Source organism: Delphinapterus leucas, chromosome 15, assembly GCF_059928025.1.
Source record: "Delphinapterus leucas isolate spDelLeu-1000000601 "Yukka" chromosome 15, BTC_Dleu_Yukka2, whole genome shotgun sequence".
In the NCBI taxonomy this organism is placed as follows: domain Eukaryota; kingdom Metazoa; phylum Chordata; class Mammalia; order Artiodactyla; family Monodontidae; genus Delphinapterus; species Delphinapterus leucas.
The window spans coordinates 34,818,401-35,053,872 of record NC_143143.1 but is presented as its reverse complement, the minus strand read 5'-3'; the positions used below and the strand labels follow the sequence as shown (position 1 = coordinate 35,053,872).

General features: G+C 44.5%; 1 protein-coding gene across 5 annotated transcripts; it reads right to left on the bottom strand.

Moving 5' to 3' along the window:
- Positions 1 to 49,141: 49,141 nt before the first annotated feature.
- On the bottom strand, positions 49,142 to 231,074 carry ADCY9 (adenylate cyclase 9). 5 transcript variants are annotated; one of them, XM_022594743.3, is made up of 13 exons: positions 230,796 to 231,074; positions 229,074 to 229,316; positions 189,255 to 189,409; positions 182,948 to 184,683; positions 99,358 to 99,548; positions 85,796 to 85,900; positions 84,083 to 84,300; positions 79,202 to 79,304; positions 76,170 to 76,378; positions 72,859 to 73,018; positions 66,310 to 66,458; positions 61,674 to 61,715; positions 49,142 to 56,123 (listed from the first exon to the last, which is right to left on the bottom strand). In XM_022594743.3, exons 4-13 carry the CDS (start codon positions 184,638 to 184,640, stop codon positions 54,932 to 54,934), a joined length of 4,062 nt encoding a protein of 1,353 aa, XP_022450451.2. In that variant the 5' UTR covers positions 184,641 to 184,683; positions 189,255 to 189,409; positions 229,074 to 229,316; positions 230,796 to 231,074; the 3' UTR covers positions 49,142 to 54,931. The 5 variants fall into 5 exon arrangements, with proteins under 5 accessions (XP_022450451.2, XP_089752364.1, XP_030619486.2 ...); XM_089896238.1 differs by lacking the exons at positions 229,074 to 229,316; positions 230,796 to 231,074 and adding an exon at positions 192,169 to 195,582; XM_030763626.2 differs by lacking the exons at positions 229,074 to 229,316; positions 230,796 to 231,074 and having other exon boundaries at positions 189,255 to 191,052.
- Positions 231,075 to 235,472: the final 4,398 nt, after the last annotated feature.

Below are 235,472 nucleotides of genomic sequence, written 5' to 3'. Positions count from 1 at the left end.
GGGGAGAGGCAGGGCGGGGTTGGATTTGATGTGATTGGGATTTCCCAGGTGGGGGCTGAGGGATGAACTCAGAAAGAAAACAGAGACCCAGATTCACAGACCGAACTGGAGAGAGAGGACGTTGATGGGGGAGAATTGAGGAATGTGCAGCTCAGGCTCCTGCCTCGGACCCCAGTGGACATTCATGGTCAGTGGGCCCCAAACAGAGGCCACAACCTTGTCTCCACTCCAGCTCTGCCTCAGGTGCTCTGCTTCCTGGGAATGGCTCCCGACTCTCTTCTTGGGGACCTCAGGGTAACTTCCCACTGTCCCCTTTCCTGAACCTTTAATCTCCCCCCTACCCCCAAGGGCTTCTTTTTGTTTGTTTTGTTTTGTTTTTTAATTAATTAATTTATTTATTTATTTATTTTTGGCTGCGTTGGGTCTTTGTTGCTGCGCACATGCTTTCTCTAGTTGTGGCGAGTGGGGGCTACTCTTCCTTACAGTGCATGGGCTTCTCATTGCAGTGGCTTCTCTTGTTGCAGAGCACGGGCTCTAGGCACGTGGGCTTCAGTAGTTGTGGTAGTTGGGCTCAGTAGTTGTGGCACATGGGCTTAGTTGCACCGTGGCATGTGGGATCTTCCTGGACCAGGGATCAAACCTGTGTCCCCTGCATTGTCAGGCAGATTCTTAACCACTGCGCCACCAGTGAAGTCCCCACCCCCACCCCGGGGCTTCTTCTCCTCAATAAACGGTCAACCCTGATCCTGCCCCATCTCCTCCATTCCCAGTCAAGCTGCTTGACCCAGTTGTCTACACTGGCCCGACTCACTTCTCTTCTCCCAGGCACGATTTTTATTTTTATTCATGAAAAATTTCAAACCAGTTACAGAAAGTAATGTAGAGACACTTGTGTCTATATTGTTAAGGTAGACAACGTTAACATTTTGCCACATCAGCTTCAGATCTTTATTTTACTTATTTATTTAAGGAATCACATGTCAGAGACAGAGCTAAAGCCCCCATTTCCTGCCCCTCTCCCCCAAAGTCACCACTTTCCTTGGTGTATATGGTTACCATGTAAGATGTTTATTTTTACTAAGTCAAACCAAGTGGCATTGCCAATACTTGACTGTTTTTGATCCCCACCCCCCAACAAATTAATATGGTTGACCTAAATATGACATGTGCATACAAGTTTTTCATCCTGCCAAATTGAAACTGTATTCATTAAACAATAACTCACTATTCCCTGCTCTTCCCAGCCCCTGGCAACCACTGTTCTACTCCAAGCTTCATCTGTGTTGTAGCGCATGTCAGAAATTCTTTCCTTTTTAAGGCTGAATAATAATCCATTGTATTTATATGCTGCAGTTTGTTTATCCCTTCATCCATTGATGGATGTCTAAGTTGCTTCCACCTTTTGGCTATTGTGAATAATGCTGAGTGTACAAATGTCTCAAGACCCTGCTCTGTCTTACTCCTTACTCTGTTCAGGCTGCTAAAACAAAATACCATAGACTGGATGATTTATAAACAACAGAAATTTCTTTCTTACAGTTCTGCAGGCTGGAAGTCCAAGATCAAGGTGCCAGCAGATTTGGTGTCTGGTGAGTGCATGCTTCCTGATTCATAGACGGCTGTCTTCTCTCTGTGTCCACACGTAGTGGAAGGGATGAGGGAGCTCTCTGAGGTCTCTTTTACAGGGGGCACCCCTAACCTCCTGAGCTTTTTAAGGGTCAACTGAAAGGTTCCCACACTCTATTACAGTGTTTCAAATTTAGAGATATCTAGTAAGGAGAGTTCCACCACCCCCTCTTCCTTTTCAAAGCTGTCTTGACTATTCTTAGCCCTTTACTCTTCTAGATGAATTTTAAGGTAAGTTTTTCCAGGACCATAAAAAAAATTGGATTTTTTATTGAAACTGCACTGAATGTGTGGATTAATTTGAGGAGAATTGCCATTTAAAATATAGTGAGTCTTCCAGAGGAACATGTCATTCCAACACTATGGGATGTAATCTGCAAAATCCAAACTCTGGGAAGCTCTGCAGGAAATGCAACTTGGACTTCTTTAACAAATAAATTTCAAAGAAAAAAACATAAAGTAGATGAAGGGAGATCCTGAATATAAGGGGACTTAAGAAACATAAAAACCCTGATTCCAACAAGTTAAAATAATGAAACAACTGGAAATTGAAACACTGACTGGCATGAAATGATATTAAGAAATTAATGTTACATTTTTGTGTGTGATAATGATACCGTGATTATATATTTTTAAATAGTCCTTATATTTTAGAGGGATAGGCTGAAATATTTGTAGGTAGAATAATAGAATGCCTGGGAGGAGTAGATGGGAAAAGAGATGAAACAAGATTGGTCAGGAATTGATAGTTATGAAGGTTGAGTGATGGGCACTTGAGAATTCATTATATGATTCTGTATACTTTTGTGTGTTTTGAAATTTTCAGAATAAAAAGTTTCTCAAATATTGAAATATTGAGTCTTTCCATCCACAGACATGCTTCATTTATTTAAATTTTCTTCTGTCTTTTTTTTTTTTTTTTTTTGCGGTACGCGGGCCTCTCACTGTTGTAGCCTCTCCCGTTACGGAGCACAGGCTCCGGACGTGCGGGCTCAGCGGCCATGGTTCACGGGCCTAGCCGCTCTGCAGCATATGGGATCTTCCCGGACCGGGGCACGAACCCGCGTCCCCTGCATTGGCAGGCAGACTCTCAACCACTGTGCCACCAGGGAAGCCCTCTTCTGTCATTTAAAAAATATATTTATTTATTTATTTTTGGCTGTGTCGGGTCTTAGTTGCAGCATGCAGGATCTTTTGTTGACGAGCGCAGGCTCTTGTTGCAGCACGCAGGCTGCTCTCTAGTTGTGGCACATGGGCTCCAGAGCATGCAGGGTCAGTAGTTGCCCTGCACGGGCTGTCTAGTTGTGGCACGTGGGCTCAGTAGTTGCAGCGCATGGGCTTAGCTGCCCCACGGCATGTGGGATCTTAGTTCCCCGAGCAGGGATCAAACCCATGTCCCCTGCATTGGAAGGCAGATTCTTAACCACTGGACCACCAGGAAAGTCCTTAAATTTTCTTCTGTCTTGCAAAGTTTTATAACTTTTTCCATAAAGTCCTGCATATCTTTGGCTGATTCAACAAATTTGCCAATTACTTATTTACTAGTTCTAATCACACTAATAATTTTTCTCTAGCGTCTTTTGGATTTTCTATTTAGGCCATCAGATCACATGAAATGAAAACAATGAAATTTTGTTTCTCCTGTCCAATACTCATAACTTCCATTTATTTATCTTGTTATACACTGCCAGTTAGGTCTTTCAGAATAATGTTGAATTTAAACAGTGATAGATGCATCTATGTCTTGTTACCAACCTGAGTAAAAATAATGTTCTTGGTAGGTTTATTCATTCATTCCATAAGTACTCATTGACCAATTATTATGTGCCAGGCACTGTAGTTGGAATAAAACAGCAAACAAATCAAAGGTCCTTGCCCTCACAGACCTTACATTCTAGTAGGCAGAGAGAGAAGATGAATATAATTAATGATTAAATTCTACAGCATATGTTAGAAGGTGATAAACACTATGCAGAAAATTAATAAGATAGGTTAAGGATGATCCAGAGTGTCAATGTGGGACAGGTGCAATTTAAAATAAGGTGATGGGGCTTCCCTGGTGGCGCAGTGGTTGAGTCCGCCTGCCAGTGCAGGGGACACGGGTTCGTGCCCCCGGTCCGGGAAGATCCCACATGCCGTGGAGCGGCTGGGCCCGTGAGCCTGCATGTCTGGAGCCTGTGCTCCGCAATAGGAGAGACCACAACAGTGAGAGGCCCACGTGCCGCAAAAAAAAAAAAAAAAAAAAAAAGGAACTCATAAGCTGTGTAAAAAATGTTTATGGAAAAGAAAGGGGACCTAGTATCACCAAAATATCATTCTGGCCACTGGGCATAGAAGGGATGGGAGGGACAAGAGAAGAAGGAAGGCCAATTAGGAGACAATTGCTAACAACCCAGGCTAGAAACTATGGGAACAGTGGAAATGAAGATGGAGAAACATGGGCAGTTTTGAGAGAAGTTAAGGAGATAAATACCAAGGGATTTTGGAGATTAAGCATGGAAGTAGGGGGGATCAAGAATGGCTCCCAGATCTCTTATTTGGGAAAATGAGTGGATGGTGGATATATTCATTATGATCGGGGACACAAGAAAACTAGTTTTGAGAAGGGAAATAATGATGTCAGTTTAGGGCATAATAAGTTAAAGGATCCTTTGACATCAATAAAAGGACACATCCAGCAGGAAGCTGCATACATAGGAGATACTCTGGGCTGGATGTGCACATTCAGGAGTTATCAGCAAAGAGATGGCAACTGAATACAGAAGTGGATGAAATATCCCAGGAGGTGTGTAGAGCAGGAACAGGGGACCCAAGGTCAACGCATGGAAGTGTTCTAAGCATGTGGAGAATGAGCTTAATGGGGATAAAGTATTAGGAGAAACTAGTTTGGAAGTTACAGCTTTAGTCTTGGTGCTATGGTGGCTTAAGACTAAGGCAGAGAGAGTGAAGTAGAGACACTTGTATTGATTCCAGTGATATTTAGGTCTTCTATTCAGATATGCGCAAGGAGCTCCTATTGGATCAACCCTCCTGCAGATCACTACTGAAAATTCTGGACCAAACATTAAAAAAAGCACCTACTTAAAGGCTCTGGAAGGAAACCAAAAACAATACTGGAGGGGCATCAACCCTTGAAAGAATGGAACTGCATTAGATATTTCACATTTTTATGGTTTCTAGCCTGAGGGAAGGCTGCAGTAACCACCATTCCAGATGGTTAAAATTCCAATAGAAAACTCATAGCTCTATTGGTTTGAGGAACCAGGGGATGATTTGTGACAAGCACAGCTGCTGGAAAGGAGGGAGAGAAACCTTGGAAAGAACAGAAACAGAGATGAAGTGCTCCAAATTCTGTGTATAAACTGCCCAAATCTTTGGCTGACTCATAAATAATGCATGCATTGGCACCAAGCTAAGGCTAAAGGAACTGACCTGAGGTTTCAGCTGCTGCCCACTATGGGGAAGACAGAGTTTGCAAACAGGATCCAGCCAAGTTAAATGCTGGCTTAAAAAAAATCAACACTGTTCAGAGGAAGATAACAGGATTCAGAGTCTCTGTAATATATCATTCACAAACCAATCTTACTAGACATACAAAGACATAGGAAAATGTGGCCCACTCTCAAAAGAAAAGACAATCAATGGAGGCTGACCCCCAAATAAACAAGACATTAGAACTAGAAGATAAGGATGCCATAGCAATTATTATAACTTGTATTGGCCATACAGGGCTGCTGTAACAACATACCACAGACTGGATGGTTTTACTATTGAAATTTATTTTCTTACAATTCCAGAGGCTGGAAGTCCAAGATCAAGGTGCCAGTGGTGTTGGTTTCTCATGAAGCCTCTCTCTTTGGCTTGCAGATAGCCACTTTATCTTTGCTGTGTCCTCACAAGTCCTTTTCCCTGTTCATGCACATACCTGATGTCTCTTTCTTTTCTTGTAAGGACTCCAGTCCTATGGGATTAGGGCCTCATTTAACCTTAATTACCTCTTTAAAGGTCCTATCTCTAAACACAGTCAGAGTTGGGAGTTAGGGCTTTAACATATGAATTAGGGGGCAAAATTCAGTCCATAAAATAATTGTTCTCAAGGACAATATGTATATAAAGATATATAGATATAGATAGATACTTATAGTATATATAGATATATAAACACAGACATTTAGGATATAGGATATCTCAGGACAGACGACAGGTACAGAAACGAATAAAAAGAACCAAATGGAAATTCTAAATATAATTTAATTAAAAATTCATTGGATGGGCTTGAGAACAGATCAAACACTGTAGAAGAAAAGATCAGTAAACTAGAAGATGGGACAATAAAACTACCCAAACTGAAGCTTAGAGAGAGAAAAAAAAAAGCATGAAAAATAGCCTCAATGACTTGTGGGACAAGATCAAATGGTCTAACATGAGCAATTGGAGTCCTAGAAGGAAAGGAAAGAGAGGATGGACAGATAAAAATTTTTGAAGAAATGATGAATGGAACTTTCCCATATTTGGTGACATACTCATCGATTCAAGAAACTCGGAAAAACCCAAGCTGTATAAACACAAAGAAAACTACATCCAGGCATTTCAAACTGCTGAAAACCAAAGATAAAGAGACAGTCTTGAAAGCAGACAAAGAAAAGTGACACAATAGATACAGGGCAACAAGAATCTGGATGATACTGACTTCTCATCAGAAACAATGGAGGCCAGAGTGCAATGGAACAACACCTTTAAATTTTTAAGAGGAAAAAAAATATCAGTCAACTCCAATTCTGTACCCAGTGAAAATCTCCTTCAACATTTAAGGTGAAATAAAGACATTTTCAGATAAAACTAAGAGAATCTATTGCCAGGAAAACTTTTCTATAGAAATGCTAAAGGATTATCTTCAGACTAAAGAGAAACTATATCTCCTGGAAAATTGAATTTTCAGGTAGAAATGAATGACATTGAAAATGGTATATATATGGGCAAATATAAAAGAATATTTTTCCTCTTAATTCCATTAAAATACATATAAATGTTTGAAGCAAAATTTATAGGGTTGGCTTGATTGTAAAGTTTACAATGGGTGAAGATATAGCATATAAAAAAACTATGGCATAATGGATGGGGGAAGGGAGTAAATGGACCTGTTTCTACATTTTGGGAGCAGTAGCATAAGACTAGCTTTAAATAGATTGGGAAAAATTAAGGATGCACATTGCAATCCCTAGAGCAATTACTAAAGTAATATGGCACACAGATATTGCTAAAAATATTCAATTAATACCAAAAAGGCAGGAAAGGAGAAACACTGGAATAAAAATAGAAAGGGCAAACATAAATCAAATGGTAAAATGATAAACCTAAATATAACCATAGAAATAAGTACATTATATGTCAATGAACTGAACACTCCAATTAAAAGGCAAAAGTGGTCAGAGATTATCATACTAAGTGAAGTAAGTCAGACAGAGAAAGACAAATATCATATGATCTCACTCATATGTAGAATCTAAAAAATGATACAAATGAACTTATTTACAAAACAGAAACATACAGACGTAGAAAACAAACTTATGGTTATCAAATGGGAAAGGGGGGTGGGATAAATTAGGAGGTTGGGATTAACATATACACACTACTATATACAAAATAGATAATCAACAAGGACCTACTGTATAGCACAGGGAACTCTACTCAGTATTCTGTAATAACCTATATGAGACAAGAATCTGAAAAAGAATAGATATATGTATATGTATAACTAAATCACTTTGCTGCACATCTGAAACTAATACAACATTGTAAATCAAGTCTACTCCAATATAAAATAAAAATGAAAAAAAATTCTACAGTTTATAAATTTTAAAAAGAGGCAAAAGTGATCAGAATGGCTTTTTTAAAGAAGCAAAACCCAATTATATGCTGTCTGCAAAAGCTTGACTTTAAATAAAAAGACACAGGTTGAAATTAAGGGGATGGAAAAAGATATATTGTACAAGCAAAGGGACATAGGCTGCAGCAGCTACATTAATATCAAATAAAACTGACTTCAAGATACAAATATTACCAGAAAAAAAGAGGACACTTCATAATGATTAAAGGGTCAACTCATTGGGAAGGCATAAAAATCATAAATACGTGAACATCCACTTAAGACTTCCATTTGAAGATGGAAAACCAAACATGCGTTTAGCTCCACTCCCTCAAACACCCTACTAAAATACTAAAATATATATTGCATTATTAAAGAAAACCCCAGGGACTTCCCTGGTGGTCCAGTGGTGAAGAGTCCGCCTTACACTGCGGGGCATGGGGGTTCGATCCCTGGTCAGGGAACTAAGATTCCCACGTGCCACGGGGCAGCTGAGCCCGCACGCCACAACTACAGAGACCACACGCCCTGAAGCCTGCTCTCACCACAACTAGAGAGAGAAAACCTGCACACCACAAGTAGAGAGATGCCCGTGCGCCACAACAGAAAAAGATCCCGCATGCTGCAACTAAGACAGGATGCAGCCAAAAATAAATAAATAAATAAAAATAATAATAAAAAAGAAAACCCCATACCTACGAAAGGTATAATCATTTCCTACTCACCCATTACCTAGATTTAACATTTATTCACGTCATTCTATATTCGTTTCTCCCCCCACCACAAAGTATCTTAAAATAAATTTAGTTTTTTAAAATTTTAAGTGGTTGCATTTTACCCAATAAAGGAATTTGTAAAAAATTAAAAATGTATAAAGTCAATAAAATTTTTAGAAGAAAAATAGGAGAAAATGTTTGTGATCTTGGGTTAGTCAAAGAGTTCTTATATATGACAACAAAAGCACAATACATAAAAGAAAAAAATGATCAATTGGACCTCATTAAAATGCAAATCTTTTGTTCTTCAAAAGATACCATAAAGAAGACAGACAGGCAGATAATACACTGGGAGAAAATATATCCAAAATACATTTATGTTAAAGAACTTATATTCAAATTTAAAAAAATTAAAAATAAAATAAGATAAAAACAAAAGAAAAAAAGGAAAATAAAAAAGAACTTGTATCCAGAATATACAAAGAATTCTCACAACTAAATAAGAAGACAAACAGTACAATTAAAACTGGGAAAAAATTTAATTAAATATTTTACCAAAGAAAATATACAAATAACAAGTGAGTATATGAAAAAAATGCTCAAAACCATTAATCATTAGGGAAATGCAAATTAAAGCCACAATGAGATAAAACTTCATACCCACTACTGATGTCTATAGTAGAAAACAAACAAAAAACCCAAACAATAGCAAATGTTGGCAAGGATGTAGAGAAATAAGACTCATGCATTGCTGGTGTGAATATAAAGTGGTGCAGCCACCTTGGAAAAACAGTTTGGCAATTTCATATAAAATTAAACATATTCTTAGATGTGACACCAGAAGCACAAGCAACAAAAGAAAAAAAAAACAGGTAAATTGGACTTCATCAAAATGCAAAACTTTTATGTATAAATAACACTATCAACAGAGGAAAGGCAACCCGCAGATTAGGAGAAAATACGTGCAAATCATTTATCTGATAAGTGATTAATATCCAGAATATATAAAGAAATCCTGAAACTCAACAGCAACAAAACAGACAACCCAATTAAGATATAGGCAAAGGATTGGAAAAGACATTTCTCCAAAGAAAATATACAAATAGCCAATAAACACATGAAAAGATGCTCGCTAGCATTAGAAATTAGGGAAATGCAAATCAAAACCACAATAAGATACCACGTCACAACCCTTACGATTAAATATATATATATTTCACACAACAGTGTATATACACAGTCAAATAAACTAAAAAGTAAAATATGTTCTATCCTCCTACATTAACAAGCATACCTTCAGAACTACCTGGAAGGCCAGGTTCTGATATAAAATACTCAGGCTCTCTGGAGTTCTGCTCCAGAACGTGGAGGTGTGGGGATTTCTGGCCCCTGCTGACATCCCCTCACCCACTCTCTTTTTTCTTCCAGCTCCTGATTCATTCCACACCACGAGGGGCCTCATGTGCATGCACATGGGCACTCCAAGCTCCAACCCTGTCTCCCACAAAAGGGTGTTTTTCTGGGATACTCCATAGGCATAAAGTTGTGAACAATTTGTAGTGTGCTCTGTCCTCAGGACAGATCTAGAGAAGATGCCTGCATAGGTCCTGGAAATGGACTTTGAGCTATTTGGGCAAGGAATTCCAGGTTTACAGGTATGTACCTAGGTTACTATCAGGGCATGGGCTCTGAGTTGCCCAGTGTGACTTCAGAGTGCAAGGTGAAAGCCAATCAGAGTAAGAGTGGATACTGATGGGATCACAGCATCCCTTGATGGAGAGCAGGCCAGCCCCATAAAGACATTCCCATGACCAGCACCGTGTTGCCCATGTACAAAGTGGCACCACCGCTCTGAATGGTGACGATGAATTCAGACAGCTGATGCCCACTGAGCGCTTACTACGTGCCAAGACAGAGCCTAGTGCTTTCCACACCTTATCTGGTTTAATCCTCTCAACAGCCGTGGGAAGTAGATGCTATTCCCATTGTTCCCATTTTACAAACAGAGCGCCCAAAGCTTGGAAACTTATTCAGGGGCAGGCTCAGCTGACCCGAGGTCAGAGCATCTGGTCCCATTACTGCAGAGAGGCAGCTCCTCAGGGGTGTGAATCTGATCTTAGTTGCAGAGCTGGGAGTGATCAAACAAGTTCTATCACATACCATCCCCCACCCCCCCACCCCGCAATGCCCTCTGGCTCTTGGAAGACTCCACAAGCACCTCCTTCTGCTGGACGGAGGGAAGGAAAAGGAAGAGCCCAGCCCCACTCTGCTGAGCACCTGAGGTCCACTGGGTGGGTTGGCCTCTCCGGCCTTGAGCCAGTCCTGATCCAGACTGCGCTGCTGGGCAGCATCTGGATTTGTGCTTGTGTTTGAAGCTGGGTGTTTCCCTGCCCCAGTAGGGAAATCTTAGCTTGGGGCCAAGGCTGGGCCCATGGCTGGACTGAGACATTTTTGGAAACATAAGTTCAAGCTAATGGGTCTGGCCCCATCAGAAGCTAGTTGCAGAGTCCAAGAAACTTCTGGAAAAGTCCCCCTCGGCAGCATGGCACCAGAGGAAGAGCTCAGGCTCTGGAAAACTAGGTTCTAATCCCACGCCTGCCACTTCCTGTAGTGTGACACAGGGAAAGTTCATTAAAGATTCCCAATCTGGGAATGTAAGTTGGTACAGCCACTATGGAAAACAGTATGGAGGTTCCTCAGAAAACTAAAAATAGAATTACCATATGATCCAGCAATCCCTTCCTGAGCATATACCGGACAAAACTATAATTCAAAAAGATACATGCACCCCTATATTCGGAGCAGCTCTATTCACAATAGCCAAGACATGGAAACAACCTTAATGTCCATTGACAGATGAATGGATAAAGAAGATGTCGTACATATATACAATGGAATATTACTCAGCCATAAAACAGAACAAAATAATGCCAATTGCAGCAACATGGATACAACTAGAGATTATCATACTAAATGAAGTTAAGTCAGAAGAGAAAGACAAATACCATATGATATCACTTATATGTGGAATCTAAAATATGGCACAAATGAACCTATCTACAAAACAGAAACAGACTCACAGACACAGAGAACAGACTTGTGGTTGCCAAGGAGGAGGGGGGTGGGGAGAGGGAAGGATTGGGAGTTTGGGATTAGCAGATGTAAACTATTATATATAGGATGGATAAACAACAAGGTTCTACTATATAGCATAGGGAACTATATTCAAAATCCTGTGATTAAACCATAATGGAAAAGAATATTTTTTTTAAAAAATGTCTCTATGTATATAACTGATTCACTTTGCTGTACAGCAGAGATTGGCACAACACTGTAAATCAACTATACTTCAATTTTTAAAAAATTAAAAGAGAAAAAAAAGATTCCCAACCTGGGATGGGAGTGAACATGTCTACTATGGTGGTTTTAAAATACGTCTGCAGGGCTTCCCTTGTGCTGCAGTGGTCAAGAATTTGCATGCCAATGCAGGGGACACAGGTTCAGTGCCTGGTCTGGGAAGATCCCACATGCCGCGGAGCAACTAAGCCCGTGTGCCACAACTACTGAGCCTGCGCTCTTAGAGCCCATGCACCACAACTACTGAGCCTGCACTCTAGAGCCCGCGAGCCACAACTACTGAGCCTATGTGCCGCAACTACTGAGCCCATGTACTGAAGCCCATGTGCCTAGAGTCCATGCTCCATAACAAGAGAAGCCACTGCAATGAGAAGCCTGTGCACCACAACGAAGAGTAGCCTCCACTCTCTGCATCTAGAGAAAGCCTGCACACAGCAATGAAGACCCAATGCAGCCAAAAATAAATAAATTAATTTAAAAAATAATAATAAAATAAAATATGTCTGCAAATCCCTTGATATTCTTCCCTTCAAGAGGTGGACCCTAGTTCCCCTCCCCTTGAGTGTGGGCTGGACTTAGTGACTGGCTTCCAACTGATAAAATGAAGCAGAAGTACTGGTGCATGACCTCGGAGACCTGGTCTTAAAAGGCACCATGGCTTCCTGCCTGCTCCCTCTCTTGCCCTTGCCTCTCTCCCTCTAGTGGAAGCCAGCTGCCATGTCAGGAAGAGAGGCACACTGGTGAAGGACTCAGGTCTCTAGCCAACAGCCATATGAGGGCACCATCATGGAAAAGGACCCTCCTGCCCCAGTCCAGCCTTCAGATGGCAGCAACCCCGGACAACATCTTGACCACAACCTCATGAAAGACCCTGAGCCAGAACTACCTAGTGAAGCTGCTCCTGAATTTCTGACCCGTGGAAGTGGTGGCATAATCAATGTTTGGTGCTTTTAGCCAGTACACTGAGGGTATTTTGTTACACAGCAGGAGATTACAGATATATACACTCATGTCAAGTATTTGTCAGGATTCACTCGGATAACAGACACGAAATGCCAGATGCCTGAAGGATGCTGAGTCTCATTAGCTCCTTTCCACTCTGCGGTCTTGGCAGTCCCTTCCCTGTGGGGCTAAGGTTTGGACTGTGGGTTTTGCCCACTCAGGGGCCAGCCCTCCAGCAGGTTCCTGGCTTCTTTCCCTTACCCCCCCCCCCAGCAGACCTCCTGGCCATGCCCACCAGAGACACTCTCACCCTGGGGGAGGACTGCTCTCTCTTTTATACAGAGGATCAAACAAATTGGTTGGCACCCACTTCAATCCAAATCCTGCATCAATACTACCAGCCTCGCCCGCCAGGTTCACCTTCCGCACAATAGCACAAGTGGGATGCCCAAACTATAAATCAGTTCACACCACTTTTTGCTTTAAACCCTCCAGCAGCTTCCCTTTACCCTTAGAGTAAAAATCCCAACTTGTTACCATAGCTACAAGACTCCTGTGATAGGCCCCACCCCCACTGTATAATTGATTATTATGCTCCAGTTTCTCATATTCCAAATGCCATCCAAACGTGCCAAACCTCTGCACGTGGAACATTCTTCCACCAGACCTTCACAAGACTGCCCCCTCCCCATTAATTTGAGCTCCACTCAGTGTCACCTCCTTAGAGCCCCACCCCAGGCCATGTCCACCACATTATTTCATCCTTTTTATCACCAGCTAAAATGACCAGTTGCCTTGTTTATTGCCTGAAGCCCACCTACTGCTGGAGAGCAGAACTTTGCTCTGATTATTCTAGGGCCTGGACTGGTGCCCAGAACCCAAGAGACACTGGATGAAGGCTTGTGGGCCAAATGGCTTCTTGAACATCAATCAAATTCCCTTTTGAAAGCTTTGGAGGCATCTTTCTTCATGAGGAACCCTCTGGAAAATCCTTCCATAAAGGGAATGAATCACCTCCAGACTTTCGAACAGCGGGTCATACCTGCATCATAATCATCTTAATCCAGGAAGGCCCTTGTTAGGGATTTTGAAATGCCAGTGTTCTGAGAGGCAGTAAATCTTTTTCTGATTTGGTTCCAGGTAACGTACAGGGACTGGAACACCCTGATTTTTACCCCTTGGCTGGATTTTCATGTGGATCTGCCTGGCCAGCCGTCCTTTGCAAGGAGCAGAGGTCCAAAGACCATGTGGCTCTGTGATGCAAACCTTTTCTCCACCCCCCAGGAGGGCAGGGACCGAGTAAGGGGCCACCTGAAGAAGCCAGAATGTTCTGAGGTCCTGGAGGTTGGAAGAAGGGAGGGCACCCAGCATGGGGCTGAGAGGGGCGTGGCTCAGGGATAAGGACGGACTACAGGGCCACCCTCCAGCAGGTGAGATGGCCATGGCCTCCAGCAGAGGACTCTGCTTGTTCCTGCTTCCTTCCAGGACCTAGGGGAGCTGAGGGGCTCATGGAGGACCCTGATGCTAACTGGTCTCCTTGCTTCTCTTGGTGCCAACCACAAACAGTCGTCTTCTACAGATAAGATCGCATCATTCCTCTGCTTGAAGGAATCACTCCCCTTATTCTCAAGATGCAGACCCATCTATATGTTGAATCTCCACCTCCAGCCCCAGCCCCTGCTGCTGGCCGCAGTCACACTGTTCCCAACCCTGGCCATCTCTGTTTGCTGAGCCACAAGGCTGTTCCCGCCACATCATCTCCTGAGAGAGACCATGCAGCCCTCCTGCCCAGTCCAATCCCTACCCACTTCACCGTCTCCCACTCCTGTCCTGTGGGGGGGCACAGCACTGCCACGGCCTCAGCTCTTATGTGTGGGTTTGATTACTGCAGTCCCAGGGGGATGGGGATGCTGCCTGTCCTCCTCACCCCTGCACCTGGAAGGGAGTGGCCCTGGCACTTAGCAGACACTCAGACCACACTGAGTGAAAGAAAGAATAGGAAGCTCTAAGGGCCAGGCCAGCATTGTTGGAAATGCAGTGAAAATGACGGACGGGGCTGGAGAGCTGGGTGAAGAGCATTCAGACGAGTCTCGGGCTCTGTCTCCAGGGGGTGGATGTGTGTGGATGGAGCAGGGTGTGTCCAGGTGTGTCCCCCTGGCCTTCATCTGGGGAAGCCATATCCCCAGTCTCCCTTCACCCAGACAGCATGCGGGGTGGGCGTGGTGGGTGGGGAAGGACTCACTGGATCTGGAAGGAGAGAAGGGGGCCAGCGTGGTCTGGGGATCATGGCACTCTGATGTCCCCGGCTTTGCCCAGGGGAGGGGAAGAGCTGGGGAGAATGGAGAGGATGAAGCGGTCAGGAGGAAACGGTGTGACCCGACAGGTGCCCTGGGAAAGCGGCCAAATGCAGCTGCTTGGACTTGAGGTTTTCTGCCACTTTGTGTGGCTGAGCATGGGGCACCCTGTGTGTCCCCACTTCTGGGTATAGAGCCAGGGCGGGAGCAGCATCTTCAGCTAAGAGGCATGAAGTCACCGCTGCTGCAGGGGGAGGGCAGGACACTCGGGGTCAACCACACCGGTACCCAAGGGGGCAGGTGGGACCTGGGTAGGTAAGGCGTGGGCAGGACCAACCAGAAGGGGCCCAGCCGTGGCAGGGAGACAGGGTTCTGGAGACTCCCTCTGGACCAGGTATGCCCTTTATTGCCTGGATTTAGGGAAGTCCAGCGAGTGCCTGGGGAGGGGGTGGGGTGTCTGGGAGGCCATGGGAGCATTCAGATGTTAATGCCTGGTCCACCCCTGCCAGTTCGAGCCAGCTGAAGTCAGACCCCACCTCAGCAGGTCAGGCCCAGCCCTAAGTGGCCTCAGGTCTTCTCTGTGTCCAGCCACCCCAGCCTTCCATCAGTCCCTGGAAGACACTGTGCTCCCTGGGGCTCTGGTCCCCAGTCTCTGCTCTCTCTAGAACCTCCATGACTCCCAAAACTCCTCCTTATCCTTCTAAGATCAGCTCAGCCATCTCATCCTCAGGGGCCTTCCCTGGCCCTGAGGCCAGTCCAGGCCAGTCCCCACCAAACACTCATCCTTCCCAGGGCCTGACTTTGCTGACATGGCATCTCTGTTCCTAATTCCACAGGGATGAGAGTTTCCCACAGACTCAGTCCAGAGGCTCGGGATCAGAACTACTGTTGCTCACTTCTCTATCATCGACATCTCATGAAACATCCACTGAATAGATGAGCAAAGGAATGAGTGGGCCCAAGACGCCCACCCTCATGTGGATCTTATCACTCCCTTCTTGGCTATGAATTCAGGTAGTGGGTACCACTAGTGTGGTCAGGAAAACATGGCTTCTCTGAGGAGGTTGGGATCTTAGGGGTGCCCTCCCACTGTAGCAAAGAGAACCCACATGGTCTGGCTGCGAGGGACACAAGATCCTGCCTGAAAATACAAGAGGCAAAGTTGTGCCCCCAGGGGCCAGACCTTTGAAGTGGAGACTGAGCGCAGTGGAAGGTTGCCCAGGCTGTGCACTGCGGCGCTGATGGGACCTTTTCAGCACAGACATCTCCTCCTGTGGCTCACCTTTGAGCTCCTGTCTCGCAGCACATGGGAGAAATCCACGTCTTTGTAACACAGTTGGCATTGCCACGGACCAAACAGCTAGCTATTTGATTTTTCTCTCTATTCTCTTTGACTATTTTACCAGGATTTTTCCCCCTCTAGAAATACTTAATCTTTCCCAACTGGCTGGAAAGGTGGTCAAACAAACAAAAAGATTGATAAACAGGGATTTAATTAAAGGCATGGGCTACATTAAAAAGCAGTGACATTTCATCCTTTCCTTAGCGCCGCAGTAAGACTAGAGAGCTTCCCTTATTCAGCTCTTCAGTTGCCTAAACTGGGAAGGCTTGAGCTAGGTATTTCCCAGGATGTACCCCCATCCCCCACCCCCAGGAGCTGAACGCAAGTCTAGAGGGGGTGGAAGCACAGAGACTAGCATTCCCCCCCTGAATTGTCGCAAAGGGCGATCCTCACCTGCCACGAACAGCCTTGGGCAGAGCCAGCGGGTCCACGCGCTGCCAATCATCACACAGGAAATAAGCTTGCTGGCCGACCCCTGTGCACATGCCCGGGAGCAGCGCCAGAGCCCACAGAGCAGAGAGGGCTGGGAGGAAGCGGGCTCGCAGAACTAGGAAAACCTGTTCTGTGTGGGAGAGGCTGTGTAGCGGGGAACCCTGCGCAGAGGAGGAGGGGACTCCAGTGGAGGATTAAGGTGGTCTTTGCTCACCTGATCCCATAACTACAGCAGGGAGATGGGTAAAAGCACATGTAAATTGGGTGAGATGCACGCGTTTCACGGGGAAAGGCAGGGAGAGACTCTTAAGTGTTAAAGCACCACCTGTGAAAACTGCCCCTTAATGGGAAAGCTGAAAGGGAGAGCAAATTCTAACAAGGATGGAATTGAGCGTTTGCCAGTCTTGCCGACAACGATTCGGAAACGTCTTTATTTCTTTAGAACGAGCTCAGTGGGTTCCCCTCCGTCTGGGTGGATGAGGGTGTTGCAGGGAAACCGAAAGTAGAACCAGAAGGAGAAACAAAAGGCAGCATTGTTCTTGCAGTAGGTCACTTGTCATCAGGAAACACAAATCGGAGCCACAGTGAGACACACTTCACACCCGCTAGGGTGACCGTAATGAAAAACACAGGTAATAACAAATGCTGGTGTGGGTGTGGAGATATTGGAACCATCACACACTCCTGGTGGAATGTAAAATGCTGCAGCTGTCTTGGGAAACAGGTCATTCCTCAAAAGGTTAAAGATAGAGTCACCGGGCTTCCCCAGTGGCGCAGGGGTTGAGAGTCTGCCTGCCGATGCAGGGGACACGGTTTCGTGCCCCGGTCAGGGAAGATCCCACATGCCGCGGAGCGGGCTCGCTGAGCCTATGCTCTGCAATGGGAGAGGCCACAACAGTGAGGGGCCCACGTACTGCAAAAAAAAAAAAAAAAAAAAAAAAAGATAGAGTCACCATATGACCCAGCAATTCCACTCCTAGGTATAGTCCCAAGAAAATTAAAAACATTTGTCCACACGACAACGTGCAAGTAACTTTTCAAATACAAAATCCAGGGACTTCCCTGGTGGTCCAGTGGGTAAGACCCGCACTCCCAATGCAGGGGACCTGGGTTTGATCCCTGGTCGGGGAACTAGATCCTGCATATATGCTGCAACTAAGAAGTCTGCATGCCACAGCTAAGAAATCCGTATGCCGCAACAAAGATCCCACAAGCCTCAGCTAAGACCTGGCGCAGCCAAAAAAAAAAGTCATAAATGTGTTTATGTGAAACTTGTTTTTGAACATGATGCTCTTGAGAAAACTTTTTAAGAGAGGAAAATATGTTTACATGAAGAGAAAATGGTTTGCGTTGACAAAAGCCTAAGGAGGAAAAAAAAAATCTATGCTAAAGTCCTGGTTAATATAACCTCTAACCTCCCAGTAGAAATTTTAGCATAAAACCTAAGTTCAGTCTAATGCCACTGGGCACTGAACAATGGATTTCCTTGCATCCCTCTGGAGAGCACTAACTGGGTGTTTTGTAGGTCACAACATACAAACCAGGAGGAGACTCAAACTCATAGCTGGAGGAAGGAAGTATTGCTAGCAGAAGTCATTGATGAATCAGCTGAGAGTCAGCATTGGCTGAAAGAGAAAACTGAGGGATTTGGATAAGGTCATGTGTGCCTGCCTGATACCCCAACTTACTCCCCACTGACTTGCTCCCTGCTTAGGTGAAGGGGTGTGTGTGTGTGTGTGTGTGTGTGTGTGTGTGTGTGTGTGCACGCATGTGTGATTGGTAACTTCTCTCAGTACATACTGAGTCTGAGTTCCTATGATCAACCTTGAGTTAATACTCAGATAAAACAATCTAGAGTGAAGTATGAAGAGAAAAAAGAAAAGAGAATATAGTGGAAGAGCAAAGACGTCCCTTATATGGAAAGAATATCTAACATAAGTTTTATTGGGGTTTTAGGAAGAGAGGAGGAAGAATGAAGCAATATCTGGATAAAATAAGCTGATTATTTTCCAAAATTGATGGAACACATCAATCCGTAAATTCAAGGAGCCAAATAAATCTCAAGTAGGATAATTAAAAAGAAATCCATACCTAGTACAGAAACCCCCAAATGAAGAATTTTAAAAGTAGCCCAAGAAAAACAAAAGATGACTTTCAAAAGTGCAAGTTTTGCCGAGTTTTTAGCAGCAACAGGAGAAGCAGAAGTAGTAGAATTATACTCAGTGTGTTGGAAGTAAAATTAACAACACAATAACAGCAACCTGGGCAACACAGCTTCCTACCTGGTGAAAAAATATTTCAGTAAAGGGAATTCTAGGGTGTTTTTCAGGCAGAAGAAAAATTTGTCCTAGAGGGGAGGTTGGGGATAGAAGAAGGAATAAAATGTCAAATGTGAGATTAAGTCCAAATGAATATTAACTTTATAAGACAATGTCTTTTTTGGCTTATGACACAGAGAGAATGAAAATTCAAAACAATAAAATAATCTAGCTCAATAGAAAACAAACAACCCAATCAAAAAATGGGCAGAAGACCTAAATAGACATTTCTCCAAAGAAGACATACAGATTGCCAAGAGGCACATGAAAAGCTGCTCAGCATCACTAATTATTAGAGAAATGCAAATCAAAACTACAATGAGGTATCACCTCACACCAGTCAGAATGGCCAGCATCAAAAAGTCTACAAATAATAAATGCTGGAGAAGATGTGGAGAAAAGGGCACCCTCCTGCACTGTTGGTGGGAATATAAATTGGTGCAGCCACTATGGAGAACAGTATGGAGGTTCCTTAAAAAACTAAAACTAGAGTTACCATATGACCCAGCAATCCCTCTCCTTGGCATATATCTGGAAAAAATGAAAACCCTAAGTCAAAAAAGATACATGCACCCCAGTGTATCATAGCATAATGTCATTTGCAGCAACATAGATGGACCTGAAGATTATCATACTAAGTGAAGTAAGTCAGAGAAATACAAATATCGTACAATATCACTTATATGTGGAATTTAAAAAAAAAAGATACAAATGAACTTATTTACAAAACAGAAATAGACTCACAGACATAGAAAACAAACTTGTGGTTACCAAAGCGGAAAGGGTGGGGAGGGATAAATCAGGAGTTTGGGATTAACAGATGCACATTACTATATATAAAATAGACAAAAAATAAGGACCTATTTCATGGCACAGGGAATTAAATTCAATATCTTGCAATAACCTACAATGGAAAAGAATCTTAAAATACAGGGCTTCCCTGGTGGCGCAGTGGTTGAGAGTCCGCCTGCCGATGCAGGGGACGCGGGTTCGTGCCTCGGTCAGGGAAGATCCCACATGCCGCTGAGCGGCTGGGCCCGTGAGCCATGGCCGCTGAGCCTGCGCGTCCGGAGCCTGTGCCCCGCAACGGGAGAGGCCACAACAGTGAGAGGCCCGCGTACTGCAAAAAAAAAAAAAAAAAAAAAAGTTGCTTGTTTTGAAAAACTAAAAATAAAGCATCTAATATGGGAGAAGTGTAAATGTTCTAAATGCATTGATTTTTCTAGGAGAGAAGTAAAGGTAATAATTCCTATTGGGTGATAGTCAAGGCTGCATATTGTAATTTCTAAAATAATCACTAAAAAGAATGGTAAAAGCCTGAATAAATATCAAACCAACAGAGGAACAAAATGAAATTTTAAAAACTCAACTACACTTGGGACTTCCCTGGTGGTCCAGTGGCTAAGACTCCACACTCCCAATAACAAGGGCCCAGGTTCGATCCCTGGTCAGGGAACTAGATCCCATGTGCCACAAGTAACAGTTCGCATGTCTCAACTGAAGATTCTGCATGCAGCAATGAAGATCCTGCATGCTGCAACTAAGACCTGGCGTGGCCAAATAAATAAATAAATATATTTTTAAAATAAAAAAAATAAAAACTCAACTAAACTAAACCTAGGCAAAAAAGAGATAAGGGAACAAAGAACAGGTGAGATGAGCAGAAAGCCCATCAGTAAGACAGTAAAATCATTGCATTAAAGGTAAGAGGGTCAACTACTCCAGCTAAAAGACAAAGATTATCACACTGGATAGAAATAAAATCCTATATATGCTAAGTACAAGAGACACATCTAAAACAGAGGGATCAATAAAGATTGCAAAGAAATGATGAAAAAAATCATATACCACTGAAATACTATGAGGATGGCTGGTGTCACAATCCTAATATCAAACAAATATACTTTAAGGTAAAAGCATCACTAGAATTAAAGAGTGTCACTCTATAATAATAAAAGAGTATTCTAAATTTGTATGAACCTAATAACATGATATATAGAGTAAATGTAGACAGAATTATATGGAGAAACAGACAAGTCCATAGTCATAGTGAGATACTTTGACATACTTTTTTCAGTAATTAATGGAGTAAGCAGACAAGAAATCAGTAACACTATAGAAGATTTGAAACAACATAATTAACAAGCTTGACTTTATGGACATATGTACAGCAACTGAAGAATACATTATTTTCAAGAAGGTATAATCCACTTTAAAATTTGACTATAGGGGACCTCCCTGGTGGTCCAGTGGTTAAGACTTCACTTTCCAATGCAGGGGGTGTGGGTTTGATCCCTGGTCAGGGAGCTAAGATCCCACATGCCTCTGGGCCAAAAAACCAAAACATAAAATAGAAGCAATATTGTAACAAATTCAATAAGGACTTTAAAAATGGTCCACATCAAAAAATCTTAAAAAAAAAATTTGACTATATGCTGAGCTGAAATGCACATTCCAACAAATTTCAAAGGATTGAACTAAAACAGATAATGTTCTCTAATCACATTGCAAATAGCTTAAGAATCAGTAACAAAAATATAATTGGAAAATCCCTGTATCTTTGAAAACTACACTTTTGAGTAATATGCTTCCAAAATACGCTTTTAAATAATGCACGGTCTCTGGAGAAATAAAAATGGAAATTAGAAATTATCATTATTATTTTTTAACATCTTTATTGGAGTATAATTGCTTTACAATGTTTTGCTAGTTTCTGCTGTATAACAAAGCGAATTAGCTACATACATATATCCCCATATCCCCTCCCTCTTGCATCTCCCTCCCACCCTCCCTGCCCCACCCCTCTAGGTGGTCACACAGCACCCAGCTGATGTCCCCCTGCGATGCAGCTGCTTCCCACTAGCTATCTATTTTACATTTGGTACTGCATATATGTCAATGCTACTCTCTCACGTCGTCCCAGCTTACACTTTCCCCTCCCAGTGTCCTCAAGTCCATTCTTTACGTCGGCGTCTTTATTCCTGTCCAGCCCCTAGGCTAGTCAGAACCTTTTTTTTTTTTTCTTAAATTCCATATATATGTGTTAGCATACGGTATTTGTCTCTCTCTTTCTGACTTACTTCACTCTGTATGACAGACTCTAGGTCTATCCACCTCATTACAAATAGCTCAATTTCGTTTCTTTTTATGGCTGAGTAATATTCCATTGTATATATGTGCCACATCGTCTTTATCCATTCATCCGATGATGGACACTTAGGTTGTTTCCATCTCCTGGCTATTGTAAATAGAGCTGCAATGAACATTTTGGTACATGACTCTTTTTGAATTATGGTTTTCTCAGGGTATATGCCCAGTAGTGGGATTGCTGGGTCATATGGTAGTTCTATTTTTAGTTTTTTAAGGAACCTACATACTGTTCTCCATAGTGGCTGTATCAATTTACATTCCCACCAACAGTGCAAGAGGGCTCCCTTTTCTCCACACCCTCTCCAGCATTTATTGTTTGTAGATTTTTTGATGATGGCCATTCTGACTGGAGTGAGGGTGATACCTCATTGCAGTTTTGATTTGCATTTCTCTAATGATAAGTGATATTGAGCATCCTTTTATGAGTTTGTTGACAACATCTATATCTTCTTTGGAGAAATGTCTATTTAGGTCTTCTGCCCACTTTTGGATTGGGTTGTTTGTTTTTTGATATTGAGCTGCATGAACTGCTTGTATATTTTGGAGATTAATCCTTTGTCATTTGCTTTGTTTGCAAATATTTTCTCCCATTCTGAGGGTTGTCTTTTCATCTTGTTTATGGTTTCCTTTGCTGTGCAAAAGCTTTTAAGTTTCATTAGGTCCCATTTGATTAGTTTTGTTTTTATTTCCATTTCTCTAGGAGGTGGGTCAAAAAGGATGTTGCTGTTATTTATTTCAAAGAGTGTTCTGCCTATGTTTTCCTCTTAGAGTTTTATAGAGTCTGGCCTTACATTTAGTTCTTTAATCCATTTTGAGTTTATTTTTGCATATGGTGTTAGGGAGTGTTCTAATATAATTCTTCTACATGTAGCTGTCCAGTTTTCCCAGCACCACTTATTGAAGAGGCTATCTTTTCTCCATTGTATATCCTTGCCTCCTTTATCAAAGATAAGGTGACCATATGTGTGTGGGTTTATCTCTGGGTTTTCTATCTTGTTCATTGATCTATATTTCTGTTTTTGTGCCAGTACCATACTGTCTTGATTACTGTAGCTTTGTAGTATAGTCTGAAATCAGGGAGCCTGATTCCTCCAGCTCCGTTTTTCTTTCTCAAGATTGCTTTGGCTATTCAGGGTCTTTTTTTTTTTTTGTGGTACGCGGGCCTCTCACCGCTGCGGCCTCTCCCATTGCAGAGCACAGGCTCCAGACGCACAGGCCCAGTGGCCATGGCTCACGGGCCCAGTGGCTCCGCAGCATGTGGTATCCTCCCAGACCGGGGCACGAACCCATGTGCCCTGCATCGGCAGGCGGACTCCCAACCACTGCGCCACCAGGGAGGCCCTATTCAGGGTCTTTTGTGTTTCCAAACAAATTGTGAAATATTTTATTCTAGTTCTCTGAAAAATGCTATTGGTAATTTGATAAGGATTGCATTGAATCTGTAGATTGCTTTGGGTAGTAGAGTCATTTTCATAATGTTTATTTTTCAAATCCAAGATCATGGTATATCTCTCTATCTGTTTGTATCATCTTTAATTTCTTTCATCAGTGTCTTATAGTTTTCTGCATACAGGTCTTTTGTCTCCCTAGGTAGGTTTATTCCTAGGTATTTTATTCTTTTTGTTGCAATGGTAAATGGAGTGTTTCCTTAATTTCTCTTTCTGATTTTTCATCACTAGTGTATAGGAATTCAAGAGATTTCTGTGCATTAATTTTGTATTCTGCTACTTTACCAAATCATTGATTAGCTCTAGTAGTTTTCTGGTGGCATCTTTAGGATTTTCTATGCATAGTATCATGTCATCTGCAAACAGTGACAGATTTACTTCTTCTTTTCCAATTTGTATTCATTTTATTTCTTTTTCTTCTCTGATTGCCATGGCTAAAACTTCCAAAACTGTGTTGAATAATAGTGGTGAGAGGGGGCACCCTTGCCTTGTTCCTGATCTTAGAGGAAATTCTTTCAGTTTTTCACCATTGAGAATGATGTTGGCTGTGAGTTTGTCACATATAGCTTTTATTATGTTGAGGTAGATTCCCTCTCTGCCCACTTTCTGGAGAGTTTTTATCATAAATGGGTGTTGAATTTTGTCAAAAGCTTTTCTCTGCATCTATTGAGATGATCATATGCGTTTTAAAAAAAATAATTAATTAATTAATTTTATTTTATTTATTTTTTAACATCTTTATTGGAGTATAATTTTTTACAATGGTGTGTTAGTTTCTGCTTTATAAGAAAGTGAATCAGCTATACATATACGTTTATCCCCATATCTCTTCCCTCTTGCATCTCCCTCTCTCCCACCCTCCCTATCCCACCCCTCTAGGTGGTCACAAAGCACCGAGCTGATCTCCCTGTGCTATGCGGCTGCTTCCACTAGCTATCGGTTTTACATTTGGTGGTGTATATATGTCCATGCCACTCTCTCACTTTGTCCCAGCTTACCCTTCCCCCTCCCTGTGTCATCAAGTCCATTCTCTAGTAGGTCTGCGTCTTTATTTCCGTCCTTCCCCTAGGTTCTTCATGACCTTTTTTTTTTTTTTCAGATTGCATATATATGTGTTAGCATACGGTATTTGTTATCATACAGTATGTGTTAGTATATGGTATTTGTTTTTCTCTTTCTGACTTACTTCACTCTGTATGACAGACTCTAGGTCCATCTACCTCACTACAAATAACTCAATTTTGTTTCTTTTTATGGCTGAGTAATATTCCATTGAATATATGTGCCACATCTTCTTTATCCATTCATCTGTTGATGGATACTTAGGTTGCTTCCATGTCTTGACTATTGTAAATACAGCTGCAATGAACATTGTGGTACATGACTTTTTGAATTATAGTGTTCTTAGTGTATATGCCCAGTAGTGGGATTGCTGGGTCGTACGGTTGTTCTATTTTTAGTTTTTTAAGGAAGCTCCATACTGTGAGATGATCATATGGTTTTTATTCCTCAGTTTGTTAATATGGTGTATAACATTGATTGATTTGCGTACACTGAAGAATCATTGCATTCCTGGGATAAACCCAACTTGATCATGGTGTATGAACCTTTTAATGTGCTGTTGGATACTGTTTGCTAGTATTTTGTTGAGGATTTTTCATCTATGTTCATCAGTCATACTGGCCTGTAATTTCCTTCTTTTGTCTGGTTTTGGTATCAGGGTGATGGTGGTCTCATAGAATGAGTTTTGGAGTTTTCCTCCCTCTGCTATATTTTGGAAGAGTTTGAGAAGGATAGGTGTTAGCTCTTCTCTAAATGTTTGATAAAATTCACCTCTGAAGCCATCTGGCCCTGGGCTTATGTTTCTTGGAAGAATTTTAATCACAGTTTCAATTTCAGTGCTTGTGATTCATCTGTTTATATTTTCTGTTTCTTCCTGGTTCAGTCTCGGAAGGTTGTGCTTTTCTAAGAATTTGTCCATTTCTTCCAGTTTGTCCATTTTATTGGCATAGAGTTGCTTGTAGTAATCCCACATGATTCTTGTATTTCTGCAGGGCCAGTTGTTACTTCTCCTTTTTCGTTCCTAATTCTGTTGATTTGAGTCTTCTCCCTTTTTTTCTTGATGAGTCTGGCTAATGGTTTATCAATTTTGTTTATCTTCTCAAAGAACCAGCTTTTAGTTTCATTGACCTTTGCATTCATTTCCTTCATTTCTTTTTCATTTATTTCTGATCTGATCTTTATGATTTCTTTCCTTCTGCTAACTTCAGGGTTTTCTTGTTCTTCTTTCTCTAGTTGCTTTAGGTGTAAGGTTAGGTTTTTTATTTTTCTTGTTTCTTGAGGTAGGATTGTATTGCTATAAACTTCCCTCTTAGAACTGCTTTTGCTGCATCCCATAGGTTTTGTGTCATCGTGTTTTCATTGTGATTTGTTTCTAGGTAATTTTTGATTTCCTCTTTGATTTCTTCAGCAATCTCTTGGTTATTTAGTAGCGTATTGTTTAGCCTCAATGTGTTCTTATATTTTACAGTTTTTTCCCTGTAATTGATATCTAGTCTCATAGTGTTATTGTCAGAAAAGATACTTGATATGATTTCAGTTTTCTTAAATTTACCAAGACTTGATTTGTGACCCAAGAGATGATCTATCCTGGAGAATGTTCCATGAGCACTTGAGAAAAATGTGTATTCTGTTGTTTTTGGATGGAATGTCCTATAAATATCAATTAAGTCCATCTTGTTTAATGTGTCATTTAAAGGTTGTGTTTCCCTATTTATTTTCATTTTGGATGATCTGTCCATTGGTGACAGTGGGGTGTTAAAGTCCCCTACTATTATTGTGTTACTGTCAATTTCCCCTTTTATGGCTGTTAGCATTTGCCTTATGTATTGATGTGCTCCTATGTTGGGTGTATAAATATTTACAATTGTTATATTTTCTTCTTGGATTGATCCCTTGATCATTATATAGTTCCTTCCTTGTCTCTTGTAATAGTCTTTATTTTAAAGTCTATTTTGTCTGATATGAGAATGGCTACTCCAGCCTTCTTTTGATTTCCATTTGCATGGAATATCTTTTTCCATCCCTTCCCTTTCAGTCTGTATGTGTCCCTAGGTCTGAAGTGGCTCTCTTGTAGACAGCATATATACGGGTCTTGTTTTTGTATCCATTCAGCCAGTCTGTGTCTTTTGGTGGGAGCATTTAATCCATTTACATTTAAGGTAATTATTGATATGTATGTTCCTATTACCATTTTCTAAATTGTTTTGGGTTTGTTTCTTTTTGTAGGTCTTTTCCTTCTCTTGTGTTTCCTGCCTAGAGAAGTTCCTTTAGCATTTGTTGTAAAGCTGGTTTGGTGGTGCTGAATTCTCTTAACTTTTGTTTGTCTGTAAAGGTTTTAATTGTTCCATTGAATCTGAATGAGATCCTTGCTGGGTAGAGGAATCTTGGTTGTAGGTTTTTCCCTTTCATCACTTTAAATATGTCCTGCCACCCCCTTCTGGTTTGCAGAGTTCCTGCTGAAAGATCAGCTGTTAACCTTATGGGGATTCCCTTGTATGTTATTTGTTGCTTTTCCCTTGCTGCTTTTAATATTTTTTCTTTGTGTTTAATTTTTGATAGTTTGATTAATGTGTATCTTGGCATGTTTCTCCTTGGATTTATCCTGTATGGGACTCTCTGAGCTTCCTGGACTTGATTGACTATTTCTTTTCGCATGTTAGGGAAGTTTTCAATTATAATCTCTTCAAATATTTTCTCAGACCCTTTCTTTTTCTCTTCTTCTTCTGGGACCCCTATAATTCGAATGTTCGTGTGTTTAATGTTGTCCCAGAGGTCTCTGAGACTGTCCTCAATTCTTTTCATTCTTTTTCCTTTATTCTGCTCTGCGGTAGTTATTTCCACTATTTTATCTTCCAGGTCCCTTATCCGTTCTTCTGCTTCAGTTATTCTGCTATTGATTCCTTGTAGAGAATTTTTAATTTCATTTATTGTGTTGTTCATCATTGTTTGTTTGCTCTTTAATTCTTCCAGGTCCTTGTTAAGTGTTTCTTGTATTTTCTCCATTCTATTTCCAAGACTTTGGATCATCTTTACTATCATTACTCTGAATTCGTTTTCAGGTAGACTTCCTATTTCCTCTTCTGGTTGGAGCATTTAATCCATTTACATTTAAGGTAATTTTTTAAAAATTTATTTATTTTTCACTGTGTTGGGTCTTTGTTGCTGTGCACAGGCTTTCTCTAGTTGCAGCGATCAGGAGCTACTCTTCCTTGCAGCGCACAGGCTTCTCATTGCGGTGGCTTCTCTTGTTGCGGAGCACGGGCTCTAGGTGTACGGGCTTCAGTAGTTGTGGCACATGGGCTCAGGAGTTGTGGCTCATGGGCTCTAGAGCACAGGCTCAGTAGTTGTGGCACACAGCCTTAGTTGCTCAATGGCATGTGGGATCTTCCCGGATCAGGGCTCGAACCCGTGTCCCCTGCATTGGCAGGCGGATTCTTAACCACTGTGCCACCAGGGAAGTCCCTTAAGGTAATTATTGATATGTATGTTCCTATTACCATTTTCTAAATTGTTTTGGGTTTGTTTCTGTAGGTCTTTTCCTCTTCTGGTGGATTTTTACCTTGCTCCTTCATCTGCTGCATATTTCTCTGTCTTCTCATTTTGTTTAACTTACTGTGTTTGGGGTCTCCTTTTCACAGGATGCAGATTCATAGTTCCTGTTGTTTTTGGTGTCTGCCCCCAGTGGGTGAGGTTGGTTCAGTGGCTTGTGTAGGCTTACTGGTGGAGGGGACTGGTGCCTGTGTTCTGGTGGGTGGGGCTGGACCTTGTCTTTCTGGTGGGCAGGGCCACGTCCAGTGGTGTGTTTTGGGGTGTCTGTGAACTTAGTAAGATTTTAGGCAGCCTCTCTGCTAACGGGTGAGGTTGTGCTCCTGTCTTGCTAGTTGTTTGGCATGGGGCATCCAGCGCTGGAGTCTGCTGGCCGTTGGGTGGAGCTTGGTCTTAGCATTGAGACAGAGATCTCTGGGGGAGCTCTCACAGATTGATATTACATGGGGCCAGTAGGTCTCTGGCGGTCCAGTGTCCTGAACTCGCCTCTTCCACCTCAGAGGCTCAGGCCTGACACCAGGCCGGAGCACCAAGACCCTGTCAGCCACACGGATGGAAATACATTTGCTCTTGATTCTTGCATGTTCCTGGCCTGTAAACCTGCTAGTGTTGGAGGGTCTCCTGCAGATGCGGGGGTGGCTGTGGCTCACCGTGGGGATAAGGACACTGGCAGCAGAAGTTCTGGGAAGTACTCCTTGGCATGAGCCCTCCTGGAGTCTCTAGAAATTATTTTGAGCTAAATTATATATAATGAAAAAATGCAGTACAACAAAATTTGTGGATTAAAGATAAAGCAGTGCTTGGAGGGAAATTTATAGCCTTAACTGCATATTTTAGGGAAGAAAAATGGCTGAAGTATAATGAATTAAGCACTCATTTCAAGAGGTTAGAAAAAGAATGGCAAAATAAACTCAATAAAAGTAGATGAGAGGAAATAATTTAAAAGTATAAATAACTGTAAAAGAAAACATACAACAAAGAAGCGACAAAGCCAAAATTGAAAAAACCAACAAAATCGATAAACTCCCATTGAGAATGATTAAAAAGAAAAGAGAAGGGACACATAGCAAGTATAAGAAATGAAAAAGAGGCTTTGCTGAAAAAATAAGAGGATATTATGAACGACTCTGTGCCAAAGACTTGAAAATTTAGGTGAAATGGACAGATTCACAGAAAAATACAACCTAAATGACACAAGAAGAAATAGAAGATCTTAGTCTTATGATGATTAAAGGAATTAAATCTGTAATTTTTAAACATCTGATGATGAAAATTCAAGACCCAAATGTCTTCACTGGGGAATCCTACCAAACATTGAAGAAAGAAAATATGCTTACTTACGTACCTCTTCCAGAAAGAAGAAAAAGATTCAACAACTAATGTTGGGAGGCTTGTATACATTTTATACTAACAACCAACAAGAACAGTAGTCCTCCCTTATCTGCGGGGATCTGTTCCAAGTCCCCCAGTGGATGTTGAAACCATGGATAGTACCAAACCCAATATATATACTTTGATTTTCCTATTTATACACACCTATGATAAAGTTTGATTTAGAAATTAGGTACAGTAAGAGATTAACAACAATAACTAATAATAAAATAGAACAATTATAACAATATACTGTAATAAAAGTTATGTGAATGTGGTCTCTCTCAAAACATCTTATTTTACAAATTTAATGCCTCTTCCATCTTAACTAAGCACTTATCACGCACAATGGCTGTAACTTTTACAGTTTGAGGTACGACAGCAAAATAGCATGAATTTACTTTTCCTTGTTCACAATTTCATGGATAGAAGATTCATTCTTACCATAGATCTTACCAGCCTCAGCGTACAATTTTTTTCCTTATTTAGTCGAGAACTTTTGCCTTTTCCCTTAAAGGAAGCATTTTTTTGGCTTCTCTTCGGCATATCTGAATTGCCAGCACCACTCCTCTTATACTTTGTGTCCACTATTAAGTAAAATAAGGGTCACTTGAACACAAGTGCTGGGATACGGTGATAGTGGGTCTGATAACTGAGTTGCTACTAAGTGACTAGTGGGCAGGATCCACTGGACAAAGGGATGATTCATGTCCCAGGTGGTACAAAACAAGATATCATGGGATTTCATCACGCTGCTCAGAATGGCCTGCAATGTAAAACTTATTAATTTTTTATTTCTGGAATTTTCCACCTAATATTTTTGGACCATGGTTGACCATGGACAACTGAAACATTGGAAAGTGAAACTGCAGATATGGGCAGACTACTGTACCAGAAAGAGAAGATACAGGTCAATTTCACTCATGAGTATAGGTTCTAAAATCCTAAACAAAATAAAACAAAGCAAATCAAGCAATATATAGAATGATAATACACCATGATCAAATTGGATTTATCCTAGGAATGCATGTTGATTTAACATTAGGAAATCAATTAATAGAGTTCACCGTATTAATAGATTAAAAGAGGAAATGCATCATCTCAAGTTTGCAGGAAAAGTGATAAAACTTGACATTCATATACAATAAAAACTCATAGGAAAGAATGAAACTGCCTGAATCTGATGAAGGACATCAATTTAAAAACCTATCATACTTGGTAAATATCATACTTGGTAAAAAGTTGAAAGCTTTCTCCTTGAGATTGTGTATAAGAAAGCTCATGACCATCGTTTCTTTCTTCTTTCTTTTTTTTTAATGACCATCATTTCTTTTTTTTCTTTAATATTTATTTATTTACTTATTTAGCTACGGCAGGTCTTAGTTGCGGCATGCAGGATCTTTGCTGCCTGACCAGGGATCAAACCCGGGCCCCCTATATGGGGAGTGCAGAATCTCAGCCACTGGACCACCAGGGAAATCCCTATGACCATCATTTCTATTCAGATTTGCTGGAGGCTTTGGCCAGTGCAGCAGGCAAGAAAAAGAGATAAAAGTTATAATGGTTGGAAAGGGAAAGAAAAACAAAACCCAAGACAGTCATTATTCTCAGCTAAGGATTCTATATGAAGAAAATCCAAAAGACTCTACTGTAAATATTAGAATTAATAAAGGATTTTCGTAAGGTTACTGGATATAGAGTCAATGTACAAAAATGAAGAGTGTTTCAGTAGTAAACATAAAAATAAATTTAAAAGATACTGTCTACAATAGCGTAAAAATATCCATGCCTAAAAATAAAACTAAAAAAAAAGATATGCAAAGACTTCTAAATAGGGAGGGATAAATCAGGAGGTTGGGATTGACACATATACACTATTATATATAAAATAGGTAATCAACAAGGACCTACTGTACAGCACAGGGAAATATACTCAATACTTTGTAATAACCTATAAGGGAAAAGAATCTGAAAAAATATATATATATATAACTGAATCTTTGTGCTGTACACCTGAAATTAACACGATGTAAATCAACTATTTAAAAAAAGTCTATGCTGAAGTATATTTACTGAAATAAAATGTCCTTAGATGTGTGTTTTATACACAGTTAAAAAAAAAAAAAGCAGTATGAGTTGATACCAATAAATATTTGTCTTCCAAACTCCCAAAACCTAAAAAAAAGACCTCTAAATATAAAACTAAAAAAAAGAGTACTGCAAGAAATTTTAAAAGGTCTAAATAAATACATTTATGGATAAGAGGACTCAGTAATAAGTACATCAATTCTCAAACTGATCTGTAGATCCAGTGCAATCCTAATCAAAATCTCAAAGGTTTTTTAAAAATAGAACTTGACAAACCGATTCCAAAAAATGGAAACGATTCAAAAGTCTACCAACAGTAGAATGGATAAATAACCTGTGGTATATCCAAAGGATGGAATGAAAATGAATTAACAATGTACAAAACATGAATGACTCTCAGGAAGAAACCACACACACAGACACACACACTCACGCTCAGCCATAGGATTTAGGAATGCTTGTTTTGGTGGGAAATTATAGGTAAACACAAAGAAGAGATTAAACAAAAATTAGGATGGGAGCGGAGATTTGGGAAAGAAAGAGCATACAGTGTGTTCTGGAGTGCTGCCAGCATTCTGTTTCTTGACTTGGATAGTGGTTGTACAAGTATTTGCCTTATGATTAGCCATTGGGTAGTACATTTTTTTGTTTTGTGCACTTTTCTATGTGGGTGTCATTTTTCACAATTTTTTTTTTTTTTCAGTACGTGGGCCTCTCACTGTTGTGGTCTCTCCCGTTGCAGAGCACAGGCTCCGGACGCGCAGGCTCAGTGGCCATGGCTCACGGGCCCAGCCGCTCCACGGCATGTGGGATCTTCCCGGACCGGGGCACGAACCCGTGTCTCCTGCGTTGGCAGGCAGACTCTCAACCACTGCACCACCAGGGAAGCCCGGAAAGTAATCTTTTTAACAAATGGTGCTGGATCAACTGGATATCACTATGGAAAGAATGAACTTTACACAAAAATTAATTCAAAATTGATCATGAACCTAAACATAAAAGCCAAATCTATAAAACTTCTAGGAGAAAATCTGGGAGTTCCCTGGCAGTCCAGTGGTTAGAACTCAGTGTTTTCACTGCTGTGGCCCCAGGTTCACTCCCTGGTCAGGGAAATAAGATCCTGCAAGCTGCACAGCATGGCCAAGTTAATTAATTAATTAAAATAAAACTTCTAGGAGAAAATCTTCATACCCTTGGGGTTAACAAATATTTCTTAGGACACAAAAGCACTCAACATAAAAGAAAAAAAAAGATAAAATGGACTTAATCAAAATTTTAATTTTCTGCTCTTTAAAACATACCATTAAGAAAATTAAAATGATTAATTAACAAGATGGGGGAATCCTTTCACAATGTATATGTATATCAAACCACCATGATATATACTTTAAATATCTCAGAATTCTATATGTCAGTTATACCTCCATAAGGCTGAGGAAAAAAAGAAAATGAAAAGGCAAGACATAAACTGGGAGAAAATAATCCCAATACATATATCTGACAGAGGAATAGTATCTAGAATAAATAAAAACCCTTTACATTCCCAATAATAGAAGATAAACCATCCAATTAGAAAATGAGCAAAAGTTAATAGGTTCCACCACTTAGTCCTTACCAGCTGGGCTCCCTGCCTGGGGTCTTGGCTCTCCTCTCCTACTTATTACTGTAATTTCCTCCTGGCTGCCCTTCTTCTCATACCACTGAAATAGGAGGGAAGGGGGCAAGGCACAACCTTTAAATGAATGACATAGCCATTGAGCATATGACATAAACTGGTTAGAACCAAGTAGGTCCAAGATGGCCGAAGATTCAACTTCCAGTGGACCTTGAGCCTCATCATGTGCTCATTGTAATACATTAGCTAAACGATACATCACAGGTGCCATGACAGTTCTGAGGCTAACCATAAAAGGTCAAAAAGTGAGCACTGGCCCAATTCCTGGAAATCTCCGCCCTTTCCCCCCTGAAATACTTGGAATAACCCTCGCACTCATTACCCTATGAAATTACCCAGCCAATAAAAACTAACTACTCCATTTTTTGTTGTTTTTTTTTGTAGTACGCGGGCCTCTCACTGTTGTGGCCTCTCCCGTTGCAGAGCACAGGCTCCGGACGCGCAGGCTCAGTGGCCATGGCTCACGGGCCCAGCTGCTCCGCGGCATGTGGGATCTGCCGGACCAGGGCACGAACCAGTGTCCCCTGCATTGGCAGGCGGACTCTCAACCACTGTGCCACCAGGGAAGCCCACTACTCCATATTTTGAGGCCTCTCACCTTCTGAGATGGCCCACACTCTGTCTGTGGAGTGTGTTTCTCCCAAGGCCATTCTCGCCTTTTGGATGGACTGCATTTTGTCTATGGAATATGTATCTCTCTAAATAAATCCACATCTTACCTATCACTTTGCCTCTCACTGAATTCTTTCTGCGACGAGACATCAAGAACCTGAGCTTCATTAAGTCCTGAGACCAGGTATGTGATCTCAACGAAAAGACAGTGGGTTCAAGTCCCAGTCCGAGTTGTGCGGTTTCACTGCTTCTCTATGCCAAAGGACTCTCTTTCTTAAATTAATTAAATTTGTTTATTTTGAAAAAATTCAAACCTACAGAAAAGTTGTAAGTATATTACAATGAATCCCCCTATACTTACTTTCATCTATAGACTCTTTCCCTTTTTGCTGAAATTTCCAGTTACTCTTTCATTGAGATACAACCTACTCCTTTAAGATGTAGTGTGGGTTTCTCCTGGAATCTTAACAGTCCTTTTTTCTTTTTCCCAGAAAAAAAAAAAAAAAAAAAGAAAGAAAGAAAGAAAAAAGAAGAAGAAAAAAATAAGTTAATAGGTTCAGGTTTCTTTTGGAGTGATGAAAATGTTTTGGAATTAGCGCTAATGGTTGCAACAACACATTGAATACACTAAAAACCGCTGAAGGGTACACTTTAAAATGGTGAATTTTGTTATGTGAAGTATACCTTGATTTAAAAAAAAATACCCTAAAAATGGGCAAAGGGGCTTCCCTGGTGGCGCAGTGGTTAAGAATCCGCCTGCCAATGCAGGGGACATGGGTTCAAGCTCTGGTCCAGGAAGATCCCACATGCCGCGGAGCAACTAAGCCCGCGTGCCACAACTACTGAGCCTGTGCTCTTGAGCCCGTGAGCCACAACTACTGAAGCCCATGTGCCACAACTACTGAAGCCTGCGTGCCTAGAGCCTGTGCTCCGCAACAAGAGAAGCCACCGCAATGAGAAGCCCTCGCACCGCAACGAAGAGTAGCCTCCGCTCGCTGCAACTAGAGAAAGCCCGCGCACAGCAACGGAAGACCCAACGCAGACAATAAATAAAATAAATAAATAAATAAATAAAATTTTAAAAAAGAATAGCTCAACCCCTAGGGTTGCTTTAAAAAAAAAATGGGCAAAAGACTTGAACAGACACTTCACAAAAAAGGAAACAGGAATAGAGAATTTGCATATGAAAAGATGCTTAAGATCATTAGTAATTAGGGCTAGGAAAATGCAAATTAAAACTACAATGAGTACCTCTACACACCCACTAGAATGACCAAAAAATTTTTTAAATTACAGTACCAAGGGTTTATGAAGTTGTGGGGCAACTGAAACTCTCCAGCACCGCTGGTAGGAGTGTAAAGTGGTACAATCACAGTTCCTTATATAATATTATACGTACACCTACACATGATCTGCAATTCCACTACTAGGTATTTACCCAAGAGAAATGAACATATATTCCACAAAAAGATTTGTACACAAATGTTCATAGCAGCATTACTCATAATAGCTAAAAAGTGGAAACAGCCCAAATGTCCATCAACTGATGAATGGATAAACGTATTGTGATAGATCCACACAACAGAATTCTACTCAGAAATCAAAAAGAAAGAACAGCTGATACACAGAAATATGGTTGTATCTCAGAGACATTATGTTGAGCGAAAGAAAACGGTACACAGGGAATGATTCTAGTCATACAAAGCTCTCGAACAGGCATTAGAAATCCGATCCGTAGTTGACTGGAGCAGGGGTTGGGGTTGGGGAATTGACTATAAAAGAGAATGAGGGAGCTTTCTGGAGGAATGAAAACATCTTGATTGTGATGTTGGTTACGTGGATGTGTATACATTTGTCAAAACTCATTGGACTGTAAACTTTAAATCTATGCGTTTTAATACATATGTAAATTATACTTCAGGAAACTTGATTTTAAAAAATTAAAAAGAGCATGGAATGTGGAAACAAACGACCTGAGTTTGAGTCTTTTGTCCTGGCTCCACAGTTAAAGACCTTGGACAAGTTACACAGCCTTTCTAAGCCTCATCTGGAGAATGGGGATACACCTCAGATGAAGGAGAGGGAATGCTCCTTGTTGTATCCAGGTGTTGTGTGTTATTAAGAATGGCTCTGTGCTTACCACGTGCCAGGCCCTACGCTGAGCAGTTTGCACAAAAGGGCAACAGATTGGATGGGAAGAAATGTGCACACCGGGCTCCCGGGATCCATCCTTTCAATTCTGAATTCCGGAGGTGGGGCTGGGGTGGAGGTATATTTGTTTGCTTGGGCTGCCAAAACAATTCCCCCAGACTAGGTTCCTTAAACAATAGAAATCAATTTTCTTACAGTTCTGGAGCTTGGAAGTCCAAGATCAAGGTCCCCTTGGCTTTCTCACTCTGTCCTCACGTGGTCTTTCCTCTGTGACTCTGGCTCTCCTTATAAAGACCCCAGTCGGATTGGATTGGGGTCCACCCTAACGGCCCTCATTTTGAATTAACATCTCTTTTAAGACCCCATCTCTAAATGCAGTCGCATTCTGAGGTATTGGGGGCTAGGGCTTCAACATATGAATTTGGGCGGGACACAATACAGCACATAACAGGGAATGAATTCAGATTTGGCCCCTCTTGGATAGGGATGTCTAAGGACAGAGCCTCTACCCTTGACTAGTTGAGGGTCAGCTCAGAATAACTGGTAGAAAGATCAGATCAGTTCACCTGTTTTGACATTTTGTAGCTGCATAACCTGGGATGAAGCACTTAAAATCTCTAAACTTGACACAATGTCCCCTCACCTAAAGGGGAACATAGTCTTATCCCATAGGGCTGTTGAGAAGAGCATATGTACCTACATTATTATATCAAAGTGTAAGGCCGTGTTCTTAGTCGTACAATAGAATTACCCCAGCAAAAGTGGAAAATACTGATGCCCAGGCCCCCGCGCCCCCTGCCCCCCGCCCCCAGTTCAATTAGTCTGGGATGGAGCCCAGACACTTACCCTTTAAGAAGTTCTCCAGTGATTCAAATGACCCACCAAGGTTAAGGGGCTGCAGGAGCATCCCGACAAGTTTCCAAGGATGGACTAGGGGCTGGGGGTACTCTGTGTACTTGGACTCGGACTTTCAGAGCTGGAAGCCCCCCTGGATGTTCTCAGGACCACTCCCTCCTGCTTCTCTACAAGAAGAAACAGATGCTGGAGGACTGAGGCTGGACTAGGACCTTGTCCCACCCCTGCTCCCAGTCCAGCGCCTTTCTCGCCCTAGGCACTGCGCACCAGAAACCCCTGCAGGGCGCGGGTCAGAGGCAGCGCGAGTGCAGGGCTGGCTCTGAAATCCGGCTATTCCTCCTGCTTTACTTTATCCAGGGACCTGGGACTCAGGTGCTCAGGGTTGTGGATGGTGGGGCTGAGCCCCGCCAGGAGGGCCGGCTGCGGGCGCGGCCAACGCTAGGTGGAGCCCGAGGGCCGGATCGGCCCTGTTCCCTGAAGTCCTGGGGGCGCTGGGGATCCTGGGGGTCCCGCTGCGCTGCTGGTCAGCAGAGCTTCGCCCCTTGTGCTGCCCGGTTCCTCGCCTCTTTCGAAGCACTATCGGGAGAATTACGTGCAAGAACTTCTCAAGACCTAGCCCTTGCCCGACCCCTAGAGAAGATGGACTGCATGTTACCCTGCTTCCTCTTGCCTTCTCTCACTTGGGGGGGGCCTGTTTTTTTCTGGTGAGTTGCTCATCTCTGTTAGGAAATCTGGAAGATTCTTCAGCGTTTTGCTGCTCAACACGTGCCACAGAGGACTGTCGATTAGTAAGAAAATCACATTTTTAAAACACAGGAAACGTATCAGAACGAAGTCAAAGACTTTTCTCCACTCAAGTGTCGGGATAGCAGCATCACAATGAGGACCCTGAGACACTGTAAAATCCTGACTCAAAAAGGATTCACTTTTGTTCAGAGTTATTTTCATGTAGAGTGCTTTATGTGTTTTATAACAGTTTTAGAACCGGGGACCCATCACTGTGGTTGCTATTTAGAGTAGCCCCTCCCTAACGCGGAACATCCCAGAAAACCCAACAGCCAAACACATTTTGGAGTAAGGTGTCATCTTGAAGTTCTAAATACTTAAAATATTTCCTTTTGAGAAACTTGAGTTAGCTTTTGCAAAATGGTCTTTCTCATGTTACCAGTTATTTCTTTTTCTCCCTCCCCATTTTATATTAGGAATTTCTTCAACTAACACTTATTTGCCAGTCTCTGAGTCAGACCCTGGAAATACACAAACAAACAAACAATATAGTAGGAAACAGTCCCTACTCCTAGGAAACTCACCATCTAATGGGGAGGAGAAAAGGTATGTAAATAACACCAGCACCATGTGCTTGGGGATGTTATGGAAACGTGTGTTCAGGGGACACATAAAGGAGCAATTCATTAATTTTTAAACTTTGTATTATGAAAAATTTCAAACACAAACAAAAGTAGAAGGAATAGTATAATGAATCTTCTCTGCCTGTCACCCAGTTTACAAAATTATCAACATGTCACCAATCTTGTTTCATCTGTGCCTTGCCACCTTGCTGGTAATTTTTTTTTTTTTACAGTCTTATTGAGGTATGATTATATACCATAAAACTCACCCCCTCTAAATGTACAACTCAATGATTTTTAGCGAGTTAATAGTTGTGCAACCATCATCACAATCCAATTTTAGAACATTTCTACTATACCCCAAATGTCACTCGTGATTATTTGCAGTCAATCCTCATTGTCATCCCTAGCCCTCGGCAACCACTGATCTTCCTTCTAGCTCTGTTGACTTGCCTTTTCTGGACTTTTCATATTCATGGAAGTACTGTATATGTGGTCTTTTGTGTCTGGCTTCTTTCACTGAACATCATGTTTTCAAGGTTCATCCGTGTTGTAGTTGTGTCAGTGATTCATTCTTCTTTATGAATGAATAATATTCCATTGTTTGGATGGGCCACATTTTACTTACCCATTATTAATTGATGACACATTTGGGTTATTTCCATTTTTTGGCTTTTATGAATAATGCATCTATGAACAGTCACATTCAAGTAAATGTGTGGACAGATGTTTTCATGTCTCCTTGGTAAGTATCTAGAAGCAGAATTACTGGATATTATGGTATGTTTATGCTTAACATTTTTAAACTCTGCCAAATTTTTTTTTTTCCATAGTGGCTGTACCATTTTAAATTCCCATCAGTAACGTATAATGATTCCAGTTCTCCACATCCTTGCCAACATTTGTTATTTCTTCTTGATTATAGCCATCCTAGTGGGTGTGAAGTGGCACCTAATTGTAGGGGTTTTTTTTAAGTCTATTTTATTTTATTTATTTATTTTTGGCCGTGCCGCCTGGCTTGCATTTCTTGGTTCCCCAACCAGGGATTGAACTGGCGGTCTCTGCAGTGAAAGCACCTAACCACTGGACTGCCGGGGAATTCCCATCTAACTGTAATTTTAATTTACATTTCCCTAATGAATGATAATGTTGAGCACCTTTTCATGTGCTTATTGGCCATTTGCATATTTTTGTTGAAACGTCCATTCAAACCTTTTGTCCATTTTTAAAAATAAACTTTTAATTTTATTATAGCTTTAGAAAAGTTGTGATGAGAGTACAGACCGTCCACATCCTTCACACCCAGTTTCCTCTGTTACTAACATCTGACATGAGTGAGGTACATTTGTCACAATTAACTAAAGTTCACATTTTGTTCTGCTTTCCTTAGTTTTTACCTGAGGTCCCTTTTCTGTTCCAGGGTTCCATCCAGGACACCATTTAGTTGTCATGTCTCCTCAGGTTCCCCTTGGCTGTGACATTTTCTCAGGTTTTTTTTTTTTTAACCTTGACTTTTGATAACCTTAGCAGTTTTGAGGAGGACTGGTTGGGTATTTTGTAGAATGTCCCTAACTGGGATATTTCTGGTATTTTTCTCATGATTAGAATGGGGTTATGGGTTTTGAGTGGAATTCCTCAGAGGTAAAGGGCCTGTTTATTCTGCTCCGGGTGACTTAAACAGCAGAAGTTTATTCTCTCACAGTTCCTGAGGCTGGAAGTCTATGCTCAAGTTTTCAGCTGGGTTGGTTTCTTCTGAGGCCTCTCTCCTTGGTTTGTAGACTGCCACCTTCTCCCTGTGTCCTCACATGGTTGTCCTTGTGCCTATCTCTGTCCTAACCTTCTCCTCTTATAAGGACACCAGTCATATTGGTTGAGGGCCCATCCCAATGACCCCATGTAACCTTAATCATCTCCTTAAAGATCCTCTCTCCAAATATGTTCACATTATGAGGTACTTGGAGTTAGGACTTCAATATATGAATTTGGGCGGGGGAAACAGGTTAGCCCATAAGAGTGCCATTCTCATCATATTGAGGGTCCGTGCCATCAACAAGACTTATCACTGTTGACTTACCACCTTGATCACCTGGCCGAGGTATGTTGGTCAGGTTTCTCTGCTATACAGTTTTCCCTTTCTTCTCCTTTTCCATACTGTGCTCTTTGGAGCAAAATCACGATGTGCAGCCCACACTTAAGAAGTGGGGTTTATGTTTATGAACCTCTTAGAGGTAAATCTTCGTGACTTTGGTTTTGGCAATAGAATCTTAGACATGACACTAAAAGCATAGCAACAAAAGAAAAACTAGATCTATTGGACTTGATCAAAATGAAAAACTATATCAGTGGATATTATCAAGAAAGTGAAAGGACAACCTATAGAGAATGGGAGAAAATATTTGCAAATTGTATGTCTGATAAGGGTCTAGTATCCAGACTATATAAAGAACATAACAACAAAAAGACAGAACTCTAGCTTTTACAAATAAATGCTGAAACGAAGAACCTTGTGCACAAGGTATTTTGCATGTTTGAGCATATCTGCAGAATAAATTCTCAGAAGGGTGTGTGCTTTTCTAATTTTGACCGCTGTTGCCAAATTGCCATCCATTGAGGGTGTACCAGACAGATCCTCAGCAGAATTTATTTCCAAACATGCTCTGACATATGCTAACACTGAAAGAATGCCCAATGCAGTGTTATTCATCAAAGCTCCAAACTGGAAACAGCCCAGTGACCCTTAGCAAGAGGATGAAGAAATAAATCATGGTCTCCTCATACAATGGAATAATACAAAGCAGTGAAAAAGGACAAAGTTTTGCTACCCCAGAGGTGGAGGAATCTCACAGGCATGTCAGTGCCTGAAAGAAACCAGATGCAAAGCAGTGCTTCCTGTGGGATTCCAGTGAGATGAATCAGCCATGAAGTTGAAAGGGAGACGCAATCTACAATGGTAGAGATCAAAACAGGGGTTCGCCTTGGATGGTGGGGGCTTTGATGACACAGCACAAGATTGTCCACTGAGCTGCTCAAAATGTCCTCTACCTTGATCCGGGTGATAGGCAGGTAGGTATAGAAATACATAAAAACTCACCAAGTTATTTGTGCGTCACTGATGTTACATCTCAATAAAAAGAAAAAAAGGCTTTGTAAAAAATAAGCGCCAATGCTGACGTGCAAACAGCAGGGCCAGGGTAGCAGGGAGTGTCCTTGGAAAGAATGGTCGCGCAGCAGGCCCTGTGTCTCTTTGTTCCGTCTTGTCCGGCTGCCGGCTCCAGGTGTCAGGAGGGGAGGCTTGCTGCATCTCCGCCGTCCAGGCCACAGCCCCGCAGCTCAAGTGCAGGGGGGCTGCTGTCTTACCACCCTGAGCCACCTCCCCCTGCCCAGACCGGCCCTGCACCAGCTGTGGAGCAGCTGCCTGGTTATTTATAGCCTTGGGCTCCGCATGAAAGGAGCCTCTTTCAGTGGCTCCTTCCTCCTGACTTCAACTCTGCTCCTGAGTCGCTCTCACCCCACCCCCCACCCCAAGCTTTAATGTTTCTGGGACATTCCAGGTCCCACTGCTGGGCTACATGTCACTGTTGGGGGGGTTCTCCCCTGCAGAGCCGATTCCTGGGGCTCACCTCTCCTGACGTGGCCTCAACTCTCTGAAGGGCTTTTGGATGGGATGAGAGAGCTTATTTCTCACAGACTCAGGCCAGGCCCCAGGGTTTTGGGCCCTCAGCTGCCAGGCTGTCTCTGTGGGTGAAGGAACAGCCACTAGGAGGCTGAGGAGGGCTTTGTCCCTTCCCAGGAAGTGCGACGGTGGTCCTGGCTTTTCCCCTTCAGGGTCTCCTGGGCCTCTGGCTAAAGAGGTCGACAGCCCATCCACCGAGCTTCTCCTACGCCTGGTGTAGGCTTCCTGGCCCTGGGCCTCCTCTGCTGGCCGTGTCCGGCGGGAGCTCCAGGGTCCAGGAGAGCTCGTTAGGGGCTAAACCCTCACCTCTCATCCCACCCCTCTTCTGGTGGGGCCTGATGGCAGCGTCCTTCAGGAGCCTTGAGTCTTTTCTCCAAGCCCTGTTAGGCCCAAGTTAGTCTTGTTCCTCTTCTCGGAAAACTAGGATGCTCCTTCCCCTCCCCCCACGTTGGAAGGGTGGTGGTGCGGCACCTTGCCAGCTGCGGAGGGAACAACCAACCCCAGTGCCTTCCGTGGTTCAGCTTGCAACCGGAACGGGGAGGACCCCCCTGCCCCCAACAAGGTGTTAAACTCCAGCTCTCCTCTGTCACTAGCGGCAGGACACTTACTGCAGGAGATGGGTTCTGAAAACATGATCCAGAAATGCATTTTAAAAATCAAATCCACTTTAAAGGCAGTAAAAGCATTTGCCTGCCTTTTCTCTCGCTCGCTTTCTCCCTTTTTCTTTTCTTTTCTCCCCGCCCCCAACCTTCCCTCTCTCTTTCCTTCCTTTTCTTCTTCCTTCCATCTCTCTCTCTAATCTTCCTTCCTCCCCCCTCCCTTCCTTCCTTCATAAAGTGAAGGATTCCCCTCTAACGGGGCGGGGGGTGGGTGGGGAGAACAGGTCAGGGAGGCCAGATGCAAGTGGACGTCCTTGGGCTCAAGCTGAGTGATTGATGGCCCTAGGAGGTGGGATCGCTCAGTTATGTGGGCTGAGTGGCCAGACTAGCAGGGAAACAGTTTGTTCCAGAGCAGAGGAAGCTCCCTTTCTCCGCTGAGGGTTTTCGGTGGCCTGCATGCAGCTGACCCATCCGGATCCCCCTCAGGCTCAGCCTGTGCAGAGCGCGTGGGGGCCAAGGAGTTATTGGCGGAAACACAAGAGCAAAATTAGCTTTTGTCCTTTGAGTCTGTGGCTGCCTGCCAGCGTCTCCTTCCAATAAGAACACTCTCATTCTCATTCTGGAAGTTTTTGTCAGGTTTATTGCAAACGAAGGGGAAAGCAGACAGAAACAAAGTGACGTTTGCTGAGCTGGAAGGATTGTTTCTAAATCTCTTGTCCAGAGCACACCAATTGCCTTTCCCTGGCACTTGCCTTGGTGAGGGTTTGAACCCACGTCAGAGATGGCCTTGTTTTATGACCAGCCTTGGGTCCCCGTGCTTGTGCGTGTCTCTGCGTGCATGATGCGTGGGCATATGGCCGATAGATGGTGAGGACGGTGGTAAGCCACCACTGGAAACATATGCAGGACAGATGAGCACTAAATCCACAGGATAATGGAGAATTCTAATGAATTTCACTGGCATCAAATTTTTATGTTCCTGTAAACTTATGAAAGCCATGAAATTAAAATGACTACCTCACAACAGAGCAATTTAATTTAAAAAAAAAGAAAGCCCTACAAAAAAGCGAATTGATAAATCAAAACTCAAACGAATACCCTTCTAAAAATGGAGAATGATACCCTTCAATTTTAACATTTGCTCCCAGATCCCTTTGGCTATGAGAATTTGTTATATAAGGTACTTTCCTGTTTTCCAGAAGAACGTTTCCAGAAGAATGCAGCTTCGGTGTGTTGGCTGCGTCTCTCCAGGTGGTGATGGACAAGGAATGCCCGGTGTCTGACCACACAGGGAAGGTCTGAGGGGCCACCAGGTGACTATTTCAGTGTCAGGAGAGCCTCCTGGCTGGAAAGGTCCCTTCCAGGGCATGTAAAGGGATACTATTTAACGGGATGCTTTCTTATTTTCACACGAGCTTGATAACTGGAAAAAAAGAGGTGAGCAATGTTTCCTTCGTGGACAAGAACATTTAGCCATCAGGGCATTTGTTAATATGCACATTAAACACCTTTCTCCCTCCGCCTTCCCCGCCCCTGCACATCACTAGGTTGCTAAAAGGATAAGACTTTTCTCTCTCTAGATGGTTGGGCTGACTTTAAAAACAAAAAAAAAGGCAGGTCTCCTCCCAGGAGGAGTGCAGCTTCTCTGTGTATGGTGTTTGCTAATCAGCTTCACACACCTCTATACCCAACACCAGCTAAAAAAGTCAAGCTCAGCGTCAGGAATTACATACTTCACAGTTGGTGCAGGAAATCTGACCCAAACACGCAGGGAAAGAACATTCTATGATTCCTGGGCGCCTCAGCTTGTGGGCTCGTTTTCAGAATATTCTTACAACCCATGGAATTGGCCGTCATGCTTCTAAGTGAAAAGATTGGGAAACTGGGACAGTGAATAAACACTTACTTTGGATTTGTACTATTGATAAAAAAAAAAAAAAATCACTGGAAAAAATGAGCCCTTTTCTTCTATTTTGGCTCAAAACAGTCCAAAGAAAACAAGTTTTGGTTCACTCCTGTCCATGAGCTCAGCTCAGGGTTGAACAAACTCCAGTGAAATCACGGAGAAAGCTTGCCACTCCCCCCTCCATGTTTCTTAGCAGGGAAGCCTCTCCGGCCCTTTCAGCGTTGGGAGAGACCCTCAGGGAGGGGGGCTCCTTTGCCCTCTTTCTCTACTTGCCTGTCTGCACACATTCTGCTGGAGGAAAGGAGGTACTGAACCTTCTGATCCCAAGAGTACACTCGAGGTCCTGAACATTTGCAGCCGCTCTCTGTTCTGAACACTTCTTTTCAAGCTAAAGGGAGCTGACAGAGGCCCGGCGGGAGGCAGGCTGGGCGCAGGCTGCAGCACCTTCTTCCCGAAATGCCTGCATCTGGATTAAAATGCAACGACCAGCTTGCGACCCCTTGGGCTGCACGGTGAACCCACACACCATGAGCTCTGTGAGTGGCACTGCCTTAGAGAGGTCTCAGGAGTCTCGCAGATAAATTCAGTTTCTGGTTGATAATTTATAGTCAGCACATCTTCCACTTGAAATTGTGCCATGCCCAGACTAAACAAACAACAAGATTTGAGTTAATTATACTGTATTTTGAATTATTTCCCCAGCTTCTCTGGATCTGTAGCGTGACGTTTTCTCCGATACAGTAAAACATTTTAATGTACAACAGATTACAAGGTCTGTAGTGATGAATTAAAGATAATGGGCTTTTTATCTATATACAGATACAGCTTAATAGTTCACAGATACAATTCTTCCTGTTTTGGGTTGTTGACAGAACATAAGGAGTTTCTTACATATGTTTAAAATTTACAATTAGGCTCCTTCCCTTTATCTGAAAGAAAACGGAGTTCCCCCTCTCAGCAGTGCTTTCATCTTGTGGAAAAGAGGTGATGGGAAAGTGCAGATGAGAAGAAGGTTGGAGGGGAGGAAAGGAAGAACCACGAGCAGTTTCTAGAAAACATGACGATTAAAAAAGGAAACTATCCATGCTTCTGCAACGGAAAGCTGATTTACACTTTTCCGTGATTGCTTTCTGTATTCCATGACAAGCAAGGGGCCACATGTAAGAACGACCATTCTAGGATGGAGCATGCAACCACCCATGGCCAAAACGCTGCTGGAACAAACCATTGTTGCCCCTTCGTGGTGATGCAACACCGAAAACAAGGAAAACACGCTCTGGCGACCTGTCAGGACAAAGCTGTCAGGATGGGGCGATGCTGACCTGTTGCGTTACATCACAACTCGGGAGCCTCACAGAACTGGTTTTGGTATGAAGATAAGTGCATGGATCAAGACGGTGGACATTGATGTTAGTAACTGGATCATCTCAGGGATGGCTCCATCCTATAACGCTGTCTGTTACAAACCATGAAAACAACACAGGGTTTCCTAGAGGATGTTAAGTCTCTCGGTTTTTCACTGGTGCTCATTTGTGTGTTATTGGTTCTTCGGTTGGATGCGGTAGAGTGAAGAGGGTGTGCCCGTGGAGGCCCTGTCTGGCACACCCCGTCCAATGGCTTACGATGCAGCTGCAGTGGTGGCACACAAGGGGCCAGGCCCCTGCTGCGTTAGGTCACTGAACGCTGGAGACCCCACTTTGCCGACATCCACTTTTCTGGGTGTTCCCAGCTGGTCCTCTGCTCTGTCCCTGACCTCCCCCAAGTCCAAGGACCGCTTTAGAGACCCCAGGACCATTGGTGGGATTGGCAGGGGTCTCTGTTTGGCTTCCACGCTGGTCTGAGAGTCTGGCTCACTGCTGCCTGGGCCAGCCCAGGACTGGATGGATGAAGAGCCTCTTTGTGAGTCTGGATCAGGCCCAAAGTCCCAGCTTGCTGCTCTGGCAGCTTCTTGAGGCTAAACCCAGAAGGGACTTGCAGACGATCTTCTGAAGGGTAGTGGGTACCACAGGCTTGCCCAGGACTTGGTGGCAGTTTATGGTGAGGGTTTTGGAGTGTCTCAAGCTGGGCCAGTGCATGAGGCTGCCTTCCGCACTTCAGAGGGAAGAGAGGGAGGAAGGCCAGTCTCCTCTTGGCTGCCAGACTGTCTCGGGCACATGGGACGGTCACGCTGGCACTACAGAGCTCCTGCCAGAGGTCATCCATGGGGCTGTTGTTACGGGAACAGATGCGGGACGTCTTGTGTTTGAGTCGGTGACAGGAACCACCAGTCAGGAACACAGGCAAACTCTTTTGGAGTCCCGGTAACTACTGAATGGCTAGTTCACAAGAATATGCTAGGTTTTCCCTCAAAGCATGCAGGTCTGTTCCTATTGTAATTCTGCCAACAAAACAGACAGTGGCAGAAGGAGATGAGGAAATTTGGAAATGAGATGCTGAAGGGATTGAAACAGCCCATTGTATTGGCTACATAAGAAAAGTGAACTGAAGAATTTGGATCACTATCCATGTGATTCATGCAATAAATTCATTTTGTCTCATTTGAAATATTTTAGGCAAAAGGATGCTTTTATCCTAAATTATCTGGATAAGTGCTTCAAATCTCTTTTTTTTTCCCAAAAAGTTTTACCTTATCTTCTTAGATTTAGGTTTTAGTTGAATTAATTTCCTGAAAGTTCACATAAATCACATTCTTCAATATTAAAAAACCAACCAACCAACCAAATCCAAAAGCTCTCCAGGTACTACAGTAGATTAGGACCTTTAGAAGTCTCTGGAAGTCCTTGACTGAAATTTTTGGAAAGTACAACCTGTCATGCAATTAACAATAGAAATAGGATACCAAGGGCAACATTTAGCCACGTTCTTCTGTGCTAAGCTAACACTCTAGATGTATGTGATGCCATCAGAAGTCTTTACTCTTGAGGAAGAAGAGATATCACTCCAGCAAATTAGAATTACAAAAGAAAAGTTCCACCAACTCACCATGTTATAAGACTTGCTTCTAAACTATTGGCTTCCTTGCTCCTTTGTAGTCAACAAAGTCGTTTTTTTGCCCAAGGTCCCCAAATTGGCATAGAAATTGTGAATTGTTTTATGATATTTCAAGTTAAATGGCCAAAAAATATTTAGTTTTTTCTTTCCCCTCTAATACTTCCCTGAAATTCTGGAGATGTGCAGATATACAAGGGCATTTTAAAAACAACTTAACATTACACATAATAACAAATTTATTGTGTAATCAACAGTTGGGGAAAAAAACGGATCTTGTGTTCAAGGTACCTGATCTAGTTCTGTTACATTAGCAGGACGTACAGGACACCAACATAATCTGTGTTTTATACACATCTTTCCCAAGGCACCGATGTGTTGCAAACTTGGCCTCAATTCCCTGATGGTCTTGGTTAGCCGATGGACACAAGTCCATATAGATACTTGAATAATTTGAAAACTTTTCCATTCTAAGCAGACACTAGACAATACCTTAAACATTCCACACACAATTCAAGTATCCCGTCTTACAAAAAGAAGGGGAGAGGGAGAGAAGGGGAGATGGATTTACCTTGTCGGTCACTTGCTGACCTACTGTCTGATCTCACCATTTAAATGCACCATGTCTCACCCCACCACCTGGATTCTTTGTTCTTTTCTTGCAAAGGAAGGGGGGGCAAGCCATGAGATGGTCTGGACTGGCAGCGTGCTCTGTCTCTGGCTGTGCAGCTGGGAATCACTGGCAATGACTGGTTGAGGGGGTCAAGCTGCTCAGCTACGCTGAACCTGAACTTTCGAATCTGTTGGACAGGAAAAACCACCTCTGCCTTCGGTGAGGCATCATGAGGACAGAAGGGGTTCCAGGTGTCTTGAGTTCCTTGGCAGAAAACTATCATATAATGGGAGGCTGCCTTATGTGTAGAGGCACATTTGCATGTGTGAGAACTGAATTTCGCAGCTAAAGAGTTACTTTCTTTAAATCAATAAAGTGCCCGCTCACCGTGTTGCCATAGGTTTATCTGTACTCCTGAAGTTTGGGAGTGAGGTAACACAGCACTGAAACCTACTTGGGAGGTCAAAGGTGATGGTGGAATGCAGGTGGTGGCCGCAGGTAGAGACGAGGAGTGGCCGTCCATGAGACGGGGAGACCAGAGCTGGGGACCTCAGAGGGTGGGAACCTGGCAGGATTCGAGACGGATGCCTTGGGTGCGAGGCTGTCTATGCCATGGGACTCCAAGGGGAGCGTGTGAGGCCATGTCACTCCCATTCTGCTCCTTTCCCTGGAATCACATGGACAAGTCCAAACAATTCCCCCTTTCTGCTATCAATCCTCGCCCTGTCAACCTAGAGGGCAAGAATTTTGTTTGCTGAGAAGATCAAGAAGCCCAGAGGAGGGCTTCCCTGGTGGCGCAGTGGTTGAGAGTTCGCCTGCCGATGCAGGGGACACGAGTTTGTGCCCCAGTTCGGGAGGATCCCACATGCCGCAGAGCGGCTGGGCCCGTGAGCCATGGCCGCTGAGCCTGCGCGTCCGGAGCCTGTGCTCCGCAATGGGAGAGGCCACAACAGTGAGAGGCCCGCGTACAGCAAAAAAAAAAAAGCCCAGAGGAAGACAGAGAAAGAGCAGCTCTGAGAAGACTGCAGCCTGCTGGAGGTCACTTGGAAGGAGGTGGGGTCAGCAGAGGCTCTAGTCCTCCAACCTCTTGCAATTCTGGGAGGGGGGGGTTGGTAGCGTGGGGGGTGGTGGCGTGGGGGGGGCAGGGAGACCTTTCACTGGGGGTGTGGTTCCTGAAAGGCCACCACCAGCCCCGTCAGTCCAAGCCAGTGCCTTGTTCTGCTCAGCTCTGAGACCCTCGAGCTGGGACCCCAGTCGCCATCAGGATTGTTTTAAAAATAAAATATATGACCATGTGGAGTGGTCCCTCTCTCAGGGAGGGACCAACACAATATTGGTGCAGTTGTTTTCCCTGAATGGTCCTCATCTGTTGCTCTTTCTTGAAAGACTGAATATTCCATAAGACCATAACACAAAGATCATCTCTGATGGGGTACAGATGACACTAAGGTGCCACCATTTAAAAATGTCAGCAAGGAGAGGGATGTCTCAAAATTCCCTTCTGTTTCCTGGTGGGATTCCTAACAGGAGAGCCGTCGGGAAAAACAGTGACTAATCACAGGTGCTCCTCAAATATTCTCAAGTATCACAGCACTGTCACCACCTAAGTGAAAGGAGCTTTGGCACATAGTAGGGTACTCAGTAAAACACTGTCTGATCGTTATTTATCTGTTGGGAAAGAATCTGATGAACTTTGTCTTTATATTGAAAAGTTCTTTGAGTGCCTCTTCAGATGTACTTAGGTAACTCACACATTAAAGTCTAAAATATAATTGGATTGGAAATGCATATATAAACAAGCAGCATTAACCTGTTTAATCACGTTTCCAATAGAGAGTCCAGAAGTGCTTGGAAACCTCACCTGCAGATACTTATAATTAAAAATCACCATTCCTCCTGTTATTGTAGATCATGGGTATTGGATTTGGATCCAGGAACATGAAGTGGATTTTAAAATTTTTATTTATTTATTTTTTGCGGTACGTGGGGCTCTCACTGTTGTGGCCTCTCCCGTTGCGGAGCACAGGTTCCGGACGCGCAGGCTCAGCGGCCATGGCTCACGGGCCTAGCTGCTCCGCGGCATGTGGGATCTTCCCGGACAGGGGCACGAACCCGTGTCCCCTGTATCGGCAGGCGGACTCTCAACCACTGCGCCACCAGGGAAGCCCACGAAGTGGGTTTATTTTGATGTGCATTTTTTTTCTGGATGAAGGAGCCACAACTTTCATCAAATTATCAAAGGCTTTGCAAGCCCAAAAAAAGGTTAGGAATCGCTGCTGCTGATGACTGAGGTTTCAGGAGGCACTCAGATTGCTCAATACCTGATTGCGTAATTTCCTTCTCTTTCCAACTTTCAGGCCCAGAAGGGATGTGAGAATTCCCCACGCTTAAGTTATTCTGACATACAGTAACAACTCTTTGGAGTCGTGTTATTTAAAAACCAATTTTTACAAAGGAACAGTATAAAAATAGACACTTGGGAAGGTTTTGAGTTTACGCCTACATGGTGTGCAACTCTGTACTTTTTCTTAATCACTTCCTCTCACTTATCTCCTGCCCCAGTTAGCTTCCTCTCCCTGGTACTTGGGATCCATCCCAGGCAGCCACAACGACAGATTCCCACAGCAGAGAAATTAACCATGTGTGAAAGAGATTTTAGATAAAAGTAGATAACTCGTCTCCAGCCCCTGCAGAGGTCAATTGAATACCATGTGATCACCACACTAAATGACACCTTTGGACTACCTGGTGGGGCCCAAAGCCCCAGTTAAACAGAGACACTTATCAGGCATGATATTCCAAGAGCTCAGAGATCACTTCCCAAGAAACCAGAGAAAAGGCCAGCCCTCTATTTGGGTAAGGTCGATTCTTCATTACACTTATTTTAAAACTCTCCCTAAAATGAGAGTGAAAAGATTAAAAAGAAAAAAGAATAGATGAAAGAGAAGCCACAAATGATAAGTCCTGAGGTTTACTGCAAAAATTAGAGGCTGCCTTTGTAGACTGTTTGAGAAAACCCCCAAAGTCCCTGGGGTGTCCTTTCTACTAGAGAAACGCAACAAAGACAGCTATTCCCTTACCTCCGGAAGGTTCCTAGGAATGCCTGCAGCGCGGACTCAGAGGAAAGAGCACCCTCGTCAACAAGCAGTGTCCTCACAGGTACCAGGCTCCAGTGGAGGATCACCTAGAAGCTGGATCCCTCTGATCTGATGAGCAAGGCCTGGGGCCACATCTGCATCCCCTTTGCTGAGTCGACAAGAGGGTCCTGTGCTTTGAAGTTGCACATTAATACTGAACTCTCCAGGAAAAACCCTGGGGGAAGAGGCTCTAACCCCTAGCAGAGCCAGCATTTGGCTCCAGGTTTGGAGGTGCTGTGAGCCCCTATGACATGTAAAATGGCATGTGTGATTTTTGGCAAAGACGCTCTGTGACTTTAAACAGATTCCGAAATGGGTTTGTGACTTCCCCATGATACGGGCACCCCAGGACTCTGTAAGGAAGAGGCTATGCAGGCACATCTTTTCAGAAAACTTACTTCATCTTCTCAGTCAGTTGCTGAAGATACTGCGGGAAAAACTATTTAGAAGGTCTAAAAAAATCAGGATGTGGTCGCAAGCAAAATTTGTCCTGCAACCTGCTTCTGTTCCATGTAAAAATAAGTAATTCTCAACCAAAGTTCACTGTAGCAAATGTGTCCATTTAAAACACACACACACATACACACACAATAAGAGTTTTTAGTTGCCTTGTTTTCAAAGTCACGATGTAAAAGACCTGCAAAGCTTCCTATTTCAGCCACAAATGTCAGGGAAAAAGGAGCGCCCTAATCTCGGAAGTGGTAACGATCTTGTCGATGAGGAAATACCAGGCATCAAATATTGAGATTTTAGAGTATTTTAATGTCCATTTCTTCAGTGGGTGCATTTTGAAATTATTAGGATTAACAACTTAAAAAGGGTAGAGCAAAGGAAAGATGGAGAACGCAAACAATTGGTTTTCGCAGATTTAATTTTCAGATTCTAGGCATGACGTGATTTTTCGAAACAACCACCAAAAAGTGCTTACTTCGAAAGTCTAGAAATGCAAACGCGGACAGATCTTTGGAAACTACAAATCACTACAGTCCACATAATGGGGAAGCACGCGGCCCTTTGGCTCTCAATGTCAAGTGCAAATGTGCAGGGGTCTCCACAGCACAGTCAGGGTAACGGAGCCGTGAGCAGCCTCCAAGCTCTGTGAGGGTTTCATAATTGATGCTCTGCATTTGTTTGCATTGGATGCAATTATTTGTGTTTGTTTGTATATATTTATACATATATAATTTGATCTGACCTGAGGCCAAGAAGAACTAGCAATTGCAACTCAAAGCAACTATTTACACACATTCAATTCTGAAGTATTGCTTCCTGCCCTAAGTTCACAGGAGGTATTGCCGCTCTGAAGAACGCCTCCACCTAATCGGAAGCGCTTGAACCCGCTGCTCAGAAGCCCGTCTGTCTTCAGCCACCGTCTGCTCAATGCCCACCGAGTCAGAGGCCTGGCGCTGCGGGTGCAGGCACTCCGTGGTTCTGTGCTGAGGTATGCTTCCAAGCAGGGGCTGGGAAGGACCTGGGTCACTGGTGGCCCAAGGAGAACATCTGTACTGGCTGCTTAGGAAGGCTCGCTCGGGGTGTTTTTTTAAAGACAATTTAAACCGTCCACAAAGGCTTCTATTTGCACAATGCTGAACTGGACAGGTGGACGTCACCACTCTCTCCCTGCATCCGCAGCCTCTTGGCTTCCCAGGAATCGCAGGAGGGGAAGGGAAAAAAAAAAAAAGTTTGATAGGGAGGAAGCGTGAGCAGAGATGAACTCTGTGGAGCATGTTTTGAGTGGAACAGCAGAGACACGGGGAACAGCAGGAAGCACCCAGGCCCCTAGCCGCCGCCAAAGCTGCAGAGCCTGGAGCCAGATGGCGGAGGGCGAGGCCCACACTCAACACACGTCTTAATACTGATGGAAGGAACCCCTGACATGCCCACAAGCCTGACAGACAAGGAGAGCATCAGGTAGTGTTTTTCAGAAAAAAATAAAATCTCTGCAGGATTTTATAAGAATACATTCTTTAGAAGAGGTAATGTCACAGTCATCCTTTCTCCATTTCTCTAGCATTGGGAAGACCAACAATCTGACAGTAAAACCTGAAGGCAAATCTCCCTGGGCGTGGAGATCCTGGCTACAACCGTACTGCCGGGGTCCGTGCCATGCATGTCCCTGGGGAGCTGGGGGATCAGAATCAATACTTCATGATGCCGGGAAGGGCAGATTCTGTACGTATTTGTTGAGGAGTGATAACAGGACTTAATGCAGATGTGAAATCTACACAGAGATTTACCAGTGAAAAGAAAATACACAGGGCACATCGGAGAAGACCTTACACAGAGCAGGAGCCAGTCCTCAAATATCCCATGAGCTGCAGCCACCTTAAGAATGAGGTGTCATATGACTATGACAGGGCAACTCTGGCCTGAGTTCAATCCTACATAAACTTCAGACTCAGTGTGGCAAAACGTAATTACAAGCAGGGTTAGCAACAAAGGGCACAGAAGCAATTTCCTTGGGTTTTCTGTACTTCCCCGGTTCCATACCTCATTTCCATCCAGACAATTCTGTCCCTACTTACAGGGTAAGAGCTCCATTTAAATAGGGCTGGGATCCACTCACCAGGCTCAACCCCACCACAAATGGGTCCTGCACAGGCTGAGAACAGGAAAGGATGGAGAAGCTTTCTGAATGTGGAAGCCAAGCGCTGCCCGCGGCCCTGGTGCCCTGCCCAGAACTGCTTCACAGCGAGCCGGTTCTGATCCCACCCCTGTCGTGAGCAGACCCCCTGGGTGGGGGGCAGAAGCAGGGCTTTTGCTTTAAAAGTGGTGGCCGAGGGCTTCCCCGACCCAGAGTGTGCAGGCCGTGCCCAGTGGGGTCCTGCTCAGCCCCTGGCGGGGGAGGCGGCCCAGAGTAGCTGAAGCACTAACGGACACCTTCTCATCCTTCTGCTGTGCCCTCTGTGACCACACCCCGCCCCCTCAGCCTACTTCCCTTCCCCAGACAGAATGACCCGGCAACCCTCCCCAAGACACACACGTTTCCTGATAAATAAATAAATAAATAAATGCAACCCTTGGATGTTTATTTTGCGTTTCCTCTCAGTTGAGTCAGCTTCCAAGACAAGTCCCTCCTCCGCTCCAGCTGGAAGACCCCTTGGGGCGGGGGCAGAATGAAAAAGGGCTTTTAGATACCTGAGGCCTGGGTTCATGAGCTGTGAGGCCGGTAAGCATTTGGAATCTCGGCCTGCACGAGGAGGAAGCCCTAAAGCCGCTGGGTGTGGGGGGCGGTGGGTGCAGTCATAGCCCCTGAGGGCCCGGCTGGCTTGGAAGGCGCAGGTCAGGGGACACCGGTGTCCTGGCTGATGGCCCTCTACGGTCCTCAGCCTGCACCCCCCAGCATCCCCACCCAGTGAGTTACTGGCACTTGATCTCAGATTCATGAATGCAAGTGTGTGTGCGTCTATGTGTTTACATAGAAAGGTCAGGTCACTGGAAAAACACTAGTACGTATACAGAAAAAAACCTCAAAAACATTGTATTAGCAAAAAAAAAAAAGTGTCTCGTGAGAAAAAGCAATAAAAATAATATTTTAACCACAGCTTCTGTTTTAACGTCCACCACCACCCAGCGCCACACCCTGGCCGCACCTTCCCTGGACTCCAGGCCGTGCCAGCCCCTGAAGGCACTTGTTCTCCACACTGCCAAATGGTCACACCAAGGGGGAAGAGGAAAAAAATGGATGAAGATGAACCCTGAATAACTGTGATCCACACAGAAGTTAGGGCTGCAATGACCACAGGACACCACGTCCGGGGACGGGTACTGTGGAACCTGGACGGACAGAGCACCGCGGGCGGCGCTGGGCCGCATCACGCCCTCTTTGAGACGTTGAGCTTGGTGAGTTCATTGGCTTCCTCCACCCCTGCTTCTTCACAGTCGCTTTTCTCTATGGCTTTGCTGAACCTACACCTTTCTTCGGCTTTGATGGGCTCCTTCCAGGGTTTCTTAGAAGACGGGTGAGTGTCCCTGGCCTGTGTGTTGTTCTCGGAGCCCAGGGACACCTGGTCCGGGTTCTGTACGGAAGGCACCAGGTTGGTGATCTCGTCCGTGGGGGAGCGTCCGATGCTGCCGTCCACCTGGACTCGGATGTCGGGGGAGATGGAGAGCTGGTGCTGCGGCACCATCCCGTTGTCCGTGCACTTGGGGTACAGGTAGGTCTTCATCTGGCCTTTGCCCTTGACGTTCACCGTCCCTCTGTAGTCGAAGTCGTAGCCCATCTTGCTCAGGACGCGGTAGCTTTCCTCGCTGACCTGGATGCGGCACTCCACCCCCGTGGTGTCCATCCTGCTGGCGATGTTGACCGTGTCTCCCCAGATGTCGTACAGCAGCTTGGTGGTGCCAATGACGCCTGCCGTCAGGGGCCCATGGTTGAAGCCCACCCTGAGCTTGAAGTTGAACCAGAGCATGTTATTGTTGAAGTCGTCCACCACGCGCATCATCTCCTTGGCGAACTCAAACAGGATCTGCAGGTGCTCCTGCGGGTGGCTGCCGTCACAGCACTGTGTGGCGTTCAGCCCCGACGCGGCCATGTATGTGGCCCCGATGGTCTTGATCTTCTCGATGCTGCTGTAGTCCGGCTTGCTCAGGAGCTCGTCGAAGTCCCCGATCAGCTCGTTGAGGACCCGGTAGCACTCCTTGCCGCCCTCGTAGTTCTCCTCATAGAACTCGCTGAAGTTGACGATGCTGGCGAAGATGACTCCTCCGTTGTCGTGGTTCTTGGAGTAGGTCTGGGAGACCTTCAGCTGCTCGGCCACGTGGTAGGGGATGATGTTTCTCAGCAGCCAGTCGGCCTGGTCCCTCATGCTCTGGATCTTAGTGCGGTGCAGGTCCGCCTCCACGTCCCCGTGGTAGTGTAGGCGGTAGCTGACTTCGAATTCTCGATTCAGGAACCAGACCAACAAGAGCAGGAGGAAGAAGACAAGAATCACCTCCTGGCCGATCAGGCTGGCTGGGCTCCTGCTGTCGTGCGGCAGCGAGGCGTTGCACGGATTCCTCTCGGAGCTGGAGAGGAAAGAGAGGACAAAGGATGTGCCTTCTGAAATGCATCTTTAAGGGAAAGGTTACTGCCCAGTGCTTCCAGGTTCTGAACCAGCCCAGCTAACCAGCATCCTGCACAGAGTTTTGTGCAGCTCAAACCTTCAACCACCTGCAGCTGCAGAGTGACCTGTTTCTGTTTAGAAAGATGTGGCGTGATAAAGAGTCACTCTTGTAAGATTCCTGTAATGAGTGCTTTGTACTTGCTTTGTTTTTCAGAAGTCTTTAGCTCCTTGATTTTTAAAATCTTTTCTTTTTTCCCAACTTTTTATTTTGAAAAATCTCAACCTTACAAAAAGGTTAAGAGACTGGCAAAACAAACATTTGTATACCCTTCTCCTGGATGCAACAATTGCCAACATTGTGCTACTCTGCTGTTTCCCTCTGTCAACACAAACTGCACATGCGCACACACACTCCCACAGGCATACTTTGCTGAACAGTCTGAAAGTAAGCTGCAGACATCAGGCCACTTCAATCCTGAAGAGTTCAGTACGAATCTCCTAAGAAAAAGGACGTCTCCCTATGGAATCACACCACCACTGTCACACCCAAGAAATTTCACGTCCTCTGATACACTCTGATATAATTCCCCTGCCCCCTCCCTCCCACCCGCCCTGGGGTTAGTTCTGTTTTGCCAAAGTCATTTAAGATAACTTAACCATTTTTAAAAATAATATAAAATGTATACTTTTAAGAGTAACACACTGTAAGAAACTCAAACAGCATAAACAATGGAAAATAACTGTCTTTCCCATGAGGTAACCTTCCTGTTGCGCACTATTCTAACACACGGCTGTGCTGTAACAACCAGTCCCCTGCAGACGGCGATCAGCTGTGTCCATCTTTGACTACTAGGAACGAGGTTACAGTGGATATTCCCGAGTGTCTTTGTGCATATGAATGAGCCTGTCTGTGGGATAAACTCCTGGAAGTGGAACTGCTGAGTCATTTAAAATACACTTAGAATTCCGTTAGAAATTTCCAAACTGCCCTTCTAAGGGCTGAGCCCATTTCTATTCCCTCTGATGACCAAGTCTACTTGGTCTGTTCTACAGTTCCACGGTGCCGAAGGGCCACAGCTTGGGATCCCAGGACTGAAGATTAGCGTGGGCAGTCTCTTCTAAAGTTTATTCTTTAAATATAATTTTTTCACTTAAAAATACTACATACTCATCACATAAAATTTAGGGTGAAAGTAGAAAGAAAAAAGATTCACCCATCATCACACCATCCAGAGGCGATCACTGTTAATGTTTGTTGAATTTCCTTCTCATCTCTCTTTTATCTGTTTACAACGCTGTGATTGCTCTGCTCATGTAAACTGTACCCTGATGTACTCTAAAATGCACAGAGCAGGCCGCTAGATTTTACATAACAATGGTCTGGGTCACTTATATGAATATAATTATACATGGAACAGATGGACCCTGAGTTTAGAGAGTACCATGGCACAGAAAGCTCAATTCTACCATCAGAGTGTTTTTTAATGAATTTTAATGTTACCTGTACTTAGGCATATTAAAAATAATGAAACTGACCAATCGGGTCATAACGCCTTCCATGAAACACAGTCACAAAAGCCTGGCTTTGGAGTAACGATGCCTGGACTGTGACCGGGCTGGCCCCCCACAGAGCTCTGAGAGCCTTGGGCAGGTCACACCATCTTTCAGGTCTCAGTTTCCTCACGAGTAAACTGAAGATGGGCTGGAGTATTGCTAAGTCTCTACCGGCCTAAGGGTCTGTGCAGAAAGGGCCTGAGGCTATGTCTGTAGAACCAGCAGGGTGCCCTAGGCTGGCATTGGGGAGCTTGGATTTGGGGAGGGTTCCCACCAGTCCTTGATGAGAGGGGCTCACCGTGCCTGGACTGTTTGTACAAACAACATGGTTTCTGCACCTGCCCTCCTTCCGAAAATCTGGAATTTTGGTACATGCCAGGCAGAGGGTGCCTATGTGACCAGCCACCAAGAAAAACCCTGGAGTCTCTGATGGGCTTCCCAGGAGGGTGCTTCACACGTGCTGTCACAGCTCATCGCTGGAAGAATTAAGTGCATCTCATACAACTCCACTGGGAGAGGACTCTTGAACGCTGGCGCCTGGTTTCCTCTGGACTCTGTCTCATGCACTTTTGTTCTCTGCTGATTTTGCTCTGTGTCCTTTTGCTGTAATAAACCACAGCCACGGGTACAACCATGTGCTGAGTCTTGAGTCCTCCAAGTGAATGATCAGACCTGAGGGTGGTCTTGGGGACCCTGACAGAGGTTCTATGACTTAATGCCTAAGAACCAGGAACCCAAAACAGCCTCTATGGCAAGATGCACCACACTTCACTCATTTATTTTGCCAACTGTCATTTAAACAAATGGCAGTACTTACTATGAATCTAAAGTACTAAACAAAATAACTATTTTAGATACTAAAACAGATCTATGTCCAGCCCCTCAAGCCCTCTTGTTGGCTCAGAGTAGGGAGAGAATCTGGAGGGAGTGAGTCTTCTCTACATGAGCCCATTTCCTTGGCTTAGGAGTTGACCTTTCCTCCGGTTTCTCCAAAGTGGTAACACTGAGGAACAGCTTCTTTATTAGGAGACGTCACCAAGGCTTAAGGTCATCCTAGAACCAGGCATTGTAGAACCCGGTGGTAGAACTGGGTGGCGTGTCTCGGTTTCCTCAATTGTGCTGTAGCTAAAGCCGGCAGTGTGGCCTGAGCCTGGGATGGGCAAGGCCAGTGCCCTCTGGGTGGAGAAGAATACGAAACGTGGGCAGGTGTGACAGGGAAAGGGAAACAACTGCACTGCTTGCTTTTACCTTTGCTTAAAAGGAAGGGTCCTAATGCACAGGCTGACATGTTGTGCTCAAGGGGCTGCCTTGCAACAGAAGATCTGTAACCAGCGGGTGAGAGAATTATATTTCCACTCTACAACCTGTACTTCTTATCCTACTGCAGAAGGAACAAGGAAGGCAATGGTTCTACTCCTAAATTCAAATAGTAAAGGGCAGTCCCAAAAGGAGGAATTTTGTGACTAAATGCAAGAGATAACTTAATAGATGGACAAATGGAAGTCAGAGTAAAATACAGTATAGTTCATTATCACGGAAAAGCGGGATTACAAAATAGAGAAAAACAGAAAACAAAGACCACTCGTTCTAGCCAGCTCAACATGGGATGCATTAAAATTTTGGTATATTTCCATGCCATTTAAAATCTACGCCTAGGATGGGGACGGGATGCACTAAGAGGAGGCATAAGGGGGGCTTCTGGGTAATGTTCTATTTCTTGGTCTGGGTGGCAGTTAAACGGGTGTGTTCACTAGTGAAAATTCACTGAGCTGTCCTCATGATCTGGAGGCTTTTCTGTGTATGTGTTATATGTCAAAAGAAAGTTAACTTAAAAAAGGATATTAGGTGTTTTGCTACTAAATCTTATAATTGTCAATCATACACAGAAACATCTGTATTCTGTTTTTGTTCTATTGTCACTTTAATTCTCCTTCCCAACATCTAAATGTCCACAGGTATTTAATTTTTTAATTGTAGAAACAGAGAAAAAATCATCACTCATCATTAGATCGTAAGTATCACATATCTTACTTTTTTTATAATACAATGAAATACCTAGCTGTAGCTATAAGACCTATGTAATTTCACATAATAAATGAAAAATGAAAACCATAAATGCTTTCCACATTGCTGCATTTTAACAGTTGTAATATTTGGGTATATGTATCATAATTTAATTAATTTCTTTTTTACTGACAACTGAAGTTGCTGATGAACTTTCAATATTATCAATCAGATGTTCAATATTTTGGGGCATGCAGCCTTTACCAAATGCTGAATTAGTTCCTCAGCAGATAAGCAAAAACAGAATTATTAGTTTAAAGGTGATGGACATTTTTATGACTATGTTTTATAGATTGCCAAATTACTTTCCAAAACTACTGTACCATTCTGAAAAGTAATAAGGCATGGCAGAAAAAGCATGGCCTGGTAGTGAGGGAGGCCAGCGTCTGAACACTGCCAGTGTCCATAGGCAGGTTCCTTCTCTGAGCTTCAGCTTTCTTATCTGGAAAATGGGGACAAAGTTACCTAATATATCAGGTTACTGTGTAGATTAAACAAACCTATATTAAACACCATCAATTCATATATGTGCCACACCCTGGCCTCCACTGGGTATTCACATGGTAACATTTTGAAGGTATGATTTGAAGATCAGAAGGAATTCTGTAGTTATTTAATAGTGCAATGACTTGTGTAGTAGCCTATTTATCTTCTACTACATTTCCTCTTTTGTGATTTTTTTGGTCTTTTATCTACACAGGTCTTAATTAGCTCTTTACATAACAGTCTCACAAATATTTTTTTCAGTCTGCTTTTATCACCCCCTCGGTCAGTCTTATTTTTTTGTGCGTGTGGTTCTATTTATTATTTGTAAGATTGGAAAGTTATCTCTGTCTTAGAAGCTTGAGAACTGCTTAATTTTATTTTTTCTAGACGTTTATATAGTTTTATATAATTTAAAAAATTTTGACTCCAATTTATTTAGAATTAATTTTGATGTTTATAGTAAAGCAAGGGCCCAACATTTATTTGTTTCAAATTTCTAGTCGGTTATTTCAAAATATTTTAGGGAATAAATTTTCTTTGATTTGTGAGATCTCCTTTGTAACATTCTAATGTCTTATATAAAATTAAACCAAATCTAACACAGGAAACCCTTGCTTTTTGAAAGTTCGCTTTTCACCGCTTTGCTTTGATGAAAGACCTACATTAGTACCTGTTTTTGCTAATGAAAGAAATCTGAAGGGGATTTTTGCCTTTAAAAAAAAGGCAAAAAGCAAAACTAATGTTCAGCATTTGTTTCTCAGTGAGTGTTACAGAGGCAGCGCCATCCTGAGAGGCAGGAGTGGCCCCGCCAAGCTCCTTCCCTGGAACCACACTGAGCATCGCAGCATCAGCCACCACAGCTCTGAACTGTGTCTGTGAGCATCTGTGCTTTACCTCAACTTACTCTGTGCCTCCGTTAGCAAGCTGTGTCCTAACGAAACTGCTTCTTCACTTTTTGGCTTAGGAAAGTTTTCACAGGAACGCTCTACTTTCAGAGAGTGGGAGAAACCTGCCTATGTCTTTTTTTAAAAAAATTAATTAATTAGGCTGTGCGGAGTATTAGTTGCAGTAGTCGGGATCTTTGTTGCCATGTACAGGATCTTCAGCTGCGGGATCTGACCAGGGATTGAACCTGGGCCCCCTGCATTGGAAGCATGGAGTCTTAACCGCTGGACCACCAGGGAAGTCCCCTGCCTATGTCTTAACAATTATTCATTTTCCCAAAGATATTATAAGTATGAACTGATATTTTAACAAATAGATATCTTCCACTTACTCTTGTAAGAATGCATATGTTGTTTTTTTTAATTCAAGATACAACTGTTTTTCAGGAAACTTAGAAATAACCAGCAGTAATAATACAGTTACACCCATTTATTCAGATATAGACACAATGTTAAAAGCTTACCTGAAATTCTGTACTGCATCCAGGTGTGAAATTATTATGGAACTGAAATTAAAATGCAGAAAACTATTATTATAAAAAGCAAAGAGGGCATTATACAAAGCAATCTGAGAAGAGTTTAAATAAAAACAACTTTCCTATTTTTAAGGTGGAGATCAAGGTAGAAAGTTAAGGATAGTAAATTTCAATTATAATTTGATGCTGTGTGTTAATGAAGAATAACAAAATGGTAAAGACAACAATGTAAAAGCCTTTATATCAGCTGTGGAAAGTAGGCACAACCACTAAAAAGCGAAATCAAGGAAGAGTCTCTAAGGACTTCATTTTGCTGTTAAGGACTTATCTATGGTGTCGTGTCCTACAGGCTAGAAACTTCAGTCATGTTCAAACAGCAAAGTCTACTGACAAAGGATCAATTTCAAAAGGCCCCGCTGGAGGCGTTGGCAGATTACTTACTGGAGAAGCCAGACTTTGCTATTGGTGATGCCCAAAGCAATCAAACCCCAATTTTAAGGCATCAAAACCACACCTAACTAGAGACCTCTCTCTTGGTGCTTGGGAAGGTACCCAAGACACCCAGCCCCATTCTCTCCACATGCTGCACAGCTTCCTCTGGGGTCATGTTACCCAGCGTCCACTCAGGCCCACAAATCACCCAAACCTCTCCACCCGGGGCAAGTGCCCTGATGCTTCGTCCTTCAGGTCCCCCAGCCTTGCTCCCTGCAAAGGGGACGTTGCAGAGCACCTGTGAGCAGCTCTCCTGGGCAACAAAGGCCAGTGAGGGCTCAGAGTGGCTTTTTTTGATTACAGGAGGTATTAAATGACTTCACAGAAAAGGAAAGAAAAGCAAGAGCTACACACAAACTGTCCTCTTCTTACCCTGTCCAGACGTGACTGTGACACTGCTGTAACCCACGTGTCTGTGTCTCCCCAAAGCTGGAAGAGTCCCCCCCGCCAGCTTCACAGGAGTTGAGTTTATGTTTTGTCCTCCCCACATGTTCCCTACGCTGGGTTCGGCTCAGCAGTGACAGGGTGGACAGGCTGAAAAGATTCTGCGTGAATGCGGGTGTACTGGGTCCAGCAGAGATTCAACCGCCAGCCCTACCTCAAGACCTGCTATTTGATTTCTAGGTGAAAAGGCGATGGATGGGTTCCCTATCGCTACGGCTCTCTAGATCCAAGTGGAAAAGGCCTGCACCAGTGACTAAATGACACTGTGAATGGCTGATGGGGTATTTGTGTTGGATCTAAAAGGTTAAAAGTCAGATTGTTGAATTTCATGCTCTTGGGAAAGAGCTTTATAATGACCATAATTCCAAAAGGCCGCACCTTCAGAAAGGAAAAATGACACTTTGTTTTGCTTAAAGTAATTTAACTATTCATTAAAGTTTCCTTTCAAATGCTGAATGACATTTCTATTTCCTTTTTGATCTTAATTTGCAGAGAACTTGAATACCTTTCATGTGGTTATTATTTCATGAAGTAAACTGAGGAAGGACACTCACCCTGCCCATTACTGACCACTGCTTTGGTAATACCCAAAAGGCACTATGGTAATTTCATCTGATATTGAGACAACTTGGACCACTTTCTACTTCTGAGTTTACTAAAGCAATGGTTCTTGGCAACAGTAATACCATTCCTAGGGGGCATTTTGGAAACACTGGGGGCCCCTCTGATTGTTTGGGGAGCCAGGAATGTTAGATGCCCCGCAAAGCACAATAGAGAAATGTCCCATGTAACTTTGAAATATCCTGCTAACCTAAACCCACTGTAATTTTAAATAAATGATTCTTTAATATGTGCTAACATAAAACATAAGCAATTACACAAAAAGTCCAACATTTAGGAGAAGTCTGTTACAGAAACAGAAGTTTAATGGCTTTGAGACATTCCCCTGAAATTTCTGAATAAATTACTCACCGTGTGCACTCTGCTATCCAAGGTATCATCGTATTTCCAACTACATATTTAGTTGAAAAGGTTAAAAGCCACAAAACCAGTTGCAAATGTGCAACAGGTAATTTCAGACTCATTTTAACAGCTAAGAACCAAATGTGATTTAATTCGTAGAACACATGAAAGGTAGGGGTCTTACTGGATTTCATTAACAAAGGATGTTTTAAATATAGCACCTATCACTGCCATCCTCTATATTTTAATTTTTAAATTCTTTGTAGCACAGCAGTAAGAACACATCCTGCCCCCAGGGGTCTTCACAAAGCTCCTGTTTCTCTTCCCCACACCATCTGTGAGAGGGCTTTTTTTTTTTTTTTTTAAGATTTTGTTGTTGTTGTGAACCATTTTTAAAGCCTTTATTGAATTTGTTACAATACTGCTTCTGTTTTATGTTGGTTTTTTTGGCTGCGAGGCATGTGGGATATTAGCTCCCCGACCAGGGATCGAACCCACACCCGCTGCATTGGAAGGCGAAGTCTTTACCACTGGACCGCCAGGGAAGTCCCCGTGAGAGGGCTTTGAAGGCCATCTGAGTACCAGGGATGGAATCCACTCTTCAATATGTGGAAGGATTTCAAGATAAATGATAAATTTCCAGTGATTCGTCATTGCCCTAACGTTTCCTGTTACAACATGAAGAACTGTTATGACATGATATTTATGAATAAGGCCAGGTCACTCGCAAGACCATCATACTTCTTCATTTCCTCCACTTCAACAATCTGTAACCTGTCTCGGCACACTGGCCCTACTACACAAGGTTAGGACCAGCTTCCTCTTTTCATTTTTGTGTCACCTATACTTCTATTACTTCATTTTCTTGATAGTCTTGTACGAAACGGCTTCTGGTCCTACTTTCTTAAATTCAAACTTCTTCATCATAAGTACAGTCGACCCTCTGCGTCCACAGGTTGTGCATCTGCGGATTCAACCAACCTCAGACTGAAAATATTAGGGAAAAACAAAATCCCAGAAAGTTCAAAAAAAGCAAAACTTAAACTTGCCACATGCTGACAACTATTTACATAGCACTTACATTGTATTAGGTATTATAAGTAATCTTGAGATGATTTAAAGTATACAGGAGGGCATGAGTAGATTATATGAAAATATTCATATTATGCCATTTATAGAAGGAACTTGAGCATTCTTGAATTTTGGTATCCGAGGGGTGGTCTGGGAACCAATCCCCTGCAGATACCGAGGGACAACTGTGAGCTCAAGCGTGTGACTACTGCATGATGTCTGCTGGGGATGGTCACCCCAGGATGTCTGCAGGCAAATATTCAATACATATAATGTTATTAAAGTTATTTTCTTTTTCTTTCGTTTGTATATTACTCTTTGGGCATTTCATCAAGTTGTTGACTTTATGTGTGCTGAAAGCTATTTCATGTTGTGACAGGAAATGTCTGTTCGGGTGGAGTGCATTAGTCCTGACGAGAAAGTGCAAGTGACAGACACAACTCAACAGCAAAATCCAACAATCTGGTTAAAAAATGGACAGAGGATCTAAATAGACATTTTTCCAAAGTAGACAGAGATAGCCAATGGGTACATGAAAAGCTGCTCAACATCCCTAATCATCAGGGAAATGCAAACCAAAACCACAGTAAAACATCACCTCACACCCGTTAGAACAGGTAATATAAAAAAGACAAGAAATAGCAAGCGTTGTTGAAGATGTGAAGAGAAGCCTCGTGCACTATTGGTGGGAATGTAAATTGGTACAGCCACTATGGAAAACAGTATGTAGGCTCCCCCCAAATTAAAAACAGAACTATCATATGACCTAGCAGTTCCACTATTAGGAATATATCTGAAGGAAACAAAAACAGTAACTTGAAAAGACATCTGCACCCCCATGTTCATTACAGTACTATTTACAATAGTCAAGAGGGGAAGCAACCTAAGTGTCCATCAATGGATGAATGGATAAAGAAGATGTGGTATATATACAATGGAGTATTACTCAGCCATAAAAAAGAAGGAAAATCCTGCCATTTGTGACAACATAGACAGACCTTAAAAGCATTATGTTAAGTGAAATAAGTCAGACAGAGAAAGACAAATACCGTATGATCTCAGTTATATGTAGAATCTTAAGACAAACAAAAACCCCCATGAACTCATAGATACAGAGAACAGACTGGTGGTTGCCAGAGGCAGGGGTGGGAGGTGAGTGAAATGGGTGAAGGTGGTCAAAAGGTACAAATTTCCAGTTATAAAATAAATAAGTCCTGGGGAAGTAATGCACAGCATGGGGACCACAGTTAATGATACTGTACTGTATATTTGAAAGTTGCTGAGAAAGTAACATGTTTTGTTTTGTTTTTTGCCCATGCAGCATGGCTTGTGGGATCTTAGTTCCCTGACCAGGGATCGAACCCGCACCCTCGGCAGTGAAAGCTCAGAGTCCTAACCACTGGACCGGCAGGGAATTCCCCCAAGAGTAACTCTTAAAAGTTCTCATCACGAGAAAAAAATATTTGTGTGGTGATAAATGTTAACTAGACTTACTGTGGTAATTATTTCACAATATACACAAATATTAAATCATTACATAGTGCACCTGAAACTAATACGTTCTATGTCAATTATATTTCAATTAAAACAAAAAGAAAAAGTGAGAAGGAGAAGAAGAAAGGTGGTCCTTCTGTGGAGGGCACAGTGCACGTACCTGTCTGGGCAGAGGGAGACGTAGAGCAGCAGCAGGGGCCCGGCCCCGACGACTGTGGCCAAGGAGGACCTCATCCAGGAGCTGAGCTGGCAGAAGTTACAGTAGTGCACCACGGTGATCAGGACAGCCGAGCCCGTGAACACGGTAGACTGCAATGAGGGGCAGGCTCGGTGAGGACCCCAGGCCCCCTCCTTGCCACACGGACTCACCTGCCTTCCCTCCACCTGGGCATCCCAAGAGCAAACGACACGCTCACTTACCTGTCCTTCTGTTTAACAAAATATCTGGTGGTTTCAGGGACAGATCATAAATCATTAGATTAATTACCAGAGCTTTCGGTTACAAGTCTCACTGGCACTAAAATTCCTCTCCTGATGTGTGCAAATTGCACACGTCACATTGGAGGAGAGGAAAGGTAGACCGCCCTGGTTGAGAACTTCCACCGTGTAACCAGTTACCTCCCAAAGCCTGTCCTCCAGGCACCCTGCTGTGTGTCAGTGGAAATGTGATTTGGTTTTAAGTATCAAATGCAGCCAGTCCACCCAGTACTTCATGCTATACTCGCTGGCACCAAAAATATAATCTTCCACAGCAGGATGAATTCACTCTTTATGAGGTTTAACTTGGATGCTCCTTCCCTGATCAACAGCAGCTGATCCAGGTGCCAGTCAATTGTTTGTGCCAGTTCTGCAGACTAACATTATCTTTCTTTTTTTTAAACTTTTTAAAAAATATATAAAGTATAGTTGATGTATAATAGAATATTACCTTGTATCATCTGGAAACATGGGTCAGATGCTTCTTTGTAAAACGTGTAAGAAAATAACTGATTTGGGGGACTTCCCTGGTGGCGCAGTGGTTAAGAATCCGCCTGCCAATGCAGGGGACACGGGTTCGAGCCCTGGTCCAGGAAGATCCCACATGCTGCAGAGCAACAAAGCCCATGTGCCACAACTACTGAGCCTGCGCTCTACAGCCCGCAAGCCACAATACAGAGCACGTGTGCCACAACTACTGAAGCCTGAGTGCCTAGAGCCCATGCTCAACAAGAGAACAAGAGAAGCCACTGAGCAGAAACAAGAAGAACTACAATCCCGCAGCCTGTTGAACAAAAACCACATTCACAGAAAGACAGACAAAATGAAAAGGCAGAGGACTATGTACCAGAAGGAACAAGATAAAACCTCAGAAAAACAATTAAACGAAGTGGAGATAGGCAACCTTCCAGGAAAAAGAATTCAGAATAATGATAGTGAGGATGATCCAGGACCTCAGAAAAGGAATGGAGGCAAAGATCGAGAAGATGGAAGAAATGTTTAACAAAGACCTAGAAGAATTAAAGAACAAACAAACAGATGAACAATACAATAACTGAAATGAAAAAATACACTAGAAGGAATCAATAGCAGAATAACTGAGGCAGAAGAACGGATAAGTGACCTGGAACACAGAATGGCGGAATTCACTGCTGCGGAACAGAATAAAGAAAAAAGGATGAAAAGAAATGAAGACAGCCTAAGAGATCTCTGGGACAACATTAAACACACCAACATTCACATTATAGGGGTCCCAGAAGGAGAAGAGAGAGAGAAAGGACCCGAGAAAATATTTGAAGAGATTATAGTTGAAAACTTCCCTAACATGGGAAAGGAAATAGCCAACCAAGTCCAGGAAGCGCAGAATCCCAGGCAGGAAAAACTCAAGGAGAAACACACCGGGACACACAGTAAGCAAATTGACAAAAATTAAAGACAAAGAAAAATTATTAAAATCAACAAGGGAAAAATGACAAATAACATACAAGGGAACTCCATTAGGTTAACAGCTGATTTCTCAGCAGAAACTCTACAAGCCAGAAGGGAGTGGCATGATATACTTAAAGCGATGAAAGGGAAGAACCTACAACCAAGATTACTCTACCCAGCAAGGATCTCATTCAGATTCGCTGGAGAAATCAAAAGCTTTACAGACAAGCAAAAGCTAAGAGAATTCAGCACCACCAAACCAGCTCTACAACAAATGCTAAAGGAACTTCTCTAAAGGGGAAACACAAGAGAAGAAAAGGACCTACAAAAACAAACCCAAAACAATTAAGAAAATAGTAATAGGAACATACACATTGATAATTACCTTAAATGTGAATATGGATTAAATGTTCCAACCAAAAGACACAGGCTCACTGAATGGATACAAAAACAAGATGCATATATATGCTGTCTACTAGAGACCCACTTCAGACCTAGGGACACATGCAGACTGAAAGTAAGGGGATGGAAAAAGATATTCCATGCAAGTGGAAATCAAAAGAAAGCTGGAGTAGCAATACTCATATCAGATAAAATAGACTTTAAAATAAAGAATGTTACAAGAGACAAGGAAGGACACTACATAATGATCAAGGGATCAATCCAAGAAGAAGATATAACAATTGTAAATATTTATGCACCCAACAGAGGAGCACCTCAATACATAAGGCAAATGCTAACAGCTATAAAAGAGGAAATCAACAGTAACACAATAATAGTGGGGTACTTTAACACCTCACTTACACCAATGGACAGATCATCCAGACAGAAAATTCATAAGGAAACACAAGCTTTAAATGACACAATAGACCAGATAGATTAATTGATATTTATAGGACATTCCATCCAAAAACAGCAGATTACACTTTCTTCTCAAGTGCACACGGAACATTCTCCAGGATAGATCACATCTTGGGTCACAAATCAAACCTCGGTAAATTTAAGAAAATTGAAATCATATCAAGCATCTTTTCCAACTACAACACTATGAGATTAGAAATAAATTACAGGGAAAAAATGTAAAAAAACACAAACACATGGAGACTAAACAATATGTTACTAAATAACCAAGAGATTTCTGAAGAAATCAAAGAGGAAATCAAAAAGTACCTAGAGACAAATGACAACGAAAACACGATGATCCAAAACCTACGGAATGCAGCAAAAGCAGTTCTAAGAGGGAAGTTTATAGCAATACAGTCCTACCTCAAGAAAGAAGAAAAACCTCAAATAAACAATCTAACCTTACACCTAAAGGAACTACAGAAAGAAGAACAAACAAAACCCAAAGTTAGTAGAAGGAAAGAAATCATAAAGATCAGAGCAGAAATAAATGAAACAGAAACAAAGAAAACAGTAGCAAAGATCAATAAAACTAAAAGCTGATTCTTTGAGAAGATAAACAAAATTGATAAACCTTTAGCCAGACTCATCAGGAAAAAGAGGGAGAGGACTCAAATCAATAAAATTAGAAATGAAGAAGGAGAAGTTACAACAGACACTGCAGAAATACAAAGCATCATAAGAGACTACTACAAGTAACTCTATGCCAATAAAATGGACAACCTGGAAGAAATGGACAAATTCTTAGAAAGGTATAACCTTCCAAGACTGAACCAGGAAGAAACAGAAAATATGAACAGACCAATCACAAGTAACGAAATTGAAACTGCAATTAAAAATCTTCCAACAAACAAAAGTCCAGGACCAGATGCCTTCACAGGTGAATTCTATCAAACATTTAGAGAAGAGCTAGCACCCATCCTTCTCAAACTCTTCCAAAAATTGCAGAGGAAGGAACACTCCCAAACTCATTCTATGAGACCACCATCACCCGGATACCAAAACCAGACAAAGATACTACAATAAAAGAAAATCAGAGACCATTATCACTGATGAATATAGATTCAAAAATCCTTAACAAAATACTAGCAAACAGAATCCAACAATATATTAAAAGGATCATACACCATGATCAAATGGGATTTACCCCAGGAATACAAGGATTCTTCAATATACGCATATCAATCAATGTGATACACCATATTAACAAACTGAGGAAGAAAAACTATGTGGTCACCTCAACAGATGCAGAAAAAGCTTTTGACAAAATTCAACACCGATCATGATAAAAACTCTCCAGAAGGTGGGCACAGAGGGAACCTACCTCAACATAATAAAGGCCATATACGACAAACCCACAGCAAACATCATTCTCAATGGTGCAAAACTGAAAGCATTTCCTCTAAGAACAGGAACAAGGCAAGAGGGTCCACTCTCGCCACCATTATTCAACATAGTTTTGGAAATCCTAGCCTCGGCAATCAGAGAAGAAAAAGAAATAAAAGGAATACAAATTGGAAAAGAAGTAAAACTGTCACTGTTTGCAGATGACATACTATACATAGAGAATCCTAAAGATGCCACCAGAAAACTACTAGAGCTAATCAATGAATTTGGTAAAGTTGTAGGATACAAAATTAATGCACATAAATCTCTTGCATTCCTATACACTAACAACGAAAGATCAGAAAGAGAAATTAAGGAAACAATCCCATTCACCATTGCAACAAAAAGAATACGATACCTAGGAATAAACCTACCTAAGGAGGTGAAAGAGCTGTAGTCAGAAAACTATAAGACACTGATGAAAGAAGTCAAAGATGACACAAACGGAGAGATATACCATGTTCTTGGATTGGAAGAATCAATATTGTGAAAATGACTATACTACCCAAGGCAATCTACAGATTCAGCACAATCCCTATCAAATTACCAATGGCATTTTTTACAGAACTAGAACAAAGAAAATCTTAAAGTTTGTATGGAGACACAAAAGACCCCAAATAGCCAAAGCAATCTTGAGGGAAAAAACGGAGCTGGAGGAATCAGGCTTCCTGACTTCAGACTATACTACAAAGCTATGGTAATCAAGACAATATGGTACTGGCACAAAAACAGAAATATACAGATCAGTGGAACAGGATAGAAAGCCCAGAGATAAACCCACATACCTATGATCAACTAATCCATGACAAAGGCGGCAAGGATATACAATAGAGAAAACACAGTCTCTTCAATAAGTGGTGCTGGGAAAACTGGACAGCTACTTGTAAAAGAATGAAACTAGAACACTCCCTAACACCATAAACAAAAATAAACTCAAAATGGATTAAAGACCTAAATGTAAGGCCAGACACTATAAAACTCTTAGAGGAAAACATAGGAAGTACACTCTTTGACATAAATCACAGCAAGATCTTTTCTGACCCATCTCCTAGAGTAATGGAAATAAAAATAAACAAATGGGACCCAATGAAACTTAAAAGCTTTTGCATAGCAAAGGAAACTATAAACAAGACAAAAAGACAACCCTCAGAATGAAAGAAAATATTTGCAAACAATCAACGGAGAAAGGATTAATCTCCAAAATACATAAACAGCTCATGCAGCTCAATATTAAAAAAACAAACAACCCAATCAAAAAATGAAGACCTAATAGAAGACCTAAATAGACATTTCTCCAAATGAGACATACAGATGGCCAAGAGGCACATGAAAAGCTGCTCAACATCACTAATTATTAGAGAAATGCAAATCAAAACTACAATGAGGTATCACCTCACACCAGTTAGAATGGGCATCATCAAAAAATCTACAAACAACAAATGCTGGAGAGGGTGTGGATGGAGTAAAGGGAACTCTCTTGCACTGTTGGTGGGAATGCAAACTGATACAGCTACTATGGAGAACAGTATGGAGGTTCCTTAAAAAACTAAAAATAGTGACTAAACTAAAACCATATGACCCAGCAATCCCACTACTGGCCATACACCTAGAGAAAACCATAATTCAAAAAGACACATGCCCCCCAATATTCATTGCAGCACTATTTACCATAGCCAGGTCATGGAAGCAACCTAAATGCCCATTGACAGATGAATGGATAAAGAAGATGTGGTACTTATATACAATGGAATATTAGCCATAAAAAGGAACGAAACTGGGTCATTCGCGGAGATGTGGATGGACCTAGAGACTGTCATACAGAGTGAAGTAAGTCAGAAAGAGAAAAACAAATATCGCATATCAACGCATATATGTGGAATCTAGAAAAATGGTACAGATGAACCAGTTTGCACGGCATAAATAGAGGCAGAGATGTAGAGAACAAATGTATGGACACCAAGCGGGGAAAGCGGTGGTGGGGGTGGTGGTGGGATGAATTGGGAGATTGGGATTGACATGTATACACTAATATGTATAAAATAGATAACTAATAAGAACCTGCTGTATAAAAAAATGAAATTCGGAAAAAAAAAAAGAGAAGCCACCACATTGAGAAGCCCGCGCAGTGCAACGAAGAGTAGCCCCCGCTAGCCACAACTAGAGAAAGCCCGCGTGCAGCAACAAAGAACCAACACAGCCAAAATTAAATAAATAAAATAAATTTTAAAAATTAAAAAAAAAACGATTTGGGACTTGACGACACCAAGAGGGGTTGGAGAGGACACAGGTCCACCAGGGAATCTCCCCAGAGCAGCCCCTGGGCTGACCTCCCTGCCCGCTCCTCTGTCCCAGGCAAGTCTTTTAAAAAGACAAGTTCAAAGGACTAACAAAGAGTTTGCACCTCTTTAAGGGCCTATATTTAAATTGCTGTCCCAAGCCATCAGGCTTATATTTTTAAAAAGTGATCAGGGAGTCCAGAAAAGCACCGATACAAAATCACCAAGACTTTACTTACGTGTATGTTTGTCTCAAATTCGGAGGTGACATGTGAATAGACCGCGAGGGCGGGGAGGGACACCAGGATGGCCCCGATGAAATGGCGCGGGAGCCAGCCGGCTATCCACTCCAGCAGGCGCTTGGTACAAGCCATCACATCCTCCAGGAAGAACACCATCCTGGGAGCACGGGGAGAAAGGAGAAACGGGGTATCTGTGGGTGGGGGACCCAAAGCCAGGGCCACTCCCAACCCTGGCCTATGCTGTGGCTGCTGGTGTGGGTGGCGGGCAGAACCCCCGCCTCCTTTATTTTTGATCAATGGCAAGTAAACTGGACTCACTCAGCTCACCATACCGTATTTTAAGGTTACTTGCTGCATTCGGATAAGACGTGCTTGTAAAAGACAAGCATAGGCCTCTGTGAGTCTAAATGGAGCATGTAAGAACCAGGCAGGCAAATACTAACAGGTCCTGAAAAAGGTCACCTGTCACCTGTTACTGCCTGCTTCTAGGGAGGTCTCAAGTGGGTGGTTCAGGAGGTGTTCGGAATTTTGTGGGGCTTTTTTGGTGCCTCAATGGTTGCAGGTGCTACTGGCACCAACAGGCAGGAGCTGGGGATGGGTGATGTCCCGTGATGTACAGCGAGGCTCTGCCCTAAGCCCCACATGACTGCTACACACCCCCTGCTGACGATGACTTCAGCCTAGAGCCTAATTGCGTTTTGTTTACAAACAGAAAGTGGTTTCTGTATGGCAGTAACATACACTGAATTTTCCAGGAGTGCAGCTACTGGGTAAACCAAACAAGATTACCCGTAGTTTTATTTGGGACACCACCAAGAGTAGTCAGCATCTCAGAAACCACATCACAGGCTCCTGGGGCTCATACCACCAAACCCGCACACTCATAACAGTCCGCACTGGGAGCTGTCATATTATCAGTGCACAAGGGCAAACAGCTGACGACTTTGGCGTGGCTGCCCAGGTGGTGATGCCCTGGCATATTCGAGGTGAAGCGCTACACGTATATTATTTTAAATGGCTTTCTTGCCATTTCTCCTTCACATTGGAGTGATGGCATTTCATTGATTGCTTCTGAAATTGTGTGTATACGTGGGCTATACTTCAGGGTAGGGATGTGGCATCATAAAACGTTTTTCATGGAGAATGGGAAGCTGAGCGTGTGGGGCCGAGAACTGCTTCTCTGCAGGAAGAATCACTGGGTCAACAGCAGCGGGAGGTGGAGGAGAGGACACTGGGGGTCCGCCTGGGGAGGGAGACTCACGCACACAGTCCCCTCTAAAGACACCTCAGTGAGGGTGCAGGTGGGGCAGGCCCACTTTCCTTGCCTTCAAAGGTAAAAAGCCTGTCAAGGGCCTCTCGCATCCACCCAGGCGTCCACACCTTCAGTTACCAGTGTAGGTCCTTATTGACCTAGGGTCCCATATCCACCCTCAGTGGGGCCAGAGGAAATCCCCCAGGCCCCGCCCTCTCCTGGGCACCGACATCACACCAGAGGCTCGGGCAGGAGCAAAGTGGCCCCGCAGAGATGTGGATGCACCGGGCACAGCCAGGCCTGGCATCCTCATGGCCCACAGTCCTCTGCAGTCCTTAACCTGGCTTAGCCCAGATTTTTTCAAATTGGGTCCGAAGAACAGGGAACAATCATGTAAAGGGTTCTTTAGAAAAGGTATGGAGAAAACGCTTGCCTCAGAGGGATCAAGAGCCTTAACCAGTTGTGAGCCCCGCATCGGACAGAAACTCAGGGCAGGGAGGGGAGTGACTGGAAGTAGGTACTGGCTTTTCTTTGGGGTGACAGAAATGTTCTAAAATCATATGGTGGTGATGTTTGCACAACTCTGTAACTTTATTAAAAATCTGTGAATTGTACACTTATGAGTGAACTTATTGTTTGTGAGTTATATCACAATAAAGCTTGTTTTAAGAAGAAAAAAGACTAGGGGCCAGAGGATGCCTTGTTTTGGTCCCTTCGGGTGTCCCCAGGCCCAGGGCAGGCCCACAGAGGGCGCAGTTCATTTGGAAGTGGGTCCCAGGCAGCTTGTGGAGACATGGAGGGAGGCAGGCCCAGGGGAGGGCTGTGCTGGGGAGGAGTCACCTGCTGTGGGCAATGCAGCTCCACGCTGGTGGCGAATCTGGGGAGATGGTGAGGATGTGCCTTAGAGTTCCCTCCACTGGGAGGAGGGGGAGGGAAGGGAAGAGCCCCTGGCAGCCAGAGAAAGCCCTTGGCAAAGGGCTGAACGGGCCTCAGTGGGGAGTTGGGGGGGAAGGGGGAGTGTGGAAGGGAGGGGGCAGGTGTCCAGCTCATCCATTTCGAAGGGAGGGATCTTGCGTTTGGGAGTCTCAGGGCCAGACCCGAAGCTGTGGTTTCCTATCCTGGGATGTTGGGGAGGAGTAGAAACTCAAGGTCAGGGCCCTTTACCGCATTTCTCTCCGATCCCCAGTGTGGGGCTGTCCTGCTGAGAGGACAGGGCTGGAGGAAGGGGGTGGGCCTGGTGCAAGGACCCAGCGTGAGTGGAGGCCCTGTTTGTATCAGTAGAAACATTGTGAGCTTCCTGAGTGGGGTGGGGCCTGAAACTGGGCTAGTCCTGAGGGCCCAGCCTCCAGAGGGACTCTGCTGTCTCTTCGGACACTCTGCCCATTTTTAAATGGGTTGACTGTCTTTTTATTATTGAGCTAACATTCTAGATATTAGACCCTTGTCACAGATATGATTTGCAAATACTCTCTTCCATCCTGTAGGTTCTCTTTCACTTTGGGGTGAAAAGTGATGATGGTGTTCTTTGAAACATGAAAGTTTAAAATTTTGATGAAGTCCATCTTAACTATTTTCTTCTTTGGTTGCTTGTGCTTTTCATGTCGTATCTAAGAAAGCGTTGCCTGATCCGAGCTCATGAAGACTTGGGCCTGTGCTTTCCTCTACAGGTTTATGGTTTCACCCTTACATTCAGGAGAGGCACCTGCTGATGTGCTGGCAGCCCCTTACCAGCTGTACCCTGTACACCTACCTCTTTTCTTCCTCTGCCCTGCTTTCTTATTCCCTATCTTCCCACTTTCTCTCTTTAAGTATCTGATTTGGGAGATCAGCAGACTAGTTGGTGGCATTAGGGCTGCAGAGGACAGTGACCCACTGGTAAGGTGAGTGCCCACCTGTGCTGAGGGCCCGTGTTGGTGAGGGAGGAGCCAGTGAAGCAGGCTGGGGGAGGGAAGAAAAGAGGACCGTCCCCAAAATGGGTTATGGAGACAGCTGGCTGTTCCACCAGCAGAGGGAGCTAAAGGCTAACAGCTGGGCAGTGCTGCAGGTGGGCCTTTACCTGACGGAGACCACGAGGGACAGGACCTCCAGAAGCAGGGCTGCTCCGAAGACCACCAGGGCGGCCGGCGGGGGTGGCATGGAGGCGGCCCCATACTTCAGGAAGCAGGTAATGGAGAGAATCAGAAACACTGTTGTCGACAGAAACACATCCAGGAGGGAGCTGAAGGTGGCACTGGCAAAAGTCTTCACGGGGGAATTCTTTATAACCTGTTTGGGGGGGAGTGTGAACAGATGCTGCTGGATGTACCCTCCTGGAGAAGCATAATCCAGGCGGAAAAAACAGCAGATGCTTGCCGAGCACTTGCCTCCTGCGGACCAGGTACAGGGTGAGTAGTGCTTCAGGCAGGCCGTCTCCTACCCCACCTAACAGTGAAGAAACTGAGGCACAGAGAAGTGAAGAAACTTGTCCAAGGTCACACAGCAACTGATTACAAACCAATTAAGTTCTCACAGGCATGTGACGCCCTGAGCCTGAAAGGTGAGCTATCGACAGGCAAAGTCAGTGACTCTGCGTCTGTAGAGACACTAACAGGAAAGCCACATGCTAGAAGCTTCCACTGAACGCTGGGTCCCAGGCTCAGGGTGTGTGAAAGCTGGCTTCATACAGAAGTAGGAGGTCAATAGCAACAGTGACAGCAAGAGCCTGCTCTGGGCCTGGACGCTGTGCAGGGCTCGAGGGCAGGCATGAAACAACCCCCTTGGGGGCTCATGGCCTAATGGTGGGACAGACAGGAGTCTGAGATGGGTGGTGTCATCAGTGTATCAAAGCGACATGCACATCATGTCAGGAAATCATGGGAAGGAGGGAAAAAATGACGACAACGCCAAGGAGTCTGAGAGAGACTTGTTCCAGGCACCATGTGGACCCTTTGGGGGCACGACCTCAATCGATGCTCACACAGCCCTCAAGGAGGAAATGCTCCCAATCTCAGGGCACAGGCTGGGAGGCTGAGGTGAGGTGGCCACTAGAGGTCACACAGCCAAGGAGGAGCCCGGCCAGGGGCTGGGGCATCTTGATCATGTCACCTACTGTCCCTGTGCCTCCATTTCCTTAACTGGAAAGAGGGATAAAATGGGACCCTGCACCTTATGGGTGCTGGGGATGCTTAGATGGGAAATCACAAAGTGCGGCGGGGGCCTAATGTGGGGGCGGCTTGGAGCCTCCCACCGTTCCTGCATCGCTCCCATCCTCGCCAGCTGGCCCTGTGGTTCAGGGATAGCGTCCCACCTGCGCCCCAGGCCTCCGGGCTCATTTACTCCCGTTACCTACAACTCAGCCACGTGACCTTTATACAACACAGTCTGATAGTGCCAACTCCTGTTCTGGATCCTTCAATGGCTCCCCTGGCCTTTAGCATAACGTCCACAGTGTGGGAAGCTGTCATCGGGCCCCTGCCCACCTGCCACTTCCACCCCGTCTGCCAGACAGAAGCGCCCACAGCTCCCTGGATGCACCCAGGCTCTGTCTTATCTCCAAGGTTAGGTTTGCAGGTGCTGGCCCCTCTCTGGAACGTTCCTTAATTCAGTTAATTGCTAGTCCTCCCACTAACACGGGCTCCTTCTGGGCCCTCGACCTGGGGTCGGTGTGCTCTGCGGCCATTATGGGGCTCCTGGGTCTGGATTCTCATTTCTGCCGGGTTACTGCTTCCCTGTGAGTGTCTGTCGACGCTACACCCCAGCCCCAGGAGTAGGACCCGGCGGTGCAGACGCTCAGTGAGCATTTGGTGACCTGTGCCCTCTGCTGGGGAGGCTCTGTACTCAGCACCGGGAGTGGGTGGGAGCTCCTGGCCCTGAATCAGGCAGGTGCCCAATCCTAGCGATGGGATCTCGGCCACTCGGCCTTTCCTGGCCTCGGCTGTCTTTTGGTAAAATGGGGATAATCATAAGCTTCCTTGAAGGGTTGCTGTGAGGATTAAGGTTGCTGTTTTGCCTTAAAGGCACCAACCAACCAACTCCCAAGTCCACAAGAGGAGCCTCGCCTGGGGTATTAACGGTATTCACCACCCAGGAGGCTGACGAAACTCAACCCCACAGGCATGAACTGCCCTGTCTGGTTCACCAGGACTCTCGGGGTTGGTCAGGGCCTGGATGTAACAGACACTGAGAGATGATCTGCTGGATGAACGAATGGAGTCGAATGAGAAATCCTTCTGGCTCTGGGGTTGGGAGGGTATGCATTTTTGACCTTGGAACACTAAGCTGGGTTAGATTTGGGAAAAATGCAGAGAGCTGGCTTCTTGGAACTCAAACCAGGCTCTAGGTTCTCGTATTTATTCATCGTTTCCACCAAGCCCTACTGAGCACTTGTGGGTGTGGGGACTGGATGCCACGTAGAGTGGAGATGAGGGACAGGGTCCTGCCTCCCAGAGTGGAGAGTCCAGGAGGAGGCATATGATTCAACAGTCCCACAAGAAGAGATTACAAACTGGGATGCAGCTGCGGAGAAACAGTATAACAGAGGAAAAAATCCAGTCTGGGGCAAGGGAAAGTTTCTTAGAGGAAGTGATGTTTGGGCTGAGAGTTACAGGACAACAGCAGTTAAGGCAGGGGAGGGGCGGTAGAGGAGGGCTCAGCACCAAAGCAGGCGGGAGAGCCGAGCAAGGTGAAAGCCCTCTCAGCTCTTGTCCCATTTCAGTAGGAAGAAAGCCGACAGGGAACAGGGGGAGAAATCCTCCTTGAGAACAGAGAATAGGTGGGGCTGGAGCTCCCCCCTCACCCCTCTCACCCCGTACCAGGCCTCCAGGGGCTGGAGCACGGCCAAGGGCGCCTGGGGATGCACCAGCTGCAGAGCAGAGGGACTGGGAGATGACAAGCCTGGGTTGCTGTAGAGATATTTGGGATTTTCTCCCTTGTGAAGATAAATTCACATACAGGTGAAATTTAGGGCTTACAGACTGTGGGAAATCAATATGAGCCGTCAATTTCCTGTCACTCAGGAAAACAAAAATGGCCTCCAAAACACAAGACTAATCGTGAACTGTGCAGTGAAAACGACGCATGTCTTTGGTAAAATTATAAGAAGCCACGCACCTCTTCTTGATAGCTGGTCCTGTAGGCTTGTTCTAGCTCCTGATCCAGGAAGTTCAAGCTGAACTGATTAATGGGTGGCTTAAAAAAATAATCTTTCATCAGGCTAGAAGAGACAATAAATGCAATCAATCAACGTGCAGCACAATCGTTACATTTATTTTATCAGAAGATCACAGTTACCTACTGAAACGCCATTTGTGAAGCGTGTCACAAAAGCTGTACCTAAAAGTCACCATACAATAGACATTGCTCAACTGCCCCTTTTAGAACATGTCTCTGGAAAGTCCTTCACGCTTCTAGACATAATCCCATTTTAGGTTTCACCTCCACAAAAGAATGCCCATTCACCACTAACATAACACACATCATCAGAACCGTGCTTTTGAAAACATCTTCCTAACGTCCAGAATTAGAATAGAAGGAGGCAGCAGCTTTTTTGTTCTATAAAATGCTCCCTTCCAAAGGACCAGCAGATCCCTGTACTGAGCATACTTATGTTGATTTGGAGGCTTCCTTGCAAACATAATTCAGAACCGGCTGTCCTGTCACTCAGCGTACTGACAGTAATTACCACTGTCACTGCTAACAGGTTGTTATCACAAAATTGTGTTTATAGTTAGTGTAATTTTGGTGCTACTGTCACATATGCAGATTGCATGTGAAATGATAATGCTCAATGATTTTAATAGCAGAGAAATCAAGCCTGCTTTACGTGACTCTTTCATTCTTTTACGGACTGCTAGCAAACAGTCATATCCTTTTTATCCTGCAGAAAATTACTATAAATTTAAGGGAATGTTAGCATAATTTCAGAAGGCAAATGCAGCTGTGGGATGTCTCTCTCCCTCACATAATAACTACTAGAATTAAATCCGATGAAATCTGTAAAGAGCCTATCATGTGCCTGACACACAGTAGGGTTCACTGTAGCTCCTCCTTTCCCTGAAGCAGAGTGGGCTCTCTTTTTGTGCTAAGTGTGCAATACCTTACTGGGCTCTCAGACTTAGAAAAGAGAAAATTCTATCCCCTAATGTTGACCCCCTATCCTCCCCTCCACTTGGCAAGTATGGACAGAGGGAAAAACAACAAAGCAGCCATAAGAAGGAAATGTAATGGCTTCATTTTCGCAGTCAAGTGGCAGGATCCACACTATAAAATACACTGCTCATTTGAGATTAATATTGGGAGGTTCCACTTCTGGGAATGGAAATTAGCTCCTGTTAGATCAATTGTCTCTCAGATAACAACTATAAACCGTAAACAAAATATAAAAACAAATCCTGGAAGGCACTGGCAATTGACCAAAGCAGTAAGAAAATGGAGAACAGCCACACTTGGAACACGCTGAATTTCTTGTGGGTTTTTTTTTTTTCTTTTTTTGCCTAAAGAGAGTCATTAGTCAGCACCACGTGTAAGATGGCTAAAACTCAGAAAAACTACAGTTTTACTGACCTGGAAAACCAGAAAATAGAGTTTAGCATGCCCACCAATGGAAAATGAGGTTGGACATTCCAGAGAGAGAGGACCAGAGAAGGGGGAGCCCCAAGTTCTGCATATAGGCTCTGCTCGAATCTCTGGCTGACCCCTGAAATACACATGTGCATGGCAGACTACAAGCCTAATTAAGGCTGAAGGAATAGTGGCTGCCCACCTCAGGGGAGACAGAGTTTGGTGTTTGAGTTCAGATGAGTTAACTGTCTACTAAAACAAACTAAAAGTTGATATTCTTCAAAGGAATGTAACAGAATCCAGGTTTTCTAACCATTGTACATAATGTGCACAATGCAATCCAAAATTACTAGACAAACAAGGAAACAAGAAACCATGATCCATCCTCAACAAAAAAGCAATCAGTAGAGACCAACCTGAGATTACCAAGAGGTTGGAATTGGAGGTTGGGGTTTATAATGTATATGGATGTAATACATGTGAAAACTGTAACATAAGGAATGAGAAGAGAGTAATGTACCTATACAATTGTAAGATTTCTACATTTAAAGTGAAATGATACAGGGACTTCCCTGGTGGCACAGTGGTTAAGAAACTGCCTGCCAATTCAGGGGACACGGGCTTGAGCCCTGGTCTGGGAAGATCCCACATGCCACACAGCAACTAAGCCCCTGCACCACAACTACTGAGCCTGCACTCTAGAGCCCACGAGCCACAACTACTGAGCCCTTGCACCACAACTACTGAAGCCCACATGCCTAGAACCCATGCTCCGCAACAAGAGAAGCCACCTCAATGAGAAGCCCGCACACCACAATGAAGAGTAGCCCCCGCTTACCGCAACTAGAGAAAGCCTGCATACAGCAACGAAGACCCAACGCAGCCAAAAATAAACAAATACATAAATTTATAAAAAGAAAAAAAGTGAAATGATGCAATATTAACTATAAGAAGACTATAAAAATATAAGACTGCCTAGAGCAACCATTAAAAGAAAAATAATGCAAAGAGGTATGGCTAAAAAGCAAATAAATATATTATAATAAAAAAGGCAGATATTGTCAGAATGATTTAAGGAGCAAGACCCAAAAGAGATGTATTTCAAATATAAAGACCCAGGTTATAGTTTTTTTAAATGGAAAATGATGTAGCATGCAAACAGTAAGAATAAGAAGGCTAGAGTGACTATGTTAATATCTGATAAAGCAGTCTTCAAGACAGAGTATTACTGGGCACAAAGAGGGACACTTCAAAATGATAAAAGGATTATTTACCAGGAATATATAACACTCATAAATGTGTATGTACCTAAAAAAGAGTTTCAAAATACGTGAAACAAAAATTGTCAGGACTACAGAGAGACACAGACAATTCCACAACCACAGCTGGAGATTTTAACATCCATATCTCAATAAGTGATAGAACAAGAGACAAAAAAGTCAGTAAAGAGACAGATGATCTGAACATTACTGCCAACCACGTGGGCCTAATTGAGGTTTATGGATCACAACATCCTGAGAATGCAAAATATGCATTCTTTTCAAACGCACATGGTATGTTTACCAAAACAGACCACATGTGAGACCACAGAACAAGTTTCAATAAATGTAAAAGGAATGAAGTCACATAGTGTATGCCTTTGACTACAATGACATTAAATCAAACATTAATAACTAACATATGTAAATACCGTTTTTCACTAAAAGGAGCCAGGGCTTTTGGAGAAACGGCTGATTCCTGAGCTGGGGCAGGGAAGATATAAAATGAGCCTGTTGTACTGGAAAGTAAGAAATCACTCAAAACAAATGAAGGAGCCGTGTCGAAAGGACACAGGAGCCAGCCTGAAGGCGGGCTCCCAAAGGCCAGATTCGGGACAACTAGAGCATCAAACTCTAATTAGGACAGTGATAAATGATGTCCTGTTAAGTATAACAGGACTCCGTGAGGGTTTATATGGATTTATAAATCTATAGATGGATAGATTAAGTAATAAGTGGGGAGGAGCTCTTCTTTACTGCAGAATGCCAAGCCCCAAATGATAAATGCACAGTCAGCACTGAAGCAGGAGAACTGCCATTTTGACCAACACAGTAAAGACTGTTTCAAACAAGAACCATCAATGGAGATTAAGTCTAGGGAAGTGTGGTGAGGAATGGGATCTTTACATGACCTGAAAGCATCTTCCCACAGATGGCCGACTAGTCACAGGGAGAAAATAAGTACAGACTGGAGAAGTTGGCAACACTCGCCCAGCTGATCAACATCACTACCCCTGATGAAGGTCAAAGGGGGCACCACGGGCCTCTGGATCTGGTGCCTGAGAAGACACATCACCTCCATGGGATCTGGACACACAAGCAGCCTGGACAGAATCACGAGGAGATGTCACACAAATCCAACTTCAGGAATATTTTATAAAAGAGCCAGGCCTGCATGTTTCAAAAATGTCAATGTCATGGAAGATCAAGAATGGCTGAGGAACTGCCCCAGGTTTAAAGAATGAAGAGGCCTGACAACCGCATGGTGCAGCATGTGATTCTCTACCGTGCTATGAGGGACACGTGGGACCACACAACAAAACCAGAATAGGAACCGCAGACTGGGGAAAACACCTCATCAGTGTTAAATTTCCTGAATTAGGTAGCTATGATCATGTGCAAGAACACCCCTGTTTTCAGGAAATACAGTTTTAAGGGGTAGAAAGCACGATGTATCTAACTTACTGTCAAATGGTTAAGAAAAATAAATAAATAAATTTCACAGGGAGAGCGAGGAGAATAAAACAAGCAGAGTAAAATGTTAAAAGTTGGTAAATTGGGGCTTCCCTGGTGGCACAGTGGTTGAGAGTCCACCTGCCGATGCAGGGGACACAGGTTCATGCCCCGGTCCGGGAAGATCCCACATGCCGCGGAGCGGCTGGGCCCATGAGCCATGGCCACTGAACCTGCGCATCCGGAGCCTGTGCTCTGCAACGGGAGAGGCCACAACAGTGAGAGGCCCACGTACCGCAAAAAAAAAAAAAAAAGTTGGTAAACCGGGGGGCTCCCCTGGTGGCACAGTGGTTGAGAGTCCACCTGCTGATGCAGGGGACACAGGTTCGTGCCCCGGTCCGGGAGGATCTCACATGCCGCGGAGCGGCTGGGCCCGTGGGCTGTGGCCACCGGGCCTGCGCGTCCGGAGCCTGTGCTCCGCAACGGGAGAGGCCACAACAGTGAGAGGCCCGCGTACCACACACACTCAAAAAAAGTTGGTAAATCGGGCAAAGGGTGTAAAGGGAATCTTTTGTATTATTCATGCCACTTTTCTGTAAGTTTCAAATTATTTCAAAATACACTGACAATAGAAGGCAAATGCATGGGGGGTGAGGTGACTCAGAAAACGGGGAGCTTCTACCTGCAAATCTTCGCTTTAAGGCAGGTGGCTGCATCTTACCTGTCTTCCTTGATAACATCAACAAAATGGGCATCCGTTTTCTCCCGGATGTTCTTGAACCTCAGCGGAAGGAGGGCTGACTGGTCCAAGCTCACACCTGCCCACCTTCCCTTCTCTTGTAAGATCTCGCACAGGGATGTCTGACTGTTGGTGAGCTTCTCCTCCGGGGGAGGGCTTAGCAGTCCGTTTTGCGTTTTGGAACTGGGTCCTCCAGAAGCCTGTGTCAGGATAAGGGGGTGGGGGCAGACACAGAGGCTGAAGCGTGGGATGCAGCAGCACTATCCCCCATAACGCGGCCATACCGGAGCACCCTGGACTGCGTCCCGCACACCACAACCTGCACCTTTGGATCTCTGCTCTAACCTGAGCGCTCTGCCTTTCTGCCGGTCTGCTTTTCCCCATTCCCCCTGGCTCCTCCAAACACACCTCCAGGCGCCCAGGACAGTGGTGTCATGGGAAGAGTCAGTAAGGAGGTCAGGGGGAAGGCTGAGGCAGGAGTTAGGGAGGCTCGCAGAGTTTCCTGACCACAGAACCAGCATTCCAGGAGCCAGGAGGACTCGAAGGAAGTGCAGGGGCGGATCCAGGGAAAGGAAACCCAGAGCTGTAAGGGCTGCGGCTTAAGCAAGGGGGGTGACTGATTTGCATTTCTCTAATAATCAGTCACCCCAAGCAACCTAAATGTCCATTGACAGATGAATGGATAAAAAAGGTGTGGTACATATATACAATGGAATATTACTCAGCCATAAAAAGGAATGAAATTGGGTCATTTGTAGAGATGTAGATGGATCTAGAGTCTGTCATACAGAGTGAAGTAAGTCAGAAAGAGAAAAACAAATATCGTATACTAATACATATATGTGGAATCTAGAAAAATGGTACAGATGAACCTAGTTCCAGGGCAAAAATAGAGACACAGACATAGAGAACAGACATGTGGACACAGTGGGGGAAGGGGAGGGTGGGATGCTTTGGGTTTTTAGGATTGACATATACACACTACCATGTGTAAAACAGATAGCTAGTGGGAACCTCCTGTATAGCACAGGGAGCTCAGCTTGGTGCTCTGTGATGACCTAGATGGGTGGGATGGGGCAATGGGAGGCGGGCTCAAGAGGGAGGGGATATATGTATACATACAGTTGATTCACTTCATTCCCCAGCAGAAACTAACACAACATTGTAAAACAATTGTACTCCAATTAAAAAAAAGAAGGGGTGACTGGACACAGACGACGTGGAATGACCCAGCATCGTGCAGGTCCATGGGCCAACGACCCGAGGATGAGGATGACAGATTTGCGCCTCCCTGGAGAGTCGCCTGATTCAGAAGCTTGCTTGGAGGCTCCTGGGTCTGGTCTCCAGGCGAGACTTCTTTGCACTGCCCTTGCTGCTGGCTTAACCCAAGCCCTCCTCACGCCCCACCTTTCACCCTAAGGGTTCCCCTCTTCTCCTTCCACATCCACATCCCACCAGCCATTGAGTCCAGCTTCCAGCTCCGCAGGTCTCACTGCCCGTCAGGGTATCCCATGCAGGTCAGCATCCATCCTGCTATTTATCGGTCTGTTCAAAACCCAGAGGACTCGAAGGTATGCAATGGTGTCACCCAAGAGGAGTTGCCCTTGGAACTGAGAAGCTGATCAGACAGGATGTCCCCTCAGGTGGGTGCACCAGGAGAGGCACTGACAGGGACCACAGCCCAGAGCAGGTTACCTTGGTGCTCTTCTTGGGCTCCTCCTGACAGCCATTCTGGACTGCTCCGCCTTCAGCGCCAGCTTCCAATTTGGGAGCAAACATGATTCTGCACGATGGGCAGGTCTACGAGAAAAACACAGACCGTAGGAGCTCACTCAGGCAACATGACCTCACTACGTGATTCAAACAAGTCAGCTGTTGTTGCAATTTGCTGTCACACAACAAATGGCGCAACCAAATGGAAGGCACAACCAAATGGAAGGCTTACCGAACCACTCAGGATGAGTTAAAAATGAACTGGCTGGGGCTTCCCTGGTGGTGCAGTGATTAAGAATCCGCCTGCCAACGCAGAGGACACAGGTTCGAGCCCTGGTCCATGAAGATCCCACATGCCGTGGAGCAACTAAGCCCGTGCACCACAGCTACTGAGCCTGCGAGCCACAACTACTGAGCCCACATGCCACAACTACTGAAGCCCGCGTGCCTAGAGCCCATGCTCTGCCACAAAGAGAAGCCACGGCAATGAGAAGCCCGCGCACTGCAATGAAGAGTAGCACCCACTTGCCACACTTAGAGAAAGCCCGTGCACAGCAACAAAGACCCAATGCAGCCAAAAAAAAAAAAGAACTGGCAGCATGATAATGGAAAATAAACCACACAAAGACCTGTATGTGAACGTGCCCTAACAGCTTCTACTTTTTAGTATAAACAACTCAGATGTCCATCAGCTGATGAATGGATCGACAAAATGGGGTATATCTACAGAACGAAATATTACTCAGCTATCCAAAGGGATGAAGCACTGACAAACACGACAACGTGGATGAACCTTGAAAACTCATTCAGTGAAAGAAGCCAGACACAAAAGGCCACATATGGTGAGATTCCATCCGTATAAAATATCCACAAAAGGCAAATCCACAGCGACAGAAAGGAGATTAGTGGTTGCCAGTGGTGAGGGACACAAGGGAATGGGGAGTGACTCTAACCAGTGTGGGGTGATGAAAACGTTCTGACCGTGGTGATGGTTGTACAACCTTTCAAACATACTAAAAACCACCAAATTATACACTCTAAAAGGGTGGATTATATCTCAATAAAGCTGTTGTTAAACAAACTAGCCGCCAACCCACACTCAAACACTAAGCGAAGGTTCTCAAGCTCTCTGTGAAGGTGAGCTGTTCTCATACAGCAGGACAATCGGAGGGACGAGCTTACAGACCTAGCCCTTACAGACCTAGCCCTTCTTATTCATTTGCGGGAATTAGCTGACCTAGAAGAGACAAGGCAAGACTCAACACTGCCACATATAGCACAACACAGGGAATACAGACAGTCGTTTACAATAACTACAAATGGAGCATAACCTTTAAAAACTGTCCATCACTATATTGTACTTCTGTAACTTCTATAATATTGTACAGCAACTATACTTCAATAAAAAATTTTAAAAAGTACCACCAGGGATAGTAGAAAGGGCAAGGCTTTCATTTCTCACAAACCAGGGTTCAAATCCTCGATTACTTACTGGTTTGGAGACCCCTGTTCAAAGCCCTCACCTCGGTTCTCTCCTGTGTGAAATGAGAGTGAAAACACTTTTCTTGAAGACACATTGTAAGGATTTATGAATACGCAAGTAGAAAGCCTAGCATTGCTCCTGGCGCTCAGTGTATCCTTAATAAATGTACTCTTATTCTTAATATGATCTGGTAATCTAGGAACCAACCACCACTGAGATGGCAACTGACAGCATCCGGGGAAAAGACAGACTTATTAGGCTTCAAAAACAATTTCCTAGCGTAAGAATCGTTAAGCACTGGAATACACTATAGGAGGCTAGATATTATTTCAGAAATTTTAAATAATAAAATTTAAATAAAATAAATGTCACTTAGTGCCTTAGAGCAAGGATATAACCCAGATCACATCCTAAGTTAGATTTCAGGCCTGTACTGTATTCAATAAAAGAAATAAAGATTCTAAAGAGTTGTGTAATTTGGGAATCTGATGCAATGCACCCATTAAATTCGAATGCTCGTATTCATTCAAGAAGTGAAAATATACATGCCAAAAGAGCTGGCCAAATCAGGGAATATCATGTCCGAGCAAACAGCAGTACCTAGGTAAAATCTGCTTGTAGCTCAGAAAAAATTGGCATTATTAACAGGGGCAAGATGCTCTAATTATCAATGGCATACAGTAAAATTATTTTAAAGCACCTCTTGGTATTGACTGAGTTAAGCTTCAGAACATGTTGCCAATGGGGCCAATGATCTCAAATGGGAAAAAAAATCCACTACCACACGCATGAAGTGACCCCCACAGCCCCAGAAAAAAGTGTGTGTGTCCACGTGACAGGCCAGCAAGATTCCCAAGGTCTTCCCTAGCAGGTAGGGGTGTGTGTGTGTGTGTGTGTGTGTGTGTAAATGGCTTTGGTGGTGGTAGTGGTGGCAGGCTTGCTTCTCTAGGGGAACACAGCCTTTTCAGGGGCCAACTGATGGCCCAAGGGTAGGATGGATACAGCCTGGAGCGGCAGGGGTGTGTGGAGGGCTGAGACCCTCTGAGCCAAACCCTTAGGCTCCAGGGACTGTCTGTCACCAATCTCGTAAAGACACGATGGAATACTGAACAGATTCTCTGACCACTTTTCTTTTCTTTTCTTTTTCTTAAGTCTTTATTTATTTATTTAATTTTATTTTTGGCTGTGTTGGATCTTCATTGCTGCACACAAGCTTTCTCTAGTTGTGGTGAGCAGGGGCTTACTCTTCGTTGCGGTGTGCGGGCTTCTCATTGAGGTGGCTTCTCTTGTTGCGGAGCACAGGCTCTAGGTGCATGGGCTTCAGTAGTTGTGGCACGTGGGCTCAGCAGTTGTGGTTCACGGGCTCTAGAGCGCAGGCTCAGTAGCTGAAGTGCACGGCCTTAGTTGCTCCGCAGCGTGTGAGATCTTCCCGGACCAGGGCTCGAACCGGTGACCCCTGCATTGGCAGGTGGGTTCTTAACCACTGCGTCACCAAGGAAGCCCTCTCTGAGCACTTTTCAAACGTTAAGTCTAGAGAACAAGTGTAACACAGTGATTAAAGGCACTGGCTTTGAAATCAGACTGTCACGGACTGAATCCTGGTTCTACCACATAATAGTATGGGAATCTCTCTGAGCCTCAGTTTCCTCCTTTGTTAAATGGGATTGAATCATAAGGGCAGAATGAGGAGACACATGTAAAGCCAGTCAGAGGTATTTTAGATCAGCTCTAATCCCAAGGCACTGACCTCCTAGAATGCTGAACTGAGAAGGATGATGAGGCCACGTCCTAGCCCCGAGGGAGGGGACCCATGGGGGCTGGCGATGTCTGCCGTGGGTGAGGGCTTGCGTGTGTGAGCGTGCGTGCGTTGACCGCACTTGGCTCCACACACGCCTGCAGTGTTGGGGAGTGCTCAGTAAACACTGGTCCTTAACACTGAAACATCTGGTCCCTATTCTCTTGGGTTCTGAAGCCAGTGCATATGATCATTTAAAGTCCTTGATCACAGACTGGACAGCCACCGGGCGTCTGCTCTTGCCCAGCCCTGTGTTTTCAGGCATCTCTTGGCATCAGCTTGCTCCTAAGTATCTTTCTCTCCTCAAGTACACCTGATGCACTTGAAGAACAGGCCATCTGCTTCGTAGGAATTCCTCACGGTGTGCTGGCTTTGCATCTGGATGATGTTTCAAGCTTTTAGAGCCACAAATATGCAAAAGTGACTCTCAAACCTATTGGACACCAGAGAGCATACACCCACTGCAAAGGACTCCCTGGACAGGAGTCAAGGCCACCCCAGTCAGACACTGCATCCCCTCTCTGAAAGGTCTTGGCTGTGAAGGAAGGGGTGGGAGGGCCAGTGGGGACTGGGACTGCCCGTGGGGACCGGGCTGTCTCAGGGGGCCGGGGGCAAGGCTCTTCACAGATGAGCAGCTCAAGGCTACACCCTGTTGGCAAACAGAGGCTGCAGGGCCTGTACCCCATTCTAATGCATGTCCCACAGAGCTGCCCACAAAAGAACCTCAGGGAGCAAGGAGGTGTGTTGTCGGAGCCGGGATGCTCACAACTGTCTAGGAGACTGTGCTCAGGGAGCTCCGGGGCTCACCGGGGTCACATGTCAAGTGTAGAGCAGGATCCGTGAGTGGGACTCCTAATGGTCTGAATGGTGCTCACTCCGCACACTCACAGCAGCTTCATCCAGGGAGTGGGGACCCCGGGGGTTGGGGAGGATGCCAGCTGTGGACCCAGGCCCTCCTGTGGCAGGGTGGTTCCTGCAGCACAGGGACCCAGCAGCAGATCATTTCATTGTACTGTGAAGATGTGGCTCTTTGTCATTCTGTTTCTTCCTCAGCTACTTTCCTTTTCTGGGGGAAACTGTACTGATTCTAACTTAAAAACAAATGAAACAAAAATCTTAGAGAAATCTGTCTGCCCTGATGGAAACTTTCTCATATCTCGACATTCCCTCGATCTATAGGGGGAGCCTCTCGTGCTCCACGGGGGTCCCGCCAAGCAACGGTGGGACGGTGGGTGGGTTTGTCCACCCCCTCCCCCAGCAACTTTCCTTTAACTATTTTCCAGCTTCGTTTTAATCGGGTTAAAACGTCTCACATACTGGTTTTTGTCAAGCAGATACCTCTGTGAAATGTTTGCCAACCCATTAAAGGCCCGTCTCCCCCTCTGAGCAGCTGCTGTCATCTCAGACCCCAAGAAGCCCTTACCAGGAAGAGGGGTTTAGGTTCTGGGGGCTCTGGGAGACACGCCCAAACTGAGCAACTGACTTGTAGGGCAGCCCCTCTGCAGGCACAGTGGGTCAAAGCTACTGTTCTAATGATAGCGGCTGCCACGATGTGGAAACGCCTCAGTGCCCAGGACGTGCCAACGAACACTGTCAGGTCCTTATCCACGCCATGCCCACAGTCTCACGCACCTGATCTCCATTAATCCTCATATCGACGCTGCAAGGCAGAAGTGACTGTCAACAGCGGGGGTCAGCCTGTGGGGCTCCTGGCCCCTGACCACCATGCAACCTCTCTCTGGCCTCCTTTCCTGGCACAAAGAGGACCCAGGAATAATCCTGGCACTCTGATCTCCTCTGCCTTGTTCCCCTGAAGTGACCCAAGCAGTTATGGTCACCTTCTGGTTCCTTTAAGTGGCACCACTGGACACCGGCACCAAGGGGAGCTTCACCAAGACCAGCTAAGGTCTCCAGGACAGAGGACTCTCCGAGCCAAGGAGTGTGCTGGCTGTTGCCTGGGAAACCCGAGATCCCCTGGAGAACAGCCAGGAGCAAACTCTTCATCTTCCCAGATTACCCACGCTTGCTCCCATCTCAGATGTGGGCTCTGGAGGGAAGATTATAACGATTTCTCTAACACGCTTGGGTGCCTTTGCATTTGTTTTTAACACATTTCTACACATACACCCTACAACCTCTTCAGAATACATGACACTGAGCTATAAAATAGTTTTTTCTTCAAGGCTATTTCTCTTCACAAGATAAATCACTTCTAAGCCAACAGCTGTCCTTTTTTCATAACTGTCAAGGGAGGGAGCACGGAAACCTCTTTTCTGAGAAACGAGGAGGAAACAACATCAGAAAAGTCCTGCTTTGCCTGGTCTGCTGAACATAACTACTGAGCGAGCTGTCCTCAGACCAGGAGGAACATCCCTTGCTTCCCAAACTCGAAACCCAGGTTGAACATGGCAGACAGGAGCATGTAGCCAGAGCACATATAACCTACTGAGGCCCATTCTGAGTTCTAAGCTCTTTCCTGTATTACTTTGTTTAGTCCTCACAAGCACCCAGGAAACAGACATTGTGAGTAGCCCATTTTACAGAAGAGGGAACTGAGGCATAGAGTGAAGGGACTGGCCCAGAGTCACAGTTAGAGAATGGCAGGGGGACAACGCCCTTGACCCCAACCACACACGTGACATCTCTGCGTGAACAGGGACAGCCTGCTGTGTGGGGCAGAGGCCGCCCTGGCTGTGACCTGCCACGGGCAGGCCAGGCACCCACCCCAAGCTAGCGGATCGGCACAGGCATTCACACTCCCAAATAGATGATTTCTGCTAACAAAATCTTAGAGAAAAGTAGAAGCCGGATATTAGAGGAAAATAGAAACGGTAATTATTACAGAAAAAGAAAGGCATCCAGAAGTGATAAGAACAGAAAAGTGGACAGCCTGCGAATACTGGAGGCACAACAACAAACAAACAAAACACACACCTGTAAAAACCAGGCGCAAAATCTCTAAGCCACAGAGTGTAGAACCACTGAAACCTCAGATTCCTGAGCCCTAGGCGACCTAAGTGAGTTTAATAATCGAGGCTGATAAGGCAAGAAAAGTGTCACCGTGGTGTGGTAAAGTGCCATCAGAAAGTCAAAGGAAGAAGATATTTGGTATTTGGGGAAATTTATTTCATGTGCAGTACTTTACTACCTGATGATGCCAATTAAATGAGATGGACTAACCTTTCCATTTCAATTCACACGTAATATATAACAATAACAAGCATATTTATATTACATAAAATAATATAAACATAATATTGTATACATATGTATTAAAATGTTTTATTTTGAAACAAGTTTAGACTTAAACAGAGTGGGAAAGACAGTTCAGATAGTCCCCATACGTCCATCCCAGCTTCCCCTAACATTACTTAGCATCTTATATGAACCGTGGTCCAGTTACCAAAACTAAGAGATTAACACTGGCACGGTACTATTAACCACGCTGCAGATTTTACTCAGATGTCCTTTTCCTGTTCCAGGATCCCACGCACATTTAGTCTCCTCCAGTCTGGGACATTTTTGAAGTGTCCTGGTTAGGTATTTTGTAAAACGTCCTTGAATTTGGATTTGTCTAATGTTTTCTCACGAGTTGATTGAGGTTTAGGATTTGAGGGAAGAAACCCACAGAGGCGATATGCCCTTCTCTGCACGTAACACGGGGTGGAGGGTGGTACATGATACCGCTGGTTTTCTTAATTGTGATGCTAACCATCAGCATTTGGTGAAGGTGGGCTCTGCTAGGTTTTCCACTGTCAAGTTACTATTCTTCCCTTTATTTATTTTTTGGCTGTGCCGCATGGCTTGTGAGATCTCAGTTCCCCAACCAGGGATTGAACCCTGGGCCATGGCAGTATAAGCCCGGAATCCTAACCACCAGGGAACTTCCTAACTATTCTTCCCTTTAAAATGAATAAATATCTAAGGGGAGATGCTTGGAGGCTATGCAAATGTCCTGTTTCTCCTTAAACTTCTACCTGCTGATTTTAGAATTCAGTGATAGATCTTGCCTGTAGCACTTATTACTGTGATGCTCTAAAGGTGATTTTTCTTTCCCTCACTCCTTCTACAATCTATTAGCTGGAATTCTTCTATAAGGAAGAGTTGTCAATTTATATGTGATGTGCTTCCTCCTAATTGAAGGAAACACACACACCTCTCAAAATATAGACACAACTTGAAAAGTCCTTTTTAAAAAAAACTTACTTTACATCCACATTTCAGAGCCAGCCTTCAGACTACTATTTACTTATTTTTACTTATTTGTGTTGCAGCTTTATGGAGATACAATTCACGTACCATGCAACTCACTATCTAAAGTCTATAATTCAGGGCTTCCCTGGTGGTGCAGTGGTTGAGAGTCCACCTGCCGATGCAGAGGACACGGGTTCGTGCCCCGGTCCGGGAAGATCCCACGTGCCGCGGAGCGGCTGGGCCCGTGAGCCATGGCCGCTGAGCCTGCGCATCCGGAGCCTGTGCTCCGCAACGGGAGAGGCCACAGCAGTGAGAGGCGCGCGCACCGCAAAAAAAAAAAGTAAAAAATAAATAAATAAAGTCTACAATTCAATAGTTTTTAGTATAGTCACAGAATTGTGCAACCATCAACCATCATCACTATCAACTCAGACAACTATTTACAATAAATACTTAATATCTAAACTACACACGCACAGAGAGAGAGAGAGAGAGAAATCTATTACTTTTTCCATCTATAATAAAGTAAAAGGCCCCCTCACTTCCTCAAACTGAACTGACTAAGCCTATTCATAATGATTTTACATACAAATAACAAGGAGATAACAGAAGTGATCATTTTCTTAGAATCATTTAAAAAGCCATAGGGACTGTCACAGAAGCGTGTTCCTAGGGCAAGTGACCTCAAAGGGAAAGTATAACCCTTGTGAGACAGGACAGGCCCTCTCTGAATCCCCCCACGTGGGTGCATCCACTTTATCAGCCTCATTACCAATTGTAAACAGGGAGAAACACCCCCATGAGCACATGCCCTGGGTTCTGAATAAGGGTTTAAGGCAAACTCACGAAGACCAGCCAAGCAGGTGCATCCCAGGGAGGTCTTTCAGGGATGACATAAGATGCTCTCACAGCTCATGTGGCTCAATGATTAGGACGGATGTGATAAAACACCATCCACATCTTTGGTTTGCATTTCTTTGCTCTTTGCAAACACGTCAGCCTGGCTATTTTTATTGGCATGCACAGTCTCCCTCCATCCGTCACCCACAGGGTTCATGATAAACGAGCAGCAGACACCACAGCAGGGCTGGGGCCACACAAAACAGGTTGCACGTGTGCCGTGGCTACATCCCTTACAGCAACGATTAGCTGCAACAACTGAAGGACCCCCTTCAGCTCAGAGCAAACAGGGACCTTCCCGAGAGACTCAGTGACTCCTTGTGGGTGAACCAAACAGCGCCTCCACCTGCTCCTGTCCTCCCTGCTCCTTCTGCGGTCAGCATCCACCACTCGGTGCGGACTGAGTGAAAGTGCACTCCAGGGTCAGCTGAGCTTCTCCAACCCCAGCATTCGCGGCGTGACTTCAGTTAATCTTCAGGACAGCCCTGAGAAATTGCCATGTCCCTGTGGCTTACAGCCACGAGGTGGCCTGTTCGATCCCAAAGCCAAGGCTTTGAGATGGATCCTCAGCTTTAGGTTCCAGCCTTTCTGAGGCACCCAAGCCACCTTCCGTGACACTGACGTGGCAAGGCCTTGTCTCCTTCCCTGGCTCCCTTCTTGCCTCCTCACCCCAAACCCTCTGATACCTCTGCAGCTCAGCCCAGAGAGCTGAGTGCCACCGTTCTGGTGGGACTCCCCTCCCCCCAGTATGTGACGTCAGGTCCTTCCTGAGGAGCAGCTCTCACGACCAGCCACTCAAGAAGCCAAGGCTTAGGTGTGAAGGGTTCCCTCTGACGTATGACCTCAAGGCCAAAGCCCTTGACCTCTGCCATCACTACTGTTTCTTAGCAGGTCATCATAGTACTCAGACTATTTATGAAATATCAGGTGGCAATTGTCCAGCTGTGAACTGGGAGATAACTTACAGACACACAGGGTACGTGTGCCAGGAGCGGAAAACAAGTGCTTCATGGGCATCACCTTGGTTCTGCCCAGGCTTCCAGTTCAGCCCTCAGTCTAACTCTGCAGAGCTACGTGTCTCTGCATGTCATTACAAAACTAAAAACATAAGCCAAAAGAAAGTCGTAATTATCTACTACATGCCAGCCACCATGCTGGACCCTTCGGAAAAACTTAAGTTATGTAACAAACGGGCCCTGCATTGAAATAGATCAGAGAAAGGGGCGTAAGAAACATAAGCAAGTATTTCAGGTTGCATATGTTATAACCAAGTGGTATAGACTAACTGAATTAAGGCTTCAGAGATGGGGTGGCGGCATCACTAGCTAGAGGAGTCACAGGAAACTAAGAAAGCTGCACGGTGAGAGAAGAGGGGAGTTTATGGGGACAGGGAAGCAATCGCACTGCAGGCGAGAGCAACAGGACCAAGCCTCCGTGGATTCACTCGATGAGAATTTACAGAACACCTTTCCTCTAATTCCTTGGTTCTTTCAAGGAATTAAGGAAACCAATGCCCTCTAAAACCGAGTTCTCCTGCCGAGTTTACGATTAATCTCTCTGCCCCAAACTTTATTCCCTTTCTTGTCCCCTCTAACCTCAACTGTGTGCTAACTAAACACTCCTCAGCCAGAGTCAGGTGACTAAGATGGCTATCGTTAATAACATCGCTAACGCACTAAACTGCTGTTGCCGATATCACTGTTAAGGTACAAACTCAGGTTGTTTCTCCAGGGTAAGATGAGCAACAGACTCCCCCCATCCATGGACCACCTGGCCTGAAAATTGTAAACCAGAGACATCCTGACTCCCAAAACTACAATTAAGAAATGTCACAGAAATGTCATAACACGATGATTAACCCCAGCTTCACTGTTCTTCCCCCCTTTAACTCAAAGACCAAGCTGGAGTGGATCTGAGGCTTGTCTCCCACTCCTTTGCTTGGTGCCCTGCAAATAAACTCTGACTTTGCTGCAGACACCCACTGTCAGAGTAGGCTTTCTGCACTGTGGGCAAAAGAGCCCTTCTGCTTGGTTACAAAACTCCTTCCACTAGATAAGCACACCCCAAAAACGTACAGCTTGAAAGAAGAAATCTTTGGTCAAGAGGCCAGAGAATGCTGCATACCACTTCCCTCTCTGGAGACCTATCCATGCATGTTAGCATGCTAAAGGCTCTGAGAAGGCCTGCAGTAAAGAAACCGTTTCAGTGTTGTTTAACCCATATTGACTTGACCACAGACACTTTTTCCGTACTGGACACCCATTTCCATCCTGAGAAACTTCTGTTCAAGGGAACCTACTTGGGGAATCCTCCTTAGACCAGGACTCTTCCACTGGTCAGGGCTTCTGGCGCTGGGCATGGGAAGGAGGGAGATGTGGGGAGACAGAAATCCCCATGGGAGTCAACTCTTGTTGGCTGCAGCGGCAGCAGCAACAAAGGGAAAGAAGTCTGTTGACAGAAAGAGTCAACAGATCCTGGGAAAGGATGAGGAGGAACTCGTCTGTGATCCAGAGAATCAGAACAGCTCACTGTGGTGCAGACAACATGGAGCAACAAACCAGTGGCACACATGAGCCACCGACACGCTTGTGGGATAAATCTACTCAAAGAACCTGGAGCAAGAGACTGCAATTTCACTTTTGTATTGTTCAAAAACTCTTACTTGAGGGAAAGCCTTGTATGTCAGATTATAATCTATGTAATCTTTAAACGAGACCTCAGTTTTCTGCCTTTCAAGTCTAGGATGACGGTTCATAGCGATTCACTTGGTTCCCCGGTGCTTATGCCTCTCAGCCGCCTGCCCTGGCCCGACCTGCACCCAGGAACCAGGGCCCAGAGCAGGGCTGTGAGGATGGACCCCAAGTGGCAAAGCCTGGCATGGAGACTGGGCCTCCTATCTCCTCATGCTCCTTCCACTCCAACCGTGAATCCCAGGAACCCTATGCTTCAGGGGTGTCCCTCATCTCAGATGTCCTGTTATCCCCCAAACACCATCAAAACACCCCCAAAATTACACTTCATATCCACTCATCTTTCCCTCCTGGAAGGGGCAGAAAGATCCTTTTTTTTTTTTTTTTTCTCAAATTCCTTTTGGTAAACACAGTTAACTTCATAGATCACAAGATTATTTGGAAAATTTATACATGGCAATAGAGTATGCTAAATAGTTTGTTCTTTATTTGTGGTACGCGGGCCTCTCACTGTTGTGGCCTCTCCCGTTGCGGAGCACAGGCTCCGGACGTGCAGGCTCAGCGGCCATGGCTCACAGGACCAGCCGCTCTGCGGCATGTGGGATCTTCCCGGACCAGGGCACGAACCCGCGTCCCCTGCATCGGCAGGCGGACTCTCAACCACTGCGCCACCAGGGAAGCCCTGCTAAATAGTTTTTGCCCAACCAGATCAAAAACAAATAAATATATAAATAGGTTTATGACTAGAACAAGACATGTTCCATCGGGGGGAGAGAAAACCTTCTTAAGTCAATTTAGCGCAGAATGCCTGTCATTAACACTGCAGGTGTGTGATACAGTGAGGTCCTCAAGGGCACACACCCTCATGGATAGAAACACACACACACATCACCTAAAGTGGCAGACAAATGCAACAAAACATTTATTTTTGGCTTTGAGCCCTATTTCTCTACTTGACTACAGCTCGGTTGGAAGCCTGAGGAAACAATTTCTCCCCAAATAATAAGGCCGTATTTGGAAGCCATGTTTTTGTTCCCCTCCCCACCTAGCTCTTCCCGGCCCATGTTCAGTGGTAGCCTGTGAGCAGGGGGCCCCTCTTTCTGACTCCTGCAAGACAGCAGCCCAGGCAAAGAGTGCAGGCATTAAGGAAATTTCAGCTACATGCACTGTTATGCGTGTGCCAGAGAGCACGGGGAAGGACAGGATCAAATACCCTATCCTCAACAGGTGTGAGTTTACCCTTCCCCGCTAGGGGCCATTGGGTCATGTCTGGAGACCTTGGTTGTCACACTGGTAAGAGAGGGTGCTACTGGCATCTAGTGGGTGTAGGCCAGGGATGCTGCTCAACATCCCACCATGCACAGGATGTCCCCTCCACAAACAGTTCTCTGGCCCAACATGTTGATGGTGTTGAGGCTGAGAAACCCTGCACTAAGTGAACAATGCACACGATGAAAACGATACGTGTGTGTGCTGTCCACAAACTTGAACACAGGAACCGCACACAGTGCCTGGATGAGAGACACCATGAAGTCCAACACAGTGAAATAATCTGGACACTGCAGCCGAGTACCACATTATGATGCCTTCAGCTGAAGTACCAAGATCGCAAGCTTTCAACTCTGTTAATGATGTGGATAGGCAGGAATGTACTGGATTACAGCCATACCAATAGGCCATTGTCCTGACCAAACATCACTGTGTTATTTGAGAGCACAAAACAGTGAGGTGGAACTGTTTTAACCGTCTCTCTCTTTAAAAAAAAAAAAAAAAAAAAAGGAAATGGCAAATATTTAAACTGTAAAAATAAATAAGAGGTATCAGTGGGGGAACTAAATCAAATGTGAAATCTGAGGAACGATTCACATACCAGAGTGATTTCGCATGCCCAGGGTCCATAGTGTTAATTCCCCGGTAGTTTATTGGGACAGAAGTGCACCCAATATGCAGCCACCAGGAGATCTCTGTCCCAGTGATGAAATATTATAATGTTCTTGGCAAGCCTGCACTCTTCCAATGAGCTACAGCACAAGATCACCCACACCAACAAGATTTAAAATAATCATAAAACACTGAATTTCAAGAGATGTTTGAGTATTTGAGAAAGTGATCTCTGAACTAAGATACAAACTAGCCCTCCAAGCAAGGTGCTGGGAGAATCACCTTTACTCTTATCATTTATTGTTAGCTTTCAGAAATCCCAAAAGACATCATAGGTTGCAGAAAAAGAAAATAGTAACTCAAGTGAGAAGCAACTCTATGCAGTGTAGAAAGAAAATGGAGGTGCATATGTCAAAAAAGCAAAGATATTAAAAATGCAAAATGCTGCTAACTTTATACTAAATTTAAAAATCATAAAATCCAAATGGAAAGGCATTCCAAGTCGTCTGCCACGGACCCGAAGGCTGTTTATTATTTCACATGTTCTACTGCAGAATTAGTATCAAGTTTTAGAAGTAGGAAAAAAAAAAAAAAAACTAACCTTAAGGTTATCAAAGGTTTTGACAGTCTGCGCCAAGTCACTGACACTCCCTGGCGATGCTGTCCCCTGTCCCCTAGGGCCTGAGGACACCCGTGAGCCGTCAATGACCTCAAAGCCAGAAAGCAAGGCCTCTGAACAGCTGCAATGAGACTCCTTCGCTCTCTGACCCGCTATCAGGTATGTCTTCAAACCTATGGATAAAAATTACAGTCAGCACAGGTGGACACCAGCGTTGGTCGAAACGCAGCTCCGTCTTGCTCTCTACGCAGGACACGCTCCTAGAAAGTTGAGAGTAAAGTGAAAATGAGAATAGGTCATATTTTACTACTACTCCCATGACCTTTCCAGAGATGCGCAGCCTCAGGGAGAACGACTGCCACCAAAACACACCATGTATTCACGCTGTGTTTTCTCTGAATGGAGGCTGCACACTTCATCTTCTGGGGCTGAAACAAGGGTTTAAAAGTCCTTCCTTGGAAGGGTCACGTGGCCTCTTTCTGACAGCAGCAGAGCCCACTGAGTGCAGACCCTATACATTTCTTGGGTTTGTTCCTATCTGTAAATACCAGTCGCCGACATTCATAATGGTCAGTCTAGATGTGAGGGTGACTACAGACCATGTTACCTACGTCAGGGACTGGCAACCACCATGAAAAGGGAGACCAGAATGTGCACCAGCGGGGGAACTAAGCGCTCCCTCGATTCAGACTTAACAAGTATCTCTTTTCTGTTGGATCCAAACATTCACACGGCAGGAACATCATTTTTTTTTTTAATATTTATTTATTTGGTTGCACCAGGTCTTAGTTGTGGCCGGTGGGCTCCTTAGTTGCAGCTTGCCAGCTCCTTAGTTGCAGAACGTGGACTCCTTAGTTGCAGCTCCAGGGGTCCTTAGTTGCAGCTTGCCAGCTCCTTAGTTGTGGCACTTGAACTCTTAGTTGTGGCATGCATGTGGGATCTAGTTCCCTGACCAGGGATTGAACCCAGGCCCCCTGCACTGGGAGTGCGGAGTCTTATCCACTGCGCCACCAGGGAAGTCCCAGAACATCAGCTTTTTGTCAAGCTGCAGTCTATGTGAATTTTATTCTCTCACAAAATCCCCACTGTAAAAAAAAGTTGGTTAAATGGACTATTAACCTACAACTTTACAATCCCCATTAAAGGCTGAAGTAACAATATATGCTATAGTGTTAAGGAGCTGTAACAGGTGGGCTGGGCCCTGCTCCTGGTGTACAGGACTATCTGCTGGGAGGTGAGTAAGGAGCAGCTTTTCCGGACGGAACTCAAGGGCTTTCTGAAAAAGAGGCAAGCCTTATTTAAAGAAATCCATTGTTAGTCCTTACTGGAATTTAACCAGACTACGAATTTATGAAAGGGAGTGACAACGTGATTTATTCGATAAACATTTATTTTAGGCCTGGTGTATGCTGTACACAGAGAATAAAACCAGAACAAAGCAGGATTCCCATCTTAAGGAGTTTAAGCTTCAGCAGAAGGTGGTAGAGAAAAGCCATCATGGGACTTCCCTGGCAGTCCAGTGGTTAAGACTTCGCCTTCCAATGCAGGGGGTGCGGGTTCCATCCCTGGTCGGGGAGCTAAGATCCCACATGCCACGTGGCCGAAAAACCAAAACATAAAACAGAAGCAATATTGTAACACGCTGAATAAAGAATTTAAAAATGGCCCATGTCAAAAAAAATCTTAAAAAAATAAAACACTCTATACGCTATCTAAGAAAATAAAGTACATTTAAAAACAAAAAAGAGGGCTTCCCTGGTGGCGCAGTGGTTGATAGTCCGCCTGCCGATGCAGGGGACACGGGTTCGTGCCCCAGTCGGGCAAGATCCCACATGCCGTGGAGCGGCTGGGCCCGTGAGCCATGGCCGCTGAGTCTGCGTGTCCGGAGCCTGTGCTCCACAACGGGAGAGGCCACAACAGCGAGAGGCCCATGTACCGCAAAAAAAAAGAGGTGACATGTGACTACACTGCTGGATTCATACAGTTTCTCGCACTCAGTACATATTTAATAAATGCTCTAAAATTAATTAAGCACATAACCCTGGGACTACTTAATCAATAATCCTTAATCATTTTATAATTAAACCACCATTTCATCACTTTATCTTTCTTCCTCTCCCTCCCTCCTTATAAATTACTGTATAGCATATGTTTTTAGGTCAACAGTTCAGAGAATTTGGCAAGAGTTCCAGGACACCTAGAGACATCCAGGAGCATAGCCAAATCACAGGTGGGATCCAAAGACTAAGATAAATAATTTTAGATGCTAACTGACCCCAAAGGAGATTGTTAAATGCTCACTCTTAACTAAGGTCCTGAACTTCCATGTATTTTTTCCAACCAAAAATATACATCCCAAATGATATATAGGATCAATCACAGTTCTGACTAGCTACGTGTATATACTTGAAAGGGAAGCGTGAACTAGAATACAACAGAAGGGTAAAAGCAGCTTTGCGTGAATTTCTCAGACTCTGTTACAGAAAACACTGAACTGATTTTATCACTTCGCCTTGGGAGAGTCAGAAAACACAAGCTCTGTGGGCTGAGGAGAGAAAAGCCCTATTTCTGACCTGCCGTGGCATCTCATCCCTGGCTTCACCCAACCAGGGCATGAAGAGGCCTGGTCCCTGGAGCTGCTGTAACTAGTCCCTCTCGAACTCCCGGGTGTGGCAGGTAAGTCACCTGCAGCAGGTGGGAAGGGGGGCCCAGAGAGCACCCGCAGCTGCTGCAGGGGCTGCCTTGGGGAACAGACAAAGGAAGGGCATTTTTTGGATTGCAGGGGTGAGGAGCTGAGGCTGCAGGGGAAGGTTTTCCGTTGTGTCTGTAGCTGGCCCTGACCCCAGAACTGCATTCCCATGGGGAGGCCGGCAGCTCGGGGCTCCCCTGCCCGGGGCTCTGCACCCCTGGGCCCTGCTCCCAGTCAGCTCTCTCACACCCAGGAGGGGTCCTCAGTCAGGGAACCACTTATCCCCTCCCTGTATGGCTCCTCAGGCAAGAGCAGGTGAAGGAGGCCTTTCCTGGAGGCATGACAACTACAGCAGAGAAAGGGCTGAGCCTCCAGCCCCGCAGGGCCATGAATACATGATGATGATGCAGCCAGTCCTCCAAGCAGCAGTGCGCCCTCCACCTGGGCATGGAGCCAGCTCTGCAGCACAGGCTCTGATGCCTGCCTTGGGGTGGGCACCCCTGAGGTTTGTCGTTGCTGCTTTGAATTGTGACTACTGAGTTGCCACTCATTGCTCAAACATTTACTAAATGCCTCTGTTTACCATGCACTGTGAGGGTGCTGAGGGGACAAGCATGAACATGGCAGCCGTGACCCTCCCTGTACAGGGCGGCTCCTGCAGGGGGATCTCGGCAGCAGGTGGGTACGCCTACCTGGTCCAGGACCAGGAAGCACAGGAGGGTGTATCTCACAAAGACTCAGAGGTTTGGGAAGGCCTCCTGGGTGAAGTCCCCTCTAGGTTGAGGGCTACAAGATGAGGAGAGGCCAGCCCAGTGAAGGCCACCAGGACCAGGGGCTGGGACAGCATGGTCAGGCTGTGGGTGTCACCAGAATAGTCGATGAATCAGACTCCAGAAAGGGAGCCTTTAGCAGGGAGAGTGGAGGGATGGAGGTGAGTGTTGTGTGGCTGGAACAGAGAACATGTTTGGTGCAGCAGGGGGTGGGGAGGGGGCAGAGAGGAGCTGAAGTCCGTGCAGGGCACCAGGGAGGCCAGCTCCAGGAGCCCTCACTCTGGGGGCAACAGGGGTGAGGAGGAGTAACGAGCAGGCACCAGGCTGAGGAAAGGCCAGGGAGCCCTGGAAACTCCAGCCACAAGTGGGTGGTGAGGGAGTCAAGGGACAAGGGAGATGGGAAATAATGGTGAAACCTACTCCTTCTGAATTGCAGGGGCAACAGGCAAGGCTTCCACAGCAAGCACGAGTGTGACGGGTAAGGGCATGTGGCTTCCAGGGAGAAGCCCTGGGATTCAGGCTCTGTCCCTCCTAAACGTGTGATGCAGTAAGATACTTCATGGCTCCACCTCTCACTAAGAACAGGACTCACCCCACAGGGCTGACTCGAGGATTAAATGATTAACACACATGAGGCCTTCATGGCAGTACCTGGCGCACAGTAAAAACTCAGTAACGTTAGCTATTATTCTCAACGTGGGTGTTTGACCTGCTTATCGCTGGGAGTCTTTTTTATGCTCCTTCTATGTACAAAAACATTTGCAGGATTGTTAAATCAATAACTGCTCCACATTTGTTCCTAACTTGAATTTTTCTTTGGGTGGCTCCTAACAATCAACCTGTATTAGTAACACAGCAATGCGAGTGTTCCAAAGGACAAACGCACAGATGTGTCCCTGGCAAGCAAAAAATCGGTGAACAAATTAAGCAACTTTTTTTATGCTTCAATATGGAAAGTTAGATTTAAAGTGAAATGTTTTGCCAAAACTGGAGTGATATCAGTAATGATAAAGTCAGACCGGATATGAAAGGTCCCAGGGAACGTATCAGGGCCAGGTGACTGGCTGCAGTCAGGAGAGGTCATAAGACATAAGGATTTAATGAGTAACTACACACATGGACCTTGGGGTCCAAGTTCGTTAGAATGGCTCTTTTAGAGCAGAAAGTCAAAATAAGGCAGCTAGATTATTTATTTCATTAAGTATAGTGTAAACAGGAGAACAATTAATAAGGTTTCTTATATTCTTTCCTGGTAATTGACTTTAAACCTCACTGGCACGGATGCTTTTCATCGGCTTAATTTCACAGCAGGTGGAGAAGTGGGGAAGACGGTTCCCATAAGCTCCTGTCTCACGGAGGCGTTGTCTGCAGCTGTGTGTGCCCGGGAAGCTGACGTGGTTAACAGTCTTAACTATAGCATCAATTCTGAGGAGAAAAACTGAGCCTTGCACACAACTTGTGTTTAGTTTTCGTGAGCTGAGTGTAATTTGAGTGAGTGCCAAAGTCCATTTTGGAAAAGAAAGACTATTCTGGCCTTTTTATCACTGTCTTTTTCTGCAGAACTCTTGCTTTGGAGGGTGATACCCTCAATCCAAGAACCAAGGGCCTGAGTGTCAACCCAACAGAAAGAGAATAATCAGGAAGGAAAGAATGTCTGCAGGTGTGTTGGGAGTTAGCAGAGTGACATAGCAAATGCCTGGGAGCTTGCATCACTGATGATCTGAAACAATCAATATAAGGGAGGCAACCAGTTTGGGCCGGTTCACAAATCAAAGAGTCTAAAAACTTATTCACTTTGTAATGAATTTTTCCTTCTAATGATATCTGTAATGGCCGAGTAGCATGAGGATTATTTAAACTAAAATGTAGTCAGTCAATACGAAAAATAAAGATTAAAAGCGCTCAAGCTTAATCTACCAAATAACCAGGGCCTAAAAACTATAGATATGATATTTCATAATTATCTATTGCTTCTGCTTAGGAAGACCAAAAGTTCTGGTGGGGAAAAAAAAAAAAAGCAATTTCCACCTTGTTAACTCAAAACACTCTGGATGGGCCTAAGTCCTCTCTGCTCCTATGTGAAACAATCACACGGAGGTGATCCGTCCTGGTTGTCCCAACACGTGACAATAAATCACAAGTTCCAACAGCAAATGGCTGTGGGTGAAACTTAACCTTCTTCTTAAAAAGTGAAGTCCCAAACAGTAAAATACGAGACGGACTAACCCAAGCAGATGAAAGAAACAAAGGGTGGGCACCACACCTGAGTGGCTTGATCTTGACTACACCTTTAGCCTAACCAACCGATTCTTTCAAGAACATGCACATGAGCACGCCCCCCCCACAGCTGCTCCTGTGGCAGGCGTCCTCTGCACCAGCCTCCATCTCTCTGCAGGAACAGGTACATGTCACGGCCAAAGGTGAGTGGACTGGGCAGTCACCTCGTGACTACGTTCCCCTGAGCTGTCTTCTTCTGAACTTTCCTACTTGACATGGATAAGGGCTACCCTGCTCAATGCTCAGAACTAATGCTGGGAATGTCCAGTGTAACTGCGTTCAAAGACCCACTCCTCCCACTTCTAAAAAATTCCCAAATTAGGGTTTAATACCCAGGCCTTCAAAAACTACGAAACGAGTTCTTTGAAAGGTAGCACTTGGCTGTTTATGGAAACAGTCTGCCGGGTACTAACCAACTCATTTATTCATTGGCTCATTCACACATTCACTTACCCAGCAAATGAAACATTTATTGAGTACCTACTAAGGGTGAGGACCTGGGCTGAGTGTTGAAAGAAATGGATAGGAAAAAGGAATGCTCTGGTGTTAGCAACAGTGCGGATGAAAACCGTGACCCAAAATGGAAATACCAGTCACCTAATGATGACCCCATTTCAAAGGGCTGCTGTGAGGATTAAATGAGTTAATGCTTTTCCTTAGAGCATCTTCAGGAACACTCAGGAGTAACTCAGAGTAGACTGAGGAAGGGCATGAAGTAATGCTCATAAAGAATTACATGGGAGGATGGGAGGATGGGAGGCTGGCAGTGAGGGAGAGAACAATGAGTAAGTGATGACGCATCAACAAGAAGAGAGAATCATGTGAAGTCAAGTCTGTGTGCTGGCGGGATGTTCACAAGTGACAAAAGGCATTTTTACAGTGAGTTTTAGAAAACAAAAGGAAAGTGAAGGTCTATGATAACTATCTTGGAATACTGTATACAACAGAGTTGAAATAATCAGAAGAGACTATGAAACAAGACAGCTAGAAGGAAAGGTGCTGGGAATTGAGACGGACTAACAACTAATAAACTGTTATTCACCAAATGTTAACCCAGAGAGTGGTCATCAGACACAAGAGAGCACATCAGGTCACATCTGGAGCAATTACAGGAGGAGCCACAGACCGTATTCTTTTCCCTGGAGAACTGTGAAATAATAGTTAATTTTAAGATTTTAACTTAAGTTAAACTAACAGTTTAAAAATTAATAATTAGGGGGCTTCCCTGGTGGCGCAGTGGTTGAGAGTCTGCCTGCCGATGCAGGGGACATGGGTTCGTGCCCTGGTCTGGGAGGATCCCACATGCCGCGGAGCAGCTGGGCCCGTGAGCCATGGCCGCTGAGCCCGTGTGTCCGGAGCCTCTGCTCCACAGCGGGAGAGGCCACAACGGTGAGAGGCCCGTGTACCGCAAAACAAAAAAAAATTAATAATTAGGGACTTCCCTGGTGGCGTAGTGGTTAAGAATCCACGTGCCAATGCAGGGGACACGGGTTTGAGCCCTGCTCTGGGAAGATCCCACATGCCATGGAGCAACTAAGCCCGTGTGCCACAACTACTGAGCCTGCACTCTAGAGCCCACGAGCCACAACTACTGAGCCCACGTGCCACAACTACTGAAGCCCGCGCGCCTAGAGCCCATGCTCCGCAACAGGAGAAGCCACCCGCGCACCACAACAAAGAGTAGCCCCTGCTCGCTGTAACTAGGGAAAGCCCGCACGCAGCAACGAAGACCCAATGCAACCATAAATAAATGAAATTTTTAATTAATAATTAATTTTAAGAGTGGCAGATTTATGTACAGGATAGACAATGGAAAACAGATTCTAGAAAGAAGATAAATGAAAGACTCAATTTTAAAATCTGGGAATAGGTGGCAGCTAAATAATTGAAAAATGAAGCCAAAAAAAAGGGAATACATCAAAAATAGAAATAAAGCTATAGGATGCTATGTGAAAGAAGCCAGTCACAAAAGGCCACATACTACATAATTCCATTGATATGAAATGTCCAGAATAGGCAAAAATCCACAGACACAGAAAGTAGCCAAGTGGTTGCCAGAGGTTTGGGGGTTGAGGGATGGGGAGCAATTGTTAATGGTATAGGGTTCCTTTAAGGAGTGATGAAAATATTCTAAAATTAGACTGTGGTGATGGTTGCACAACTGTGAATACTCTAAAAACCACTGACTTACATACTTTGGAAGCATGAACTGTACAGTACGTTAATTATACCTCAATAAAGCTGTTTTTAAAAAACAAAACTATGCAAAGATCAAGATGTAACAGTCCTGAGATTCAGAGGACAAATAAAAAAAAAGAACAGTAAGAAATACACTATCCTTGGGAATTCAAAGTAAAGGAGTGGGCAGTAGCAGGTAAAAGAAAAATGTTTCAAATAAAGGCTTGGAAATAGATAATGTAGCAGAGCTAGGATGGAAAAATATATAAATAAGAAATAAGGCTAAATAACCTTGAAGAACTAAAAATTCAACATGGCATGAGTTCAGAAGTCTGGGAGAGATTAAACAAAACAAAAGTTTGACCTTCAGGAGATATCTCCAAGAATCATCAAATTAGCAACACTCACTGCTGCAGGCTAGTCCAGAAGAGCTGGCCCGACACCCAGGCTGTCTTCCTAGATCACCAACGCGATTCCCCCCCAGATGACAAGCGCTCACCGCGCTGCACGGCAAGGCTGCCAGAGCACCAGGGCTGCAGCCTCGCTGCAACACAGTAGAGGCGGGGTTCTCCTAGCTGCCCCAGTACTGCTGCTCCCCTCTCACCCACCAGGACTTTCACCTGCAAAGGGCAGGGGCACCACCACCAGCGACACTTCCTGGGAGCATCTTTAGATGGGAAGAAAGGCAACATAGACAACCTCACCTGGAAACTTCATATTATGCAAAACAAAAACAAAAACAAAAACCACAACTCTTACCATTCCTGACTAGCCTTTCCTGGGAATAACCGCGCCTTTACCACCTGTTCCTTCGCGGAAATGTTTATCCAGACTCTGGCTGGCTCCCAAATCACGTTTCCAGCACAGTCACACGCTTGCTGCAAATTTCCTCACTTTCAAGTCAACCAGTTTTCAGGTCACATCAAAGTTTTCTCTCTTTTGATGAGTGCTTTGCATACTGGCTGGAACACTGCCAGAAACAATTTCCCAAACTGCATTTTCTTGTTCCCATAGGCAGACTTGCTCGAGCCATAGAACTGGGAAACCCAAACCTCTCCTTTCTGACCAAGAAGCAATATCTTCTTAGATATCTCGTTTCTCTAATTTCATTTCAGCATTGGAGGGAGTCTTTCTTTCTTAGACCTTTTTCAGGAGAATCAAAGCTGTGTTTGTGTGGTATGTTCTTAAGAACCTGAAAAGTGTTGCTGGGCATCAAACAAGAAGTCGAGGGCCCATCCCTTCACTCGGGGTCACCGGCCGCGTGGTCCCCTCTCCCTCTATAGCCTCACACTGTAATTCATGCCTCAAGAAAATCACAGCTATGTTGTAGACTCTCGCAGAAGCAAAACTGAAAGTGAAACCAAGGCAGTGAGTAGTGAGTGCCCACATATGAGAAGAGGTCGAGGGGCGGTCCAGGGGGCACATCGACATGCAGAGATGTGACATATAAAAATGTGACCTGGGTCTGCAGTCAACGGCCCCTCATTCGCAAGAAGGGGGTGGATGAGTCTTGAGGAGTCCCCCGTCTAAAGGCAGAGAGTGAGGAAGACCCTAAAGGAGAGGCAGATGCGGGCAGAAGGCCAGGGATTCAGACTCCCCAGGAAGGAGGGGCAGACACTCCAGCAAGCAGGTCCCTGCCCCGTAGAGGTGCTGGCCCCAAAGCACATAGCTGAGTACTTGGAGAGAAGGAGGCATGAAGCGCACCTAGTATCACAGGGAAAGAAACAAGAAAAAAACAAAGTGTTATTCTGAATAACACTAGGCCACGTTAAAAACACAGAAATACAGCTTGAGGAGCTAATGTAAAATGTGGTAACAACAGTTGATAACACTGTATTATATAACTGAAATCTACTAAGTGAATAGAACTTAGATGTTTCCACCAGAAAATAAAAAAAGATAAATACGTGAGATGATGAATGTGTTAATTAACTAGATGAGGGAATCCTTTCACAATGTATACATATATCAAATCACAATCTACACTTTAAATATCTTACAATTTTATTTGTCAATTATAACTCAATAAAACTGAAAAATTTTACAGAAATACACCAAAATATTAACAGGGCAACAGGATTATGGAAATTCACTTTCTATATTGAATCTTCTTATTTATGTTTAAAATAGGCATAAAGTTTTAAACTTATTACAAAATATTTTATTTTATTTTATTATTATTTTTTTTTTTACAAAATATTTTAGACATAGAAACATGTAAGGAAAAGTAAGCTCAAGACTCGGAGTCCCTCCAGTCTAAGGAACAGATGGTCGCCTGTACCATCCAGGTTCCCTGCAGGCCTTCCCCACCACACCCCTCCTCCCGCACAGAGCACAGAACTATCCAGAACGCCACGGCCACAGGCTCCTCCCCACGTGTTTCTTTAAGTTTTCACTACATACGTATGTAATGCTAAACAATACACAGCATTAATATGTGTTTTTTTTTTAACCTTTACATAAATGACATCATTTTACAAGTATTCTTTTGAAAGTTGCTCTTTTTGGTCCAGCAATATGTTTGATAATCATCCATACTGATACATGTGATCCACATTCATTTATTTTCAACACTATGAAACGTCCCACTGAATAAATACACCATGATTCAAAACAGAAAACCTCCAAGTATTATGTTAACACCAGTGATAAACTCTGTGTTCTGTTAAAAATAAGAAAGAAAGAAAAAAAGAAAGAAAGAAATATGATAAATCAATAGGGTAAAGACATGCTAAACGCAAAAATACCACCGATTCAAAGAATACATCATAAATATACATTTAAGAATGAAATGGAACTTGTGAAGACTAGTAAAAAAAAAAAAATCAGGAGAGGAGCTCAAGGATGGAAGAAAAGTTGCTGGAAAATAGTCAAAGAAATCAAACTCAGTGAAGATGTCAGGTCAGGCACCACAAAGATCACACTGAAGTGGAAAAAACGAAATAGGGAGATGAGAGGAATACAGAGCTCCTCAAATTGTGAGTTAATGATACTGAGAGGTGACAATTCCATTACCCAGGTTAAAAAGACCCTCGGGACTGCTGTAGTTAGGCCATATGCCTGCCACTTTCCCAAATGAAGAAATGGATAGAGGGTCCCAGGGAAGAACTCCCGACCAGGCTGACTCAACCCAATCACGTCAAAGGCTCAGCAGTATGGCTCCACCTGACTTTACAGCCATACACAGCTGGGCTGGGAGGAATTGGAGGACAAGGTTCCAGACGGTTCCAGAAAGCTGAAGAGGCTTTCGGGGGGTTAATGAGATAATACAGGAAGTGGACTATTGGGGGGGTGTAAAGAATGTGGCCCAGGGCTGTCCAAGAGAACTGTCTTTGATGACAGAAATGTCCTATGGCTGTCAGTTCAGCGGCCACCAAGCACTTGAAATGTGGCTCATACAAGTGAAGAACTAAATTTCTTTTCTATTTTTTAAAAATTTAATTTAATTTAATTTATTTATTTTTGGCTGCTTTGGGTCTTCATTCCTGCACACGGGCTTTCTCAAGTTGCAGTGAGCAGGGACTACTCTTCGTTGCAGTGCGTGGGTTTCTCATTGCGGTGCCTTCTCTTGTTGTGGAGCACGGGCTCTAGGCCCGCAGGCTTCAGTAGTTGCAGCACGTGGGCTCAGTGGTTGCAGTGCGCAGGCTCTAGAGCGCGGGCTCAGTAGTTGTGGCGCATGAGCTTAGTTGCTCCACGGCATGTGGGATCTTCCCGGACCAGGGCTTGGACCCATGTCCCCTGCATTGGTAGGTGGACTCTTTTTTTTTTTTTTTTTTAATATTATTAAACTATTATTTTTAATTTATTTATTTTTGGCTGCATTGGGTCTCTGTTGCTGTGCACGGGCTTTCTAGTTGCAGCGAGTGGGGGCTACTCTTTGTTATGGTGCATGGGCTTCTCATTGTGGTGGCTTCTCTTGTTGTGGAGCATGAGCTCTACAGCACGGGCTCAGTAGTTGTAGCGCATGGGTTGCCCCACGGCATGTGGGATCTTCCTGGACCAGGGCTCAAACCCGTGTCCCCTGCATTGGCACACGGATTCTTAACTACTGCGCCACCAGGGAAGCCCAGAGCTAAATTTCTAATGTTTTCTCATTATAACAAATTTTAAATAGCTACATGTGGCTCACTGCTACCACACTGAACAGTGAAGATCCAGATCCTTCCTTATTGGGAAACAGGAATGAACTGGCAACAGAAAGCTCCTTCTTATCTTTACTAACTAGAGAAGAGGTATAAGAACCATTAAAAAAAGAATGAGTGGAGTAAAGAGGAAAACTAAATGTGAAACCAATAAGCATGAACTTCTATTTATTATAGATGACATTTAGTAGCAAACATGAGGGACAAATTACCCTGTACCCTAAGAGTACGAGTAGCCAATTGGAAAACAGGGTAGAAATAGATACTCTAGCAAACAAAATGGTAGACAATCTCTAAGAATAAGAAAACAGGAGAGGACTCCCCTGGTGGCGCAGTAGTTAAGAATCTGCCTGCCAATGCAGGGGTCATGGATTCGAGCCCTGGTCCAGGAAGATCCCATATGCCACAGAGCAACTACGCCCATGGGCTGCAACTACTGAGCCTGCGCTCCAGAGCCCGCGGGCCACAACTACTGACCCCGCATGCCACAACTACTGACCCCACGTGCCACAACTACTGAAGCCCACGGTGCCTAGAGCCCATGCTCCACAACAAGAGAAGCCACCACAATGAGAAGCCCATGCACTGCAACGAAGAGTAGCTCCCGCTCACTGCAACTAGAGAAAGCCTGCGCGCAACGCACCCATAAATAAATTAATTAATTAATTAATTAAATTTATTTTAAAAAAGAAAAAAGAAAACAGGAGAGCTTGGAAAGATTGAACGTTTTCCAATAAAAACTTAAAATGGTTTGAAAATTTGATTCAAAAACCTAATTCAGAGCCCATCTGTATATAGTTCAACCTTGTTTGACATGTATTATTCCTAAAAATGTTTTTAATATCAATAGTTTTAAGATATGCTGTATTTTCCACTTTTTATACACTTTAAATTGTACTGCATGATTCCTAAAAGCAGTCTGTAAAATGAACACTGAGCTCTCTGATCTTTCACACCCATTAAAAGCAACACATGTAGTAAAACACACCACTGAACAAATTACCATTTCGTGGGGGTTCTCTGTCTCCACCGGCCTGAATGTTGAACTAGGCACATGGCCATGATGCTAATGGATTTGGCACAAACCACCGAGGCCAGGCCAGAGAAGGCAGCAGGAGAAGGCGTCTTACGAGCGGTATCACTGTACCGGCCTTTCTGCTGAGGCCCAGCCCCAGGCAAATATGTGAAGCAGATAAACTGACTGGTCCCCTCGGCCAACCTCCCCTCTCTTTCTGTTCCTCCCGGGTCCCCTCCGCCCTGCCACCTGCTGTCTGAATGTCCACCAGTGTCTGCATGATCAAGGGCCTTGGGGTGCTGTGACATCACCCAGGATGAGAGAGAGGAGGGAGCCCTGGGGACCACACCCCTGCCCCCTGCTCCCATGAGCTGCTCACAGTGGTCAAGGAATTCACCCCTGCAGCTGACTGATCTGCATATTGTGCCTTCCTGACTCGAATGCAGTGAAAACATCTGGTCCCCGGTCACAGCCCAGAAACTCCTGTGTCACCAACATCCAGGCACAGTTTCTGCCAGGCACCACAGAAGCGGGCCTCCACGCCGAGGGCAGGTCCCAGCGTAAAGCTGTGCCTCATCTGGGACCATCATGAAACATGGCATTCCCGCTGGATTCTCTGAAATACTTTAAATTCCTTGAGGACCCATAATGACACCTTCTGGAGACCAGATGGTGAACCATGGGTTCTCAACCTGATCAGACCCAATGGCCCCGTGTTATCCCATTTTTATTGCATACTTCATTTGCAATGTCCTCTTTACCCTCCTGAATAAAATTAAATTCATGGACCATACATAACCCTTCATCACTGAAACCACCAAAAACACCTCTACCAATCTCCTGCTGCGTGGCCTTGCATCAAGCTGCCTTAGGACACAGCAGGGGGAGCTTGGGAAAGTGGGTGCTGGGCCACGGCAGGGCCTCTTGCCCTACAAGCAGCCAGAAGTTCCATAGTTCTCTTCCCACACCTCCCCCTGCCAAGAGAGAACCAGCTGCAACGATATTTAAAAGACTGAAGGGACTTCCTTGGTGGCACAGTGGTTAAGAATCTGCCTGCCAACACAGGGGACACGGGTTCAATCCCTGGTCCAGGAAGATCCCACATGCCGTGGAGCAACTAAGCCCATGTGCCACAACTACTCAGCCTGTGCTCTAGAGCCCACAAGCCACAACTACTGAAGCCCAGGTGCCTAGAGCCCATGCTCCGCAACAAAAGAAGCCCACACACCACAATGAAGAGTAGCCCCCACTCCCCACAACTAGAGAAAGTCCACGCGCAGCAACAAAGACCCAACACAGCCAAAAAAAAATAAAGAAAGAAAGAAATAAATGAATAAAAAAATAAATAAAAAGACTGAAAATTCCACAGTGCTGTATGTGCACCTATTACAAAATTGTATACGTAACATGTGAGTGTGTGTGTATCCGCAGCAATTTTAAAAGGAAATGATTTCGGAACATATCCTATTCATTCTTTCAGCAAATAGTGAGCTCCTGAAATCTGCCAAGAATGAGGCTAGGTCCATTATAAATGCTCTTAGTACCGTACATTGCCTCTGTCTTACTCATCTGAGTACTGACAGCACCCGGCTGAAGGCCTAGCAGACAGGGCATTCAAACGCTGCCAGAGCTGACCACACCCCTACAGCAGCGGTCCATTTGCAGAACAAAGTATTGAAAGTACTGTACCTTCTCGAGCTATATAGTAAACTTTCCTTTTTACACAATAGGAACAAAAAGTTACTCATCTACTGATTCTATCTGAGCACCTGCTATATGCCAGGTGAAAGCTAATGACAAAACTGTGAGCGTGACAGTTAATTGTCCCTGACCCCAAGGAACTAGAAGTAGGAGAGTAAACAATAAACTGCACCTCGCTGAAGCAAAGTGGGGGAGGAGGGTGGCCCGGATGAGGCTGGAGCGGCAGGCAGGGCTGCAGCCGTCGGGAGCAGCCTGAGTTGGCGCTGGGCCCCTGGAAGGCCTCAGCGGAGTTTTAAGCATGGGAGCACACAATCCAATTTTCTCTCTTTTTTTCCACTTTAATGTTTTTAAAAACTTTTTAATTTGAAGTAATTTTAGACATACAGAAAAGTTACAAATAAAGTACAAAGGAGTTCCCTTCTATACCTCACCCCACTTGTCCTGATGTTACTGTTGTCTTATGCTACGTCAAACATAGAACAATAATCAAGAAAAGGAAGTTAACGTTGGTACAATATTGTTAATTAGACTATGGACTTTATTCAAGTGTCACAAATTTTTGGTCTGATTTCTCTTCCAAGATCATACCCAGATCCTGACTGGCTGGGGGTAGTGGATGGCTGGGAGCTGTCGAGAGCAGCAGCGGGACTTGTCCTGAGGTTGTTGCTGTGACCCAGGCAAAGGGTAAGAGCAGCCTGGCTTAGGATGACTGCAGGGTAGAAGCAAGCAGATTCCCGATACAACGTCCAGGCAGAACTGAACAACGTCCAGACAAGCCAACAGGCTGGACGTGCGGGTGAGGAAGGGGAACAAAGCGGACTCCACAGGTTCTGCCTTACTCCCTGGCTGAGAAGGACCAGGGCAGGTAAAGGTTTGGGGGGCAAGATTAGAAGCTCAGTTTTGGACTCTTTAGTTGTAAGATGCCTGTGAAATTCCCAAATGAAGACATCCAAGAGGCAGCCACACTGTCCCAATCAGAGGGGAGATTCAGACTAGAGAAGGGATGTCGCTACTACACCCATGGAGAGGATGACGAGAGAGGAGGGGCCAGGAAGTAAGCCTGAGGACCTCTGATGTCACGAGATGGTGGGGGAGAGGGACCCAGCAAAGAAGTCCAAGGAAGATAGTCAGGCAAACAGGATTCTGAGGAAGCCAAGAGAGGAGAGTGTCTCAAGAAGAAGGAATGGGCCACTGTGCTGAATGCTGCTGAGAAGTGATCCTGGGTTTGGTAGCATGGAGACTGGCAGTGCCATGCCAAGTAGGGATGCACCTGAGTGGCCAGACTGGGTGGGTTGAGTGGAGAGTGGAGAAAGCACGTGTCAATCCTTCGGAGAAGTCTGGTCATGAAGTGTGGCAAAGAAATGGGGTGATGTGGCATCCTGGGGGAATCTGTGCAGGGCGGAGGTGCTAGAGAACATTGTGGACTGAGGTGCAGGAAAAGGAAGGCAGCTAAAGGGGCAACATTGCTGAAAAAGGGAGAGAAGATAGAGCCCATAACTCAAGTGAAGGGATTGGGCATTATCAGAAGGAGGCAAACTTCTTCTGTAAAAGAAAGAAGAAAAAAACTAGACATAACCATTTGTAGGCTTTCAGGGAAGGGAGTGTATTTGGTCTGGCGGGAGCAGAGGCAGGACAGTAGGACTCTTGATGTCTGGCTGTGGCTGAGAGGATGTCACGTCGGGATGTGGGGTTCAGGCTGGGATAGATGCTCTTGAGGGAGAATATCTAGAGTCATCAAGGTGACAGTGCTACCAGCCAGACAAATGGCAGTGGGAGCTGGCTCTTCCAGAACAGCACTCCAAGGCAATGAAAGAGCAAAGGCACAAGTGAGGCACTTAAGTATCTGTTGAATAAATATATAAATAAATGAATGAACAGATGAGTTGATGTGCTAATTAATCAACTCACAAAGTGAAGACTGTTTTGAAGGCAGAGCGAGAGGAAACGGGAGAGTGGAGTAGTGTGATGTGCTGTGGACGCCTGGAGGAGAAGTGCGTGAAGAACTCGCACCATGAACAGTGAAACAACAAACAACCCAATTTTATTTTTTTAAAGGCAAAAAGGTCTGAATAGACATTTCTCCGAAGAAGACATACAAATGACCAATAAAGCATGTGAAAAGATATTCAGCATCATTGGCCATCAGGGATATGCAAATCAAAAACACAATGAGATATCACGTCACACCCATTAGGATGGCTATAATTAAAAAGACAGACAGGGCTTCCCGGGTGGCACAGTGGTTAAGAATCCACCTGCCAATGCAGGGGGACACGGGTTCGAGCCCTGGTCTGGGAAGATCCCACATGCTGTGGAGCAACTAAGCCCATGCACCACAACTACTGAGCCTGTGCTCTAGAGCCACGAGCCACAACTACTGAAGCCCACCCGCCTAGAGCCCATGCTCTGCAACAAGAGAAGCCACCACAATGAGAAGCCTGCACACCACAACAAAGAGTAGCCCCCACTCGCTGCAACTAGAGAAAGCCTGCGCACATCAACGAAGACCCACCACAGCCAAAAATAAATTAAATAAAATAAATTAATTTTTTTTAAAGCTTAAAAAAATAAAAAAGACAATAGCAAGTGTTGGCAGGGATGAAGAAAAACTGCAATCTTTATATACTGCTGGTGGGAAAGTAAAATGAGGCACCTGAACACTCCAGCAATTCTTCAAAATGCTAAACATAGAATTACCATATGATGTTCGAATTACCATATGAGTTCCCAGTGATTCTACCCCTAGGTAAATGCCCAAGAGAAATGAAAACACATGTCCACAAAAAAACTTGTATACTAATATCATAGCAGCATTATTTATAACAGCCCCAAAGTGGAGATAACCCAAAGGTCCATCGATTGATGGTCTATACATACAACAAAATATTATTCAGCCATAAAAACATATGGAGTTTTGATCCATGCTACACCATGGGTGAATCTTGAATCTCATGCTAAATGAAAGAAGACAATCACGAAAGACCATGTATTGTATGATTCCATTTCTACAACATGTCCTGAAGGAAAACGAGGGGAAAGCTTGTTTTACAGGAATCCAACAGGTCTTACAAAGCTACAGCGGTTAAGACAGTGGAGTATCCACACAAGGACAGACAAATAGATGAAATGGCAAAGTGTTCAGAAATAGACTCTCACACATATGGACACAATTTATGACAAAAGCGACACTATGGAACATGGGAAAAGGATGGCCTTTTCAAGAACAGTGCTCAGCTCAGACTGGATATCTGTTGCTTCCTTTACAGCCAGCCCCAAAGTCCTGGGCTGGTAAATACGCACATGCAAAGATATTCAACATCATTAGCTGCTTAGGAAACGCACATTAAAACCATGAGATATCACTACACACCTATTAGTATGACTGAAATGGAAAACACTGATAATATCAAGTGCTAATGAGGATGAGGAGCAACGGGAACACTCATATGTTGCTGGTGGCAACACAAAATGGTACAACCACTCTGGAAGAACCTGCAGCACTTACTTATAAAGCTAAACATACACTGACCATGTGCCCCAGCAATTCCAATCCTGGCTATTTACCCTAGAGAAATTAAACCTATGTTCACACAAAATGCTGTATACGATGTTTACAGCAATTCTATTCATAATTTCCAAAACCTGGAAACAACCTAAAACGTCCTTCAGTGGGTGAATGGATAAACACACAGTGTTAGATCCACAGGATGGAATACCGTTCAGCATTACAAGGAATGAACCACAGATATATACAGCAACTAAGATGCAACAACTTATACTAAGTGAAAGAAATCAGTTTTAAAAGTGTATATACTGTTTGGTTCCATTTTAGTGACATGCTCCCAAAGGCAAACTACAGGGGTAGGTAAGAGATTAGTTGCTTCCAGGGAGAGGGTAGGGGCACGAGGTGGGGTCTAAAAAGGGTCAACACAAGGAAAAGGTTTGAGCGGGGTGGAGGTGAATCTGTTCTATATCCTGGTCGTACTGGTGGCTACAAAATCTATACATGTGTTAAAATTCACAGAACTGTACACAAAAATTAAAATATCAATTTACAAATGACAATTTGAAAAATAAAATTATACAAAAAGGAACTGCCACACAACATTGCAATTCCAATCCAAGTCTCTACTCGTGAGAAATGAAAACATCTATCCACACTCAGACCTGTACACAGATGTTCAGAGCAGCTTTATCTGTTACAGCCGAGATGTGGAAATAATTCACATGTGCATCAGCAGGTGAATGGACAAACTGTGGTCTATCCATCCAAAAGAACTTGACCCAGCAAGAAAAAGGAACTGAATACTGATCCACGCTACAACATGGGTGAACCTCAAAGAGAGGACACTAAGTGAAAGAAGCCAGATGCAAAAGATCACATAGTGTATGATTCCAGCTATATGAAATGTCTCGAAAAGGCAAACCTCCAGAGACAGAAAGTGAATACCCGGTGCTGGGTTTGGGAGCAGGTCTGCCTGCAAATGAGCATGATGGGCCTGAGGGGTGATAGAAATGCTCTAAAATCAACTTTTGGTGATGCTTAGGCAATGCTGTAAATTTTCTAAAAATAAGTCAAGTGTACGCTTTTAAGAGGTGACTTTTGCGGTGTGTAACTTACACCTTGACAAAACTGTGCTCAATTAGATATTCATGTTTTCTCATGAAAACTTGGCCCCTACCTCACAGAATACACACAAAAAATTAACTCCATGTGGATTATAGACATAAATTTGAAAAGCTAAACAATAAAGTATTTAGGAAACAAAAGAGAAGAATAATTTCATGACCTCAGAGGTTGAGGAAGGTTTCCTAAACAGGACACAAAAAGCAGTAACCTAACAAAGAAAAAGACTGATAAAATTCATACTAGGTTGAACCACATGAAATTGCCAATATTTAATCATTCTGATCTCTAAGAATGGCAATTTCATAGTAAAAAGGCAAGACCATAGTGGGAAAAGGCATTTGCTTCACTATAACTGACAAAGGGCCAGTAGCCTGAATATAAAAAGCTCCTAAAAATCAATAAGAAAACCAAACCAAACAAAACCAGACCACTCAGTGGAAAATGGGCAAGAAACTCAGACAGACACTTGACAAAAGAACAAAACCAGATGGCCTGCTGACGTAAGAAAAGGCACTCGACCAGGGAAACGCAAACCAAATCAGAGAATCACAAGTTAAAGCTACCAACAGAAACCCCACACACCGACCAGAGTGGCTAAAATCAGACAGACTGACAGCGCCCTTGAGGACGCGGGGCAGTGAGGAGCTGCTGGTGGGAGGAAAAGTTGCAAACTGTTTGGTATTATCTGTCTATTAAAGTTGAAGATACTCATACTCTATGACCCAAGACTCCCACTCCTGGATGGTTGTTTACACACGGAAGTGCATGCAAGTGTCACCAGGATACGGCACAGATGTGTTCACAGTCATTCTGTAGGAGCCAAGATGGGAACCATCCACACGTCCATCAACAAGACAGAGAGAGAGACAGCAGTACAGACACAGAGAACACCTTTCAGCAGTGAAAATGAACAAACTACAACCATAAGCAACAGGGATGAATCTCACAAGCATGATATTGAGTGACGGGAGCAGCCCCAAACGAGTACATGTTGCAGATTCCATTTATATGACATCTAAACACTGGCAAAAACAATTGATGGGGCCAGAAGTCAGGATGCGGTTCCTGCAGGAGGAGGGAGTGAGTAGTGCTGAGGGGCGCACAAGAGGGTTCGGGAATGCTGGCAACACTCCATTTCGTCTGGGTGCTGGCTGTGTCCATTTTGTGATAATTCTTCAAATGTACACTTACGATTCGTGCATTTTTATTTATGCATATTATATACATCAACGCAGAAGTTTGTTTTAAAAAACAGGCATCCGAAGTCTTCAAAACTGCCAATATCATTAGAGACAAAAAAGGCTGGGGAACAGTTCTAGATCAAAGGAGACTACATGGATGTGCAATGAACAATCCGATCCCTGACTAGACCCTGGATGAAAGTAAGAAAAGCTCTAAAAGATACTACAGGACAACTGGGGACATCTGACTATGAACGACACATCTGCTAAGAGTATTGTGTTACATTTCTTGATGCAATAATTCTGTCTATGCAGGAGAATGTCCTCGTCCTTAGGAGATACATGCTAAGGAATTTAAGGGGGCAGGGCCATAATGCTTGCAACTTACTCTCAAATGTTCAGTGGCTCAGGAAAGAAAAAAGAGGAGATACACACATACACATATATACACATATGTACACACGCACATATATATACATATAAAGGGCATGTATATGTATACACACATATATAAAGGACATACACATATGTATGTGTGTGTATAAATATATACATACATTTATATAGAGAGAAAGAAAACAAATTTGGTAAAATATTAACAATTGGTGAATCCAGGGGAAGGGCATATTAGTATTCATTACACTATTCTTTGGACTTTTCTGTAGGTCTGAAATTTTTCAAAATAAAAATTTGGGAATAAAGCAAAAACGAATAAAAATCTGGCAAAACCAAACAACCTAAGCCAAGTGTTTAAGGAGGCACACTGGTTAAGAAAACCACAAGGAAGAGAAGAAGTAGCCCCCGGTGAGGGCCAGACCACGGTTATCTTTGGCAGGGAGGGGACAGGATGGGGTGTCTGGGCAGTGGCAATGTTCTCTTTTTTAACCTGGTCAACAGATACAAGGGTGTACACTTTAATCAGACCGTACGTGTATTTTATGTAGTTTTCTGTAGCTGTGTCATTTCATGATTTTTACAAAATTGTGCTTTTACAAGAACAAAGAGATTGAGCAGGGTAGAGCTATGTGTGCAGCGTGAGAGAAGCAGTTATAATCGAGCTGGAGGAAGAGAGAGCAGCTCAGCCACTCAGCTCCGGCTGCCACGGGTTCTGCCACCACACTTTGCAGGCCCCACTGTGTAGCTGCTTCTGGCATGGCAGCTTCTAGCGTGGCAACACAATCATAACAGCATTACTGTCTCTTAGCTGCCAAATGTTCTCATGATTTGGTTGCTACGAAAACACACCTAACTTACACTGAAGACTGATTTATTAAAGGTGTTGCAAGATGGTGGGGTTTTTTTAATGAAAAAAAATTGTCTCCCAGGAAGTCATTTTCCCATAAATCACAAATAAAAACTTAGCAAAAAATATTTAAAACTCCCACAAATTTTGGTCCTTAATTCTCTTCTCCTGATATTGCTACAAAAATAACTGGAAACAAAATATTTATTGTTTACAGCTGCTTGGAATTTAATTCCAAACGAGTTGGTCAGTACATTCATTTACTGCAGAGCTAAATCTGCAAGATTCCATGTTGAGGACAAATCGTCTCCACGCACAAGACGGAGGAACCCTCAACAGCTTCTCACCGAAGTCATTCTTGACAAACGATAACAGTATGTATGTTCCATTTCAGCTCACTGACTCCAGCGCCAAGCTGCTTGGGTTCAGACCCCAGTTCCTCTACATGCAGCCTGTGGAGTCTTAAGCAAATGACTTAACCTCTTTGTGCCTCAGCGTCTTAATCTGAAAGAACGTGAAAACAGCACCTCCTTGACAGGGTTGTTCTGAGGATTACACAATCAAATACACACAATGTGCTTAGAACCAGGCCTGGCACATACAGGCATTATACAAGGGTCTGTTCAAAGGGAAATGGCCCAACAACCACAACCAGAGAGCGTGGCCGAAACGATCACAGATGACGGCTCTGAAGAACGGACTCTGGAGAGGTGCACACTCCTCTGGAACCTGAGAACATGGCTTCTAGCATCAGGCTGTCTGGCTTTAGGTACTAATTTTACCACCTTAAAACTACATGTTACTTAACACTCCCTGTGCCCCAGTTTACTCGTTTGTAAAACTGGAGCAGTAAAAGTTACGAGCTTGCAGGATTATTGTGAGAATTAAATAATGTATGGGAAATGCCTGGCATGTAGTAAACACTCAGGAAATGTTCGCTTCCTCTACTTTCATACCAGGATATCTGCAGTCTGCCACCCTAGACAGTACGTGGTGCTGTGTACCTGATTCTGACCTATTTGCAAGTTAGATTATCATTTGGTGGATAGCTTGGATGAAGACAGAGAAAAGCTGTTCATCACGGATGTAGATGGGAGGACCAACCAAAGATGCGTGGGTGTTGGAGGAGCTGTTGTCCCTGCCAACAAGGGAAGCCAGCGGGTCAGGACCGTGAGCTCGATGCCCCTGCACTGAATTTCTGAGTGTGAAAAGAATGCAGCTGCTACTTCACTTCTTCCTTCCAGATCTTGTGCAAACTGTCCCTTGTGGCCCAAGCTGCATACAGAGATCTAACTTAGCAAAGCTGACATGTGAATCCACTACAGTCCACCCCTGTTAACCTGGCACCCACATATATACATACACCTCTTTTTAACCATAATCAACTTCCAAATGAAGTCAAGGGTAAAATCAGGCTTCCACCTGATGTAATGCAACCATCCCTCTTACAGCCAAAACCATGCTCACCCTCTCTCCAAAAGAATCTCGGTTTAGCAGTGCAATTAGCTCAAACTAAGGTGGTTTTTGTTGTCTTGCTGTTGAGGTTTTCTCTTTCTTTTTTCATTCTTTCTTAACCAAGAAGGCCTCTGTAGGAGCAGGGAAGTTACAAAGTGATACTCTCCAGAACTCTTTTTCACTCAGCTTTGAAGACAAACACTTGGTGAAGTTGCTGGGCACTATCATATTCCTGGTTTCTTCCTTCCTTAAAAAGAAATTGCTCATTTGGGACATCCCTGGCCATCCAGTGGTTAAGACTTCACCTTCCAATGCAGGGGGTGCAGGTTTGATCCCTGGTTGGTCGGGGAGCCAAGATCCCACGTGCCTCGCGGCCAAAAACAAAAAACAGGAGCAGTATTGTAACAAATTCAATAAAGACTTTAAAAACGATCCACAACAACAACAACAAAAAAACTCTTAAAAAGAAAAAAAAAGGAATTGCTCTTTAAAATGACATTCAATTAAGCAAACATTTTAAGGAGTGTCTACTGAGTGCAAGATATTGATTCCAGGTTAAATAAAGTATTAAAACAAGCCTTTTACCTGCTGATTGAATTGTCTTTAATAACTGTGCTTGTGTAGTACTTTCCATTTCCATTCCCTCATTTGATGTTCCGATGAGATAGGTGAAATAATCCTGCCTCCAATAGAGATGGGTGTGCGGAAGTGGCAGGGGCAGTACCTAACAACAGGGGTCAGGTTTAAGTTGGAGGTAAATATCCATCCAAAACGTCAGGATGGAAAAGACCACGTATGATAAGACAGAAAAATAAAAGCTCAGAGAGGAAAATCATATACGGAGCATTAAAGACCAGCAGTGTCACAACACTTCCCGAGGAACAGGGGGTTCTAGGACAAGGCTGGATAGAAGCTCACTCTCAGTAAGAAGGGAGCTGCCCCCACTCATAATTCTCTGTGTTTCTATCTTATTTTTTCCTTCTAAAAAGCTATGCTCTTTTCTAAATTTTTAGATTTATTGCCAAACTCAAGGAACACTTGACTGAAACAGCATATAACTCTGAAATCACAAATAAAGTACTAGGAAATTCCATCTTCATGTTCTATCATTTTACTGCTGTGCTGGTACCAAAAAAAAAAAGAGAAAATGATGTGTAAAGAAAAGCTGATGATTTGTGAGTTTAAAGTTTCTTTTTGTTTTTATTTATCTGAATTCATTTGAGAAAGAAAAAGGAAAAAATACATGACCCCCCATTATTATCTGATTATTTTATAATCTTATATACAGACATAAAGCATCATTACAAGAAAAGGCACATACCAATGGAACAAAATAGAAACCTGATTCCCTTATTTTCTAATAATTTGTAGTCTTTGATTCTTTGCTTAGAACTTCTGTTCATCACAAAAGGAGCACATTAACAATGTGCTAAAAACCTTTGTGACTTGGGGCAGGGCACCGAAGTTCCATGGAACTCAGTTTCTCCCTTTTAAAAAAATAAGATAGCTTAACTAGAATCATCTAAACTACAAAATGCCTTTTATTAATTCTTTAAAAAAAGGATTCATAAGATAAATAAAATTCTACGATTTGATGGAGCCATTTTTGTCTAAGATGTTTAGCAACGCCTGGCAAAGGAAATCTAAACAAGGGCTCCTGAACAGTAAGGCCTATTTTAGAGACTTGGACTTCTCTATCATAAACCTATGGAATCAAACTGTTGCCAATCTAGCCACCAGTGACAGCACAGCTCAACATCCACAAATGTATTGCATTTAATCCTGGAAACACAAGGCATGCAGCTGTTTTTCCTGGAAATCAGCTTTGTCTCTGGATATTCACAAATCCCAATTTAGAAGGCTGATCTATTTGAAGAGAAACAGCATGAGAGTATCACTTCCAAGCCTTAATACTTTTAAATAATGTTTCTCGATTGGGAGCCTGCATCTAAACCCTACCAATTTTCCAGGACCTCGCTCGGAGGCCACTCCAGCCCTGCAGACAGGCGGATGGACTCTCCATCCTTCTTCTGTCATTCCCAGAACAATCCCTCTCTCCCCAGACAAACATTCTTCTCCCCAGCATCACAGTGATTGGCTCCTGGCTCCCTTAACCGACTATAAATTCTCTGAGACTGCACTGGCTTTGCATTGTTCGTGAAGCAAGCACACAATAAACATCTGTTAAAATAAACTCGTATAAATTAATATAATCTTCTTAATTTAAGGGCATAAATACAGATTACAAAATCATTATAAGTGACTCTGAACAAAGCCCTGAATTGAAAAGCCCAGTTCCATTTTTTAGATCCTTTGATGATATTTAAGGGGAAGCTGAGGACCAAAATAAAATGGTTACTAAGAAAAAAATCAAAGCCTAGGTAAGAATAATCAGTTTGAGCTCTGTTTTAATTAAGGAGGAGCCAAGCAATTTTGCTTCCCGATTTTCTTGATGCGTGTAAGTAGACCTCAGATAATGAGTAGCTTTGAAAATCCTTATGAATTTGCAATTCATGTGAATTATGAAACTGAGGCTAAGCTTTAAGTAACTATACAAGGTCACCTAAGTAGTCAGTGGCAGGGCTTAGCCTGAACCATAGCACAAGCATTTTCCTATATTTCCCACGTTTATGTTAATCGACATACTTTGCACAGATTCATATGTGAGCATAGCTACATTTTTCATATTAGCTTTGTAAATAAAGACAAAATGGTATCAGCCAGGCAACTTTGTTGCTTGTATGTGTGCATAGTGCATGTGTATTTTAAGCACTAATGATATAAATGAAGAAACCAACAATGTTTCCACTCATCCAGGAGGAATCAATTCTACATCAGTAGGCTAGTGGTTACTGCCAAAGCCACGTTAAATGTGTATACTTCATGGGAAAGGGTTGAAGTTAACTGTTCTAATGCCCTTTCATTTAAATCTAGAACACGTACCTCTCAAATACGAGGCTCTAAAAATTCTACGCACGCTGTCAACGTCGATAATCTTAAACCAAAACTCTTTACTAGTCTCCCTTATCAAGGTAATATTTCTCTCCAGTTAACAACCAGGGAATTTATATATCTGTTACAAAGTCACTATGTAAAAAAATCTTGTTGGTTTTTTTTTTTTTTTGGCGGGGCTGGGGGGGAAGAACTAGATTGATAAAGAGGCTTCCTTTGCAACCAACTCACTTCCGTGTGGACGCTGAGACACATACTGGTGTTCATTCAGGATAGAAAGTGACATGACATGGGTGTCTACAGTGACAGTGTTTAAAGCTTTGCCTGCGGGAAACTGAGAAGCTGCTTTGGGTTGAAGCGTTTCCCTGCAAGAGCAGCCAGGTGACCACAGTCCTACCCCCTCCAACACACACTTCTTCAAACATAAATAGCATTTTGGACGTCTTTAATTCTTTGCTTCCAACACTGCACACATGCAGGTTCCAGGACTGGCAGACAGCCTTTTTCCTGAACAGTCGGGTGGGAGATGGGTCCAAGGCTACCCACAGACTTTGCAGATAGCGTCTGAAAACCGCAGAGTGTATTCTGAGAATACAAGAGAAACTGACCTTTGTTTTGGAATGAACTCGCATCCCCTCAAGTGTTCGCCATTGTTTAAATTGCAGATCTCCCCTAACTTACCCCTGGACCTCTCACCAGGCAGCAAGGAGGCCTCTTGGTGGCAGCGGCTCTCAAGCCGCACTTCTGTTCTCCCCAGGCCCCACCCTGATCCACCTGGACTTGTAATGCCATCCTCCCCTCAGCCCCACGGGAGGACCCAGTTCTCCACAGTGCTCATCCTGGATGGAAACAGGTCTGAGGCTGGGAAGGGCGCCAAGCAGAGATGTTTTCATTGGTTTCTATTCCCTGTCATTTTTCAGGGAAAAGGAAACATTTGACCATCAGAAATTGTCAGGCAGACATAAAAGAGATTTAATTAATCATAAATACGCCTTTAAAGTTGTATTTGCACTGCCATTTTAAAAGGAGATAACACTAATAACATGAGAATGAAGTCTCTGTTAAAGGAAAGTGACGACATATTGTTCAAATTTCAATTACTTCTTTGCTGGACACTGAAAAACCATCCTCAATTAGTTACACACACTTAACTGGGAAACACAGCGGTTCATCCCTCTGTCACATTCTCGCCCTTCTGTAGTTTATATAACTTCTCTTTGTTCAACAAACCACGGTACAATGTCAAGATGGAGTTTATTATGAAAATAGATCCATTAAAACCTACCTAAGAATAACACAACACTACAATTCTGTGATTTGAAAAGGAGGTGAAAGAAACGCCAGCACACCCTCTAGAACGGCTCAGGCTGGCACCTCGCCCCACCTCCAGAGGAAGACCAAAACGGGAACGACGAGGAGCAGAGTCACGGCCATGGCCTGCTCCCTGCCTTCCTAGGGTCCATTTCTGCCCTTTAGAGATAAACTAGAAATTCCTTGAAGTTAGGAACGTGTGCTGTTATTCACCACTCTCTCTTCCTCAGAGAGTGACTCAGTGTCCAACACGGAGCAAATGTTCGGTAATGCTGGTTTCCTACCATTACCGAGTGTTTCCACTGACCCTCCAGCAGGGCCGCTCCAGCCCCCAGATCACTCATAACCCTGGGGCTCTCAAGGAGGCACCTGGGCAAGGCCCCTGGTCACTCACTGGATAAAACCCAATAACGTCCCCATCAACTGAAACCCCTGGTCTCCAGACCATGACTCAGAGCCCAAGCAAGTGACCAGAAACTCCCTGGGGCCATCAGGACTTGAAATGACCAAGGGTCCTATATCGGTTATGACTCCAATAAGGAAATAGTAATCCCAGAACAGAAAGATTTTATATACACGGAAGCAGGGGGCCCCGGGAGCAAAGGTCGGGAGAACGCAGCACTCACCACAAGGCGTTACAGACAGGAGCTTCCAGAAGAGCCGCTGCTGGTGTGCCACCTGCCACCCGTCTGCTTTGAACACCACAGACGACCCAGCAACTTCTCCCCCACCTCCCACAGCTGAGAAGAACCTAACCTGGAGCTACAGCAAAGGACCAGGGAAATACAGCTCCGGGCTTTCCCTGCCATAAGGGCACAACTTGGAAAGGCAAGCACCTAGCTGGCTACCCAGCCAGGCCCAGGCACCCCGCTGGTGCTGAACACCACCCCCAACAGACGTTCTTGACCTCATCAGACCCAAGCCAAGCTCAAAGATATCGGCTAACAAAACACTGAACACTTTCTGCCAGATTATCCTCAAAAACAGTCACTGGAATCTCTGCAGTAACTCTCTAAGCCTCTTCTGAGCTTAAACTGAGTACAGACAGAATTTTCCTCTGACATGCCAGTAAACCCGGCCCACACTTCAATCCAGCTCTGCCAAGGAGCTGACACTTCCACGGGCCCCTCACCAACAGTGTCAGCTGATTCTTCCAAGTGTCAACATCTTTGGGCTCCACTGAGACATAAATACTGATAAAGAAGACCTTTTTCTGAGCTTATGTTGGATATGTTTTTCTGTTCAGGCCACCACTATAAACAACATCCCTAGACTAACGGAATGCCTTTTTGAAGCAAAAGTTAGACTTTAAAGTACATGTATTGCTTGCTGGCACAGGCTGGGGGAGTCTGCCCAGCACTGGAGGCACAGGTAGGGGAAGGGGACACCCTTGGGCTGGGGAGTTAGTGCCAAGGCCTAGATGATGCATCCATGGAAAGACCAGTTACATACGAGAGTAATGATCAAATAAATGTATCACAGATGATGGGAGAGGAGAGGTAGGACCAGGGGAAGGGGCAAAGCGAAAATGAACCATGTGATCTGAACTGTAATTGGACACATCATGCTTTTTACAGCTACCTTGTTAGATAGCGAACTATAAGTGTACATGTGCACACATGCATATATCTAAATACTGTACGCATGTGTGGAGGAGAGTATACACACACGTGAGTTTCCTAACTACATCCATTGAAAAGGCTTAGTTGCCATAATGTCCCAGTAGCCATGGACATACAGAGCACTCAGAACTTGCTTTCTAGAAACTATCCTCGGGTTTCCCTGGTGGCACAGTGGTTAAGAATCCGCCTGCCAATGCAGGGGACACAGGTTCGAGCCCTGGTCCAGGAAGATCCCACATGCCGCGGAGCAACTAAGCCCGTGCGCCACAACTACTGAACCTGCGCTCTAGAGCCAGAGAGCCACAACTACTGAGCCCATGCACCACAACTACTGAAGCCCGCGTGTCTAGAGCCCGTGCTCTGCAACAAGAGATGCCCCTACAACGAGAAGCCCACGCACAGCAACAAAGAGTAGCCCCCTTATTGGAGAAATGACTGACTCCAAGGCTGGGGAAAAGAAAGATCAAGATAAGCATGAATGGGGACTTCCCTGGCGGTCCACTGGTTGGGACCCCGTGCTTCCACTGCAGGGGGCATGTGTTTGATCCCTGGTCAGGGAACTAAGATCCCACATGCCACACGGTGCAGCCAAAAAATAAAAAAATAGGTACATTAAAAACAAAAGATAAGCCTGAATGTACTGTGCCAAAAAAGTAAGGATGATATAGACACGTCAAAAGTACACGATGGGGGCTTCCCTGGTGGCGCAGTGGTTGAGAGTCCGCCTGCCGATGCAGAGGACACGGGTTCGTGCCCCGGTCCGGGAAGATCCCACATGCCGTGCAGCGGCTAGGCCCGTGAGCCATGGCCACTGAGCCTGCGCGTCCAGAGCCTGTGCTCCACGATGGGAGAGGCCACAAACGGTGAGAGGCCCGCGTACCGCAAAAAAAAAAAAAAAAAAAAAAAAAAAAAAGTACACGATGGCTCCCACTGGCCAAATCTGGGACAATCTCAGCATCAGAGTAGACAATGACAGTAATGGATTATAACCCAATGAATAAAGTAAGATCTGTAAGTCTGGTGCTGGGAAGGGAGGGAGCAAAGAAGAAAGAAAGCTCTACCTTACAGTGGGACACCAACCAATAAATGCAAAATAAATGATGTGACTAGAAAACTGCCCTTTGGTAACCATCACACTAATTGATTCAGGTAAGACACATCAAAGGATGCTAAAACTCGCGGGTAAAAGTTTAATGAAAAACAGCCTCGTAGCCTTACATAGCCTCAAAATATTTCCCATCAAATAGTTATTTAATAACTACAAAAGGTTAATTAATTAATTTTACAGTGAAGAAACCTGGCAGACACCTTCTCAACTAATGATAACCGCTAACTAACATCTCTGGAAATGGGACAAATCAAAATTGTGTGCTCTCCTATTACAAAACACCTAGGAGGATGCAGCCCCAATTCTGCAGTCCTGCCAGACAAGCCCAAACTGAGAGACATTCTACAAAAGTAACAGGCCTGTTCTCTTCAAAAATGTCAAGGTCATGGAACACAAAGACAAGGAACTGTTCCAGACTGAAGGTGACCAAAGAGCCACGACAAGCAATGCAACCTGTGAGCTTCGGTTGACTCCTGTGCCTATAAAGGACATCATTGGGACAAGCAGCAAAATGTGAAGGGGGTCTATGGATTGGGAGGTGTACGGTAACAGCGTTCACTTCATGACTTGGGTGGGTGTTCGGTGACTACACAGGAATGTGTCCTTGTTTTTAAGAAATACACAGGGAGGTATTTAGGGACACTGCTACAATCTGTTCCCAAATGGGTGAGAGAAGAAGGAACATGTGTGTGGTGTGTAGAGAGAGACGAATGTCACAGAACATTAACATTTAGGGAATCTGGTGAAGGGTTGGCACAGGATTGGTAGGAACCCCAGACACCCCAACCACACAGTTCTGGTCACACCCACTGGGCGCAGCTCTTAAGACAACCCACTTGGGCCAGCCGACTGGACTGAAAGGCGTGTCAGTAGTGCCTCTTTTACCCCAAGTGCTAAGTGGCATTTGATCATCTATGCCAAGAGTAGAGACCAGGACACCACAAACTCCTAAGGGAAAGGCCATGTTGTTTATCTCTGAACCCCACACCCACACCACATTTAGGCTCTTATAAATGCTCAAACATTGGGTGCTCAGCCAATATGTGTTGAATACAAGCTCCTTATGTGGGCCGAACAGTGTCCCCCCCAGATTCATGTCCACCAGAGCCTCGGAATGTGGCCTTATTTGGAAATAGGGTGTTTGCAGGTGTGAGTAGTTAAGGTTCAAGATGAAATCACACTGGATTAGGGTGGGCCCTAACTCCAATGAGTGTCCTTAAAAGAGACAGAAGAGGACACGCGGAGACACAGAGAAAGCCATATTAAGATGGAGGCAAGATTAAAACGCTGCATCTACAAGTGTGGAACACCCAGGATGGCCAGCAGCCCCAGAAGCTGGGAGAGAGACCTGGGACGGGTTCTCCTGAGTCTCCAGAAGGAACCAACCCTGGCCACACCTTGATTTTGGACTTCTGCCCTCCAGAACTATGAGAAAATAAATTCCTGTTGTTTGAAGCCACCCAGTGTGTGGTACTTTATTACAGCAGCCCTGGGGAATGAATATACTCCTCAAAAAATATGTAAAATGGCTTTGTCAACAATACGAAAACCTCACTTAACATGTTAACTTAATTAAGGTAAATCACTTTAACATATTCGTATCTCAGCTAAGTGAATATGACACAGCATCTTACACCACATACCACATAAGCATCGTTTCTTTATGACACTGAGAGGCTCTTAACCTGCCCTGGGAAGAGTAGAGACTGTCAGAGGTGCACGTTGGATTTTTTTTTCCTTAAGAGACAAACTGACTTCTAAATTACTGACAGCCTACTATATGAATGGCACAGTTTTAGACGTTCTGACATGTTACAAATAAACCACAATAAAAAAACTTCCTGGAATAGGGGTTAAAATGTGGGAATGAACACGATATTTAATAGGCATGCATTTCCAGCCATGAATCATACCACACGCACAGCACAGTGATATGTAAACCTCTCATGTAGAATTGGGTCACGTGAAACTTTAAAATGCAGTGAAGTGGCCCAGCTGGCCACCGTTACTAAATGAGCACAAGATCTCTCTGTGATTTAGGGTAGAGACAGCACACATTTGGATTAGAGGGCTGGAAATAGTTAAACTGCGCTGAGCTTCTGCAGAAAACACAGTTGCTGTTTTTTCAGTTTAGTCAGTGAAACATAAAATAATATTGATGTCTGAGAAGGGCTTTCGATGGGAACAGCAGCTCACATTCATCAAGAGAGCACTTACCCTTCCTCCAGAGCATTTCACGTGGAGCCACAGGTCTATTTATAACGGCTGGCACAGGGCACCACAATGGGTGATTGTATTGTGCAGCTGTTTGTGTGTATCAAGAAGGGTGGCCGTGGACAGCCTGCACTTTGATGTTTCCCTTTTTTGGAGATTTAAAATAACATTTTAAAAACTGCCAACCAGCAAGGTCACGAAATATTTTTGGATGGCACGGGAACGAGTGCACAGTCGCGGGCCCTTCAGATCGGTGGCCTGGGACTCAGCCAGCGAGCCCGATTGCACAACATCCACCACCGCCAGCTTTGCAAGTTATTTGCCTGGAAGTGCTCACAGACTACCCCTTCCTGGTAATGAAAGTGCAGTTGACACAGCGGCAGAGGGTCTCCCTGACAGGGAGGACCCAAGGGGATGAGGATTCCCCTGGCAGCCTTGCTTCCCATAGCAACCACTACCTCCAGGCCTTTTAGCTGCCCTCACCCCACAGCTCCCCCAAACCCCGGCCGCACCAGCTGCATTTTCTCCGAGCGCTTTCCACTGACATATCACGTATTTCTCTAAGATGCGTGTCCGCGTTTCAACTCCCCCATTCTACACGTATGGTCCACAAAAGCAGGGACAGGGCAGTGTGTTTGTCTTCTTCACTGATGGATCTACAGAACCGAGACTCGGGCCCGACATGTAACATTTGCCGAGTGCATACTCGTAAAGTGACTTAATTTAAGTAGCAGAGACAGTGGTTTCAGGAAGCACATGGGAATCCTGAGGACCAGTGTTTGAGTCCAGAATTCTCCCCCCACCATAAAGATTCCAGTTTTGTTCACACATTCACAGCCTGTAAAAGCAGAAATGGACTTCATAAAATACTTGACTTCCTCAAACTGTGGTAGGACGCAAAGACTAATACCTCACAGGGCTCAATTCTGAAGTCATATTCATCCAAATTGTATCTCTGAAACTCTTAAGAGCACTGCTCATCCATCCAGCAAACCTTCCTGCTGGAGGTGTTAGACTTGGGAAGCACTGGTGCTAATGAAAAGCGTGGCCCTAATTCAATGAGTATTAAAAGCATCAAGTTACGCAAAAGGGACACTGTATTGTGTACAACAAATGACTCCTGAGATTTTAGTCTTTTTCAGGGTTTTATCTCAGTATATCATGAAAACCTAACGATTTTAGGTAAATAAAATTCAACTCACCACTCAGAAATTCTGGAAGGTCAGGAAGAGGCAGAGATCAGGGCCCCAGTGGAAGGGGAGGGGGCACAGGGCAGAGGGAGGAGGGGACACAGTGGGGGTGTCCTGGGGGATTCTACCGAGCCTTCCTTCCACGCTGTACAGGCACAGCCAGGCTCAGAAAGCTGGTTCTACTCAGCAAATTCACAGGTGAGGAAGCCTTTAGAAATGCTTTTTTGGGGAAAAATTCACTAGTGGAATAAAGGTGTGGCTTCCTAAATGTGAGTAACTCTTTATCAAAGATGCCTGAGTAGCGATAAAGCCCCCTGCAGGTATGGGCAAGATGACTGGCTTACCGAGGACCCCAGGCAAACGGCTTTGAAGCTACTTCTTAACCCTTGATGACGAGCAGTGTTTGAAACACACAGGCAGGGAGCTCTCTGCCAGGGCTTGGGAATATTAAAGTCGACAACGAAGAGAGAGCAGGTCAAGTTCCCCCACAGACTCTTCTTTTCCCCTCAGAGGTCATCTTCAGAAAAATCTGCGATACCCTGGATTCTTGAATAATTTCCTCAATATCAGAGCTCAAAACATTTACAGGACACCTGCCTCGTGCACAGCTGTTTTCCTACCTGCACAAAAATTCTGTGGCTCCAAAGCAAATTTAAAAAGGGCGTTAGTCCTCCCAGGAGTCAGAATCAGCCCTCAATGTAAAAAGCAGAATTCTGGGGCTTCCCTGATGGCGCAGTGGTTGAGAGTCCGCCTGACGATGCAGGGGACGCAGGTTCGTGCCCCGGTCTGGGAAGATCCCGCATGCCGCGGAGTGGCTGGGCCCATGAGCCATGGCCACTAAGCCTGCGCGTCCGGAGCCTGTGTTCCGCAATGGGAGAGGCCACAACAGTGAGAGGCCAGCAATCCACAAAAAAAAAAAAAAAAAAGCAGAATTCTGACCTCAAAATTGGTCTCCTGGGAACACTGGGAGGCAGCATATGATCCACGATGACCAGGCCAACAGACGCCCCAACTCATCTCTGCACCAACAGCAGGCATTCAATGCCACGTCCGCACGTAGTGGGTGCTCAGGAAATGTGCTTCATTGTTATATGGAGCACAATGAAGGCCAGAGACGTGCAGAGCTTTACATGTTTTTATTATCAGTCCCACAAGCTGACAAGCAGTCCACACCCGCCTTGCCCAGTCCCTACCCCTGTGATTTCTGAAGTTGCCTCACCACAGCAACCCCCACCTGCTTCAGGCCTGGGATGAGATGAGCACCAGTCCAGGAAGACCTGCTTTGAGAGCCACGGCCAGTGCTGACGCGGGGCTGGTTCCAGCAGAGCTCTGCCTAAGACCTCAGTTCTTTCAGGTCACCTGCAAGGATGAAACCCACCCCAACCTTATTCTGCTACTATTTTACATCTATCATAGGTTCGGCAGATAAAATAACATGGTTTTTTTAAACTGATGCTTGTTTTCTCATTTAAAAGGCAATATATATATATATATGTATATATATATTTTGCTGGAAATACCTAACAAAGGGAAAAGTATAGGGTAATGAAAAAAATAAAGATGATCAGCAACCCCAACCGGAGAGATCAACCCACTCTTAACTTCCTCACTTCCTTTCCACCATTTTTAAATAATAGTTTTATTGAGATAAAATTCATATACCATACAATGTACCCATTTAAAGTATAGAAGCTGGTGATTTTCAGTGTATTCACAGAGCTGTGCAACCACTGGCACGGTTGACGGAGAACGTTTTTGGAGTCGTAAGAACAAACCCTGTACCCTCCAGCAGCACACGCTCCTCCTGTCCACCCAGCCACTGGCCTCCTCCGCATGCCTCCCAGCACCAGCCCCGCTCCTCAAACCCATCCTCCAGCGACTGCACTTCCACACCCTGCCCTGTAGGGAAGTCTCGACTCTACTCAGAGGTTTAACTAATTCCGAAGCTGCCGCGAGAACATATGAGGCTCCACTTACGATATCCTCTCCTACCTGAAATGTCATTGTTAAGGGGTGATTCCTTTTAGTAATGAAAAAAAAAAAAAATTGATGACGACAAGGACTACAGGAGGAGGGACGTGGAAGCATTTGCTATGCGCTCCAAAGTACCAAGCATTGTTCCACAGCACATTACACAGAGAATCCCGCTACATCCTTCTCACAGCCCAGTACAGCACCGACTGCTACCAGCCTCACTGCAGAGACGGGAAAGCCAAGGCCTGGGAAAACCAAGGTCACAAAGGCTTAGAAAAAGAAAGCTGAAATTTGAACCCCGAGCAGTGTGACACCAGAGCTCTGGCCCTTAAGCCTGCACACGCTGCCTCTTCCTTCACAAAACTCTAAAATGCAGTCATGCCAGAGTGACATCACAGGAGAAATGACTGATGGGCACTTTCCCGGAGAGCCTGGGAAGAGATACTCGGTGGGATAAAGGACCAGGGGTTGGGACACTGTAGAGAGGGGACTAGACAGGCGAGCGCTGTGAGAAGTGCAGGCAGAATTAGGGTGACTTAAAATACATAGATCATACCAGTCTTAGTATTTTGTCCTTGCCAGGAGAGGGCCCCTAGTCTTTTAGTCAAACTAATTATTGCTAATTAAGTTTATCTCTTTGAATCAAGGAGCTAAAAGTCCCTGAATTAAAAACCGTGTGGCAAAGGGTAAGGGAATTGTGTGGTGAGGGGATACAACCAAAAATACAATGACTAAAGTAAGGCTTTGGTCTGGAAAGCAATTCACTAACCTATCAGCAGTGGCTACCTTTAAGGATGGGAACAGTGAATGCTTTTCATTTCCACTTTATACATTTCATACTGCTGTGTTTTTACAACAAACTTATACCACCTAGGAAGTTGGGGGAAAAAAGATATAAAAAGGCAGGTTGGGGGGAAGGGAGAGAACTTCTGAAATAATAAGTAAGAAGCTTGGCAAAACTTCTCCAAAAGCAATGAAAAACTGGACAAATTTGTCAAAAGCAACCATTTCAGGAATGGAAATCAACTGAAGGCATACAACAAATTGAGAAGTATTCACTCCAAAATAACTACAGGACTTTGCATCCCAGCAGTGTATCTATGGCATTTTAGTCTGGTGTGCTCCACCCCTCACCCCAGCTCCATCAACAGTGTTGGATCCACCAGGGCAGGACAAGCTGTGAAAACTGGTGGCTCTGCTGCTGGGGGGGATGACTGACGTGGAGTAGAGCACATGCCCAAGGGCACTATCATAAGCAACAGTGATCACAGAAAATTATACAAGGCCAACATCTCCGTGAGCCTTAGGTCACAATACTGACTGGGATAAGCAACAGACCAGCAGACTAGCCAAAAATACATTACGCACATGCAAAAACAAGAGAGCCACAGTGGGCAAGGATAAGTTCCCACATGTCCCTGGTGTCCTCAAAGGGTACACACATGCAGGAGAGACCAGAGAGGGCCCTAGCTATCTACTCATCCCTGGCTGAAGTGAGGCCTAGCACCTGTACAGAGGAGGTAAAAGAAGGTCTGGCAGAAGGTAAACCAAGGCAGACCTGTAAATGGCCTGAACTTTCAGTGCATTCCTCAATGCACTCCACAGATCCACTGCAGAAATGATGAAGCTTTGCCAGCTTAAGGTGTTTAAACTAACTCTGAACAATCACTGGCTGACCATTATGCTATGCTGACCCAGGGGCAACCCTTAGTAAGCCAGGCTTAAACATAAAAACAAGAAAAAAAATGAACAGAATTAGCAGCAGCTGCATACTGCTAAGAAGAGAGACTCTACAGAAATAACCAGGCAAGTCACAAACAAAAAGCAACAAAACTTGATTTTGTCATGGGTGAACAGAATCTAGAGTTGCTATATTATGCGACCTAAAATACCCAGTTTAAAAAATAAAATATGAGACATGCAAAGAACATAAAAGTACTGTGAACTATACTCAGGAAAAAGGGCCATCAATAGAAACTCTAAGGGGGCCCAGATGTTGAACTTAACAAAATTCAAAGCAGCAATTATAAACATGGTCAAAGAAATGAAGGAATTTGTGTTCAAAGAAAAAAGGAAAGTATGAACACAATGACTCATCATATAGAGAATATCAAAAAAAGAGATGGAAATTATAAAAATAAACCAAAATGGAAATTTTGGACTCAAGAGTACAATAAATAGGGCTTCCCTGGTGGCACAGTGGTTGAGGGTCTGACTGCCGATGCAGGGAACGCAGGTTCGTGCCCCAGTCTGGGAGGATCCCACGTGCCGTGAAGTGGCTGGGCCTGTGGGCCATGGCCACTGAGCCTGCGCATCCAGAGCCTGTGCTCCGTAATGGGAGAGGCCACAGTGGTGAAAGGCCCACGTACCGCAAAAAAAAAAAAAAGTACAATAAATAGGGCTTCCCTGGTGGTGCAGTGGTTGAGAGTCCGCCTGCCGATGCAGGGGACACGGGTTCGTGCCCTGGTCCAGGAAGATCCCACACGCCACGGAGCGGCTGGGCCCATGAGCCATGGCCGCTAAGCCTGCATGTCCGGAGCCTGTGCTCCACAACGGGAGAGGCGACAACAGTGAGAGGCCCGCGTACCGCCAAAAAAAAAAAAAGTACAATAAATGTAGTGGAAAATTCACTAGAGAGGCTCAATGACAGACCTGAGATGGCAGAAGAAAAAAAGCAGCAAAGTTGAAATTATCCAATCTGAGGAAGAAATAAGAAAGAATGAAGAAAAATGCACAGAGTCTCAGAGGCATGAGGGATACCATCAAGAATATCAACATACGGGACTTCCGGGAAGATGGTGGAAGAGTAAGACGCGGAGACCACCTTCCTCCCCACAGATACACCAGAAATACATCTACACGTGGAACAACTCCTACAGAACACCTGCTGAACGCTGGCAGAAGACCTCAGACCTCCCAAAAGGCAAGAAACCCCCCACGTACCTGGGTAGGGCAAAAGAAAAAAGAATAAACAGAGACAAAAGGATAGGGACGGGACCTGCACCAGTGGGAGGGAGGTGTGAAGGAGGAAAAGTGTCCACACACTAGGAAGCCCCTTCGCGGGCGGAGACTGCGGGTGGCGGAGTGGGGGAGCTACGGAGCCGCGGAGGAGAGCACAGCAACAGGAGTGTGGAGGGCAAAGCGGAGAGATTCCCGCACAGAGGATCGGTGCCGACCGGCACTCACCAGCCCGAGAGGCTTGTCTGCTCACCCGCCGCAGCGGGCGGGGCTGGGAGCTGAGGCTCGGCTTCGGTCGGAGCGCCAGGAGAGGACTGGGGTTGGCAGCGTGAATACAGGAGGCCGGGAGGGAGTCTGGGGAAAAGTCTGGACCTGCCGAAGAGGGAAGAGACTTTTTCTTCCCTCTTTATTTCCTGGTACGTGAGGAGAGGGGATTAAGAACGATGCTTAAAGGAGCTCCAGAGACGGGCGCGATCCGCGGCTAAAAGCGCGGACCCCAAAGACAGACATGAGACGCTAAGGCTGCTGCTGCCGCCACCAAGAAGCCTGTGTGCGAGCACAGGTCATTGTCCACACTCCCCTTCCGGGGAGCCTCTGCAGCCCGCCACTGTCAGGGTCCCGGGATCCAGGGACAACTCCCCCGGCAGAACACACGGCACGCCTCAGGCTGGTGCAACGTCATGCCGGCCTCTGCCAGCGCAGGCACGCCCTGCACTCCGTGACCCTCCCTACGCCCGGCCTGAGTGAGCCAGAGCCTCCGAATCAGCGGCTCCTTTAACCCCGTCCTGTCTGAGCAAAGAACAGACGCACTCCAGCGACCTACACGCACAGGCGGGGCCCAATCCAAAACAGCCCCTGGGAGCTGTGAGAACAAAGAAGAGAAAGGGAAATCTCTCCCAGCAGCCCCAGAAGCAGCGGATTAAAGCTCCACAATCAACTTGATGTACCCTGCAGCTGTGGAATACATGAATAGACAACGAATCATCCCAAATTAAGGAGGACTTTGAGAGCAAGATTTATTATTTTTTCCCCTTCTCCTTTTTCTGTGAGTGTGTATGTGTATGCTTCTGTGTGAGATTTTGTCTGTATAGCTTTGCTTCCACCATTTGTCCGAGGGTTCGATCCGTCTTTTTTTAAACTTTTTTCTTAATAATTACTTTTTATTTTAATAACTTTATTTTATTTTACTTTATCTTCGTTCTTTCTTTCCTTCCCTCCCTCCTTTAGACAATGAATCATCCCAAATTGAGGAGGTGGACTTTGAGAGCAAGATTTATGATTTTTTCCCCTTTTCCTCTTTTTGTGAGTGTGTATGTGTATGCTTCTGTGTGAGATTTTGTCTCTATAGCTTTGCTTCCACCATTTGTTCCAGGGTTCTATCCATCCGTTTTTTTGTTTTCTTGGGTTTTTTCCTCTTAATAATTATTTTTTTATTTTAATAACTTTATTATATTTTATTTTACTTTATCGTCTTTCTTATTTTCCTTCCTTCCCTCCTTCCTTCCTCCCTCCTTCCTTTCTTTCTTTCTTTCTTTCTTTCTACTTCTACTAATACTTTCTTTCTACTTTTTCTCCCTTTTCTTCTGAGCCGTGTGGATGAAAGGCTCTTGGTGCTGCAGCCAGGAGTTAGTGCTGTGCCTCTGAGGTGAGAGAGCCAACTTCAGGACACTGGTCCACAAGAGACCTCCCAGCTGCACATAATATCAAACAGCGAAAATCTCCCAGAGATGTCCATCTCAACACCAGCACCCAGCTTCACTCAATGACCAGCAAGCTACAGTGCTGGACATCCTATGCCAAACAACTAGCAAGACAGGAACACAACCCCACCCATTAGCAGAGAGGCTGCCCAAAATCATAATAAGTCGACAGACACCCCAAAACACACCACCAGACGTGGACCTGCCCACCAGAAAGACAAGATCCAGCCTCATCCACCAGAACACAGGCACTAGTCCCCTCCACCAGGAAGCCTACACAACCTACTGAACCAACCTTAGCCACTGGGGACAGGCACCAAAAACAACAGGAACTACGAACCTGCAGCCTGCAAAAAGGAGACCCCAAACACAGTAAGATAAGCAAAATAAGAAGACAGAAAAACACACAGCAGATGAAGGAGCAAGATAAAAACCCACCAGACCTAACAAATGAAGAGGAAATAGGCAGTCTACCTGAAAAAGAATTCAGAATAATGATAGTAAAGACGATCCAAAATCTTGGAAATAGAATAGACAAAATGCAAGAAACATTTAACAAGGACCTAGAAGAACTAAAGATGAAACAAACAATGATGAACAACACAATAAATGAAATGAAAAATACTCTAGATGGGATCAATAGCAGAATAACTGAGGCAGAAAAACGGATAAGTGACCTGGAAGATAAAATAGTGGAAATAACTAATGCAGAACAGAATAAAGAAAAAAGAATGAAAAGAACTGAGGACAGTCTCAGAGACCTCTGGGACAACATTAAACGCACCAACATTCGAATTATAGGGGTTCCAGAAGAAGAAGAGAAAAAGAAAGGGACTGAGAAAATATTTGAAGAGATTATAGTTGAAAACTTCCCTAATATGGGAAAGGAAATAGTTAATCAAGTCCAGGAAGCACAGAGAGTCCCATACAGGATAAATCCAAGGAGAAATATGCCAAGACACATATTAATCAAACTGTCAAAAATTAAATACAAAGAAAGCATATTAAAAGCAGCAAGGGAAAAACAACAAATAACACACAAGGGAATCCCCATAAGGTTAACAGCTGATCTTTCAGCAGAAACTCTGCAAGCCAGAAGGGAGTGGCAGGACATATTGAAAGTGATGAAGGAGAAAAACCTGCAACCAAGATTACTCTACCCAGCAAGGATCTCATTCAGATTTGATGGAGAAATTAAAACCTTTACAGACAAGCAAAAGCTGAGAGAGTTCAGCACCACCAAACCAGCTCTACAACAACTGCTAAAGGAACTTCTCTAGGCAAGAAACACAAGAGAAGGAAAAGACCTACAATAATGAACCCAAAACAATTAAGAAAATGGGAATAGGAACATACATATCGATAATTACCTTAAATGTAAATGGACTAAATACTCCCACCAAAAGACACAGATTGGCTGAATGGATACAAAAATAAGACCCATATATTTGCTGTCTACAAGAGACCCACTTCAGACCTAGAGACACATACAGACTGAAAGTAAGGGGATGGAAAAAGATATTTCATGCAAATGGAAACCAAAAGAAAGCTGGAGTAGCAATTCTCATATCAGACAAAATAGACTTTAAAATAAAGACTATTAGAAGAGACAAAGAAGGACACTACATAATGATCAAGGGATCGATCCAAGAAGAAGATATAACAATTGTAAATATTTATGCACCCAACATAGGAGCACCTCAATACATAAGGCAAATACTAACAGCCATAAAAGGGGAAATCGACAGTAACACATTCATAGTAAGGGACTTTAACACCCCAATGGACAGATCATCCAGACAGAAAATTAATAAGGAAACCCAAGCTTTAAATGATACATTAAACAAGATGGACTTAACTGATATTTATAAGACATTGCATCCAAAAACAACAGAATACACATTTTTCTCTAGTGCTCAAGGAACACTCTCCAGGATAGATCATATCTTGGGTCACAAATCAAGCCTTGGTAAATATAAGAAAATTGAAATTGTATCAAGTATCTTTTCCGACCACAATGCTATGAGACTAGATATCAATTACAGGAAAAGATCTGTAAAAAATACAAACACATGGAGGCTAAACAATACACTACTTCATAACGAAGTGATCACTGAAGAAATCAAAGAGGAAATCAAAAAATACCTAGAAACAAATGACAATGGAGACACGACAACCCAAAATCTATGGGATGCAGCAAAAGCAGTTCTAAGAGGGAAGTTTACAGCAATACAATCCTACCTTAAGAAACAGGAAACATCTCGAATAAACAACCTAACCCTGCACCTAAAGCAATTAGAGAAAGAAGAACAAAAAACCCCCAAAGTTAGCAGAAGGAAAGAAATCATAAAAATCAGATCAGAAATAAATGAAAAAGAAATGAAGGAAACGATAGCAAAGATCAATAAAACTAAAAGCTGGTTCTTTGAGAAGATAAACAAAATTGATAAACCATTAGCCAGACTCATCAAGAAAAAAAGGGAGAAGACTGAAATCAACAGACTTAGAAATGAAAAAGGAGAAGTAACAACTGACACTGCAGAAATACAAAAGATCATGAGAGATTACTACAAGCAACTCTATGCCAATAAAATGGACAACCTGGAAGAAATGGACAAATTCTTAGAAAGGCACAACCTGCCAAGACTGAATCAGGAAGAAATAGAAAATATGAACAGACCAATCACAAGCACTGAAATTGAAACTGTGATTAAAAATCTTCCAACAAACAAAAGCCCAGGACCAGATGGCTTCACAGGCGAATTCTATCAAACATTTAGAGAAGAGCTAACACCTATCCTTCTCAAACTCTTCCAAAATATAGCAGAGGGAGGAACACTCCCCAACTCATTCTATGAGGCCACCATCACCCTGATACCAAAACCAGACTAGGATGTCACAAAGAAAGAAAACCACAGGCCAGTATCACTGATGAACATAGATGCAAAAATCCTCAACAAAACACTAGCAAACAGAATCCAACAGCACATTAAACGGATAATACACCATGATCAAGTGGGGTTTATTCCAGGAATGCAAGGATTCTTCAATATACGCAAATCAATCAACGTGATACACCATATTAACAAACTGAAGGAGAAAAACCATATGATCATCTCAATAGATGCAGAGAAAGCTTTTGATAAAATTCAACACCCATTTACAATAAAAACCCTGCAGAAAGTAGGCATAGAGGGAACTTTCCTCAACATAATAAAGGCCATATATGACAAGCCAACATTGTCCTCAATGGTGAAAAACTGAAAGCATTTCCACTAAGATCAGGAACAAGACAAGGTTGCCCACTCTCACCACTCTTATTCAACACAGTTTTGGAAGTTTTAGCCACAGCAATCAGAGAAGAAAAGGAAATAAAAGGAATCCAAATCAGAAAAGAAGAAGTAAAGCTGTCACTATTTGCAGATGACATGATACTATACATAGAGAATCCTAAAGATGCTACCAGAAAACTACTACAGCTAATGAATGAATTTGGTAAAGTAGCAGGATACAAAATTAACGCACAGAAATCTCTGGCATTCCTATACACTAAGGACGAAAAATCTGAAAGTGAAATCAAGAAAACACTGCCATTTACCATTGCAACAAAAAGAATAAAATATCTAGGAATGAACCTACCTAAGGAGACAAAAGACCTGTATGCAGAAAATTATAAGACACTGATGAAAGAAATTAAAGATGATACAAATAGATGGAGAGATATACCATGTTCTTGGATTGGAAGAATCAACATTGTGAAAATGACTCTACTACCCAAAGCAATCTACAGATTCAATGCAATCCCTATCAAACTACCACTGGCATTTTTCACAGAAGTAGAACAAAAAATTTCACAATTTGTATGGAAACACAAAAGACCCCGAATAGCCAAAGCAATCTTGAGAACGAAAAACAGAGCTGGAGGAATCAGGCTTCCTGACTTCAGACTATACTACAAAGCTACAGTAATCAGGACAGTACTGGCACAAAAACAGAAATATAGATCAATGGACAGGATAGAAAGCCCAGAGATAAACCCATGGACATATGGTAACCTTATCTTTGATAAAGGAGGCAGGAATGTACAGTGGAGAAAGGACAGCCTCTTCAATAAGTGGTGCTGGGAAAACTGGACAGCTACATGTAAAAGTATGAGATTACATCACTCCCTAACACCATACACAAAAATAAGCTCAAAATGGATTAAAGACCTAAATGTAAGGCCAGAAACTATCAAACTCTTAGAGGAAAACATAGGCAGGAAACTCTATGACATAAATCACAGCAAGGTCCTTTTTGACCCACCTCCTAGAGAAATGGAAATAAAAACAAAAATAAACAAATGGGACCTAATGAAATTTCAAAGCTTTTGCACAGCAAAGGAAACCATAAACAAGACCAAAAGACAACCCTCAGAATGGGAGAAAATATTTTCAAATGAAGCAACTGACAAAGGATTAATCTCCAAAATTTATAAGCAGCTCATGCAGCTCAATAACAAAAAAACAAACAACCCAATCCAAAAATGGGCAGAAGACCTAAATAGACATTTCTCCAAAGAAGATATACAGACTGCCAACAAACACATGAAAGAATGCTCAACATCACTAATCATTAGAGAAATGCAAATTAAAACTACAATGAGATATCATCTCACACCAGTCAGAATGGCCATCATCAAAAAATCTAGAAACAATAAATGCTGGAGAGGGTGTGGAGAAAAGGGAACCCTTTTACACTGTTGGTCAGAATGTAAATTGATACGGCCACTGTAGAGAACAGTATGAAGGTTCCTTAAAAAACTACAAATAGAACTACCATATGACCCAGCAATCCCACTACTGGGCATATACCCTGAGAAAACCATAATTCAAAAGGAGTCACGTACCAAACTTCATTGCAGCTCTATTTACAATAGCCCGGAGGTGGAAACAACCTAAGTGTCCATCATCGGATGAATGGATAAAGAAGATGTGGCACATATATACAATGGAATATTACACAGCCATAAAAAGAAATGAAATTGAGCTATTTGTAATGAGGTGGATAGACCTACAGTCTGTCATACAGAGTGAAGTAAGTCAGAAAGAGAGAGACAAATACCATATGCTAACACATATATATGGAATTTAAGAAAACAAAATGTCATGAAGAACCTAGGGGTAAAACAGGAATAAAGACACACACTTACTAGAGAATGGACTTGAGGATATGGGGAGGGGGAAGGGTAAATTGTGACAAAGCGAGAGAGAGGCATGGACATATATACACTACCAAATGTAAGGTAGATAGCTAGTGGGAAGCAGCTGCATAGCACAGGGAGATCAGCTTGGTGCTTTGTGACCGCCCGGAGGGGTGGGATAGTGAGGGTGGGAGGGAGGGAGACGCAAGCGGGAAGAGATATGGGAACATATGTATATATATAACTGATTCATTTTGTTGTGAAGCAGAAACTTACACACCATTGTAAAGCAATTATACTCCAATAAAGATGCTAAAAAAGAATATCAACATACATGTAAAGGAAGCCCCAAAAGGAGAAGACAGAAAACAGCAGAAAAAATATTTGAAAAACAAAAAGCCAAAACTCCCCACATTTGATTTTTAAAGAATTGATCCTCAGAGACTTCCCTGGTGGCGCAGCAGTTGAGAATCCACCAGCCAATGCAGGGGACACGGGTTTCAGCCCTGGTCTGGGTAGATCCCACATGCCGCGGAGCAACTAAGCCTGTGCACTACAACTACTGAGCCTGCGCTCTAGAACCCATGAGCCACAACTACTGAAGCCTGTGCACCTAGAGCCCGTGCTCCGTAACAAGAGAAGCCACCGCAATGAGAAGCCCATGTACCGCAATAAAGAGTAGCCCCTGCTCGTTGCAACTAGAGAAAGCCCACACACAGCAACGAAGACCCAACGTGGCCAAAAATAAAATAAATAAAATAAATAAATTTATATTAAAAAAAACTCAACAAATGAATTAAAATAGAACCCTAGAAGATATCTACTTAACACAAAAGAAGACAGTAAGGAGCAACAGAGGAACAAAAAAAGATGCAAGACAGAGAAAACAAATAGCAAAATGGTAGAAGTAATCCAACCATATCAATAAATACACTAAATGTGAGTGGGTTAACCACTCCAGTAAAAGGCAAAGACTGTCAGACTGGATAAAAAATAAGAACAAAGCAACAAGGATTTACTGTATAACACAGGAAATTATACCCAATATCTTGTAATAACCTATAGTGGAATATAATCTGCAGAAAAAAAATAAACTGAATCACTATGATGTACACCTAAAACTAACACAATATTATAAATCGACTACTTCAATAAAAAAAAAATAAAAATTTTTTAAATTTAAAAAATAGAAACAGGGCTTCCCTGGTGGTGCAGTGGTTGAGAGTCCGCCTGCCGATGCAGGGGACGCGGGTTCGTGCCCCGGTCCGGGAGGATCCCACATGCCGCGGAGCGGCTGGGCCCATGAGCCATGGCCACTGGGTCTGCGCGTCTGGAGCCTGTGCTCCGCAGCGGGAGAGGCCACAACAGTGAAAGGCCCACGTACCACCAAAAAAAAAAAAAAAAAATAGAAACAAAATCCAAACATATGTTGGCTACAAGAGACATAAAAAGGTCGAAATAAAAGGATGGCAAAAGATACTATGCAAAACAAAACCATAAGAAAACTGAGGTAGCTATACTAATATTAGAAAAATCAACATTAGGACAAAAAATGTTGTTAGACAAAAAGAGAAGTTTTTATAATGATAAAAGGATCAATTCATTAGGAAAATATGACAATTATATACACATAAATACTTAAAACAGAACCCCAAAACACATGGAGCAAAAACTGACAGAACTGAAGGGAGAAACAGACAACTCAAAATAATAGTTTAATTGATATAACAACTAAACAGAAAATTAGCAAAGATATATAAGGCTTGAACAACCAACCTGACCTGACATTTACAGAACACTTCCAACAACAACAGTGGAATACACATTCTTTTCATGTGCACATATAACATTCTCCAGGGCAGACAATAAGCTAGGTCAAAAAAAATAAGTGTCAGTACATTTTAAAGGATTAAAGTCATGTAAAGTATGTTGTCTACCACAATGTAATCTAACTAGAAATCAAGAACAGAAAGAAATTTGGGGGAGCCTCAAATATTTGGAAATTAGAAAACATGTCTAAGTAATTCAAGAGTCAAAGAAGAAATCACTTCAAACTAATTGAAAATAAACATAGCAGATCAAAATTATGGGATACAGCTATGGAAAGTACTGAGACGGAAATTTATAACTTTTATAAAAAGCCTGTAGGGAAAACAGAAAAGTCTCAAGTCAATAACCTAAGCTGCCACCCTAAGAAACTAGAAAAAGTAAAGCAAATTAAACCCAAAAGCAGTAGAAGGAAGGCATGAATAAATATTAGAGTAGAAATCAATGAATTAGGAAAAAAAACAGAAAAATCAGTGAAACCAAAAGTTCATTCTCTGATCAGGAACAAGGCAAGGATGTCCATTCTCACCGCTTCTAGTCAACATTGCACTGGAAGTTCTAGGCTGTGCAACACGGCAGGAAAAGAGAATTTAAAATATACAGATTGGAAAGGAAGAAGTTAAACTGTCCTTATTCACATATGAGATGATCCCGTATATAGAAAATCCTAAGGCATCTACCAAAAAAAACCTGCTAGAATGTGAGTTCTAGTAAGTTCACAAGATACAAGATCAATATCCAAAAATCAACTGTATACCAGCAATGAACAATCCAAAAATGAAATTAAGAAACAATTCTATTTACAACAGCATTAAAATTAATAAATATTTCGGGATAAATGTGCTAAAAGAAGTGCAAAATTGTACACTGAACAATATACATTATTGTTGAGATATTAAACATCTAAATAAGAGGAAGGTGAGAGACACTGTGTTCTTAGATTGGAGGACTCCCTATTGTTAAGATGGTATTTCTCCCCATATAGAGCTACAGATTCAACACAATCCAGTAAATTTTTTTTATAGAAATTGACAAGAATGGCCATGAGTAGATAACTGTTTGAAGCTGAGTTATGGGTACCTGAGTTCACTGTACTATTGTCTTCACCTTTGTATGCTTGAAATTATCCACAACATGGCATTTTTTGTTTAAAAAAAAAAAAATTGGGACTTCCCTGGTGGCACAGTGGTTAAGAATCCTCTGCCAATTCAGGGTTTTGAGCCCTCGTCCAGGAAGATCCCATATGCCATGGATCAACTAAGCCCGTGCACCGCAACTACTGAGCCTGCTCTCTAGAGCCGGAGAGCCACAACTACTGAGCCCATGTGCCACAACTACTGAAGCCCGCATGCCTAGAGCCCATGCTCCACAACAAGAGAAGCCACTGCAATGAGAAGCCCACTCACCACAACGAAGAGTAGCCCCCACTCACTGCAACTAGAGAAAGCCCATGCGCAGCAACGAAGACCCAGCGAAGCCAAAAATAAAAATAAATTTATTAATTAAATTTTAAAAAATTAGCAGAGCTTCTTTCTTTTTGCTAGATGGGATGCTGCCCAATTCATCAATCACTGAATAAAGCCAATGAGATCTTTAAAATTTTTTTTAAAAAATTAACAACTAATTTGGGGCTGCCTTAATACTCCTCATTCTTCACCGTCTGCTTATATCACTCACCTATAGGTTGATCCTTGCTCAGAGTCCACACTTAGTACACATGGCTAGTGGCTGGGTGGGTGGGGAAAACTAAGAAGGCAAATACACAGAGTGACAAAGGAAGAATAAGCGAAAGATCAGAAGCATTAGCGACAGGTGTTCCTGTAGTCTAGTCCTTCACCAGGCTTAAATTTTTGGCAGTTTATAGCCACTCCACAACCGCACATGTCAATCTCTAATGATCCACGTGCCAGACTGGAAGCTACCAGAGTCGGCTACAAAATGCCCCTCTATTGTTAAGTCAATTGCACAGTAATTTACTTGGATTTGAGCTAAGTACAAATTAGTGGTGCTCTAAGATCAAGGCATCCAGGGCTTTAACGTTGTCATCTTCACTGCCTTGCCCCACCCCATCCTGTCTGGAACACCTGCACATTCCTTTCGCTTTCTGTTCCCAAGTGCACACCCTAAATCCCTGGCCGAAAGGGAAAGTAAGCTGTGTTTTAGTTTCCTCCCAAATATTTGGTGCTTTCCAATTTTCTTTCTTTCTTCCCTAATGGAATAATACTTGACATTTGTTACGCATTATTCACCTCCTCTTAAGATCCTTACAACACCACCACATCACAGATAGGGAGGGTATTAAATCTGAAATAATGGTGAAGTCCAATGTCACACAGCAGCATAGCCTCCTGTCCAGGCCTGTGATTTCAACAAGCGGGGTGTGTTTTCCACTTCCTGCTGCTGCCTCCCAAGGCACAGGGGCACTTCCTCGCAACAGATAAGGGGGGCCTATCCTAGGGATGATGGGTAAGAATTTGCCTGAGTATCTGTGATGGGCAACTGGGAAGTTCCATTTACATCTCATCATGGAATCCCCCTTACAAATTTATAAAAATATACAATCTTGAAGTTTTAAAAAGTATTAAATATTTCTAATACATAATACCCCATAAATCTTTTGTCTGGGAAAAAAAAGCCACACTTGGTTTTCTCATCTTGATCTACTACTGCAAGCTTCCCTCTACTCCTTGACTATATTTTAATTTTCTCTCCCTAGGCTAGATCAATAGTTTTACTTTTTAATGACAGAGATCATATGTCCAATAACATTTCCATGAGACCCATAAAGAGGTGAATATCACTCTTTAGAATAACAAATAATTCAAATAAAAAAACTTAGCTTCAAATAGGAGCAATTTCAAAAATGCCCAGTTAAACATAATCTTGTCCATCCCAACTTTCTCATTTACATACAATTCAAAGAAAGAATTTGCTTTTCCATAAATTTCCATTTTCTTTAGACGCAGAAAAGATTCTTTATTACATCAAAGCAAACGCAACTTTACTATTCCGTTTCCTTATCTGTTTGTTATACAATTAAACTGAAATTCATCACCTGAGACAGAATTAGAGAAAACTGCTGCTGATGCTTAGCTCTCATGAAAAAGAGTTTTAAGAACTGACAACCTTTTTTTAAAATTAGAATAACGGGTGGGAGGGAAGGGGATGAAATAAAAGCACCCCAAGTTAGAAACGTGAACTCCTGCTCTAAGCACAGGTTTTTTAAAAAAAACTGGATTTATGAAACAGATTTAAACAATATTTATAACCAACATTACTTCACAAGCAGAGTAAAATACTAATTTTTTAAATCCTTCTTCTTGTACCATGGCTATTTTTGTGTTGGCCAAGCAAGTCACTTCCTCTCCCCAGGCTTCTAACAATGAACATAATCTGACAGCATTACACACACCACAACTCCGCTGCAGACCAAGAGGGTTCTGGGTCAAACCCAAGACTTAAGGTTCAAATTAGGATAGTTATCAAATTAAGATAGTTCTGGCTCAACTGAGTCATCCTGCACAGGCGGCTGAGTCAATTCAAGGCTAAAATGCCTGCTCTGGGGTAACCCTGTGCATCCCAGAGGGCTGTACTTAGGGTCTGTCCTAACATAATGGGACCCCCAGAGGAGTTCCAAAACCAACACAGCCTCCAGGTGACCCTCATAGCAGGTTAAGTCAGGTCCCAAGCTGACCAAGAGGACGGGATCTCCGCCACCAGCAGTGAGATGTCACCTCCCTAGACACACTCTTCCTCATGAGCTAATGTATGTAAATATTTACTTTGTGAGTTTGTACATCTTCACTAAGTGAACAGAATCAACTCTCTGGACCTGTTTTCGGTGACTGAACTAAGTCTACTGTTACACCTTTGGTGAAAAATTGATTCCTTCTTTCATTAAATAGGCTAGAGGGGGGCTTCCCTGGTGGCGCAGTGGTTGAGAGTCCGCCTGCCGATGCAGGGGACACGGGTTCGTGCCCCGGTCCGGGAAGATCCCACATGCCGCGGAGCAGTTAGGCCCGTGAGCCATGGCCGCTGAGCCTGCGCGTCCGGAGCCTGTGCTCCGCAACGGGAGAGGCCACAACAGTGAGAGGCCCGCGTACCGCAAAAAAAAAAAAAAAAAAAAATAGGCTAGAGGGAAAAAAGGTAGCAGAAACAGTTTTTTCCTCTTTCACTTTTGAAATTTGAAGGTGTTTAAATAAGAATTTTTCTGTTTGTGGGGAAAAAGTCTTTGGATATTATGATTTATAATTCAAGAAGCTTAAGAAAGAAAGAATGTATAGAATGTGATACCTTCACACCAGGACACATCTGATCCACACCCAGGGTAGAGTCAGGTTTATTCTGAATTCACTTTTCCTCACCTATGCCTTCAACATGCATTTCTGCCACTTAGGCTAATTCATATAATTTTTTTAAATTTTAATAGATTTTTTTGCTAATAAAAGTAATACATGTCCATTGTAGAAAAAAACTGAAAAGTATAAAATTAGAACTTCCTCTAATCCCACCCTAATGACAACCACTATTTATAGATTCAGATACATCCCTTAATGTGTATCATAATCTCTGTGTACACATACTCTCAAATACATCGTTTTATAGAAAATGAAATCATGTTTCACATATGGTACAGTCATTTGCTTTTTTCAATGGATAATTGATGATGGTTATTTTGCCCACGTTGGCACACAGAGATCTACCAGTCTCATACAAATACTGACAAGTATTCCACTATATGGATAGACTGACTTAATTTACACTTGATAGAAACTCAAGTGATTGCCAGGGAATTCCCTGGTGGTCCAGTTGTTAGGACTCTGTGCTTCCACTGCAGGGGGTGCAGGTTTGATGCCTGGTCAGGGAACTAAAATGCCACACAGTGTAGCCAAAAAAAAGAATAAAGAAACTCAAGTGATTTCCAGTCTTCTGTTGTTACAAGTAAGATAGTAAACTAGATCCTCCTAAATTCATCTTTGCACACTTACACAAGTATTTCCATACAGTAAAATCCTAAAAGTAGCATGGCATGGTCAAATGGTAAAATTTGGAAGATATTGCCACATGCCCTCCAAATAGTTTTTCTCAGTTTGTACTTCCAAACACTGATAGTGTTTCAGGGCACCTGATTTCCCTGTCCCCTCACCATCAACAACTACAACCAATCTTTTAAATCTTTGCAAATGAAAGAGATTAAACATTTCTTATCATGCTCATTTCAGTCTGCTCTTTTGATTATCAGGGAGATTGTGCATTAGGTCCCCCACATTACCAGCTATGTGACCCTGGCAGGTAATTAATCTCTCCATGCCTTTCTTTCCTTCTTTGTAAAATAAGAATACGACTAATGTCTCTCTCCTCGGGGAACTGTAAAGATCTAATGAGGAAAGGCATCTAGGACACTTAGCACAGAGCCTGACACACAGTAGGAATTCAGCAACATTGTTGAACAATAAATATCATATTCTATCAGGGAGAGTTGCCAGAGTAATCTCAACAATCACCACTGCTGGGAATTTGAGTGCTGTTCACTTTTTGCTATTATCAATTGCACTATCTTTGGGTAAACTGCCCTTTTGTTTTTTTAGAACCATTTTCTAAGACTATTCTCCCAAGATTTAAAGAGTGTTATAGTTCTTGCTTCTATTCTTTAGAAAAAGTGAACTAGCAACAATGTGCCACCCAACAGGTTTTATGATTTTTTTTCTGATTTAAGAAGTAAATAATGGTGCTTCAAAGCATTCTTATTTGTATTCTTTAAATTTCTAATAAGGATACACATTTTCCATATTGTTCATTATTCATAGTTTGGAAAATAAGCCTTTATCAGTTATAATTTTCATGTATCTGAAAAAAACCTTCTTTTACAAGTAGTAACTGGAAAATTGCATATCATCAATTTATAAATAAACATACACACATCTGTATTTCCTATATGTGACTTTTCCCTATCAGTAAAAAAAAAGAGAAGACATAAGTCAAAAATTTAAATAACATTATCTTATAAACCTTATATAATTTCTGAGCTCAACTTAATTTCTGAAAAATAACCAAGGAGAAGTTATTTTTAGAAAGCTAGAAAGAGTGTCATTCCACATTAATAAAAATTAAAGCCAAGATAAGTTACAAAATCACAACTTTTCTTGAATCCAACAAAGAGGTAATGCCACTAGGCAACCAAGTAGCCTAAAGTCCTAGACCCCTCTCACACATGGAGAGGAAGGACAGGTGGACTGTCCTACTAGTGGCAGAGCCAAAGAGAAGGACATGCCTCCCATACAAATGGGATCTAGTGAGACAGATGGACAACATGCATGACCAGCCTGAAAATTAGAGCAGAGAGATGGAAAGGATGAGAAAGAATCAAGTGGAAATGACAGAAATAAAAAGCACAGCATCAGAGATAGCACCAGAGACAGACTTACCATAGCTGAGGTAAGAATCAGTGAGGCTGAGAACAGGTCAACAGAACCCCAGAAGAAAGAAAGAATGGAAGGAAATATTTGAAGAAATACTAGCCAAGAATTTGTCAAACATAATAAAAGGCATCAAACCACAGATCCCAGAAGCATAGAGGACCCCAAGCAAGATAAATACCAAAATCACATCACATCCAAATTGCTGAAAACTAAAAATGAGGAGAAAAATTTTAAAAGCAGCCACAGCTGGGGTAAGAAGTGGGGAGACTACATTCAAAGGAACAAAGGAGAAGAATTAGAGCAGACTTCTCTTCAAAAACAATGCAAGCTGGGCTTCCCCAGTGGTGCAGTGGTTAAGAATCTGCCTGCCAATGCAGGGGACACGGGTTAAAGCCCTGGTCCGGGAAGATCCCACATGCGGCGGAACAACTAAGTCCATACGCCACAACTACTGAGCCTGCACTCTAGAGCCCGCAAGCAACAACTACTGAAGCCCGCGTGCCTAGAGCCTGTGCTCTGCAACAAGAGAAGCCACCGCAATGAAGAGTAGTCCCCGCTTGCCGCAACTAGAGAAAGCCCGCGCGTAGCAACGATGGCCCAACACAGCCAAAAATAAATAAATAAAACAATTAAAAAAAAAAAAAAAAACAATGCAAGCTAACAGACCCACAGACTTCGAAAACAAACTTACGGTTATCAAAGGGGGAAGGTGGCGGGGTGGGATAAATTAGGAGTTTGGGATTAACATATACACACTATTATATATAAAATAGACAACCAACAAAGACCTACTGTATAACACAGGGAACTCTACTCAATATTCTGTAATAACCTATATGGAAAAGAACCTGAAAAAGTATGAATATATGTAGATATATAACTGAATCACTTTGCTGTACACCTGAAACTAATACAACATTGTAAATCAACTATATTCCAATATAAAATAAAAATTAAATTAAAACATAAACAACGCAAGCTAGAAGCCAAAGGTGTGACACCTATGAGGTACTGAAAGAAAAAGATTCAACACAAAAGCCTATACCCTGAAAAAATATATTTTATAAATTAATGTGACAGGAAGAGATTTTGGGATTAGCAGATGTAAACTATTACATATAGGATGGATAAACAACAAGGTCCTAATGTATAGCACAGGGAACTATATTCAATAGCCTGAGATAAACCATAATGAAAAAGAATACATATGTGTAATGGAGTCATTTTCCTGTACAGCAGAAATTAAACACAACATTGTAAATGAACTATACTTCAATAAAATTTTAAAAACTTAACGTGAAATAAACACTTTTTCAGACAAACAAAAGCTGAAAGGATTCATTCCCAGAAGACCTGAGCCATAAGAAATGTTAAAGGAACGGACTTCCCCGGTGGCAAGTTAAGAATCCCTGTTAAGAATCCACTTGCCAATGCAAGGGACATGGGTTTCATCCTTGGTCCAAGAAGATCCCACATGCTGTGGAGCAACTAAGCCTGTGTGCCACAACTACTGAGCCTGCACTCTAGAGCCCGCGAACCATAACTACTGAGGCCGCGTGCCACAACTACTGAAGTCTGCATACCTAGAGCCCGTGCTCCACAACAAGAGAAGCCACCACAATGAGAAGCCCACGCACCGCAACGAGGAGTAGCCCCCACTTGCCGCAATTAGAGAAAAAGCCTGTGCAGTAACGAAGACCCAACGCAGCCAAAAATAAATAAGTAAAAAATAAAAATAAATTTATAAAAGAAAAAAAAATGTTAAAGGAAGTTCTTCAGTCAGAAGATGAAAGAAAGAAGAGAAAGAAAACTAGATCTACACAAGAAACTAAGAGTTCCTGAACTGGTTTTAAAAGAAGAAAGTCAGCAAAAAATTAATTAAAATAAAATTTAAAATTCAGTTCATCAATCACAACTGGCCACTTTTCAAGTACTAAGGAGTCACATGTGGCTGGTGGCTACCATACTGTACATTACAAATATAAATATTTCTGTTATTGCAGAAAGTTCAACTGGAAAACACTGCTCTAAAAGGTAATTTACTGTCTAAAGCAAAAATAACAAGAACGTATTATGGGGTTTACAACATATATAAAATATAGTAGTATGACAATCATAGTATTAAGTATTATAACAAGGTTGTTATAAAGTGGATAAAGCAGTATAATATCTGAAGGCAGACTGTGATAAGGTAAAGACATATACTGTAAACTTTAGGCAATCATTCAAATAGGTTAGAAAAAGGGCTTCCCTGGTAGCCCAGTGGTTAAGAACCCGCCCACCAATGCAGGGAACACGGGTTCAAGCCCTGGTCTGGGAAGATGCCACACGCCGCGGAGCAACTCATCCCGTGTGCCACAGCTGCTAAGCCTGCATGCCACAACTACTGAAGCCCGCGTACCTAGACCCCGTGCTCCACAACAAGAGAAGCCACTACAATGAGAAGCCAGGCACTGCAACGGAGAGCAGCTCTCGCTCGCCGCAACTAGAGAAAGCCCACGTGCAGCAACAAAGACCCAACGCAGCCAAAAATAAATAAAATAAATAAATTTATTGAAAATAAATTAACAATAATAATTTTAAAAATAAAATAGGTCAGGAAAAGAGATACAACAATTAAGTTAATAGAGGAGACAAAAATGGAATCAGAAGAAAATACTCAATCCAAAAAGAATGCGGAAAAAGGAACAAAGAATATACAGGACAAGGCATAATACCTGTTAGCAACAGCCATATTACACTGAATTTTAGTGTATGTAAATTATGCCTCACTAAACCTTTTATTTTTAATGAGAGAAAAAGAAATAACCAAGGAGTCTTTGTCTTGATAAATTAGTTAATTTAGGCCCCACAACAGAGGTAGACTTAATATTTATTTCACTATATGTACAGAATCATTTTATATTTGAAAAGTTCTGGGCTGCCTCGCTGACTGCGAAGTTCCCGAGAACTGTGCAAATACAGATATCCCTTGCTGGTGATCACAAAGCTTATAAGCAGTAAAACTAGGAGTCAATTTAAGTTCAGATCCGTCTAACCCTAAAGTCCATTCTTCAATGAAATCCAACAGGATTCTGAATTTGAAGAGTTTATGAATCGAGTCACAAATTCATTTAAGAACCAGCTCTTGCTAAAGCAGGGCAGGGGTCTTAACAGGATTCTTTTCCCCAGTATTGGTATTGAGAGTGCCTGCACTTTGCAAACACACTTCTGGTGCACTGGTCCACCTAACGGGGTGCCCAGCTGAACAAGTAAGACATGAGACTGGAAGCAGACCTGTCAACGCAGGTGCCGTGGGTGACTGCTGTCACACGCTCACTGGTTGCTGGACAACTGTCTCCCACAGAGAGAGGTACCCTCCCCACCAGGAGTGGGTGCTGGTCCCAGCCTCCTGCGCCCTCCCTCTTATCCAAGGATGTGAGAAGGAAACATACCAGCAGATTGTCTACAGAGAGGAAAGTTTAAAAATGATAGAGGAAAAGAGAAGTCAAATATGTCTTTGTATGGAAAATCCAAAAGGTTATTTTGAAACTAACAAAAACTCAAGTAAAACCAATAAACTTTAAGAAACCACTTCATGCAGGATATCGACAAAGTGAGCCATGAGACTGCACTGCCAACACTGAGAAGTGTGCAACAGAGGCACTTATTTTTATTATTATTTATGCAGTTTAAAGAAAACAAAGAATGATGATATTCTGAGTACTGTTAATACTTGATTTTAACCCCTTGTTTTATCCCTACATTAATATTTTAAACCCCAGAGGATTATTAATTTACAGCAGAAATAATGAAGGAAAACTGGATGTATTTACAAGAACTTTGCTTCCCTGAAAGCATACACTCCATGAACACCTAAGTACTGAGTACCCGCTACATACCATACACCGGAAATACAAAAACGTTGTAAACTGTGTCCCCAACAGCCCACAGTCCACTGAAGGGAAGGGACAACTCCAAAAACTGGTCAAAGCAACAGGAACTAAATACAGTTTTAGAATTCATCCTGCATGAACGCAGAGACAGGAATGCTGCACTCTGCCTGGGGCTTAGGAAAGCCTTCACAACGGAGAAGACATCAGAGCTGGTTCTTAGAAGGTGAGCAGGGGCTCACCAGGCACAGATACTTGGCTAATGAGAGAGCCCGGCCTATTCGGGAGAAAGGCAGAGAGGGTTTTTGGAGAAAGTGACCAATTCTAAGCCTGGAAAAATTAATTGCAGTCCCATCATTCTGAAAGCCATCGGTATTATTTCTTTAAGTGACAGACACCCAGTTAATGAGGAGAAAAAGAAAGCACAAAAGTACTAAGTGTTGACAAATCAAAGGCAGAAAAGGATTAGAGCCCCAATCCCTCAGGTTTATGCTTAGTTGTTCATCTATGACATCCCTGCTGGAAAAGCTAATCAGAGCTGAAAAGAGAAATTCCAAAGTCAAACCCAGGATTTATGGTGGTAAACTTATAAACCATTCCATCGAGAAATTCAACAGAACAATAGATTTAGATTTTGTGCCTTTTCTGTCCAAATGACAGGAGTTCTGCTTTGCTACCTCCCTTTCCATCGCTTTACATAATCTGTTGAGTCACACAGAGGGGTGAGTGATGTCCTTTGCAGGTGAGAAACGTTCAATCTTTCACCTCCATGGTCTAAGTGGCTGTTGTGATAACTGGCAAGAGGTGAGGCACACTGGGGACTTAAGAAAATACCTGAAATGGTTACAAGAAAGTGAGAAGTGCACCCAAGCAGGAGCTGCAGTCACTAAGGGCCCTCTATCCATTTGATATGAGGCGCTGACAAATTAAGAAGATATCTATTAGTAACGCCCCAAAGAGATCCGAAGGACAGGGATAATTAAGAATCAGTCTCCTTTCTGTAAGCGCTTTCTATGGCTAGCACGTGGACAAGCTATTTCAACTGACTGGATTATGGGGTAAAAAATGGGGCCCAAATTCAGGGATTTATTCAGGGGAATTACAGTTTTGTTCAAAACTCACTCACAGGGGATATAGCCTTATCATGACTGATGGAGTAGTGTGGCCTCATTCCGTTCTAGAAAAACAGTGCCAAGGACAATTCCTAGTACCACCCGCGTACAGGGGAGAGAGCTCCCACAAGGGTAGTTTTTTGTTTCTGGTCTGCTTAGGAGTTCTTTTTGGCTGTGGCCAAGCAAACACCCTTCCCCAAAGTCCTTTAGAAATTAAATGGCCAGAGATAAACCCACGCACATATGGTCACCTTATCTTTGATAAAGGAGGCAGGAATGTACAGTGGAGAAAGGACAGCCTCTTCAATAAGTGGTGCTGGGAAAACTGGACAGCTACATGTAAAAGTATGAGATTACATCACTCCCTAACACCATACACAAAAATAAGCTCAAAATGGATTAAAAACTTAAATGTAAGGTCAGACACTATCAAACTCTTAGAGGAAAACATAGGCAGGACACTCTATGACATAAATCACAGCAAGGTCCTTTTTGACCCACCTCCTAGAGAAATGGAAATAAAAACAAAAATAAACAAATGGGACCTAATGAAACTTCAAAGCTTTTGCATAGCAAAGGAAACCATAAACAAGACCAAAAGACAACCCTCAGAATGGGAGAAAATATTTTCAAATGAAGCAACTGACAAAGGATTAATCTCCAAAATGTACAAGCAGCTCATGCAGCTCAATAACAAAAAAACAAACAACCCAATCCAAAAATGGGCAGAAGACCTAAATAGACATTTCTCCAAAGAAGATATACAGACTGCCAACAAACACATGAAAGAATGCTCAACATCATTAATCATTAGAGAAATGCAAATCAAAACTACAATGAGATATCATCTCACACCAGTCAGAATGGCTATCACCAAAAAATCTAGAAACAATACATGCTGGAGAGGGTGTGGAGAAAAGGGAACACTTTTGCACTGCTGGTGGGAATGTGAATTGGTACAGCCACTATGGAGAACAGTATGGAGGTTCCTTAAAAAACTACAAATATAACTGCCATATGACCCAGCAACCCCACTACTGGGCATATACCCTGAGAAAACCATAATTCAAAAAGAGTCATGTGCCAAAATGTTCATTGCAGCTCTATTTACAATAGCCAGGAGATGGAAACAACCTAAGTGTCGATCATCGCATGAATGGATAAAGATGTGGCACATATATACAATGGAATATTACTCAGCCATAAAAAGAAACGAAATTGAGCTATTTGTAATGAGGTGGATGGACCTACAGTCTGTCATACAGAGTGAAGTAAGTCAGAAAGAGAAAGACAAATACTGTATGCTAACACATATATATGGAATCTAAGAAAAAAAAAATGTCATGAAGAACCTAGGGGTAAGACGGGAATAAAGACACAGACCTACTAGAGAATGGACTTGAGGATACGGGGAGGGGGAAGGGTAAGCTGTGACAAAGTGAGAGAGTGGCATGGACATATATACACTACCAAACATAAAACAGATAGCTAGTGGGAATCAGCCGCATAGCACAGGGAGATCAGCTCGGTGCTTTTTGACCACCTAGAGGGGTGGGATAGGGAGGGTGGGACGGAGGGAGACACAAGAGGGAAGAGATATGGGAACATATGTATATGTATAACTGATTCACTTTGTTATAAAGCAGAAACTAACACACCATTGTAAAGCAATTATACTCCAATAAAGATGTAAAAAAAAAAAAAGAAAGAAATTAAATGGCCAGTTTGGTGGCAATGAGCACTTAAATAGGTCAGCATTTCCTTTATTATGATTATTTCCTGCCCTTTACATCACCCTTTCTTTTCTTAGGGAGAGAAAACACACACACACACACACACACACACACACACACACCAGAGTCCTATGTTACTGTAACTCTAAGCAGAGAAAAGGCACATGTGGGGGCTGTACATGCCAGTTCAGTACACAGAAAGGAGATATAAAGACTGAAAAGGAAGGGATTTTAAATTTATATGACTTTCTACCAAGAAAATCTGAGACTATCTGATTTTTAAACACCAGAACAAATAAGCATTCAATTAAGTGGCCAGTTCCACAGAAAAATAACTTTGTCAGCTTTATAGTTTCATATGAAGTTAAACACACACTCACCATACAACCCAGCAATTCAACTCCTATGTATTTAACCAAGAGAAATGGAATTATGTGTCCACAAAAGACCTGTGAATGTTCATAGCAGTTTTAACTCATCATAGCCACTAACTGGAAATAATCCAAACTCATCAACTGATGGGGTTTTTTAATTGTGGTAGATCCATCCCTACAAGGAATACTACTTAGCAATAAAAAGGAACAAGTTTACAGATTCATGCAACAACATGGATGAATCTTAAAAGCATTATTCTAAGCAAAAGAAACTAGTCAGCAAGGGCCACATACTGTGTGATTCCATTTCTATGACATTCTGCAAAAGGCAAAACTATAGTGACAGAAAATAGATCAGTGGTCCCCCTGAGCTGGGAACAGAGGAGGGACTGACTGCAGGGGTGGGCATGAGGGAACTTTGGGGGGTGATGGAAATGCACCACATGAAGTGGGGTAGTGCTTACACACTGCAAACATTTGTTAAAACTCATTGAACTGCACCTTTAAAATGGGTGGGTTTCATTGTTATGCATGTTATAAAAAAATGGGCAACTTTCCTGTATACCAACAGTAACTAGCTAGAAAACATAATGGAAAAAGACCCTAGCCATAGTAGCAATGAAAAACAGTACACCTTAAGAAGTATGTAAAAGCTCACGAAAAGCTACAAAACTTTACTGAGCAACATAAAACGGGCTTGTATAAATGGAGAGATACCCTGTGTATACCAGCTGGCTGGATGAGAAGACCCAAAATTGTGAAGATGTCGAACTGATCTGTAACCTGAAAGAACTTGAGTCAAAATGCCAAAGGGAGTTTGTAAGAAAACAACAAATCTAACTTTGATCTCGAAGAACAAATGCATAAAAACAGAAAGACAAAAAGACCTGCAAGAACAGACTCGCATATGAATCAGAATTCTACACAGTCATAAATGGTATGCATCAATATGTTATATAATTCATAAACCATACACATCAATAAATGGTATAAAGTAACTGTCTAGCCACTTGGACCACTCATGCCCCACACTCAAATAAATGTTAGACAGTTTAAAGATATCACTATAAAAAAAGAAAAAATGCAAAAGCATTAGGATATAATCCTGGAGTGGGGAAGGCTTTTCTAATCATGTCACCAAAGGCAGAAACCATAAAAGAAAAGAATGACAGCCATGCTTACATAAAAATTTAAATTTGCACATGTCAAAAAACATCATGACTGAAAGGCAAGTTATAAACTGGGAGAAATTTTTACAACGCATATGGAAGACAAAAATCTAAGATACTCATATAAATAAAGAGATTTTCTCAAATTAATAAGGAAAAGACAAATACCTCAATTCACAGGCAACTCATAAAAGAAGAAATACAAGAGAGCAATTTACATATGAAAAAAGGGTTTGGCCTCACTAGTAATTCACGTGGGCAAAGACAATGGCCAATAAAGATGTTTGTCACATTATTATAGTTTACAATACTGTATTTCATCAAATCTAAGATGCCAATTGTAAGATGCATCGTTATGTTTTGTTCTATTGTGAAATAAAAGACAGGACTGTCAATTAAACTATGACATATGTTAAATTCTGTGATGCATCCTGATTTGAGGGATGTCTGGAAAATGCACATCTTAGCATCATGATATATAATAATACAAAACTGGAAACAATCTGAATTTCCAACAAGGGAGATTTCCTGAATAAGTTATGGTACATCCCTATGATAAAAGTTTACAGTCATTTAAAATGATGATATAGATGTATATACAGATTAACAGGAAGAAGGAAGCTATAAAACAACATGTTTACTATGACAACATTTTGTTAAAAGATAATTATTGGTATTGCATTGAAGAAGTCTAAAAGCCTTATATCGGGATGTTCACAGTGGTTATCTCTGGGTGGTAAGCATTTTTTATCTTTTGTTTGCTCATCTGTTTTTTCTGAAAGTTAGACCACAAACATGTTTCACTTTTATTATAAAAAATATATAAAAATATATGTCTTTTCAATACATAAAAATCCACCCACCTCGTCATCTGTCTAAATGTAAGGCTTCAAAAGTCACACAATTCCTTAAAGATGCAATATTTACAGGAGAAAGAAAAAACATGAAACAATCTAAAAGCTCAGGAAGGACATGGTTAAACAAACCATGGTCATTTGTTCCAAGGAACATTACATCCTCCTTACAAATAAGAATATGTGAATTAAACAGACACACAGGAAATCTACATAAAATAGCAACAGAAGTTGAAAACACAAATTGGGTGACATCAATTTTAAACAAGAAAGAAATTACTGCTTGTATCTAAGGATGTGAAGGAGTTACAGTCTTACAAAAAGAGGTCACTTAAGGTAACAGGTTTTATATAATTGTTTTTATCTTTTCATTCCTTTTTCATATAAAATTAGTTTAATAGAGGCAAAAAAAAAAATAGACTTTCCAGAACCACGTTAGCACTCTATAGGTCTGAAACATTACTCTCTAAAAACATTCCATGTAGAAACAAACGGCCAACAGCACTCTTCCCCACATCTTCTCTAAACTCCTAAGTTTACAATTTTGTTTTTCTATAACCTGTCCAACAAAAAAGCAAACCTCACACAGAAATGCCTATGCTACAGGGAGATGTAGCAAGAAGTTTCCTTCATCTCTGTGTGTGCTTTTTTCCTACTTTCTGGTTAAGGAAAGCATTTGAAAGTTCATAAAAACAAGGAACTAAAATTAGATAGACGAGAACTGAACCTTGACTCACGGTAGGGAAAACATTATTTTTAAACTGAGAGAATATTTATAGGTCTGTGCTTTATGGAAAAGGAAGACAGGCGTGCTAATGTATGTCGACGGAACAGCCCAGGGCAGGGACAGGAGGCTCAGGAAGAGAAAATACTTTCACTGCACGTTTATATTTCAGGAGCCGCTGGCACTTCACATATTTTTTTCTCATGGTATATGAATTAGAACCAGTAATTACAGAGGATTTGAGAACACTATTCACTTAACATTAAAGAAAATGTTGTAAACAGCTCACAGCACGCCGTGAAACCATCTCCACCTCCTCCTACTGCCATCCTTGGGATCGGGAGTGTTCCCCAACCCCAGGAGAGGAGTGCTCCCCAACTCCAGGAGAGCTGGCTTCGCTCTAGACACTTCATCATCCCTACAGAACAACCAATACTTTCCAGAGCTCCCGATGAAAGTTTAAGAAATATGTTTGTTATAAGGTTTGTTTAAAAAGACACAAAGGTGAAATCTAAGACACTTAGCAGGTGACTATTAAGGAATAAATCTCTTACACATTAAACCCACATTCATCTTGACACTCACAGCACCGCTCAAAACCTTCAAGAGTGCTTTACCTCTCACCACATCAAGTCTGAACGTCTTCCTTTCATTCATTCACACCCACAGGGTCAACACCGGAGCACCTGCAGTGAGCCCCCGGCCAGTGGGGGCGGAGAGCGGTTGTGTCTGCAGGGGCAAGCAGGTAAGAGCTGCTGCAAGGGGCCAGCAGAGTGGGGAGGTGGGGAGTCCTTCCACTCTGCGGGCTGAGGAGAGGGGAGGAGTGCAGAGAGGCCCTGCTCTGAGAAAACTCAACCAGTAAGGGTGCAGGCTCAAGGCAGAAAAAACAGTTGTGCCTGGTCTAAGGGACTGGAGCCATCTCAGGGAAATGAACAGTAGAAATGCAAAGTCTGAGTTGGTTGCATAATCCAGTTTCACAATTTCTCCTAAGAACAAGCACCTAAATTTTCATTTTAAAAACACTTCATGGGGACTTCCCTGGTGGCACAGTGGTTAAGAATCTGCCTGCCAATGCAGGGGACATGGGTTCGATCCCTGGTCCGGGAAGATCCCACATGCCACAGGGCAACTAAGCCTGTGCGCCACAACTACTGAGCCCGCATGCTACAACTACTGAAGCCTGCGCGCCTAGAGCCCGTGCTCCACAAGAGAAACCACCACAATGAGAAGCCTGCGCACCAAAACGAAGAGTAGCCCCCGCTCACCGCAACTAGAGAAAGCCCACGACGTGCAGCAACAAGGACCCAACGCAGCCAAAAAAAAACAAAAACAAAAACACTGCATGTTTTCATTAAAGTCACAGGCTTAATGCTTTGCATCCTTAAGGGCCATTTTCTTTCTTTATGCCCCCACCTCAAACCATCCTCGACAGCAGAAGCCTGATACTCTTTGGGGGATCTCCCTTTCACCTGTTCCAGAAAGAGACCCCACCCCCACCTGGCCCCAGTTGATGGATGGAGCAAGGTAAGACCAAGCCAACAGGGCCTCACTCCCCTTACTGGTGACTGGTGAGAGCATGGACATGGTCCTGCCCTGGCCAAAGGGACCTGAGGGAGGTCTGCTTGGGGATGTCTAGGAAAAGTTTCATTACTAATAAAATAAGACATGCATGTGAAGGAAAGGCCCTCTTCTTTACTGGATGTCATGTCACCTGGAATGTCTGCAGACACCTTGTGCCACAAGAGAAGACATCTCCCACACAGCAGGGATGGCAGAGTGCAAAGACAGACAGCACCTGGGTCCTTGAAAATGTCATCAAACCTGACTTAAAAACCTGGAACTGCAACACTTCTTGTTATATGAGATAAGAAATTCTTTTATTTTTAGCTACTTTTAGTTAGGTCTTCATTAACTCACACATTACTAATTTGAAACTACCTTGGCTTTATTTGTAAGCATTTCTACATATGTTTACATCCCTTATGAAGTGGGGAGTTTTCTATTTCATGGTGAAGCTTTGTTTTGTTTTACAACATCTCCTGTGGTTTTTTTTTCCCTTTTTCTTTTTCTTTTTTTTTTTTTTTGGCTGTGCTGCACGGCTTGCAGGATCTCAGTTCCCTGACCAGGGACTGAACCCGGGCCACAGCAGTGAAAGCCCAGAACCCTAACCACTAGGCAACCAGGGAACTCCCCGACAACTCTTCTTTAAGGAAAGCACACGGTAAGAGCTCTGGCAGCATTTTACACAGTTCAGGGAAGGCACTCAATCTAGTGGACATAAGTGTTCCAGGGCCTGGAAGATGTACTCACTGTGATCTCCCCATGGCTAAATAAAGCATCACATGCTTTAAGATCCTTCACTCTATTCTACACTTCTTAGCAATCTTGTTCCTATTAACTAGGCCCCCCACATATTTTGATTTCATGGAGAAAACGCCCTGAGCAGTAGATATGAATACTCTACCCGCAAAAAAATACACTATATTCCCCAATGTAAAGTAATACTTTGGCACCTAGCTTGTATATCAGCCTCATGATTAGCATGAATCAGTCCTCCTAAACTTGTACAACTCTGAACACCAATGGAAATGAAGATTCTGAATGTCTGACTTCTATCTCTCCCAAGAGGCTGCAGTAGCACCATCCACTGCATCCCCCTCTGCCCTGCAGAGACAAACTACGAAATCTCAATCTCCAATCGCACTGCCTTGAACTACGATACATTCCAATTAATTGTCAGTGTTAGTTAATGTTAGTCTTCGAGGTTTCTGTGTTTTTTATAACAGCTTTTTTGAGATACGATTCACATACCATACAATTCATCCATTTATAGTATACAATTCAGTGATATTTAGTATATTCACAGAGTTGTACAACCATCACCACAATCAATTTCAGAACATTTTCACTGCCTCAAAAAGAAACCCCATACCCATAAGCAGTCACCCTCCTTTTCCCTTCAATTCCCCCAGCCTGAGGCAACCACTAATTTATTTTCTGTTTCTATGGATTTGCCTGTTCTGGACACTTGAAATCCTTTAATATGCAGCCTTTTGTGTCTGGCTTCTTTCACTGAGCAGGATGTTTGGGAGCTTCATCCACATGGTAGTGTGTGTCAGTGCTTCATTCCTTTTTATGGCTGAACAGTATTCCATCTAACGACAGACCACATTTTGTTTATCTGTTCAGCACTGGATGGACATCTGGATTGTTTCCACCTTGCGGCTGTTACGATGAATAACGTTTTCTGGTTTTCTGGGTGCACACCTGGAGTGGACTGCTGGGTCACATGGTAACGCTGTTTGACCTTCTGAGGAGCCGCCAGGCTGCTCCCGCCCCGGCAGGGGGCTCCACCTCACAACCCACCAGCACAATGGGTGTAGTCTGGGGGAGTTTTGAGACAAGGACCACGGTTTATTCGTCCTCGTATCCTCAATCCCTACCAGGCCCTCAAAAACTTTGTTTAATGAATGAATGTGAACAAATGTGGCTTAAAAAAGAAAAAGCAAAATGTAGCCCAGCAGCAGAGTAACAAGCGCTTTCAAGGATGGTTCCTCCCTGGCGGGATCCTGACACAGGCTACACACTCCCTCTGTGCCCTGGAGGAGGTGCCCCCACTTACCTGCAGCTTTACCTCCCCGCCCACAGGCTCGAAGAATATCCTAGCAGAAGGCAAATGACATCTGCTGCAACCCCGTGGGCCCGAGGGCTGCCTCACAGTGTGGGCTCATCCACTCGTGGGCATCGTAACCCAGCCGCCCTACAGGGCGTTCCAAGCTGCCCACAAGGGCAACTTCTCAGGGGGACCAATAAACACCTTGGGGGGCGGCGGGCGACACCACTCCCCAGAGTGGGGGCTGAGGTGGCACTGGAGCATCCCACCCACTCTACCTTCTCAGCACACGGCCTCCACCATCATCTTCGTCGCCACAGAGGGACCCTGCCTCTTCCTTTGCCCCAAAGGAGGAAGAGTAGTTTTCTGATTAGAGACTCACTTTTCTCCTCTTCTACCCTGAACAGTACTGACACTTAATATCACTGACATGTTCACATACTCTTTCTTGTTTTAACTACATAAAAACAAATAAAAATGAACTATGAACCAATGACCTTGTTTGGGAGCTGAGCGCTGTCGGTAGCCAATGTTTTTTTAGAAAAACGTTCTATATTAAGGTCGCACCGTGGGAACACTGCTAGCCATGGATAGTATCCCACATCCCTGTGCTCGAAGGACAGTTAACAAGTGGAGAGTGTCCGGACGGCACGGGAGGCCCCCGGCTCACTAGCCCCACGGAAACCAGAGGGGAAGCCTAATTTTACCACACTGTATTTAGACAGTTTGGATTCATTTGAACAAGAAAGTTCCTAGAGCTGCTCGGGGCTTTTTTTTTTTTTTTGTCAATATTTAAATAGCACTTTTTTAAAGCTTGCCCTAGATAACAACTGTTTATCTAACATACAATTCCAAAGTTGCCAAATCCAATGCCAGCCCAGAGGGGACAGCCAAAACCCATATGTTTATCAAAAAGAAAAGGTCTCTAAACATGTTATATTTACATGATAGTTCTTTTCCTAATCGTAATACCACTCCAACTTACAGGGAACAAAGTCATTATTTCAATCAGGATACATCATTCATAGCTACCTATTATCAGCTTGGCTCTCAACTGAGAGGACATTTGCTGAAACATCTGATTGCCAGATGTGACTAATAACAGGGTCCTTCTTACAAGTTTCTCATTTTAAAAAGTGGCAGAGGTTTGTCCAAAAGTTAAATATAGAGTTACTCTATGACCCAGCAATTCCACTCCTAGGCATATACCCCAAACAACTGAAAACATGTATTCAAAAAAAAAAAAAAAAAAAGAAGGTTCACAGCAGCACTATTCACAATAGTCAAAAGGTGGAAATAGCTTAAATATCCATGAGCAGACGAATGGATAAACAAAATGTGGTCCATCCACACAATGGAGTAGTATTCAGCCATAAAAAGAAATGAAGTTCCAATACATGCTACAACATGGATGAACCTTGAAAATATTATGCTAAGTGAAAGAAGCCAGACACAAAAGGTCCCATATGATCTATTCACACGAAATATCCAGCGTAGGCAAATGCATGGAGACAGAGAGTAGATTAGTGATTGTCAGGTGCTGGGAAGAAGGAGGAATGGGGAGAGACAGCTTAACAGATATGGGGTTTTCATCTGGGGCCATGAAAATGTGCTGGAATTAGAGGTTGTACAACACTGTGAATGTACTAAATGCCAATGAATTGGTAACTTTAAAATGGTTAATTTTATGTAATGTGAATTTCACATCAATTTTTTAAAAAGTGAACAGAACATCAGGAAAGTGTTGGATTACAGCAAGGAGGTGGGTGGCAGAGCAGAGCCCTTAAAAAGTTCTCCATGTGGTAGGAGAAGCCCAGCGTCAGTTTATAAAAGCAATTAGGGCAGCATCACCAGGCCTGTAGTTTAGACTGGGAGCCAGTCAGGTTCAGATCAATCCTAAGTCCCTACCCAAGGACTTTCCATGACAGTCTTACAGAGACTATCATTAAGAAATGTTGACCCCTGATCCCAGGCGCTGGGCGAGCAGCTCAGGATGCCCCGTGGAGAAGTATGAACTGAGAACCTGACACATGAAAATACATTTTTCTTTATCTGTAAAAGGGGGGAAGCGGGAATTCAAGTGCTGCGTTCACAGTCATAAATCAGCCATAAAATTTATTAACATCTCTTCAGAGAGATGAATGCACCTTCCTTCCACCAGACACAAAATCACGAACAGCAGTGACTACGTCCTCACCCTGCTCTATTTTTCTGCACAGCCCCAGTGCTGTGAAACACTGTGTCCAGCTTCTCATGTATCTGGTTTTACAGTCTCCCTTATCACAATCCCCATCCCGATCCCCCTGTGCCTGGAGCTCACGGCAGGGGGAGAAGCACATGCAAAGGGCAAGTGAGCACCAAAGACGAAAGGTGAGTTGTCTGTATAGGAGGGAAGCCTGCATCTGACTCCCTCCTTGACTCTCAGTGGTGGGGACCTGACACTGGAGCGCCCACTCCCGCTGTGCCCCCCCACCCCCGCTTTCTCACAGCTGCTGGGGAGGGCGGGTACCATCCATTGCATGGGTTTCAACACTTAAGAAACAGGTTGGGGGGAGGGGGCAGACTGAAAACCAACATCCGCTAAACACCCACCACGCACCAGGCACTCTTACGTGCCCCATCCCATTTGATCAGAACCAGAACCCCTCAGGTTAAGCGACACGCTTTCCTAAAGAGAAAAATGATGCACACATGGCGTTTACTAACATGTTAAATACTAGACAATTAAGACATTGACAACCCATCCTCTTAAGAATTGAATCTACCTTAATTTTTAACCTCAGAGAACAGTCTTACTAAACCAGAAGGCCGAAGCCTCCATAGGCTTGACAGACACAGGAATGTAACCTGCAGCATGAGGAGCGAGCACAGATCAGGTAACTTCAGAGTCACCTGGGCCTGCACTGGGCGCCTGGCACCTGGCCAGGCCCTTCAGGAAGAACAGACCTTCCTAAAACAAATAGCAACCACAGATTAGCACCATACTAAAGGCTGCACGACTAAATTTGGGGGCTGCAAACCCATGCACACCTTCAGCTTAAACCAAAGAGGAAGAAACAAGGCCTCTCCTTCCTTGGCAGGGTATTAGAGGATGCCCAACGCACACACTTCCTATACAATCAGCTATTCTTACCAGATCGTTCTTGGGGAAGTCTGCAAAGTACTTTCCCAAAATTCTGGTAAATTTCAACAACAATCAATACTTCCCAAATTTAACGTTCACATTTTAGCTTTATAATACAACGAGTTATAGAATGAATTGTTAATGAATTCTAATTAGTTCATCATTAGTTATAGAATCTATAATCCCCATTTTCTATCTCTACACACTCAAAAGAAACCTACTTCAGTCTTGTGGAAAACATGCTACATTTACTAAGACACAGATTTGATTCAAATTTCCCTTTCTCCTCCCCCTTAAAAATATAATAAAAATAACTGTCATAACATCTTACTCATCTGAACTCAGTACCTAGCAACTTATTCAGAACATAGCTGACAACCAAAAACTTGCACAAAGACGGAACTCTTAGTCTCTTTAATGAAACTATATCTGCAAGGTTAATGAGCTTGGTTCTTTGGGGGTTTTTTTATGGAGTAAAGTGAAAACCAGGAGCAAACCTGTTATAGGAAAGCATACACTGATAGCTACATAAGCTGACAGCAAGACAGCAAGCAGAAAAAGTATTTAAAAACATAAGAACTGGAAAAACAATAATCTTGGTTTATTTAAAATAAAGCAAAAAGTCCGATTTTTATAGTCAAATTGCTATATCAATAAAAGCCAAATAACAAGCAATAAAAATAACTGAGTCAACAAGAAAATTAAATTTTATTTGGCATATTTCATTTTTATGAAGGTAAAAAGTGTTTTATACATTTCAGAAACACAAAACCAAATGTTTAAACTGCTTAATCAGGAAAACATCTGATTGACTAAAGGGGGAAATCCTGAGCTCTTCAGAAAACTTGACAAATCCAGAAAGACTTATTAATACTATATTTGATATTTATATCTAACAACATATCAAATGAGGCTGGTTTCAAAGTCAACCACATGCTACTCCTAAAGCTGTCTATTCAGGAACTGGCTGGGAGAAAGGAAGGGGATCAGAGAGTTTAATATTTAGTCAACATGGATCAAGCTTAGAAAAGAGAACAGCTGTTAAAAAAAAATACTAAACTGATTATGTGAAACTACAATTCAGTATTAAATCTCATTTAATCATGTCTCTCAGGAAAACTTCTAAACACTAGTGAAAATGAAATAGCCATATTTTAGTCAAGTTATATTATTAAATAATAAAAGATTTTTTATCATTTCAATTTATTTTCAAACGATCAGTTTGTTGATTTCGAAAAAAGAATCACTTTTCCATCAACTGATGAATGGATAAACAAAATGTGATCTATCCATACAATGGAATATTATGCAACCAAATAAAGGGATGAAGTACTGATACAGGCTACAACACAGGTAACCTTGAAAACAATATGCTCAGTGAAAGAAATCAGACACAAAAGGCTGCATATTGCATGATTTCATGTGTATGAAACGTCCAGAATAGGCAAATCCACAGAGACAGAAAGTAGATTAGTGGTTGCCAGGGCCTGGGAGGTTTAGGTGGAAATGGGAAGTGAGTGCTAATGGCTACAGAGGTTCATTTGGGGGTGATAAAAATGTTCTAAGATTGATTATGGTGATGTGCACACATCTGTCAATATACTAAAAATCACTGAATTGCATACTTTAAATGGTACAGTATGTGAATTATATGTCAAAAAGAGCTGTTATTTTAAAAAGAAAAGCTTAAAATCAGCCACTCTAAGAACCTTGTTCATATTCCTTGTTCAGGAAAGTTCCACACACCATAACCAATGTTGTTGAAAGAAACAGAAACCTTAGTGCAAACTGGAACACCTCCAGGGGAGTATATGGAATTGGAAATTTAATAGCTACTAAATAAAGTAACATCATGACTAGAGCTATGAAAGCAAACATTTGCATTTGAACTTCAAATGGCAGAGGGACAAAGTTGTTATCTTAGAATCATCAGCTCTGAAAGTGTTCATAAATCACAATTTCTTTCAGGAGCCAGAAAGAACACAGAGTTAATTAAGTTATTCCAGCTGAGAAAGTCACTATGAAATGTGTGTTAGAGACCAGAAGAATCCTTTGAAATGTTTTGTTTGCATGGCGTTCCAAAAGTTTTTAACCTCCTGCAATTACTGACACACTGAGTCAGTCGCCTTAGCTGGTAGAAAACATATGACTCCAACGGGCTGTGAATAACAGTTTCTCTAAGGGAAGCTACAGTTTCACAAGTTGGGCCTTTGTTGAGGTGAAATTCTCTCTCAGGTCAGATGACATATGTACCCAGAGTCAACGCTGTCTTTCAGAACAAAGTAGAGTGTTTTTCCTTTTCACTTTGTTTCACCAGCCATGCAAATCACAGAAAATATTATATTACTTTCCATGAGCTGCTTTGCTATGCTTCCCTATTTGTAAGAAAGGATAAGAAAACCATTCAATTTCTTTTATAAATCCTTTATAATTAAATCCAAGGGTTTCCTTTTATCATTTGGTGACCTCTAATTTCTAATTAAGAGGCCTAAGCTAGACACTTTCCAGGTGTATTAATTTGGGGGCTACTAAAGTCACACTAACTACACAGTAAATACATAGGACCCTGGCATACTAACTATACAGTCAGCAGATCCAGGAACTCACCGTCAGGAGCAAGTGAGTCTTTTATTAACAGAATAATCGGTAAGAACATTATTAATCCAGTATTTGCTCTGTCCTGCCAGTGAAAAACTTGCCAACACAAGTGAAATTCATCTTACTGGCAACTAACCTTCCAATCTCTCTCCAAAGTAATGTTCAAACAGAAACTGAAGCACATTTTTTTAATTTAATCACTTCACATTTTCTCCAAGCCATTTCAAAAGTAGTTCTCAAACTTTCAAAATAAAATGGGTTTCCTCTAACGATACCCTGGCTTTATATAACAAATGTGATTTTAAAAATGTGTAAATTATACTTCTATAACTCCATCTTATTTACTTATATTTAAAGGAAGTAAAGAATCCTTTAGAACATTAAGAATTTCACCAAGCCCCGCAATTTAGCAGTTAGGTAAATCTGAGTTTCCATATGCTAAATTTATCTAAATAAGGGTTCACAGTTTAAACAAATGAATGAAGAAGAAACCAGTTTTTCATATGAAGAACGCGTACTATGTTCCAGTCACAGAAGCTCAGCTATTCTTAGAGAAGGGTGGGGGATTTAAAGCGCATCTAGTTCAAACTTTACGTTTTACAAACAGGAAGAAACTGAGACAGAGAGATTAAATTATTTTCCCGAAAGTGTTTAACTAGTTAGTGGAGAAAACATCTCAAGATGAAAAGCTAATCTACTGAACAAATTTATTTTTTCAAACAATAATTCTATAAAAGTACTTTTCTTTCAGAACATCACCCTTCCCTGGTTTTAGACAGCTCATTCACAAAACAAAAATTAACATTAATGACCACAAGAAGCATTTCTCATGGGGAAAAGAACTCGTTTATGAAGTTACAGAATGCAGTATAATCCACACTTGAGAGGTTAACACTTAATAGGGCAGAACTAAATCAATGCGCAATTGTCTCTTTCACTTAAAATGTCAAAGTCTTAACGGGATATTGTATGTTGATATCCATAAACAAGAATATAAATCACCTGCATGTGGGTTTCTTCCTCTCTACAAACTACGTGGTAAAAAACCAAAGTTAATATTTCCCATACAATTCAAACACAAATATAAATATCTAAAAGCTGATTTCAGTAGCACATTTTTCTTTGGGAGGAAAAAAAATGAACAGAATTTAATAGCATTACATAAAAATCCTGGAAATTATGCACAAAGATTATGCTGGAGCTTTGCCAAAAAAAGGGTATGCTGGCTTTCCATGTGCATAAATTATAATCAAATAGGAATTGTAAGGAGCTACAGCATTATTAAAGATAAATATACTTCCTGAAATCTCCGTTTTAAAAAGCTTAAAAATGATTGCGTAAACTAAGCCATTCAACCCCATATTTCCTGAACCCTAAATAAACACCTGGGTTTTCAATCCTCTGAGTTCCTGCCTGGCGGCCTTCCCCGAAGAACTCAGGAGCCCGGGAGCCCGGGACTGCCCACTGTCCCACACCCATGGGCCCATTTCACACTCCCGGGCACTCTCCCCTCTCCTTCCCTAAGTTCTTTAATGATCCTACCAGTAGCCGCTATTTAATTAACCACTCAACTATTCCTGGAAAACCAGTTGTTGCCTTCCCTCTCCTTTCTGGTTTGTTCCATGTAAATGTCTGGGTTGTGGTTACTCTTCATTCATTCATTCATGTCACAAATATTGAGCATCTGCTATATGCCAGCTATGTTTCTGGCACTAGGAATACAGCAGTAAATAAAATGTGCAAACATTCCTGCTCTCAAGACACATTCCTGCTCTCAAGACACATTCCAGTGGGGTGGAGACAGATCAGAAACAAAATAAGTAAGTCAAATGCACATTATACAAGACAGAAAGGAGAGTGGCAGGGCAGTCATTCCAGGAATCACTATTCAGAACAATGTTCCTGTGAAGGGGATTCCTGAAGTTGGGCCTCCTGGAACCCTTCACAGCTGTCCTGGGGGATGGGGCTCGACAGGCTGGGGGCACACTTCAGTCTGCAAACAAGTGATCTACATTTTGGTCTAGGATTTCTTTCATTTTATTGTTCTTTATCCTTATTTACCAACATTCACAGGCACCTGTCCCTCAACAGGCATTAGTGGGAAGATACCAGAGACAGATATGCTGCATTGCTCTATAATTGTCAACTGTAAGAATGTAAATTAAAGCTTCTGAGGAGCTTGAAAAAGCACAAACCATTTGTTCAGCAGTGCTCTTTCTTCATACAAACATGCATATACTGTTAATTTTCTTTTCAAAAAAGAGGGTAAACCTTACCTCAGTCTCGCTAAACAAACCTACCAGACAGAATTAATGAGATTTTAATGCCTATAATTTCTCTACTTCATAAAAATGTTACTCGATGAGTACAAACACTGCCAGTTTGTATGAAAAGGATTCAGGGGCCAACTGGAAAGGGTTCTCAGGGCCCAAGATAGGACAATCTGAGCATCAAAAAAAAAAAAAAAATGATATCTGTAATGGAGTGAAATACACCAAAGAAGCTAAAATCCAAGAGTTTATATTGATTCTTGAAAAAAGCCACTGGTCACCTTCACAAGAAGTTAAGAAACCAACTCAGCCTGAAAACTGGTGGATAACGGGAAAGAATCAAGGAAATAGTACACAAACTTCTCAACATACACAGTCCCCAAGATCCTAAGATTTCACAATGGCTGAGATAACAACGTGCCTGAAAACATTGAACAGGAAAGAGCTGAACGAAGAAAGGTATAGTTTTTTTTCTGTTGTTGCTGCTACTAAGAAAACTGTCCCCACTTTCAGTAACGCTATTTGGTGAATCTAATCTCTACGGAGAGTTACTATGTGCCGAGTACTTTTCTAAGTACTTAATATTATTTTCTCTTTTAATCCTTAAAACAATTCTATGAAGCGGGGACCAATGTTTTCTAATACAGTCCTTTGGGATTAAATATTGGCTCCACCACTTAGTAGCTTCTTCTAGCTGTGTGACCATTGCAAGTTACTTAACCTCTCTGTGCTTCAGTTCCCTCACCTATAAAATGGAGATAGTAAGTCTCCCTATCTCCAGCCCTTTTTGTATAGAGCATTTGTTTAGGTGATTATTTGATTAATGTCTACTTTCCCTTCTAGGCTGTAGGGTCTAAGAGGGCACAGAGCTCTATCTCCAGAACCTAGTCCAGGCCTCACAAATAGTAGAAACTCACTTGATACTTATTTAATAAATAAATGAGTTTACAGCAGAATACAGTAGAGCTGAATAACTAACTACTCTGGTGTAAACGTCGTCCAATATCTCCATAGTCCCAAAGCTAAAGATTTTCCCATAATTTCTCAACTATCAAGGGTCACATCATCTTAAGTACCTCTAAGCTCTGGGGACCAGAAGCAGCCCAAGAACAATACTGCCTAAACTCCCTAGAGTTTTTCAGTAAAGAAGCTACCAAACCTGGCAGCTACAGTTTAACTAGGGCAAGTTATTGGTGTTCTGTATTTTGGACACTTGCCCTTTTTCATTCGAGAAACTGACACAATCACAGTCCCTGGTGTGTTCTGGGTTTCAGTACCCAGTTATGCAAGATGTGCACCAGAGTGCCGGAAAAAAGAAACACCCTTGAGTGCAGTACAAAACGTGACTCCCCAGGCAGAAGAGTTGGTTATTATTTATTGAACGCCTGTTGCAATCAAGTCACTATGCTAATAAGTGCTTTACTTGAATAATCATCTCGTTTGAGTCTCCCAACAGTCCTCTGACGGAGGCGCTATCATTCCTAGCTTGCCCAAGGTTCCACAGTTCAGAAATGAGAAATGAATCCAAATGTATGGGAAACCAAAACCCACGCACAGGACCGCTATACTATTCTGCCAAAGGGGGAGCCCGGCAAAAATAAATCAAAAAACAAAGTTGACAGTCTTCATCCTGACCCCTCAACACCAGCAGCAGAGATCTGGCAGAATCACAAAGGATTTTTTTGAGAAAAAGTAAATGTATGAACTGAAGTCACTTGCTACTTCCACAATAAATGTCACACGTCTATCCTAATTCCAGTGTGAACTGTCCCATCTACATGAGAATATGTGTTTGGGGAATAGGTACAAAACCCTCATTTTCCTATCTTACCATTTAGGGAAGCAGTTCTGAAAGTGCGGTGTGCAGACCCCCATGGGTCCCTAAGACTTCTACAGGGCATCTGTGAGATCAAAACTATTTTCATAATAACACTAAGACATTATTTGCCTTTCTCAGTGTTGACATTGGCCTTGATGGTACAAAAGCAAAGGTGGTTAAGACTGCTGGTGCCTGACTAAACTGTGCTAGTCATCAGTGAGCTCTGTCCCACCACACACTTGCAGAAGGAAAAAACGGTCATTTGCACTTAAGAATGTCCTCTGATGAAGCAGTAAAATCGAATAATTGTGTTAAATCTTGAGTACGTGTCTCTTTAATGTTCTGTGGGATGACATGGGAACAGCACCGCCCAGAGCACTGACGTGATTGGTTGTCACCAAAAGCATCTGCACACCTGTTTGGGCTGCAAGCTGAACTAGCTGCTTTTTTGATGGAACATCGTTTATACTTGACCCACAGACAGACTATGGTCACTCAGACTTGAGTATCTGGCAGACTGTTCCTGAAAAATGAATGAAATGAGTCTGTCGCTTCAAGGAAAACAACTGACAGTATTTGTTGCCAAGGATGAAACTCAAACTTTCAAGTGAAAACCAGAATTTTGGAAAGCTTTTATCTGCCACTGTGAAGCTGACATCGTCCCTATATTTAAAGACTTTGCTTCTGTCAACATTTGGAAGATCTGCATAACTCAAGAAACCATAATTTTCCAAATGACCAATTCATGACGTTAGAAAATCACACCCGGGGAAAGGTTCATTTAAAAATCCAATGGGGGCTTCCCTGGTGGCACAGTGGTTGAGAGTCCACCTGCCGATGCAGGGGACACGGGTTCGTGCCCCGGTCCGGGAAGATCCCACATGCCGCGGAGCGGCTGGGCCCGTGAGCCATGGCCGCTGAGCCTACGCGTCTGGAGCCTGTGCTCCGCAACGGGAGAGGCCACAACAGTGAGAGGCCCGCGTACCGCAAAAAAAAAAAAAAAAAAAAATCCAACGGGGTTTTGATAGCAGATGAAAAAACTGATTAGTAGGATTTCAGATTCCATATCGCAACTAACCCTTAAGAAACTAACACTTCTTGGATGTTGGTACAGTATCAAAGAAAAACATCCACAATTGTCTAAAACAGCTATCAAAATGCTCCTCCACTTTCCAATTATATATCTCTGAGAGCCAGATTTTCCACACATTCTTCAACATAGTGCAACAGACTGAAGGCCAAAGCAGTTAAGAAAATCCAGCTGACAGGCTTAAAAATGGCTAAATGGCTAACATGGTAAATATTTATTATGTGTGTATGTGGAATGACTATACTCTCACAATATCGAAATCCAAACAGAAATACCAATTAAGTCACCAATCAACAGAGAGACGAAAATTTAAGCTCATGTGCACACACGATAGAAAATTCACTGTGTTCTTTTCAAGATTATTATTCCACAGCAAAGTACACAGGCGACACTAACCAGTAAGTAGAAACACAATTATTATTTGAAGGCTGGCTAGTAGATGAGAACCCTGAAATTTCTTTACTTATTCTATTTGCTTCTTTTTAATTTTTCCCTCTTAGTTATTCTACCTGAAAAGATTATCCTCCCCCCTTCATTCCACCTGAAATTCAGGGAACCATTCCCTTAACTTTCTTTGCCAAAGGCTAATTCTACTCAAAAGCTGGTCCTCAGAATTAACAGCTTGGGGCGGGGGTGTACCTCCCTGGTGGCGCAGTGGTTAAGAATCCACCTGCCAAGGCAGGGGACACGGATTCGAGCCCAGGTCCGGGAAGATCCCACATGCCGCGGAGCACGGGTGCACTAAGCCTGTGCGCCACAGTACTAAGCCTGCGCTCTAGAGCCCCTGAGCCACAACTACTGAAGCCCGCGCACCTGGAGCCCATGCTCCGCAACAAGAGAAGCCACCACAAGGAGAAGCGCGCACCGCAACGAAGAGTAGCCCCCGCTCACCGCAACTAAGAGAAAGCCCGCGCACAGCCATCCATCCATCCATCAATCAATAAATAAATATTAAAAAAAAAAAAGAATTAACAGCTGTGTGCTCCTCTGGAAGCCACATAATTTGGTCTGAAGGAGCCTGAATAAACGGTCATCGGGGGCTGCCTGAGCACCGACTCCACAGCTGTTTGTCGTCTCCGATCCCAGATGTCAAGCCAAATTTTCTGCTTCATCCTATCTCTGCCCCTTGCTACTCGAGAGGCTGTTTCGACGTGCACAAGCGAGTCTGTGCAAGGACGCAGGTGAGCAGGGAGTTTCTCTTCAACATGACTTAAGAGCAGACACCAAGTGGTCAGCTGTGGGCAAGCACTACCGTGGCAAGGGTTACAAGCTATCCAAGCTACCAGTTGAAGCCAGGGGTGCATTTGAGCAAGCAAACTGCACCCTAAACTAGTGTGTAGCCAGGGCTCCTAGCTGTAGCTGGCAGGGAACCAGGGAGCCCAGACTTCCTGTTTGGGACAGCTGCTGGCAAAAGCTGAAGCGCCAAGTATGTCTGTCCACTGTCAGTTTGAGGAGTGGCCCCAAACAGGGGCTAGACAGGGACTCTTCCAAGTGCCACCCATCAGCACATGGTGAAGGGCTCGGTCACTGAGGTGGCCAGTGGGTAACCATCTCTACCAATGCACATCAACAGATCTTTCCCCGAGCTAAAAGCTTGGTTTGGGGGGGGAAGTCTTGTTTTGTTTCTGCACCTAACAATGCAATAGCCTCGACATTCCCTTCTACAAATACATGAGTGTTGGTGTCGATTTGGAATGACTGTGCACCTTCGTTTTATCTTCCTAGTATTTAAGAGAAAAGATGACTGTATTTTCTGACAGTTTCACTTTCTTTGTGACTCTCTACCTATGAAAGGAAAAACTAACAGTTCTAGACAACACTCCTCACCTTTTTGCTTGTGGCCCAAGACAGAACGGAACAGCCAGTACCCTCATGGGCCCGGTGGTATGTCCCAAATTGTGTGAAAGGACCCTTCTTCCCATCACCCAAATCAGACTATTTCTTCCTAATCTTTAATAATAATTGCCCCTCACTTTCTGGATCATTTCCAAAATCCTAGTCCTGTGCTGAAAATTCTTTCAACCTTCTCTCTAAGTGATTGGGCGCCCTCTCTAAAATTTCACACACAAACTTTATCTTTTACTTGTTTATTGTCTGATCATCCTGTTAGAACAGAATCACCACGAGGGCAGAAATTTTGGTGTTTTGTTCACTGCTATATCCCCAGCACCTAGAAATGTGCCCAAAACAAAATAAATTATCTGTTGAATGAATGAATGGACAAGCCAGGGGCTCCTGGCCTATTTCATATTCTACAACTTGATTCTGCATTTTCCATTCACACCACAGAAACTTCAAAGGCCTCTCACCCATGCCTGATGTCAAACTGTCCCCATGTCAATTCCAGAAACTTGAAAAGCCATTTCCGGTTCAAAGAATCAAGCCCCTTGCCTGCCCCTGTCACCTGTTTAAATACGGTTATATATTCAATCCAGCTGATCTTACTGCTGCTCACATCTATCCCCTCATCTCCACTACCACTGTTGTTACCTTGGTCTAAGCCACTATTGCCTCTGCCTGGGATTTACTGAAACAGCTCACTAATCACCAACTCACATTCCCTAGAACTGAAAGAGTAAACTTTCTCAAATTGCAAATCAGATCACCTAAGCTTCCTGCTCAAAGCCCATCAGTGGCTACCCATTACCTACAGGATGGAATCCAAACTCCTTCCCAGGTAATCGCAGTCTTCCTTGTCCTGATGAACTACTTAAACTGCCCAGTCCACCAAGAAACGTAACCCCAAGCCTTTGCCCACGCTTCCTCCTCTGCACCGAATGTCCTTCTTTTATCCACTGGAAAGCCACTGCTCGACCTCAAGACCCCCCAGGTGCGTGCACCTCTCTACTGTATTCCCATCTCTGGACTCGACGATGTTTATACCCTCGAGCTCCCCCAAGTCACAAACCATCACGACTCCACCTGTGCGTCTATGGGGCCAGGCGCCGTGAGAGCACAACAAAGATGTTCTCGGGGTGAGTGAATGTGCAGAAATGATGAAAGTCCACTTCCCACAAAGCCTGTTCAGACAAATTACAGAGCGGCAGCTTCCTTTCACACTGCCAGGCTAAGTGCTGGAATCCCCAGTTTATTCAATGGATATTCATTTCTACAGAATCCTCTACTGGTTATTTTTAACCCCAAGATGAGAAAAGGGGACAAAAGAACAAAAGTGCCAACACTGCGTAGAGAAAAATATCTGCCACAAACCCAAAGATGGGCTAAAAGGAATCTTATGTATATAACCTTAGCCCTCTGTATGAAAAGGGTCTTCTACAAACTATGCTATCATCTCAACTGAGCAGATTTGTACAATGTCAGGAAAATTGAACTGTGCAGTTTCAAAAAAGGTCAGGAAGTTGTGTAGACATCCTCTATTACTGGGGTCCCGTCCAGAGGTTTTCAAAATGTGCTGAATAAAGCAAAAATCATGGTCTCAGGGAAACTGTTAAAGGAGAGAATATCATACCAAAAAATCACTGGTTAAGCTAAGCCCTCTATCCTTCCCCGTATCCCATCCAGTGCTAAAACTTTTCCTTATAAATATACAGTGTACACAAATTTAAAGAAAAAGTTAATTTACGAAATTTACACTATGTGAGTTTTTCTTAAAAATCAACAAACTCATTCTGGCTTTTCTTTTTTTTTCTTTGGTCAGTGTCTTTGAGACCTTTGATCTATAAGTTGAAAATAAAATTACACATAAATTAACAAAAATGGGTATTGCCAAAGAATCAAAGACCTGGCAATTTCCAGACATACTTAATGATTACATCTGTTTTTATTTTTGAAATTCAAGTAATACACTGTTCAAAGCACCACTTACAAAACTGCTATCATTGTCATACTTAATCTAATGTAGTACAGCGCTGCTCCATTCTCTGGAATCTGTCCCACAACCCCTGAGGACAGAGCCTGAGACACTCAGATCCCAAAGGTGCCAAAATGTCAAGCAGGGATTACATCCGCACCCCACTCCACTGGCACCTCCAGACTCCAGAGCAAGAGACACCCTCCTGCAAAGGAAGACACTTGTCACAGCAGAATCTCTTAAGCGAACTACAAAGTATAGTTTCTGACCTCATCAATGTAGCCTTGCAAGCTCTTGAGGCAGAGAGAACTATGAGGTGAAAATATATTTCTACTCTACCCACAAATTCTTCAACTGTTGGCAAAATTAACAGAATAAAGAAAAATTAGGATAAGAATAAAGCACCCTCGCCAGATAACAGATAAGTAAATGACATGGAACTCCGATCACAAGCAGAGAAAGAAAATATCAACTGAGCACACGGGACTGTGTCAAGGCTGACAATTTACCCAGGCCCTCAAACTCAATCACTTACCAGGGCTGATTTACACTATTACTTCTCCTGTCTCTGATTTAAGCTGTTACTTCTTCTTCTGAGGATTCCATTCCCTGGGGCTTTTCACTGTGTAATTATGCAACGTGGGGGCACCACAAAACACAATACAGCTTTACAAATGTTGGCTTTTTAAAAATTAATGTTATTTTCTCTACATACTCCCAAAATAGATGTTCCCCTCAATCCAGAAGACTTTAGTAAAATATAAGGACAATTTTTAAAAAGGATGGGAGAGGATGTTATTTAGAATTCTTACTTTTGATCCCACTTACTTATACATCATTTCCCAGACCTCAAAGATTTTTGCCCTAAGTGAAAATAAAAGAAAAATAAAATAAAAGAAGCAGCTCAGTGAAAACACAAAGAATAGCAGTAAGGAGCTTAAGACAGGGACACATCTGAGGGGTTGGGGGAGGGGGTCTAAACTTTCAAATCACCTGGTGGTCTGAGAAGTTCAATATTCTAAAGTGCTGCAGTCTATAAGGTAAGACAAATACCATGATAAGAAAGCATTGTTAAATAAATGAAAGCTGAAAATGCAAACATTTTTTAAAAAGACATCTAGGCAAAAGGCAGTGTGCACTTAGGGGTACATAATTTCATCTAATTCTCAAGGGTCTTGCAGGGCTGAGCCGACTTCCTTATCCCAGCAAAGTGAGGCCCAGGGAGGAGAAAAGTTTTATTCTTCACATTTTTGGAAAAAGGCATAGAAAAACGTTTTGATGGGGCTTCAGGGTGACCAAATGGATCACAAAGGCAATTTCTTATGGTGTTTCAAAGTTTTGACCACTGAAAGGCTCCAATCCCCTTACACTCATCAGACCTGCCCCAGAATCTCAGAAACATTAACAGCCGACTGGCAGGATACATATTGTCAAAGTTCTCCTTCCTTCAAAAAAAGGTGTCATCTATGTCAGCACTGTCAGGGTGTGAACAGATCTGTGATACCTCACTCACTGGGGGAAAAGTCCCACTGGTCCTGAGATGCCCCCATGATAAGATGTCCGAGAACAACTGATCTGCCTCCAGATGCTGACAGTGGAAAAAGACTGTTTTGTTTTTCCAACACAAATGGGATTGGGAAAGGAGATGACAAGGCAAAGAAATGCACATACCTTTCAACTGGTCAGCAACAACGTTCTGGCCGAGGCGTTCAGTAACCTTCCCATCTTCCATTTCGTACCGGTCATCTAGGTATTTTGCGGTGGCCTCGGAAATGTGAACCTTGCCAGCCACTCCCAGCTGCTCCATGAGATTGGCCAAGTTCACATCATTGGACCACACGTCGAATTTAAACCTCCTCATGCCCAAGATGCCGCACAAGACAGTCCCCGTGTGAACCCCAACGCGCATGTTCACCATCTCTTTCTTCTCTTGGCAGAACTGCTCGATAGCCCTTATCATGCCCAAGCCCATTTCAATGCAGCAGTAGGCATGGTCGGCCCGAGGCTCGGGACACCCGGCCACACAATAGTAGCAGTCTCCCAGAGTGCTGATTTTCTCACACTTGGTCTCCTCGCACAACCGGTCGAAGCGGCCGAACAGATCATTGAGGAGCCCCACCAGGGCATGGGCGGACTTATTGGCACTCATCTTGGTGAAGCCCACGATATCTGCGAATAAAATACTGACTTCTTCGATCTGCTGCATTTTGAACGGGCGGAAGGCAATAGGGGCTTTCTGTATGGAAGACTTTTTCTTCCTGTTCTTGGGGCTGGAGGTGGCATGCCTTTTGACAGAATTCTCGCTCTCCTCGTCCCCCTGCTTCATCAAGTCATCAGCTATGATTCTTGGCATCACAGAATGAATCATCCTCTCTTTCAGGGCTTTTTCGACTTCCAGATCCTTTCCATGCATAATTGACTGGCCCACCTTGAGGAAGGTGCTTCTGGATCTCACCTGGGACATGATGAACAGGTGGATCCCAATGGCGTGAATGCAGACGTGCAGCAAGGCTCGGCTCAGCAGCTCCCAGTGCAGGGCCTCTGCTCCAGGTGAGGGGAAGCAGGCTTTGTCTTGGAAATGATAGCCAAAGGTCTCAAAAAGAACAGAATAGGCCACTCCCAAAATCAAGCTCAAGTACAAAGGTAAGTGCATGACGGTGTAGAGCAAAAAGAGCACTTCAATGCACATGGAAAAGCTCCCCACTTGAGATAAGCAAGTGTCTGTGGGCCTGGCTGCCCGAGTATGATTGAAGCTGTCAACTCGTCCTGAGAAGGGCGTCAAAACCTGAAACTGGGAAGCCAGAGTCAGGGCGAACACCAGGAGGGTAAGAACCAGCGAGGTCCACACGTAATGCCGGGCGTACAGCTTGGTGAAGGTAAACAGAAAAAAGCCCACACACACCACGAGGAAGCACAGAGCAGGGGCTACCATGACAGTCAGTCTGGATCTCATGTGGACCCCAAAATAGATGCTCCAGAGAAGGCAGGCGAAGCCAATGTAGAAGAGCGCATACCGGAAGCGGCGCTGGGTCTGCGGGAAGCAGCGCTCCATGCAAGCCTCCTCCAGGTTCATGGAGTCGAATTTGGGGTCCCACCACCGGCTGGAGGCCCTCTCGAACAGCTGAGGCAGCTTCTTTTTCCTGCGCAGGCGGCCTCCGGCGCCCATTCTCCGGGGGACGCCCCCTGAGTCCCCGGAGCTGCTACAGCTGGAGGAGATGCTGTACTTGCAGTATTTCGGGTGGCTGTTGGAGGACAGCTGCTTGGGGTTGATTTTGACCCTCACACTGTTGCTGTCTCCGCTGGAGTCACAACTCACCTCGGTGCTGTGGTGCTGCAGCAGCTGCTGGTGGGGCGGGGAAGCCATGTTGCTGAGCGCTCGGAAGCCTCCCGGCCGGGGTCACCGGAACCTATCAGCGAGACAACCAGAGTTACACTGGCATCTGTTCCTGCAGGTACGCACACCTGAAGGCCACGAGCTCTACCGGTTTCCTAAGTGGGGGCCCCGGCGGTCTACTGGGAAAGGCACCGTCTGCTCACAGCAACCGGGTAATGTCTGAGCGCCACTCCACCGTCCCCCCTCGAGGCCAACCGCAGCCACCGGGGCCGGACCTGGAACACACGGGGGTCCGAGCGGCGGTCGCCCCCGCGCCCGTCCAGCGCCGCCCGAGCCCGCGGTGCGTTTCCTACGCGCGCACTCGCCTGCTCCGCCGCCGGCTCCGGAGAGAAAGTCCAGCCGAGCCCTCTCACGCCGCGGGCCGCTTTCGCAAACACAGTTCTCCCGGCGGCGGCCGCGGGCCCCTCATGCTGCGCACAGAGCGGCGCCTCGGCCGCTTCAAGGCCGGCGGCCGGACCCCCGCCCCCGCCCCGCGCCCGGCGCCCTCGCGCTCTGCTGCTCCGCTGGCTGCGGGCGGGCTGCGAGGCCCGGCGCAAGTTTGCGGATCCCCCGGCGCTGCGGCCGTCCCCGTTGGCGCGGCTCGTCTAGCGGGGCCTGACCCGGCCGCGCCGCCCCTCCCGGCCTCCGGGGCCAACCCCGCGCCCCGGAGCCGCCGGGCGCCGAGCGCAGGGCGCGGCGGGCGCGGGCCCCTCAGCCGGCGGCCCGTCCGCGGCGCTGCCGCAGAGCCCGCTCCCGGGACGCCCGCCCGCCCACGCCTGGGGCGGCCTCCCGAGCTAGAGATGCCGCCGCGGCCGCAGCCGCAGCCGAGCCCCGCGATGCCGCTGCCTCATGTCGGAAGAGCCGCCGCCGACGCCACCGCCACCATCTCCAGCCCCCTCCCTCTCCCCCTCCCGCTGTCACTGACAGACTCGCGCCCGCGCCGCCCCTCGCCCCGCCACAGCGCGCACGCGCGGCCCGCGCACGCCGCCGCCGGGTCCGGGTACGCGCACAGTGCGCGCGCCGGGACAGCAGGGCTGCGGGACGGGGGCGGGCCGCGCGCTGAGGCGCCGCCCTCCGCCCGAGGCCGCGCTGCGTCCAGGCCGCGGGCTGCAAGCACTGGTCGGGCTGCGGGACTGCGGGCACGTTGAGAGGCTACCGTTCCCTGAGGCTCGACACCCCCCAGACCCGCTCCGGGAAACCTAAGGGCATCTGCTAGTTAAGGAGCAACTGGGGTGTGACGTTTGGGATATGAAAATGTTTGCCCTCCTGCTCGGCACACCTTGTTTATAAATGAAAGTTTGCAACTATTGCATGTGCCTAAAGGGAGGGTCCCCTTTCTTCATAAGCAATGAGCAAGTGTCACCCGGGGCCCTAGGCCCTCCCTGAGCGCGTTTGGGGCGACCACCGCAGTGCAATCCAAGCCCCAGCCTCTGCTGGCCCGGCCTGGCGGGCCTCCAGGGCGCGTGGTTGGCCCTAGAAAGTTGGTGACACTGAGAAGCAACTCCTCCAGCCCCAGGGAGAGTTTCCCTTCCCATCCTTGGGTCGTCTCCCCCTCCTCCTGAACAGCCGTTTTTCCCTTTCCACAAATGAGGTTTTCAAAGGAGTCTGCTACTCCCGCGGCAGTGTGACAGTGGCCTCTCGAGCATTGTCTGCAACGTGAAGTACAGTCCTCTGCTCCCCAGGGCACCAGTCCTGACCCTTCTCCCCACACACTTCACGGTACCTCCTGCCAGTCATGGAGGTCTGCGCCCTCCTTGCCTCGCCAGGTTTCACTGTTGAATTAGAAAATAAAGTATCAATAAAATGTGGCTTGTCTACAGCATGGAATACTATTCAGCCATAAAAAGGAGTGGTGTGCTGATTCATGTTGCAACCCAGGTGAACCTTGAAAACATGATGCTAAGTGAAAAAAGCCAGTCAGGAAAGACTGCATATTGTATGATTCCATATATATGAAATGTCCAGAATAGGCAAAGCCATAGAGACAGAAAGCAAATTAGTGATTGCCAGGGAGTGGGGGTAATGGGAATGAGGAGGCAGTGCTAGTGGGTGAGGGGCTTCTTTGGCGGGTGATGGAAATGTACCCCAACTAGATGGTGGTGGTCACACAACACTGTGAAAGTACTGAATGCCACTGAACTGTACACTTTAAAATGGTTCAAATGGTAAATTTTATGTTGTGTATTTTACCACAATAAGGAAAAAAGAAAACCAAAAAGTAACACAGTGTCTTTGCCATGGTTTTTCTGCAAAAAGTGCATAACCTCCATCTAATCATGAGAAAACATCAGATGAACCCAAGTTGAGAAGTGTTTTTCCAAGTTATTTACCAGTACCCATCCAAAGTGTCAAGGTTATGAAAGACAAGTAAAAGACTGAGAAACTGTCACAAGTCACAGAAAACTAAAGGATACAACAACTCTGGATCCTGATTTGGAACCTGGAACAGAAAAGGCCATCTTGGGGAAACTTGAATAATTTCTGGAGTTTAGTTAATGGCGTTGAGTTGTGAGGTGTTAATTTCCTGGTTTGGATCATTGTACTATTGATATGATTAGGCACGATGTTAACATTAGGGGAAGCTTGGGTGTATGGTATAGGGGAACTCTCTAGTACTTTTTGCAACTTTAAAATTGTTTCAAAATAAACATCATAAAGAGTTAAAAATAAACCTTTATTGAGCTTCAACTATGTGCCAGGCACACTCACATATTCCATTTTTGCAGATGAAGAAATTTGAGGTTCAGAAGAGCAGAGTGCACGGCACAAGCCAGTCAGTGAGACAAGAATAGGAAACTTACATTGAGTGAATGTGCCAGAAACCACTGGACGCTTTCACTTGTGACCTTTTTGGTCCTTACCACAACCCTCTGAGGTAGATATCATTGTCCCTATTTTAGAGATGTGAAACTGGGGTTGGAGAGTGACATGTCCAAAGTCAGACAATGGGCTAGGGACAGAGTTCAGATTCAAAACCTGATCAGACTCCTGCAGCCATGAAGCTCTGAGCGGCCCAGGCACCACCCTCTGTGAGCTTCCAGGTGGCCCTGACTCCTCTGTTGACCAACCCAGCTGGACAGGCAGCCCTTGGAGACAGTGCTAACTGTACACCTGCGAGCTCCCCATTCCTCATCTCCTTCAGTAATCTGAAAGATTGCCTATCTGTGCTTTTCCTCCCCTCTGCAAATCATTTCAGTCCTCCCACCATTTCTGGTGACTTTGACATTATAAATCAATTAGTCATGCTAGATTTTTAGACACAGGGAATGATCATACCCACCTCCCTCCTTCTCTTTTGTATGTCTTCTGCAAGCAGTTAGGCAGCATTCCCTGCTGTTGAATGTCCTCAATCTCCAGGTCAGGGCGTGAGTCATTCCATAAACCCTTGGGATTGAGGACGATGTGCCTGGCACTGTGGGTTAGGTCCTGGGTGTACGATGATACACCATCTCTGCCTTTAAGGGGCTTGTAGTAGCTGGGAAAGATGCCAAGGGAAGGGGATGGGTTAAGAAAATAGAATCAAGATCCAAATGAGGCCTGTGTATTGTAATTGGTTGAGGTAGCTCTTATGTCTCCTTTTTTTTTTTTTTTTTGGTTTATTTTTTATTGAGGTAACGAGATCTTGATTCAAACCAATCAACTGTATAAGATTTTATGAGGGCTTCCCTGGTGGTGCAGTGGTTAAGAATCCAGCTGCCAATGCAGTGGACACGGGTTCGAGCCCTGGTCCGGAAAGATCCCACATGCTGTGGAGTAGCTAAGCCCATGCGCCACAACTACTGAGCCTGCACTCTAGAGCCCATGCTTCGCAACAAGAGAAGCCACCGCAATGAGAGGCCTGCGCACCGCAACGAAGCCTGCGCACTGCTTGCCACAACTAGAGAAAAGCCCGCGCGCAGCAACGAAGACCCCACGCAGCCAAAAATAAATTAATTAATTATTTAATTTTAGAAAAGATTTTATGAGAGAACCAGGGAAATCTGAACACTGTATTTGATGATTACTAATAAAATATTGTTATAATGGTAAAAAGAAGAGGAAGAAGGGGGAGGAGGGGGAGGGGGAGAAGAAAGAAAGAAAAAGACAATGAAATTAATTAAGCTTGGTGACAGATTACATGTGACAGAGAGTTCTACAAAGGAGGTAACTACATTCTCATTCTCCCCCAGACCTGGAGGGTAGTTGCTGGAGGGTCCTGGGTCCCTTCTTCTCCACCCCCAGCATAAAGGTGCCTGATACCCTGAACGTACAGGGAAGATGCTTTCTCCAACCATCCAACCCGGGTTGCCACTAGATCTGCCAGGGTTTTCTCTCCATCTGTGATATGTGTAGAACTTCCACCCGGACACAACGTGAATCAGAATGCGTCCATACAAACTACAAGAGCTTTCAGAAAGCCTTGCTGGCCCCATCCTGTCATCCTCGCCCGCCCTCCCACGCATGATCACCTGATCAGTGAGGACCTCTGCTCTGAGCTGTTAGAAGTCACCAGGGTGACAACCGTGACTGGCTCCGTATGGATGGAGCACCACATTATTTTTGGTTGTCAGGTGGGCAACCCTCTTGGAGAACCACCCACTGGTAGAAGGGATTCCCCTCTCTTACCTGCTCATGTGTCCCAGGCTTTGATTACAAGCTTTGAGTCCTTTCTTCTTTCAACTGATGAGGGTGAGTTTGTAGGAATCTACCCACATTGTTTTTCACCATTGACTTCCTCCATCCTGTTGGCTGGTGACAAGTCTTGGGCAGCTGCCTTCACGCTGGCAGAAGATCAGATTTCCGGTCAAAACAAAAGAAGATCGATTAGAGAAGATAACCAAAATCCCTTGCAGACTCCTCTATAATCCAGGAGTCTTCAATCTAGTCGTGTATATAGATTCTAAATCCTGCTGTTCCTGGTACATAGCCCAATAACACCTTATTGAACGAATGCATGTGGGAATTAAAAGAGATAAGATGTATGTGGGGGACTTTCCTGGTGGTCCAGTGGCTAAGACTCCGCACTCCCAATGCAGGGGACCTGGGTTCAATCCCTGGTCGGGAAACTAGATCCCACACGCCGCAACTAAGAGTTGGCATGCCAAAACTAAAAGATCCTGCATGGGGCAACTAAGATCCGGTGTAGCCAAATAAATAAATATTTAAAAAAACAAAAAAGATTTATGTGAAATAGTTGAGCTCCCCAATACTTTTTTTTTTTTTTTTTTGCGGTACGCGGCCCTCTCACTGTTGTGGCCTCTCCCGTTGCGGAGCACAGGCTCCGGACACACAGGCTCAGCGACCATGGCTCACGGGCCCAGCCGCTCCACGGCATGTGGGATCTTCCCAGACCGGGGCCCGAACCCGTGTCCCCTGCATCGGCAGGCGGACTCTCAACCACGGCACCACCAGGGAAGCCCTTTAAGCACATTTTAAATCCTGGAAACATTAAAAGCTTGGAAACCACCTTTTCCTCCCTTCTTGAGTTACACAGAGGCACGTTCAAAGACATAGGGTATAGGTGCATCAGGACACAGATAAACACAGTGTAAATCATAATGCAAGCATCTTGGGTTTATGAAATACTCTATGGTTTGCAAGAAATTTGTGCCTATACTCCTTCCTTTGATTCTCATGGTAGTGCTGGGCGGCAGGGGGACAGGACACACTGGCCCGTGGCACAGAGACAGGTACCGAGACAGGGGGTAGGTCCTGAAGGTCCAGAGTGTTTCCAGTGCAGAAGGGGGTCTAGATTCCCAGGCCCACCATTCTCTCGGCTCCACCCTGATAGTAGTAAGTACTATTACTATCGCTTGCTCTGTGTCTGGCATTTTCCATTTATTACCTCATTCAATTCTTACCCATCCTTTGGGGAAAAAAATGTTTAGCCAACAAACACTCCAGGAAGGATCTGAACTCAGATGAGTCCCCGAATGCCACCTTCTAAATCAGTGGCATTCAGTTTACTCCAGTTCCATCCTGTCCCAATCTGCTCATCTGTGTTTGGTCCCAGGTACATACAGGGTACTGTGTGGCCGGGCAGCAGGCTGGAGGGGATCAAGCTCCCAGGCCAGACCAGGGCTGGTCTTGCTTCCCTGACCCACACCCATGACTGGGTGAGGTACTGGTGTCCTGGGGCTGCTATAACAAATTACCACAAATTTGGTGGCTTAAGACAATAGAAATTTAATTCTCTCACAGCTCTGGAGGCAAGAAGTCCAAGATCAAGGTGTCAGCAGGGCTGTGCTCCCTCCGGAAGCTCTGGAGGAGGACCCTTCCTTGCCTCTCCCAGCTTCTGGGGGCTCCCGGAGTTCCTTGGGGTGGGGGCTGCATGGCTCCAGTCTCTGCCTCCATCCTCAAGTGGCCCCTCTGTCTCGGGATCTCCAATCTCCCTCTGTCTCACTCTTATAAGGACAACTGTCATTGAATTTAAGGCCCACCCAGACAACCCAAGAGGATCTCATGATTTCAAGTTAATGACATCTACAAAGACCCCTTTTCCAAAGAAGGTCACATTCACAGGGACCAGGGGTCTGGAGCTGGGGGGACACTATTCAGCCCACTACAGGAAGGAGGCAGGTCGGCCTGCAGTGTCACCCTGTTCTTGCAGTGGTAGCTGCTCCGGCCACAACCCTAGGATGGGCCAGGCCTCCGGCAGGCAGGCAACAAAACCAAGGCCAGGCGGTCTGTCATCCAAGAATCGGGGAACAGGGCTGGCATGCTGGTGCCCAGGGCAATGGGCGAACACAGTGCAGGGCTAGGCAGGAGAGAGATCACTGGTTCCTGAGATTCAGGGAGGTTGGGGACAGAATGCTAATTTCAAAGGCCCAGGGCAGCGTTGCCAGGACAGCGTAAAACCTCATTCCTGGGCTGCTCAAGTATCCCGAGAAGGCGGAAGTCGTGTTATCCCCTGTGGCCGGGCCACAGGGCCCTGCAAGGGAGAGGGGGCCAACCTCGCTTGACTACGCAGCCCAGAGCTGATCTTCCTCCTGACGCCTTACCAGCTGAGCCTGCGGTCACAGTGCCATTTGCAGGACTGTGGCCCCACCAGTGCTCAGACAGGGATGGTGGCCATGCAGGAGTGTCCCAGCCGCCAGGACAGGGACACAGCAGAGAGCTGGCAGGTCTCCGTCCTCCCTGGCTCAAGGTGGAGTCACAGATGCTTGGCCACAGGCAATTCTGGACTTCGGTTACATTCAACAAACCTGCTACCTGCTTCCAACAAGCAGGGAAGGGGGAGAAGGCATTGGCAGAGGAGGGGATAAGCCTTGAGGACCTGCAAGTCTCGGTAGGGCTCAGGGAAGGGGGCAGAGTCTCTTGGGGATTCTGGAAGAGGCAGCATGACTGTGTGAAGCCAAAGTGGTGGGCTCTGCAGTGGGACTGCCCAGCTTCAAACCACAGCTCACTGTGCAACCTTGGGCTAGTTACTCAACCTCTCTCAACATAGGAGCTATAAACTGAGACCCAAAATAGAAACTACTTCACACAGTTATTATGAGGATTAAATCAAACGAGCCAAAGAAAGCACTTCACACAATACCTGGTATGTCAGCCAGTTCACAACAGCAACATCGGAGGTGAGTCTTGCAGGAGGGTGTGAAGGTTAACTTCATGTGTCAAACTGACAAGGCCATGTCGCCCAGCTGTGTGGTCAAACATCAGTCTTGGTGCTGCTGTGCGGGTGTTTTTCAGATGTGCTTAACATTTAAATCCACAGCCTCTGACTCAAGCAGACCATCTTCCCTAATGTGGGTGGGCCTCACCCAATCAGTTGAAGGCCTTAAGAGAAAAGACTGAGGTCCCCCAAGGGGAAGGAGTTCTGTGTTCGGACTAGACAGCAACTTGGACTCGTGGACTTGCCTGACTCTCCAGCTGCCGCCTCCCCCGTGCATTTCCGACTTTCCGGTCTCCACAACCTCCCTCCGTAAACACATATCCCCTTGGCTGTTTCTCGGGAGACCCTGACTGACACACCAACACTGAGTCTTCTAACCCATGTGCACGGCTAGAGGGCTCCCCGTGAGGGAGGAGGCAGCACTCGGTCACGGGAGAGAAAAGGACATCCAAGCCAAGGAGGCGCCTGCCCCACCAGGGGCTTCAAGGGACGAGAGGCAGATGTCACCACCTCACAGTGGAGCCCGAGGCTCAGGGCTGAAGGGACTTGTTCAATGTCACCAACTCAGAACGGAGCTGCTGGGCCTGAACCTGGATCTGCCCGACTCACAAACCCAGGGCTTCTCCCATCAATCAAGTGAATGTCATCCATGTGGGGGGGGGGGCGAGGAGAGGAATTAGCAGGGCAGGGAAGAGGGTGGAGGGCTGTGACAGGGGGCAGGGAGTACAGGACAGAGAGAGGGTCAGAGAAACCACAGGAACCCAAGCCAGGCAGACGGGGAGGGTGAGCCCAGCACTGCTTAAAGGGTTGACTGCCTTTGATTTAAACACACCCTGTTTGGGCTCAATATCAATTCTCCCCTGGGTCTCCAGCCTGCCACCTGCCCTGCAGACTTCAGATCTGCCGGCCTCGCAATAGTGTGGGCCAATTCCTTAAAATAAATCTCCCTGTGGATGGGTGGATGGGTGGATGAGTGGATGGATAAATAAATAGATGGATTGATGGATGGATAGATCTAGATATACAGATACCTCTAGATAGATCTAGATCCATCCATTTATATTATCTATCTATCTATTCATCCATCTACTATGTACACACCTGTTGGTTCTGTTTCTCTGGGGAACTCTAATAGCGGGGGCAGTAGAACCAGTGTCCAGGAGCCGCAAGGATAAATGTCCCAGAGAGAGGCCCAAGCAGGTGGGCTGTTCCGGGGAGGTTGAGCAGGCCAGCTGGGCGCAGGGCAGAGGGGACATGAGGCAATTAAGCAGGACAGGCAGGGTGGGGCCATGTCAAGAGGAGGCGTGTGTGTGCCGGAGCTGCCCTGGCAGAGGCAGCCCTTCACAGAGCACATCGGCAGGACGCCCCCACCCACTTCTGCCTGCTTTCACAGATAGAACCAGGGCGCTGCAGAAACATGCTTGCGAAGAGAAAGGAGCCTACCTCTCATCCACCAATGATATCATGCACAGATGCAGACACATCCCTGCCTGAGGGCACGATGGCTCAAAGTCAGGAGGAGGCAGAAACGCTTGGGAGGCGGCTTTGCAAGTCTCTCTTTGGAATCTGGGTGCAGCCGCCCTACACACGGATCTGGAATGTGCCCGCAGCGAAGGGACTTCCTGCACATTTTTGAGGTTCAGGGGATTCTGAAGGTAGGGGCTGGCATGAGAGAACAGCCTCCTAGGACAGAGGCTCCAAAAGGCAGGCAGTGGGAGCTGGTTTCACAGGAGCCCTGCTCACAGCCCGGGGCCAGAAACATCATCCCCACCAGACACGCTAAAAGCCGACCAGGGCACAGGTCGGCTGAACAGACCTCATGGCCAGTTCACAAGAGAAAATAGCCCGGTGGCAAAGTGGAGTTATTCAGTTCCAGAGGCTTCTCTCTTCTTTTTTTTTTTGCGGTACGCGGGCCTCTCACTATTGTGGCCTCTCCCATTGCGGAGCACAGGCTCCGGACGCGCAGGCTCAGCGGCCATGGCTCACAGGCCCAGCCGCTCCACAGCATGTGGGATCCTCCCGGACCGGGGCCCGAACCCATGTCCCCTGCATCGGCAGGCGGACTCTCAACCACTGCGCTACCAGGGAAGCCCGTTCTCTCTTCTTTATTAACAGGCTTCCCACTGGGAATGGATGCTATGCTTGCCCTTCCTAATGGCTGACTGCTATAATATCATACATTTGCACCCATTCTTTCTTCCAACTGTATAAATGCCAAGATAGGACAAGGACAGAGCAGAAGTCACAAAGCTCGAGTTTAGAACATCAGGGCCAGAGTTCCATTTCTACATGGAGGCCTAGTTATACTGCAAAAAATCCTCATGTTCCAAAACACCTAAAAAGAAATATATATTTTTTTATTCTGGTAACAGAAACATAAAATTTACCATTTTAACCACTTTTAAGTGTACCGTTCGGTGACATTAAGCACATTCATATTATTGTTCAACCATCACCTCCATCCATCTCCAGAACTTGCTCATCTTCCCAGACTGAAACTCTGTCCCCATTAAACACTACGTCTCAATTTCCTCCCTGTTCCCAGGCCTTGGTAACCTCTATTCTACTTTCTGTCTCAATGAGTGTGACTATTCTAGGCACCTCATCTAAGAAAAATCATACAATATTTTTCCCTTTGTGTCTGATTTATTTTACTTAGTATAATGTCTTCAAGGTATATCCATGTTGTAGTGTGTGTCAGAATTTCATTCCTGGGGACTTCCCTGGTGGTCCAGTGGGTAAGACCCCATGCTCCCAATGCAGGGGGCCCAGGGTTCAATCCCTGGTCAGGGAACTAGATCTCACATGTGTGCCGCAACTAAGAGCAGGTGCAGCCAAAATAAATTAAAAGAATTTCATTCCGTTTTAGGGCTGAATAACATTCCATTGTGTGCATGTAGCACATTAATTCAATGTACATTTGGACTGTTTTCACCTTTTCACTACCTTGGATAACGCTGCTATGAATGCTGGTGTACAAGTATCTATTTCGAGTCTGCTTTTTCTTGACTTAGTGATTTTTTTCTGAGTGTGAAAATTATTAAGTTTTTCATTATTACTTATCTTATTATCTTTATAATCTCTGTTGCATTTATGGTTACGTCCCCTTTCTAAATCTTTATACTATGTAATTGAGACTTTTTTTCTGGATCATCTTGTCAGAGATTTACCAACTGCATTGCTCTTTCAAATAGCTAATCATATTAGTTAGAACTGGATTTGGCTCTGGGTTACAGAAAACCTCCAAAGAGCAGTGACTTAACATGTTGTCACTGTGAAATGTCCAGGGCTGGTCTGGCCGTCTACAGTTTCAGAGAGCCAGGCTCCCCCGATCTGTTGCTCTTTCATTTCCAAGGAAGGAAAAGTCGCTGCCCAATATCCAAAGATCACTCTGTTGTCCAAGACAGTTTCTGGAGCTCCAGACAGGAAGAGGGAGAAGGGAGAGAAGAAAGGCACGCCTTCTTTCTTCCGTCTCCTGAGAACTGCACATACCACCTCTGCTCACGTTTCTTTGGCCAGAACACAGTCATATGGCCAATCAACTTGCAAAAAGTCAAAGAAACGTTTTGTTGTTTTCTCCTCTCCATATTTTGCTTTCAACAGTCAATTATCTTTCAAAGAAATATTTTTAATGAGAAAAACTCTTCTATTTCACCCCTCCAGTGGTCTGTGTTCCTATGTGTACATCTAGGTTTCCATCTGCTTTCATTTCTTTCTGCCTGAAGAATATTCTCTAATATTTCTTACAGTGCCTATCTGCAGGGAACGGATTCTCTCACCTTTTGTGTATTTGAAAATGTTTTCTCAAAGACTAATTTCACTAGATATAGATTTCTAGATTGATAGGGTTTTTTTCTTTTAGTGCTTTAAAGATGTTGTTCCAGCGTCTTCTGGCTTGCACTGTTTCTGACAAGAAATCTGCAGTAAAATTCTAACTTTTGTTCTTTTATTTTTTTGGCCATGCTGTGCAGCTTGTGGGATCTTAGCTGCCAACCAGGGATCGAACCCGGGCCCTTGGCGGTGAAAGCATGGAGTCCTAACCACTGGACCACCAGGGAATTCCCTTTGTTCTTTTTTTTTTTTTTTTTTTTTTTTGTGCAGTACGCGGGCCTCTCACTGTTGTGGCCTCTCCCGTTGCGGAGCACAGGCTCTGGACGCGCAGGCTCAGCGGCCATGGCTCACGGGCCCAGCCACTCTGCGGCATGTGGGATCCTCCCGGACCAGGGCATGAACCCGTGTCCCCTGCATCGTCAGGCGGACTCTTAACCACTGCACCCCGAGGGAAGCCCTGCTCTTCTATTTTTAATATATCTTTTTTTCTCTCAAATTTTAAAAGCTTTTTGTCATTATCACTGTTTTCAGCAATTTGATTATGATGTGTCTTGGTTTGGTTTCATTTTTATTCTTCTTGGGATTCTTTGAGTGTCTTGGATCTGTGGATTTATAGTTTTCATCACATATGAAAAACTTTGGCCATTTTCTCTTCAAATACATTTCTTTCCTGACCTTCCTATTTCTGGGACTTTAATTACATACAAGCACACGCACACATACTGCTTCATATTGTCCCACAGGTCAGAGAGGATCTGGTGGAGTTTTTTTCCTTTTTCTTTCTGTGCTTTACTGTGGATTGTATCCATTACTATGTTAACAAGTTCACTGATCTGTTCTTCTGTAGAGTCATATCTGCTATTAATCCCATCTGGTGAAATTTATGTTTCACATACTGAATTTTTCAGCTCCATAAGATCTATTTAGTTATATTTTTATATCTTACACTTCTCTTGTAATTTCCTTTAAGTCCTTGAGCATATTTACAGTAGGTGCTTTAAAGGTCTTGTCTTTTAAGCATATCATCTCTGTCATTTCTGTTTCTATTGACTGATTTTGCTCTAGATTATAGGTCACATTTTACACACACCCCCGCCCCATTTTCATGTCCATGTCCATGTCATCAGATGCTGGACATTGTAAATTCTACATCACTGAGTGTTAGGTTTTGTTCTAACAGGTAGTTGGGTTACTTGCAGATTAAGTTAGTTCTCTCAAGGTATGTTTTTAAGCTTTGTTTGGACAAGTCTTTAATATCCTTTACTCTAGAAATAGTTTAGCTCAATTAGACCCTTCTAGAATCTCTAAGAATGTCCTGTGTATTCAGTGAGGACTCTCCACCCTAGCTGCTTGAAACTCGAATACTATCCAGGCCTATGGGAACTCCAGGAATTGTTGACTTTACAGTTCTCCAGTTGTCCTTTGACCAGCCTTATGTAGTTTTACCCTATGTATATGTAGAGATTACAGGATTGATGCAATTTTTAAATAGGGTGATCAGGGTAGGTCTCACTGAGAAAGGAACGTTTGGGCAAAGATTTGAAGGATGTGAGGGAGTGAATCATGTGGCTATCGGGGAGCAATGTCCCAGGCAGAGGGAAGAATCAGGGTGGTAGGAATGGCTTGCAGACGGGAACCCACCTGGTGGGTTCCAGGAACAGAAAGGAGGCCAGTGTGGCCCCAGTGGAGTAAGCCAGGGGGAGAGTCACAGGATGTGAACTCACAAAGGTCACAGGGATTATAAGCCACCATAAGGACTTGAGGTTGTACTCCAAGCAGGATGGGGATCTGGAGAATTTTGAAAAGAATTGAGGGGACTTCCCTGGTGGTACAGTGGTTAAGAATCCACCTGCCAATGCAGGGGACACGGGTTTGAGCCCTGGTCCAGGAAGATCCCACATGCCACGGAGCAACTAAGCCAGTGTGCCACAACTACTGAAGCCAGTGTGCCTAGAGCCCATGCTCCGCACAAGAGGAGCCATCGCAATAGAAGCCCACACACTGCAACAAAGAGTAGCCCCCTCTCGCCGCAACTAGAGAAAGCCCACGCGCAGCAACAAAGACCCAATGCAGCCAAAAATAAATAAATTAATTTAAAAAAAAGAAAAGCATTGAGAGGAGTTATGTGATTCGTCCTACATTTTTAAAAAAAGAATCCCTCGGGCTTCCCTAGTGGCGCAGTGGTTCAGAATCCGCCTGCCAATGCAGGGGACAAGGGTTCAAGCACTGGTCCAGGAAGATCCCACGTGCCGCGGAGCAATTAAGCCCATGCACCACGGCTGCTGAGCCTGCGCTCTAGAGCCCATGGGCCATGGCTACTGAAGCCTGTGCACCTAGAGCCTGTGCTCTGCAATGAGAGAAGCCCACGCACCGCAGCTAGGAGTATCCCCCACTCACACAACTAGAGAAAACCCGCACGCAGCAACAAAGACCCGACCGAGCCAAAAATAAAAAAAATAAATTTCTTAAAAAAAAAAAAAAGAATCCCTCTACTCACTGTGTTGGGCATAGATTATAAGTAAGGGCAGAGGCAGGAAACCCAGCTAGGAGGCTATTTCAGTGGCCCAGGTGTGAAATGACGGTAGCTTGGCTTTGCACAGTACCAGTGGATGGAGTTAAAAGTGGTTAGATTCTACATATATTCTCAAAGTAGAGCCAACAGGATGTGCTCATGGACCTGACAAGGAATGTGAAAGAAAGAGGAGTCAAGATGACTCCAAGGTTATCAGCCTGAGCAAGTGACGGGAGGATAGAGAAGACATTCCTGCAAAGGTGGCTCAAGCCTCGTTGCTCCCGCTGCTCTCATGAAAGTGAGTGGCTACGAGCACTGAAAAACTCTCCATCTCATTTCACACCCAGTGGTGATCTGCTGGCCACACCCCATCACACATCCATGTAACAAACTCCCCAGGCAGCCCCTTGATTTGCGTTGATCAGAAGCTGACTTGCACCCAGCAGGCAGCCCGCTTGCTTATGTCGGCAGCAAATGCCATTCACATGTCAGACCACTAGTAAGAGTGGAAAAGAAGTGATTACCACATGAGGTTTCCTTGGTGAAAGCAGATGTAAATTTGGGCTTTCCTCCCCTCATCTGCAACACTACTTTGACAGTGGTTTATTTTGAAAGATCATTTTGAGTCGTGGAATAAGCACGGAATACCCAGGACACCTTTAAATTCTTTGTCCTATTGTGGTGTCAAAAGTCCAGTGAGCAACTCATCAGGTCAGCTTGACTCCCAGAGTTTTTCAGGGAAGGTTTTATTGAGCACCTACTATGTGCCTCGATATTTTGAACTGAGTTAAGGTGGGTGATGGAGTATTCATGATGATACCAATTCACTCACTGTGTGATTATCAACACTTTCTTAACACACAGTCAAAATATCATACTTTTATATTTAAATGATTATGTTTATATCCAAACATTGCTGTCCATTGTGCTCATCTACTTGCTGTGGCTGGAGCCTTCATGTCTGCTGTGCTATACATCACTTAGGGATTTTTCTCAAAGACTCATGATCCAGGCACTGAGGTTGCAGCTCAGAGCCACATTCGTCATGATACACACAGACTGTTAGAAAATGAATGAGCTAGGATTGTTTGGTTGTTTTAACTAATTTATTTATTTATTTATTTATGGCTGCGTTGGGTCATTGCTGTGAGTGGGCTTTCCCTAGTTGCAGCAAGAAGGGGCTACTCTTCGTTGCGGTGTGCGGGCTTCTCTTTGTGGTGACTTCTCATTGCGGAGCACGGGCTCTAGGTGCGTGGGCTTCAGTAGTTGTGGCATGCGGGCTCAGTAGTTGTGGCTCACGGGCTCTAGAGCGCAGGCTCAGTAGTTGTGGCACACAGGCTTAGTTGCACCGCGGCATGTGGGATCTTCCCGGACCAGGGCTCGAACCCATGTCCCCTGCACTGTCAGGCGGATTCTTAACGACTGCACCACCAGGGAAGTCCCTGTTTGTTTTAAACTATATTTAATTCTGTCAAGGCCAACAGAAAAATCACTTGGACCTGGATTCTCTCCGCTTTTACCAGGTAATCAGTCTGGGTTGTCCAAAAAAAGCATCCACCCCTCTTGCCTGTGTTCAAGGAGAGGAAGTCTGACTTTTCGGCCTAGAAAACTCCCGTTCAGGCAGCTGGCACCTGTCTGGAATCGAGGCTAGAAGACACACACACAAAAGCAGTGAAACTAGTTGGTACAGAAAAGCCAGGCAGTCCACCTCCATGTACGCAGTTTATTGCAAGACAAAGTGTTGGCTCATCGCCTGGGAGCCCCAGACACACCCTCCCAGCCCTGTGAGGGAGACAGCAGGAGAGCCCCCCAAAGCTTAGCCTCTGCAAAACTGAAGCACATGAAGTCAGTCTGTACCTTTTCTTTCCGTGTTTCTCTCTCCCTCAGCCTTGACCACACCCAGCCAGTGCGCTCCACCAGACCTGAGATGAAACCCCGTGTCCCCTGCATTGGCAGGTGGATTCTTAACCACTGCACCACCAGAGAAGCCCCAAGTTACACAAGTTCTTTAAGTCTAAGTCTCCTCATCTTTTAGGCAGAGAAAAGATTACCTACCACAGACGATTAAAATAGGAATTAAGTAAGATAGTTAATATAAAGCAAACACTGTTGGTTGGCTTTCCCAAGCGCTGGGGAGGGCTTCTCCTCTTAAATAAGAATGTAAGAATTTGCTAAGGGAAAGCTCTTTAGCCTTTCACTCTTCCTCCCTTCTTCTTCCTGCCTGGAATGTATGTGTGAGGCCCAGACGTGCAGCAACCATCTTGCAACCATGAGACAAGAGGCTTGAAAATGAAGGTCTATGCTGGGGATAGAGGAACAGAAAAATGGAAAGAACCTGGGTTCCTGATGATCATTGATACCAGCCCTGGAGTGTCTCCCTACGAACTTTTTGCTTCATAGGAAAAAACAATCCTTTTTTGGCATCAGAATCTGAAGTAGCATTTTCTGCTGCTTGCATCCATATGCATTCCAAAGTAATACACTGTCTTAACTGTTTCCTAGAGAACACAGCTCTGAGGTATGGCGGGCATGTGGTTTTACTGTGTTGGACAAGATTGCTGAAGTGAAATTAAAGTTTGAGAATTGCATGAAAATGTTAATCATGGGAACTATGATTAATTTGAGAATCCTCATACTTTCATAAGTGAGGAAAATTATAGTGTTATTGTTATAAAACAACGGAGGTTATCAAATCGTTTGTCACTGGAAAAGATCCTTTGGCAAATGCTTCCCTTGAAAGTAAATGAATATAACAAAAGAAGTACAAAGCTTGTAACATGCAAATTATTAAATATTATAAACCAGAAAGTAGATTAGTGGAAAAGAATCTGAAAAGGAATATATGTATATATACACAACACATATATATGTATTATATATAAAACTGAATCATCGGACTTCCCTTGTGGCGCAGTGGTTGAGAGTCCGCCTGCCCATGCTGGGGACATGGGTTCGTGCCCCGGTCCGGGAGGATCCCACATGCCGCGGAGCGGCTGGGCCCGTGAGCCATGGCCGCTGGCGTCCGGAGCCTCTGCTCCGCAACGGGAGGGGCCACAACAGCAGTGAGAGACCCGCGTACCGCAAAAAAAAAAAAACTGAATCACTGCTGTATACCTGAAACTAACACAATATTGTAAATCAACTATACATCAATTTAAAAATAAAAAAAAAAAAGAAAGTAGATTAGTGGCTGCCAGGCCAGGGATTGGGTTGGGGTGGGGAGTTAATGCTAAGGTGTATTTGGAGTGATGAAAATGTTCTGGAATTAGATAGTGGAGATGGTTTTACAACTTTCTGAATGTACCAATGAATTACACACTTTACAAAGGTGAATTTCACAGAATGTGAATTATATCTCAATCACCAAAGAGTGAATGAAGAGAAAAAAAGTAAAATAAACCAAAAAGTAAGTGGACTGACTAATCAAAGCCTTTTTCGAACTTCCATATAAGTCCAATAAATTGACCTCTTAGCCCAAAGACACATCCATGGAAATTTCCACCAAAGATAACCTGAGAATTTTGTCATTGCGCCTCCTCTTTGGCAGCATTCCCTAATAATACTATGGCCTGCTGTCTATACTCATAATTGAAGGAAATATTACATATCCATTAGGAGTTAATAAAAATAGATTGGTAATTTTTTCCCATCGGAAACAAAGCCCATAAAGAAGGATATAAAATACTTTGTGCAGTTCTTGGCATACAGTAGGTGCTCAATAAAGGTTAGCTATTATAATTATTAGTGGACTGCCAGTGAATGTGGATAGAATTCAAAAGCTCTCCATTACTCCTTCTATGTGGACTTCCTCTCCCTCCTCCCAAGGTCCCAACATTTGGCTACCCCTGCTCAGCCTTCCCACAGTCCTGACAGACGACTATGCAAGATCTGAGAAGTGGACTCAAGCTGAGATATAAATGACTGATGGAGCCCCCTCATGTCCCTTCCCTTCTCTTCCCTTCCCTCCACTGTCTGTTCTCAGGCTCTATCACATCTAAGTCACCCATACTTGCCACCCATGTGGGTGTGCAATACATCTTTCATTGACAAAAATGACCCTATTTCCTCCCAAACTATTTCTCCAGGAAGTAGCAGGGATGGGTCTAGGCTAACACAGTGTGGTCTCCATGGCAACAAAGCAAACTGGCTCATGCCAAGGGACTGGACTTCTGACACAGGAAGCAACGAAAGAGTCAGCCTTAGGCTCTCACAGCCTCAGCACCCACTCTCGCCGACACCCCAGGCTCCACCCAGATCCTCCAACCTGGGTCCCACACTCCCAGCCGTACTCTGACAAAGAGGCTGGGCTGGGGAGACCTAGGGCGCCAGACACACACCCAGGATGTGCTCACCACTCCCCAGAGCCAAAACGTCCTGGCTGAAAAACAGAGAAGTGAAACCTATAAAGAATCAGGGCTTGTTTCCAGGCCTCCAAGTACTCCCACTCCGACCCATCCATTGTGTATGTGTGTAGACAGAGATGACAGAGACCTGTAGATGATAGAGACACAGATGACACAGGGAGAGCTCAGTTACACATTCGACACACACTCTCTCATGTGATCGTGTCGACCTGGGCAGAAGTATTTTATTGATGAGAAAACTAAGCTTAACAGAGGCTTTTTCAACTTAGCTGAGGTCACCAGCTGACAGGAGATTGAGGAGAGGCTGGCACCAGATTTGAGGACTTACCGGGAACTGACAGCCCCACCTGAGCTTCCCGGCATCTCCCAGATTCACCAGACAACGTGAGGACCCTACATCTGTGTCCAGGGCTGGCCCCCACCGGCACAGCACCCCTGCCCTCCTGAGAGCCTCCTTACACAACAGGCTCCAGCCAGACCACTGCCTCAAACGCTGGGGGGAACAGATCAGTTCTTCCTTGGTCTCCTCCACCAGAGCACAAGCTTCACTCATGGAATCAGGGGTTCATGGGCTGGATTTTCACCCTCAGAATCTGGGTCTGGAAGAGTACGCCTGGGACTGAACTTTTGACTCCTCAAGCTTAGGTTGGGGGCCTCAGGTAGAGCCGACAGCTGAGGATACTGAGTACTGGTTGAATAAGCGAGCAAATTCCAGGAATATTTTCATCTCCCAAATGTTAATTCACAGTATTAATGATTACACCACAATTTTAAAAATTTAGAACACTAGGTAGATTATGCACACAGATAAAATTTTTATTGTGCTAAAATAAACATAACACGATGTACCATTTTAATTATTTTTAAGTGTACAGCTCAGTGGCATTAAGAACATTCACACTGTTGTGCAACCGTAACCACCATCCACCTCAACATTTTCATCTTCCCCAACTGAAACTGTATTCATTAAACAACTCCCTATATCCCCTCTCCCCAGACCCTGGCAACCACCATTCTACCTTCCGTCTCTATAAATTTGACTATTATAGGTACCTCATATAAGCAGAATCATACAATATTTGTCTTTTTGTGCCTGGCTTATTTTACTTAGCATCACCTCAAGGTTCATCCATGTTGTAGCACATGTCAGAATCATATAATGTTTAAAAGACACTCACTGGATCATCAAAACATGTTGATGACCTCTTGTTGCAGTCAGGGCCCATTCTCAATGTTCCAGATCAAAAAAGGTAAATGACAGAGTGTCTCCTCCAAGGTGTCAGCCAATGAAACTCATGTTTAAAGGGTCCAATGTGCTACTGGAGGAGAGACAGCCAACATACCCGGCCTTCCTCTCCACCTTTGAAAATGGCTTTCTGGGACTTCCCTGGTGGCACAGTGGATAAGAATACGCCTGCCAATACAGGGCACATGGGTTCAATCCCTGGTCCAGGAAGATCCCACATGCCACGGAGCAACTAAGCCCATGCACCACAACTACTGAGCCTGCGCTCTAGAGCCCATGTGCCACAACTACTGAGCCCATGTGCCACAACTACTGAAGCCCGCGCACCGAGAGCCTGTGCTCCACAACAAGAGAAGCCACCACAAAGAGAAGCCCGCACAGCACAACGAAGAGTAGCCCCCACTCACCACAACTAGAGAAAGCCCACACGCAGCAACAAAGCAGCCAAAAAAATAAAAATTAAATTAAATCTTTAAAAAAGAAAGAAAGAAAATGGCTTTCTACACTCCAGCCTATAAACTATGGACCATTTCTCCAGGTGAATCTATTGATTCCAGAAGACAATGTAAAAATGGAAATGACTAATGGGAGGAATTTCAGGCCACATCAGGGTGGTGAGTAACAAGTATCAGATGGTCCAGTGCCAAATCCTCAGGTCATGCTCTGGAACAGCATAAAGTGGCCACTTTGTCTGTGGATCTTTCTGCAAGTTCTGAAGGGCACCAAGACTTCCCATCCAGCAAGACCACTGCTTCGGCGCCCACGACCACCAGCATGCCTGCAGGAAGGCTGCAAGAAGGCCATGGATGGAATGAAAATCAGAGTTCCAGGCAGTGATAGGAAGTAGAGGGAGGGAGACAGCATTCACTGAGCTTCTATTCAAAGCAAGTGCCACACTAGGTGCACCTACACACAGCATCCCACTGAACGATCCCAACAGCCAAGTACATGAGATGCCATCACTTCATGTTTATAGATGCAGAAACTGAGGCTCAGATGAGTGGATAAACTACCCAAGGTCACACAGCTAATTAGCGTTGCAACGGGCAAGCAAATTCAGCCTTGTTCAAACTCAGAGCTCTTTTCTTTAGCCCATGATGCCTCTCATCCCACGATGGGGAGTGATATGTTCCCCACCTCTCGCCTCCACACTCTCCCCCACTTAAGACCCCAGACATGCATCACAGAAGACACTTTAATGGTGGGAGCCACAGAAAGCACAAGGGTGTTATCCTCCTCCCACAGAGACCATGAAGGGGGCTGGGGGTCCCTCGAAAGAGGACCTCTGGAAAGGACAGGTCTACTATGAGACCTTAAATGAGCAAAGGGAAAATGCCTACAGCACCGACAGCTTAAGCATGGGCAGGGCTGCTGGCTTAAATGAAGGATGCTCGAGCAGCTTTTCTAATTAATGATGGTTGAGTCATAAGAAGAAAAAGAAGTTGGTTCCAAGCTGATGCTAAAAGAAGGGTGCCCTCTGCAAAGTACCTGAGTAGATATCTCCTGCAGCCGCGTCCCCCACTCACTCCTCCAGCCCTGATGCCACACCTTCTGGCACCTTCTCATGAACAGAGGCTGCAAAGAAGCAGGAGGCCTAGCCCAAAGGGGTTGGGAGAGCTCACCTTGGCCAAACAAACGATTGGCAAGGTTGCTGATGGGGAAGGCCCTTCCACGTGGCTGAATGGGCCACAGCTGGTCTTGTACATCAGCTACAGCATAATCTGAGGGGCAATGGCAAGTCCACCTCTCTACACTGATGTCACAGCTCCTGAGATCTCACCTTCAAAAATGACTTTCTTTGGGTTCCTTTCCCAAGGAGTTTTCTTGGGAGGAGAACATGCATCAACTCCCAGTGAAGTGTTAGGTACAGAATCAAATGGATCTTGAAGGTCCCATGACCCTGCCCAGTGCAGGAATTTCTGACAGCATCTGCTTGTATATTCCAGGGATATGGAAACCGCAATCATGGTTGTACAGCTCCCATAAAGATCTTTACCTTAAGCCAAAATATTTTCCTATAGCGTCTTCTCCTCCTCATATGGCATTGGGAACAAATGTGCTTCTTCAAGGCAGTCTTGCAAGCCCCCAAGTACCTCTCCTGAGAACCCCAGTTCTCCCAGCTCTTCCTTGTGGTATAACTTTCAGGGTACCCCCTTTCCAGGACGCCTCCAATGGGCCCACTCCAAATTAGCAATAAGACCCCCGCCTGTGTGTGCAGAACTGCAGAGACAAAGTGTAGAATCCCAGTTATTTTATACACACACACATACACATACACACACTTACACAACCAAGGGAAAAGCAAAAGGCTCCAAATGGAGGTAACCCAATAGACCCCTGGGAAGCATCAGATGTGTTAGTCACTCCTGGATGCAAGAAGCAGCAACTCTCTCAAGTTAGTTCATGCAATACTGTTAGGACACTTGTAGAAATAAGGAATAGAGAAACCTTAGCAACAGACCCTTGGAGAAATCAAACACCTGAGCCTTGTGGGAAGAGCAGGAATCTCCAGGAGAGCAAGGCCGGCCAGGCACTGGAACTGGAAGGCCATTGGAAATCCAAGGCAGCTTGGGAAAGCAGGCCATCTCGCAGACCCGCAAGCAGTAGGCATTCTGAGGCTCACTCCAGTGCTCTGCCACTAGTCATTCAGCTCCCCTCTCACTCTGCTTCCTCTCATCCATCTCTTTTTTCTTCTCCTCTACCAAGTGTGTGGTTGATCCTGCCCCATTTCCCAGTTCACTAAGGCACAGCTCTCCGGGCCCCCGCAGAGATCACTGGCCACTGCTGCTCAGGAACGAGCAGAGGAGGCTCATCAAGAGCTGGAGGCATCCCAGTTTCTCTCAAGAGGAGGACGGTGAGCAGGACCAGCCTGTGACTGACCTTTGTAGTACATCCGGTGCCCAGAAGGGAAGACTAAGAAGGTGTTCATTTCAGGGCACACAGGAAATAAGCAAACACAGACTTCTTGGTTATCAGGTCCCCAGAGAGAGAATCGACTTGATTCTGATATACAGATGGAAGGAACTCATGAGAATCACCCCACGTGACCAGCTGCTTCTTGTTGATGATCATTTGGGGCTCTGAATAGTTCCCAAGCCCAAACATCAGGCCCATCATCTGTCCATGTACCACTTCACTTTCAACCCTCTGTGGCTTCCACGTTCCTCTATTAAAATAAAAATGCAGGACTTCCCTGGTGGCACAGTGGTTAAGAATCCACCTGCCAATGCAGGGGACACGGGTTCAAACCCTGGTCTGGGAAGATCCCACATGCCACGGAGCAACTAAGCCTGTACACCACAACTACTGAGCCTGTGCTCTACAGCCCATAAGCCACAACTACTGAGCCCATGTGCCACAACTACTGAAGGCCGCGCGCCTAGACCCCGTGCTCCACAACACGAGAAGCCACCACAATGAGAAGCCCGCGCACCACAAGGAAGAGTAGCCCCCGCTCACTGCAACTAGAGAAAGCCCACGTGCAGCAATGAAGACCCAACACAGCCAAAAATAAATAAATATAAATAAATAAATTTATTTTTTTAAACTATTAAAAAATAAAATAAAAATGCTGCTTAGGAATAAATTTAATGAAAGATGTGCAAGGTTTTTATATTGAAGACTACCAAACACTGTTGAGAGAAATGAAAGACCTAAATGAATAAAGACATGTACCATGTTCATGGATTATAACAGTGGTCCCCAACCTTTTTGGCACGAGGGACTGGTTTCATGGAAGACAATTCTTCCACAGACGGTGGGGGGTGGGGGGTAGGGGGATCATTCAGGCGGTAATACGAACAATGGGGAGCAATGTGGACCAGCAGATGAAGCTTCACTCTCTTGCCTGCCACTCACCTCCTGCTGTGCGGCCCAGTTCCTTACAGTCCGTAGACTGGTACCGGTCCATGGCCCGGGTGTTGGGGACCCCTAGGTTAGAAAACTCAGTATTGCTAAGATGTCAATTCTCCCCAAATTGATCTACAGATTCAATATAAACCCAATCAAAATTCCAGAAGGCTTTTTTTTTTAGAAATTGACAAGCAGATTCTAAAATTTAAGTGGAAATGAGGACCTAGAATAGTCAAAATAATTTTAATAAAGAATGAAGTTGGTGGACTTACAGTAGCTGTTTTTAAGACTTACTATAAACAACAGTAATTAAGACGCTTGGTATTAGAGGATACACAAATAGATCAATGGAACAGAAAACAGAGTCCAGAAATAGACCTACATATATATGGCCAATTGATTTTTAGCAAAAGTACCAAGATAATTCAATGGGGAAAGAAAAATATTTTCAACAAGTGGGCTAGAGGGCTTCCCTAGTGGCGCAGTAGTTAAGAATCCACATGCCAATGCAGGGGACACGGGTTCCAGCCCTGGTCTGGGAAAAGCTCACATGCCGTGGAGCAACTAAGCCCGTGAGCCACAACTACTGAGCCTACGCTCTACAGCCCGCAAGCCACAACTACTGAAGCCCGTGTGCCACAACTACTGAAGCCTGCGCGCCTAGAGCCTGTGCTCCACAACAAGAGAAGCCACTGCAGTGAGAAGCCCTCGCACCGCAAGGAAGAGTAGCCCCTGCTCACCACAACTAGAGAAAGCTCACACACAGCAACGGAAGACCCAACGCAGCCAATAAATAAATATAAATAAACAAATAAAATATATTTAAAGAAAAAAAAACAAGTGGGCTAGAATAACTGTTGGGAAAAAAGAAATGAACCACAACTTATTACATTACACCAAAAAATTACGTTGAAATAAATCCTAGACCTAAATGAAAAACTAAAACCATACAGCATCTAAGAGAAAACATAAGAATATCTTCATGACCTTGAAGTAGGCAAATATTTCTTGGGCAAAACACAAAAAGCACTAGCCACAAAAAAATGAGTAAACTGGAATTCATAAAAATGTTTAATTTCCAACACACCAACCCAAATTGCTACAATTAAACAGACTGACAGCACCAAATATTAGTGAGGATATGGAGCAACCAAAACTCTAAAATGTTGTTGATAGGAGTGTAAAACGGTAAAACCACTTTGGAAAAAAGTCTTCCAGTTTCTTATAAAACGAAAAATAGGGCTTCCCTGGTGGCGCAGTGTTTGGGGGTCCGCCTGCCGATGCAGGGGATGCGGGTTCATGCCCCGGTCCGGGAGGATCCCGCATGCTGTGGAGCGGCTGGGCCCGTGAGCCATGGCTGCTGGGCCTGCGCGTCCGGAGCCTGTGCTCCGCAACGGGAGAGGCCACAACAGTGAGAGGCCCGCGTACAGCAAAAAAAAAAAAAAAAAAAACCATAGACTCAGCAACTCCATTTCTAGGTATTTACCTAAGAAAGAGGTAAACACGTGTCCATGAGAAGACTTTTACAAGAATATCCATAGCAGTTTTATCCATAATGCCCAAACTTGGAAATGTCCCAGATGTCCATCTATAAGAAACTATGGGGACTTCCCTGGTGGTGCAGTGATTAAGAATCCGCCTGCCAATGCAGGGGACACGGGTTCAAGCCCTGGTCCAGGAAGATCCCACATGCCACGGAGCAACTAAGCCCATATGCCACAACTACTGAGCCTGTGCTCTAGAGCCCATGCGCCACAACTACTGAGCCTGCGTGCCACAACTACTAAAGGCCGCGTGCCTAGAGCCCGTGCTCCACAAGAGAAGCCACCGCAATGAGAAGCCTGCACACCACAATAAAGAGTAACCCCCGCTCGCCGCAACTAGAGAAAGCCCACACGCAGCAACGAAGACCCTACACAGCCAAAAATAAATAAATAAATATATTTTTAAAAAGAAAAGAAAAAAGAAACTATGGTAAAGTTGCACTACTCAGGAAAAAAAAGGCATAATGCACAGTCACAACAATATGGGCAAATCTCAGAAACACTATGCTGAGTGAAAGAAATAGGTACCTAATATATGATTCCAATTATATGAAGTTCTAGAACAGACACAATTAATCTATGTTAGAGAAAAACACAACTGTGGTTGCTTCTGGGGGGCTAATGTAGGAATTGACCAGGAAGTGGCATGAAGGTACTTTCTGAGGTGATGGGAATGTTCCATATCTTTTTTTTAAATAACAGCTTTATTGAGATATATTTCATATGCTATATAGCTTACCTTTTTAAAGTGTACAATGCAGTAGTTTTCAGCATATTCACAGAGTTATGCAACTGTCACTACTAACTCCAGAAGAAACCTGATATCCATTAGCACCCCTCCACCCCTAGCCCACCCCTGAACAATGCATCTACTTTCTCTCTCCATGATTTGCCTATTCTAGACATTTTGTATAAATGGAATCTTACAATACGTGGCCTTTTGATCTTCCTTCCTTCACTCAGCATCACATTTTTAAAGTTCATCCACGTTGCAGCATGAATCAGAACGTCCTTCCTTTTCATGGCTGAGTAATATTCTGTTGTGTGGATGGGCAACATTGTGCTTATCCACTCCTTTATCATTTCAGGTGATGGACATTTGGGGAAGGGAACTTTGGGGAAGAGCTTGACTGGAAAAGGCACAAGGGAACTTTCCAGGGTGACATAGCACTTACCTGAGTATATATATTTGTCAAAACTTATTGAACTGCGCACTTAAAATATGTGCATTTTATTGTAAATAAACTATAATTCAAAGAAGAAGGCCCCAGAGAGAAAAGAATAAAGAAAGACAGAAAGAAAGAAAACTGGGAAGGAAGGAGGCAGGAAGAGAGGGAGGAAGAAAGGAAAAAGAAAATATATTCTGGGAGGTAATTCCTCCTTGTTTTAGCCACGACCCTCATGGGTTATTTGAAGGGTGGGAAATCACTGATGTCAACCCCCACCCCCTGCCAGCTTCCCCAGTGGGCTGTAGCAAACTGTGTTCAGTGGGGATCAAGCTGTGCTTGGGATCCCCCCAACGACCCTGTGATTATCTGAGCGTGCTCACCAATCAACTCTTGTTGCCTTCACGGGGCACATTCTACTGCAGAGAAAACCCGCCTTTACTGCACCCAATTTGCAGAGTCTGCTTTGGGCTGGCCAAGCCCCGCACAGGCCCCCGCACCCCCTCAATCCCTATTGAGATCATCTGAGTTCTCTGCTCACCAGGCAACTTTGTGAAGCCAAGTCGTCCTCCCAGGGAGATTTTCCTGCTGCAACGGGGAGATGTAACTGGTTAGCCCGGCAGTTCTAGCTCTAATTTAAGTCAATAAATTGACATGAATTTGACATTTTTAAAATATTTTTTTTACACCTGAAAGAAGGCCTGGCAGGCAGGGAAGGTGCCGAGGACTTAGTCACAAATTGCATCAGGACACCCGGGGCAATGAATATTTTGTCTCCTCGTCAAAGGACACTTAGGATTCCGCAGGTTAAAAAAACGGTCAAGCAGTGGGATTTTCTTTAGCTCAAACTGTAGAGCATCTAGTGGTTGCAATGAGACAGGCTGGGACCTGGGACCCTTTGCTGCAGTGCTTGCACCTGGACAAACGTCTCCTGGAGCAACAAAATACAAAGAAACCATAAGACTAAAAGTAACAGCGTGCTTGGCAGTTAAGGCAAATTATGGACAAAAGATACACAGAGAAAAAGCCCAACTGCCACTTCTGAAGAGCCAGGAGCAGAAGCAGGGGATTGGGAGAGAAAGCAGGGTCCTGCGCACGCCCCCTGCACACATCACCAAAGGGGTGGGCAAATCACCTAAGCCTCCCCTCCAGCGGGACACCTGGACACACCCCACCTTCACTCCATATAAGGAACAAGCTCACGCCACCTCAGGGAGGGAGGGAGCAAGGAAACTTGTTGTTTGTTCTTGCTCCCCCGCACGCGCCCCCCCAGCCCCCTGCAGCAGGGGCCCCAATAAAGCCTTGCCTGAATTTCTTGTCTGGCCTCTGATCAACTTCTGTTGATTAAGGAGCCAAGAACCCTGGTCAGTAATAGCAAGACTCTGCCTGCAGGGCTGGACACCTCTGTCCCAATTGTGTTTGGGGGTGCAGGGGTGGGCAGCAGTGTATATGCAGGAAAAAACAACTAGTAAGATGATGCCAAGTGCTGTACCAGTGCAGCGCCGTGAAGTTCAAGTAGCGGAGAGGCCACTTCACACTGTTCTGTCCGCACGTGCCATGCACCCAGGCTTGGGATGCGATGGCTAATCAGTGTAGCCCCACCTCCGAGATACTCCCTCCCGTGTTGTCTAGGGGCATAGACTGCCTGGCAAACAAAGAGTTGGGATGCTCTGTGGGAGTCATTACAACAGAGTTATACAATGGAGTTCATCTAGGGCTTCTGCCTGAGAGTGGGCGGGCCATTAATGGAAGACAGGCTGGGTTCACGGAGGACGTTCCAGAGAAGCAAGGCTCTTGGAGTAAAGGCGCAGAGGTGGAAACACACACAGACCGCAGGATGCATTGCTTCCCGGTTACACCCGGCATCAAGAGGCCACAAAATCTCCCCAGGGCTTACCTCCAGGAGTGAAGCAGAAAGGAAGAGATTCCCGCCCTGAAAACAGCCTGGCTTCTCAAACTGGTTTCTGGCCTGAGCCATTCCCCGATGGTTGATATCACACATGACAATGAATGAGCCAACCACACTATCATATCCATATGCAAAAACAGCCACATCACTGAGACAGCACTACACACCAGTAGTAACTGGATGACGTTTGGTCCCAAGGGTGAGAAAGTCTGGAGATGAAAAGAAGACGAAGAAGAAAGAAAGGGAAGGAGAGAGGGATGAAGGAGGAAAGAGAGGGGAAAAGGAGACAGAGCTGGAGCAGAGGAGGAATGGGCATCCCCGCTTTGCCCAAGGAATGCAGGCCAGACTTTCCAAGACACGGAGAGCTTCCTAGGACTCCTGACCCCAGAGAACATGATCTGGGCCATGGCAGTGGAACAGGCTGTGAGGCCTAGGGGATGGAATAGCCCTTCCTGGCCTGGGTATCTAACCCCTCTAAGCCACAGACCTTATCCTGGACACATATCAGAGCAGGAGAGCATGAGGAACTATAATAAACGCCAAGGGGAAGATTTTGCAAATAATTGTTTTCAATTGTCACTACTTAAGGCCTAAGACTCTGAAGTCTGAGAAGCAACATTTTATTCTCCCTAAGCAATCAGAAACAAATAAGAGAAGAACTCTCTGTACTTGGTAAATCCGCGTGGGTGTGGGCCCACAGGCAGCAGAACATGGCAGAGGGGGTGGGCAAAGGTGCGGGGATCCTCAGCAGAGCTGCAATTCCAGATGGTCCAGGTGTGGGGACTGAGGGGGGCTGCAGCAGAGAAGGTAGAAGGCAAACCAGGAGAGGATCCCGCTCCAAAGAAAGCCACCGGGGCCACACATGGGAAGGGGCACACATATGCAGCCCAGGTGGACAGAGGCCCTTGGGAGAGGCTCCTCCTTAGCAATGAACACCCCAGCTGTTGGCTAGGCTAGATCAGCCATGTGGCGTGTGAGTGGACTGCACAGGCTGGGGAGCTGGGGGCTCTGGCTCTGCTATGAACTGGCCAGGCAACCCTAGGCCAGGCATTTCCTCTCTCAGGACCCGTTTCCTCATTCTGAACAGAATGGCAGGTGGAGGGGTAACAGGCTTTTCTGGTGATGTCTAAGACCTACAGAAGCATCACTGTAGGAAGAGAGAGGCTTGACAGCCCTCTACCCCAAACTCTACCAAAATATGTCTCTAGCACTTTCCTCCTTCAACTATTTGCCATTCTCCTCCAGCTTTCTTAGTCCCTTCTCTTTCTTCCTGGGCAAGAAAGTAAGCTTGCAAGGGGGCACCCTCCACATTTACCAGGGAAGACCTGTGGAGTTGGATACATGCAGAGCCATGCCTGGAAAGCTCCTCGTACACATGCAGGTCTGTGACTCGTGCCCAAAGGCACTCAGCCTGAGAAAGCCAGGGTCTTGGTGGGCTTTGCTGGCTGCCTGGGGGCTGGCCTCATGCCACGGTGACATGCCCAGGGCTGCCCACCACTTCGGGTGTCTTCTCCTCCAAGGCACCTAAACCTTGACTCTTACCCTCAAAGCCTTGCTCCAGTTAGACTTGCAGGACAAATAGGACGAACCAATGGCATGACTTCAGGCTTCTGAAGACATGTGGGAATCAGGAGGGCACTTTTCCAGGCCCTGTGTAACACAGCTGAGGCCTCTGCCTACCCCATTCTTAAAGAGACTCTCCCCCTCAAACCAGGACATTCTCCCGGGCTGGGGTGTGAGACCCAGAGATACCCCAGGCTGGCTGACTCTTCCCTAACTTTCTATTTCTGCCAAACGTGCAGGCCTGCTTGCCCCTGCAGATGAACTGAAGATGTTTCCCAGGTTGTTGGGTCTTCCTTGGCGGTCCAGTCATTAAGACTCTGTGCTTGTACTGCAGGGGGCACAAGTTCAATCCCTGGTTAGGGAACTAAGATCCTGCACCACGTGGTGCAGCCAAAAAAAAAAAAAAAAGGAAGTTTCCTGGGTTAGAAAAACCTAAGGAAGACTCATAAGACAAAATCAGAAGGAAAGAAGAGGAATTGATTTCGGAAAGTGGAGGGAGGGAGAGGGTGACTGAAATTCTGGGTAGGAATGTAAATTCACCCAAAATTTGTGACATTCACTCTCACTCAGTAGAGTGATGAAGTAGTGACATTTGTTATTATCACTATTACTGTTTTTTTTCCTTTTTTTAATTGAAGTACAGTTGATTTACAACATTGTGTTAATTTCTGCTGTACAGCAAAGTGATTCAGTTATACATCCATTCTTTTTTATATTCTTTTCTATTATGGTTTATCACAGGATATTGAATGTAGTTCCCTGCGCTATAGAGTAGGAGCTTGTTGTTTACCCAACCTATATGTAATAGTTTGCATCTGCTAACCCCAAACTCCCACTCCATCCCTCCCCCACACACTCCCCTCACTGTTACTGCTTTAGTTCTACCTTCAAAAGGCAACTTTTTAAAAACAGCTTTATTGAGATATACTAGTATGCACAAGATTCACCCATTTAAATTGCACAATTCCATGGTTTTTAGTAGGGTCACAGAGTTGTGAAACCATTACCACTATCTAATTTTAGAATATTTCATCACCCCAAAAAAGAAAGCCCATACCCATCACCAGTCACTCCCCATTCTGCCCCTCCCCACTTCCTAGGCTCAGGCAACCACTAATCTACTTTCTGTCTCTGTAGATTTAAAAGCTTGCGTTTTGCCCCCTTAGGTACTTTTCCTACAGTCAGGATATGGCATACAACAGATGGCAGTGATGTCTTAATCAAGATCTCATGACTCATAAAAATGGCCAACAAAGAAAAGATGCTTAAAATCACTGATCATTAGGGAAATGCAAATCAAAACCACGATGAGATATTACCTCACACCCATTAGGATGGCTACTACCAAAAAAACAGAAAATAACAAATGTTGATGAGAATGTGGAAAAATTGGAACTCTTGTGCATTGCTGGTGGGAATGTAAAATGGGGCAGCCACTATGAAAAACAGTATGGCAGTTCCTCAAAAACTTAAAAATAGAATTACCATACTATCCAGAAATTTCACTTCTGGATATATACTCAAAAAACTAGAAGTAGGGTCTTGGAGAGATAATTGCACACCCATGTTCCTAGCAGCATTATTCACAACAGCCAAGAGGTGGAGGCCAACCAAGCGTCCATTGACAGATGAATGGATAAGCAAGTGTGGTATATACATACAATGGAATACTAGTCAGCCGTAAAAAGGAAGGAAATTTTGACATACACTACAACATGGATAAACCTTGAGGACATAATGCTCAGTGAAATAAGCCACTCACAAAAAGACAAATATATTGTATGATTCCACTTATACGACGTACCTAAAGGAGTCAAATTCATAGAGACAGAAAGAAGAAGGGTGGTTGCCAGGGGCTGGGAGAGGGGGAATGGGAGTTAGTATTTAATGGGGACAGAGTTTCAGTCTGGGAGGATGAAATCGTTCTGGGGATGGATAGTGGTGGTAGTTGCACAACAGTATGAATGTACTTGTTAACACTGAACTATACACTTAAAAATGGTTAAGATGGTAAATTTTATGTCATATATATTTTACAATTAAAAACAAAAAGATCTTATGACTATATTACTCAGCCATAAAAAAGAATGAAATAATGCCATTTGCAGCAACATGGCTGCACCTAGAGATGAACATACTAAGTAAGTCAGACAGAAAAAGACAAATACCATATATCACTTATATGTGGAATCTAAAATATGATACAAATGAACTTATTCACAAAACAGAAACAGACTCACAGGGCTTCCCTGGTGGCGCAGTGGTTAAGAATCTGCCGGCCAATGCAGGGGACACGGGTTCTAGCCCTGGTCTGGGAAGATCCCACATGCCACGGAGCAACTAAGCCCATGTGCCCCAACTACTGAGCCTGTGCTCTAGAGCCTGTGAGGCACAACTACTGAGCCCACAGGCCACAACTACTGAAGCCCGTGCGCCTAGAGCCCGTGACCTGCAACAAGAGAGGCCACTGCAATGAGAAGCCCGCACACTGCAACTAAAGAGAGCCCACATGCAGCAAGAAGACCCAAAATGCAGCCAAAAATAAAACAACAACAAAAAAAAAAACCAATACAAAAAAAAAATAGACTCACAGACATAGAAAACAAACTTATGGTTACCAAAGGGGAAAGGTTGGGGGAGGGATAAATTGGGAATTTGGCATTAACAGACACACTACTATATATGAAATAGATAAACAACAAGGACCTACTGTATAGCACAGGGAACTATATTCAATATCCTATAATAACCTATAATGGAAAAGAATCTGAAAAAGTATATATATGGGGCTTGCCTGGTGGCGTAGTGGTTGAGAGTCCGCCTGCCGATGCAGGGGACACAGGTTCGTGCCCCGGTCCGGGAAGATCCCACATGCCGTGGAGCGGCTGGGCCCGTGAGCCATGGCCGCTGAGCCTGTGCGTCCGGAGCCTGTGCTCCGCATCAGGAGAGGCCACAACAGTGAGAGGCCCGCGTACCGCAATAAATAAATAAATAAATAAAAACTCTCATGACTGATACCAAAAGGCTTAGGCCAGGGATGCCTTTCTTGTGACACACAAAAGCCTACTTTTCTTCCTTTTAAAAATAAAATACAACGTTTTATTACACAGCTAAACATAGGCAACGTTAGCAAACATTTTTAAAATGTTATTCACAGAGTGTGCTTTTTAAAAAACAAACACTCAAGCACAATTTGTTCCTTTCTCATTAATCCTAAACTATTAGCACAGGCTTAATCAATAATTTTGTAAGATTGCATTGACTGAATCCTTATATACAAAGAAGGATGACAAGCACACACCACGTGTTAATTCATGTACGCTTCTGATACTAAGAAGCAGATCCGACTACTGATCCCATTTCACAGTAGCAAAACTGAGGCTCAGAGATACTAAAGAACTTGCCCAGAGACTCAATTGAGTCTTCTGTATCCAAGACGAGTACTAAGTGTTATTTCTATTAAAGGACAATTGTTCTCAAGAAGCATGAAAACATCTACTCTCTCATCAGTTAGGAGCCTGTTTAAACAAATCCACCCCAAAAACCTTTTTCTTAGCAATTGTCTACCAATAGCTTACCAATTACCTTCCAAGAATATTTTTTTAAAAGCCTGCCTCCCTTACAACAAAAACCTTCAAAACATTCAGTCAAGCATTCTTTTTTTTTTTTTTTTTAAATGGAATGAGGTTTGGGAGCAAATGCGTATGATGATGTCTTTGCTAAGTCCCCCATCTTTCAAGTCCTCTACTGGGAAGTTGGCAGCCCATGAAGAGCTGAGGACCGAAAACAAGCCAGATTCAGGTCTTTTATGCAGTTCCTTCCGTCACTCAATCTCCATCACCTCCACCGTCTCTACACAATGTCTCTAGTTCATTGTGAAACATGAAAAGCATTCCGGTAAAAACGAGATGTTGACCATCTGTCTGGTTTGGCAGGAGAGACATTCGGAGGAAGCCCCTTTTGATGAAGCTGGCCCCTTCCATAGGCCAGGCTTCCAACATCCGGGGTTTGTGTACTGTGAACCCAACTGGTCTCTGTTGTTTGGACTAAGGGCGGTTCTCCAGAACGTATTTGGAATCAGGAGTAACAGATCCTCATTGAGTCTTGGCTGGCCTCTTGAGTGGAGGGAACTATATTTGAACATATCAGGATGGCCCTTTTCTGCCTCACGCATGGGTTGGAGGCAGGGACAGCCAACCTGCCACCTTGCACACTGAGATGCTGCCTCGTTTCTTGATGGCCAGCCAGCCCCTGGGTCAAGTCTCTTCCTGAGACCCAGTCTGCTCCTGTCCTTCAATCTCATGTGATATCTCTGAATCTTTCAAAGAAATTCTACTCTTTGCTGTAAACTAACTCCAGCTGATTTCCGAGCATGTGATAACAGAAACCTAATACGATAGTAGACTCATTTCCTCACAATTTGTATCATCACTGGGCTTATTTTTTCCTACCTTGTCAGATTCAAAGAAGAGAAAGGCATCTCCAGCCCAGAGTTACTTACCTGCCTGAAGAGGAAAGCTCTGCACACCATGAGGACCAAAAACAGGCCCCCATCTTCCTAGGCACCGCTAGAAAGCATGCAATAACTGAACATGAAACAGAGTCGTGGTTGCCAGAAAGAGGTAAAATAATGTTAAACTACACAATGACATTTAAATGCATTCAACTTTAATACTGCAGTTATCTGCAAAAATGAAAACAAAGCAAGTCAAGTTCCTTGGTAAAAAAACAAAAACAGGACTTTTTTAAAGAAAACAGTTAGGGTGGGGCCAAGGAAAGGACACCAACTGGGAGGCAGAAGAAACCTAAGGGGAAAACTATCCTGCACACATGCCCCTGAGACTGGGCAGGAAGGGACGGCCCCTATCCATCCATCCATACGCCTAGGGCAGGGAAGGAAAGCTAAAAAATCCTCAGTCTTGGGACTTCCCTGGTGGCGCAGTGGTTAAGAATCCGCCTGCCAGGGCTTCCCTGGTGGTGCAGTGGTTGAGAGTCCGCCTGCCGATGCAGGGGACACGGGTTCGTGCCCCGGTCCGGGAAGATCCCACATGCCGCGGAGCAGCTGGGCCCGTGAGCCATGGCCGCTGAGCCTGCGCATCTGGAGCCTGTGCTCCGCAACGGGAGAGGCCACAACAGTGAGAGGCCCGCGTACCACACACACAAAAAAAATCCGCCTGCCAATGCAAGGGACATGGGTTTGATCCCTGCTCTGGAAAGATCCCACATGCCATGGAGCAACTAAGCTGGTGTGCCACAACTACTGAGCCCGCGTGCCTAGAGCCTGTGCTCCACAACAAAGAGAAGCCACCGCAATGAGAAGCCTGCACATCACAATGAAGAGCAGCCCCCGCTCACTATCAACTAGAGAAAGCCCGTACACAGCAATGAAGACTATCAACTAGAGAAAGCTTGTGCGCAGCAATGAAGACCCAACGCAGCCAAAAATAAATTATTTTTTTTAAATCCTTAGTCTTTTTTTTTAATTGAAGTATAGTTGATTTACAATGTTGTGTTAGTTTCAGGTGTACAGCAAAGTGACTCAGTTATACTATGTAACTTTTTTCAGATTCTTTTCCATTATTGGTTATTACAAGATATTGAATATAGTTCCCTGTGCTATACAGTAGGTCCTTGTTGTTTATCTATTTTATATATAGTAGTACCTGTTAATCCCAAAGTCCTAATTTATTCCTCCCCCACCCCCTTTACACTTTGGTAACTGTAAATTCGTTTTCTCTGTCTGTGAGTCTGTTTCTATTTTGTAAATAAGTTCATTTGTATCATTTTTTTACGTTCCACATGTAAGTGATAACCTGTGATATTTGTCTTTCTCTGTCTGACTTACTTCACTTAGGATGATCACCTCATAGTCTTAATTAGAGAGAGAGGGAAGAGGACAGAGAGTCATGCTCTCAGATGAAGGTAGCACTCCCTCCCTCGATTCAGGCCAGAGGGCTCATGTCCATGAACAAACCAGGCTCGTTCAGACCTCCACATCTGTGCTTAGCTCTCTCCCTGCCCAGGAGGGCTTCCCTTCTCCTGCCTACTTAACCCAACCCTGGTCATCCTCGAATGCCCTACAGTAGAGGCCCCTCCTCCCCGTCACCTGCCGTGTCACCGCCAGCCCTTCCAGATGTCCCCCTTGACCAAACTCCCAGGGCACAGAACCATGGCTGGCACAGCCCTCAGAGAAAACATCCGACTTAGTCACACCTTCCATTAAAGTTCTTAATTACAAGCATTTCTTTGAGTGTGTTAGTACTGTTGAGATTGTAAGTCTCCCAAAACAGGGCAAGGACAAAACCACAGAGAAGTCTCATCCTGCTGTGAGTGGTAGAGTTCCAGCAGTGTGGAGAAAGCCGGGTGAAGAGGCAACTCAGCAGCACTGACATATGCACGACCTAATACTCCAGGCCACGTTCACAGAGAGGGGTCTTACACAGATCCCGTATTTTCCATCAAAGCGCCTTTGTAATCGTCATCCATTAGAAACAGAATGGGGAAAGAAAGACTGCGAAGCAAAAATATGAGTTACCATGATCTAATTTATCAGAAATGGTCCAGAGGAGTACCAGGGGCAGGCACTGTGATTTCCCCCAGTCAGTGTACCAATTTCACAGCAGGACCCATCTGTGTGATCTCTGCGTCAGAGTCCAAAAGAGTCAGGCCAGCCTGAACACCAAGGCTGCCCAGACACTTGGCAAAGAAGGGTTCCTGTTATCAGCACTGATGTTACCATCGGCTGGTGGTGATTCCTACCCCCTCTCCCCCCCCTGCTTGAACCTCACACCTGCAGGGTTCTCAGCTATTTATAGGCCTTAAAACAGTTACCAGGTATCAAGACTGGTGGCCCTGCACCCTCCTTATTGAAAGAACCAGCTTCTCTGAAGGCAAGTGGTATGGATTCACAGAGCCTGGGGATCCTGAATATTTGAAATCCACACAGAAATCAGTGTCGTTCCTCCACACCACTGAATTAGCCCTTAAGTATACTTCTATTAATGATGCCACCATCCTCCCCACTCCCCTAAACTCAGATTCTTCTCTTTCTTTTGCCCCACAGCAAATCAGATGCCAAGAGCTTTGCACTTTATCTCCCCAAAATCTGTTGCATTACCCTCCTCCTCTTTCCCAAGATGGTAGAGTGGGAAGAGGAGGCTTTGGAATTAGACGGAGCTGCCATTGAGTAGCTGTGCCTTTTTTTTTTTAAGCTTCAGTGTTCCCACTACTAAAATGAGGATAATGGTAACAATGCCTACTATACAGCTGTGATATGAGGAGGGGGATGACACTTGTGACAATGCCTGGTACACCATTTGCCATAGAACAAGTTCTTCCCACACCTTAGCTTCCTTCATCTCTTCCATCACTACCACCAAGGCCTGAGGTCAGCCCCTCAGTACCTCCTTTCTACTAACATATCTGTGGTTGGCAGAATCTTAAAATCCCCTGCTCCCACATTATTTCCCACATTAATCCTCAGGATGGCGATTATGTTAGCACGTGACAAGGGGCATTCTGCAGATGTAATTACGGTTACTAATCAGTTGACTTTGAACTAATCCAAAGGAAACTATCCAAGTGGGCCTGACCCAATCACATGAGTCCTTTAAAAGCACAGGGTTTTCTCCAGCTGGTAGCAGAAGAGGAAGTCACAGATTCCTAACACCAGGGGGATTTGAGGCACTGCTGCTAGACTGAAGATGGGAGGGAGAGGGTCACATGGAAAAGGTAAGAGGGTGGCCTCTAGGAGCTGAAAGTGACCCCCAGCTGACAGCCAGCAAGTCCTGCCTGGACTTGTAGGCACTGTTTTAAGTTGCCACGTTTGTGGGTTTTCTGTTAGGCAGAAACAGAAAACTTATACAATCTCCTAATTGGAGCCAGAAAAGGAGAGAAGACATTTTGAGGGGAGAAATGAATCTCAGTGATCGACTTTGTCATCTTTGAGGACCCCCCACTCTGCCCTCCCGTGTCAGAGACTGTCCACCACACCCTGGCCCTGGGCACACACTGCCTGCCAGTGGGGAGCCTCTGCTCCTCTCAGGCTATCTCATCTTCTCAACTGTAGGCTGAGTGTTTCCAACACAGAAGCCACAACCAGACCTTTTTCATATTCCCCGAAGCACCCAGTACAGGGCCAAGCATACAATAAATACTCACAAATATTTTTGGATTAAGCCGATTTCTTTCAGCTCCAGTGACCAGCAGGGCCGACGAAGGGATCCAAAACCTAGCCAGCCACAGGTACCCAGAGAGCCCCTCCCAGGAGACTCTGGTCTCACAGCCTCCTGGGATTAACAAAGCACCAAGATGGGGATACCCGTTTCTGCACCTTGACCTTTAAGTAACACTGGCCAGTCACATTTTCAGGCATGAGTCAGGCTACCATTTCTCTGAATCATAGTCTGGGGTGTGTGTGTGTGTGTGTGTGTGTGTGTGTGTGTGTGTGTGTGTGTGTGTGTGTGTGTGTGTGTGTGTGTGTGTGTTTTAATGTTTACCTACACCTGGAATTTGCAAACACAAAGGAAGTGAGAATAAAGAGGGTGAGAGATCTCACAAAATGCACTACCTGTTGTTCAACAACAGGTTTATTCTGGATGCCCACCATGTCTGGGCAAAACAGTGCACCTCAGATCGGGACTTGAACCCACGGTCTTTTAATCAGAATCACTCACCTGGTATCTGGACTTACTGAGGCTCAGGTTCTTTGTGTCTCAGCGCAGAGGGAATTCAGCAAGAGGCAAAGTGATAGGCAAGAAGTAGATCTATTAATATAGGATGCTTGTAAGAGATGCAAGTGGGGAGGTGAGGGAGCTCTGCCCTGAGGATTCAGTGGGCTACAATTTTATAGTCAAGGGAAAGAGGGTGGAGAAAAGACCACCTTCCTTTGGGTAGACATGAGGCTTACATCACTAGTTCCTCCTCTGTATCAGGCAGGAGGGTATCTGACCCTATAAGGTCAAACTAGGATTATTATTATTATAGCACTTATTCAAATCAGTAGAAGGGTGGTGACATTTTTCTTCCACTTAAGGGCCTAGGACAATCTCGTGCTTTTATTTATGGCTTTATAGTTAAGCAAGCCTGCCTGTTCCACGATGTTCCAATAGCTTTCTTGAGTGATCGTTAACTTACAGTGGTCTTCCAAAGTTTCCTAGGTTCCCCTCTCTATCTATAGTCCCCTACTGGGACTTCTACAACTACCTGTAAACTCTCCTATTCTATCCTTATCACGGGTACCAAGCTAAGAAAGACCCTGGAGACAGAGAACCAAATCAGAGTGTCCCCAACCCTTGAACTTGAATCCAAGTCTCCCCTGAACACAGTGGTCACAGCAGAGTCTTTGACAGTTTGGAAACCAGGAGACTGAATTTCTTCACGTCATTAAAACGAGTGACAGCAGACTCGACTCAGGTCTTCTCCAGGCAGGCAGTGGGTGGGGTCCCTGCTGCATTCTACCCGCCCCTGTGACTCTGGGCCCGCCTTCTCTGCCCCACCCTGGACTCCAATCACAAGCCAGTATGATGTCACTGTCTAAACTTACAACCGTCTTGGCAAATTTTATCTAGGGCCCTCAAGCACAGATTAAAAAGTAAATCCATAGCATTTGAACAGACCTTTACAGTTTACAAGGCACTGTCATGTTCATTGTCTCATTTGACCCTCCCAGGAGCCCTAGAAAGTGGGTGGGGTAAAGATTATTATCTCCACTTTACAGATGAGGAAACTGAGGCTCAGAGAGTTGAAGTGATTTACCCAAGGTCACCTGGTTTAGAAGACAAAAAAACATGTTCTTCCCTCTCTACCACCTTGGATCTAGTCTTTGGGCCTAAATGGGAACTCAAAGGGAGACTGGCTAAGCTCTTCCCAGCTGGCCTTAGTGGCTGCTGATTTGAGAATTTTGTTATCAAAAGAATGAAAGAGAAGTAAGGGTCAGGAGTAAGAGGAGAATACAAGGATGCCTGATATTCCAGTAACACTTTATATTTTTCAAAGAACTTACATATTTCTTACCTCACTTGGATCAAAGAAAAATCCCATAAAGGTTAATAAAGCAAGTATATTGTCACCAGAGATTGGCTCAGAACTAATTCCTAACACTTCTGATTCCAAGACTCTTTCCATAACCTAAGAGAGGGCATTCTTGACACTCATACCCTGCTTTTGTCCCTTTGGTCCTGAGAGTCAAGACTGAGAGACAATTGGACACCCTTCTCTTGTATATCCACACAAGTCCAACCTATAATGACCTTTCTTTCTTTCTTTCTCTTTTTTTTTTTTTTTTGGCCATGCCCGCGCATTTTGCGGGATCTTAGTTCCCTGACCAGGGATCAAACCCAGGCCCCCTGCAGTGGAAGCATGGAGTCCTAACCACTGGGAATTCCCTATAATGACCTTTCATCTCGCTGCTCCTCTGCCAGAAGTTGTCCTCGGAAAGCAGGCACCTCCCCATACTGGTTTTAGGATTACTTTTACACAACTGATTTTATATAACTGATACACCAGGGAGAACGTTACCTGTCAAACTGCTATCCATTCATTGAACAGATGTTTTTGAGCAGGGCACCACTCTGGGCTAGTCCCTGGCAGTTAAGAGAAATGAACCAGACATGTTCCCTGCTAATGAGAAGCTCACAACCTAGTGGAAGTGAAGAAAACACAAATATGTGACCAGATACGTGACATTCACGAACATATAAAAAGACGGAGTAAATGTCACAACAGAATTATAAGCAAAGGGCTGTGGAGGATCAGCAACAATTCCGACTGTTAAGAAGGAAAGTGTCTTGGGACTTCCCTGATGGCACAGTGGATAAGACTCCATGCTCCCAACGCAGGGGGCCCAGGTTCGATCCCTGGGCAGAGAACTACATCCTACATGCATGCCACAACGAAGAGTTCGCATGCTGCCACTAAAGAGTCCAGGTGCTGCAACTAAGGAGCCCGCCTGCCGCAACTAAGACCCGGTGCAACCAAATAAATAATTTTTTTTTTTAAAAAAAGGAAAGTGTCTTCCTGAAAAAGAAAAAAAAAAAACAGCATTTGGGCTGGGCCTTGAAGGGTCAATGGAGAATGTGGAGAAGCAGACAGGTGCAGACTACAGAAACATTGTAAACATTTGGGAAACAGGGACAAAGCCCGTGTAAGAGCACCTTGAAGTATGCTTGGCCCCCAATCTTACCCTGAGGCTGGTTGCGATCCAGCTTAAGCCTTCAGCTAGGTCTAGACTGGATCTTGCCCCCAACTTGAGAGAACCCAAGAGACCCAGACCATCCGCTTCTTACTTTCTCAGGTTCTATGGTATCTATGGCACATCCCACCCAATCTTAACCACCCTCTTAACCACTCACCTTTTCTGTCTGTTTTGTCTGTTTTGCTTTCCCAACTAGACTAAAACACCAGATTCCTTGGGAACACAGTCAGGGGGCGTCTGTATCCTATCCCAGCCAGCGTGAGGCTGGGCACACAGTAAGTACCAAAAACCTCTTTGTTGACTGGTTGCTGTAGGCCCAAGAATCATGAGATGACAGTTTCACAGATAAGGCGAACAAGAAAGGGTAGCAATGTGTAACCCTCACCTGGGATAACAGTGAAGCAATTAGGAGAAGACATGTACCTCTGGTTTTAGGGTTACCTTTTATAGAACTGAGCTGAATTTAAATCAAGGGGTTCAGACTTGCTGGGTCATTCTGTGGGACTGCCCTGCATTTCCTGTATTTCACTTCTGCTCTCTGACCAAGTCCCAAGGTTCCTTTAATCTGTTTTTCTAGTTCCTGCTTGTCAACATCTTCCAGTGAGACATTGTGTCTCATCCTTCCTCTTGGAAAGAATAATGGGAAGGACAGCAGAGTTGTCACTGCCAGTCTGGAGACCCATGGTCCAAAGCCAGAGGAGAGAGCACAGTCAGGGCCGGATGGAGGTGGGAGTGGAAAGGACCCCAAGACAGAGTACAGCTTTCTACTGGGTGGACAAAACTGACAAACAGGCACACTGGATAGGGTCAAAATCCAAACAGGTCCCCATGGGGGAATGGGGCAGCTCGTGCTCCAACTCCCTAGGAGATGGTCAATAAAGGTAACCAAGTAGGAACAGGGTGGGAGGGGCAGGTGCAAAAAGGACCAAAGGCCCAGGTGGTGAGTTTAGGGATTACCTAGTCCAACCCTCTTCTCTAATCCCACAGTTGAGGTCCTCAAACATTCCCTCCTGTGACAGTCTAACCCATTTCCACCCAGTGTCTCTCTTCATCTTTGATGTTTCCAATCCATCCTCCACGTTGCTGCCAGAGTGGTCTTTCTGCAACACAGTCGGTTCAAGTTGTCCCTCTACCTTCAGGATAATGTCCAAAGTCCGTACGGCCTAAGAAGGCCCTTCTCTGCTAAACACAGATAGACCTTTGCGTATAATCTCCTGTCTTTACCCTACTCCTCTCCACCTTCCACTGACCTCATTCCACAGACAAAATACTGCACGACATTCCCCAAAGATGCAGTAGACTTACTCCCATCTGCCAGGAGAATTCCAATTTCAAGGTCCAGCTCAAGTGTCACCTCTTCAGTTAAATCTCCCCTCACGTCCCCTAGGAAGGATGAGTGAGTTTCTCTTCTGTGCTCCAAAAACACCTCTGTATAGCATTTATTACCGTGATTTGTACTGATTTACAGAGACAGAGACCATCTGGGTAGGGATGGGTTTTGACTTCTCATAGCCCTCCTTGCCCTTAGTTAGCATGATAGGAGCAGGTGGTCAAAAAAATGTTGACTTATAAAGAATGAACCCCTTTCCTTTATAAACACACAGTGAGCTCCTGGCAGAGCCCAATTAAAATCTAGGTTGTTGATGCCTAGAGCAGGCCTCTCCTTCCTAGGTTGCCTCTTCTACCTGTTTTCCATGCCTATCCCATTGGATGCTCCTCACTGACCTGGACTTTGAAGCACTGGGGCAGTGACAGACATTGGCAGAAGCAGGGACCCAAGCTGTCATCTTAAGGAGAGCCTTCTGTGCTCCTCCTAGGGAACTGTTTTGATGCCGAGGGGCTTTGAACCAAGCTGTAGGTGGTGACAGAGCAGGTTAGTCATCCCAGCACATGCCCGTTCTCTGCTCAAGGGCCCCAGCACCTGTCACCTGTCTGTCTTGGGTGATACGGGAAATGGTGCTCTGAGCCAACTCTGGTCCCAGGGAGGGAGGGCTGTCACTGTGGCCAAGGTCTCCCCCACCCCTGGTGGTGAAAGCGGGAGTGATGGCCTCTACCTATCGGAGCAAACATAAAGGGACTCAGGGAGTACAGGGAATGGCCTCAGAAAAGCTGCAACCCGTGATAAAGGTCAAGGGACTCAGCTCACCACTCTTTGGGCCCCATCTGGAGAGACAGATGTGTAGGGCTTTCCACCTAAGCAGCTTGTCCTCCGCTGCCTGCCCTCGTTGGTGTGTCTTCATTTCCCCAAATTCAAGGCTCTCCGAGGAAAACACAAGGCATCCTCCACCACCCATCCCCCAGACTCATTTATTTTATAGCTGAATCTTGTTTCAAGCAAACTTAGCATGTAAAGTAGTGGGATAAACCTTCACTTAACTCTTTTCACCACAAAAAGCTCCTCAGATGCATTCATTCACTGGTGGCTTACCGCGTATAAGGATAATCTCTGCCCCCAGCAAAGAAAATAAGTTGCATATCCAAATTAGGGCACACACAGGAAACAATGCGATAAATCCTCTAGGGGAGGCGCACCAAGGTGAGTTTGGGAATCTGGAGGTGAATGAGTTTGAAGGAAGTGGCATATGAGCTGGACTTTAGAGAACAGGTTGGATGTGCCATTCAGAAATAGGTAGAATGGCCCTCCAGACGGAGGAGGCATCATCAGCAAAGGACTGGAGGAGGATCCACGGACTACGGATGGAATCAAATGTGAGGCAGATCCACGCGGAAACCCACAAGGGTGGGCTGAAAGAGCGCATTCAACAAGCCCCAGGGTCGCAGGCTATGGCACCCAGAGAAGGCTCAGGACAGCCAAAGTGCAAGAGGAACGCAAATACTGCAGCAGCAGGGTTCATCCTGGGTGAGGAGTGGGCCAGGATGAGCCTGGGAATTAGACCACAGTTCAAATGCCAGCTCTACCCTTAAGAGCTGTGTGTTCTTGGACACGTTACCTAACCAAAGTCTTGCTTTTGTGCAAGGTCCCTCCCTAATACTTCCTACCGAGTAGATCACGGTGAAATGAAATGAGATCATGGCTAGGAAGCACCTGGCAGCATCAGGCACACAGCAGGTGCTCAAAATAGGTCAGGTTGCGTCTCCATGCTTGAGGTGTTGGGAAGATGAACAGCAAATGAAAGACTCTGGGGGACCCTTGAGGAAGGAAGAGGCCAATAAAAGAGGATTCTGAAGGAAGGGGGTGCTGAAGGAAGAGGAAGCAGGGAGGAAAGAGCCCAGTGCCTCTGAGCTGAGGTTTCTGCTCCATAGCAGGCCATTTTAGGGGTGCTGGTAAAATGCTCCCGGCCACACTGGTCTTTGGTTCATCCCCGAAGAACCCTGTGTTCCAGGAACAGCACAGCGATGCAGTGAGCAGAACGGAGCTTGTGGGTGGAGCGCAGGAGTTGAGCAGGGAAGAGAGGCAGCACCTGGGCCCCTGCCCAGATGGTGGGGGGACCAGAAATCAGGAGGTGGGGAAGGCTGGCTGCAGAAAGAGAAATGTTTTTAACTCCAAAGATATCCTCTACTAGGAAAGGCAAAATGTCCAAGGTTTTGGGGTGGTTTTTTTTTCAGATCCATATACCTACTCTTTTAACTTGAATAACCTGGCTTATCACAAAGCGGCAGGAGAGACACCAACAGGCTCGGGACTCACCTCTGCAGACAGCCTCCAGTCTCTCCAGCTGCACCCCAGCCCCAGAGAGAAGAGGCACAGCTAAGGATCTTCAGGGTGATTCTCCATCGAATCCAGCCTCTATGTGCTCCTCTTTCATCTATTCATCCCACCAACATCCACAGAGTGACTACTATACACAAGATAAGATCCTGGAGAGGCAGATGTCAGCTTAGTTGTCCACATCTCCATCCCTCGAGTTGTTTCTCTAGTCAGTTTCTTTATCTGTCAAATGGAGAAAATGGATTTATGGCAAGATGCAATGAGAAAATGAACATACCTGGCATAGAGTAAGTGCTCAAGAAATGTAAACTATTGTTATACTGGTAGAAGCAAGATTGCATGTTATGCTGGTTATCTTTCATTTGTTTCCCCCCACCTCAGCCCTGTACATTCTACATCTTTTTCCACCCTGTGCGGTGCCCTAGAATTGCTCTGTATGGACTAATCAAGACTCCCTTGCCCCTGACTTCCCATTGGGTTTGGTGCATGGGGAGCGAGATTAGAGGGAGGGAGAAATTGAAGACAAGGCTTTTATTCCCCCAACTCCCTTCCTGAGCCCCTTGACCCAAAGTCCCAGCTCTAGGAAAATGACCTTCCACACAGCCTCCCTGCCTCCAGGCATACAGGTGGTAAGATCCCACTGTGACTAGCCCCAGAATATTTCACTCTCCATAGTTGTTTCCCTACACTCTGCCTCAAATTATGCCATTGAAATATGCCGTCTGTTTCCTACTGGCCCCTGACATACAGGGTGAAGGAGTGTGGGAAAAGGCCTGGGGATCAGGAGACCTGGATTTGAGTCCCATCTCTCCTCCTCACTGGCTCTGTGACCCTAAGCCAGTTTCTCCTTCCCTAGGCCTCAGCTTCCTCATTTGTAAAAAGAATAGCTCTTTTGTCCTACAGTTCCCCGCCACCACTGGGCATTCTGTGAAGTTAAACCCAGGAAAGGGATGCATATAAGGAAGTAGAGCTGCCTTGGGCAGAGGGCAGGTGAGGCAGCTAAGCCACACACCAACGCATTCTTCCCCAGGAATCACCTAACCCCTTTCCAAGGACTTTCCTTTTCCTCTCAGGCCACCAGGGTACCAGATACCCAGATGATCTCCGCTCCAAAGCAACAGCAAAGAAAACTCAGGGAATTAAAAGAAATTCCCTTTACTTTCAGTAAGCAGCTGGCCAACCCTGGTTTAGCCACAGAGGTCCCTTCCCAATTTCTAGTGTGCACAGGGGTCCAAGCACAGAAGCCAGTAAACACTTGATGCCTACAGGGCTGCAAAAGAAGGGGCATCTGGGGCAGAGGGACCTAAACCAGCATCCTGTCTGAAGACCCTGGATAGAGATCCCTGTCGCTGGGCATGCATCAAGTAAAGGCTAATGACCACTTGATGAGGTATTACAGAATCTCTGAAGTCCTTTTTAGCTCCTGAAATTAGTGACTCAGGAAAACCCAGGAGCCACAAGAAAGACATTCTAATAATATCACCCTCCATGGCCCCCTAATCTGAAGTTTCATTTGCCCTAAATGCTTTCCCACCTGCGGTCACCCAGAAATAGAAGAAAGTGAGCAAGGTAAGGCTGGGTTTCTGTCCTAAAGGACAGGAAGAGAGGGCAATGTGGATTCTAGCTTTACCAGCTTCTCTGAATTTCTGGCGGGGGGAGGGAAGTGGAATAACCTCCTAAAATTATCAGTTCCTGTTTTACCTGAGGTTTGACCGCAGGTGAAAACCACAACATACTAACTGCCAGCACCAATTTGCCTTTGACGTTCTTCACGTCCCCCAAATGCCTCCAGAAATCTGTGGCTTCACCCCATAACTCTGAGCAGGTTCAAGGCCTTTCCCGACCCCAAATGAAAACTTCTGAGCCCCTCCGGGCTTCCAGCGGTCGGACCGCGCAGAGACGGCTGGGTGGACGAGCCTGCACCGCAGCCAGGCCCAAGGTCGGCCTCCGCTCAAAAGACAGTAAAGGCCGACAGAGCGAAGCTCCTGCGCCCCGCGGGGAGGAGACCCCGCTGCCCACCCCGCTCCGCCACCGGCGCTGAGTCACCGCCCGCCCCGGCTCAGCCGAGCCCGCGTCCCCAGGAAGCGCCGCCGAGCGCCTGCGCATGCGTGATCCCGGGAGCGTTGTCGGGAGCTCGCAGCCCTGGAGGAGGCGGGGCCCGACCGCGGGCACGAGCGGAGGCGCGTGCGCAGGGCGCGCTCCCGTGAGCTAGGCTCAGCCGGAGCCGGGCTCCGTGGCCGGGGGCAGTACCTCCGCAGGGTCGCGGTGAGGAGCCTTTCGGGGATAACAATTTGCGAGTCAAGAGCCGGGCTTGAGGGGCGAGGCCAAGTTCCGGCTCCGGGAAACGGATTCCCCCACCCTCACGACCCTGGTCCAGAAATGCCCTGCTCTGGGCCTCGGTTTCCCCTGGAAGGCGGGGGTGGGGGTCGTGCACCGACGAAGGTTGAGGCCCTGCGGCCGCGGCGTTGACCTCGGACTGGACCGGGCCGCGGTGAGGATTCGGACCACAGCGCCCGAGGCCCCCAAACGCGTTGGTCGCTGGTCGGGGAGACCCGTCCCCGCGCAGGAAGCCGCCCCCCGACCCCCTCAGGAGCCCGTCTCGCTGGATGATCTGAGACCAGAGGCCGCGGGCCAGGAGCACCCATGTCCTCGTCTGGCCCGGGTCACACAGACCTGCGTGTCCTCTTGTCTGCTGGCCCTGGTCACCTGGGCTGGAGTGACCGAAACGTCACGAGGTCCAGAGAAGGAACACAGATTTGCTTCTGCCCCGGGGCTGGTAGGGGCCCAGGGCCCAACAGGGGCTCCTAAGTAGGGCCAGAATGTTGGGGTGGGCTCCTTCCCGCCGCCTCCTTACCAGGCTCCAGCTCCTAGTTCCCAGATCCTAGGGGTGGGTCAGCGTCGAGGGAGGACAGAAACCTGGTACCCACCACGCATCAGGCCATGGATCACTGTCAGAGGAGCATTGCCCGTGGGACACTATCTGAGTAGCTGAAACAGGCTCCTTGGTGCTAAGCTCTCACCTCTCCAGTCAGCCCCAGTGCTGCTGCCTGCAGAGACTTCCCTGCTTCTTTTGGCCCTCTCTGTTCAGAAATGGAGTGGCCTCGAGCCCAGGTTCCTTGGGCTTCCATTTAAGTGCTAGTTTTCCCTAATTCACCTCATTTCACCTTGATTCCTCACTGGCCACACAGATGTCTTCCTTTTTGTGGGTTTGGGCCCTTGATGTTCCCCCAGAATTCACCCCCCTGGCCTCTGACCTTCCAAACCCACCCATCCCTCAAAGTGTAGCTAGGGGCTTCCCTGGTGGCGCAGTGGTTGAGAGTCCGCCTGCCGATGCAGGGGACACGGGTTCGTGCCCCGGTCCGGGAAGATCCCACATGCCGCGGAGCGGCTGGGCCTGTGAGCCATGGCCGCTGAGCCTGCGCATCCGGAGCCTGTGTTCCGCAACAGGAGAGGCCACAACAGTGAGAGGCCAGCGTACCAGAAAAAAAAAAAAAAAGTGAAACTAGCGTTCCACTCCCTTCCCAAACTCCATAACCCCCTGGCTGTCTCAGTATTCTCAGGAGATGAATTCTCAACAAAGGAAATCTATTAAATGCTTAAGTAAATTACACAGTCTATATGTATTGGTCAGACTTTTCAAATAATTACATTTGCAAATGAGAAAAAAATCCTCTGCCAGACCATGTATCCCCATGTATGATTTAGAAAATGTGGTCGCTTCATCCCAGAGGTCTTCCCTGGTCACTTGGGTTCCATGACTGTATCCCTAACTGGATTGTTAGCTCCCCAGGGCAGAGACTATGCCTGAATAAATATGTAAGAATTCCTAGGCTTTTGAAGTTGCGGTGGAAAAAAATCCAGAAGTCTGGAGAAAATGGAAGTAGAACAAATAAAATTTTTTGCACTCTTCACAAAGACAAAATCACTCTTTTTAGTGTGTCAAAAAAATGTACTATCATAACTTGGCCTATGCTCCAGATTAGCACAAGTCAATGTGATAGAATATAGTAGAAAGAATAATGGGATGGACAGAAAATTGGCCTTTTAGTTTGGTTTGTCATGTTTTAACAGGGTGAACTTGGACTTAACTTCTCTGGATATGCAGTTTCCCCATGCTGGATTTGGATTTAAGGATAAAAAATATACCTGCCCCATCTACTTTACAAGATGATCATGGTAGAGATCAAATTGAAATGGAATTAAGGGTTTGGTTTTTTTCTTTTAATATTTTTTTGTTGTTGCTCAGGAAATAATCCTCAATAATCTTTTTAATGAAAATTACTTTTAAATGATAATTTTGTTGTTGTTGTTGTTATTAACAAGCTTCAAGGTACTGACCGAACATTAAAAAAATCAGACAATGCTCAGTTTTTGCCAGTTTGTAAAGAGGAGGGAAAGGGATCAGAAAGAACAGTGTCACCAAATGTGACCCTGGGCAAGTAACCTAACATGACCTGTAGGGTAAGTCAGACTTCAGATAGAATTCTGGCCCTCCCAAATACACAGGCCATCATCCCAACCGCTCTGACCATCAGTCTCCTCATTAGTAAAGTATGATTAATAATAGATTAATAATAGTAATAACATTTACTGAATGCTTTCTGTGGGCTCTGTACTATTTCAAGCATGTTGCATTATTGTCATTTAATCCCCTCAACAGCCCCATGAAAGAGGGACTATTAATATCTCCATTTTGTGGGCGAGGAAACTGAAGCACAGAGAAGTTATGTCATTTGCCTAGGGCTGCCCAGCTACTAAGTGGTGGAGCCCAAGACGAATCCCAAGCACTCTGACTCCAGAGCCTGTGCTCGTGTCTGTGCTGGACGGCTCCTTCCCTGTGGGGTTATTTTGAGGATTAAATGAAATAAGGCAGGGAGTTCCCTGGCAGTCCAGTGGTTAGAACTCGGCGCTGTCACTGCCGTGGCCTGGGTTGGGGAACTAAGATCCCGCAAGCCGAGCAGCTGGCCAAAAAAAAGAAAGGAAAGAAATGAAGTACATAAAGCACTCAGTGTGGCCTGGCACACAGCTGTTAGAATTACTGCATTATCTTAAGGTATAAGAGTGGTAATGTCTGTAGGTCTATAGACCAGTTCCTGGCGCAAAGAAGTGCTCTAGAAGTTGTTTCCCTTCCCCACTGACTTTATGGGAAAACAGAGAACAGTTTCCAAAGTGCAAGCACACACAGAATATGCTCATTTATGCATGTCATTTTTGTATGCTTTGGATAAGAGGTTGGCGCAGGGGATACCTCAGAACCTGTTGAATCCACCTTTGCTGCATTGCTCTACTCTCATTTTTTTTGTCTTTCTTATGCTTCTTTTTTATTGCCTTTATGGTCTTCTAAGGAAAAATTCAAGTTTCCCTGGATTGGGAAAAGCTTGAGCCGAATGTCACAGAAAGTGGAATTGGCTTGTAATGTTGTCTGAAGGCTCAGACTTTGGGGGACACATGAAAAGCCCAGGGACCATTGGGATGTCCTCCTCGGGTGAAATCTTCCTGGGTCTCCACCCTGGGCTGGGCACCCCCTGCACACATCTGCCTGCACACATGCTCCCATGATCTGAAATCCACACACTGTTCATAGTTACTTCACAGCCACGCCCACCTCCCCACCTCAGACGTCCCCATTGGCCATGGACCTTCTCTACACAACACACAATGCACACCCTCTCGACATCTGCGTCTGCTACCCGACACACACCCACACACAGACTTTACAAGCATGCGTTTGCATGCTCCTTATAGATCCCCCTGTAACCCCCAGATCTTCAGGGGACACATACACATAGCTGTAGACTCTCCATCCACAACATCCCTCATATCATCAGGCTATGTTTAGAATGGTCTTTGATTTTGTTTTCTGCATTTTGCCCTTCTGTTTCTCTATCATCCTAACGACAGACTTAACATAAATGTAGTAGGATGAGGCTTGTGAAACAGCACAATTTTGAACATGTCAGCAGGGTCTGTTGTGTTTTATTTATCTTCAGAACAGACCTCACCTACCTTGCCTTTTCCTGGGAAAAGCTCCATGTTCTTCCATTCGTGGGAAAACGATGGTTGCAGTTACGGGCAGGGCCAGTGACTTTGTGGGGTGGCTGGCAGCAGCAGCCTTAGTTAGAGCAGCTTGCTCAGCTGATCAGTCTGTGGAACGTGGGCCCCCTAATCGGAAGGAGGCCAAGGGGAGGAGGGCATTGCCTTAAGATCAGCCCCCACCTCAGGAGAAGCCAGAGCAGACGGCCTCGCGCTGAATTCACTGAGTCCAGCATCCTCTCCGGTGTGAGCCCATCAGTGCTGGCGTGGGTTAGCTCTCACACTCCCCTTTTGCTTATCCCCAACCTCCCACCAACACCCCAGGGCCCGGTTCTTTTCCTTTTG

What these genes read in the sequence shown, in the direction of transcription:
- ADCY9 (XM_022594743.3), bottom strand. Translation starts at nt 184,640, where the DNA reads ATGGCTTCCCCGCCCCACCAGCAGCTGCTGCAGCACCACAGCACCGAG. An exon ending in TGTTGCTGACCAGTTGAAAG is followed by an intron (nt 99,549 to 182,947) that starts GTATGTGCATTT and finishes TTTTATCCATAG; the next exon opens with GTTTGAAGACATACCTGATA. An exon ending in AGCCCAAGAAGAGCACCAAG is followed by an intron (nt 84,301 to 85,795) that starts GTAACCTGCTCT and finishes ATCCTGACACAG; the next exon opens with GCTTCTGGAGGACCCAGTTC.